This window comes from Paroedura picta, chromosome 13 (genome assembly GCF_049243985.1).
Source record: "Paroedura picta isolate Pp20150507F chromosome 13, Ppicta_v3.0, whole genome shotgun sequence".
Lineage (NCBI taxonomy): Eukaryota > Metazoa > Chordata > Lepidosauria > Squamata > Gekkonidae > Paroedura > Paroedura picta.
This window is the reverse complement of record NC_135381.1, coordinates 37,747,162-38,035,519: the sequence shown is the minus strand read 5'-3', so window position 1 is coordinate 38,035,519 and position 288,358 is coordinate 37,747,162. Positions and strand designations below refer to the sequence as shown.

Below are 288,358 nucleotides of genomic sequence, written 5' to 3'. Positions count from 1 at the left end.
AAACACACCCTGCTGCCAGGGAGAGGCTCCTGCATACTGTAAGGGCTTCTTAGTATCCAGTCTGCATCTCTGTGAGTGTGTATTTTCTTTCCTGCTACACCTGCGGAATAATAATCAGGTGGATGGCAAGCTATCAAGGGCAGCGTTTCCTAAGTGGGACCACGTTTACCAGGAACAATCTGCATCCTCTCAAGGAACATCAAGGTGTCCAGACTGGAAGTGAAGCGTGGAGCTTCCCAGACAGGCTTCCTGCACAATGTTCAGTTCTGGGCTGTCTCACTGTACGTATTGCAGGCTTAAACAAATGCCTGGGATGGGAGGGAAGAGGCCACGGGGAGGGAGATTAAAACACGGGCGGAAATGACTCTCTAGATGCCTCCTTTTCACTCCAATTTTTTGGGCACCAGTTTGAACGTGTGCAAATGTTTTAGAAGCATTCCCAAGCACGGCTGGCATTGAATTGTGACATTGTTTTCTTTCATATGTATTTCAGTGGTTTAAAACCTAAGCTGTTTGTTCAGCCAGTTTACGGCTTATTGGGACAAAAAATCTTTCAACACATTTTTTTTTAAAGCCACAGGAAAATAAAACACAGAGATGGATCTCTTCCAGTGCAAAGCTCATAAATAAAGGTTGGATACTTTGAAAAGGTCTGTTTTGCTTGGTCTTGGATTAATTTTGCAGAACTGGGATTCTTTAACAGGTTTTCAACTGCTAGCCCTGTCTGTTACAGGTGTTGGCTTGGGAACCATCTCTGTATATTTCTTGATAATGGGTTTAAACTACGAGTACAATGATATAGGCTAGATATCAGGGAAAAATTTTTCACAGTCAGAGTAGTTCAGCAGTGGAATAGGCTGCCTAAGGAGGTGGTGAGCTCCCCCTCACTGGCAGTCTTCAAGCAAAGGTTGGAGACACACTTTTCTTGGATGCTTTAGGATGCTTAGGGCTGATCCTGCGTAGAGCAGGGGGTTGGACTAGATGGCCTGTATGACCCCTTCCAACTCTATGATTCTATGATTCTAATGAATGAAAAGTCAGTATTTGTGGAACTCCATCAGCTCCATCACCTAAAACAGGAAATGACAATGTTTGGAGCGGACAGACTAGCTCAGTGGCAGAGCACAACAATGAACAAGAAGACAGCTTAGTGTGTTCCTTTCGGTTGATTGGCAGACGGGCATGTGGGCAGGGAAGACATGACTCACTTTGGCAGTAACAAGGCCATAGCTTTATTGTTACCCAGCCTCCAGCTGGAGGGTTGGCCTGGCATGAGAAGTAGATCCCGCATCAGCCATCCAGATGCTCATGCTTGGCCTTGGGGACAGCCTGGAACCTGTTTCCATCCCAGCCGGGGGGGGGGAGGTCCTTACCTCCAGGGTCCATCTCCCCAGGAAGTGGCTTGGCGGATGGCCAATGGGCACCCACCTCATTTGGTCACCCAGCTGCCTGGCTCAGAGCCCCTGGCCTACCTAGCCGGTTCACTTGATCCAATCTGTTATGTAGTACCTCCCCTCCCCCCCGGGCTCCAGTATACAAACTGAAGCCTTGAAACCATGGGCAGTATGCCATTTCTGCTCCCATGTCATGACCGTTGGACATCTCCCATTCAAATACTAGCCAGGGATGACTCCACTTAGCTTCTGAGATCTGACGGGATTAGACTTGCCAGGGCTATCTAGGGCCCACAATAGATAATGCACTTTCAATGCACTCTAGAAGTAGATTTTCGTGTTCTGCACAGGAAAATCCAGCTGCACATTGGACTCCTCAGGCCTCCATACAAGGTGGCAGGTCTGCGAGGGGGGCCAACCCAGCAGAGGAGACATGGTGCTCACAGTGCCAGGTATCCTGGGGTCGGATCAAGGGAGGTGTACACCTCTCCTTGGCACCCCCAGAGTTTGCTGTGCTGGGTGGCCTGGGGTGGGTCACAGGGAAGTCTGCACTTCCTCTTGGCACCCCAGGTAGGACACTTCCCTATGGTGGGAGTCCAGTGGCAAGGGGTTCTGCATTCCTGATCGGGGAACTGGGTGTGGGGGGGAGGGACCAGGGCACTGCTGGATGCTTCCTTTGGATGGGATCCCAGCGGCAAGGGGACCTGTGTTCCCAGCAGGTGAAACGGGTGGCCCCCAGGGCACCGTTGGGGTCTGGGTTCTTGTGGTCAGGCGATTACAAGCCAGGCTCCTTCTCCCATGCTGTGCCAGCCCTCCTGCAGAGTTAACAATAAAGGCTGTGGCCTTGTTTAAGCCAACAACATTTTGTATGCATCATCTTTGAGCCCAAGGTGCCCTCCTGCAAGTCAAGCGACTTTTCCAAATAGTGTCTGTATTTTTTCCAGATTAAAATATGGCTGCTGCTCAACAGCCAATAAGAAAAGTCAGCAACATAGCAAAGACCCAACACCAGGAAAGAAGTTGTGTTCCTACATGTGGAAGGCGCACTAGGGATGTGTCCTGGGAGTCGAGGGGCTGACTTCATTTAAAACTGCTATAATGAATGGCTCAAAGTACTAATCTGATTAAAAAAAACATATTGACAGAATGAAAAGCACCCATTCCACACACCTTTGCACACCTCTCATTCGACAAATATTGCCGTCTTTCTGAATTTACTATTTATCCTTGATAACTTCAGTGGGTCACCAAATACAACAGGCGATTTTGCATTTGTGACACAGTCCCATTGACTATTTTACCTTGATTGCCTTAGATCTTTCCTGCGTCTTAACCAGGAGGAAGGAGGTGTAATTAGAAGAAAATGGAAAATGCAAAAGCAGCATCAGACAGGATAAATGACAGCATTAGACAGTATTCTCTTTTTAAACACACACACACACAGATTATTACAATTAAAGGTTTAGAAGGGGGATATTTCTGCTGGCATAAATGATTCAAAATGCAAAATGAAATAATATAGGCACAGTTCTGATAATACATAATAGCTGATTGTTTGATGGCTTTCCCTTTGCCTTTTATGCTATAGGAAATATGAGGTCGCGCTAAGGACACTGGAGTAACCAGCAAGGTAGCATCTGGAAGCAAGCAGTTCAAAACCAATGTTATTTCAACGGCTCCTCCCCAACCTGGCTGCCTTTAATATAAACTCTAATGGAAAATAGCTACATCTTCATGGAAAAGTGTGTGTGTGTGTGTGTGTGTGTGTGTAGGTGAAATGAATCTGTAAAACATGGGGAATGACATCCGCTGAGTTACATTTTTAGCAACACAGAAAAGAAATGATTGACAGAACAAAGCATATGGAAAAAGAGAAGAATCTAACCCACATTTAGATCTAAGAAAAAATATTTGCCTGAAGGGAAAATATTAATTAGTTTGTCTACATGCAAGATAAAAGTCTGGAAGACATATCCATCAAAAGGCAACTGAATAAACAGCAAAATGGAAATTATTTGTAAATTGACAGTAAACTTGGCAAACATTGAAGGGGTAAACAACTTATTTGGCATGCAAAGCACTCAGAAATCTGTCAGGAGGCATCTGTGCATACATGCACTTATTTGACAGAAATTAACATTTTGTGGGAATCTTTGTTGCATGCAAAAGCTTTCTTTGCCCTCCTTAAATATTTTAATTGCTGCTTCTGAAAGTTCCATATAAATGGGGCAGGGTGTGTGTGGGGGGGGGAGAGAAGAAGCATTTGATAGAATGATCAAAATCTAGGTCCAGATTCCCAGCCACGTTCAACACAAATCATAATATATGTACATGATACTTACATACAAGAGCTATATTGGCTGACTTCAGTTAAGAAGAAGAGTTGGTTCTTATATGCCGCTTTTCTCTACACGAAGCAGTCTCGAAGCAGCTCACAATTGCCTTCCCTTTCCTCTCCCCACAACAGACACCCTGTGAGGGAGGTGAGAATGGGAGAGCCCTGATATTATTGCTCAGTAAGAACAGTTTTATCAGTGCCGTGGCGAGCCCAAGGTCACCCAGCTGGCTGCACCTGGGGGAGCGGGGAATCAAACCCAGCTTGCCAGATTAGAAGTCCACACTCCTAACCACTACACCAAGCAGGAGGAGGTGATTGGCACCACGAGAAAGGCTGATTGGAGGGTATAAATGTTCCTTGTGGCCAGCCCAAATACCCCAAGCTAGTCCGGAAGATAAGCATGGTCCTTGGATGGGAGACCACCAAGAAAGATGGCAGTTGTAAGCCACTTCTGCTTACAAGACAATTGTAAGCCACTTCTGCTCATCTCCTGCCAGTTTGGTGTAGTGGTTAGGAGTGCCGACTTCTAATCTGGCATGCCGAGTTCAATTCTGCACTCTCCCACATGCAGCCAGCTGGGTGACCTTGGGCTCACCATGACCCTGATGTCAGGGCTCTCTCAGCCTCACTCACCTCACAGGGTGTCTGTTGTGGGGAGAGGAAAGGGAAAGTAACTGTAAGCCGCTTTGAGCCTCCTTCGGGAATAGTAAAGTGGCATATAAGAACCAACTCTTCTTCTTCTTCTTCTTCTTCTTCTTCTTCTTCTTCTTCTTCTTCTTCTTCTTCTTCTTCTTCTTCTTCTTCTTCTTCTTCTTCTTCTTCTTCTTCTTCTTCTTCTTCTTCAACACCCCATAAATGAGTTGTATCTTGAGGGCACATTCTTTTTCATTTTCTGGTCCTGAATCTATGCAACAACTTTTACTGGGAGCAACCACAATGATACAAAACAGTCTTTAGCTCCTCTAGATCTCTTCCTCAGACATGATGGCTGAAGAAGTGTTAGACTGTCTTCTAGCAAGTGTCAGCCATGGACTGTCAGAAAAAGTGCTAACTGTTCGTTGACACTTGTTGCTAGGTGGGAACAGACATTTGATATGTTTATTGGTATGTAAAGTGTTTACAGGTATTGCCTACATGTTTAGTTCTCACGTACTCAACTTTAACTGTAAGAGAAGGATTCTTCTTCCTCCCTTTGTTCTCTGGACTGCTTTAGACAGAGAGGGAAATCCATCTTGAGGTTCAACCATGTAAGAACTAAGGTTAAAGAGCTCTGATGTGAGCTATATTGTTTTGTACCCAGTTTCCCCTATCCTGATAGTTCTAGTAGCAGAGATGCTGCAGAAAGAGCAGCCTTCTGGTTGCCACCAAAAATCTGGTTGCCACCTGATCTGCAAATGAGAGCAGCAGCCTGTGTGTGTGGCACAATCTTCGGAAAGCATTGGAATTCAGCCAGCAGAGATGGGAGAAAATGGAGATGAAGCATCCAGTTCACAGTAATCAGGGAAGTAAATGTTTCAGTTTCTAAATTAGCTCCTGCTGCAATGCAACCTCTTCCAATCTAGGTAATGATAATTACATAATGTGGAAATTTAAAGTCAAAAATGCATGGCGAATGCAAGGGGTACATCACACCTTAAAGGGTGATTTCCCAGATGAGAGATCTTCAGGATATAAACAGTTTAAAACTGATAATGCTGCAGACCTCTACATGATAGCAGGGACTATGCAAGGTTCTGGAACAAGGATGTATTTAACTGTAAAAAATGTATATAAGTGTAAAAAAAAAAAGAGAGAGAGAGCTAAAGAGTTGTGGGAATAGTTGGAAGCAAGGTATAAAAGCAGTTCATTAATATCCCAGAGATTTCTACTGACCACAAGGCAGGAGGGATAGGAGTTATGTAAAAATTTGAATCAGCTTTTGGAATATAGACTGACAAAGAAAATGGAGGAGGAGGAGAGGAAGAATTGGTTCTTACATGCTGCCTTTCCCGACACAAAGCAGTCTTGAAGCAGCTTACAACCACCTTCCCTTCCTCTCCCCACCACAGACACCCTGTGAGGTGGGTGAGGCTGAGAGAGCCCTGATCTTACTGCTCAATCAGAGCAGCTTTATCAGTTCTGTGGGGAGCCCAAGGTGTGGAGGAGGACTGGGGAAATCAAACCTGACTCACCAGATTAGAAGTTGGCACTCCTAACCACTACACTAAGTTGGACATTATCTTAAAGATATAATAAATATTATTTTTACTTCTCTGCCTAAGAACCATGGCCATGTGCAATTATACCATTGAATATCTGCCGTAAAGTGATTTAAAATGTGCTGCTGATGAAACTCATGTGTCTAAAAGCACATCTTGTGTTGCAACTGGGTCAAAGAGAGATCATTTATTTCTGTTGCCATAAAAGAGGTCATAAGAGGGAAGTTTGTAGGAGATTTTTTAAAAGGATAAATAGCAGCCACATTCTAATGTCCAAGGCAGATCCACTGAGTGTAAAGCATGGAAAGAGACAAGAGGAAATGCTGTATGGGGTGCTACAGGGAGTAATACTCTCCCCCATGCTTTTTAACAACTATATGCACCCTCTGGTGCATCTGGTTCGAGGCTTTGGAGTGAGCTGTCATCAGTATGCGGATGACACCTACCTCTATTTCCTGATGGACAGCCAGCCAGAATCCCCACTGGAAACATTCCTTAGATGGCTCAGTAAGAATTGCCTGAACCCCTCCAAGATGGAGGTCCTATGACTGGGTGGATGGGGCCAGGATCAGGAAGCGTGCCTCTCCTGCCTGGACGGGGTGCAGATTATGGGTGTGCTACCAGCCAGGAATGGGGGTGATCTTTGATGCCTCCTTATCTATGGAGGCTCAGTTCACAAAAGTAGCCCAAGTGGTGTTTTTCTATCTGCACCAGGCTAGGCTACTAGCACCCTATCTGTTCTCAGACCATCTAGCCATGGTGATCCATGCAATGGTCACTTCCAGATTGGACTTCTGTAACTCACTCTCTGCAGGCCTTCCCTTGTCTCTGACCTGGAAATTGCAGGTGGTGTAAAATGCAGCTGCTAGGGTCTTCATGAGATCATCTTGGAGGTCCCATGTGGAATACTGTATGTCTGGTGTATTTTATGTACTCTCTGCAAACTTAAATGTGATCTCTGTATCAAGACTTGCAAGGAAGGGATTTCAATATCAGATAAGAGGGAATGAATGGATGATTTATTATTCTAATCTGGCTTGGGGCTCGGCCCGGTACTTTTTAACATATTTATTAATGATGTAGATGAGGGGGTGGAGGGACTACTCATCAAGTTTGCAGATGACATCAAATTGGGAGGACTGGCAAATACTCCAGAAGATACAGACAGAGTTCAACGAGATCTGAACACAATGGAAAAATGGGCAAATGAGAACAAGATACAATTTAATAAAGATAAGTGTAAAGTTCTGCATCTGGGTCACAAAAATGAAAAGCATGCCTACTGGATGGGGGATACGCTTCTAGGTAGCACTGTGTGTGAACGAGACCTTGTGGTACTTGTGGATTGTAAACTAAACATGAGCAGGCAGTGTGATGCAGCGGTAAAAAAGGCGAATGCCATTTTGGGCTGTATCAATAGGGGCATCACATCAAAATCACAAGATGTCATAGTCCCATTGTATACGGCACTGGTCAGACCACACCTGGAGTACTGTGTGCAGTTCTGGAGGCTTCACTTCAAGAAGGACGTAGGTAAAATTGAAAGGGTACAGAGGAGAGTGACGAGGATGATCTGGGGCCAAGGGACCAAGCCCTATGAAGATAGGTTGAGGGACTTGGGACTGTTCAGCCTGGAGAAAAGGAGGTTGAGAGGGGACATGATAGCCCTCTTTAAGTATTTGAAAGGTTGTCATTTGGAGGAGGGCAGGATGCTGTTCCCATTGGCTGCAGAGGAAAGGATGCACAGTAATGGGTTTAAACTACAAGTACAACGATATAGGCTAGATATCAGGAAAAAATTTTCACGGTCAGAGTAGTTCAGCAGTGGAATAGGCTGCCTAAGGAGGTGTTGAGCTCCCCCTCACTGGCAGTATTCAAGCAAAGCTTGGATATACACTTTTCTTGGATGCTTTATCATGCTTTGGGCTGATCCTGCGTTGAGCAGGGGGTTGGACTAGATGGCTTGTATGGCCCCTTCCAACTCTATGATTCTATGATTCTTTGAGACATTTAAAGCAAAGAAAAAGAGAATACAAAGAAAAGTCTGCTACTTTTAAATACACAAAATGTACCCAACAAGAAGGCATAGATGAGCAGGCCCAGAGGCTGGGATCTGGAACCTAAGAAAGTAGACACAGGCAAAGTAACAATGAAACCTATCGTAGCTGCCATCTTTGGTGATGCGATCAAGACAGCCTCTCTTATCACTCACATTGTCTGCTGGCCATAGATTGGTCTGTAGAGGCAGCAGAACAAGGTGGTAGACTCCAGAGATGGCAGAATGGACTGGGACACTTTGAACAACAGGAGGAAAAATGTAGCTGTGAATGCATTGTTCCGTTTTTTTTAAAATCCCCTTTTAGGCAGAAAAATAGCTCAAGGATTCAAATATTTCTCCTATTGTATTAGTCTTTTGGTTTCCAAGAATCTTTTATGTAAGGGTACATTTGTTAATCTGTGAGTTCAAAGGAAGCCAGGAAACTGAGAGTTCAATCGCCTCTTTAATCAGACCTTAGCAATGGCCCATTATGCACGGAGTGGAAGGTCCACATTCGGGGTGGACTGGCGGCGGCTAAAATCACCAATTATGCACACTTCAGGCGGCAACCGGGTGCAGAGTCAACGTATGCTGCCAAAAAAGCCACGTTAGCGAGTTGCAGAAAAAAGTGGAGCTTCCCAGGACCAGGGCACAACCAGAAGTGGCTCCGGAGTAGCTGTGTGCATAATTGGATACTCTGGGTTTTGTCGCGGTTGCGTTCCATCCCGTGCGTAAGCGGTTTGCTTCGCTTCTTCCTCCTCCGCGTTCTCCATGCTGCCTTTTCAGCGGCCGTGCATAATAGGCCATGGTGGTACAATGGAACTAAATGGAACTAACCATCCGTCTGCAGAAATCCCAACATACGTACATAGTGGGACCTTCCCTTCAGTGGATCTTCCTGTCAGTATGTGTTATTGGTCAGTTTCACGTTTAAACGGATTGGATCTGGCAGACGGGATGTAGTGGCACATTGGTCAATTAAATGTTTGTTTGGATCCTGCCTCGGACCTGAAGCTTGGTCCTTGGCGGATCCACAAAGTCAACAATATTCATGCACAGATAGCTTTAAAAGGAGATTAGACAGAATAATGGTGGAGAAATCTCTACTGGCTATGATCACTAAAGGAAACTTCCACATTCTGAGATGGACTAAAGGAAACACTTTAATTCCATTGTGGGAATCACTGCCAAGGAAAACAGTGATGGCCACAAGCACAGTGATGGCTTTAAAAAGTGAGGTACAATTCATGGAGAAGAAGTCTGCCAATGGTTGATAGCTACAGTAACCAAAGGGATCTTACACAGAGACTGTTCAAAGGAAAAATTAGGGGAAAGACAGTCTCTCTGTCATGCCTGCTGGCCCTGTGGAACAACAGCTTGTTCTCTATGTAAAATAGGATCTGGGTTAGATGAACCACCAATCGAATCCTGCCTTCTGAGGTGAAAAGTGAGGTCCAGAGGTCCATCTGCTGGAACCGACCAGAGGTCCATCTAATGCAGAGGAGGCTCTCCAGATCTAATGGAATCGTAGAATCATGGAGTTGGAAGGTACCTTCAGGGTAATCTAGTCCAGGGGTAGTCAACCTGTGGTCCTCCAGATGTACATGGACTACAATTCCCATGAGCCCCTGCCAGCAAATGCTGGAAGGGGCTCATGGGAATTGTAGTCCAGGAACATCTGGAGGACCACAGGTTGACTACCCCTGATCTAGTCCAACCCTCTGCACAATGCAGGAAACTGACAGCTACTTGCCCACCCACAGTCACCCCTATTCCATGCCTAGTTGATGGCCCCCCAAGCCAGAAGTTCTGGCCAGGTAGTGATGTGCCTTGCATGTCCATGCATGCTGGCAGGGACTCATAGACATCTAGAGAGTCTCAGTTTGGCCACCCCTGATCTAGTCCAATACCCTGTATTGGATAGTGGCCAACCAGTTCCTCTGGAGGACCAGCAACAAGCCAAGACCTCTGATGTTGACTCCTAGCTCTGGGATTCAAAGGATTAGTACCTCTGAATGTGGAGTTGCCCTCAGTCATTATGTCTAGTAAAGGTAAAGGTAAAGGTATCCCCTGTGCAAGCACCGAGTCATGTCTGACCATTGGAGTGACACCCTCCAGAGTTTTCATGGCAGACTCAATACAGGGTGGCCTTGCCAGTGCCTTCCCCAGTTATTACAGTTTTACCCCCCAGCAAACTAGTCGCCACTGATAAATTTATTGTCCATGGACCTATACAATCCCTGTTTAAATCGGTTTATTCCAGAGGCCATCACTACATCCTCTGGCAGTGGATTCCACATTCAGTTAGAAATGCTCCATCTTATTTTGTTGCATGGGTATACCAGGTGTTACCTCGGTTTCCTTTTCTGTCCCTCTTCTTCCACCAAACCCTGATGGGGGCCATTGTACAAAGATTAATAACTTTAACAAGGGCTTCTAAATGCTTCCATTCCGTGCATAATGGGCCGAAGTGAGGCCTCCAGAACTGCACACAGTACTCCAGGTGTGGTCTGACCAGTGCAATATACAATGGGACTATGACATCTTGTGATTTCAATGTGATGCCCCTCTTGATACAGCCCAAAATGGCATTCGCCTTTTTTACTGCCGCATCACACTGCTTGCTCATGTTTAGCTTACAATCCACAAGTACCCCAAGGTCTCGTTCACACACAGTGTTACCTAGAAGCGTATCCCCCATCCAGTAGGCATGCTTTTCATTTGTCTGACCCAAATGCAGAGCTTTACACTTATCTTTATTAAATTGCATTTAAATTTGCCCATTTTTCCATTGTGTTCAGATCTTGTTGAACTCTGTCTCTATCTTCTGGAGTATTTGACAGCCCTCCCAATTTGGTGTCATCTGCAAACTTGATGAGTAGTCCCCCCACCCCCTCATCTAGATCATTAATAAATATGTTAAAATCCAGATGATTTATATCCAGAAAGGAAATGCATTCCATTTGGGTTTAGATCAGCTAACACTACTCGACCCAACCAAACCTCCCTCAGTATAAAGCTCAATCCTACATGCACAGAGACACTGTGGGTGGACCCCAATGTTATTTATGCGTTTATGTGTTTTCACCTAAACAACACATTTTCTAGGTAGGTAGAGTTTTCATTGGAAATAGGAGATTAGAAAACATCTGTGATTTTGACATAGTGATATAGTGACTATCTCCTCCAAAATGCATGTTTGGGTTTTTTGTGCCATGAATCATTTATTTTGATTTTAAGAGCTCACTTTTCTTCCCACTGGGACTAAGCCGATTATACCATTCCCCCCAGCCTCCATTTTATCCTGACAGCAACAGAGAGACAGACTGTAAAACACTGTTAGGTTAGGCTGAGAGACAGAATGTAAAACACGGTTGCTACAGAGAGGAGGAAAGGGAAATTGAATGAACATGATTGGTCCTCTTTGGTCATGTTTCTAAAATCTGGAGCATTCAGTCTGATTAAGGTATGAGAAGCCAACAAAATAGCAGAAAATGGGAGGGGGCATCCCAGAATATTCCCTGTTGAGGATGATTCAAACAGCATTGTTCGATATTGTCATAAAAAATGGAATTTCTTTCCCCCAAAAAAGTTCACATTTTACAGCCAGTCAGTGATTTCTCTTATTCTCTTCCATTTCTCTTTGTAGTTTTCTGCTACGCCACACGGTGATGCTATAGGTACCCTTTTGTAACTTTAGTCCATGCAGAGTTTTTAAGAAATGTATGTATAAAGACCACAAGGTGGTGCTTTAGCAGGAAGATATGAAAGTTTAGGAGGACCTTGCTTGCCTCTAAGCATCTGCAGAGTGAAATTCTGATATTTTCTTCCTGCCCTTCTTGTCTTTGAATTTCTCTTTTGACCAGAATGGAATCTATTTGACACATACTTCAGATTCCTAAAAAGAGGAACAGCAATCGACTGCTGGATGTCAGGAAGATTTTGGGTAACGAGGAGTTAGAAAACAAAACTAGTTGCCAAGAAACCTCACTATAAATCATTGATGTGCCTGGCAGGGTTTGTACCATTGGTAGCAGGGCAGAAGTAAACATCTCCTGTTCAAACCTTGCAATTCAGCATTCACCATACTGCCATTAAAAGTATCTTCAGCAGCTTTCTGACAGTACATTTCATTATGATCCCAAATCAGCTGAAATATTGTAAGGCTTACTGTTTCACTGAAATAATCTGGAGTTTGTAAATTAATCTTGAGACGCTGGGAGATAGACAGAGCTCTGTTCAGGGAAGTGTGCATGAGCATAATGTACACACACACGCACACACAAAATCACACACACACACACACTAAAATTAATAGCTGAGAAGAGATTTGTTCCTCAGGTTCTAAACCAGCGTACTTAGCACTGCTTTTTGTTTACCAGAAAAATTAGCATGAATTTATTATCTATATTATCATTTGTAGAAAGGAGAAATAATCCAGTAGCACCTTAAGGACTGATTTGTGGCAGGATAAGAGCTTTTGTGAGTCATTGCTCACTTCTTCACAAAAGCAGCTCCCCTGCCACAAATGTGTTAGTCTTATGCTCCTGGGCTGATTCTGCACTTACTCCCCCCCCCCCTGCTGTTGATCCTACTTTCTCCTCCCCCGCATGAATTGAAACAGAAAGATTTCTGCACTTGATTGGGGAAACTCAGAGCAGGGAGGGGAACGGTGGTCATGAAACTGAACTACCGTTCCAGAACTGGTGAGGAGGAAGGGGCTGGGTGAAGTTCAGCCAGCACTATTGCTTTATTCTTTCTCTTTTGACTCCTGAGCCAGCAGCAGCCTCTCAGAGAATGAGGCAAATCCCTGCTTAGAAGTGTGGGTTTCTGGAGTTCAGTCACTTTAAAACAGGGAGGGAAGCCTTGCAACTGGGATCCAGGAAGTCTTTGAACAGACACCTTGGCCAATCAGGGAAGACTGCTTTGGAGCAGGAAGTTAATTAAAAAAAAGGAGAAATCTACACACTTACTGATGTCAGTTTTTCAAATGCTGGGGCTTATATCTACTCCTGGATATTGTGGTGGGGGGGGGAAGGTAGGGTCACTGAGGATCAATAATGTATGTTGCGGAGGGAAAATTTAAAGCACCCCAAATCAAAATGGGAATCGAATTCAGTGTAGATGGGAGGCATTTATTTGGGTTAGGAGTAGATAAAAGGCCCTGTGCAGACTCGACCCTGGACATTTGCTCTTTTCCACTGCTACTAACAGTGTAATAGGGCTATCCATTTTGATTAGAACTATTTGTTTGTTTGATTGATTTCTAATCTGCCTTCCTCCTTAGACTCGAGGCGGATTACAGCATAAATCCCAATAAAACCCCATAAAACCACAATCTTAAAGCTAAAAGCCTCAGATGGTGGGAAAACTCTCCAATCCACCCCACATTCATCAAGACAGCTATCTGAAAACATAATGTCACCTGAGACATCATGTCATACCCGCCCTCTGTGATGAGGTGGGGGGGGGGAAGCTCTACTGCTCTTTTGTCAGGTGGGGAAACACTCCCCAGGAGTCCTGTGGTCCTGCCTCATCCTCTCAGCCTCTTTCAAGGCCAACTGCTGCCACCTGCTGTGTGGGCTGCCTTAATTTTTTTTTTTTTTTGCAGAGAGGTGGCACGACACGTCCAAGCTTGTCCCCATCACCCAGCAAAAAGACCAGGCCAGGCATGGGGTGCATTAATGCGCCTGCACCAGTCCTTCCCCCTGCTCTAATCCCAGGGTGCCACGGTGTCCCTGCAGCCTCACACGCCCTGGGTTTCCTTCCTCCTCCCCTACCTGCATCTTTCCCCTACCTGCCCCATCATTGGCAGCCCCGGTTTAATCCAGGCTGCAAATTATCATATACAAGTAGGGTTATTAGTTCCAGCTGAGGAAATACCTGGAGGATTTCATGGTCAAGCCTGAGGGGATTGGGGTTAATGCCATAGCGTCCATCTTCCTAAGTTAAGGTGACCAGATTTTAACATTGATAAAGCGGGGCACCATTGACCGGGGGGAGGGGTTCTTGATTAAAAAATTGGTCTATATGGAGCAACAAAAAGTTTCATAGAACACAAAAATAGTATTGTAATATATATATATATTTTAAATTTCAACATAACTACAATTTGCCAGGTACCCCCAGATGTCCCTCCAAAAGTGGGACAATCTGGTCACTTTATCCTAAGTGTTCACCTTCTCCAGGTGAATCAGTCTCAGTTGCCTGGAGGTTAGTTTTTAATCCCAGTTCTCCAGTCACCACCCAGAGATCGACAATCACAATCCTATATGTAGCCCTGCAAGCTAATGGATCCTAATTATGGGGCTGCCTTCTTGAGCCAAAGAAGAGATCTAAATTATGTTAAGGTATGATCTAAACTAGCTTAAACCCAATCTCACTGATTTGCAACAGCAAAGAATACAGATATGTCTATGTGGCAAAAGGACCTTGGTTTTTATACCAGGGAAAACGTGAGCGCTTTCCCCCAAAGCGGTGACAATTGTTGTTTGCTGATTCAATATCCCATCCTGCCCTTCACAGGTTTTAAAATGACAGAATTCTCTGGGATAAGGGAAAGTCAGGCAAACAGTTTGCTGTGACGATCCTGTAAAAACAAAGATTGCCCGTGGAGTATATTTCTTCCCGAAGCCTAATTCCTATAGTCTCTTGGGGTAAAAGATGTCCCACTTTTGCTTCTTTTGTGATGACAGGCCACTGTGTTTCCAAGCATTTAAACATCCAGATCTTGAAAACACACTTTCGCATGACGAGAATGTTTATTTTGCATCAATTCCTCCCTCCTCTTTTGCATAAAAGAATAACTCATACCAGTATTGCTGTCTACACGGGAATCCTAAATCCCCTTCCTTCTTTTTTGTCCAGGGTCTTAAAAGAGCCTAATTCTTTCTAATCCTTTTCTTCTTTTTGTATATTTAAAATGGTACAGTTTAACGCTCCCCACTTTAGGAAGTTTTATCTGAATTTGTTGTTGCATTTATTTTTTGTTTTGTTGAAGGAAGGGGGAATGTGATACCTACTGTATTTTCATTGAACAAACAAGGGAGAAAGGGCAGACCATTGTCATGCAAATCCCACCAGCTGTTTTGCTGATTTTGCCCCCTCCCCTTCCAACAAAAGGATCTGCATACAAGCCAAAGTGGAGAAATGATGAAATATCCAAGGCTGATAATAACATGCAAATCGGAATCACTGACAGGAAACCTGTGGACTCACTATCATCAAAAGAATTAGGTTGCAAAGCAAAACAAAAGAGACCTTCCTGATAAAAGTGAGGGGGGGGGAGGATTAAATGGTTTTATTCCTCCTCTGAAAATAAAAAAAAATATCTTGGCATGTTGAAAGGGGACTGAAATTAAGCTCCTCCCTAGAATGTTTGTCTTTAACCTTCCCCTTTTAAAATCATTTTTTGGTCATATTCTCTACCAACTCAAAGGTTAGGGGGGATATTTAGGGGATAAATCTTTTAAAAAATTAACTTAATTTTATTATGTATATTTTAGGGAGGGCAGAAGAATTAGACATGCTAAGATGTGTTTTGAAATATATACTTGATCGTGCGTTGAGCAGGGGGTTGGACTAGATGGCCTGCATGGCCCCTTCCAACCCTATGATTCTATGATTCTTCTATGATTCTACTTGTGATTAGCACTGGAGCCATGAGATGCCAGGCTGAGGCTGATCTCTCCACTGGTACTGTGGTTCACGTTATAGTCTATGCACTAAGATATCCCCCCACGCCCACAGTACAGTCCTGTGTCTGCAGTTATATGGAAGAAGTAACCTATGAACTGACGGGACCACACAACTTGCTGGTGGTGATTTATACTAGCATGATGCAACACATTTAATTTTTACTTCCTATATACACCTGAACTGAATATATATATATGTGAAGTGCCTCCATATACATGAGTTGGCAACAACTTTGGTATTAAATCCTCCTTACAGTGGCAGGACAGGGGAGTTTCATAGAAGGACATTAGGTAAAGGTAAAGGTATCCCCTGTGCAAGCACCGGGTCATGTCTGACCCTTGGGGTGACGCCCTCTAGCGTTTTCATGGCAGACTCAATACGGGGTGGTTTGCCAGTGCCTTCCCCAGTCATTACCGTTTACCCCTCAACAAGCCCCTCAACTTTTCCTCATAGGGCTTGGTCCCCAGGCCCCAGATCTTCCTCCTCACTCTCCTCTGCACCCTCTCAATTTTGTCCACATCCTTTCTGAAGTGAGGCCTCCAGAACTGCACTGTACTCCAGGTAGGGTATGACCAATGCAGAATACAGTGGGACTGAGATATCTTGAGTTTTTGATGTTATGCCTCTGTTGATACAGCCCAAGAGTTGTGAGTTCCTGCATTGTGCAGTGGGTTGGACTAGATGGCCCTGGAGGTTCCTTCCAACTCTATAATTCTATGATTCTAGATTTATTAAGAATAAAATCAAACTTTGTACAGAGAGAAGAAAGAGACAGAGTCATAGCAATACTCTGTTATCTTTATCTGTTGTGGAGGCAAGCAGGGAGAAATGGTGCTCAAAGGGGCAGGAATTCTTCAACTAAGTCAACCAGAACACAAGGGGAACATATCCGAAAGTAGAGCTGTTTTTTGTACACCGCTTTTTACTACCTGAAGGAGGCTCAAAGTGGTTTACTATCGCCCTCCCTCCCTCTTGCAGACACCCTGCGAGTTAGGTGAGGGTGAGAAAGCTGTTAGAAAACTTAAACTGGCCCAAGGTCAGTTCCACTCTTAAACACTACATCGACCAGACTCTCACCAGAGAAGCATGAGGAAACCGTTCCCCACATCCACTGTTGGTGGTCCGGGGGACCTGGGCACGTTACTGATAGTTGGAAAGCAAGGAAGGAAACATACTGTGTATTATGTCTGCGGGTTCAGTGATCACAGACTCCATTTCTTCAGAACAGCTCTTTTTATTTAGCAACTCCAGCAACAAACTTCACATACTGAACAGAGAAAAACAGGCAAACTCAAGCACTTTTATACCTTTCAGCCAGCCAGCTGCTGCCTCTGATTGGCTCTAAGCAGAGCAATCTGATTGGTCCTAGCGGAGCAATCCGATTGGCCCTAAACAAAGTCATCCTATTGGCCCTAAGCAGAGCAATCCGATTGGCTCTATGCAGAGCAATCTGGTTGGACCTTAACAGGTTCCTTTGATTGGTTAGTTCCTTGGCTGGCAGAAGCCCTCAATTGCATCAGTGACCAAATGCCCACAGACATGACACCGTGGGAGATGGATGGCCCAACTGTATCTTTGCTAGTTTCAGGAACCCTCACGCCCTTTGTCATCACTTAAGGGCTTTATAACCACCCAAAACATTTCATTCATTATTTCTGTGCTCATACTATAACACAATCCTGAACGTTTTGTGCATCTCATTGCCCTCCAGACAAGTGACGTATGGTTATAACCAGATTGGTATCATCACATATCAGGCATCTGAAGGATAACAAAAAAACAGTCTCTGGCCTTTCTTTCGTCTTCCTCCTCTCTCCTCTGTTTCCCAGCCCCCGTGAAATAACAAAAGCTTTCCCTTATTTATGTATGCGCCTAAACCTTTGTCTGCATATTGAAACTTTCAGACCCTGATTACATTAGAAGACACGGATTTAAAACTACAGATACCTATTAAGGCCTCTGTCTATGCGGATAAAAAGGTGGAAAAGGGAGGTATTTTCTCTTTTTGTTTCTCTCCTTTTTGCATAAAGCTGGCAAAATTCTGCCTGTTAATACTTCAGTGAACGGGGGAAAAAAAAAAACTTGTGCAAAGATTTGCCTTCCTCCAAGTACAGTATAATTTAAATTTAAATCCTTCCCAAACTCAAAGCTTTGTGTTTATAATATGTGAACAGCGGGCAACCGTGCCCTTGACTGGAGGGCATGTCATCCGGTTCTCTCGTTCTTTGCAAAACCATCCGGGTGGCAGTGGTGACAGATGATCAGCTTAACATTAATTTCTTTCCTTTCATGCCTTCAATCCAAATGGTGCATATTCTCCATGGGGAGGTATCAAGGTCTTTGCCTTTATTTCTCTGCCTTACTCTGCCATACTCGCACTGACTTATAAATCAAGTGCAGATAAGACGAAAGAGGGCAAATATCAATCTCTCTTTCTTTGCTCCCCCTTTCAGGGATAGCACCCACTGGCACGCCGGCGAGGTCTGACGGGAGGGTTCTCTTGACGCGATATGCAGGCAAAGGAGCCGTCTGCACAGACTGAAATGAGACGACGGCCTTGGAGAGCTGCCTCTGGACGCCTTCAGAAACAACAGCTCAATGTGCATGTAGACTTTTTTATTTATTTAAAGGAATTGAACGGGGTATTTCATCTTCTTTTTTTTTTAAGCCACACATATTAGAATAGAAAATGGGACAGTATATATGTTAGCACATGGCTAGCAAGGCCGCTGCTATGGAACTGAAATTAGTTGTATTCCTAATGTTGCTTTTATTATTCTGGTCATTGCTTAATTATATTTCCAGTGAAAAAAAATCAGTGTTGCACCCACTGCATATTTATCCACTGGAGGAAGAGGAGACATGCAGCCATTTTCTCCAGGGGAACTGATCTCTTTAGTCTAGTATGGGAATGAGGCTGGCATCCCTTTTGGAGCCAGTGGGGGCCTTTGGAATTCTGGTAGAGGGTGGTGGGTGCAACTACAAAGTGGCTGGCACAGGAAGTCGAGCCATCCACAAAAACAGGCAAGGCCAACCACAGACTGTCTGTCCCAGGAGGCAGAGCCAGCCACAAAATGTCAGGAAGGGAGATTATGCATAACGGCTTTGAAAATGACCTTATCATTTAAAGTTATCTTCTTACATACACACGGCATATATTCAGTCAGACAGTTAAGATCCTTGTGCTGTGGAAAATTAACTTTTTCAAACCTCTGAAGAGCCAATCAAATCTCCAGTGGCCTATCAGAAGCCATCCTGGCTAAAAGCCCAGCCTGGCCTAGCCCACTTGGAGGGCACCAGGAAAAGTGTTGGGGGGAACCATGGTCCCACAGGGAACACATCAGGGGCCACCGTGTTATCACAATTTGGTTCTTTTTGTAATTTCAGAAAGAAAATAGTCATCTTTTTCTTTCAGAACACATGAGATTATATCCCAGAAGAAGGCCTGTAGATCTGTGCCTGGGAATGCCTGGGAATGTCAGCACTGGGTTGCAGAATATTTGGCAAATGAGGGGTGGGGGGTGGAGCCTGAGGGAGATGGGGAAAAATGGCATCAAATCGATCTTCCAAAGCAGCCATTTTCTCCAGGGGATGTGATCTCTGTTGCCTCAAGATCAGTTGTAATAGAAGATCTGCTAGCTTGGCAATCCTATTTGTGCCTCATGTTTAAAGGGGGCCTCAATTTTAGAGAGGGGGGATTCAAATTTTAATTCCCTATTTTTGGAGGGGTGCCTTATTATCTTTTCATGTGCCATCAGGATTTTATGTGTTCTTTATGTTGGAAGCCACCCCAAGCCAAAGTGCCAGGAGGGCTGCGGTACAAATTGAATTATAAATAAAATACCCGCCAACCCACAGTGACCCCAGTTACATGCCCAGATGATGATCCCTCCAACCAGAAACCTTGGCCAGTCTGGCTGCTTCTGCTTCATTCCTCTACTGGTGAAAGAATATAAGAGAAGCCATGTTGGATCATCCAGTCCAACACCTTTTGTTGCACAGTGGCAAAACCCCAGGTGCCACCAGAATGCCCACTGTCGAGGCAAAGGGAAGCAACCATGAATAGCCATGACTTCCTTCTCAAGAGTTATGGTGGATGCCCTGGGCCCATTCTGCGCACATAGGGTAATGCACTTTCAATATGCTTTGGCTGCTGGATTCTCCTGTATGGAACAGGAAAATCTCCTTCTAAACTGCATTGAAAGTGCATTATCTATTGTGTGCAGAATAGGCCCTAGTATGAACAGGCACTGCATTAGGGCCTCTTGCCACAGAGCTCATTCGCCAAAGCAGCCACTTTCCCCAGGTGAACTGATTTCGGTCACCTGGAGATCAATTGTAATTCCAGGAGCTCTCCAGGCCCCGGTTGCTGCTTTTGCAATCTGGTGCTACACACCAGTGCTAGGCTGGCACCCCTTAATAGAGATGTTTCCTTTACAAAAATTTTAAAGCAATAAAACAATGGAAATTTGGCAGAAGCTGAAATTTTTTCTTACAACTGTAAGCTTAAATTTACTGCTCTGACAACATAAAATGGATTGTTTTCAGCCTAGTGTATAAGAGTGTACTATTTGACACATTTGAAATGTTTAAGCATAACTGCCTTAGCTTTTTGCAAGCAGAAGTGCATGTACACTCAAAAAGCAGCAAACGGAGGCACCCAATGCTAACTTAACACATTTTGCTTAGTTTTTCCATTGAGAAGACGGGGGTGGGGGGGAAGTTGAAACCATAAAACCATAAAGTTTGCAGTAAACAAACGTGTGTGTCTTATTTGGACAGCAGCAGCCCCTCATGTAGTCACAACAGTAAATCTGGGTATCACATAAAGCCACATAATTGAAAACATTGATGTATTCAGTACTCCATCATACATATTATAGCATATTCATTGTTGACACTATTGCATATAAACTAATGTATACTTAAAAATATATTGCACATGTATACAGAAATGTTCCTGTCAATGTCATTGAGTGTTCGACCTACATAAAAATATTCATAGCGAACATCTGGAGCAATACTGTGGATTAGAAAGCAGCCGCAGGTCCAGTTTATTGGGGGCAGGACTCCCCCTCCCTGGCTTAACTATCGGGGTGCATTGACCTTGCTCACCACAGGCCCTGTTTGGACTCTATACTGCAACATCGTTAAAAAGACCAGTTGGGATAGGCTGTTACTTGTAAGGATTCTAAGCAGAGCAGTCTCGGAATGCTGGAGCAGAACTCTCCAACTCAGTGGTCAATACCCTCAGATAGGTTGAAGCTCATTGGATCACAGTGAGGTTGAATGCCAGGGTTCTGCCATGCTGGTTTTGATTTTTGACTACAGTTGTGCAAACTGCACACTTTTAAATGCAAAGTGCTTTTTTTTCTCTAGAGTTCCCAAGAGTGACCCACTACATATAGTGTAAGTGCACTTGATATGAGGCCAGAGAGATGTAACCTCTTGCTCTGTCCTCCATCCGTTGGTCCTCCTGATTGAGATTTAGACACTTCTTGGGAGAGCTGTGATTGGCTGAGGCCGGGATTAGTGCAGGAAGAGCAATTGGGGTCCTCCTGATGTTAAACAACGAATGCCATCTTGACTTGTCTCTCCTCTCTCCTCCCTCTCGTAGAAAGGTGTGTGTGGGGGGTTTGAGGGTTCCGCCATGTGTTCCTGTTGTGTTTTGATGTTGTGATTGTCCATTTTAATGGGGTTTTAATGGGTTTTTAGTTGGGACTTTTGTAAACCGCCACGAGACTTTTGGGAGTGGTGGTTAATAAATAAGTAAGTAAGTAAGTAAGTAAGTAAGTAAGTAAGTAAGTAAGTAAGTAAGTAAGTAAGTAAGTAAGTAAATAAATAAATAAAAACAGCAACAGCAATAATTGACTGCAGACTCAATTGGTATTCTAAACAGTCATAGTTTGAAGCATGAAAGATAATGTGTGTCTCTCTCTATATATATTTCCTCTCCATTACTTCTGTGGGCAAAACGGTTTCCAGGGGCGGCACGTCAGCTGAAGAGGCTTCTTTCCCTGACTAGAGCTGCCAGCTCCAGGTTAGGAAATTCCCAGGAAGTGTATCCTAGGGAGAAGAGGGTTTCAGGAAAGGAGGGACCTAGAGGGAGGCAGTCACAGCCCACCTTCTAAACCTGCCATTTTATCTAAGGGAATTGACTTCTATAGTCCAGAAATCAATTTCAATTCCAGGAGTTGTCCCTGCCCTGCATAGAAGTTGGCAACAGGGCCCCAATGCAACCCTAGCCCTGTGCATATGTGTGAAGTCACTTACGACCTATGCTGAATCAATGATAACCTCTCAAAGGTCTCCTTGTTTAATAGCCTTGCTCATTGGACACTGGGCTCTCCCATTTAATTTAGAGAGATATAGAAGAACATCATGTTGGCTAGATTAGCGATCCCCAACCTGTGGCGTGTCTGTATCTTATTTTGAAGGGATGTTTAAACATTACCATAGGGACCAGAGAGCGTTAGGGCAGTGGTTGAGTGTAGAGGAGTAAACTATCCCGCCCACACACACCGGGCCTCAGTAAAATTGTCAAGTGTTGAGTGGTCCCCGGTGATAAAAAGGTTGGGGACCACTGGGCTAGATGCTTCTTAGGACTGGTATACCACCAGGAGTTTTAATAATGTAAGTATTTAATAATGTATTATACTTAGGAATGCTACTGTATCTCATAGTACCATTCTTTAGAATAACAGAATCATTCCCTGTTTTGTTTCTACTAACCCCCATTTGTATAGTGTACATGTGAGTATTCTTAAAATCCCATTTCCCTTTTCTTCATGCCTCATTTTCCCTGTCCGCACATGGCGTTTTTAGTTTCTCTGTGTGTACATGCTGATGGCTTATACATGGCACCCTCTAAGAAAAATCAAGATGACCAGTAACAAAAATACTGCTGTTTATTAGGGTTGCCGTGATTAATAAAATCATAGTCCAGTAGCACCTTTACAACCAACAAAGGTACTCCTGGACTCTGATTTTATTGTGCTACTTCAGACCAACACGGCAACCCATTTGAATCAGCTCTGGATTGTGAAATTCTTGGAGTGGACCCTGTGGAGGTCAGGGTTCGGGGAGCACAGAGACCTTAGGGGAGGGGTAGTCAAACTGCGGCCCTCCAGATGTCCATGGACTACAGCGAATGCTGGCAGGGGCTTCTGGGAATTGTAGTCCATGTACAATTAATGCAAATTATTGCTAATCTTGCATATTTGGCAATAATATAGGATAAATTCTTATTTTTATCCAAAAGGAGTTGCTTTAATTTGGCTTGTCTTGAAGAAGCCCTTAGATGTGTCCACATTGTTTTAACCCTCATTTTAACATAAAAAAGGTAAAGGTATCCCCTGTGCAAGCACCGGGTCATGTCTGACCCTTGGGGTGATGCCCTCCAGCGTTTTCATGGCAGACTCAATACGGGGTGGTTTGCCAGTGCCTTCCCCAGTCATTACTGTTTACCTCCCAGCAGCAAGCTGGGTACTCATTTTACCGACCTCGGAAGGATGGAAGGCTGAGTCAACCTTGAGCCGGCTGCTGGGATTGAACTCCCAGCCTCATGGGCAGTCAGCTTCAGACAGCATTTCTGCTGCCTTACCACCCTGCACCACAAGAGGCTCTTGCACACACAGCTAGAAAATGTTTTTAACCGTTCTTGCTAACTTGTAACAGGGAATTCAAAAATCACAGTTCTAGCAGTTGGCTGGACTTCTGCTTTCGCGCTGAGAGTTAGATTAATCTTCTACATTGTTAAATTGCTATCAAATGTAATCTACATTATTCCTTTAGGGAAAAATAGATGTTGAACACAGCATGGGGCAAGATAGCTTGAAGCAAAAATACACCCTCACCCCTCCTGCTTAACTTCTAAGGATGTGCTAACGAAGGACCATGCAAACCAAAAACCTACAGAAAAGCAGGCAGCAGGTATTACACAAACGATCATTAAAAGTTTCACTTAAGTCAAAGACTGATGATAAAAATGGGAACACAATAATATGGGAGAGTCCCAGTTACAAGTGCAAAAGGTCACTAGAAAATGCTTACGTGATGAGCTTATTCATATTAAAATCTCCTCTCCATGTCGGTAGTTTGATAGGCAGTTGGGAAGATTGTGTCTTAAAGTATCCTAACCAATAGGAGAAATGGGAAGGCATCTGACGGATGGTGTAGGGTCTAAATTAAATGTCTGATTTTTTGCTTATTGAGCTGTCTATACTAAAGCTTCGCTCCTCACATAAAATGCATTTCATACTAAAAGAACTTGGTGTCTGTTCTTCTGTCTTCAAGTTTATAAGTGGAGTTTAAGTACTCCAGCCCTATAGGCTTGCCAGGGTAGACCTACAGGTTTGGGCACACCAAGCGTAATTTTCATAACATTTGGGGAACCAACTGGACACTGGCAATCCTAGTTTCACCCAGAATGGTAAGCTCTTTGTATGGGCAGAAGAGCACCACGGAATATGGCGGGGCTCTGAGAGATGAAACGGGAACTGAGATGGCTTAGAATGAGTTTGAAGGGAAACTTCTGATAAAGTGTCAAGAGCATCCTACAGGACTTTCATGAAAACCTATGAGATGGCGGTGAAGTCGATGAAGTGTGACTTTTGTTCAACTTCCATCACATCTGCCAACACACCCAGCACAATTATTTAGGGCAGTTCAGTCACTCACCAAACAAAGAAGGGTACCAAAACAGAGCCAAACTGGGCATCATCTGTGAGGCATTTGTGAACTATTTTGCGGATAAAGGGTCGACACTCCACCATGACCTTCCAACAATTTTAGAAGCAGAAAGGGAATTAGAGGCCCCTTAGTTGTCTTTGGAAGATACACTAAATAGCTTTAGATGTCTCTCACTGACTGAAGTGGGCAGGATACTGACTTACTGAAGACCCACCAATTGCCCCCTAGACCCCTGCCCCTCATGGCTCATCAACAGGATGGACACAAGGATAGGGTCCACCCTCCAGGAGATAATCACCTCTCCCAGAGGGGCTGAAGGAGGCAGAGGTCCAGCCTCTGCTGAAGAAGACATCCCTGGATCTGCAGGAGCCCGCCAACTACCACCCTCTCTCACACTTAGTGTTTCTAGGGAAGATGATGGAAAGAGCTGTTGAGGATTAAATTTCAGCATCCTGGAAGAAGCTTTGGTCCTAGATCCAGCTCAGTCAGGTGTCCAGCCTGGCCATGGGGTTGAGATAGGACTGGTTGCCCTGGTAGATGACCTTTAATACTACTTGATCTCATGGCAGCGTTTGACACAGTAGATCATGAGCTGCTAACTCGCCACCTCACCAATGCCGAGAGGGCATTGTATGAACGAATGAACTAACGAATGAATGACCGACCGACCGAATGAACGAATTTGCTTTTGACTTTTGGCTTTGACTATTAAAATTACGGAGTAACTCATAACACACCTACCAATGACCTTTGAAACCTTTTTACCCTAAACTTGTTTGGGCCTCAACCATCATTTTCCTCAGGCCTGCTGTCCGTTGACTTATCCTGCCCGCACTATCGTTTCCCTGGTGACCACAACATTATGACATGTCAAGAAGGCAGGGGAAATCTGTCTTATGATAGCTGTCGACAAATGGATGTATTCTTCCCAACTCAGTGTGAGTTGGCTTGAAATATTAATCTGGGGTAGCCTGATGGCCATTTGTAGGTGAGGTATCTTGGGACATTGGGGCGGGAGGAGTTTCTGGCTTCTTTTCCAAGCCTTCCCCTCCCCCCAAGGCTTGGGGAGGGGAGCATCCATAAATTACAGCGGACAAAAGCAGAAGCTAACAGTGGAAAATTAGGCCCAAAGGCAAAATAATTACATATACAGCCTTTAACAGTGAGGGAGAAAGCCATCAATCAGCTCCCAATTATTCACTAGTTAATCAGTTCTGCCCTTCCTTTATTGAAGGGTTACAGTGTAATTAAGTTGGCAGCATCCTTTTAATTCATCAAACATACGACACATGGCAGCGGTTGCTACAGTCAAGGGATAGCACCTTTGTGCCGCTGACCTCTGGCACTGCTGCAGGAGACGAGGAAGACTTCAGAGGGAACGAGGGGAACATTTATGCAAAGGCATGCCACAGGCCGAGGGAGGCTCAAGAATGCTGGGGAATGGGGCAGCAAAGCTCAAGCACTGAACTTCTTTTTCAATCAATCAATTAATCAATCCATTCATTATACTTATATACCACCCTCCCCTGATGCTGAACACACCTCCAATCAGACGGTTCCTAACTACTACCCATTATATAAGAAGAGCCCTGCTGGATCAGACCAATCCAGCCTAGAATCATAGAATCATAGAGTTGGAAGGGGCCATACAGGCCATCTAGTCCAACCCCCTGCTCAACGCAGGATCAGCCCAAAGCATCCTAAAGCATCCAAGAAAAGTGTGTATCCAACCTTTGCTTGAAGACTGCCAGTGAGGGGGAGCTCACCACCTCCTTAGGCAGCCTATTCCACTGCTGAACTACTCTGACTGTGAAAATGTTTTTCCTGATATCTAGCCTATATTGTTGTACTTGAAGTTTAAACCCATTACTGCGTGTCCTCTCCTCTGCAGCCAACAGAAACAGCATCCTGCCCTCCTCCAAGAAACAACCTGTCAAATACTTAAAGAGTGGGGAACAGTGGCCAACCTGTTCCCCTGGTGAACCAACATAGAAGTTATTGCAGAGAGGTCTTCCCCTGATGTTTCCTCAAAGCTCTGGAATTCAAAGGTCTAGTGTATGGGTAATGAAACCGTGGCCCTCCAGATGTCCATGGACTACAATTCCCATGAGCCCCTGCTGGCAGGGGCTCATGGGAATTGTAGTCCATGGACATCTGGAGGGCCGCAGTTGGACTACTCCTGGTATGGTGCCTCTGAAAGTGGAGCTTCCCCTCAGTCAGCATGACTAGTATCCATTGATAGACGTATTTTCCATGAATTCTTCGAACCCCCCCCCTTTCAAAGCTGTTTATTCTTGTGGCCATCACTGCATCCTCTGGCAGCGAATTCCACATTTTAATCACTTTGTGTAAATTAGCCTTTCCTTTTGTCTGTCCTGCATCTGCTGGCCATCAGGTACATTGGATGCCCTAAGATTTGGGGAACAAAATTTGTCAATTTTCTCCACCTCATGCATAATTTTAAAAACCTCAATCACGTCCCCCCTTAGTTATCTCTTTCCCAAAGGGAAAAGTCCCAGTCTTTTAAGATGTTCCTCATAGGAAAGGTGCTCCACCTCCTCTTCATCTTGTTCTCCCTCGTCTACTTTTTCCAGCACTTCAAGGCCATTTTTGAAATACAGTGACCAGAAGAACTGTACACAGTATTCCAACTAAGGTCGCCTTGTAGAGCTATACAGGCACTTTACAATATTGGCCATTTCATTCTCAAGGAGGCTGTTGGCCCAGCAGCTTGCCTTCCTTCAAATGCAAATTACTTTGGCCAAGAGACTATAGGGTGGGTCAGTCCTCCCCCTCCTGTTCTCTTATCCCATGACCCTTAGGTTTACTCAGGAGTCTCCAGTGAGGTACCTTGTCAAAAGCCTTTTGAAAGTCCAAGTATATAATATTGACCAGGGTGTAAACTACACGGAGCTTTCATTCCAATCCCAGGTCGATTCAGTCCCTGCCGTCTACACAGAATGCAATTTCCGTTTTGATTTGGGGTGATTTAAATTTTCCTTCTGGAGCAAGAAAGATTGATACGGAGTGACCCTACCTTTATTGTGCGATATCTTAGAGTGCTTTTAAGCCTCAATATTTCAAGATTCGGATTGAGAAAGCAGGCTGTTTTGAATGTGGGCTCTCCTCCATGGTAGAGAACCTCTGATTGGTCAAAACTGCTTATGTGACAAGCTTGCCTTGAAGGAGAAGCCCCTAATTTCTCTCAACTTCTCTCGGTCTTGGATTTTTTCTCCCTTCTTTGCCTTCTTCAATCCTCCTCCCCTCCAATAAAAGAAAGAGGCTCCCTGCTTGGCTCCTCCCCCCCCTTCAAGAAAAGAAAGAAAGAGGTTTGGCTCCCCCCCCTTCTGAACTACCCTAACCACGTGCAGAAGACTTTCCTGTTTCAATGGGGGGGGGGGGGAGAGGAAGACCCGAGTTCAAAGTGATCTGAATTCAACAGGATTGACAATGGAATAAACAAAGTAAGTGCAGACTCTGCCCTGGTCACCACTGACTACATGCTTGTTCACTTTCTCAAAGAACTCCAAAAGGCTGGCGATGCAAGACTTTCCTTTGCAAAAATCATGCTGATTCTTTGTTCCTCTGTTAATTTGCCCAGGACAGATATTAGGCTGACTGATCGGTAATTTCCTGGTTCCCGCTTTAATAAATTAGTGTCACATTTGCTACTTTCCAATCTTCATGGGCAGTGGCTGAATTTAGTGATAGCTGACCTACTAATCTGTATATGTAACCTATAACATGTAACCTTTTCACATTTGAATTCCTTAAAATGATCAGGAAAACCAGCAGCCTCCACTCTTGGGTTTATGCTATCAGGACCTGGAGACTTATGGATATTTTATTTCCCCAGTAGGGAAATTAATGCATCCGCATTGCCTGGGCCCAGTGGGGAATTCCCCATCCCTTGCCCAATCTCTTGGGAACTGAAAGAATGGGAGAAAAAAATTGTCTTCATGGTAAATTTTCATAGGAATTTCCCCTAGTCTCTATGATCCTTACCTGGAAGTGACATCACATCCTCCCCCAAACTCTACCCTGATTTTATGAGATAGGATGAGATCAGACTAGCCTGGACTATCCAGGTCAGGGCTAATTCTGATTTAGAGAACAACCATTCCCAAAATTCCTGGCATTTGCCTAGGTATTGTTGGGAACTCTAAGATTAGCTCACATGCCATAGTTCCAATACACATTGGAACTGTATGTGCCTGGGGTGCACATCTGTCAACCTAACCCAGGAAAAGTGTAACATGCAGTTTGGCAAAATGTTTGATTGATACAGATCCTCTTTTTTGCATTCTTTTCCTGCTGTTTTCATATTGTGTTGCCAGTACAAGTAACTTGATGCTTCATTTTTGATTGCAAAACTTTATTACAGATTTTGGTTTAATAAGCATCCAGTTGCTGTCAAAATTTGTTTCCAAATTATCATCAGCTTGTCATAACTCAAGGCAACACAGTCGTGACATGATATAATTTTATGCCATCTGATTTCCCTGAACAGTTATCAGGGGCCATTGGATTCTGTCTGATGGTGTTCTGTTCTTGAATAGTCTCACTGTCAGGATTGTAGAATCTCTGTCATAAATTAGCCTGAGTTCCTCCATGTCAGTTATATTACTAGATGGGGCCCGGCGCCTGCTAGTCCCGGCCTTGTAGTTTGTAAGCAATAAAATAGAATAGTGATGTTATGTTAACCTTATCTTGTTATGGGCAGAAAGGGTTGTTTGTCACCTCTTTCAAGGATGGGAGTTTGGAATCCTGTTTTGCTTTCACATATGTCTTTTCTCACTCACCTCCCCCCCTTGGGAACTGTCAAGTTTTGGGCGGGAGAAATGTATTGATAAGCTGAGGCAAATCTGGCTTCTAGTCAGATTTGACTTTTCAGTCCATTGCGTGTAGTGCTAATCAATAAAACTATTTTTTCTTTTGAATAAGTTTTGTTGTGAGTTTCCTGTGCGCTTGACATCAAGTCAAATCTCACAACTCCTTTCACCTGCAAAATGCAGGGCGAGGGACATACTTTTTCTGAACCGGGAGAGGGCCTGGATTGGGACCTCTCCCAGGCCGAAGGTGCTGGTGCGGGGCCGCCCAGCTCGGCCATGATGCGGGCTGTCTCGGGGGCAACCCCGGGGCCCGAGGAATTTTTGGAACGTCACATCACCCAGCGCAGGCGATTGTCAAAATACGACCGCCCTACTGGGGATGAACGGTGGCCGGAGCACCTGGGACTGCCTAGCTACGCGCTGGAGCCTGTGGGTGAGACACAGGACTTGCAGTACAAGCTGGACAGGGTGACTAACTGGCTGCAGGACCTCTCGGGTCGGCTGGATCCGGAGGAGAGACGCCGAACACAACGCCTGCTTAAGGACGTGCTCGGTGGGGGCGCACACGAGACCGGTGCGCGGAGAGAGAGCGGTGGGTTTGCACTGCAGGAACACGGCATGGCGGCCGCGCAAGCAACGACGGAGGCGGCTGAGGCGCTGGCCAGAGCCCGGGCTCAGCTAGAAATCGAAGCAGAGGCGGAAGCACGCGCAAGAGCGCAGAGGGAGAGAGAAGACGAAGGTGAGGAACGAGAGGACGAAGGCGGTGCCGGCGGCGACGGTGCTGGTGGAGACGGCGCGGACGGAGGCGAGGACGCAGCAGCGGCGGCAGCGGCACGGGCAGCGGCGGACGTCGCGGGAGCCGAGGCGGCGGCAGCAGCGGCGGCGCGTGAGGCAGCGAGAGCGGCCGCGCGGGCGGCAGCAGCGGCGCAGGCAGCGGAACGAGCGAGAGCGGCGGCTGGGAGAGGGCGAGGCATTGGCCGGGGTGCAAGACCCCCGGCCCCGGCCCCAGCACCGGCGGACTGGGGCCCAGGGCGCCTACCTGCCCATCTCCGTGGAGTGGAAATGCGGAACACCTATAAGTTCAAGGCAAAGTTTTCTGGGGACCCCTCCGATTTCCCCACGTTCCTGGTGCACCTCCAAGCCTACATGATGGACATGGGGTTCACTTTCCAAGACGACGCCGAACGAGTGCGTTTCGTGGGGCAAGCCCTGGAGGGCAAAGCCGCCAAATGGTTCGTGGATTTGTACCGTTACCACCCCCAAGCTACCCGCGACTACAATCATTTCATGAGGGCCCTGCGCCAGATGTACGTGGAACCGTTTGAACGGGAGACTGCGGAGAAGAAACTCCGGGCTCACCGGCAAGGAAAATTGTCAGTGGTCGAGTACGCCAGGGAATTTAAGGAGTTGGCTTCCTCTGTGCCGGACTGGACGGAGCCCCAACGTGTGCTGGCGTTTGTGGGGGGCCTCAATCCCACTCTGGCTGACAAGTGCCTCCTCCTGGAAGACCCACTCACTGTCGAAGGGTGGGTCCAGCTGGCCGGAGAAATGGAAAACCGCTTGGAGCGGGCCTCAATGGTGCAAGCACTGGCCGGGAAAACCATGGCGAAGACTTCCACCCCGGTGAAGACCAAGCCCCGAACCAAATTGGAACCGGCGGAGCGTACTCGGCGCATGGAGAAAGGGCTGTGCTTGGGATGTGGCCAAGCCGGGCACTTCCTCGCACACTGCCCAACGAAAGCGGCATCAACCCCGAAATCTGCGAGCGGCGCCCCATCGAAAGCCCCGCCTGCCAAGAAAACCACCACGAAGAAAAGCGCCAAATCCCTCCTGGTACCAGTGGCTGCCGTACCGGCGGTGGACGACTCGGAGGAGGGAAGCGGGCTGGAGGACGAGGATCAAGCTGAGGAGCAGTCGGGAAACGAGGACGGTCTGCTGTAAAGGCGCCCCGCCAGCAGGCCGCCAACAGGGGCAAACGCGTGGTGAGTGATTCCCCCTTGCTACTCCTACCGGCCAACCTGTCTAACCCCAAGTCGGGAAAGACGGTGGGAATCCGCTGTATCGTGGACTCGGGGTGCACCCAATCCCTAGTGAGCCCGGCACTGGCCGAGACTTTGGGGGTGGGGAAGGTGGCACTGAAGGAACCCTTGCCAATCACCCAGCTAGATGGGAAATGCGCTCCCGGAGGGGAAGCTACGGCAAAAACTCGCCCCATGGACTTGGACATAGAAAAACATTGGGAGCAAATCCAACCTTTGGTGGCCCCTCACTCTGCCTTCCCTTGCGTGTTGGGGTTGGATTGGCTGAGGGAACACGATCCCCTTGTGAAGTGGAAGGAAGGGACTGTGGAATTTACCTCCGCCGCCTGCGAGCAGCACACGCGGCAGCAGGGTCCCACGAAATCCGGGGTGGTGGCCGCTTTGGGAGTAGGGGTGGACGCGCTCCCTCCTGAATATCGGGACTTTGGTGATGTGTTCGCGGAGGTGGAGTGCAACCAGCTCCCCCCCCACCGCAAAACTGACTGTGCTATCGAATTAAAGAAAGGAGAGCCTCTCCCCAAAGCCAAACTTTATTCCATGAGCCCGCGGGAGATGGCAGAGCTTAGAGAATTTCTGGATAAAAACCTAGCAAGGGGTTTTATTAGACCAGCCACGTCTTCCTTGGCAGCCCCGGTCCTTTTCGTAAAAAAGAAGGACGGTTCGCTGCGGTTGTGTACCGACTACCGCGGGTTGAACGCGGTCTCCACCTGCAACGCCTACCCGCTTCCCCTGATAAAAGACTTATTGGGCCACTTGGGGAAGGCGCGCGTGTTCACGAAACTGGACTTAAGGGAAGCATATTACCGAGTTCGAATCAAGAAGGGGCATGAATATTTAACGGCTTTTAATACGCCCCTGGGGCAGTTTGAATACACCGTAATGCCATTCGGCCTCGCCGGCGCTCCGGGCGTGTTCATGAATATGATAAATGAAATTATGCATGATTTATTGTACCAAGGGGTGTTGGTTTACATTGATGATATTCTTGTGTACTCTGAGAATGTTGAGAGTCATTCTAAGCTGGTCCGCGAAGTGCTCCGCCGCTTGCGGAAGCACCACTTGTTTGCTAAACTGTCAAAATGTGAGTTCCACCGCGATGCAGTGGAGTTTTTGGGGTTCCGGGTCTCCCAGGCGGGGATCGAGATGGACCCTGGCAAAGTGCGTGATTTGCTGGTGTGGGAACCTCCCCGCACTAGGAGGCAATTACAAAGTTTCCTAGGATTCGCCAATTTTTACAGGACCTTCATTCCCAACTTTGCCAAGGTTGCGCTGCCCCTCACTGACTTGTTAAAAACCAAAGGGGGGAAGACAGCTAGCCGACCTGGGGCGCCTCTCCCTTGGACTCCCTCCTGTCAGGAGGCATTTGACAAACTAAAACTGCTATTTACGTCTGAACCTGTGTTGGCCCATGCCGACCCCTCTAAGCAATTTACAGTACAAGTAGATTCTTCGGACGTAGCAATGGGGGCCGTGATCCTCCAAGAAGGGGGGGACGGGAAATTACACCCCCTGGCCTATTTGTCAAAGAAATTTTCAGCTGCGGAAAGAAATTGGGCAATTTGGGAAAAAGAGGCGGCTGCAGTGAAATTGGCCCTTTCCACTTGGCGGCATTGGCTGGAGGGGTCAGCGATCCCGTTTGTAGTCTGGACAGATCATAAAAACCTTCAGGCACTCAAGCAGCCCCGCTCGCTTTCGGCCAAGCAAATGAGATGGGCGGAGTTTTTTGCTCGTTTCAACTTCTCCCTAAAGCATCTTCCTGGCAAACTGAACTTTTTGGCGGATGCACTATCGCGCCTGCCTCAATACAATAGCAAACGAGACCCATTGGTAGATACCGTCTTTACCCCCGCCCAACTAGGGATGGCCGCTGTGACGCGCAGCCACACAAAGACCGATACGCCCATCCCAGGGGGCTGGGTCCAAAAGGAGTTGTCATCTGACCCAGAGTTTTGCTCCCTCCGCCCTGATCTGTCTGAGAAGGGGGGGCTCTTTTTCAAAGGCGAAAGACTCTTTGTGCCTGCCGTGGCCCGGGGAAAAGTTTTGAAGCTTTGCCACGATGCAAAAACCGCTGGACATTTTGGTTTTGTGAAAACTCTGCACCTGGTCAGGAGACAGTACTGGTGGCCATCCTTACGTAAAGATGTGGAGAAATATGTGCAGGGGTGCCCCATTTGTATTGCCTCGAAACCAATTGGGGGCAAGAAGAAGGGACTTTTGCAACCACAGCCCACCCCCTCACGTCCATGGACTGATGTGACTATGGACTTTATTACAGACCTTCCCCCCAGCCAAGGGAACACTGTTATATGGGTGGTAGTGGATGCTTTTTCCAAACAGGCTCATTTCATCCCCTGTACAGGCGTGCCCTCAGCACCAAAACTGGCCTCTCTTTTTATTAAACACGTGGTACGTCTGCACGGGATCCCGACACGTGTTTTGACGGATCGGGGCCCCCAGTTCGTTTCCAAGTTCTGGAGGGAGCTTCTTAAACTATTAGGTGTGGAGCAAGCCCTCACCTCAGGCTATCACCCGGAGTCAAATGGCCAGACCGAAAGAGTAAACCAGATCCTGGAACAGTATTTACGCTGTTTCATCAATCACCAGCAGGATGACTGGGTTTCCTTGCTGCCACTTGCTGAGTTTGCCTATAACAATGGAGTCCACTCCTCAACGGGGGTATCGCCTTTCAAGGTGGTGTACGGAACTGATTTAATGTCAGCCCCCACCTGGGGACTCAGCTCCACGGAGGTTCCTGACATAAACAAATGGGCAGCATCCATCAGTAGGGGCTGGCCAGAGATCGTTGCTAGCCTCAAAGAAGCCAAACATGCCTATAAGGCTCAAGCTGATAAAAAGAGGGTACCTGCCCCTGATTGGAAAGTGGGTGACCTAGCCTACCTGTCTACTAAGAACTTAAGGTGTCAGCAGAAGTCCAAGAAACTTGGCCCAAAGTATGTGGGGCCATTTAAAGTGGTGAAACTGATAAATAATGTGACTGTGGAGCTAGCTTTGCCAAAAACTTATAGGAATGTGCATCCGGTTTTTCATTCCAGCCTGCTGCGAAGAGCTCCAGCCCCGGACGAGTGGCACCCTCCTCCATCTATGCCTGTTCCAATTTACATCGATAAGGACACCCACTATGAAGTCAACCAAATCTTAGACTCTCGATTGCATAAGGGTCGCCTTCAATATTTGGTCGATTGGAAGGATTTCCCCTCTGGGGATAAAGAGTGGGTTGAGGCTGGGAATGTGAAGGCACCCCGCCTTCTCCGGGCTTTCCATCGAGCATTCCCTGATTGTCCTCGCCCGGTTGATGCCGGCTAGGTGGGGGAGTGAAGTTAGTTTTAATGCGGAGGGATGTCAGGATTGTAGAATCTCTGTCATAAATTAGCCTGAGTTCCTCCATGTCAGTTATATTACTAGATGGGGCCCGGCGCCTGCTAGTCCCGGCCTTGTAGTTTGTAAGCAATAAAATAGAATAGTGATGTTATGTTAACCTTATCTTGTTATGGGCAGAAAGGGTTGTTTGTCACCTCTTTCAAGGATGGGAGTTTGGAATCCTGTTTTGCTTTCACATATGTCTTTTCTCACTCACCTCCCCCCCTTGGGAACTGTCAAGTTTTGGGCGGGAGAAATGTATTGATAAGCTGAGGCAAATCTGGCTTCTAGTCAGATTTGACTTTTCAGTCCATTGCGTGTAGTGCTAATCAATAAAACTATTTTTTCTTTTGAATAAGTTTTGTTGTGAGTTTCCTGTGCGCTTGACACTCACCCTACATTTGTGACTGATTATCATACAGTGTGCATTTAAAAACTCCTGCATGCTCTGTGGATAGGTTGGTAAACAAGAGAAAACAGCCTACATGGAAACGGAATTTGGAATTGTGAACTGGATGAGGGCATGTGTACATGAAATCAAGGTCCTTTTGGTTCTCTGTGCATGAATTCCGAATGTTTTACACAAACAGTTGTGCAAGAGAAAGTGCATGATGGGACACTCAGTTATGTAAAAACACTGCACTTAAGGGATTCTTTTGCACATTTGATTTTTCACACACAGAGATGTAGCTTGTATTGCAGGGGTAGTCAAACTGCGGCCCTCCAGATGTCCATGGACTACAATTCCCAGGAGCCCCTGCCAGCATTCGCTGGCAGGGGCTCCTGGGAATTGTAGTCCATGGACATCTGGAGGGCCGCAGTTTGACTACCCCTGTTGTATTGGAATGCTGGACAGGAAATATGAGAGATGAATCATAAGGGGAATTGCAATGGAAGGGAGAATTGGTGAAAATCACTTCCCTTCCTATTGGCAGAAATTTCCTGCTAGATGCAATCCAGGAAGTATGCATGGGGAGGTGCCACATAAAGAGGGAAAGGCATTTCAAGGAGGAGAACAAAATAGGAAGGAAGGGCCAGGCAAAGAGGAGGAGGAGCTGAACAGAGAACAGGGGATAAAAGTTGATTTCCCACATGGCAGAGTTGAAGGGCACCAGGTACAGAGGGACAGAGAGGGGGACAAACAAACAAACTGCTGAAGAGGGTTGTGACAAAAGTCTTGCAACAAGCAGATTCTCGCCCATTATGTGGAAACACACTCCACACAATGGGTGTGACCCTACTTGTGCTACTGCTGCCCCTCTTATGTGCCCAGCCCTGGCCCCAGCCCATTCATCCTGACATGAATCCAGGAGGAGAGTGGGGCCCATGGCTTCAGCAGAGGCCAGGGTGGCTGGAAGACAAAGAGGCACAGCAGTGGCTGGGCAGGTCCAGTGCTGATTCCCCCCCATGCCACTACTGCCACCTGTCTTCTGAGCCTGGCCCCACCCCATTGGCAAACTCCTTCATCCTGACCTCATAGAATCATAGAGTTGGAAGGGGCCATACAGGCCATCTAGTCCAACCCCCTGCTCTATGCAGGATCAGCCCAAAGCATCCTAAAGCATCCAAGAAAAGTGTGTATCCAACCTTTGCTTGAAGACTGCCAGTGAGGGGGAGCTCACCACCTCCTTAGGCAGCCTATTCCACTGCTGAACTACTCTGACTGTGAAAATCTTTTTCCTGATATCTAGCCTATATCGTTGTACTTGAAGTTTAAACCCATTACTGCGCGTCCTTTCCTCTGCAGCCAATGGAAACAGCATCCTGCCCTCCTCCAAGTGACAAACTTTCAAATACTTAAAGAGGGCTATCATGTCCCCTCTCAGCCTCCTTTTCTCCAGGCTGAACATTCCCAAGTCCCTCAACCTATCTTAGAATCATAGAATCATAGAATTGGAAGGGGCCATACAGGCCATCTAGTCCAACCCCCTGCTCAACGCAGGATCAGCCCAAAGCACCCTAAAGCATCCAAGAAAAGTGTGTATCCAACCTTTGCTTGAAGACTGCCAGTGAGGGGGAGCTCACCACCTCCTTAGGCAGCCTCTTCCACTGCTGAACTACTCTGACTGTGAATTTTTTTTCCTGATATGAAGCCTATATTGTTGTACCTGAAGGCTGGAGAAGGCGAGTGGGGCACTTGGCCTCAGGCAGAGGCTGGGTGTCAGGAGAGGGTGAATGGGTGTGGCAGCAGCTGGGCAAACCAGGCACCAAGCCACCTCATGCAATTGTTGCCCATCTTCCACAGCTGCCGTCTCACCTGCAAGAGACTCCTTCATCCCAGCCTGAAGGCCGGAGAAGGAGAGCAGGACACTTGACCTTGGGTGGAAGATGGGCACGGACAGAGGATGAACGGACACAGCAGCTGGGGGCAGCAGTGGCAGCAGCAGTGTAACAAGCGCGGCTCAGCATCGGCCCTGGCTAGCTACCACCTCTGTCGCCCATAGAATCATAGAATCATAGAATCATAGAATCATAGAGTTGGAAGGGGCCATACAGGCCATCTAGTCCAACCCCCCGCTCAACGCAGGATCAGCCATTCTGACTAGGAAGATACATCTCCCAGTATGAAATACATTAAATTTGCAGGTTCAGTAGACACAGACTCCAAACTTCTTCCAAAACACAGCTCTTTTATTGAAGTAAACACTAACCCACACCAACAATACCAAACAAGGGATAAGAAAACTCAGGAAATTATATACGCTTTAGTTGGCTTGCTAAGAGCCCTGATTAGTCCTTAATGAAGACCTTGGATTGCTCCATAGAGTGAAAGAATTCTATTCTATGATTGGTGGGTTATCAAGCCTTGATCTGCATATTGGTTTGTATTAGCACTATTTTGTCCACTTAAATTACAAAATGGAAGATTGTCCTGGGAGGGGCGGAGAAATCTCCTGAGTGGGAATAGGTAGAGCAAACTTCTTGTTGGCATCCCTGCTGGGCCGTGAGCGTCTCTGGATGTCTCACCACGGGGACCCTTGACACGCTGGGCATTAAAACTTTTACCCTTTCCCCATTACGTGTTCCAAATAAGGAGCTGCATTCTGCACATTAAAGCAACCCCTGAGAGTTCTTAAAACACCAAAATGAGCAAACTCGAAATGCAATTGACATACAATATCAAAGGAAACAAGAGCAAGCAGAACAGAGAACCAGGAAACAAGGTGCTGATAATCAATCCGTTTATTGATACTGTGTTAATTAAAAGAACAGACTTCAAAACATTTCTCTCCATATAGCTGGCTTCCTTGACACTTTCAATTATCCTAGAATGTTTCAGCAATTAATATATGTGCCGTTCAGACAAATATTCTTAATGGAAATAAGAGAGGGAGGGAGAGAGGAAGAGAACAGTATCACAATAAGGATGCTTCTGAAATGCTTCTCTTCCCAATCCCCACCCCCTACCCCTCACAATTTTGGAGTTCAGAATGACCTGGTCATGCTTCCTAAGCGAAACTGATGCTTCAGTAATTTTCTGTTGCTCTCTTGCTTTTACATTCTGAGCTGGAGCCCTGCAACTTGCAAGCCAACTGATAACTAGCATCTCTCTTCCTCTCCTGCATACCAGTGTGCATAAGGGGGTTGATAAAACACTACACAAAAGCAATACTGATTATGGCTTGTTTCCTCACCTGAGACATACCTCGGCTTAGCCTCACTTTGGATCTCCTTTGGATGCTGGAAGGCTTTCTGCATTTGGGCTTTTCTCCCCTTGGTTCCCAGGCTGAAATTCACCACATGTTTTCCATATCCGAGTTGGAAGGAGGCAGCCTCCCATCATGCATTGCTTCCTTTCCTATTCCTAAAAGGGGTTTGTTTGTTTTTTGCAAAATGGTGCCTACTTGCACCTAATTCCAACATTCAGTGCCTTCGATCATGACCTGTGTCTCCCCCAAGTATACTTGATGTGATTTTTTAAAAGTATGTTATCATGTTATAACACTGCTGCAGTGTAATAAACAAGTCTGCCGCTTTAAAAATATTTAGAGACTGCTGTAAAGCAATAACCCCCTTTTTTAAAAGACAGATGTTTCAGGAGGGAGGGAGTGGGGAGAGAGAATGGCAATGGGGAAGGGAGTATGCACAAATAAAATGGCAGATGGGAGGAAAAACCTGAATGGAAGTGTTTCTCCACTGGGCAGCCCTGGATTAGATTCCACCTTGGAAAATGAAATAGTTGCAATCAGGAATTCCTTAACTGAGCAGTAAGTGAGAGGGCGATGTGGGTCTGTGCCTAGAAATCTGTATCACACAGCAAATTCTTTATTCTCACTTTAAGGAGGTATTATCTGCCTTTTTGCCTTTGAATACAGTTGCCAACCTCCAGATGGGCCCTGTATAGGAAAGAGGAGGGAGAGAAGCCTATCTGTCTGCTCTAGCTGGAGGAAGGAAGAGAACAAACTAACATCAAAAGAACAGGGAAGACCCTGAATGAGCCTATCAGAGGCTAGAGGGGGGGAAATGGCTTTCTCACTGAGGCTGGGAAAATGTTGGGCCATTTCGCACGGCTTCAAAATAGCACAATGGTTGCTAATTGGAAACGCTACTAATTTGCCATAACCCACGACGTCGTAGACAATCTGCAACAATCCTGAAACCGACCCGCCAAAAGCGCTTCGTTGTGGCGCTTTCAGGGGAATCCAGAAAAGTGGATTCACCCTCCGGATAGCGATACACTCCTGCAACCAATCTGCAACACTAGCGCTAAAGACCTGTGCGTTACCATTGTTGCTGGTTCTTCAAAGTCCCTCCCCCTGGCTCTCTCCTCCAAACTTCCGGCGAAGCGATCGCCATTTTTTTTTCTCGGAACGAGCGGGGATAAACGCACCGGCGAGCCTCTTTCTGTTTAGAGGCTTCCCTGGCTTCAGTCCTTCACCTTTAGTCACTAAGCACAAACCACTTAAAAGCCCGTTTGCTGAAATAAAGTCCCTTTATTTTTTACACATAAATTCAGCCGAAAATCGAGCCCGTGAGAAGGGGGGGGGGAATTTTTTTTTATCACTCGAGGCAGCGTGCAAACGATCATACAATCAAACGACAGCTCACATTAGGCAGCTGGATGGGTCTCTCCGTAGCAACGAATCTACACAGATTCGTTGCTATGGGTCTGTTTTTTTTTTTTTTAAACCTTTCTTAAAGGGAAAGCGGCTGTTTGGGAGCATGCTAACGGCTGCCCATTGGCTGCTTGACGGCCAGGGGCGGGACGAGCTTGGCAATAGCGCTTCCTTTCTAGCGATTTCTGCCGAGACCGGAAGCCTGTGGGAAACGCTAAAAAACGCAACTGATTCCACTACAAAGCCAGGTGTGCAAAACGACGAATTCCACTATTTTAAATGGCGATTTTTCATTCCGCAAACAATTTGCAACAAAGATCCCCGTGCGAAATGGCCCGTTGTGTTCCCTTTTATAATAATAATAATTTGCCCTCAGAGCCCTACGTTTTTTTTAAAAAAGAGAGAATTACTAATTACTTTCCAACTAAGATGAGGGAATTTGGAACTCCAGAATCAAAGGAAAAATTTAGAAGAGGAGGATTTTGGGAACATCCCTAATCGGGGACCCAAATAAATGTACAGTTAAGGCTTAGTTGATTACGTTTGTCGCTAGACTTCTTCAGGACCAAGTTTGAGTCTAGTGGCACAAACTTTGTCCTGCTGCTTCAGACAAACAGGGCTACCCTCCTGATGAATCATCTGGACTTTCGATGACATTTCCCCAACTGAATGTCCATTTCTCTTGTCAACAAAGAAGGAACAATGGAGGGACAGGTAAGCTGTTTATTTGTGTGTGTGAATGAGCTAGACAGAAGAGTACCTAGGTACCTTAGAGCAGGGGTAGTTGACATGTGGTCCTCCAGATGTCCATGGACTACAATTCCCATGAGCCCCTGCCAGAGTTTGCTGGCAGGGGCTCATGGGAATTGTAGTCCATGAACATCTGGAGGACCACAGGTTGACTACTCCTGCCTTAGAGTTTTTGGAGAGCTGGACAGAAGAGGATTGAAATCTGAAGATTGGCAACTGTGATATCACAGTAAAATGGCAAAATTTGGATCCAGAAAGGAGGTACCCTCCAAACTGAACCAAATTCTTAACATGGTGGTAAACCTCTGGATGGACTGTACTACTTCATGGAGGGGAGCTCAGAAAATTAAATACTGTTCTGTGTGAAAGAGTTTTCCCTGCACAGAAAACTCACACATAAACAGAAAGCAAAAGGAAAAATGTACGCCTTGACCTGCTGGGTGCAATAATTTTTGTATATGGAGGAGCATTTCATGAAGTGAGATGCTCACCTGCAGCCTGATGGTGTAGCCCAAATAAAGGTTCACTTGTGTCAATGAAAACACAGCCTTAGTTTCTGGGAGTTGCTGGGACATTTCCACTGAGGACTCAGGTATTTGGGGACAGCCTCCCTGCCTTGTCACATAGATTAAGACAAAGCAATATCATTGGCTGTTTTTGTTCCACAGGTCACTTTGTGCCTCTGGGCTGTATAAAGGGAAGATAATAAAAAGTAGTCCAACTTAAGTGGATGTGTTTCGTCTGCTCTTGTTTTGTGACTCCATTCCATGATAAAAAAAACCTTTCCCCTTCTTCTTTTCTGTTCTTCCCTCTCCCCATTTTTTTTTTAGTATGTGGGGAAGGCAGTTGAAGAAACATCTATCAATGCTAATTTTGACTACTGTTAGTAGCTCTAGCCTGGCTCGCTGTTCTGTTGCAGGATTGACAGAGAGAGAGAGATGAGTGATACAGGCAAATGGTTTCACATTGCAGGAGATACGTACAGGAATATAATCATACCCAAGGTCAAACATTAGAAAAAAGGTTGGGCATTTGGGGCAGAGAAAGCAAGGCTGTCAGATATTGAAATCTCAGCAGGAGACTCAGGTCTATTAAAACGGAATACGGAATTACTTTCTGCTGGCGACTTTCTGTGCATGTATAACTAGTTTGTTCATTTGGGTGCCTCCTGCTTAATGCCAGAAGGTAGGATGGAAGTGGTTTGAGATTGGGGGAGGGGAACCGCACAGGACCTTTTGTGAATCCGGGGCAAAAGGTCCTGAAATATGCATGGGAGTGAGTGAATGTCAATAATTAATTTGGACTCTTTTTTTTTCTTTTTTCTTTCTTTTTTCTTTTTTTCTTCTACAAAGAAGGATATAAGAAAGTGAAAGGCATGTCTGTCTCGAGTGCAGTTCTTCTATATTAACTGGGCACTAATTGTTCTCTCGTGTGAAAAGCACAGTGACGGAGGCCAAGTGAAAATGTGGCAATCTCTGGGGTGAGATTTTGGTCTCATGGGCCAAACAAGGTCAATAACCAGGAGAAATTCTTTCATATTCCCTAGTCCTGGGCTGAATGGTTAACCAGGGCTGAATGTGTTAACCAGATGGTTAACACAAAGGGCTTTCCTGCATGCTTAGTCCTGCACAGAGCTTTTATTCCAATCCCAGGTCAATTCAGTCCCTGCTGTCTACACTGAATGTGATTTCCATTTTGATTTTGGGTGATTTAAATTTTCCCTCTGCAACAAGCATGATTGATCCGGAATGACCCTGCCTTTTCCCTGCAATATCCTGGGCAGAGTCTGCACTTACTTTCTTTATTCCGTTGTCAATCCTGTTGAATTCAGATCACTTTGAACTCGAGGCTTCCTCCCTCCCCCTCCCCATTGAAACAGGAAAGTCTTCTGCACGTGGTTAGGGAGGCTCAGAAGGGGGGGGGGGAGGGAGGCAGGCAAGCCTCTTTCTTTCTTTTCTTGAAGGGGGGGGGAGAGGAGCCAGGCAGGGAGCCTCTTTCTTTTCTTGGAGGGGAGGGGGAGAGGATCGAAAAAGGCAGAGGAGGGAGGAAAAATACAGGACCGACAGAAGTTGAGAGAAGTTAGGGGCTTCTCCTTTAAGGCTAGCGTGTCACATGACCAGGTGTAGCCTATCAGAGGTTCTCTTCCACGGAGCTTTCTTTCCCAAATGAATATTGAGGATTTTCAGCACTCTGAGATATGGCACACTAAAGGTAGAATCACTCCGAATCAATCCTTCTTGCTGCAGAAGGAAAATTAAAATCACCCAAAATCCAAATGGAAATCGCATTCTGCGTAGAGGGCAGGGACTGAATCGATCTGGGGCTGGAATAAAAGCTCCGTGAAGTTTACACCCTGGCGTGGATATAACCCTCGATATCTGAAAAATTGGCATGAGTAAAGGTGCAGCTCTCTGCTTTTCCCAAAATAACTTGCTGCCCCCAGCCTCCAATGCTGCAGAAAAGCCCTGATTGGCCAGGGTGCCAGTTCAAAGGCTTCCTCGTTCCCAGGTTGCAAGGCTTCCCTTAAAGGGGAAGCCCTAACTTCTATCAGCAGATATTTTCCTCTTGGATTTATTCCCCTTCCTCTGCTGCCTCCATTCCTCTCAACTTCTCTCGGTCTTGGATTTTTTCAAATCTTCAGTTGGGTTCTTGTGAAGATAAGAGAAAGGGAGAGCCAGATATGCTGCTCTAACCCCTTGGGAGAGGTTCACATTGCAATGGAATAGACAAATAACATTTTGGATGCTTTCACACATGCTTAAAATGTCGTTTCAATCTACTTCAGAAACCGCTTTCAAGTAGATTTTGACATTTGATACAGTAAAACCCAGTTTCAAAGTGTTTTATTTCGTGTGTGTGAAATAACCCTTTGTTTATGAAATGCTTCTAAAAAAACCCCACCCATGTGCACACACGAACAAACACATCTACAAAATGAGCAGTAAAAAGTGGAGAACTGAAACGACACAATCAATGGAAGTGAAGCCAAGTAACTTCGCTCCTCCTTGTTGACCAAAAGTGTTTTCGTTTTTGTGTTAAACATTTTTTCACATGTTTATTTTTCTTATTCCTTTCTTCTGGATTCATTGAATCCATAGATTTCCAGCTAGATAGATTTAGATGAGTAGCCGTGTTGGTCTGAAGCAACAGAAGAAAGTCAGGGTTCAGGGTTCAGGCACCTTTAAAAGCAAAAAAGTTTAATTCATGTGCACTTCTTCCAGTAGTAACTCCCCCCCACACAAATACCACAAGGGATAAGAACTCCATATTAGTCTACAATTGTCTGTTGCCCTAGATCAGGGGTCCTCAGCATTGTACTCAGGGGTGCCATCAACACCTTCCAGGCATTTTTAGAAAGTGGGCAAAGCTTGTGCCTGGCACAGCTTCTCATTGTCCAGTGGAGATCTGATTTGCCATTCAGATTTTTAAAAATTTGCTTTGGCAGCAACTGCCACCACAGCACAGCTTCACTGCGTGACTGAATTTAAGCTGTGTGCAAGCAAGAAAATATTTTCAACCATATGTTCATTTAAAGAGGCATCCTGTAAAACAGAGTTTCTGCCTGAAAGATTGTAAAGCTACTATTAGAGCTATGTGGGTACATTTTGGTTGGCTCCAACTAGGGTTGTCAGCCTCCAGATGGTTAACTCAAAGGGCTTTTCCGCACGCTATAAATATAATGAAATGCTTACCTGGTGAAGATGCTACATTTTTGATGTTTCACATGATATTACCAACACTCAGCATCCAAGCAGCAAACTGCTAGCTACATCCTCCATTTTAAAGTGTTTGCTAGAGAATTGCATAAGGTAGATTCCCCAACCTAAAAAGCCCAACCTACAAGAGAGCAACCAGCAGGCCACACACTAAAGAAATGTATGGAGGCAAAGAAGCACTATCTCTGCCTCCAATGTCCTGCCCTCGCACTGGCATCCCTCTCCCTTCTTCCGGGGATGGGATTTTTTTTTAAAGCAAACTGCCTGGAGCAACAAGCATGCAGGCAAAGCAAAAAACAATTATTTCCTAATTTGTCACACAAAGCACACCTCTTTAAAGTTTTCTCCCCCCCAATCAGGAAAGATCCCCCCCCCAATCAAAGGACTCAAATCAATAAGGGCCCAATCCTGCCACCTGGGCTTTGGTGCCAATGAAAGTCTATGGCACCATAAACTATAATAGAAATTCCAACATTCCCACCTTTCCTGGGGCCTATGGGGGGGGGTGAGGTAAAGTCTCTAAACTTTCAGAGTAGCTCCAGGAGACTCTTCCATGACTCCTCTCCAAATTCCATAATGTTTGGTCCACGGGGTCCACTTCTAGGGGCTCCTGAAGAGGATGCCACCATCCCTCCATTATATCATATGGAGAGTCCATCCCGTTGTTCCCTGGACTGTTTCCAGTGTCCACATCAGGAGCCTTTGCCCCCCTCTCTTTCTCCTCCGTTTGTCCCTGAATTGAACTAGATTTTTTACTGCACTGGAGCTGAGGGTCAGGGATTGGAAACTTGACAATGGAAGTAACAATGTTGGAAACACTGGAAAAGCCTGAATGTCTAACTATGGAGTGAGAGAGGGCTAGGCGGGCGCACATGGTACCTATAAAGGCACTCACATCCCCATCTCCTACATATGATGTGCGTGGCATGCATGCACACGCCAAGTCTTGTCTTCCTGTTCTTGCCTCCCCCCCCCCTTGTCACCAATGGCAGCTGTGGTAAGTCTTGTCCCCTAATTCCTGTTAAAAACAACTTTGGAAATCCATCTATAGCTTTCACAGTATCTTAGCTGGTTCAACTCCTTCTTCTGCTGATATTCAGGAGGGCACCTAAATGAGCCAGCGTCAGGTTTTGAGCCAGTTAATGTTCAACTGCTTCCCAAAGATCAGCAGTGCAAATATAAAGGCGCCATTTTGCCCACATGGTTTGGATTTGCCATAATGTCCAAGGGGCTCACGCCAATTTATGGGGCCATAAATCCACACCATCCTTTCATTATTTCCAACTCCAGATGGGCACTGGTGTAATGAGATCTTGGAAGACATTTTATTCTTCAGTCAAAACGTTCAGCCCAGTCGCTCCTCTTGAGCCCTTTCTGGGTGCCTCCAAAATGTTAATACAGGATGCTGAGCAATTTCTCCCCCTGACTTTCAGTTGAAATTCTATTTTTATTGATAACACACGTGTTTGGCACCCAGATTCTCTTGTTGACATAAGGCCTCATTAGTGCTCTGTGTCTTTATTGCAAATAGTCCTTCCAATTTTTCATTTTTTTGTTTTTTCTAGCTTTGTTTTTGCAGCCAGATAGGGAGAGGGGTTGGGATCTTTTTTTTTTTTTTTAATGTTATTTCTGTAACAAGAAGACAAAGTGCAAGCTTTATCAGATGGCTTAATAAATGCATCTTGGATCACAGAGGTCTGGGAAGTTTGGTGCATAAATGGCTCCTTTGAACCTGGCTGTTTTAAGGAAGTCAAAGAGAACAAACTTTATTTTTATTTTTGAAGATGTGCTCGTCTGCGAGCCCTTGCCATATCTGGCTGAGAATGCAGGTGGCCGAGCACACCGAGTTCCTGCCAATTTCTCGAGTTACACTTTTATCCACTAAGCAAGCATCCAGATCCGGGTTTGCTCACAGGGCACTCAATGGGAGCCTCAGAGGGTGCATATTAAATATCACTTATTCCACAGTCTGGGGTTTTGCAGCCCGCGAACCCTTGATCTAATGCCTCTTCGCCCTTTTTCCTGTGCTCCCCAGCTTTTGGGGTAATGGTCTTTCCCAGGAGATTTTTTACTGAGAAAGAATCTTCTTGTCAAAGAGCTTGACTCATATGCTTCATTTCCCCCCACCGCCAAAAAGCACATGTTCAGCACATTTTGCTTTTGTGAAACGGAATACGGTTCAAGTTTGCCTAAATCAGGAAAAGAGGGGTTTTTGCTGTAAGAACTTTATGTCAAAGTGCAAAAGGTTTTATACACAATGACTAGATTTTCCCTCCTGCTTGGAGGGAAAGCTGTCTTCCCCGCGGTAGTGGTGGCCTGTGATTGTGGTGGCCGATGCTTTCTGCGCCAGTCTCTGAAATCTCCACTGTTTTATTTGTTTTGGACGAGAATGATTGATTGTAAGAGTCACATCAAGAGGGCCAGACTTCGCCTCTAATGAGAAACTTAATATGTATTTACAGTAAATATGCCAAAAGGACTGTATTGAAAGGCTGGTGTCCTGAAAGCACAGTTATGCTGACAGCAAACAGAAGGGAAAGGGGTCTCTCGCCATTTCCACAAAAAGTCATTGTGAATTGTCAATAAGAACTGGCTATGTTTTATCAGGCTGAGGACAGATGTGTCATTTTTAGAGCAGAGGGTTAGTTTTGGAAGTGCCCTCAATGCATTGAGTATGAATGATAGAATAGAATCATAGAATCATAGAATCATAGATTTGGAAGGGACCTCATGGGACATCTAGTCCAGCTGTCCCTAAGCCCCGGTCCACGGATCCCAGTCAGTACTGGGCCGTGGCTCCTCCTCGTCCTCCTCCCCAGCTGCTGCCTCAGGGGCTGCCCTGCCACTCTGCTGCCAGCTCACCTTTGGTGCTCTCTAGCAGCAGCCATGGCTGGGGCTCCCCCTCAGCATGGCACTGCAGTGTTGCTGCTGGTGGCGCTCCCCAGTGGGCGGCGGGAAGTCAGGGGTGCTGGTGGGAAAGCAAGCGGAGCAGAGGCTCAGGCGGCTGCGACGTCCCTCCGCAAAAGACTACCCCCCCCTGGGCTTCAGTAAAATTGTCAAGCGATGACCGGTCCCCGGTGATAAAAAGGTTGGGGACAACTAGTCCAACCTCCTGTACTACGCAGGACACTCACAACCCTATTGGTCATTCACTGTCACCTGCCACCCCCTTGAACCTTCACAGAATCAGCCTCTCTGTCAGATGGCTCTCCAGCCTCTGTTTAAGAATCTCCAAAGATGGAGAACCCACCACCTCCCGAGGAAGCCTGTTCCACTGAGGAACCGCTCTAACTGTCAGGAACTTCTTCCGGATGTTGAGACAGAATTTAATATGAACAGGGGATACTCTGAAAAACCAGATGGCAAAGATGAACAGGAGTTGGTTGTGCAGGATATTGACTGACTTGTGCCCTTTTGTGATGTTCTCCTTTTTAAAGCCCCACCTTCAGCACACTTTCTTGGTGCCTCAAACCGCAGGACACCCACGGGAGGCTTAGCTCAAGGCTGGTCCTGTTAGATGAGTGTGGAGTTGGAGTGGATAAGTACCGATTGGATCTGGAAGACCCGAGATGGGCATGAAATGGGAAAATGGCCCATCATTGGCCAGTTTGGGAAGGAGTGGTAGATCAACATGACCATATATGATCATAAAAAGGTAAAGGTATCCCCTGTGCAAGCACCGAGTCATGTCTGACTCTTGGGGTGACGCCCTCCAGCGTTTTCATGGCACTCAATACGGGGTGGTTTGCCAGTGCCTTCCCCAGTCATTACCGTTTACCCCCCAGCAAGCTGGGTACTCATTTTACTGACCTCGGAAGGATGGAAGGCTGAGTCAACCTTGAGCCGGCTGCTGGGATCAAACTCCCAGCCTCATGGGCAGAGCTTTCAGACTGCATGTCTGCTGCTTTACCACTCTGCACCACAAGAGGCTCTCTACTATATGATCATATCACCTGATAAATGTTTAACAAATTTTTTAAAAATATTAAAAATTAATTAACTCCCACCCATGTGGGAAACCCTTCCAGGGCCATCAAGAATCCTCAGTGTTACACGAAACCCTGGTTGAGAAAGCCTGGATTAGGCTGTTGGATTGGGATATGAAAGAACCAAGTTCAAATTCACATTCAGCCATGGAGGGCAGCTTTGGGACAGTCATGTACACTTAGCCTACCTCGCAGGCTTGTTGTGAGGACAAAACAGATAAGAGGAGGATGAAGTAAGCTGCTTTGGGCCCTCAATGGAAAGAAAAGCAGGACATAAACAGAGAAATAAATATTGCCTTGTCTCTTATCTTTCATATGGACCCAGCTTCATAGAATCATAGACTCATAGAGTTGGAAGGGACTTCCTGGGTCATCTAGTCCAACCCCTTGCATTATGCAGGACACTTATAGAATCATAGAATCATAGAGTTGGAAGGGGCCACACAGGCCATCTAGTCCAACCCCCTGCTTAACGCAGGATCAGCCCAAAGCATCCTAAAGCATCCAAGAAAAGTGTGTATCCAACCTTTGCTTGAAGACTGCCAGTGAGGGGGAGCTCACCACCTCCTTAGGCAGCCTATTCCACTGCTGAACTACTCTGACTGTGAAAACGTTTTCCTCATATCTAGCCTATATCGTTGTACTTGTAGTTTAAACCCATGACTGCATGTCCTTTCCTCTGCAGCCAACAGAAACAGCATCCTGCCCTCCTCCAAGTGACAACCTTTTAAATATTTAAAGAGGGCTATCATGTCCCCTCTCAACCTCCTTTTCTCCAGGCTGAACATTCAAGAAACCCTCTGACTTAACAAGTTCCAATAGTTTATTCATAGTATGTGAACAGTACAGCCTGGACCACAAACAACTTGCTGAAGTATCAGAAGGTTTCAGGATGCTTTTGATGCACCTCATGAAGGCAGCATCCCAGGAGCTGTTGCATGTGGCTAAGGGTAACATTATCACCTGGTTCATTAACATGTCATGGAAGGTGATGGCAGATTTTAAAAGTGCAAGGTGCGAAACAGATCCCATCTATCACTGCACTTTTCAGCTCCGCTGCTGAGCAAGCAGACATGTTTGCCATTTCCACAAAAGATTATTCCAAAAAGCATCTCTCGTTTCCACAAAGGTAGCCAAGAAGGAAACATTTGTATAAATTGGGATACCTGCTGTACATAGACCGCAGCGCAAGACAGTGGATAAATAACCAGAATTGGTTCATGGTCCTAAGCTGTTTATATTTTAAAAGATGCTCTATAAATAACTAAGAAACAAATTGAAAATAATACAGGGGTCAATGCCACTATTCTCTTTGGATGGAACATGAAAGCACTTCCTGCCATACCACTGGAGAGAGATTTAAGAAGAAGAAGAGTTGGTTCTTATATGCCACTTTTCTCTATCCAAAGGAATCTCATAGTGGCTTACAGTCCCCTTCCCTTTCCTCTCCCCACAACAGACACCCTGTGAGCGAGATGAGGCTGAGAGAGCCCTGATATTACCGCTTGGACAGAACAGTTTTATCAGTGCCGTGGCGAGCCCAAGGTCACCCAGCTGGCTGCATGTGGGGGAGTGCAGAATCGAACCCGGCATGCCAGATTCGAAGGCCGCACTCCTAACCACTACACCAAACTGGTGCTGCCATGATGGCTGTGGTTGTGTTAGTTCATCTTTTGTATTTCTCAGTTTCAGAATTTTCCTCACCTGAAATTCTACATGGGAAGGTGACTGTAAGCCGCTTTGAGACTCCTTCGGACAGTGAAAAGCAGAGTATAAAACCCAACTTTCTTCTTATAGCTAGTACTTGCGGATACTTGTCTGTGGGCTACGGGCTCATATTCATGGATTTTTTAAAAACTAAAGCAAACAAACCCTATTTTACTCTGTTTGCCTCTTGTTTATTTATTGATGAAAATATCATTTCCTTTTTAAAAATCACCATATCAGAATGAACAAAAAAACCCATTGCCCATTAAAAGGAAGATTCAGTTAGGAGGGAAGGAATGGTCATCTTAACTGGAAGTCCCATTTCCCAAGAAAGAAAAGTAAAATATCAAAGCTAAGATGACATTGACAAATTGCTACTATTTATTTAAATGCTGTAATGCAATCTACCAGGAATTCTGCGGTTTGTGTGTTTGAAGCAGTTGACCCATCTAGCTAATATAAACAAATTAGCCTCCTGGGAATTAAGCTACATCCTATCGGCAATTAAAAGCAATAACCAACTGTTATTTAATACAAGCAAAATGCCCATCATTCTGATGGGTGGTGTGTGTGTATGTAATACTTGTTCATTTCTTTATTGTTTCAGGTCTGTGATCTATGCAGTATCTCAATTCTCTTTCATTCACCTTTAACTATGGCCTTTTATGCTCTGGCATGTTTCTGTGCTTTTGCGCTGCAGGTTTATGGTGCCCCCCCCTTTCTGCATTTCCCCTCTTTCTTATTGTGTATGTCAGTCTGGTTTTATTTTGCTTTCTGCATTCTGGTCACTGTTTCTTCAGGGATTTTTTTAGAGTGGTTTTGTCCCGGTTTCCCTCCTTGTCTCCCAAGCTGAAGGTAATTGAAAAGCCTAAGGATTTCTTCAGATTCTCCCCTTCTGCCTTTTCTTGTCCCGTGGTCAACGCTCCAAGGCCAGTACTCCATACTCCTCATTTGGCTGTTTGCTCCCTCTCTCAGTGCTTTCTTTTTTAAGCATATGAAGTTTTTGTAAACAAATGGGCAGTTAAACAATATGTGAAATGATTGCTAAACTTGAACCACTGGTTTAAAAAAAAAACCTGAAAAGAAGAAGAAGAGTTGGTTCTTAAATACCGCTTTTCTCTACCTGAAGGAGTCTCAAAGTGGCTTACAGTCGCCTTCCCTTTCCTCTCCCCACAACAGACACTCTGTGGGGTGGGTGAGGCTGAGAGAGCCCTGATATCACTGCCTGGTCAGAACAGTTTTATCAGTGCTGTGGCGAGCCCAAGGTCACCCAGCTGGCTGCATGTGGGGGAGCGCAGATTCAAACCCGGCTCGCCAGATTAGAAGTCCGCACTCCTAACTGCTACACCAAGCTGGCTCTCCTGTGAGGAGACCTCTCTCCACAGGTTCTGATGGGCTCTGCTTATTATTTCCCCTATTTGCTGCCTGACACGAGAACAGCTGAGGAGAAAAGAAGGGGAAAACACATTTATTTTTTAATGTGCTCCTGTGAACAATAGCATCAATATCCCTTTGGTGCAATTTTATCCTAAGAAGCACATGTACTTCCTTGCATTAGAAAAATACCACACCAAAGGCATCTGGATACAGTCCTATCCTGATTCCTTTCTTGGCAATATTTTAAAAGCATGCACGCTGAATGTACAGAGGCCGTGGTCCCGGTTCTTCACAATGCCCTAGAAAGGCAAAAGCTTTTCTGTTTAGCTTCTATGTGGGAGTTTGGGAAGGTTTTTGTGTGGGAAGGGGATTTGTGAGGTAGCCAGGGACAGGCCTAGAATCCCTGGGAAACTTTGGAGGTGGGGAAAAAAGGATATAATTTACATGTTCATATTGTTGGACTAGGCATGTCTGGTGAATGAAGAAGAGGGGAAGAAGACCCTGCAGGGAGCAGCAAGAAGACTGCTAGAGTGAGGTCAGGACCTTCTCTCCTGTTAAGTGTCATTCTTTTGTCTGTCACCAGATTGCTACTCTTAGCGGTGGCTTCTTGAAAGAAGAAGAAGAAGAAGAGTTGGTTCTTATATGCCGCTTTTCCCTACCCGAAGGAGTCTCAAAGTGGCTTACAGTCGCCTTCCCATTCCTCTCCTCACAACAGACACCCTGTGGGGTGGGTGAGGCTGAGAGAGCGCTGATATCACTGCTGGGTCAAAACAGCTTTATCAGGGCTGTGAAGAGCCCAAGGTCACCCAGGGGGCTGCATGTGGGGGAGCGCAGAATCGAACCTGGCATGCCAGATTAGAAGTCCGCACTCCTAATCACTACACCAAACTGGCTCTCACAATTCAGCCCCTCTCTCTCAGCTAGAGATGTAGCTTTTCCTAACCAGGTATGCTTTCTGTGTCGATTCATCAAGTAAACTAGCTGAGAGTTGATTTGCATACGTTCAACTGTCAAAAAGCACCACATCGGCACCCTCCCACCACCAAACCCACATTAGCATGAGTGATAACATGGGAGGTGTTTTAAAATGAACTTTTAATTAAAACTTAGTGGGATAATAATGTTAATTAAATACCAATTGTTTGCACAGGACCACTTATTGAGTTTAATAAGTATGTAAGAGATATTAATCTAATTGTCATGCAATTACGTCTTTCAGGGTGGGGGAAAGGCAGCAGAGTGGAATGGAGGAGCCTTTTCAAAGAGACTTGCAGCATCAGACAGCCATGTCTGCACTTGCCTCCTTCACCTTGGCCGGCTAATAATCCCATTAGATGTGGCAAGGTGAATCAGTCAGGAAGGAGGTGTGCAAAGGGAAGCTGGAAGGGGAAGGACAGGGCGGAATTAAATGTTATGCTAAATACTTCTGGACATTATTTACTATTTTAATGTGCACTGCCCTCTACTCCAAGAGGATGATTTCATCTTTACCACCTGAGTTAAAGGTCTGGTTCAGGGATGTGTGCTTTGGGCCACCTCGGCTGAAAAACCTCCGAAGCACTGCTGCTTCCGAGATAGATCGCCCCAAGGTGGTCAGACGGGCCGAATCCCATTGGCAAACAGATCCGAAGCGGTCTTTCTGAGTGCTCTGGAGGAGAAATCCTCATGGATTAAAGGTATCCCCTGTGCAAGCACTGGGTCATGTCTGACCCTTGGGGTGACGCCCTCCAGCGTTTTCATGGCAGACTCAATATGGGGTGGTTTGCCAGTGCCTTCCCCAGTCATTACCGCTTACCCCCCAGCAAGCTGGGGACTCATTTTATTGACCTCGGAAGGATGGAAGGCTGAGTCAACCTTGAGCCGGCTGCTGGGATCGAACTCCCAGCCTCATGGGCAAAGCTTTCAGACGGCTGCCTTACCACTCTGCGCCACAAGAGCCTCATGGATTAGGATTGCCATATCCAGGAGAATGCAATCCAAAAGACAGTTTGAAAGATAACGTCTATAAGACAGTGGGGGAAAGCCAGAAGTGATGTCATGTACCTTTAGGAGTCCTTGAAAGCTGTGACATTACTTCCAACACTCTGCCCTTGATATCATGTTGTTGCCAATGACAATCCCCAAATTCTTGCTCCCCCCTGGTTGTTAGTGTGGGTCTAGCAGTCCTACTACAGCGCCTTGTTGGTTAAGGGTTAATCTGCACTTTAAAAAATAACCTGGAACTGTGACTGGATATTTCATCACTGAAAAGCAGCCGTGGGGATGCAGCCGTGTGGACTGGTGTCGCCGTGCTGAGACAGATGGATCGACTGTTTTCCTCATACTTTCTCTCCAAAGAGAGCCAGCTTGACGTAGTGGTTAGGAGTGCAGATTAATCTGGCATGCCGGGTTCGATTCTGCGCTCCCCCACATGCAGCCAGCTGGGTAACCCTCATGACAGCACTGATAAAACACTTCTGACCGAGCAGTGATATCAGGGCTCTCTCAGCCTCACCTACCGTACAGGGTGTCTGTTGTGGGGAGAGGAAAGGGAAGGCGACTGTAAGCCACTTTGAGCCTCCTTCGGGTAGGGAAAAGCGGCATATAAGAACCAACTCTTCTTCTTCAGTGATATCAGGGCTCTCTCAGCCTCACCTCCCTCAAAGGGTGTCTGTTGTGGGGAGAGGAAAGGGAAGGCGAATGTAAGCTGCTTTGAGACTCCTTTGGGTAGGGAAAAGCGGCATATAAGAACCAACTCTTCTTCTTCTTCAGTGATATCAGGGCTCTCTCAGCCTCACCTCCCTCAAAGGGTGTCTGTTGTGGGGAGAAGAAAAGGAAGGCGACTGTAAGCCGCTTTGAGACTCCTTCGGGCAGAGAAAAGCGGCATATAAGAACCAACTCTTCTTCTTCTTCTTCTTCTTCAGTAATATTAGTTTGCCTGTCTTTCCCCCGCTACGAGGATGTTGCAGCAGCCTGGAGAAGCAATTTCTGTCTTGAAAATGCATGATTGGAAGGGTTGAATCCTCCTTGTCCTAGAGCTTTGTCCCTCTGATCCAAATCCCAGGCTTCTTCCACCCATGGAACTGATTTTTAGCATTAAAAAGTCAGGAAATCCAATCATAGCTCTTCCTTCCGTTAACATGAACTTTGACCCTATAGGACTCAGTTACCCTTGGTGTCAAAAGACTGTTTACCTCAGCATGAAGTGTGAAATGGCTTTCCCCAGTAGAATAATCCCAGATGAACTGTATAAGGGTTCTTTTTTTTAAAATATGGACTTCTGTTCTAAGGCACTGGAAAATGTGCCCAAATGCTTTTCCCCCAAAGAATGCAACAATCCCCCCCCCTCTTTTTTGTGTTAGCCTGTAGACTTCCTGGGGAAGTCTTTTTCCTGTTCCTCAAACACATGTGTATTTTGCTTGGGCGTTCTACTGAGACTCCCTTTCATCGCCCACTCAAGTCAGTACCCTTTGGTTCTTATGTCACATATAGTGGCTCAGAACAGAAACAGTAACAGTAACAGTGCCGCAACTTCAATAAATCACAGCAAACGCGCCTCTATAATTAATATTTTGAAATTTTAAAGAACGTCTAGGCATTTATTAAGAGAGCTTTAGCTAGTTGGATATCAATTACCACACTTTAAAATGTCTCTTAGCACTTTAAAGAATTATTTGATATTTAACTTGCCATAGGCAATCATGTTCATTAAGTGCCTCGTATATAAGAAGAAAATCTTTGGGCAATTCTGTAGGATTTACACATTAATGAAGTCTCTCCCCCCCCCCAGTATAATTTTGTTTGGAATGCTTTAAACATATGCTATTCATACCCTCTTCCAATACCTTCTGTACCTGTAATAATAGAATCATAGAGTTGGAAGAGGCCTTCAGTGTCATCTAGTCCAACCCCCTGCACAATCCAGGACGCTCACAACTACCTGCTTACCCAAAGTGACCCCAATTTCATATCAATCTGATTATATTGCACCGGAATGTTACACTCTAGTGTGAAAGACAGATTTAAAGAAGCCCATGAACATGGAGAAAGCACTTCCAAATACATCAGAGCAGGGGATGTTTTTTTGTTGCTGATTGTGTGTTTCAGCAGCGGCCATTTTGTCCTGGCATTTCAAATTCTTCAGTCTTGGATGGAGAGTGCACAAGTTTATAGATATTTGGGTCTATGGTAGTGGGAAGTGCTGTCAAGTTGCATCTGACTTACGATGACCACTTAGGGTTATCAAGACAATAGACCTTCATAGGTCTGTCTGCTTCTGCATATTGAACCTGATTATCCTTGATGGCACCTGGAGATCTTCTGCTGTCACAAATGATCTCCAGAAGATCAAGATCAGTTCCCCTGGAGAAAATGGTTGCTTTGGCTGATGGACTCTGACATTATACTCTGATGAAGTCCTTCTCCTCCCCACCCACCCCCTCCTAACAACCCACCCCCAAAATCCCCAAGTATTTCCCCACCTAGATTGGGATAGCATAGACTATGGAATCTATAGCATAGATATTTCATCAAGCTTTGGGAAAGCAAAGGGGATCCCATCCCTTGTGCTTATTCCCCCCTCCCCGCCTCAAATCCCGTTTGGTGTAGTGGTTAGGAGTGCAGACTTCTAATCTGGCATGCCAGGTTCGATTCTGCACTCCGCCACATGCAGCCAGCTGGGTGACCTTGGGCTAACCATGGCACTGATAAAACTGTTCTGACCGAGCAGTGATATCAGGGCTCTCTCAGCCTCACCCACCCCACAGGGTGCCTGTTGTGGGGAGAGGAAAGGGAAGGCGGTTGTAAGCCGCTTTGAGCCTCCTTCGGGTAGAGAAAAGTGGCATATAAGAACCAACTCTTCTTCTTCTTCAAATGTGGTTATCCCTCAAGAACACTAATGTTTTGGTAAGCTCACTAGTTTTACATACTGAAGCCTAACCTGTGCACAGGAATGTTGAGGAATGCACGTGAAAAGTTATTTGGGATCCAGAGGAAGAGAACACAATGAGGATTTGAATCGTTTGCAATCTTAAAACAGAGTCAACCCCTTCTAAACCCACCGGGGTGCATTTCTATTCTGAAGTGTAGTGTAAACTTCCTAATGGAGTGCTACTTCTGTAATTATCTGCAGCCATGTAGCAAGGCAGAAGGGGAGAATTCAGAGGTCCCTTGAATCTCTGCTTTTTGTAAGAATCCCGGGGATGGGATTCTTTTACTTAAAGGAAATTGCCTGGAGCAATGAATAAGTGTACAGGCATGCAGGCAAAGCCAAAAATAATTTTTTCCCAAAGTTGTCACACAAAGCATGCCTCTCTACAGCCCCCCTTCCCGCAAAATCAGGAATTAGATTAATTTTTAAACAATTCAAGACTCGTGATTCCATAAGGGGTGGCATTATAAAAAGCACTATGCATCTATGATTAGATGCATAGGTGTTTCAACGGAGAACTATTGATTTAAAAAATATTGGCGGGCATTGCGGAACCTTTGGAAAAAAGGAGAAAGGGGATTGGCTGCCTGACTACATTGAAAGGTGGAAGAGGGTTGCGAAAATGCCTTTAGTTTTCTCAAAGTCCAAAGATGATCATGTGGAACAGGGCCTTCTCAGTGGTGATACCAATATCATTAGAATTTCTGCCCCTCCCATGAGGCACCATATCCCTTTTCATCTTCAGAAGACTGCTTAAGGTTATCCTATGTTAACAGGTTTTTAGTTTGTTGGGATACTGCTGATTGAAAGCTATTCCTTGCCTGAGGAGAATTATAGTCTTGAATATAAATGAAGGCAACTTGACACGTCCATGCTTTTCTCTCGGAAAAGCCAACAGATTACCGCTGGGAAAACAGAAAGAAAAAGATGCAGACAGTTCCCGTCCCAGCTCCAACTTGTATTCCGTTTGTAGTGTCAGTTTTTGTTTTTATCACCATTTTATTAGCACTAAGGGAGAGAATTCGGCAATGTGCAGAACCTAGCTCTACTCAATAACATTTGCAGCGTAGCTTTCTCCAAGTAGAGATAGGAATAAACAAGGGGACAGGGATAGGCAAATGATTAAGTGGACCGAAAATCCAGACTGACACATTAATGCTGATCACATCAAATGGAGATCAAAGGGGAAACTATTAAACACCTGACTAAATCCGCCATTTTTTATAACAAACAGCATTCTTTTTTTTTCTTTCCTTGCTTTTGTTTTGAGGGGAAAGAAGGAATGGATCCACTGCTTTTCTGATCATATTCTCTTGTTTGCTGGCCTTTTAATCTTAAAATTTTGAGAGCTATGAAAAGGTAAAGGTAAAGGTATCCCCTGTGCAAGCACCGGGTCATGTCTGACCCTTGGGGTGACGCCCTCTAGCGTTTTCATGGCAGACTCAATACGGGGTGGTTTGCCAGTGCCTTCCCCAGTCATTACCGTTTACCCTCCAGCAAGCTGGGTACTCATTTTACCGACCTCGGAAGGATGGAAGGCTGAGTCAACCTCGAGCCGGCTGCTGGGATTGAACTCCCAGCCTCATGGACAGAGCTTTCAGACTGCATGTATGCTGCCTTACCACTCTGCACCACAAGAGGCTCTTTTGAGAGCTATACAAATAAGCTTATATGAATATGCCCATTTCTGCTAATGAAATATTTGAATATTACTGGTATTCCTGAGCAAAACAAACAAACAAACAAACAAACAAACCAGGGAACACTTTTAATACTAGTATTTCTACCAAATTGGATTAGCTAGATTAGAGAGCCAATTTGGTGTAGCGGTTAGGAGTGTGCACTTCTAATCTGGCATGCCGGGTTTGATTCTGCACTCCCCCACATGCAGCCAGCTGGGTGACCTTGGGATTACTACAGTGCTGATAAAACTGTTCTGACTGAACAGTGATATCAGGGCTCTCTCAGCCTCCCTTAACTCACAGGGTGTCTGTTGTGGGGAGAGGAAAGGGAAGGTGACTGCAAGCTACTCCTTCGGGTAGAGAAAAGTGGCATATAAGAACCAACTCTTCTTCTTCTTCTTCTTCTTTTTCTTCTTCTTCTTCTTCTTCTTCTTCTTCTTCTTCTTCTTCTTCTTCTTCTTCTTCTTCTTCTTCTTCTTCTTCTTCTATGATTGCGGGGAAGTAGGCTGCTGTTTCACTCTGAACTGAATGATCCCATGTCAGAAACTGGAATTTTCTCATTAAAACAGTGTAGCCATAAGAACATTTTCCAACCAGGCTAAAGTACTTCATGGGTGGCTTCTTCTTTATGGGAAAATAGAACGGAGACAAACATGTTTGACAATGATCCTTACCCTTGCTCTTCCTACCTCTCCAGGAACCATTCCCAGGGCTAGCCTGGAGAACAAAGAAGAAAAAAGATATTTCAAAACAATCCCAAAAGGAAGCACTAGGTGTCATTTGAGACTCTGCTCTTGAGCCAGCTGGAGGGAAAGTGTGAAAACTCTCTCCCGCTCTCTGTTGGAAAGGTCCCATTTCACATCTTAATCAATCTTATAAGATTTCATGGATATCAACAACATCTCCAAAACTACACTGCAGAAGCACAATGCTATCCAATTTTATTTATTTGAATATTTATAACCCTCTTCTATTTGCAGTACTCTTTAAGGGCTTCCAGAAATTACTAAAATGACAATAAACATACAAGAAGAAGGAAGAGCAGTTATATGCATGCAATAAAAGCTCTATAAAACTAAAATCAGGACTAAATCTAAGGCTTTGGATTTAAGGATAAAGAAATTGTACACAAAGCGGGGAGAAATGCAACATGTACTGGAAAAAAACATAATAAAAAGCCGCATGAAAAAAGAATCCCGTCGAGGGCTAAATTTGCACAAAGCTTTTATTCTAATCCCAGGTCGATTCAATTCCTGCCATCTACACTGAATGCGATTTTGATTTTGATTTTGGGTGATTTACATTTTTCATCTGCAACAAGCATGATTGATCCGGAGTGATCCTACCTTTCCCCCGTGATATCCTGGAGTGGATATAACCCTTGATATTTGAAAAATTGGCAGGAGTAAGCGTGCAGTTCTCTGCTTTCCCCCAAATAATTTGTTGCCAAGCCTCCAATGCTGTAGAAAAGCTCTGATTGGCCAGGGCATCAGTTCAAAGGCTTCCTCATTCCCAGGTTACAAGGCTTCCCTTAAAGGTGGAGCCCTAACTTCTCTCGGCAGAAGCTCCAGAAGCCTCCAGTGAGGAAACAGTCTCTGTGAACTTCTCCCCAGGCTTACAAAGATTTCTGGGTCACCACAGCAGATATCTTTGAGAAGATCAGGACAACCAATACAATAACATTTGGTTTTGCATATCTCTTCCCATGAAGATATGGCTGCTTTACAGTAAACTAACGGCACTTGATTGCTACCTGGAATGGGGGTGATGGAAAACACTATACAAACTAGACTCACACTGTACTACTCTCTTAACAATTGACAGCATAACAATAGACTCATCAGTGGTGCAGGGCTAATCAAATAATAAAGCACTGTTCATTAGATGACTACCTCTGCCTGAGTAACACACTATTAAGTGGCTGGCTTTAATTAGCAAGGTAATTGATGAGACCTTACTTTAATGAACATAGGTATGCCTGTGTCAATATCATTCTTTGTTGTTTTGTTTTTAGATTTCAGTGTTCTCAGGGCCCTGCTAAGAGACAGTTAACTCTTTATTACCATCCTGCACACCCACCTGCAACTTTCTCAGGCCCATTTACAATGCTACGTTAACTTCATTGTTTCAACAAACATACGCACTGGTTTTTTAAAAAAATTTCTGAAGTGAGAGGTTGTCTTCCCCAAGGTCACACTAGAGGGACACAGATAATGTGTATTTCTATGGGGAGCGTAAACTCAGGTGTCCCAAACCCATGTCCAACGTATTCTTTGTTGATTAACACATGCTCTCAACAAAGAGCAGCCGCGGCTGAACCATGGCTGCAGTTGACGCCGCGAGGATGCGGTGCATCTACTCAAGCCTTCAGTGGGTTCCTCCCTACCATGTCCCTTGGTTGTCAATTTTCCTAAAGTGCAGCAGTGACAGCTCTCTCTGCAAAGACTCCATGAAGGAGTCCATGCCCAGCCCAGGGATTAGGGTCACAAGTGGGCAACCGCATGGAGGAGGATGGCAGCAATGTGGGTAAATGGTGTGGGGTCACCCCTGTGTGTGTGTGTGTGTTTGGTTGCCTGTTTGGTTGCATGCAAGCACATTTGTGAGTCTTTCGCCTCCCCCTACCCCCTCGTTGCTTTCCTTTCCATAGCTAGGCAAAACCTCTCTGAAGGACTCAGGTATAGTTTGGGGCATCCCTTCTGTTGGGTTTTTTTTCTTCCAGCAAATGGGAAAGCCAAATAGGTAATAGTCCCTCTCACTAGCTGTTTATTTGCATATTTAGAAAAGAGCCTTTCAGGTGGTTTATTTATTTATTTTATATACCGCCCTCAGGGCAGTTTACATGAAAAAAGAACGATACAGATGACTCAATAAAATCAGAGTCCAGGAGCACCTTTAAGGCCAACAAAGATTTATTCAAGGTGTGAGCTTTCGAGGGCAAGCACTCGAAAGCTCACACCTTGAATCAATCTTTGTTGGCCTTAAAGGTGCTTCTGGACGCTGATTTTATTGTGCTCCTTCAGACCAACACGACTACTCATTAGAATCTACAGATAACTACAGTTTGTAATGTGTTGATAACAGTAACAACGATGTAGCGATAACAGTAAACAGTATACAGTCTGTGGAACCACAGAATACTCGGGAACATTAATCAACTTCTACTGAGGGCCAGTGGGTTGGGTGGATTTGTATTGACTGTCAACGGAAGGAGGCTCGGCGGCCAATGGGAAATGGTTGTTCGGATCGACCTCAACCAAATACCTGGCAGAGGAGCTCCCTTTTGCAGGCCCTGCGGACCTGTTCAAGGTCCATCAGGGCCCTGATCTCCTCTGGGAGCTTGTTCCATCAAGTGGAGGCCAGGATGGAGAAAGCTCTGGCCCTGGTTGAGGTGAAGCGAGCTTCCCTGGGGCCAGGGACCACCAGGAGGTTGGAGGTGGTAGAGCGCAAGGCTCTTTGAGGGGTGTAGGCGGAGAGGTGGTCCCTCAGGTATTCCCTCAGGTTTCCTCAGTGACTGAGAAGAAAGGCAAAACCCTGAAACTTTAGCTCAAAATTGCCAAATTGGTGATCCTATCTGTAGTATATATTCAGCAGTATATATCCTATGGGGGCATCAAAGGAGGTATGCAGCTAGCATATTTAGAGTAGGAGCTTCCTGTTTTTCAAATAATCTCCTCTGATGTCCTAATTAGCACATTGGAGATTGCTTATTCCTTTGAGCGCACTTCCTCTCTGCTTGCCTCCAGAACAGAACAGAGTGACAGAATGAAGAACAAGTTAAACAGCCAGTCTTTCTCTGCTCATGCCACACAAAGTCTGTTTCTCTCTTCACAATAAAACTTACGTTGTTCTTTTAAGCAGTCTGGGGCTTTGCCCTTCTTTACATATTGATACTCTGCCAACAAGGCTCTTCCCGGGGTCATGCAAGAATCCACTTCACACTCACATTAGGAACGGATCCAAGTGGAGAAATTCCTTGGGGAGGAGCGTGGGGAGAACAGAGATCTCAAGGGGTAAAATGCCATAGAGTCCCCCCTCCCAAGCAGCCCTTTTCTCCAGGGGACTTGAGCTTTGCAGTCTGGAGGTGATCTGTAATCCCAGAGGATCTCCAGACTCCACCTGGAGACTGGCATTCCTAATGACCTCCCCAAATCCTTCTACCTAATGTCTTCAGGTACAGAAACACCTGCCCACCCTACCTATATACACACCCAGGGAGACAACATGTGGTCTTGCCTGGTCTATTAAGATCAGTATGCTGGACTTTGCCTTACTCAGTCCTGGATTGTGGCCAATCTCTTTAGCATTCAAATGACCTGAAGGCATTTGTCTGCAGCACTGGGACCTCTCCCATTCCCTCCTCTAGCAGATCGCTAAAATATTTATGCAACGATTATGACTAACCTGACAATAAATGAAAACCGTAATGCCTGCCTTTTCATTTTTATTAATCCGATTGCCTTTGTTTCAACCACTCCCCTTCCCCCCCAAAAAAAGGTTATTGCATGAGTCTGAGGGGGGGGGGAGAGAAAATAAAAAGAAAGGCCAGAAACATCTAACAAAGGTCCCTTTAAATTAGGGAGCCATAAACAAACAGAGCCAATTTATGCATCAGACTCATTAAATGTGAATTCTCACCCACTCTTCCCTTGCAGATAGCACTTAGGCCTGCTGCAATTGATCCGTGGGGAGCTGTTGCCTTAATTATGAAATGAAACACCTCCGTTAATGTAGCCTTGGAACCTTGTTAGTTTATACCCCAGGCATGTGGCTAAAAATGGGCCTGAAGTACAGAGCGAGCTGGCATTGTTGATCTCATGACACAGCAGTTTGGCAGTCCATGGATCCATTTCCACTCAAATCACCCCTTGAACATCTTCTTTCCCTCCTTTCCACCTTCTTTCTCCCTCTCCCTCTCCCTCTCCTTTCCCCGTTTCTCTGTTTCCTGCCCTTGGGGTAAAGATACAAAGCAATACCTTTCTCGATGCAACTGAGCATCCTGTTTTTTTAAAAAACTCATTCCTGGACATCTATTTGTACTGGAAAGTTTTTTTTGCAATTGATGACCTCCCCCCATGTTGGTGGGATTCACGCCTTGGCATGATGAGCCTTTCAAGACAAATTAAAGAAGACGTAAACAGTAAACGCAGACATTTTGCAACATAGCTAAAAATAAATGGCTCTACAGGCAATTATGCAAGTTTTACTGGATACATTAAAAAGACATTAAAGGCACAGCTGTTTTAAGTGTCTTTTAAGCTGATAAATTAACTGTCTAATAAATTGTAAGATTTGTCAGCTAATAATGCTATTTTATCTGCTTTAACATATGCCTTCCTAGTTCATGAAGCATTATTGTAAGTGCCAAAAGGAGATAATGTGCATTTTACAGTGTTATGTCTTAAGTGGAATGGATCATTGGCCATGAAGAAGTGCGTTAATAAATCTCCCAGGCTTTGTTAATTGCACTCAATGAAGTGTCACTGTTAAAACACAAAAGATGTGATAGAGAAAGCTGAACATAATGTCTTTCAGTTTTACAATTAACAGTTCACTAGGCAAATCGACCAAAAAGACCATAATTTGTTGAAGCCTTATTAACTTACATTTTCCTAGTCAAGGTCATAATTGTGAATGGCTTAGGGCTATCTCTTTAATGCTCATCAAGAAGGGTAACCTTGCTGGAGAGAATGAACTTTTCTGTCTCTCCCTGGTGCTTATCACCAGCTGAGCAGGTGCAAGAAAAATGCAACCGAACTCTAATGCTCAGCAGCTCTTCTGAGCCATACGCCATTGAAAAAGAAAAGAAAAACAAGGGGGGGGGGGAGAGTAGCAGTGATGATATGAAGGGCTTTTCTGGAATATGATGGATGCACAAAATCTCCCAGGCTTCTTCTTCTTCCCTTCCCCTCCCCAAGAAGTGAGCTCTACGAGGTGTCTGGAACAGTGGGTGTGGGTATGTCTCTTGGACTCTGGTGCTGGAGAAGACTCTTGCGAGTCCCTTGGACTGCAAGGCGAACAAACCGGTCAGTCCTAGAGGAGATCAGCCCAGACTGCTCCTTAGAAGACCAGATCCTGAAGATGAAACTCAAATACTTTGGCCACCTCATGAGAAGGAAGGACTCCCTGGAGAAGAGCCTAATGCTGGGAGCGATTGAGGGCAAAAGAAGAAGGGGACGACAGAGAACGAGGTGGCTGGATGGAGTCACTGAAGCAGTCGGTGCGAGCTTAAATGGACTCCGGGGAATGGTAGAGGACAGGAAGGCCTGGAGGATCATTGTCCATGGCATCTTGATGGGTCGGACACGACTTTGCAATTAACAACAACAACAATAGTCAAGAATTAACAGAATGTTCTATGTGTTTCTTTCTATGTATTGCTTTTGGATTATAAAAATAAAAGGCTTTTTTAAATCAAAAAGGAGGGGGAAAATTAGGTAGCCTGATCAGTTCATGGCAGAGGTGAGATGAACTTTGGACCTTCAGAGGAAACATTCCTTCTCTTAATGACTTTGTTCTGCCAGCTCCCGAAGCTTAAGGGTTGCCGATGAATTTTTAAGGTATTCATGTTAAATACCATTTAGCTAAGCTCATCAGTTTTATAACTTGGAGAGGACTGAGCTCTTTGTTGAATCTTTCCTTCCCAGGATGGTTTGCAGTGGTCATTCTGCACACAGAATTTCCCACACACCATCACCTCCATGATGAGAATATGAATGTGCAGGAGATGGATTAGACCAGTGGTCCCCGGTCCCCAGTCTGGGGACCAGGACCAGTTCATGGATGAGTCTGTACCAGGCCGCAGCTCCTTCTCGTCTTCCTCCCCGGCTGCTGCCTCGGGGGCTGCCCTGCCACTCTGTTGCCGGTTCACCTTTGGTGCTTTCCAGCAGTTGCCATGGCTGGGGCTCCCCCTCAGCGTGGCACTGAGCAACTGCTGCTGGCAGCATCCCCAGTGAGCAGCGGGAAGCCAGGGGTGCTGGAGGGAAAGCAAGTGGAGCAGGGGCTCAGGCGGCGGCAGCGATGTCCCTCGGCAAAAGATTGCCCCCTCCCAGGCCCCAATAAAATTGTCAAGTGTTGACCAGTCCCCGGTGATAAAAAGGTTGGGGACCACTGGATTAGACGCTCTAGTGATTCAGGCCAGTGTATCACAAATGGAGTTCAAATAAAGCCTACTTTGGACAACTGACTCATATGTACTGTCACTGTGTTCTTCAAGCCCAGACCACATCCTTTTACTTCCTTAATAGGGCATCTGACCTCCAGGTGGGGCCTGGAGATCTCCCAGATCAGCTTTCATCTGGTAGCAGGGCTAATTCCCATTTCCTGATGATGTTGACATATGTCTGGGGGGTTCCCTTTTTTGATGTGGGACTCAACAAGGTGCAATTCAGGGCTGGGCCATTTGGAAGGGGGAAAGCCAGGCAGTCCCCAGTCATGGCATAGCTCCCCCTCTCCCGCCACTAGTGTCACATCTGTCATCTACCCTTTCAACCTTTAAAAAAAAAAACTCCGATTGTATAACAACACAATTCCAAAGTAACAAAATAGCAAAGAAAACAACAACAACCCCCCCACCCCCCAAACACACACACGCATTTGGCTTTCTGAATTTTAGTGGGATTGGGGCTAATTATATTCTGGTATGACAGCAAGACCATGACACCATCCCATATCCACTGAAGTCCAAGCTAGAGAAGACATGGGGAGTTCTATGTTCAGCACTCCCAGACATTATTTCATTGTAAATAAAAGCTCTGCCAGGGGGAGGGATTGGACTGTGGCATTACTTCTCAGTCTTTTAGTATCACTGGGGAAAATATGCCAGTGCTAGACACACAAATCCTATTTTCCCACATGGGAAAAACAGCTGTTCTCTTGGGCCATTTCAGAATATGTTGGGACAACATTGGAATGGGAAAGGGTTATATCTTCTCCCCCGCTTCCCATGCGATGGCCCAGGTCTGAACTGAACTCCCTCATGGCTGCTGTTTACATGGGGAAATACTGGAGAGCTCCAAACATGGAACACTCAACATTTCATCAAGCTTGACCCCAGCTATGTGAACTAGAATATTTCCCAGAATTCTTTTCAGCCCTCCAGGATGTCCCAGGACACCTAGGCTGATATCTTGGTGTAGAATGGTTTCCCTCAAGGTAGCTCCCTTGAGAAACTCTTACTCAAATCATACAGAGTAGATGTTCTATGAAAAAGAATGGAAGTAGTTATTCATATGGGAGTGTGGGTCTTTTAAATCAGGAGTCATTTTTTTTTTAATGAGACTTTCACTTTGGTTTCACTTCCCCTTCAAGGTCTACTGGGGTTGGCTTATGCCTTTGCTTTGATATGTAAATTGGCAGATTGCTTTCCTGCAGGGGATGCTGGGCGCTTTCCAAACAACACAGTATAGATGTCCTGTTGGGAAGGAAGCCTAAAACAGTCTTTGGATCACAGTCAAAGCCACGTTTGTGTTTTGGTTTTCAAATAAAATACCTTTGTTAATGGATCTGATTTCCAGCATAAATGTTTATACAGTTACTTTGCTAGTCATCCTGGTTGGCCGGTCGCTGGAGAACAACAGTCTAGCTGTTCCTGAAGTGATCAATGCGTTGCTAAGTATACCTTTGCGCTTCTTTTTTTTTTTGACAGGTTCCATAAAATGGCCAGGTCTTTACATAACATTTACCTATGGAATCACCAAGGACATAAGATACTTTTACCCGGCCAAAATCAGCGAAAGGTAGCATTACCCCAAGGTTGAAGTCATGCTATGTTTATTCATCAAATGTAAACTAGGTTGGCATTCATGTATACCTGGTTGCACTATAAAAATCTGTAGCAACCAATCCCATCAGCCACTGGAACATGGGGATATTATTGCAAGGTTCCAAGCATCATGGTTTTTTGCAGGTAAATCTCACTGCTTTACAAGATATAATTGATAATGAATTAGGCCTGTGATTCTGAATGAAGTCCATATGCCTATCTCCAAGGGCATGATATACCAATCTAGTGGGGGTATTTAGTAATATGGGGGCAAATAGAAAATACTAAAGATTTTAGGCACAGTTTTCTCCATTTGCAATGGCTTCTGCCAGTTGTTGGAAGAGGATTGCATTACATTATTAAAACGTATTGGATAAAATCCAATATCTGCAATTTCTCCCCTAGGCTCTTCAAAAAGTGATGCCCATCAAACAGGAATCATAAGAAATTGGAAGATGGCCATCTAACAGAAGGGTCTTGTTGACAGTATACCAAGAATCTTTTGGCCAGGGAGGGAGCATTTGATGATTATGTTGTGTACTTGGTGAGCAATAATGGATTAAAGAATAAAAACTATTGAGTTTAGACCATTGTCCAGTCTAGCCTGTCTACTGTAAATGGCAACAGCATTCCAAGATTCAGACCAAGGTCATTCCCAGCTCTGCACCCCTGCTTACAGTTGGGTGAATTCATGGGGCACAAACTTAAGTTCATGAGAAACTTGGCAGGTTCATGGTTTGTGAAGTTCATGGTAGGTCAACTAACACAACCTTTCCCTGAACTTTCAAGCTGCTCGTGGCATTACTGGCTTCCATTACCTCTAGTGGATCTTCAAGCTTCTACCAGGTCAGGCTAGGCGCTGAGCTACACTTTTCCATTTCAATTTAGTCCCAAGAAATTCGATTGGAACGAACCAGCTTTTCCATTGGTAAAAAAGGGAGGAAATGTTCCTCTTTGACCTCTGGAAAAGATATCATATTACCAGGATGGGTGAAAGCCATGTGAGATGACAGCTGTAGTATGGAAAAGATTGAGTGCAAGATTGAGTGAAAAACTTGAATGGATCCAATCCAACATGCTTAGGACTGTAGACCATCTGAAGGAACTCTTTCATCATATCTGCAATAAAAACTTCTTGCAGAGGTTATTTGGTTTTACTTGATAGATATTTCCTCAGGTGGGAAAAAAATGGCAATAAATTCTGGATTTTAGCTGTCATGGTCTTCTCATAGGTTTCACTTTTTTGTGTCTGTTGTCCTGCCAATTCCTCTTCCTGGTATAATGTAATATCTATAAAAGAAGATTAAATAGTGCCATAAAGTTTTATTAATGCCTTACATCATTGATACCTTTGCTGTATTGATAGTTGTACTTCCATTATCACTACTTAGGCATTTAATTAGCTATTCATACACTATGTTGTAAACTCCTATATTAGTGTTAAGTGTCTGTATTAAAGCTCATATTATGTAAAAACCCTTCCCGATATTATAATTGAAGCAGAGTTATCCATTTTAAGTGACTTGAATTAGATTATTATAGATTAATGTTTTGAAAAAAATTACTTGTAAAGGACATTGAAGATCACAGAGTATTAAGTGTGGGACTTCATTACAATAAAGCAGGACTGAACAAGAACAAAATGGTGGCTGTGTTTTATGTCAATCAATTACATTCCCCCCATCCCTTTAATAAGAACAGTAACATTTTTATTGTGCAATACAATGATGCTTAAGGATGGAAAGACAAACAGTTAAAGAAATAAGTGGGTGAAATTAAGAAGCAAATGTTTGTTTAAATATTAAAAACACGAAGCTTGCAGGCTAGCTGATTAATTCAGATCAATGTGGGAAGCTCAGTCCCTCCCCGCCTTGCCATGTTCTCCTTTGTCCGTTTCTTGGATTTCATTGCACTAGAGCATTGCCAAGACTCAGAAGATCCCTCAGCAAGTAGAATTTCCAACAGGGTCTACTGACTAGACCAGGGGTAGTCAACCTGTGGTCCTCCAGATGTCCATGGACTACAATTCCCATGAGCCCCTGCCAGCGTTAGATCAGGGCCCTGTCTGAACTTCCACAGTTCCGCAGGTCCTGCAAAGGGGAGCTCTTCCACCAGGCATTTGCTTGAGGCCGACTTCCCCAAAACATCTACAGGTCCAACCCAGTTTAAGAGGTTGAACCTACCGAAGGAGTGTCAAAGTTATTGTTGTAATGTTCTAGTTATTCTGGTTGGTATGTTATTGTTATTATTATACTAGGGGCAAAGCCCGTTGTATCCAAGAATACAACGGGTGATAGAGGTTGACAGTGGGAAGAGGAAGGGGAGGAGTTGTCCAGTCTGTAAGGGCATGGGGTTGAATGTGTGTGTTTTGTGGGAGGTTGTGGTGGCATGGTGGCAAATGAGGGCATGGGTGTGGAGATATGGGTGTCAAGAACCTGTGGTGTGGAATGTCCATTGAGTATGGGAGAGGACTGACCTTTGGGAATTTTGGCATAGTGGTTACAGATGAGCTTTCCAGAGCTATGTCTTCAGATATGTGAAGGGAAAATCAGACTGGAGATTCTTCTTAGGGGAAGATTACATGGCAACCAATTCCCCCCAGTTCTGCATCATTTCCCTTCTTGTGTGAATTAGGCCACAGACACCAAAATGCCCCTCTGCCCTAATACACATGGGGTAGTCACAGTACATAGGTGTCCACCCTGTTCCTTCTTTTCCATTTTTTCACTGTTGATAAAATGTTATCTGCCCATATGCTTCTTTCAAAGGCTACTTTGCAGCAGGCCTGAAGGGAGGGGGGAGGGAGCACACTCTCCAGCCTCCTGCCAGCTCTGTCAGGTTTCTGAGGCAATTTGCAGTTTGACTTGACAGTTAGGACAGCTTGCACAGCCTGTCCGAGCCTCTGTTCTCATTCCCCTTGGCAGCCCTGCTGACCTCCTCTCCCTGCGGTGGTCAGGAGCAGACTGGCAGCCATTTATCCAGATTGTTCTGGAACTCTGGTCTGTCCTGGTGAGGGTCCAATTGGAAAGCACTTTGTGCCTTCCAATTGGCTCCTCCACTTGTCAGTCCGGGGCCAAGGGGCCAATCCGGGAGTTTTGATCACGGACACAGCCCACCCCAACACTCCTTACTGTTTTATTAAGAGGGAACAGATTGATATTGTTCTATGTAAATGTTCTAAAATGTTTTATGTAATCTGCCCAGAGCCGTAGGGAAGGTCAGTATAAAAATATAAATAAAACAAAACAAAAAAACCCCTAATAAATAATACATTAAAATGAACTATTAAAGCAAAAATGTCTGTAACCCAACATTTATTATATGTTCTTATATATTTCTTATATGGGATAAAATTTGGGGATTCAGATATACCCAAAGTAATTTGAGTCAAATCGGTCCAAATTTTAAAAGAACAATTTTTTTTACATCCCTATTACTCACCTCTTCCTGGGCCACTATGAGTTTCCTTTGCACCTGCTGATTTAGTATCTGTTCCAGATGCTTATGTCCAGATTTACTTCTAGCTCTAAGATAATCTTTTCTCCTGTAATGGGGGGAAATGCCATATCACAAACTGCTCTTGACTTTTCCTTGGGCTTCAGATGATTGTGAGAAGGATAAACAGAATGTTGCCCTTCAAGTTAATGGTGCATCAGGAGAAACACGGTAGTATGACCTTTGACTTGCCTTTCTGCCATGTGTGCAGATAGTCATATTAATGTCCTATTTCTGGCAGCAGGTGGGAAAAGTAGGCGAATGGAAGGAATAGGGAAGGAAGGGGCAAGAGGGAGCTATGTACCTAGCAGAATCTCCTCCTGCTGCATCACTCATATTAAAGGTGAGGTTATATTTCTTTTGGGTCGTAGCCTGGCAACAATTTTCCATCTAATTATGGGGATCCTTTAAAAATATTTCCAAGGATGACTAAGAATTAGTTTAGGGATGTGCAGACAACTTGTAATTTCTTTCACAAAGTGTTCAAGCATGCACACAAACACATATTCAATTCCTTCGACTGCCTTCTTTTTTTGAACCATTTCAAAGCCAAAATTAATCATCTTGCAAGCTACAAACAAGAAGCAAGATCTATAGCCCTTCTCTCTCTTTTTTGTGGAATCCCTGGCCAGCCATAAATTTTACAGAAAGCTAATGAAATGCAAAGCACATGAGTGGTAGGTTTCCAATCCCAGATGCCACAGGGCAAATGGAAATTGCAGGAGCACATTCATTGGCCAGTGGTCAGCAGGGCACCAGGAGTCCTCACTGATCTCATTAAAATCTGGCCTACATTCTGAGGCGATGAAACGCAGAGGTTCTCAAATACTGAAGGCCAAATACAGGTGGGGGAGGAATCATACTTCCCCTGGAAAGTTGTTGACAAACTTTCAGAGAAACAAGCTCTTTCATGGTGCACATGCAAACGTTTCCTGAAAATCTTTTAATTTTTCATTCTTCCTAGCTGTATTCATTTTAACCAGTCTGCAAAACAAACAGTTAACACAACAGCATTTGTATTTACAGCAATAAAAGCAAAAGCCTTTGAACACCAGGCCCAGCATTTTGGAATCTTTACGCGTGACAGTGTGCTCTCGAAGACAAAGTAAAAGGTCGCCATCTTGTCTCAAGAGCATCTGCATCTATTCTGACCTCTTGATTTAATACAATGTCCTATTCCTCATCTTTCCCCCATAACAACAAGATCCCAGATCTGTAACTAGCAATCCTTAACATCTGGCACCCCAGAGACTTTCCAGAGCCTGACTAAACAAAATTTTTGTAACCACCAATAAATATTGGATTAATTCCAGATCCTCATTGCTTACTGTTTCTTGGATTCAACATAAAAGCAATATTTCAGGCCTCCCAGGTATTGGATAGCTCAAGATCTCATTACTTTCTGCCTATGACCACTGGCACTTGACATGTGCATTGAGCTAATTTTGAAAGTCTTCCTTTTTACAAACTGGAATTGAGAGCCATTATTTTTTGCAAATCCTACAAGCTAGGCTCCATCAACACGTGGATTGAGAACATCCAGAAATACAGACAGGATTTCGAAGAGGCAGAGGAACTAGAGATCAAATTGCCAACATACGCTAGATCATGGAGAAAGCAAGGGAGTTCCAGAAGAATATCTACTTCTGCTTCATTGACTATGCTAAAGCCTTTGATTGTGTGGAGCACAACAAACACTGTGGCAAGTTCTTGAAGAGATGGGAATACCAGAGCATCTTATTTGTCTCTTGAGAAATCTATATGCAGGTCAAGAAGCAACAGTGAGAACCGAGCATGGAATCACTTACTGGTTCAAAATTGAGAAAGGAGTTCAGCAAGGCTGTATACTGTCGCCTTGCCTATGTAACTTGTATGCGGAGCACATCATGAGAAAGGTGGGGTTAGAGGAGTCACAAATTGGGATCAAGATTGCAGGAAGAAATACCAACAACCTCAGATATGCAAATGATACCACTCTAATGGCAGAAATTGAAGAGGAACTAAAGAGCCTCTTGATGCGGGTGAAGGAGGAAAGTGCAAAAGTTGGCTTCAAACTCAACATCAAGAAAACGAAGATCATGGCATCTGGCCCTCTCAATTCCTGGCAAATAGATGGGGAAGAAATGGAGGTAGTGACAAATTTTATTTTCCTGGGCTCCAAGATCACTGCAGATGGGGACTGCAGCAAAGAAATTAAAAGACGCTTGCTCCTGGGGAGGAAAGCTATGGCAAATCTAGACAGCATCCTAAAAAGCAGAGACATCACCCTGCCAACAAAGGTGTGTTGAGTCAAGGCTATGGTCTTCCCAGTTGCAATGTATGGCTGTGAAAGTTGGACCATAAGGAAGACCGAGCGCCAAAGAATTGAGGCTTTTGAACTCTGGTGCTGGAGAAGACTCTTGCGAGTCCCTTGGACTGCAAGGCGAACAAACCGGTCAGTCCTAGAGAAGATCAGTCCTGCCTGCTCTTTAGAAGGCCAGATCCTGAAGATGAAACTCAAATACTTTGGCCACCTCATGAGAAGGAAGGACCCCCTGGAGAAGAGCCTAATGCTGGGAGCGATTGAGGGCAAAAGAAGAAGGGGACGACAGAGAATGAGGTGGCTGGATGGAGTCACTGAAGCAGTCGGTGCAAACTTAAATGGACTCCCGGGAATGGTAGAGGACAGGAAGGCCTGGAGGATCATTGTCCATGGGGTCGTGATGGGTTGGACATGACTTTGCTCCTAACAACAACAAATTTTTTTGCACTGTTTTCCTTACAATAAGTCTCACACACAAAGTGTCCACGTTCTTCAACGTTACGTGGTGACGGGAATCTCCTGCTATTACAACTGATCTCCAGGCGACAGAGACGCATTCCCCAGGAGGAGATGGCTGCTTTGGAAGTTGGACTGGAGGGCATAAAATCCCACTGGAGTCCAAGCCTAATTGTCAAGTCAGCAGGATGCATCTGACATATGTTCCACATGCAAATAGTGTACCTTGCACAAGCACACGGCCACCCCCCATAAACAAAACTACAAAACCAACATTAAAAAAAGCAAGAAAATCAAAGAGATGTTTGCTTGCCTCTATCTCCTCTGACTGGTGGCAACTTTCCAGGCACTAAAGTGTGTGTGTTTGTGTTTCCCTATCTGATATCTGAGATCCTTCAAATGCAAATGCCAGGAACTTAACACTGTGGTTTTGTGTAATCAGTGTGAGCGCTCTCTCACTAAACCATGACCCTTCTCTTAAGGTGAAGTCTGTGGTCCAGGGTACAGCAGTTGAAGCACCTAGGGCTGCACTTCCAGCAGTAAACTACCCCATGTGAACTCCCCGAGCTGAACAAAGAAGTGATGGGATTTTACCAGACTCTGAAAAATAACCCCCATTTGCTATGTCCTACATCAACAATGAAGTTCTGCTCTATGGAACTCTATCAGGTTCTGAAAATAACCACATTTCCTGTGTACTACATGAGCCCACAGTGTTTCTAGTGAACTGTTTTACACAAGGATCAGCAGTTGGCGGGGCCGAGCCGGAGGCAAGGAGCCAGGTGGAACAGTGATGGGCAGCTGCGGAATGGACCACAAGAGTCCTTTCAAGAGTGCCAGGTGGCCACAAACGTTGTGTCCTCCAGTGGAACTAGCTGTTGGCAATATCAGGCTCTCCCAAATGATTCCCAGTCCCAGCACCACCCCCAACCCCCTTCCCCCAGGCCTCCCAGTTTGCAACACCCAGCGGGAAAGCATTTGCATTACGAATTTGGGTGGACATTCAAGATCCTGTATTTAGCAATTCAAAAGGAGGGAAACGCAATACAAACACAATATTGCTGTGCCCCTTGACTTTCCAGGCCTACATTTTTTGAAAGCCCCAAGAGAGGTGGCGTAACCATTTCACGATCGATTTCTGTTTCCTATGGCTTGCCATGAAATGAAAAGACTAATATTGTTTTGTGCGCCTCCAAAAGTATTCCTCTTCTGTCCCTTGGCATCATTTGTTCCCCTCCTCCTATGCCAAACAAATCTTTATTCCCCCCTGTGCATTTTCTAATGTCTCATTATTTTTAATGTACTTTGTATGTTTTTTTCTCCACCAGCGTATGTTGTTGTCTGTATCTTACCTCATGGCTTCATTTTCCATATGTTCTCTGCCATACATGTCTTTGAAAGCTCTTCTAGGCCAAACAACACATAACAGAAGGTAGTCCATGGCACAGAGCATCCCTCTTTCTACTTCTAAGAAAGCGCTGTCAAGACACAGCTGACTTATGGTGACCCTTCATGGGGTTTTCAAAGCAAGAGATGAGCAGAAATGGTTTGCCATGGCCTACCTCTGTGTAGCAACCTTGGACTTAATTTGGTGGTCAAGTACCAGCAAGGGCTTTCCCAGATCTGATGAGATTGGTCCAGCTGGGGCCATTGAGGTCAGGGCATGGAATTCTAGAGAAGAAGGAACTGAAAAAAAACTAAGAGCCACTGCCTCTCTATGAATACACAGCTTTCGTAATAAACAAGGAATTAGTAGCAAGTCTGATGCAGAGGGGCCAAGCAAGCATAGAAGAAGTATGTGTGTTAGTTAAGGTTGCCAGTCACCAGGTGTGCTTAGAGCTCTTCTGGCATTTAAAACTCTTCTCCAGGCTACTGAGCTCAGTTTCACAGGAAAAAAACGGCTCCTCATATATATTGACTCACTACTTTGCATATGGTGTTTTAATGATGAGTTTTAGTTATGTTTTAGGTTTTATATTGTTGGTTTAGATATGTTTCTGTAAACACATTTTTGGCATCTACTGTATTTTAAATGTATTTTTACAGTTTGGTCAGAAAGACTGTAAATAAATTTGTTGTTGTTGTTGTTGTTGGCTCCTTTGGAGAGTGGACTCTATGACATTGCCTCCTGCTGAGGCCCTTCCTCTCCCCAAAGCTCAACTTCTCCTAAATTCCCAGGAATTTTGCAACCTGGAGTTGGCAACCTTGGGAGCAGCTTTGGCCATGAGTTCAACCACAAGGAGAACCGTAACACCAATTTTGGCTAGGGCACACCCTAGACATTTGAGGGCACTGAGAGTAGAGTTTGGGAAGGGAGCAGGAATCTGATGTCATGGAGTCTGTCCTTGGAAACTGTTGTTTCCTTCAGGGGAGCTGATTTGTGTGCTCTGGAAATTGAAACATTGGATTTACCTGAAGGTTTCCTTTCCTCATTGGGGCAAAGTCCTCCAAAACTGGTTAAGTCATACCTCCACTTGCTCCAAGCAGGGCTATGCAAATTAGTATGCTTCTCCAGGATGAGAGTTGGCTATCCCTTTGAGGCATGAAGAAGAAATTCTTATGCGCCGCCTTTCTGTACCTGAAGGAGTCCCAATGCGGCTTACTATCTCAGTCAGAACTGGTCAACCAGGAGTCTCAAAGTGGCTTGCAATCGCCTTCCGTTCCTCTCCCCACAACAGACATCCTATGAGGGAGGTGAGGCTGAGAGAGCCCTGATCATAGAATCACAGAATCACATAATCATAGAGTTCGAAGGGACTTCTTGGGTCATCTAGTCCAACCCCCTGCACTACGCAGGAAACTCACATCCCAATCGCTCGTCTACTGTAACCTGCAACCCCTTTGCCTTCATAGAATCAGCCTCTCCGTCAGATGGCTATCTAGCCTCTGTTTAAAAATTTCCAAAGATGGAGAACCCACCACTTCCCAAGGATGCCTGTTCCACTGAGAAACCGCTCTGTCAGGAACTTCTTCTGGATTTTTAGAAGGGATTTATTTTGATTTAATTTCATCCCATTGGTTCTGGTCCGTCCCTCTGGGGCAAGAGAGAACAATTCTGCTCCATCCTCTATATGTCACCCATTTAAATACTTGAAGATGGTTATCGGATCCCCTCTCAGTTATCTCCTCTCCAGGCTAAGCAGACCAAGCTCCCCCAACCTTTCTTCATACCTGTTGGTCTCCAAACCCCTCACCATCTTTGTTGCCCTCTTCTGGACACGTTCTAGTTTGTCAACATCCCTCTTCAATTGGGGTGACCAAAACTGAACACAGGAGTCCAAGTGAGGCTGAACCAGAGCAGAGCACCATGAGCTCCCATGATCTGGACACGATACTCCGTTTGATACAGCCCCAAATCCCATTTGCCTTTTTAGCCACTGAGTCACACTGTTGACCAGGTGTGCAAGGGTTCTCCCAAAAATACTTTCTCCGTCCCTTGTGAGGTGCACACCGTCTTCTGATAATAGCCCCTCATATTACTTGCATAATTTTTCTCTCTCTTCCAATGCCTCGGCCACTTACAGGAAGGACTGATGAAAACACAACCTGTGCTCCCAGGTCCTTTACCTTTTCCCCCAGATCCACAAAGTCATTTTAAATATTTTCCATGTTCTGCTGGGCAGTATTATTTGTTCCTACATGGATGAGAAAGAAGGTGTAATGATCTAGCCGTTCTGTCACATCCTTGATGCGTGCACCAGGTAAGCACCAGACGTCTTGAGACAACAAATCTGGTCTACACACTTCAGCCTCTAAACCTCTTAGCAAGGAATCCCCAATTACCAGTACCCGTTTCTTCGTACCTTTGAACTAAAACTCTTTCTTGTGGAGGACTGTGAAGTGTTTCCTGAGCTTTGTGGGGTCGGCGGGGGAGAAGACCTAGAACTCTCACCTGTGGGGGCCTGGTCTACGTTGGGGCTTTTTCTTCATGGGGGATTGCACATGCTCCTGGGTTCCTGAATCAACCTCTTCAGACAGACCTTGGAACCGATTGCTGAGCATCAGTGGGTCAGACCTTCTCCTTATTCTTCTACTCCTATGTGTAACATTCTTCCAAGTATTACCCTCCTGTATTAGGTGCTCCTGATTTTGTTTTGATGTTTCCTCCTCCTGCAGTGTAATCGTTTCTCTAATCCCCGGACTTTCTCCTCCAGCAGAGCCACTAATTTGCACTCGCTGCATTTATAAAAATTGTCCCCCTGAGGTAAAAAGACACACATTCCACAGATGGTACATGTCACTACGCAACCTTCTTCATTCTTCATGCCACTTTGATCCATCTGAACTGCTCCACAAACAGTCGTAAACTTCACTGAAACCTTCGGCTCAGGCGGAAAGCCAACAGCCATGAGTCTTGCTCTTGGCTCCTTACAGAGTATTATGGTTTAATTCAGACTCCAAGAGTCTTTTGGGTTTTGTTTGTGTTGCCTCTGGCAAGCAAGAGCCTTTTATAGCACAAAGACCTACTCAGCAGAGGGCGGAGCTAGCAGTCAGCTCCTGAGTCAGCTCCTGAGAAAATGTTCTCCTCCCAGCTCCGCCAAAGCTGGGAGGATATTCCCAGCTCAGTCAGCTCTATCAGTGCTGTGGCGAGCCCAAGATCACCCAGCTGGCTGCATGTGGGGGAGCGCAGAATCGAACCCGGCTCACTAGATTAGAAGTCCGCACTCCAAACCACTACACCAAATTGGAGGTAGTTTTAATGGTGGGCATCTTTTTAGGCAAGGGTTGGATTAGGGTTTTCTCATTTTATCTTTGGTTTTAACCAGGGATGTTTTAACTATTATTGGAAGCTTCCTGGGATCAGAGCCTCTTGTGGCGCAGAGTGGTAAAGCAGAGACATGCTGTCTGAAGCTTTCTGCCCATGAGGTTGGGAGTTCGATCCTAGCAGCCGGCTCAAGGTTGACTCAGCCTTCCATCCTTCCGAGGTCGGTAAAATGAGTACCCAGCTTGCTGGGGGGTAAACGGTAATGACTGGGGAAAGGAATGGCAAACCACCCCGTATTGAGTCTGCCATGAAAACGCTCGAGGGCGTCACCCCAAGGGTCAGACATGACCCGGTGCTTGCACAGGGGATACCTTTACCTTTACCTTACTTGGGATCAAGTGGAAAGACTAGGTGGAAATGTTTTAGTAAATAAATAAGAAAACAATGCCCTCTGAGAGCTGCTTTGAGCTCTCAGAAGTGCTCCACAATGACCACTGTGACCAGAGTCTATCACATGAGCATTCTATTGTGCGGATGTGTGACCAACCAGTGTGATGACTAGCTGAGTAGGTGGTGGGGGAGAGAGGAGATGGAGAGAGAGAAATATAACTCTGCCAGGCTTCGGGAGTAGTTTCTTTTCTTGCTTACCATTTTCTAACGTAATTCTCCACAATTGTGAATTACCCTTTAAGATAGAAGTGTGTAGTTGTACGTTCCCTTCCCCCCTTCGAATGTTATTATGAGTCTTTATGTGCATTTAAGGCCTCAATGGAAAGCCGGAAGCAACAAGTACCTAAATTGGTCCTCCCTTTGTTTTCTTATCATGTGAATCGCTTGTTCACAGGCAGGCCTGTTCTCTCCTCCAGTCCACTTGCTAATAGACTTCGCATTCTTATCATGATGTTTCCTTGAACTCATGCGAGGTGTGGGTAAAGAGAAGATGGGAACACGGGAAAGGGATGACTAAATTACCAAGCATCACTGCAAGCATTACAGGGAAATCCTGATATTTTTCCCAGGAAAAAAAAATATTGCCAATTATAGGAGCTGTCAATTCAACAATGGGCTTATTCACTCTGGTGTTTGATTAATGTGAAATTATTCAGTTGGCTACCTTGTAGCTGGCCTATTTTTGTGTCCAATTAGTATGCTAATAATGGTAATTATGTTCTATACTGCATGTCTCATCACCTAGAGGGTTTTTAAAATGATAAAATAATGAGAATAAACAAGCGGATGCTGACATTCACTGGGCCATTCTAATTACTTACTGAGAGCACGCTGGGGAATCAACAGTCAACCAAAGGAAATGATTCTTGCTTACTTTGTTAAAACTACTCTTTTCAAAGGAGTATTAATAGTTTGCCACTGTTTTCTATATTACAAGAGACCACATGGTATTTTTCCCTCCTCCCCCCTCCCCGCCTCACACGGTTACCCTGTTTGTATATGCCATGAGTACTGAAATATATAATCTGGTCATATTTGGCTTTTATAATAACTGTTTGCAGGAGGTGTCAGCAAAACAAATCGGGGTAATCGCCGAATTATGCACCTTTGTAATGGCTACCATTTGTTTCTCCCTTTTCCTCTGATAAACATACCATCACCTGTGACGTTTACAGTACCTGGTGTATTTTCAGCTCAGACAAGCAGATAATTGGTGCTCATTTGGCTAGCCGTGCCTTTCGACGTTATGGGATGTCGTTGCAGTCTGTGAGGAATGATTAGTACCCAGGGAAAGGCGGAGAACTTTGCGCTCAGGAGACTTCTTGCTAAAGCAAAAAATATAAGAACTTGGGGCTAGTATTATCCAAATAAGGAAGGAGTTCAGTCACTCTCCCCTCCTCTCTGCCGTTTTTAATTTAGAAGAAGAAGAAGAGTTGGTTCTTAGATGCCGCTTTTCTCTACCCGAAGGAGTCTCAAAGTGGCTTACATTCGCCTTCCCTTTCCTCTCCCCACAACAGACACCCTGTGAGGTGGGTGAGGCTAAGAGAGCCTTGATATTACTGAAGAAGAAGAAGATTTGGTTCTTATATGCCACTTTTCTCTACCCAAAGGAGTCTCAAAGCGGCTTACAGTTACCTTCCCTTTCCTCTCCCCACAACAGACACCCTGTGAGCGAGATGAGGCTGAGAGAGCCCTGATATCACTGCCTGGTCAGAACAGTTTTATCAGTGCTGTGGCGAGCCCAAGGTCACCCAGCTGGCCGCATGTGGGGGAGTGCAGAATCGAACCCGGCATGCCAGATTAGAAGTCCACACTCCTAACCACTACACCAAACCAAATTATTGACAAATTTATAATCCCACTTTAAACATGTGCTCCTCAAGAACTTAGTATTGTATTTTGCCTAGAGACCCGTTTTGGGGTCAGAAGACAAACTTCCTGAAGCCCAGACTGGCCAAGGATTCTGGGGTTTCTTTGGGAGAAGGGCATCATCGGGACATGGGGTCACTGTGGGTAGACAGATAGCTGTGAATTTCCTGCACTCTGCAGAGAGTTAGACTAGATGACCCACTCTATGATTCAATGAAGAATGGTGATAAAAAACAGCAGGCTGTGGGAGAATCATGAGGAATTGGGTGGTTGTGGTGGGGTTGCAATATACCTTTTCAAAATGTCTTCCACTTCATGATGTTGTAACGATTAGAAGCCTGAACAAGCCAATTACCTTTCCTTGCTTATGATTTCATTTTTAAATCCCCCTGAATAAGGCCAGCTGCCCTCAACATTCTGTCCTCCAGAGGGCAATGAGCGTGCTCAGTTCTTAAGTGGTCCGAAGGAGGGTTCTTTTTAAATCTTACAAAGAACAAGTTTTGTCTGCATACCCAGGGAGTTCCCCAACTTTGTCAAAACAGCTCTTTTGTCTGTATATGGACTCTTCTCATTACACTCCTGATAGGCACTCGACCATCAAGTCTGCTATTAGACAGAGTGATACAGCACACAAATAATTATGTAATATGTAATACAGCCATAACAATAAAACCACAAATTAAAAAAACAGAGGAGTGATTATATTGCTGCCAATGGAATCCGCTAAAGGCATGGAACACATTGGAGGGGTGGCGGGTGGGGTTGTGTTGGGGAGGGCTCATTTCTGAAACCCAAGATCCCATATCTGATGAACCTCATGAAGTTCTGCATCTGGAGGGTGCCACAGAAGAATATTTCAGATTTCAATAGGCAAGCTTTTAGCACAAGTAGGCAAGAGTCTGAGCTGAGTCTAAGGTAGGGTTGCCACTTCCAGGTGAGGCTGGGGACCTCCTGGAATTATAACTGACTAGGGGTAAAGCTGGGTCCCCTCAGGAATGCACTGGGTGCTAGGATGCAGACTTGCCCGATGTTTTTCCTTGGCTGTCCTCCCCCAGTTCCCCCACTTGATCTTGAGATCCAGTTCAGTGAAGTGGCTAAGCAGACTGGAATCTCAAGAACCAGGTTTGGTCTCCCTACTCTCCCCCCCCCCCGCCAATGTGCAGCCAGCTGGGTTGCCCCTGGGATGATGGGGAGGCAGAAAGAAAAGAGAGAGAGAGAGAGAGAGAGAGAGAGAGAGAGAGAGAGAGAGAGAGAGAGAAAGAAAGAAAGAAAGAAAGAAAGAAAGAAAGAAAGAAAGAAAGAAAGAAAGACCACCACACTACCACAACCTCCCACACAACACACATATTCAACCTCATGCCCTTACAGACTGGACAACTCCTCCCCTTCTTCTTCCCACTGTCAAGTTCTAGCACCCGTTGTATTTCTGGATACAACGGGCTTTGTCCCTGGTATATTATAAACCATCAAGATTAACTATCCAAATGATTCACACAAACACCCTATCATTATTCACCAGTTCTGATGGACCTTCAGCAGCAGCATCATATCACATAACACCCTTACCATCCTTCTAACAATGTGCCAAATCTCTGATTTACCCCAATGTGCCAAATCTCTGATTTATCTCTGATAGTAGTCTCCGACTGAGGGCCAATCAGCAGCTCTCCCCAACCCCCTTCTCCTCCTCCTCTATGCCATTACTTGACACTTGGAATGAGGAGGAAGAGCAGCAAGGAGTTATGCCTGGGAGTTGATGATGGCTGTCTAAGCTGTGCTCCACTGCAGCCACCCTGTGATCCCCACCCTCCTGGCTGCCAGAAGGGTAGAGAAGATCATCCAGTCATGTTCCGTAGTGGCTGTTGGGGGAGCTCAGGGTCCAGCACACCACCTGGCCCTCTCTGCTCTGCAGCAGCAAGGGAACAAGGGCGGAGGGTGAACGGTGACAGGGCTCCTGCAGAGCATAGCAGCCCAGCCAGCAAGTCTGGCTGCCCTCTACTTATCTGGAGGGCACAACAATCATTTTTGGAGTATCTGTTAGGATCACATTATCATATTATAAATGTATCATATTGTTGCCTTCCAGAGCTCACTTTAGCATCCTAATTATTAGTTCACTAGAAAATAAGCCCGCTGTACTCTAAATACAGTGGGCGCTAGCGGCTAGTCCTGACCCCCCCCCCCGCGGCACAGCCTACCTTGAGGAAATGTAGGCGGTAGAGCAGGAGGTGAGGGGGGCCGGAGTCCAAGCGGGTCTGTGTGCGGGCGGGGTGGGCGCGGCGGGCTCAGCGGGCACTGGATGATAGGTCCCTTGCCGCCGGACTGACAATTGGAGGACCTAGTCGGCAGGTGCAAAGCGCCTGCCGATTGGCCCCTTTAATTTTCAGTCCTGGGGAAGGGGCCTATCGGCACCCTTCCTCATCCCGGACAGGGCCCGCCCTCAGGGCCCTTACTGTTTTATTTAATCCGCTCTGCTAGGAGCGGTTAAAGATGCTGCTGAAGGTTTATCAAAGCTGACTGTTTTACTGTAGGCTCATCTGTACAGCAGAACTACAGCTGAATTACAGTGTGACTCTTAACATTTTAATTATTCGGACAGAATTAGCCATTTACTGTAGATTTTTGGCCAGAAATCAGTGTCACTTCTGCCCCCCGTGCTTCTGGGTGAGACAGACATTGACTTAACTTCCTGGTTATTCCGTCCCCACACTTGGGAAATTCCCCTGGAGCTTTCTTGAGACTGAAAGTGGGAGGAGAGGTTCTAAATTGTGTGTGTGTGTGTGTGGGGGGGATCCCCTGGCCCCAGCTGGGGATTGGCAAGCCTACAAATCCTCAGTGGCAAGACTAGTTTAAAGACCCACACACAGCCACAGGGAATTATTAACAACACTTGTGGTTACGTTTTTTTAAAAAACATCCCAGCCCAGAAATGATGCAAAAGATCTGTGACAAGACTCTTCTGTTCCTTTTAAAAAGATAAATTAGCTGGAATCAGGGACTGGGTCACTGGATGAAAGGGCATTTAACTCCTGCCTCTTGTCTCCAGCTTCTTCCACAATTCAAAACACCCTTCCAGAGAAGCAATTACCTCTGTGTGAGGGAGAAGACAGATACAAACTGCTGGCTTTACTGCAGCTTGAGAAAGAAGCTTTTCATTTGTGTGTGTGTGTGTGTGTGTGTATGGGGGATCAGCTGAAAGCCCAAAGCATAAATCTGTTGCTCATATAGGACAACCCACATGGAGGTTTACTTCCTGTAGCCTGGGTCTAGGGTTGCCAGCTTTGGGTGGGAAAATATCTGGATGTTTTGGGGGGTGGGGCCTGGGGAAGGCAAGGTTTGGAAAGGTCAGCACGATAAAATGCCACATTGCCTACCCTCGAGTGCAGCCATTTTCCTTGGGGAAACTGAGCCAGGACATCTGGAGATCAATTGTAATAGTGGAGGAACTCCAGGTGACACCGGGCAGCTGGCAACCCTTCTTGGGGACCTAAGTTCTGTGACTTCACACAGCAGCTGTCACCCCTGCCTGACTGGCCATTGTTCTGCCTTGGACAGGTTGTAGTCTTTGTTTACACTGTTTTCTCGTTCTGCAATCCTGGTCAGATTTACTGGATGTTTCATGTAGCCTTCTTGAAGAGTCTTTTACGTTTTACAGTCTGCCTTGAATCCCATTGAGAACATCAAGGCTGCACAGGACGCAAATCAACAAGTGGATGACGTGGCTCTGTGTCGCATAGGATTGGATGCTGTCACATGCATCTGAAGATGGTCCTGGCCACAGGACATGAGGGGCAGTCCCTGGGCCACAGGTTGGGGGAGGCCTGAGGCTGCAGTAACCTCCAGGCAGTAGCTGGCCAGCTCCCAGAATTACAAATGGTCTCCAGACAACAAACATCAATTCACCATTTTGAAGGGGAGGAATTTTACATTATACTCTGCTGAGGTCCCATCCCTCCCCAAATCTCACCTTCCCCAGGCTCCACCTGCAAAATCTCTAGGTATTTTTCAACCCAGGGCTGGCAACATTCCTCCCATGACCCCCAGCAACCAATGGCTCAGTACTGAAAATAATTTGGGAAAAGAAAAAGAATTGGCGGCCACGTATGGGAATAAGATGAAGTCATCAGGGGCTGTTAAATAAATACTCTGCTTCGTTTGTTTTTGAACGATTAGAAGTTTGTCTAGTTTTGACTGGAATATCTTGTGATTATTAACATAATCTTTGAATGGAACTTGGTGGCATTTCTTAATACTTAAAAAAAACTTTGGCATTGAAATTAGTTTTGTGATAATTGATGCTGTTTGTCAAAGCAGTGTTTTCCTCGAAAACTCATTCTCCCAGCAGCAATTTTCTTTGGCGTCATTGTACTCCTCTTTGCCTGATCCACTGGCGTTATCCAAACTAAATGAGCTTAAACTGCTTTGGTAACCAATTTGAACCTACCCTCTTCAAATGTCAAAGAAATTGAAGCTTAAATGAAATATTTACATTCATGCAACACGTTAAAATATATCATTTTTTTGAAGAAAAAAATCCTGGCTGTTTAACCCCACAGCATGCGTCAACAGAGAAAAGAAACTGGTACAGCCAAGCCACCTGGAAATGTATAAAAAGTGCCAGTAACTTTCTGCTTCTAAAAGGGCTGATTGTACACTACCCCAAGACAACTTGTTTGAGAGGGGTGGTTTACAAATTGAATAAATAAATGAATGAGATAAATTCCACTAGGAAGAGTGCCATCTAAATCATCGGCCTACCATCTGGATAACCCAGGCAAGCCTTGATCCCATCAGATCTCAGAAGCAAAGTAGGACTGCCCCTGGGAGGAGGAGGAGGAGGAGGAGGAGGAAGAGGAAGAGTTGGTTCTTGTATTCTTGCTTTATGGATTTTATTGTATGGTTTTTACTGGGGTTTTATATGCTGTAACTCGCCTCGAGCCTCTAGGGAGAGGCGAGGAACAAATCTAACTACTACTACTACTACTACTACTACTACTACTACTACTACTACTACTACTACTACTACTAATAATAAACATTCATTTGCATCAATGGCCAAATGCCCACACACATAAGAAGTTCCCTGAGAGTTGTGTGTAAAGTTGCTCTTGAACTTGGCCAACCAAACTGATCTTGTCTGCTCTGACTGTGAATGGATTGGCATCTCAGGAAAGGAAAGGCCTTTCTCAGGACTTGCTACCTGAGTTCTTGTTCATAGGGGAAGTCAAAGGCTGATCACAGAAACTTCACTGCACAAAATTAGCATGGCTAATTCCTGCACCTTCCCAAAAAAGTACTGCTCGGAAGAAAGAAACAAGACAGCACTAAAGAATCATAGAATCATAGAGTTGGAAGAGGCCATACAGGCCATCTAGTCCAACCCTCTGCTCAATGCAGGATCAGCCCAAAGCATCCTAAAGCATCCAAGAAAAGTGTGTATCCAACCTTTGCTTGAAGACTGCCAGGGAGGGGGAGCTCACCAGCTCCTTAGGCAGCCTATTCCACTGCTGAACTACTCTGACTGTCAATTTTTTTCCTGACATCTAGCCTATAATAACTCCTTCCTCACCATGTGGCAACCATTTGTTACCACACCGACAGACTGAAAGAGGAACCCAGGCCTCTCTGTGCATCCTGCCCACTGGCTCAGCCCGTCTCCCATGATCAAATAGAGCCGCAGCAGCAGCAGCCACCAAGCCAAACCCCAGAAACAAAAAGATGTCAATTCATTTCAAGCTACAAGCCAACTTGGGATGTTTCCTAGTGCATGAGTAATGCAAACATTGGAGCATTCAGTTCTCTCTCTCTCTGGGTTAGTGCTTTTAAAATGTAATTAAATCATTTTAAAATATAAATTTACAAAAGAGCGGTCCAAACAGGCAAGGCTGCCCGCCTCATTTGCCAGCACCTCTCCTGTCGTGCTTTTCCAAAATGCAAGGCACATTAGCAGGAGGATGTTATATCAGGCACCTCTTATTTCAATGACCAATTATGCATGGCAGGGGCTGCACCATGCTGCCCCGCCACTTCCTGAGTATGCACGGGGGATGAAAACCCCTGGGGCACACAGATCCCATCATTGTGAGGGTGTAGACGTGCCCTGTTCAGCTCCACAGCACCTCGAAGCCAAATAGGGCATTATGTGTCCCTGCAAGGACACCACAGGCCTGCCTTGGCTGGGCCTCTGCTGGCCACCGCAGCAAGACCCTTTGCTGCGGGCCATCCAAGGCCCTATTTGGGCTAGGGCCAGGAGGGGGCCTGGTTGTCAGTGACGTTGTATGTAGGTGGAAATTAGCCCTGCTGCCCTGTTGCTGCCAGCCCAGCCTTTCTGCCCCATGCATAATCGGTCAAAGTGAAGTGTTAAGAGAGGGATTCCAGTCAGATAGTTCCAGAGCTCTCTCCATATCTTCCCTGCTGCTAACTTTGGCCTATAGTCTGCCCCCTAAAGTTAGCAGCTCTCAAATCAGAAATTCCTGGAGGTTTTGAGGGTGAAGCCTGGGGAGGGCGGGGCTTGGGAGGGGAGGACCTCAGCAGGGCTACAACGTCAAAGAGTCTGCCTTCCAAAGCAGCCATTTTCTGCAGGGGAACTGAACTCTGTCATGTGGAGATCATTTGCCATTCACAGAGATCTCCGAGTCTTGCTTAGAAATCGGCAATCCTATTGCCCACTGGTCCCCTTTTTATCACCGGGGACCACTCAACGCTTGACAATTTTACTGAGGCCCGGTGGGGGGGGGGTAGTTTACTCCTCTACTCTCAACCACTGCCCTAACGCTCTCTGATCGCTATGGGAATGTTTAAACATCCCTTCAAAATAAGATACAGACACGCCACAACAATGAACATAAGGAACATTTTATTTTCATGGAAATTTTAACTCATGACAATGACAAATCAATGGGAACCCTGAGCTTGTTTCTCTGCAACGAGATAGTCCCATCTGGGAGTGATGGGAGACAATGACACCCGAAGTGTGTTGTAAAGGGCTGGGGGGGGGGGAGAGAAGGCGTCCTTCGAGGCCCACCTCCAATCAGTCAACGGACCACATGTGGTCCACAGCCCACAGGCTGGTGATTGCTACTATTGCCCACTGGTCACATGAAGGGTCAATTGAGTGATTTGGCCTGTTCATGGGCCAGGCCTCTCCTTTCCCCCAGAGTGCTCTCAAGTACCTGCATGCCTCCATTTATTTAAGATATTTTTAACCCTCTATTCTCAACGTAATATAGATACCCACCACTGCAACCTTACCCTTCAGCAGCTGTCTGAGGATGACTGAGATCAATTTCCTTAGAGCAGTGGTTCTAAACATGGGGATCGGGACCCCTTTGGGGGGTCAAACGGCCCTTTCACAGAGGTTGCAGTAGGGTGAGCAGCTCAGCCGGTGGGAGGTGGGACACTGTTGCCACTGCTCTGGCAGGTGCCCACACTTGGCTGCTAGCCACTCCAGCAGGGCCTCCAGCAGCGTTCGTCTGCCTGGAGCAGCGGAAAAGAGCGAGATCGGCATGGTGGGACAAGAGGCAGAACTGAACTGAGAAACCCCAGGAAAAAAACCAATGTATATCCAATCATGAACTATGGATCTTCACGCCATTGGTCAGTTTCGGTTTAATTTCTGTAAAAGGAACCCTTGCATGATTTTATGGTTGGGGGGTCAACACAACTTTATTAAAGGGTCGCGGCATTAAGAAGGTTGAGAACCACTGGCCTAGAGAAAATGGATGTTTGGGAAGGTAGGTTCTCTGGCATTTTAATTTGCTGAGGTCCCTCCTCTCCAAGCTCCATCCTCCCAAGGTTCAACCCCCAGATCTCCAGGAATTTCCCAGCCCAGGGTTTGAACCCTAATCAGAACGGTTCTTCCCCCATAATGTCACCAAACAGCAAGTTGCATTCCCTTCTCTGAGAGTCCGCCCCAGTTGGCTTGATGGCTTTTCGGCCTATGCTACAGCAAGCTGCTACTGTGCATTTACTACCACATCTAGTGTATGGTGCATCAATTCCAGTGCTTTCCCCATGGAAAAAATATGCCTTTGACCAAGCTAGTGAGCCATATGGTGCCTTTGGAAGATGCTCCAGCTACAACTTTGGCACCCATCCGAGGGCCGTGAAATCCACAGCTGGGATGGGAATGACCAAAATAACCCCTTTGAATACTGTCGACCCATGTCTGTTGTTTCTGCTCCCTCACCCCTTGCACAGTGAAGTGTGTGCTCAGGAATCAAAGCATGGCTTCATTCCCCCTCCCACCCAGCCGGTGACAATTAATTAGCTAGTTAAAAAACAACTGTCATTTATCTGCTGGATACAATTGGGGCTTTCCACTACCCGTGGCTACAGCTATGAGCTGCCTCCATGCCAAAATGCCCCCACTGGCACATTTCTGGCAGAGAACTCATTTGTTGGGCAAAGCAATGGGAGGTCCCCTCACGGCGTGCCGGGAGCTCTTGCAAAAGTAATTGCGTACCCAGACAATCCAAAACCCAGATCTGTGCACGGTTCTGAATGCAGAGCATAAAAACCTTGCAGCCATTAGTGAGTTGTCATTAAGTCTTCATTTGACAAATGGATATTGTTTGGGGAGAACCCCCAACTTTGCTTGAAAATAATGATCTCTGCTGTCCCAAAGTGGCAGAGCAAATCATACCAATGCTGGCTTTCCTGTCCCTTCCCGATCTGTGTTCGTTGGGCATGCGCTATGTATGTCAGGGACCTATTCCAGAGTTAGAGACTGCCCTCGTCACAGGCTTTCCCCCTCCTGGGCATTCTTTAGCACATTCTTGGCATCCAGATCTTGCCAGCACAATATGAATGTTGCCCAGAGATAGGGGGAATGGTATCACTGCTGGAAGTGCTGGGAAAGAACTCAATGATCAGGGGTAGTCAAACTGCGGCCCTCCAGATGTCCATGGACTGCAATTCCCAGGAGCCCCCTGCCAGCGAATGCTGGCAGGGGCTCCTGGGAATTGTAGTTCATGGACATCTGGAGGGCCGCAGTTTGACTACCCCTGATGTAGATGTTAATACCATTCAGTTTCCTACAGTTCAGCCTGAAAGATCCAAGCAATGGTGACCAACCTCTGGGTAAAGCCTGGAGGTCACAGACTACAGGGATCATCCCCCTCCCCACTGCATCAAAAGATTGCTATGAAGGGTGGATTGTATGGAAGTGTTAGTTAGTTTTATTACGGTCATAGACCAGCATAAGATGATACAGAAACATCCATTAAAACCAGGAATTAAAACATCTTAATAGATAAAAATAGAGAATAGAATAAGGTAGATAAACACAGCTGTCCAGTTCACTTGAACCAGACCATTCTTTTACGAATTTTGATCGCTGCTGCACAGAACTTGGCAACTCTATAAGTTGTATTATTTTCTATATCTGCAAGCAGCAGAGAAATGTAAAATTCTGCTGAGCGCCCTGGGAATCTGCCTAGCAGCGGAAGAATTAGGCTAGTTCGAATCTCATTATAGAATCGACATTGAAAGACTTTGCTAAAATCCCCAACCCCAACGCTCCCTGTGCTCCACTCCCAAATTTCCCAACCTGAAGCTGGCAACCCTTAAAGTATTTTAATTCCCCCCCCCCCGATACACACACTTATGCTGTAGCACTGCAGCACTGGTTTCATTTCTGTAATGCTTCTTAGATCATAGTCCCCTTCCTTTATTATGACTTCTAGTTCTTCCTGCTTTTTCCCCATACTCTGTGCCTTAGTGTAGAGACATCGTAATCCTACGAGTACCCCAGGTTTTTAGTTTTTGAACTTAAGTTAATACTTCCCTGGATATGTGTCATTCCCTTTAAAAGCTGCAGTGTTCCCATCTACATTGAACTAGGCTTTGAATGTATGTCTCACTCCCCATTGTCCAACGCCCTTCCCACCATGTCCGCAGCACTTTTTGCAAAGACATTTTCCCCACCTTTGTGAGGTGCAAACCATCACCCGATAGAAGAGCCTCATCATGGTAACGTGATCCATCATCCAAAAACTCAAAGCTTTCCTGATGACGCCAATGACATAACCAGTCGTTTATCGGCATTATTGATCTTTCCCTTCCTAAGCCTTGGCTATTGACAGTGGTGAAAATACAACCTGTGCTCCCGTGTCCTTCACTTTCCCCCTGAAGATCATGTAGTCTCGCTTCATATGCTTCACACTGCAACAGGCAGCAACATGTGCTCCCACATGATTGAAGAAGAACCTTGGAACCTCTGGGGAGCAAGAGCCTTTTATAACACGAAGGCCCATGCAGCAGAAGGTGGAGCTAGCAGTCATCCCCTGGAAAAACTGCCAACTAATGCAAATCAGCTAATGGGATAAGCTGCAGCCCCCTACCACTCAGGCAAGGAACAGACAATAACAACAATACTCAAACAGCCCCTACTCTCTCGCAATCTATATACCCTCACAAACGATAAGAAAGAAAGCAGCACTCACCAGTAGCTCCCAAGCTGACACTTTCTCCTTCTCCCCGCCCAGCTGTTTGCTCTACTACTTCTGGTGATCAGAAGCCTTTGATAGCACAAGGGCCCACCCAGCAGAGTGTGGAGCTAGCAGTTCGCTTCAAGCAAAACTGCCAACTAATGTAAATCAGTTAATGAGATTAGCTGCAGTCCCCCACCGCCTAGGCAAGGAACAGACAAAAAAAAAACATACTCAAAAAGCCCCTATTCTGCTGCAATGTATTTACCCTCATTCTTTACTCTCACACACTGTAAGAAAAAAACACTCACCATTAGTTCATAAACTGGCACTTTCTCCTTCTCCCTGCCCAGCTGTTTTTCTTACGTACTTATCAGGGTAAGGCATCATCTAGTATGTCCTTTTGTTTTCTGTCCAGAGGAAGTGGTTGACTATTGCGCAAGACAGGATACTAGATGGTCTGGTCCAACAGGGCTCTTCTGATCAGGGGCAGGCCTTGGCCTCTATGCTCTGTTGTTCACCATCCAGATGAACCAAGTGGCTATTGTGTAAGACAGGATGCTGGACTAGATGGACTATTGGTCTGGTCCAACAGTGTTCTTCTTATTCATAATGTGTCAAAGAAATGGGTTAAAAAGACCTTTAAAAGAATCAGATGGATGTGAAGCTTACAATCATACAGTCTAAGTAAGAATCTGGCAATATGAGATTTATCTTGAGGATTCAAGGCTGGAGTACTTTAAATCATAACTAGCATTTTTGTAAGTTGGCCAATTGCACCAGTTTTCACGTCCCTGTGTATAAAAACAGTTACAGTTGCATTTGGATTCTACCGCTTCCTTAATTATTGCTGAAGAGATAACTGTTGTTCTTATTGTTCATTGTTGTTTCTTATGTTGGATACATAATTATGTGTTATTTTGTTTTGTTCTGCTGTTTTAAAACGACGCAAATAAATAAAGTATGTGTATATGCTTGGGGGAAGAAACTGCCCAATTTATACCGGAATTGAAGAGAAAATCACGGATAGGATAAAATTGGGAAATAAACCTAAAAGGATGGCATCAATCAATATTTATTTACGGTCATTCAGACACTGAAAGGATGGTAATCTGCTCATTTCTGCCTGCTACACATTCATGATTTAGTGGCTCCAAATCCACAGGGCAGAATAGCAGCGACACATCATGGGATATTGTAGTATTGTAGCAATTTGTACCCTAGATTTCTTGGGATAATCTTGGAGATGACTGAATGCAATAATGCAACATGCGCAAACATGTGGATCCAACCAAAGCCTACTCAAGGATGAATGTCTCTTGAAGATTTGCAGCTGATCCTTAGATCTACCTCCACTTAAAAGTAACGTTCTGGAGATTATGTAAGTCAGGGGTAGTCAACCTGCGGTCCTCCAGATGTTCATGGACTACAATTCCCAGGAGCCCCTGCCAGCAAATGCTGGCAGTGGCTCGTGGGAATTGTAGTCCATGAACATCTGGAGGACCGCAGGTTGACTACCCCTGATGTAAGTGATGTCTCTGATAAGAGGAGAATAAATGGCCATCATGGTCCCCCCTCACCCTGTGCTTGGTAGGATTGCCAAGTTGGGTTGGGAAATTCCTGGGAGGGTGGAGCATGAATAGGGTGGGATTTTGGAGAAAGGAAGAACCTCACATCATAGAATCCACCCTCCAAAGCAGGCATTTCCTCCAGGAAAACTGATGTCTGTTGTCTGGAAATCAATTACAATGAAGAAGAAGAGTTGGTTCCTATATGCCACTTTTCTCTACACGAAGGAGGCTCAAAGCGGCTTACAGTGGCCTTCCCTTTCCTCTCCCCACAACAGACACCCTGTGAGGCGGGTGAGGATGAGAGAGCCCTGATATTCCTGCTCGGTCAGAACAGTTTTATCAGTGCCGTGGCAAGCCCAAGGTCACCCAGCTGGCTGCATGTGGGGGGAGTGCAAAATCGAACCCGGCATGCCAAATTAGAAATCCGCACTCCTAACCACTACACTAAACTGGCTCTCAATTTCAAAGCTAGAAGATCTCTGGTCTCCACCTGATAGTTGGCATGTTTGATCGGTCCTTAGGGAATAGACTTGGCCTTACTGGTCAGTGATTCCTTATTAATTGGTGTCGATTTATCTAGAACCTAGGCAATGTCTTTTATGTTAAATACCCTCCGCCCCTAAATCTCCTGGCCCCACCTGGAGGTTAGCAGCCCTATTGATTGGCAATCCATTGGAAGTATGCTCATCAGAAAGCTGGACCACAGATTCTTGCCCAGGATGCCCATGATGGTAACCCAGGATTTGCTACCACCCAATAGTCCATGACAGATAAGCACATTGGGGGTTGTGAACATGCATGCAAGAGTGAGTGTGCCCAGCTCAAAAGCTGGATAGCAGACTGGGGCATATTTTATTTATTTATTTATAATCAAATTTATGTGCCATGTTCCCAGCAAGCTGGCTTGCAGCCGCTCACAATAAAATAATCTTTCATAAAAGCGCAATATAATCATAAAACATCACATAATACAACACACACACCCCCATATCAAAGAACATTGCACTCTGCCAATTCCAACAAGCTGATGATGCCCGGCCCAAGAGAGGTATGTCTGGCTTCAACCAGGGAGAAGGGTTTAGAGACTATTTACCAAACTCAGTCTCTGCTCTCTGCTGTTGGACAAACCCAGGCAAGGAGCAGACCGAAAGGTCAAGTCTCTTGAAAATCACTAGAAAAACATGTTTTTCTGCAATGGGCTGATCACAAGGAAATTCGACTTAAAGTCCATACTACACAGCATCTTACAATCTTGATAACAATGGAATATGCACATAGCTATATGCTTTGGCAAGCTTTACTGTCCTTCAACATGCGCAGTAAAGTTTTTTCTTTATCTGTTAGCCTAATAAAAAGACTAGCTGCTCGAGGTAGAGAGCGGAGCTAGCTATGAGATGAAAACTTTGTGTCCGTCCTTACTTCAGCAGGGTCTTTTCTGTCTTGGCTCTCATCTGGTGAAATGAGCTCATGGAAGAACTGAGGCCCTGGCAAAACTTGTGCAGTTCTGCAGGGCAGGCAAGATAGAGCTCTTTTGCCAGGTATTTTTGTTGAGCCAATAAACACGAATGCCATTGGGGCCCCCTTCCATGTACACTCCTTGAGACCAAACTGGCAACACTAAAAAGAACAGCTGATGGCTGGTTGACTGATTTATGCTTTTTATTGTTAGATAACTTGAATAGGTTTTTAGTTAATCTAATTATAATGTTTAATTTTAAATGACTTATTTCTGAATTACTGTGTTTGTATTTTTATGGACCATCATACTGTGAACTAATTATGTTAGAAACTGCTCCAAAAAAAAAAAAAGGTACAACATTTTGGTAACTGGCACACATTTCAAACACACAAGTGATTTGAGGAAAGGAGGACATAGTAGAGGTAGAAGTCAGAAACTTTTCCTATTGTGAATTATCTTAAAAATAAAATAAGTGTTATGCTCTGTTGTGTTTCCTGTTAAGGCCAATGTTCTTTGAGTTGGTTTACATCCTATGGAATTTCATTCTTCTGAAGCAGAGCAAATCACTGTTGACTTCACGTTCGGTCATTACTTTGGATGGACAAGCAGACCAGACTACTTTGGATGGACAAGTAGACCACACTGCACTCATGGTTGTTCAAGGGGTCTGTGGCTCCATTCAGAGCATGAAAGGTTTCATTCACACATTGCTGGCTGTTGTGCTATTGTAATCCTGAATAGGTTACACTATCATGGCAGTATAGCATTCATTCCCAACTGGATTTCCTTGGGTTAATAAGATATTCTAATTGTGAACAACTGTTATAACAAATCAGTACTACAACAACCTATGATATGTGGGTGGTACCAGACATATCTCCAGATAGGGATGTTTTGGAGGTTTCACCATGGCATTCTGATTGATTAGGTCTTGTTTCCAAATAGGAATGGAAGTACTGTTGTTCCAGTTTTAAGTTCAAAGTTTTGCTATGTTGTGGAAGATCATTGGACTGAATTTAATTTCTTTGTATCTTTTCACCCCTTCTGCATTACCAAAACACAAGTGCCTGGATAAAACTTTGCAGAAAAGCAAACATGATAGGATGGTGCAGATGATGGGACCAGGTTCCTTTTTTTGATGTGTTATACAGTGAAGTTTGGGGCAGGATGCAAATGAATGAAATTAATACTGTGGCAAAATAAACATGCTTATTTCTAGAATTAATTTTAGAAGTTCTCCTTGTTAAACTATGATTCAATTGGATTGTGGGGTGCATAGAATTTCCTGTATTCTAGAGCAGGGGTAGTCAACCTGTGGTCCTCCAGATGTTCATGGACTACAATTCCCATGAGTCCCTGTCAGCAAATGCTGGCAGGGGCTCATGGGAATTGTAGTCCACGAACATCTGGAGGACCACAGGTTGACTACCCCTGTTCTAGAGGATCCACTCATCGCTGTTCCTAGATTTAAGTTCCACCAGCAATCAAATCTCAGCATTGTGTTGATTCTGCTGAGGTTAGCAAGTTTATAGGTCTACAAAATTAAATACCCCTGGATTTACATCCACAGAGTTCTTCAGCCCACTTACTTTCTACGTTTTTGACTAACCCACTAACTACACAATTAACAGTTGTGTTGTACTGAGGCTATAAGGAAACATAAAAGGACCAACACATGTGGATGCTTAGGTCAATCTAGAGAAGGAAACTTGCCTGCAGAACACATCTTTGGCTTGGAGCTATGCATGGTTGAGTTACTTTTTCATCTACAGCTACATTGTGATGTTCATCCAAGTTCCATCAAGTTTGATGAATGCATCTGTTGATGCAAATCCACTTGCCCACAGTCATGTGTCATGGATTTGCAAACTGGAGCAGCCCATCTTGCCACTAAAACTGGATCTTTGATTATTTCCTTACGTGTTGCCGAAGACTGCATAGCACTGGCGTTGGGCTTCCTGATTCTGAAAGCATAAAGAAATCTCCAAACAACCAGGATTGCTTTGTGGTTGGATTTCTAATTGGGATTAATGTTCAGCTGTGAAGAGGAAAGGGAGGGGGAGAGAGAAACAACAAGTGGATGGAATTTCAGCAGTGCAAAATTGGGAGGAAAAAAGTGCAAGGTGAAACTGAAGAGGACAAAGCAATGAAGGGAAAGGACACAGAGGGGAAATCAAATGCGTTCCAAGACAAATTAATGCTTGCCCAAGGGTTAGGCATGCCATCTAGCAATAATTGCCCGAGCTTGGTTTTTCAGGGCCACTGCAAAGGAACAGGAAAGTGTAAGAATAATCAAGGGTGAGAAAAGAGGGCGTCAGATGCAGAGCAGCACTGAACAGATTGCATAATGAAGTTTACAGGAGCATGAAAAAGGAAGAATAGCAAAGCCGAAGACTGGAAAGGAACTGGCATGATAAAATGGAGTCACCAACTTTTCAAGTTCCCATACACCAGCAAGAAGCTTAGGGTAGGCTGGTGAATAAAGCAAGACATGTTCCATCAAAGATGTGTGATAGACTAGAGGATGGATCCCATTAATTTCTGGCCCATTTAGACATGCCAGTAAAAAAGTAAACTCAAGGTATTATTCTCATTCTTGTTGTTATAGATTCGAGAATATGATGAAACTTTGTTTTTTAGGATCATCCACTCAAAAAAAAGCTACCTTTGTTCTAGGCTGATGGACAGATGTTTTCTGGCTCTGCTGATGTTTTCTGGCTCCTTACAATTGGTCCAAGGCAGAGATCCGGAAAGATTGGTCACTAAATTGAGAGAAAAACAGGATCTTGTTCAAAATGTGCAGGTCTGGAAAAAAAAAAACATTGAAAAGGCCAGAAAAATTTATCATAATCTATCTGTCTCTCTGATCTCTGCCATGATTTGTGATTGACCGGTGAGACTCCATTTTGGTTTGATGTGGGCGGTTTGAAGAACCTTTTATAACCCTTTTATAACCCTGAACGATTTGTTACTGCCTTGTGTATCCGCTTCATGCTGTGTTTCAATCTTCCTTCCTTCCTTCCTTCCTTCCTTCCTTCCTTCCTTCCTTCCTTCCTTCCTCCCTCCCTCCCTCCCTCCCTCCCTTCTTCCTTCCTTCCTTCCTTCCTTCCTTCCTTCCTCCCTCCCTCCCTCCCTCCCTCCCTCCCTCCCTTCTTCCTTCCTTCCTTCCTTCCTTCCTTCCTTCCTTCCTTCCTTCCTCCCTCCCTCCCTCCCTTCCTTCCTTCCTTCCTTCCTGCAGCACAGAAACACTAATTTTCTCCGCAACCTCCTCTACTATTCTTAGCCATGCCTTCATATGGGAAAGCCACAGGGAAACATCCCGGAGTTAATACAGCAGGGGCCGTATTTCAAACTAACAGGGATTCATTTCTCTTCCCATCAGCTCGGGGAAGTTATATGGGAGACACAGTAAACATGTCATTCACAAACATCTCATTTAATTGCAAAGTTTCAAACAAGATGCACTTCGCATAAACCTGAGTTACAGGTTGGCCGCGGTTTTTATGTCTGAAACGTGAAGGGAGATTGTAAAAGCTCAATCATACCATATTCTGTTCCGGCCTGCAAACTCAGAAGCCAGTGATCTCACTGTCTCTCATCCCTTTTTTGCTGATGTAAGTCTTCTTCTGACTCAGGGCCAAACTAGGCCCGATGCTTTTTTAAAGAGTTGGGCTTAGGAAATTCACTCTTTGGTGGCCATTTTGACTTGGGAAAATGGCCCAGGGGGGAAGGCAGAAGCCACTCCTCTCCACAGACACACCAGAGTTGTGAGACAAATCTGCCTTCTGCTGACTTATGAAATGACATTGCACACAGGGGCTCTAGGGCTGCTGAGAAAGTGAATCAGGTCTGGGGAATCTGGACTTGACAAAGCATCACCTGTAATTTGACCCTCAGTTGGTGTCCAGGTTAAGAGCAGCAGCTTCTAATCTGGCAAGCTGGTGTTGACTCCCGACTCCTCCTCCACATGCAGCCAACTGTGTGATCTTGGGCTCCTCACAGCCCTGATAGTGCTGTTCTGACTGAGCAATAACATCAGGGTTCTCTCTACCTCACCTCCCTCACAAGGCATTTGTTGTGGGGAGAGGAAGGGGAGGTGATTGGAAGCCCCTTTGAGACTCCTGGGGGACGTTTGGTCTGCGCATTGGGATAGGGGCCTCCATATGGGGAGGCAGGTCTATGAGTGGGGTCAACCCAGCAGGGGAGGCAAGGGGCTCACAGTGCCAGGTAGCCCTGGGTGGAACCTAGGGCACCTATCCTTGGCATCCCAGGGTTTATCGTGCCATGTGGCCTGGGGCGGGACCAAGGGAAGAGTACACTTTCTCTTGGAACCCCATGTGGGACACTTCCTACAGGCAATCCACAACCTGTGGGCTGCGGACCACATGTGGTCGTTTGACTAATTGTAGGTGGGCCCCGAAGATGCCTTCTCTCCCCCCCTCCGGCCCTTTACTTCATCCCCCCCCCCGACCCTTTACAACACACTTTGGGTGTCATTGTCTCCCATCACTCCCAGATGGGACTATCTCGTTGCAGAGAAACAAGCTCAGGGTTCCCATTGATTTGTCATTGTCATGAGTTAAAATTTCCATGAAAATAAAATGTTCCTTATGTTCATTGTTGTGGCGTGTCTGTATCTTATTTTGAAGGGATGTTTAAACATTACCAGGGCGATCAGAGAGCGTTAGGGCAGTGGTTGAGAGTAGAGGAGTAAACTACCCCCCCCCCACCGGGCCTCAGTAAAATTGTCAAGCGTTGAGTGGTCCCCGGTGATAAGAAGGTTGGGGACCACTGATCAAGGGGATCCACATTCCTGTTGGGGGAACCGGGTGACTCCCAGGGCACCACTGGGATCTGGGTTCTTGTGGTCCTCTGACTGCAAGTCCGGCCCCCTCTCCCATGCTGTGCCAACACTCCTGCGGAGTTAACATTAAAGCTGTGGCCTTGTTTAAGCCAACGGAAATGTGGCTGGTTGCTCCTTCCGGTTGGAAAAGACTTGTAGATTGTGGAAGAGGTCAAGTGGAAGCAAGAAATGCAGACACAGAGTGCAAAGGCTTGTGTTTGTCTGCCTTTTGTATGATTTCTGCTGAACACACAAACATGCACTGTACAAAGAGCTCGGCAAAAATGTGCACCGTTTCACTTCTGACATGGGGATGTTCAGCCATCATTAACCCAGAGTAGCACCCGATGCAGATTAAGGCTCTTGCGAAACTGTCACACTGCAAGAGTTCCACAGGTTATTATCAACAGACTTGCAAGTTTAATTTTCAATTATGTCTTATTAATTCCCTCGCTGTCTTGCTATTATTAAATTTAAAGAGGAAGAGAACTCTCAATGTGTCTAGCTTCTTCCGCCTTATTACTGATCATCATTTCTGTTTTCCAATTTGTGTTACTCCTGTGACTTGCAAAAAAAAAATGTAATTAATGAGCCAATAATTATTCTTGCTCTTCCCACAGCATCTTTAGTTAAAGCTGCGTCAGCTTTTGCACCGGGGGCTCCCCGTTTTTATAACTCAAGCATAAAACGGCAGTGCCTTGTCATGTCAAGCTGTCTAGTGTGACTGATTTCCCTGGTTTATCAGTTTTCAAGCCGCATCATTCGGCATTTTCTAGGTTATTGAGCACAATAAATATATACACAATAATTTAAAGGGGAAAGAAGTTTACTACTTCCTCGTAGTTTCTTTTGTCCTGGAAGGGCTAGAAGACAATTCCTCATCTCTGTTGGTTTGCCTTTGAGGGAGCAAACAGGGACATCCCAGCATCTGAGAAAAGGAGAAGACTTTCACGATGGACACCACATCTAATAAAGTGCAGCATGCTGAATATATGGTGGGGGCATCGTGTCCTGATTGGAAAAGCCTTCCAACGCCTATTTAACCGTATAATCACAGCAACTGGGACAGAATCATAGAATCATAGAGCAGGAAGGGATGTGCAGGGTCATCTATCCCAACCCCCTCACGATACAGGAACTCACAACTACCTGCTTACACACAGCGACCCCAATTTCATGGCCAGATGATGTCCCTCCAACCAGACTCCCTGGCCAGTCTGCCCTGGAAGAAATTTTCCTCCTGACCCCAAAGTGGCCAATGTTATTGCCCTGGGCATGCAAGAAAGGGCCATAACAGCCAAGCACCATCCCTTCTGCCCATCCACTCACAATCTACCTAATTTCACAGAATCGGCTTACCTTTAAAGCCTTTAGCAGCCTGGAACCTCAATACCTACTGGAATGCTGCTTCAGTTTTGATCCCCTCTCCTCCTCCACTCCCTTCATTCACCTTCACAAGGCTTGCTCATGGTCCTGAGTCTCAGGGCAGCTTGGCTTTTTTCCACCAAGGGCAGGGCATTCACGATTGTGGCCCCCTCCCTCTGGAATTCATTGTCAGATGTCACACATCACACATGCTAAATAATGCAGTTTCAATCCACTACAGAGACCATTTGCTTGTGGATTTTGCCATTTCACCAGTAAATTCCAGTTGCAAAAAGGCAGGGGAAGTGGATTGAAAGTGCATCTTTTAGGCCTATTATGCACGGCCGCTGAAACGGTGGCATGGAGAATGAGGAGGAGGAAGAAGCGAAGCAAACCGATTATGCACGGGACAGAACACAACGGCGGCAAAACCCAGAGAATCCGATTATGCACAGGGCTACTCCGGAGCCGCTTCTGGTTGCACCCTGGTCCCAGGAAGCTCCACTTTCTTCCGCATCTCGCGAATGAGGCTTTTTCGGCGGCATAAGTTGACTCTGCACCCGGTTGCCGCCAGCAGCGTGCATAATTGGTGATTTTAGCCGCCGCCATTCCACCCCGAATGCAGACTTTCCACTCCATGCATAATGGGCCTTTGTGTGCATGAAAACACACGTTTAGGATAATGCACATTCAATGTGCTTTTGCAGCTGAATTTTCCTGTGGAGTACAAGAAAATCTACTTTTAAAGTGTATTGAAACTGCATTTGCAACAAGAACTGGTGCTATTTCAGGTGTTCCATAAGGTAGCATTATTTCATGCTTTGGTCCCATAATATCTCTCTATTGTAAGGATAGTTAACTCGTGGGTATTATCATATTTTATGTTACTTGCAGGGGTTCCTATGGTTTTAGTGATGGGATTAGGTTGGTGTAGAGAGCCAGCTTGGTGTAGTCGTTAGGAGTGTGAGCCAGGTTTGATTCCCCATTCCTCCCCCACATGCAGCCAACTGGGTGACCTTGGCCTCACCACAGCACCGAGAAAGCTGTTCTGACCGAGGTAATATCAGGGATCTCTCGGCGTCACCCACCTCACAAGGTGCATGTTGGGGGGAGAGGAAAGGGAAGGCGACTGTAAGCCACTTTGAGATTCCTTCGGGTAGAGAAAAGTGGCATCTAAGAACCAACTCTTCTTCTTCTTCAGTAAAATCAGGGCTCCCTCAGCCTCCCCTCCCTCACAAGGGGTCTGTTGTGCGGAGAGGAAAGGGAAGGCAAATGTAAGCTGCTTTGAGATTCCTTTGGGTAGAGAAAAGTGGCATATAAGAACCAACTCTTCTTCCTCATGTATTTGTATTATGTTAAATGATTATATAGTAGTGGATATTTATTATATTATCGTGTGTTTGTTTTGATTGATGTAGTTGTTCATTGATGGAATCCACACCAAGCTCTTGGCAGAAGAGAAGTGGTATAAAAATGAAATAAATTCTAAACTCTCAAGGGAGATTCAAGCACCACTACCTCAAAGTTCCTCCCATTCATTTTTATGCCCTTTGTTTTAGTGGTTTTAATATATTTCTATGTGATTTTAATCTTTATTTTTATTTTATTTTTTGCCATCTTGGGGACCCTAATGTGGGTCAAAAGCTGATTTAAACACATATTCTAAATACAGTGTTTCATTATGCATAGGTCATGGCATTGACATCGCTAGATGAGTTATATTTCATGATGCCAAGCCCTTGATAAGGGGTAGGAACAAAAATAGATGTCAATAAGTTGTAATATCTCAATGAATGCATATAAAAGAATGCATATAAAATGCAGTCACCAGATCAGGGTGATCATAACTTATTCTTCCCCAAGGAGCCCCTGAGAGGAGATTGTCTTCCTTTTCAACCTCACAATGACCCTGTGAGGTAGATTAGGGGAGATGACCCATTTAAGGTCACCCACAGGGCAGGCCTCAGCAGATTTACACCCTTCAGAGTCCATTGAAATCAAGGATTGCACTGCCGGTATGCTTCAAGCTGACCAGGGATTTGAACCCAGGACTCATCACTCTCTTTCCAACACTCTGCATCATATTGAGATTGCAGTCCAAGGCACCATTAACCACCCAGAAGCCTATTAATGTCAATTAATGATTGCCTACTAACCCCATCTGCTCAAATATAAAGGTAAAGGTAAAGGTATCCCCTGTGCAAGCACCGGGTCATGTCTGACCCTTGGGGTGACGCTCTCTAGCGTTTTCATGGCAGACTCAATACGGGGTGGTTTGCCAGCGCCTTCCCCAGTCATTACCGTTTACCCCCCAGCAAGCTGGGTACTCATTTTACCGACATTGGAAGGATGGAAGGCTGAGTCGACCTTGAGCCGACTGCTGGAATCAAACTCCCAGCCTCATGGGCAGAGCTTTCAGATGGCTGCCTTACCACTCTGCTCAAATATATTGGGATGCTAATAAGAAAGCGGCATTTTTACTGAAGATTTAGTGTTCTAAAAGTGTTTATGGCTTGGTGTGAGCATATTATCATATGTTTGTTTTTAAGTCACATTTGTATCAGGCATTTCTAGCACTTTAGGAAGGTGCAGCTTGTCAGGGATTTCATGGAAGCACACTATACAGAAACAGGCCACTGATCTGCTATTCTAAAAACTGCGAGTGAATTTCACCTATCAATGGAAAGGGTGAGCCGCTTTTTTTGCCAGTTTTATTTCTCCAGGGCCTATTATGGGTGCAGCGCTTTCCTTCGCAGTCAATTCTCTGACCCTTTTAAATCATCCCTTTAAAGAAACGTTTTTAAAACATTTCGGTTTATGCACGTGCTCTGATTCTGCATTGTTGTTGTTGTTTTGAGTGATTATGCATTCTAAACTGTTCTGACTGTAACTGTGGGAGAGGGAACTTCCTCTGTTGTGCTGCAGTGTCACCTGACTGCCACTCTGGCACATGCTGCTGGCAGGGCCTTATGGGAATTGTAGTTCATGGAGATAGAGACTTTTCCATAGGGATACACACAGGCTTCGGAATGCCAAAACTACCACCTTCCCCCTCTGAGGTACACTGTTCCTCATAGAGAGTGGGCAGGATGGGCCACAGCAGACCGTAAGCTCTCATGCAAACTTAAAGCCCCCACCATATCCCTCAACCGTGAAGGTTTTTTAAAATCACTGGCAAATCCAAAACGGGAGCTTCTGCCTGTGGCCTTAAACAGCTCCCCCCCCCCCTCATTCTCCTGTAACCCAGAACTGGCATTTCAGACCCCTTCATTTTGCCAGCCTGATAAACTTTCAAACAAGCCCCCCTCCCCACACCATGGTCACTGATCAGATGTACAGCATTATAGTTTCAGGAGCATTTGCAGAAGGCTGTGAAGGAAATGCCATGCATGCCACAGGGTAATTTCTACTAATTTACATAGCAATACAGTTGGCTTGCTTGCCAGGCAAATGACATGTTCATGTGTTCACTGACAAAGGCAGAATATCAGAGGCAGGCACGTGTGCTCCCACTGGTAGATGAGGGACTGCGAGCAGAAAAGGGGAGGAGACCCAAAACACACTAACATTTATACATCAAAAAAAGACTGCCCTCAGTGCCATCACACAAGAAAAGTCACCGTAAAACTAGTTTCAGAAGACTCACTGAAAAGACACTGGTGGAACTGTGGGCTGCATTTGCAATGTAAAAGCAAAAATAATATGATGGGTTTTGTGCTGTCATGGGTTCTGTGCCATGTTAAGAATTTAAAAATAGGAGGTCATTTTATTGTGCTGTATAATACACCAAGGAAGTTTGTTCCCCTTCTCCTTGTGTTTGCTTTAGCGAGGAGAATTTCTAAAATTAATTAAATTGTGAACGGTTTACAGATTCTCCTTCATCACATTAATAATACTCACATTCCATACATTACTAAAAAAAAAAAAGCAATCTGTTTGCAATTGTATCTGTGACAGTGTCAAGTCTCTTTTTTTGGTATGGTGTCTTTCTTTGGCAGATCAGTAAAACATCACACAAAACTCCATAGAATTCTATCAAGATTTGTTTTTGTTTTACTGTTGATCAGTGCATATGTAGACAATAATAATGGGGTTTCATGTGAATGGAAGGCACCGAAAGTCACAGTAAGCTGGGCAAACTCAGTACAAAATATGGAAATAAAAAAACAGCAGAAGGTTCTTGATTCATGGATTTGGAAACAAGAGGTAATTTGTGTTGCAGTCCCCTATCCACTGAAATGAATGGGATTCAAAGAGTATAACTCCAGGGTACCACTGCAGGGCCCCTCCAAAGCATCCATTTTCTCCAGGAGAACTGATCTCTGTAGTGTAGAGATGAGCCGTAACTCCAGGGGACCCCCAGGCACTACCTGAAGGTCGGCATCCCTAGGTCCAAATGAGACTTGATGTTAGTTCCAAGGTAAGGATGTCCTACCTATCCCGAACATTCAATGTTTATTGTGTGAGCCTTTTATGGCAAACATCATCAGCACCTCCACAGTCAACTCTGTCCCTACGGTCAACTCCATCAGCTCCGTCTGGAATTTTTCAATTGAATTCCAGTCCAGAGGCTCTCCACACTCCTTCTGGCTCCCCTTCTTTCCCTGAGACTGATACCAACGCTGCACAAGGTTCGTAAACCTAAAACAAGGCATCTCTGGAGTGCCACATCCAAGACCTCTTAATACGGCAGCCGCTGTTTATCTTATTATTGGTATTCTTACCCACTGCAGCTGTAAACCTCGGCCTGCCACAAGAATAATGATAGGTTTATTTCGACCAACCACGCCGACATGCTTGTGAGTACAGCAAGGCCTAATAAACCCTCTAGACTTCCTTTTCTAATAAAAGCTTGCTCTAAATCTCAGGACATCCTTCCATATTGGGAGGGGGTCCAGGGGTGCATTTGTGTGTGGGGGGGCGGGGAGGTTGGTGATGGGGGAGCCTAGTCTTTTGCATAAATATTTTTTTTCTTGCCCAGCATTGTATGTAGCTTTCTCCCATCATTCAGATTATTTTGCTAAATCTAGTCAAGCAAACCTATATCCCTTCCTGTTCCCTAGCTGCCTTATGCTTAGACGGAAGCCATGGCACTATTAGATTTATTACTATTGCAACAGCACACCGAGGGTCTCATTATTCTTTTCTGGCAACACTTTTTTTTTTTTTTTAGACCATATAAACAAATTTACGTTTTCCAAGCATCTGAATGAAAGGCAAGCCAGGCCTATGATGGAGGAAGAGGGATTTTTATGCAAATGGTAATTAAAATGCAAATCCCATTTCCTATATAAAAATAGACCAACGTCCTCTCCAAATAGCTCGTCTTGCGTTTCCCTGACCAAAAAGAATCAGAATTTTGTTTTCCCAGGGGAGCCGTTCCTGAAAATATAATGCATAGAATGATGCTACATAACCCCTGTGAGCACAGTAAATAATCACATATATAACTCTCAGCAGGTAATTTGAGAATGTTGATGAAATCGGAGGAAAAAGTTTTCTCATGCTATGTTCCCGCCCCCCCAACCCCCAGCCTTTCGGTTACCAAAGATTTATTGATATTAGCCATTTCCCCCCAAGCAGTTATGTCCCAGTTGCAATCTATACACACACACACATACACACACACACACACACAACATATATACCATTTCATTATCTCTTTTGTTTGCATTTGGGGATGATATGGACGCCTTCAAAATGGGGATGTTATTTATTGAGTTGTAATACAGGCAGCAAAAACTATGCCTAGTTTATGAGCAAAACTTAAGGGGAAACAACAGAATACTTATTTTATTCCGGTGTGCCTTTTTTCCAGACCTCGCTCCTCCTGTGTCCCTTAAATGAAAACATCAAACTGGCTACAACTGAAAGCAGTCTGTCACCCGCTTAATCATGCAGAGGGTTCCACATCTGGGGCTCCCAGCATGTATCTAAAGCCAATTACCTTTCATGGGAGGAGGGATTTGGTTCAGGGCTATGGCTTAAGGGATGGGCAAAGTTTGTTTCCCCCTGTGCTGTATTCCCAAACTTAATCAGCTCTGGGAAGCTGATCTTTTCCCCTTCTGAGAAATGTATCAGGCCAAATGGTGTCCAGAATGGGGAAATGGCTTGGCAGAAGGATCAACCCTACTTTCCTCATAATCTGAATTGGGTCTTCGTCCTAGGCTTCCTATCTAGGGTAAGGAATAACCAGCACCCATCTCCAGTTTCCTGCCGCCAAGGAACTGAGGGGAGGGAGGGGGAAAAAATGACCTACACCGGGGGTAGTCAAACTGCAGCCCTCCAGATGTCCATGGACTACAATTCTCATGAGCCCCTGCCAGCATTCGCTGGCAGGGGCTCCTGGGAATTGTAGTCCATGGACATCTGTAGGGCCGCAGTTTATCTACCCCTGGCCTACACAAACGGAACTCTGGAAATTTCCTCAGGAGGCAGTTTTGAAGCTCTGCCTTTAGAATGCAGCTTAGAAAGTCACAGGAAGTGACATCACATCCTCCCCAAACTCCACCTTACCCAGGAACTCCCCCAAATTTCCCACAGGTCAAGACAGCATTGTGACACCCTACCCTATTCTCCCCTCCTGTTGGTACCAAACAGGCTAGGAGATCTGGACCCAGAAGTCTCAGCATCCTCTCTCACAGCTTCCTGTATTCATACGAGGAAGATGCTTTGCTGTAAGCATCCCTCAAGCTGGATCCATTTGCTCCATTTTCATTGTGTTCTTCCTAGAAGGAGCGGAGGGCAGTAGGCTCCGTATTATCCCCAAAGCAGAAGGTCCAGAGCTGGACACAACAGGATGGATTTAGTATCGAATTTCCAACCTCCTGATGGAGACTGGAGATCTTCTGGAATTAGGGCTGCCAGCTGTGGATTGGGAAATACCTAGAAATTTTGGGGGGTGGAGCCTGGCAGGGTAGGGTTTGAAGAGGGGAGGGGAAGAACCTCAGTACAGTGTAATCCCATAGAATCCACCCTACAAAGCAGCCGTTTTGTCCACGGAAATGGATCTTTGTTGTATGGAGATCAATAATAATAGCAGGGGATCTCCAGGTGTCGCCGGGAAGTTGACAACCGTGTCTGGAATTACATTTCATCTCCCAGAAACAGAAATTAGTTCTTCTGGAAAAAAAATGACAGTTTTGGAGGGTGCCCGTGTTTTCTATTACACACTGAAGTGTCTCCCCTCCCCAAACCCTGTCTTTCCCGGGCTCCAAGGCCAAATCTCCAGGAGTCTCCCTGCCTGGAGCTGGCACCCCTAAAGATGTGTGCCTCCTACAAAGGCTGTCTTTCAGAAATGTTGTTAATCGACTGTAGCAAAAAAGGAGTGAAAAGGAATTTGCAATGCTGACCACTTTTGATATATTGTGTAAATGGCACAGAAGGTTTGTAGGAATGGAGCAGCTCATTTGGATCAAGATGGTGAGGAGGAGTTAGGTGTATGAAGCTGGATGCATGAAGGGAAGGGCTAAGAAATAATGCAGGAACAGTCTCAGGAAGGCAGCTTTTGGGGTATGCTCCGGCTCCTCCACCCTCCCATCTCTTTCTTCCCTCTTTCCTGGGCAGATATCTAAGCAGAAGCTTTAACGGATCCTGACAGGTTGACAGAGCCCGGTAAATGTACTTGGTGCACTGACATTTGATTCCAAGCAGGGATGGCAGGGTGTTTGGCAGCTCTGAACAACGCAAACAATTCCCCCCTCCGTGCAGAAAGGTCTGAACAATGGGCAAAAAGGCTGGATTTCAGCCAGATCTGAATGCCGTTGTCTTCTTAAATTAGGTGAAGGATGAATCTCTGCCAAGGAGATGTGCGAAGTTGGGAAAACCACTGAAGGAAACAAACTTATGGAGGAATCAAATTGGTTTTACTCCTGGCTAAGCTACTCAGCCCACAAGCCATGCCTTGGGGTCTGCTTCAACTCTGCAGTTTGTGCACACAACGAAGTCGGGAAAGTTGCATTATATTTTCATGCCCATCCCAGGGAAGGACAGGACGAGAGCACCAGCAACATGCTCCTCAGCAGTCCAGTCAAGGCAGAGGTGATGGTAGTTGCAAGTCTTGCTGTTCTGCAAGAGGTTTATTGACCTATAATTAATGGGGTGCAGGTAAAGAGTTTAGCGTCAGATCAGATGAAAGGCCATTCCGCACATTGGCAAATGTTGCTATAAGTTAATGGATTGCAAAATTGCAATAGTGAATAGCGAATCTTCGTTACTCCACACGACTGTTATTTTCACGGGATTTTTTTCCTTCAGTAGCGTCTTTTTAGTTCCCCACAAGTTTCTGGTTTCGCCGTAATCACAACATAGCCCGGCACTCTTTTTTGCGCTTCTGCCTGTCCCTTAACACCAATCAAATTGGGCGACCAATGAACCGAAGAGTGTCCCGAAAACCCCCTCACCCTTTAATCTTATTTTTTTAAGCCAAATAAACCAGGAGCAACGACCATTTGTTTAATCATTTCATCAGACAGACCTATTTCTCCTTGTTTTTTCTGAAAAACTTTTTTCTCTTCACAAAAGTGTGCACAAAGCAGTCATGCCTCCAAGACATGGCCACAGATTACCTGCATATATCCACCCACACCCACACGTGGCCACCTGTACTCTTTGGTCTCCTTTCTGTGTTGCTAGTCTCCAGTGCAATGTTGGAATGGAGAGAATTATTTTTGCTTTGGTTGCCCAGATGCTCGCCATTGTTCAACGAGTTTGTGCAACAATGTCGAGGATGATGGCTCAGGTTTTGGCATACAGGCAAAGACTGACCAGAACAAGGAGAAGGGCAAGCAATAGAAGGGCGCTATTGCACAGAAGAGCCCCATGCTTCTGTGTTGCGGCAAGGATCCAGTGGCAAGCTCTCGGAGAACTGCGATTTCCTAGGCAGTTCTGGGTGGATAAGAGATCCATTGACTGGTGGGAAAATATTGTCATTTCTCGCTGGGATGACGACCACTGGATTTCAAACTTCAGAATGTCAAGGGCAACATTTATGGAGCTTGTAGAAGCCCTACGAGGACACACGGAGCAGCGTGTAACTGGCATGAGGAGACCCATCCCCGTAGAAAAGAGAGTCGCTGCCGCATTGTGGTACTTGGCCAGCCCTCACTACTTCCGAAATGTGGCTCAGCAGTTCGGCTTGGGACTGTCCATGGTTGGAGAAATCGTCCTGGAGTTTTGTTTTGCCATGGAGGCAGAGCTCTACAGTAAGGTGGTGTGCCTGGGCGACTGGCTTGGAGAGGTGGGTAGCGCTCTAACCCCTTTTGAAGGAATTCCCTGGTTTTTTAAAAAAGAAAAATTTCCCGTAGCAACAAATACGCGTCTCCCCCTCTCTCTTATAACATGTTTCCTTTGTCTTGTCCACACAGAGCATGGATGGCTTTGGAAGACTGGGCTTCCCGCATTGCTTTGCTGCCGTGGATGGGACCCACGTTTCCATTAGAGCACCTGAGGGCAGCATCAAGGAGTAGGGCAACAAGAAAGACTTCTGCTCTGTTCTTCTTCAAGGCACCATGGACTATGCTGGGAGGTACATTGATTCTGAGGTTGGGTGGAGTGGGAGGCGCCATGATGCCCTTATCTTCCAGGAGTCTAACGTGAGGGCAGCCATGGACGAAGGGGTCTTTGTCCCAGGGAACCCAACTGTTACAATAGAGGGGTGTCTGTGCCAGCACTGATATTGGGTGATGGAGCTTATCCACTGCGCAAATGGCTCTTGACCCCGTACAAGCGGCCAAGGACTAATGTGCAGAGTTACTACAACCTGCGACACTCCCGAGCATGTAACGTTGTGGAGTGTATCTTTGGCCGTTTGAAGTCTGGTTTCCATTGTTTAATGGCGCGGCTTCATGTACGTATTGATAACGTAACCCCACTCATCATTGCCTGCGTGGTCCTATACAACAGTGGTCCCCAACCTTTTTGAGGCTGGGGACCGGCAGGGCAACTGCCCGCCCATGCATGCTGCGCATGCGCGCCCGTGCATTGTGCATGCACAGCCGGGCCATGCATCTGCCCATTGCACATGCACGGCCAAAATCGCTCATGCGTGGCACTTTCGCGCATGCGTGCATGCGTGAAAGTGCCACGCATGCGCGATTCCGCCCGCGCATGCGCAATGTGCGGGCGCGGCCCTGATTCCCTCTCCCCCCCTCCCGCAGTAAGAAGCTTCCCAGGCCGCAAGCTTGAGGTCTGGGAAGTTTTTTACTGCAGGGCGGGCGGGGAGAGGGAGCCGCGGCCCGGCGCCAAGGCCTTCGCGGCCCACGGGTTGGGGACCACTGCTATACAACATTTGTGAGGAGAAGGGTCACCACATTCCTGTGTGCATTGAGGAGCCTGACCCAATAGTGCTTGAGGACACAGCACCTATCCCTCAAAACAGGAAAAAAAGGATTTGTAATGAAGGGTGCAGAGTCAGGGTGCAATATACAGGAACAGGGGGAGGTTTTGACAGTTCTGTTTTGCCAAAGTTGCTTACATGTTCAATAAAGTTTTACATAGTTTGCACTTCACTGTTTTCGTCTACTTTCCTTCCTGTCTATCCCTAATAAGAACACTAAAAAATGTGTGAGTTTCTGGCCGCAATGCACACCGCTGCATCCCCTTGCACCCTGCCGGGATGATCCCTTTAAAAGAGACTGCCCCGGTTGAAAGAGTAAACAAGGGCTAATAGGAAAGAAGACGGGTTCGCAGGAAATGAAGGCGACCCCTATATTGCTGGAAGTTTGTTTCCAATGGGATTATGCCATTGGAGGAACACATTGATACTTTTAAAATTTTTGGGGCGGGTAGTATAAACGAATATTCGTCGTGCAAACGTCATTTGCCAAGATGTCTCAGCCTGGGAAAGGCACATTCTGGCAGAGGGCTGAGGCCGAGGCGCTCCTGGAACTAGTTCTCCAGTCTAAAAGTCTGGAGAAGCTGATAGAAAGCACCCACTCCCACACCAAGGAGTGGGAGTGCTTTCCAAAAAAATGAGGGACGGGTTATTTTAGAAGTTGGGAGCAGGTGCGCACACAATTCAAGTGCATAAAGCTTGATATTTTAAACAGCATTGAACAATGGGGGGGGGGAGCCACAGCCCAGTGGGAGGACTGTCTTCCACGAGCAAATGATGCACATCTGGGAGAAGTCTGGGAGGCCACCTCTGGAGATGTGGAGACATATGGGTAAGTGAGACCTTCAGTATTCATTTTGGGTGGAGAGAGGTTGGGACAGTACTGATTTTGCAAGTACAGAACAGTTTCCTGACAATGAAAAACTGCTGCTTAGAGGCAGGTGACTGTTACAAGCCTATTTCCACATCTGATATTAGCAAGCAATGTAATACCACCTCAGAAAGGAATAGGTTTGTGGCAAGCAAAAACAACATGTGGTCCTTATCGTTAATGGTGTAACACTGTGCAGTCTGTACCACTGTTCTCACAAATTTTCTCCATATTTTTTATCATCCCCAGCAACATAGTCTCCAGTTAAGATGGCCTCTGCCCCTGCCAGCACTGCTGTGTCCAAAGCTGAGGAGGAGGAGGGACCATCCACCTCCTCACAAGCTAGAGGTGAGAGGAAGAAGACTTTACACAATTGTCAGAATTCTTGTGGCGCAGAGTGGTAAGGCAGCCGTCTGAAAGCTTTGCCCATGAGGCTGGGAGTTCGATCCCAGCAGCCGGCTCAAGGTTGACTCAGCCTTCCATCCTTCCGAGGTCGGTAAAATGAGTACCCAGCTTGCTGGGGGGTAAACGGTCATGACTGGGGAAGGCACTGGCAAACCACCCCGTATTGAGTCTGCCAAGAAAACGCTAGAGGGCGTCACCCCAAGGGTCAGACATGACTCGGTGCTTGCACAGGGGATACCTTTACCTTTACCTTTATTTGCTAACCCGTGTGTATTTAACTGACCAGTATTGTGTTTCTTTTCCCCTTTTACAGTGGAAACTCTTCAGGCACGAGTGGCAGCACTTGGAATACAATGGTGGCTAGTTACCCAAACCTCCCTCTTAAGCATCCACTTTCTGACCAACCTGTTGTTGTTAGGTGCGAAGTCGTGTCCGACCCATCGCGACCCCATGGACAATGATCCTCCAGGCCTTCCTGTCCTCTGCCATTCCCCATTTAAGCTTGCACCGACTGCTTCAGTGACTCCATCCAGCCACCTCATTCTTTGTCGTCCCCTTCTTCTTTTGCCCTCAAGCACTCCCAGCATCAGGCTCTTCTCCAGGGAGTCCTTCCTTCTCATGAGGTGGCCAAAGTATTTGAGTTTCATCTCCAGGATCTGGCCTTCTAAGGAGCAGTCCGGGCTGATCTCCTCTAGGACTGACCGGTTTAGAATCATAGAATCATAGAGTTGGAAGGGGCCATACAGGCCATCTAGTCCAACCCCCTGCTCAACGCAGGATCAGCCCAAAGCATCCTAAAGCATCCAAGAAAAGTGTGCATCCAACCTTTGCTTGAAGACTGCCAGTGAGGGGGAGCTCACCACCTCTTTAGGCAGCCTATTCCACTGCTGAACTACTCTGACTGTGAAACATTTTTTCCTGATATCTAGCCTATATCGTTGTACTTGTAGTTTGAACCCATTACTGCATGTTTGTTTGCCTTGCAGTCCAAGGGACTTGCAAGAGTCTTCTCCAGCACCAGAGTTCAAAAGCCTCAATTCTCTGACGCTCGGCCTTCCTTATGGTCCAACTTTCGCAGCCATACATTGCAACTGGGAAGGCCATAGCCTTGACTAGACGCACTTTTGTTGTCTGGGTGATGTCTCTGCTTTTAAGACCAACCTGTAGTAACCTGTAGAATATCTCTTTATAACTTCCACAGCAAGAACAACGCAAGCAGAGTTTGCAGAGCTCAGGGGTGCACTGGAAACGCTGAAGCAAAGTAGCGAGCAGTCCAGTAAGTTCCCAAACAGCGCTGATATTTCCTCCTACCCTAAAGGTCACTATCCCAGCACTGTGCCGTTGTTTCATGTATCAATGTACTCTAACCATTGTGTACATTTCTTTTTCTCTACAGTGCAAAGCATGGATGAGAACAAGGAGGCGGATGCCTCCTGGAAACAGAAGGCCAGGGGGACAATGAGGTGCATGGACAGGCAGCTGCAAGAGCTGCATGGGGGGAAGGGGGTTGGGGGGAATGGGAAGGCAGCTAAAGCCCGGGAGAAGGGAAAGGGAGAAGTGAAGGGAAAGGGGGGGGGGGAAGAAAGGGAAAGCACTGAAAAAGGGGGAATGAAGAAAGGGGGGCAGTAGGGCTGGGGAAGGGAGTGGTAGTTTAAAAATGTAATGTTAAATTCGTTGGGGTTAGTTAAATCACAAGTTGTATTGTTAAATAATTTTCAAAATAAAGTTTACCAGTTTATATGAATTCTAAAGTCTTGTGTCTTCCTTCCACCCACCCCTCAAATGGCAACTGTGCGTGCCCCCCAGCTAACCACCCACTCACCCACTCACTCAGACTTCCACCCAGCCATGGTCAGAAACCTTGGCCAATCTAGTCAACCACAAAGATTGCTGGGGTAAATCCCGTTGCAATCCTAAGGAACATGAAGAAAAGGAGACTCGTGTATCAAAACAAGAAGCAACTTTTATTTAACAAACAGAACTTTAGCAACGGAGTAAGGTTTTAACTACAAAGGGGAGTATTTATTAGCGGGCTTCACCTTCCTTTTTCCCAGGGCTGGCCTCCTCCTGGTTTGTGTTGCCATGCTGTAGGCGGGAGTTGGGTGTGTGTGTTCTTGACTGGGGGTCAGGTTTACAGTAATCCGTGGAGGGTTTGCACTCTCCCTTGTCTCTCTCGCCTCCATAACCACAACCGCCCTCTCCACAAGGTCCCCCATCCTGTTCATTGTCTCCACACTCCCTCTGAGAGTCTCGTTTGTGGACATAAAGACCTCCCTCAAGAGTCCCCTTCCTCCAGCTCCATCTGTGTCCGCTCACGGTCCCAGCCCAGCATTGCCTCCTCTGCCTGCTCAAGGAGGCGCTGACCCACATTGGTCAAGACAGAGACACGCCTCTGTCTCCTTCTTTCTCTTTGGAGTCTCTCCTCCACAGACATGGCCCCTCTGTGCACCTGCACATCTGGGTCCTCGCGCACCGGACTGCCTGGCACTAACTCTGTGCGCTCCTCCTCCTCCTCCTCCTCCTCCTCCTCCTCCTCCTCCTCATTATTATTATTATTATTATTATTATTATTATTATTATTATTATTATTGTTGTTGTTGTTGTTGTTGTTGTTATTATCATTATCATTATCATTATCATTATCATTATCATTATCATTATCATTATTATTATTATTATTATTATTATTATTATTATTATCTTTCGGTTTATTGCCCGCCACTTCCTTACGGCTCGTGGCGGGGTACAACATTTTAAAACCCCCAATAAAATCCATTAAAATCCCTCAACAACAATTACAATATAACATTATCGGTTAGCAAGCTAACCTGGCAAGATAGGCTAATCAACCTCCCCCTCCTACTACAAGCAGGTGGAGAGGGGATACTGATGGTACTAATCCCCAATCTCAATCCCAGGTCCCGGGTCCCCGGGGGGGGGGGCATAGATGTTAGCCTTGGCCTCAACCGTAAACCTGGCGGAACATCCTCTGAATGTTCCTCTATTAATAAAGAGAGAGTGTAAAAACACTGCTAGTTATCATGCATTTGCAGTTTCCCACCCCTCAAAAAGTTTGAAAAAAACCCTTTCATGCTACTTAACTGCGTAACAATAAGAAGGGAAGTCCCACAGAAACAAGCATGGTTGCATCTCTGGGCTACACGCTTACCTGCTTCTATCTCCCTTGCCACTTGGGAAAGCTGCCTTCTGGGCCCCCTTCCTTGTTCCTCCTGGGTTCCTGGGATGTAATCTGTGTTGAGAAAAACATAAGTAATGATTTAAGTGCATGAATATATCCAGAGGGTGGTTTCACACTTACCAAATTTCAGAAGCAGAAACCTTTGTGTCCAGTTCTGGCCAGTTCCTCCTGCACAAGCGCTAAAGCACACTGATCCACCCACAGTCCCTTTTCTCACAACCAGCATTTGAGTACCCACCTAGATTAGTGGAGGCACCAGAATCACTATCCCTGTCTTCTCCAATGCCTGCAACAGTTGGGTGAGGGGTCCAGGGTGGCAACGAATACACATTTAAACGAATGCCAACCATCAAAAGAAGGCATGGACTTACCGGTGCCGCCCGTTGACGGGCGGAGGAGCTGGCGCCAGGGAAGAGGCGCAAAGAAGTGACGCACTGGCGGCACGCCAGGAACGGCGGGCCGCAGGGTGCGTGGCGCGTCGGCTAGTGAGGCGGGCTATAAATAGCGCCACGTGCGCTGGCCCGCCTCACTTTGCCTGGGAGAGCTGCGGGCGACGGAAGGTTTTTCTCTTCTGTTGCCGGCAGCGCGCGCAGCGAAGACAGGAGGCCGGGCAGGGCAAGGGCTCTTTCAGCGGCCCTCTCCCAGCAAACGGCGCGAGCGGCTGTGCTTCGGGGCGCGACTGCGGGGACGGCAGCGCACCGCCCCCCCCCCTCCCCACTTTTACTTCCAATCGTCGGTGGTTAGTGGCGCAGTTCCCCCCCCTTCCTCCCCCAGTACCAAACCACCCCCCCCATTTACGGCCGGGAGGTTTCGGGAGGGCCGGTTTAAAGCAAGGGGAGGCAATTAGGGAACCCGAACCTTTGGCGCAGGCGATGGCTCCAAAGAAGAGGAGCAGGGTGGGCGGCGACGGGGAGGCTCCCGCTGGGCCGCAGGACTCCGGATCGGGTCGCGGGGGCGAGGGGGAGGAGGCCAGGCCAGGGCCTTCGAGGAGGGCTAGTGCCCTCAGAGCAAGGGCCGCATGGGCTGCGGCTGTGCCGTCCCAACGGCGGGCAAGACCGCGAAGTCCGCTTGGGGGCCGCGGGGGGCAGGAGCCTCTCCGTGAGAGGGGCCGCTCTCCTAACAGGGGCAGCGGGCGTCATCGGTACAGGGGGGAAGGGGCCTCGCGCAGGGGGTCCAGCACCCCATCACCTCCTCGGGGGGGCGTGGATCTTCATCGGGGAGCTCCAGCAACCGTCCCAGGCGCTCCTCCAGCCACCTGGCAGCACGTGGGGGAGCCAGGGGCAAGGCTCCGGGAAGCCGTGGGCATCCTGTGGATGGGGAAGTCCCATCCACCAGTGGGTCTCGGCAAAAACGCAGGGCCAGCACTAGGGCCGGGCGCGCGAAGGGCCAACTGCGCGAGGGGGCAGCTCAGCATGTCCGGGAGGCTCCTTCACATACAAGCAGCCAGTCAGACAGCCCCAGCGGAAGGCAAAGGGGGGGTGGCAATGCCCCTGGGGACCCAGCAGCTTTCTGGCAGGGTTATGCTCAAGCCATGGCGCTGCAATCCGGATGCAAGCGCAGCAGGGCTCAGGGGCAGACCCCCAGCTCCACTGGGGAGAGCAGCAGAGGGGCCAGCTCCGATCAGACAGGGGTTGGTGCCTCAGCATCTCGGCAGCGAGACCGGCATTGGCGGAGGAAGGCTCGCCGTTGCCACAAGCGCGGGTGCTCGGGGTACAGCTCGACTTCCACTGGTGAGTCGTCTGAGGACTCGGGACAGGGTTCTCACAAGGACGGCTGGTATTGGTTAGAGGGGGCGTTCACACCTGGTCTGCCATCCTGGCTGCACAGGAGACGAGACGCGGCTGACCGGCTGCTGGAGGCAAAGGGGGTAGTGGGCAATGCCAGGGCGCCTCCTCGCCAGTACACGGACGCCGAAGCCCCTCCTGGCATGCACCTGCCACGCAAGTTGCGGGAACGGGCATTAGAGGGCTATTACGTTGATATTTTCGCCTTTATACGGCAGCCAAATAAGAAAGGAGACACTGGGAAGCGCAGGGAGGCAAGGAAAAAAGAGATGCCGCGCTGGGAGCGCACATTTCCCAACTGGCTTAGAGGCTTCGCAGAATATGCCTCACTCATCAGTGCGGCATACCCGGAGCACGGGTGGCACCTGGGCAGATACCTCGCCCACGTCCTGGAGGCCCGGGAGTTCGGGGGAGATGAGGCCGCTTTGGAGTACGACAGGTGCTTCAGGGAAATGGCCTCGCATAACCCACGGGCCCGGTGGGACCTTAAGCACCAGGACACCTGGTTGGTGCGGGTGGGGCCTAACATGCGGCCTCAGCGGGAGAGGGACTGGAGACCGGGTCCATCCCGCCGGGAGAAGGGGCCGGTTTGCTGGGACTATAATAGAACCATCTGCACCCGGAAGCCGTGCCGCTACGCGCACTTGTGTGAGAAGTGTGGTGGGGCCCACACAGGCCTGGGTTGCAACAAGGATGGCGGTGCCCAGCAGCCCTTTCGAGGGGCCCGACCCTTCACAAGGAAGGAGGGAGGGTCGGGAAACCCGGGACCTTCTGCCACCTCTAAGACGGCTTGAAGCCAGCGGGGCAGGCGCGCTGTCCAGAGCTCCCACACTGGTGCAGCTGGAGGCTTTGCGGCCATGGCTGCTGCGGTACCCGGACCGGGAGGCAGCGGAATACCTCCTTGCGGGATTTGAGGTAGGTTTTCGCATTCCTTTCACAGGCAAGAGGGTGGCGACTGCCAGTGGCAATCTGAAATCTGCCACACAAATGCCAGGGGTTGTGAGGGAGAAATTAGAAAAGGAGTGCATGGCAGGCAGGATAGCGGGCCCCTTCTCTTCACCCCCGCTTCAGAACCTGCGGGTCTCTCCCATTGGGGTAGTGCCCAAGAAGGCAGAGGGGCAATATCGCCTCATTCACCATTTGTCATACCCCCGGGGGGATTCAGTGAACGATCATATTGACCCGGGACTCTGTGCGGTCAAGTATGCATCCTTTGACCACGCAGTGGCCATCGTCAGGGCCTGCGGAAAAGGGGCCCTGATGGCCAAGTGTGACATCCAATCTGCTTTCCGCCTGTTACCGGTTCACCCAGAGGATTTCTGCCTGCTGGGCATGAAATTCCAAGGAGCATGGTACGTGGACAAGGCGATGCCTATGGGCTGCTCCATTGCTTGTGCGGCCTTCGAGGCCTTCAGTACCTTCTTGGAATGGGCCGTAAAGGAGGCGGGGGGCTTCGCACAGATCACTCATTACCTAGATGATTTTTTCCTGGCAGGGCCACGGGGCACCACGGCATGTGCGGATCGGCTACAGGCCTTTCAGAGGTTGGCAGGGGAACTCGGGGTTCCTCTGGCAGCGGAAAAAACGGAAGGCCCGGCCACTCAACTCACCTTCCTAGGCATTTTACTGGATTCGGTCCAGGGTTCCTCCAGTCTTCCTCAGGACAAACTAGCAAAATTGGCTGGCTTACTAGAGGACATGGCGGGTCGCCAAAAATGCAGGCTGAGGGACATGCAGGTGCTGTTAGGGCACCTGAACTTCGCGTGCAAGGTCGTGGCCCCGGGAAGGGCATTCTGTGCACGCATGGCCAGGTCCATGGCGGGTGCCCGAGCACGGCACCATCACATCAGGATCACGGCAGCGTTGAGGGCTGACATGGCAGTATGGCGGGAGTTTCTAGCCAACTTCAATGGGGTTGCCATCTGGCAAACCCCATTGCCGTTGAACAAAGAGCTGCAAGTGCACTCGGATGCAGCGGGAAGCATGGGTTTCAGGGTGTTCTATAGAAACCAATGGTGCGCAGGTAAGTGTCCGGAGGCCTGGGGAGAGGAGGTCCGGCGCGACCTCACGTTTTTGGAATTATTCCCTATTCTGGTGGCGGCAACGCTGTGGCAGGACAAGTTTCGTGACCACAGGGTAAGATTCTGGTGCGACAACCTTGCGGTCGTGCACGTCATAAATAAACAGACCTCCAGGTCAGAAAGGGTAATGAGGTTGGTACGCAGACTGGTTCTCACGTGCCTCAGGGCGAACATTACGTTTTCAGCCCGGCACGTGGCAGGGACGGTTAATGAAGCCGCAGACGCTTTATCTCGTTCGCAGATCACCCGTTTTCGGCAGTTAGTCCCCAGGGCGAACCCAGAGCCAGAGGAGATCCCGAAGGGGCTGTGGAGCCTTGGCGTCGAGTGATCTTGCAAGGGGTCCTGTGTTCTCTGGAGGCGGCCACCCAAAAGGCATACGTGGGGGCGGCAGAAGCATTTGTGCAGTTCGCCAGACAAGTCGGGGATCAGTCTCCATGGCCAATGGAGGAGTCACTGGTCCTGCAGTATTTAGCCTACCAGCAGAAGAGGGGATTGGCTCCCAGGACCTTGAGGGTTCAGCTGGCGGGCCTATCCTTCTTCAGCAAGACTTTGGGGGGATGGGATCCAGGGTCCTCCTTCCTGGCAAAAAGGGCCATTCAGGGGTGGTTGAGGGTAAACCCTCCCCAGCAGGACCTACGGCGTCCCATCACCATGAGGCTGCTGAGGCGATTGGTGAAGGAACTGGGGCGGGTCTGCCTCTCCTCGTATGAGGAACTCCTGCTAAGGGCGGCCTTCACACTAGCCTTTCACGGCGCCTTCAGGTGTAGTGAGCTGTTAGCTCCCTCCAGGGAGAAGCTAGGTGGGGCCACTTTGGTGGTCAGCGACGTTGCATTATTTGGGAATGCCATTAGGATAAAGCTGCGGCGATCCAAAACGGATCAGTACGGGAAAGGGGTTTGGGTCACAATACAGGAAGCAACTGTGGGGCATCCATGCCCTGTCCTCAGCCTCAGGGCTTATCTGAAAGCACGTCCAAAGGTTGGGGGTGCACTGCTTATTCATAGGGACGGCTCTTACTTGTCAAGGTTCCAGTTTTCAGCCATCCTTCGGATGTGCGTCAAGAGGCTGGGGCTGGTTCCCAGCAATTATGGGACGCATTCATTCCGGATAGGTGCGGCCACGCAGGCCTACCAGGATGGGGCATCACCACAGGAGATCATGGGGTTAGGGCGTTGGAGGTCAGAGGTTTACAAAGCATATCTGCGCCCCTTTTCACCCTGCTAACGCTTGCATTGTTCCAGGGCTTTTGGCTCCCCCGTTGGAGGTGCTCTTCGTGGGACACAGCTACGTGTTCTGGGCCAGCCTGTATGCAGCATGCTCTGGTTGGGGGCCTCACCTGGGACTCGCTGATCGTATTCACCTCCGTTGGTCCGGATGCCGGGGGATGAAATGGAAGGCGTTGCTGGAGATGGTAGCGGCGCAGGTGTTTCAAGCCGGAGCACCTGCGGCCTTGATAATACATCTGGGGGGGAATGACATTCCCAAAGTTAAAAGTTTACAGTTGATTAATGATATGACTGCTGACCTGACGGTGCTGCGGCAGCGTTTGCCCAGAACCAAGTTCTTCTGGTCAAACATAGTTGAGCGTCGCACTTGGCGTCGTGCGTTAGCTCCAAAGAGGGTGAATTTATCGGTAAGGAAAGTTAACAAAATGGTTTCAAAGTTCGTTGAAGGATGGGGGGGGACGGTCATCAGGCACCCGGATTTAGATCACAATTAGGAAGCGCTTTACCGTCCAGATGGAGTGCATCTCTCAGATTGGGGCACTGATTTGTGGCTGCATAATATACGAGCAGCGATCAGTGTATGGCTGGATATGGGGAGTGTTGGGCGGGAACTGGGCCTTGAAGGGCCCAGTTCTAGTGGCGGAACGGCATAGGGGAGACTGAGTTTTTGGGGGAGTCCGGAGTGTGCCCGACTCCCAGATTGGGGCCTCCTAAGAGGCGGCTGGGCGTGAACACCTGACCCTTGGGGAAAGGCTTGGGGTTCACGCAGCCGGGTGGCCCGAGGTTGGACCAATGGGGGTGTGCGCCTCCTGCGGTACCTCGGGTGGGGGACACTTCCCAGGCAGGGACCCTAGTGCTAGGGTCGAATTTCAGGTGGTGGGTGTGGTCGGCTGACCACAGGCAGGCTCTCCCTATGCCTCACCAACACTCCAAGGTGAATAAAAGCTGTGGCCGGTTTTGCCAAAATGCAAAAGGTGTCGAGCGTCTTTTCCTGGGGCCCAGGGATGCCCTCCTGCCCGTCAAAAGAAGGCATGGACTTACCGGTGCCGCCCGTTGACGGGCGGAGGAGCTGGCGCCAGGGAAGAGGCGCGAAGAAGTGACGCGCTGGCGGCACGCCAGGAACGGCGGGCCGCAGGGTGCGTGGCGCGTCGGCTAGTGAGGCGGGCTATAAATAGCTCCACGTGCGCTGGCCCGCCTCACTTTGCCTGGGAGAGCTGCGGGCGATGGAAGGTTTTTCCCCACCCTCCCTCCCTGGGGGGTTAGTATGTTGGGAGTTATGTTTAAACATGATTGCGTGGATGGTGGTGGTATGAAAATGTTAAAATATATATATATATATATATATGTATAGTTATTCCTGTTATTCAATTGTCACAGCTGGCGGAACGGCATAGGGGAGCCTGAGTTTTTGGGGGAGTCCGGAGTGTGCCCGACTCCCAGATTGGGGCCTCCTAAGAGGCGGCTGGGCGTGAACACCTGACCCTTGGGGAAAGGCTTGGGGTTCACGCAGCCGGGTGGCCCGAGGTTGGACCAATGGGGGTGTGCGCCTCCTGCGGTACCTCGGGTGGGGGACACTTCCCAGGCAGGGACCCTAGTGCTAGGGTCGAATTTCAGGTGGTGGGTGTGGTCGGCTGACCACAGGCAGGCTCTCCCTATGCCTCACCAACACTCCAAGGTGAATAAAAGCTGTGGCCGGTTTTGCCAAAATGCAAAAGGTGTCGAGCGTCTTTTCCTGGGGCCCAGGGATGCCCTCCTGCCCGTCAACACATAAAGCAAAACCGACACCCAGGCATCCCAAGAAAAAAGCTTACCGGAGGGAAAATTGTCTCCTCCTCTCCGGGGATTATCACCAGCAGATCCACAGTGTTGAGGTCTCCTCCCCGACGCTGTTTCTCCAGAGGGTCCCGCTGGATCCTTCCCGTGGATGATCCTTCTCGTGGTTCGTCCTTCTCGTGGTTCGTCCTGCAGAGATTGCTCTGCAACTGAAGCAGCAGGGCGCTTGAGTACCTTCAGGCTTCTGCCCACTCGCTTTGGCCTCCCATCTCCATCTCCCTCCCCGTAAAGTGCCCGCTGCACTTCAAAGTACGGGCAGGTCACTCTTGCCGCCCCAGATTGCCTGTTTTGATTCACGCACCGCATGTACTCAGCACGCATTGTTTTGAACTTGGACCAGCACTCCAGTCCAGTCTTTTGGTGGCCATAAGCTCGCATCCTCATGGCCACCTCCTCAAAAACCTCCCTGTTTCTGTGGGAGGCGTCCTGGATCCGCACCTCGGCGAAGATCGCCATTAGATCACAGATCTCCGCATCTCACCACGTTGGTCCTCTCCCGGTGCCCTGGGTTGAGGAGGATTGTAATGCAGAATCCATCTTGCCCTTCCAAGTGGATCAGGAAAATGGAGGAGCCGATGAGGGTTCCTGCTCATATAGATTCTTCCTGCACAAGGAGAGAAGGTGGAGATCTTGCCTCCTGATTGGATGGCGGCCAGTCTGAGAACCTTTGATTGAACTAGCAAAGTCATAGGACCATTTCAAACTCTTTGGGCAGGAAAACTTTCCTACCTGAGGAGGAAAGTAGGTGCTCAAAAAATGGCCATTTTCACGCATGCGCCAACTCGTTACCACGAGAAAAATGTACCAACGAACCACTCAGCCGTGATGGGAGCAAAACCTCATGAGATTGGTTGAAGTCCACATAAAAACATTGTGATGCCACTTACTGCCCTATTAAGCTTCTCACACTAAGCCTCCACCTGGATAAAATTAATTCGGTTATATAGACGCAAGGGCTTATTCGTTAAAACGGTCTTCATGAAATAAAGAATTTTAAAAATAGTTTTGGCGCTGGATACATATGTTCTCGCTAAACTTTAGGGAGGTGGCAAAATGGGCAATGTATTGTGGCAATGCAGTTTGGAGACAAATTAACAAGAGTGCTTTTTTGGCAATCAACTGTTTTAAGGGGTGGCCTCAGCAGAAGCATCATATTTGCGTGTCTGTTGCTTTAAGCAATGTAAAACAAAAAAAAATAGCAAACCGAAGCCTCGTGCTCGCCTATTTGTTGCTTTTTGCTGTTTATAGGGGGGGGGGAATGGTGATCCCGTCTCCTGGAAACCTGGGGGTGGGAGCAAGGGAGGGACATTCTTTGTTCTGCTACTTTGAGACGGCAGATGTTTTTTTGCTGATGTTCTGCAGATTGTGTTCAGAAGTTGTGCGCTTTTTTCGGAGGAAATCCATTTTTTGCGGTTCCCCAAGAAGCGCTACAAAAATCCGTATGTTGCAGGAGTTCGGCGGGAGTTTTGCGGTTTGTGGGCGATGTCATGAAGAACGTTTTAAAAAAAGTGTTTGCCAAAGGTAAGACTTCGGCTACATTTAAGTAGTGCGGAATGGCCTGAAGAGTTTAGTACCTGCACTTCGAAAAGCAGGTAAGAGCTGGTGCGAACAGGACATCTGCACTTTGCATGTAGAATTCCATCTGTAAAACTCTGGCTTCGCCTTGCTATGCTGATCTATGGCTGCTTTGGAGAGTGGACTTGTGTTTGAATAGTTATTTTGCAAGGTATTCCATAGTTAAGGCAGAAAGAGAGGTTTGGGGAAGAGACCCTCAGGGACTGGCCAGAACCCCCCCCCCTCCTGCACTGACAGTTCTTCTGCTGTGGTGAAGAGTGAGAGTCTTGAGCAGGGGTAGTCAAACTGCGGCCCTCCAGATGTCCATGGACTACAATTCCCAGGAGCCCCTGCCAGAGAAAGCTGGCAGGGGCTCCTGGTAATTGTAGTCCATGGACATCTGGAGGGCCGCAGTTTGACTACCCCTGGTCTTGAGGCTTGAAAATAAGACAGCCCATATTTTAATACTCCTGTATAGACCTCTGGTGTGGCCTCATGTGAAATACTGCGTACAGTTTTGGTCATCATATCTCCAAAAGGACATAGCAGAGCTGGAAAAGGTACAGAGGAGGACAACCAAGAGGATTATGGGGTTGAAGTACCTTCCCTAGGAGTACTCTGATGAAAAACGTCCACGGAAGGAAAATCACACCCGGGCTCCAATCCCCACTCTGACATGATGCTCATAAGTGACCTTAAGCTTGTTCAAATGCCTCATTGGATTGTTGTGAGAATGGGAGAGCCAACATGTAAGTCTGTGAATTGTGTGGGCCAGAGGAAAGCAGCAGGAGGGCAGGGGGAATGCCAGGGCTGCCCACCATGTCCCCTGTCTGTACAAATCTATCCCCATGCCTCCTCTGGATCAAGAGAAAAGCCCCATCATCCAGACTCTTAGCACAGGGCCCTCTGAAAGTTGCAAAATCAATTTTGTCACAGAGCCCTTCTCCCAGGAAACATGCCCTTCCTGAATTAAAATTCGCAAACAGTCCCTTTGCAGGTAAAACTGTCACCAGCATCATTAAGAATGATTTCTGACGAAGAGCAGTGTGGGTGTTTTGCTGTGCAGAATGGGAAAAAGTGCCCTGGATTTTATTGATGCTCGTAATCATACTTTTCTCCTCCAGAGCAAAGGGGGATGGACAGAGGGACAGGTGGATGGATGGACACACAGGCAGTTTAAAAATGTAAATTGTGACAAATGTGCCATTATCAACGTTAAAGCTTCCACTCATTATTCCACTTGATGATTACCAAAAATGAGGTGCAGGCTTGGCCCTGGTCATTATTTGGGGGGTAGAACTTCAAGGAAGTCCCAAGTTGATAAGCAGAGGTAGTTAAGGGCAAGCCACCTCTGAACATCTCCTGCCTTGTAAACCTTTTTTGGGTTGCCAAAAAAATGAATGGGGGGGGGGCAAAAGTATTCAACAAATCAGCAAAAGTATTCAACAAATAGTGTCATTTGCAAATACTGTTTTCTCTCTTGGGAAACAAACTTTTGGCAAAACATTGGGTTGGATCCTAGGAATTCTTCTGTTGGTACAAAGGAACAGATATGGGGCTGCAATCAGGAGAGAAGCAGGGACCAACAGGAAAGCTTATAATATCCAACCCTTCATATTTCTGTTTTATCATTCATTTTGAAGCAACTGGAAAAGGATGACTGGTACCATTTCAAATTCCCAAATGCTGGGGGATCATCAAAGATTGCACTGGATAAAACAAAATGAACAAACTGGATTAAATATATTCCAGAGAGGTGCAGCTTCTTATCAGAATCTCTCTCATAGTCATCCTATCCTATAATATATAAGACTGAAAAGCTTTGAGAAACTTTCATCATCAATAATTATTGTGCTCCTGTCCCTTGGGGTGCTACTAAAAATTTAGCACATGACTTTCAACACACAGATCTCCACTTCAGTTTTGCTTCTCACATTATGCAATCAAACACATGAGTCTTTCTTTTTGTGTATTTTATGGAGAGCCAAATTATCTCTAATTCATGTGATTTTTGATATTATTTTTGCCTTGATTGCATAGAAATGACTTATTAATAGCATATAAATATCACACTAATATCCTAAAAATGACAGAAAAGAAATATGCAAGTCAGGATCACTAGCATTTAAAATGTGCAAAACAAAAGGTTCCAATGAAAACATCCAAAACCAAAAAGTGTATACCTAGTATATCTCTACTTTGGCCAGGTTCTTTACCAAAGTCTCATTGGAATTTGATATGCACTAAATACAGTTTTGCATTGGATTATTCTTAGGAACCTGGAAGTTGCTTGAGAGTAAGTCTGGCAGATCCCCAAGGCACTCCGCTTGTCACTCCTCTCACAGAAGATGACAAACCATTTACAAACAACCTTTGGGTGCCCTCTGTCAACCTGTTCTTGATCCACCGAATAGTAATAGGATCCATACCGCATTTTACCAACTTGCCAATATGAATATCATGCACAACTTTATCAAAAGCCTTACTGAAATCAAGGTAAACACTTTACACAGCATTCCCATGATCTAACAAAGTAGTAACTTTCTCCGAAAAAGAGATAAATTTAGTCTGACTTGATTTTGAGAAAGCCATGCTGACTCTTAGTAATTACAGCCATCTGCTCTAGCTGCTCAAGGACTGACAGCTTGATGATTTGTTCTACAGTTTTGCCAGCTATTAATGTCAAGCTGATGGGTCAGTAGTTACCCAGCTGGCTGCATGTGGGGGATCATGGAATCAAACCCCACTCGCCAGATTAATAGCCTGCACTCCTCTAAAAAGATCATTGCATCAGTGAGAATTGGGAACTAAGAGTACCCACAGAGGAAAAAATACAGCAACGTTTTCTTAACTATTTCAAAGGACTATATGAGACTCCCAAAGCGGTAGATGTGGGAATAAAAGATTATCTTCAAGAAGCGCATCAGAAACGCTTAAATCAGAGAATTACAATTCAAGAAATAGAGAAGGCCGTATAATATCTGAAATTGGGCAAAGCGGCAGGACCAGATGTATTAATGGCAGAATTCTACAAGCAACTGAAACATGAGGTGATCCCCCCTTACAACATATAATGAATGAAATCATTAAAGGGGAAGCTGGAATGTACCCAGAACCCTGGCGACAAGCATACATTTAATTAATCTCCAAAGAAGGAGCGGATACACAACTGCCACAATCTTATAGGCCAATCACTTTATTGAATGTAGATTACAAAAAATTTAAAAGAATATTGGCTAAATGACTCATGAAGTATGCAGTTGAGGTCATTCATGAAGACCAAATGGGATTCATATAAGGAAGACGAATGAAAGACCACATTCGTATTGCTCTGAATGCCCTGGAACTTTCGAGATCAAATGAAAAAGAGGCAGCTCTTCTATTCTTAAATGCCGAAAAGGCCTTTGATAATGTCAGATGGAATTTCTTGTTATCTGCACTTGAACAAATGGATTGCAGAACCAATTTTATGAAATGGATGCAAAAAATATACTTCAAACGGGAAGCAAGAATCTTGATCAATGGAATGGTAGCAGTATCCCCAATTTTATTTAATATTGTATTGGAAACACTGACTAATAAAATAAGGGCAGATGAAAAAATATCAGAAATCAAAGTAGAAAAACAGGTAGGTATGTAAGATCAGAAGCTACACGGACGACATATTATTAACATTAGATAACCCTGGAGAATCCGTACCGAAAGTATGGAAGAATTTGGTCAAGTTTCAGGCTATAAAATTAACAGAGCCAAAACAAAGATCTTCCTACTTACAGATGATAAGCCAAAAAACAAAACAAAACTTAAATGCATAAAATCATGGGCTGAGATGTTAACCCAGAAAAAATCAGATACCTGGGCATTCATCTTGACAAAGATCTTAAGAAATTATTTCAGAATAACTATACCAAGACATGGGGACACATAAAGGAAGAGCTGAAGAGATGGTCAAAACAAAATCTGTCCTGGTCAGCAAGAATAGCAGCAATAAAAATGACAATGTTACCTAAAATTATTTTTTAATTCCAATCCTTACCCCTAGACATCAAGGAATAAAATAAATAAATAAATAAATTTACCTGGAATCATAAGAGGCCCAGAGTTGCCTCCAAGGTACTAAAGGAAAATAAATCAAGAGGAGGTTTAGGAGTACCCAATTTAAAACTGTATCAACTGCGGTGTTGACATGGACTGCAGAATGGATCATCAACCCACTAAAAAGTGACCTTGAATTTGTGAAGCTCAATCTTAATCAAAGTGTGCATAATCTGTTATGGCCAGTGACCATTCAGAACCTAAGAAGGAAACATATTTTATAAGAGCTACCCTAATGAAAATTTGGAAGAAGTACAAAGAAAGAATAAGCTCACAAATTTCTCTTTTGAAATTGCTGGTAGAAGCCTATGCCAGAGTCCACAACAAAGACTGGGACCATTAAGGTATCTGGACCTATTGTCATCTCAAGGATCAATAAAAAATTATTCTCAGATGCAACTAGAACATAAAGAACTTGACTGGCTTATACATAGACACCTGATCTCAGGATTGAAATCAGAAGTGCGAGGATCAAGAAGCCAACTTAGTAACTGCACCAAATTCGAAACGCCCCCCGCCCCCCAGTGGACTTTGTTGTTGTTAGGTGCGAAGTCGTGTCCGACCCATCGCGATCCCATGGACAATGATCCTCCAGGCCTTCCTGTCCTCTACCATTCCCCGGAGTCCATTTAAGTTTGCACCTACTGCTTCAGTGACTCCATCCATCCACCTCATTCTCTGTCGTCCCCTTCTTCTTTTGCCCTCGATCGCTCCCAGCATTAGGCTCTTCTCCAGGGAGTCCTTCCTTCTCATGAGGTGGCCAAAGTATTTGAGTTTCATCTTCAGGATCTGGCCTTCTAAGGAGCAGTCAGGGCTGATCTCCTCTAGGACTGACCGGTTTGTTCGCTTTACAGTCCAAGGGACTCGCAAGAGTCTTCTCCAGAACCAGGTGGACTTTGTAGGCACATACAAAGCCTATGTCCATATAAACGTACACATATGCACATCCAAGGGTCCATATAGATATTCAGCCTGTATATGCATTCCAGCATTATTTCCTTGTGAACCTTGCAGGAGAAGCTGTCCACTAAACGTGTCCACAGTTGGAAAGGCAGTGATTATGCTTCTGAAAATACATACAATTCTGAATTACAGTGATTTTTTTTCCTTTGAAGGGTATTTGTATTTCCGTTTAACATAGATGTGTAGGGAACAGTCTCATCCAATTTTGATCTGTTCACTTCAGACTTCCTCCAATGTCACCGTGAGTATGTCCTTGACCCCTATAGCTTAGGATATAGGTCTAAGCTTCTCCCCTCTAATTATCCAAGTCTGCCTTCTGGTAACTGATTGCACAGAGATCTGGACCTGGCATTTTCTGTTCATTTGTTTGCAATGCACTTGTTCCTTTGAACCATGAGATACTCAAAAGAAACTTCATATAAACATTCCCGACATAATTCTGACGTTCAGGGTCAAATCTAGGCCCACTCTCCTCCAATCTGTTTTCGAAGCCAAAATACACATTAAGTGTATTATGTCCAGGTCTCGTAAGGGCTCAAACAGATGTGAAAGAGATCTTTATTCTATCCGCAAAATGCAAACTGTAGAAGGTCATAGGTTGGATCCAACAGAAAAGTTCATGGAAGTAGTTTGTGGAATTAATCTTTTCCCCATTTCCCCTACTTCAAACCAGGTGTGCTCTGAAAAAGTATCTTAAACTCAGCTTGTACCCAAAAGTTCATGCTTCTGGGCACACCTAGGATTTAGAACAAAGGAGAACAAATTCAGTGAGGTTATTTAGCAGCAGCTAGCCAACTAGATAGAGCCTCTTGTGGCGCAGAGTGGTAAGGCAGCAGGCATGCAGTCTGAAAGCTCTGACCATGAGGTTGAGAGTTCGATCCCAGCAGCCGGTTCAAGGTTGACTCATCTTTCCATCCTTCCGAGGTCGGTAAAATGAGTACCCAGCTTGCTGGGGGGTAAACGGTAATGACTGGGGAAGGCTCCCTCCACCTCATGCTACCTTCAGCTTTGCCCTTCAGTGGCTATTCCAGATTTTTTTTTTGGGGGGGGGGAGGGCACTGGCATTCCCTTCAAGGGTTTTCTTGCAGGGGAGCCTGTTTCTTTGGGGGTGGGTTGCCTTGTCACTTGGCAGGCTGTGGTGGAGGCCATCAAGCTCAGAACATGCTGCCATCAGAGCATGCCCTCCCTTTTTGTCCAGTTGTTCTTTCTGCCTGAGTGTGAATGTAGTAAAATGGATAGCAAAGAGTTAACTGAAACCTGATTAGGAGTGGAGGGAAACTCCACCCCTTGAATTTGTTTTTTTTCCCCTTAGCTTTCAGTGTCTATGTTAGTTGCCTTTGAGTTGCAATAAAATGTTGCATTCTGTAGCTCCTGTGAGTATGTAGATTTATATACACCCCCCCCCCTCTGGGATTCTTCTGGGATCTTAGCTGGAACCAGGCTTTTCTGCAGGGCTGAGGCGAAAGGGGAGCACCTAAAGATTGGGGGTGGGAGGACGCCTTGAAAAAGGAAGGCTGCAAAGCTCAGCTTCTACAACACTGCAATGAACACATCCCTTCAAAGCACTTAATGGGATGGAATCCAAAAACTGCCCCAAATCTGGCCAGCTGACTCACTTCCCTCACTAACTTCTCTCCAACTCCCCCTCTGCAGCTTGATGATCCCGGCAATGAGGCTCCTTGCCTCAGTCGAAGCTGGTTGGGCAGTAGGGTGAATGAAAGATCTCACAAGCTCTCTGTCACTCCATTCAAGGGCAAGACAGGGGTGAAGCCCCTTGAAGCACAGGGCTCTTAGCCTGTTCTATATGGATAAGACAGTACTGGTTGTGCATGCACAAGATCCCAGGTTCAAACCGTGCATCTCCAGTAAAAAGGAACAGGTGGTATGTGTTGTGAAAGATCTGGAAACCTGGAGAGCCACCATCTCAAAGGAAACAACGCTAGCCTTGATAGACCAAGGATCCAGCTCTGTATGACGTAACTTCATTTAGAAAAAGAGGGAGGGAGAGATCATGGCTTAGTGGTAAAGCATCTGCTTTGCATACAAAAAGTCCAAGATTCAAATGGAGATGTCGTCACCCATAGGAGAGAAGACTGGGCTAGATTCCCATTGTTCCGATATGAAGCAGTTTTGTGAATAATATACCATTGGAAGAAGAAGAAGAAGAAGAAGAAGAAGAAGAAGAAGAAGAAGAAGAAGAAGAAGAAGAAGAAGAAGAAGAGTTGGTTCTTATATGCCGCTTTTCCCTACCCGAAGGAGCTCAAAGTGGCTTACAGTCGCCTTCCCATTCCTCTCCCCACAACAGACACCCTGTGGGGTGGGTGAGGCGGTGAGAGGCCCGATATCACTGCTCGGTAAGAACAGTTTTATCAGTGCCGTGGCGAGCCCAAGGTCACCCAGCTGGTTGCATGTGGGGGAGTGCAGAATCGAACCCGGCGTGCCGGATTAGAAGTCTGCACTCCTAACCACTGCACCAAAACAAGCCATCACAATCTACAGCAGGGTTAGTCAACCTGCAAACGCTGGCAGGGGCTCATGGGAATTGTAGTCCATGGACATCTGGAGGAACCACAGGCTGACTACCCTTGATCTACAGAACAACTCTTCCTGATGGCTTTCTTCTCCTCTGCAAAAGCCTACAGCACCAGCGGTGCTTCCAATAGAAAAGCCATGCTAAACATTTCCTTCCTTGCTCATTAGCTTATCTCCAAAGTCTCATCTGGCAATAAGCAAGACTGTCTTCTCGGCTATCGAAGGCTAATACGACTTCATTTTCATTTTATTATCATGACGATTCCAACGGAATATTATGCAATTGTCTCAGTTTCGCTTGCAGGGATTCATCAGACAATAACAGCTTAATGCCTTGAAACCACGGAAAGAAAGCCCAGGTTTCCCACCCTATTTGCACAGGCGACAAATTATGCCAGCTCCAGGCTCAGCAAGGGATAACCGCATTAAAGACTCCCGCGTGGGGAATTTGCCCACTCACATCTTTACAATCCTTCTCAAAGTCTTTATTGCTATTGAGGCAGCAAACACCAGCCTCTCCACCGCAGGAGCCTTGCTGCATTATCCAGGGGACCCAGGCTCCACCCCAGAAGAGAGGCAGAGAAATCATAAATCTCTTCTGGGGATTAAACCGAACTGAACTAGTCTTGAACTGTTGGCACAAAAGGAACGAAGCCTTTGACAGTTCACTTCTAGAGACAATATGGGTTGATGGACACAGGAATTGATTAATTAATCTCACTGATATTTTGCTTTCCTTCCCAATAGGGCTGCAAGGTGATTAACAATACAAAGAGAGAGAAAAATATAAAGAGAACAGACAAAATACGGAGGGGTAATGTTCAAATACAAGTCAAGTGCTGAGGTTGCCAACTCTGGACTACAAATGTCTTGGAGATTTGAGGGGCAGAACCAGGGCAAGAAGGGTTAGTGAGAGAACTCAGCAAGGGATCATGTAGGTTTGCCAATCTCCAGGTGGTCTATGGAGCTCCTCTGAGATTACAACTGACTTCCAGGCACGAGAGACCAGGAGAGAATCTGCACTAGGCTTTTTGTTCTCTCTCAGCACAAATCCCCCCTCCCTGTTCTGCCCTTCATTCGATTTCCATTTTGAGCCAGTTTGGTATAGTGGTTAGGAATGCGGACTTCTAATCTGGTGAGCCAGGTTCGATTCCGCGCTCCCCCACATGCAGCCAGCTGGGTGACCTTGGGCTCCCCATGGCACTGATAAAATTGTTCTGAGCAGTAATATCAGGGCTCTCTCAGCCTCACCTACCTCACAGAGTGTCTGTTGTGGGGAGAGGAAAGGGAAGGCAAATGTAAGCGGCTTTGAGACTCATTCAGGTAGAGAAAAGCAGCATATAAGAACCAACTCTTCTTCTTTTTCTTGATTTTGGGTGCTTTAAATTTTCCCTCTGCAACATCCCTGATCAAATCCATGGTGACACTACCTTTTCCCCATGAGATCCAGGAGTGGATATTAAAAGCGGCCAGTGAGCTTACTGGGGGCTGCAGTTGGCACGGCGGGTGGGCAGGTCCAGAAAGACGCAGTTGTGTCTGGCACGGCGGGGAATGTGGGCACGCTACAGAGGTGAGTTTGGGCACCAAGGCAAGGGGCAGGCTCTATGGGGAACCCATTTAAGGTGCCACGTGTGTGAGCTTGCCCCTTTTGCCACAAGAGAGCCAGGAGAGAGTGTGCTGTCTCCACAGCTCTGGGAGGAGGCCTCACCTTGTGGTAGGAGGGATCGGATGGGTTCTCCAGTTGTTACTACCATGACCTGGGCTTCTGGCCACCCCCTTTTTGCCACAAGGGAGCCGGGAGGCGGCTTGCTGTCTCCATGGCTCTGCGGAAGAGGCTTCACCTTGTCATTGCTGGGGTCGGACTGGTTTCGCCATTTGTGGCTGGTGCAGCCTGGTCTTCTGGCCAGCTGACTCCGGGGACACTTATACACAGAGAGATGTAGCGCCTCTTGGTGTCCAGGGACACTGAGTTGCTCCCCGAAGCATATGCTGAAATGTAGATCACATGCTCCTTGGTGCAGAGAGACCTTATTTATTCTGCTTTCAGGGCCAATTTTAGCCAATAGGCAACAGAGGCAGCTGTCTCAGGCTAGAATCATCCCCCAGATGGAGGGAGAAGATGAGCAGGCACCATCTGCTGCTCCTTGCCGCCGCCCAATGGTTTGAGACACGTACTTGTAGCATCAGCCACTAAGACCTCATGGTACAGCCAGCTTCCAGTGATGACTCCTACTTGCCTCCTGCATGGTGCAGGTCACCCGGTGCCTGCTGCAGGGATGGGGGTCAGAGGTGGCAGTGATGATTCCAGACCCCCATCCTGGACTTTTGCACAAGGGCCCAGAATCACTAAGATTGGCCCTTGTAAGTTCTCTAAAGACTTTGGTATCGCCACACCCTGAATGCTGGGCTTGGCCAACCATGTATTCTGGAAAGCCCCTTCTCAGGGTGCCCCTGAGAAATCATTCTAGAACATGGGGACCCTGTTCTGACGAGTCGTGTGACTTTGCCAATGGGCTGGATCCAGCAACGTGTGAGAAGAAAGGGAAATATACTTAACAGAGTTTCAGTTGCTCAAGAAGAAACACAATAGTAGCACAAGGCCAGATCCAGACTAAATTTTCTGCTAACGGAAGGAATGACAATGTGCGTGTGGAGCAGTGGAATCTATAATAGAAAATGGTGGCTTCAGGAGATGGAATCTGTGGCATCAGGCAGCCAGTGTGTTGTAGTGGTTAAGAGAGCTAGACTGGGATCCAAGAGACCTGGGTTCAAATTCCCACTCGTGCCATGGAAGCTTGGTCCTGTCACACGTTCTCAGCCTGGCCTACCTCACATGGTTGTTGTGAGGACAGAATGGAGGGGAGGAGAAACTGTAAAAGCTGCTTTGGGACTTCATAGGGGGGAAACAAATTAAATAAATGATATCACACTGAGCTCTCCATCTTCCCCAAATCCCACTGTCCCCAGGCTCTGCCCCCCATTTGTCAAATTATTGTGAGAAATGCACTCATGGATAAAATCAAAGGGCTTGCTGGGTGGCAAAAAACCCCCAGCTAAGGTGCTGCTCCAACTAGTCTTTCTGATGTAAGGGTATCTGATTTGGAGCACACCCTCTAAAACAGGGGTAGTCAAACTGCGGCCCTACAGATGTCCATGGACTACAATTCCCAGAAGCCCCTGCCAGCGAATGCTGGCAGGGGCTTCTGGGAATTGTAGTCCATGGACATCTGGAGGGCCGCAGTTTGACTACCCCTGCTCTAAAATATGCTGTGGAAGTGGCCTGGTGATGTCACATCCAGCGGTAGGGGCTGGGTGATGTCACTTCTAGTGACATGTCACTTTCAGGGCTGTGGCAGGTCAGTGTGGCCAGCTGACATCACTTCTGGAGTTTCTCAAAGCCTGAAGAATGTTTCAGGGGTTTCTCAATAGTAAAAGAAAGTTGAGAAAGGCTGAATTAAATGATAATGCATGTGAACAGCCTTGAGCAAGAACTAAATTATATCATTGCTATGTGTCCCTATTGCTAGGTTAAAATGAGAGTTTAGCTTCTAAATTTTTACTGTGTTTTAGGGAGAAGAAGGAGTAATATAGTTGTTGTTTTTTTCTTTTGCTGAAAGATATTACTGGTGATGTTTTCATTCTTGCAAACAGAAGGGCAGGAGAGAAATAGTTCAAATAAATATACGTGTCTTTCTTCCCTTTCCCAAAGTCATAATTGGGCCCGGATCATAGTAGATGGGCAACATGCGGGCATATTTGGCCCTAATCTGTTTCTGCCATTCTGTATTTTCAGCCTGTTTGGCAAAGCAGAACTTGTTAAAATCTAACTACAGAAGCAACTTCACAGAGCAAACTCAAGCGAGGGAGCACTGAACTGAGTCACTGTTATTAACCTCCTGTCCTTCCTAGGATCTAAAAGCAGGTCATGTTGAGAGTTTGCGTGTAGGAAGTTCAAGACCTTCCGGGGGAAAACGATAATTTACAGCATCAAGCACTAGACCCCAAATCTTTACCCGAGATTGTCAAAGTCAGAATATGCCAGTAGGGATCAATCAATAATTGTTAAAATGACTGGTAGGTAACCAGAAACTCTTCACAAGCGAGTTTCCTTTGGGGATGGGGGGGGGGGGGACAGTTGGAAAGGAACCATAACAAGGATCTCGCAGAGCTCAGAGGAAGATGAAGTATAAAGAGGTGATTATTTCCTGCAGATATTGATGAGGAATGAAGGGAGGCACTAGCACAAAGGCAAATAAGGGCTGCCTTTAAAAAAATATCTGAACTTGTCTTGTTTCAAAGTTTAAAAAGAAGAAGAAGAAGAAGGAAGAAGAAGAAGAAGAAGAAGAAGAAGAAGAAGAAGAAGAAGAAGAAGAAGAAGAAGAAGAAGAAGAAGAAGAAGAAGAAGAAGAAGAAGAAGAAGAAGAAGAAGCCATCGTTCCTGGAACATCTGAGGCCTCCATAGGAGAAACGCATTAAATATCTGGGTCATAAGTAATCACAAATTGGAATTTTCTCTCGCGCCCTTTTCTTTTAATTAATCCTTCCTGCAGGCTGCCAATGTGGTGAACACATTAGTTATTGCTGGGGACATTTTAAGGAGTAAATTAATGCCTGGAGGAGAAAGAAGTGCTAAGTAATAAAATAAATAAGCAAACAGTGTATCTCCCCCCCCCAACATCCTTGAAAGAAAAGATGGGCCAGCCTTAGGTTGCTGTGTTGAAAGGCGACCTTTAGGGAGGCCCACATCTGTAAATCAGTTACTGGGGCAGATACAATCAGAGTTTGTGTTCGAGCCAATGGCCCTTTCTTCTTGGTCTCACCTGAGCTAATAGCTTCCACTAACCATGAAATGTTTGACTGTAAAAAGGCTAAAGCAGTGAGGACCCCAGAGAGTCTTCTGTCTGCCGGTTATCCTACATGGAACTGACTTTGTACCTCATTTTGTTTGTGGATGCTTACACCACACATTAGACTCTTATTTATGCATCAGCTCAAGTGGCTATGGTTTGCACGCAGGGGTTTCTGTGTGTGTGTGTATGGGCGTCAGCAATTGTGTGGCTCTGCCAAAGTTTCTGTGAGCCTGTCAAAACTGCGCAGTGGGCTGTCAGTTCAGAGTAAGGTCTGAAATTATGAGAGGGGAAGGAAGGAAGGAAGGAAGGAGGGAGGGAGGGAGGGAGGGAGGAAGGAAGGAAGGAAGGAAGGAAGGAAGGAAGGAAGGAAGGAAGGAGGGAGGGAGGGAGGGAGGCAGGCAGGCAGGCAGGCAGGCAGGGAGGGAGGGAGGCAGGCAGGCAGGCAGGCAGGGAGGGAGGAGGGAGGGAGGGAGGGAGGGAGGGAGGAAGGAAGGAAGGGAGGGAGGGAGGGAGGGAGGGAGGGAGGGAGGGAAGGAGGGAGGGAGGAAGGAAGGAAGGAGGGAGGGAGGGAGGGAGGGAGGGAGGGAGGGAGAGAGGGAGGGAGGAAGGAAGGAAGGAAGGAGGGAGGGAGGGAAGGAAGGAAGGAAAAGAGGGAGGGAAGGAGGGAGGGAGGGAGGGAGGGAGGAGGGCTCTTCAAGTTTTGTACTCTCTTAATGTTTGTAGGGTTGTCAGGTTCCCCTTGGCTGCTGGTAGGGATGGGGTAGTGTGGGGTTGAAACCCCTGGAGATTTGAGGCTAGAACCTAGGAAACACAAGGAACTCAGATGATAGAGTCAGCCTTCCAAAGCATCAGTTTTCTCGAGGAGAACTGATTTTAGTAGCTTGAAGATGAGCTGTGATTCTGGTGGATCCCTAGGTCCCAGCTGGAAGCTGGAATTACTACATTTTGAGAAGATGCATCTACAACACATTATTCACCACTGGGTGGAATGGGGAAGCTTCTGGGTGTGTATTACAGATAAGTGATAGGTGAGCGGAGAAATAAGTGGCCAGAAAATTTTCTCCCTCACTCATTTTTCAGTGTTGATCTGGAGATGGTTCAGTAGATTTGGTTGCTCCCGGCATATGGCACTGTACTTGGTCCACGTGTCTTCGCAGTAGGTGGCCCTCTGGTGTCTCTACGTGGTAAGAGGCAGGTCCAGTAGCTTGCGAGATCATAGCTGGTACCCACACAGGACAGGCCCCATAGTTCCAGATGCAGACTGGGTTGTCTGGGATGAAGTGACGAGATGCAGCAGCTGTCTTGCACTGGCTGGCATCCCAGATCACGTGGTTGGAGTGCAAACAGTCCAGGAGGGCACGGAGCCTCCTGCCCATGAGTAGCTCAGCAGGGCTCTTACCAATGGCTGATGATGGCATGACATGCTGGCACACCAGGAACTGGGAGAGCTGCTGTTGACAGTCTCCTTGCAGGAAGTCAGAAAGAACATTCTTGGTTGTATGGACCATAAGCTCTGTTTGCCAGTTGTGGAAGGGTGGAAAGGTGCTGAGGTGACGTGGCGGATCAGCCTTTCCTCCAGGAATGCCTTGAACTCTGCTGAAGTAAACTGTGCCCCGTCGTCTGAGATCAGTGTGTCTGGCAGCCCATGGCTTGCAAAGAGGTATTGCAAAGACCTGATGACTACAGATGAGGTCATGGTGGAGACGGAAACCACCTCTAAACACTTAAAGAGTCCATGACCTCTAAGAACGTGTGTCCCTGGAACGGCCTGGAAACGTCTATGTGAAGCTGAGACCAGGGGTTCTTGGTGGACTCCCATGGCTGCACCAGGGCCTAGGGCATTTCTGGCCAGCACTCCTGGCAGGGATGGCACTGGTGGACCCAGCTTTCCACCTCCTGCAGAAAATGGATGGTAGATTCTATGGTATTTCCACTGAGGTCCGTGTCCTCCCGAGGTTCCACTTCCAACCTCGATCTGGCAATCCTACCCCCATTCTCTGCCAATTACAAGGGGGGACCTGGCTGGCAAACCTATGGGGATCTGATTGGGTTGAAAGAAGGCTTATTATATACTACACACACATCCATCCTCACTACCTTGGCTTTCTTTCCATCCTGTAAAGGTAAAGGTATCCCCTGTGCAAGCACCGAGTCATGTCTGACCCTTGGGGTGACGCCCTCTAGCGTTTTCATGGCAGACTCAATACGGGGTGGTTTGCCAGTGCCTTCCCCAGTCATTACTGTTTACCCCCCAGCAAGCTGGGTACTCATTTTACCGACCTCGGAAGGATGGAAGGCTGAGTCAACCTTGAGCCGGCTGCTGGGATTGAACTCCCAGCCTCATGGGCAGAGCTTTCAGACGGCTGCCTTACCACTCTGCGCCACAAGAGGCTGTACCTTGTAAAATAATCAAGAGCATGGCCTATCACAAGGGATCACCATTTATTTATTTTTTTAAATATCTAAAGTGTTACACACCAGTTTAAACTATCAGGACTGGGATGTGTTTCTTCAAGCCAAAGCCACAAAAGTCGTTTTTCCCGAGGCTGTTCTGGGGCTCAGCGTGCTGTGCAATTCTAAACTGAAAATTTGTTAGCAGAAGACAAAAGCAACTGCGTTTGCGGCAGAATCCGTCTCCTGAATTTACACTTTAGCTCTTCCTGCATTCAAGGGTCTGGAAGCACACAATTCTCCCTGCTACATCCTACATCCTCCCGGATAGAAGATAAGAGCTTAATAGCTCCGACTCGGGTGCCTTTTTCATATTCAGGCATAAGTTATGAATATGGCAACCCATCAGCGCTTTTGGGCGATTTTTCATTGGCTCCGGTTCACTTCTTTAAACAGTCTGAGTCAAGGCCATGTTTTAATGCCATAGACGGCCCATTCAAATACAAGTATGATCACATTTTAAAAGCTACCCCGTACCACTTCTTTGCCACAGATGTCCTTTACATCTGGCAAAGGGCCGTTTCTCTGCATGTCAACAGTAATTCATTTTAACAGCTGTCTCTTTTGACAAGCTTAGTGTCAGACTCTAAAATGACAGGGTGACAGTTCCCCCCCCCCCTTTAAACAGAACATAGTGCAAATTAACCGTTTGAATGCAGGATCTCTGAATGGCTTTGAAAGAGCAATTCTCCAAACACACTGAATAGGTTTTAGGAACAGTTTCCCTGAGAGGGCTGAAGCTGTAGGAGGAAAAAAAAGAAACCTCATGAGGGCTTAGGAAGCTGGTGATACTTTGCATGCAGTTCTGAAGTGTGCTTGAAATTTCAGAACCTGGGGAGATGCAGATGAATTGCACTTCTCAAGGAAACATGGGGAATTTCCAGACTGGCGTAATGGCTAGTTTTGCTGTAACATAGCAGTCTGCAAGAGAATTCTCTGCATATGTCTGTGTAAAGTTTATATGCTTGATCACAGATCAGCTTATGGTTTTATATAAAGCTATCAGTGTACAAAGGTACTCTTGTTAGTTTAGTTTTTTTAGTTGCCACCCAGCACCTTTCTATTTCAGCCCCTTTCTCTGCCACCTTCCCTGATATTTTTCTTCCAAATCAGGTTTTGCATCATCACACATCGATTTTATCCTGAATGTTACAGAAACAGGCAACTATTTTATGGGTAATAGATCTACTGAAAAGTCATTTGACAGACTTGGGGGGACAGCAACTACAATTTTGCCCTGACCAGAGAGAAGCTATGAAATAAACTGGAACTCTCAAATCATCCTGGGAAATTTGCAAAATAAAGTCTAAACTCTATCACAGTCCAACACCTTCAAACAGACAGTCCTTCCATATGCTGTTTCCTGTGACACTCATTCACACATATCCATGGAAATGTACTCCCAACTAACTGAATACAATTAGCATCAAGTACCAAAACTATACCTCAAATAACTTCATTTATACTTTATCTTTCTTCCCAGTGGGGACCAAAAGCTGTTTCCATTGTTCCCTCCCCCGCCCCCTTATCCTCACAACAACCCTGTGAGGAGGGCTAGGAAGTTTTTTTTATTTATTTATTTCAATTTTTCTTTATAGTCCATTTCATCAAAATACATTTAACCACCTCAGAAAGTGACATGTTAACAGATTATATTACATTTACAAATAATCTTCCAACTGTATCTATTGATATATAGAAACAGACTACTCTCCGCAAATTGTCTAAGTCCAATCTTATTTCCCCTTATAAATCATAACCAATAGTCATAAATCCACCATTATAATTTTTTCTGATATATTCTATCCAAAGATTACATTTTGTCTTTAATTCCAATATTTGTTTATCTTCAACATATATTGTAAATTTGCCCATCTGGGTGAGCTCTAACATTTTCAACTGCTTATCAAATATAGTGGATATCTCCTTTAACTTCCAATTTTTCACCCATACAATCCTTGCTACCGTCGTCAAGTATCTAAATATCTCTCTCTATTTTTTTTTATCATTTTCATTGACCAAAAGTCCCAAAAGATAGGCTTCTGAATTTAAGGCTACGGTGTCCTTAAGCATTTTTTAAATTTCTTTGTGGATATCCTGCCAGAATTGTCTTGCTCATTTGCAGGTCCACCACGTGTGAAACATTGTCCCCCTTGCTTCCCCACATTTCTAACATTTATCTAACAAGCTTTTTGTTGATAAATTGTTGATAATTTATAATGTTCCAACAATAATGCAGTTTATAATAGTTTTCCTTAATATAATCGCTTTTTGTAAATTTCAGATCTTTACTCCACATTTTTTGCCAGGTTTCCAATGAAACGTTCATAGAATCACAGAATCATAGAATCATAGAATCATAGAGTTGGAAGGGGCCATACAGACCATCTAGTCCAACCCCCTGCTCAACGCAGGATCAGCCCAAAGCATCCTAAAGCAGTTATATCCAATCATAAATCACGTTATATCCAGTCATAAAATCGTTGACCACCTCATCCTCAGTATACAATAATAAACATAATTCATACATCTTCTTGATTAAATGATTGTCATCTTTACATAAATATAATTTTAATTGTGATTTTTCCAGTTCGAATTCCCATACCTTCCTTTCCCTTGAAAATCTATCGTTAATCTGTCTATATAACCACCCTCCCTGGAGAAGAGCCTAATGCTGGGAGCGATCAAGGGCAAAAGAAGGGGACGACAGAGAATGAGGTGGCTGGATGGAGTCACTGAAGCAGTCGGCGCGAGCTTAAATGGACTTTGAGGAATGGTAGAGGACAGGAAGGCCTGGAGGATCATTGTCCATGGGGTCACAATGGGTCGGACACGATTTCGCACATAACAACAACAACATAACCACCAATCCAAACACTTATAATCTTGCACTAATTTCTTAAAAGGTTTAATTCTAAACTGTATTTACTCTCTTGGCCAACAATTGATTTACATTAAGCCACACATACAAATTTAAATGGCCCCTCACATTGTAAGGGTGTTTTGTCTTCCATTCAAGAGATGCTCATGCTCCAAACCTGTTGAGCTCGCTAGCACCCTTTCAAGGAGGGCCCTGCCAAAGCCCTGTGCTATTCTAACTGGCTTGAATCTCAGAGCATCCAGGCCTGCATGCACAAAGGCTGGTCTCTGATTTCTGCCACTTGGCCAGAGCTGCAGTCCAGGGTGCCACGCTGAACATTCAGAAGACTCTTCAACCCCTCAAGCCATCTATGATGACTCCATCCACATCCCCACCCCTTCAGAGGAAAGGTTTTCCCTCTGTTTATCTCCCCTTACTGACTGAGCTGCCCTTGTAATGCATTTTCTGCTTCGCTACAGAACTCTAGCTGTCCCACCCTGTCACAGTATATTTTCACTGTTGGCTTAGCCCAGGAACCTGAGTGAAGGATTGGAAGCCCACATCTTTAAAAAAAAAAAACTTAAATGGCATTCAAGGCATTATGAAATTCAAAAATAACCAAATAGTTTATTTAACATAGAGGGGAAAGGTTGGGTGAAATCATGGGTTGACATTTCTGAGGTAAAACTAGCAGGTCACAGACTTTAGTTCTTATGTTTCAGGCTAATGAGTTTGTTTGTTTATTTATTTCAAATTTGTTTATTTGTTTGATTTCTATACCGCCCTTCCATATGGCTCAGGGCAATTTACATGGGGGGGATGCATGGAACGAATCAACATGCAACATTGTCAAGTACAACAATAACAATCCAGCAGTGGTTCTAAACAACCCAACTTCAGTGATCCCAACAACAACAATATAACAAGGTCAGAAACTTAGCTAAAACCCCTAGAGAGGTCAGACTGGTTCAGGCCATGGGGGGGGGGTGTCTGAGGGGGACCTGTGGTCGGTCTCAGGCAAATGCCTGGTGGAGGAGCTCCCTTTTGAAGGCCCTGCAGAACTGTGGGAATTCGGGCAGGGCCCTGATCTCTTCAGGGATCTTTTCACAGTGACTTAAATCTTTTTTTAAAAAAATTATTTATTAAGAACAACATTCCGACTTTACTGCAAACATGTTTGGCAGGCATTTTTTTCATTTGTCATTCGTAATCATGCTCAACCTTGCAATGTTGCAGCCATAGGTGGGCATGGGTCAATGTCCACTATGTCCACTGTCAGCAGGCACTGAGAGCAACTTAGTCAACAGGTTCCAAGTTGTTTGTAAGTAACCCAAACTGCTCACTGAACCATCAGTCCTCTGCTCATGGTGGGTGAGCAGGATATGATCTAAGCCAGTGGGTACTCAGGCATCCCTAATTAAAACAGTCACCCTTATTATAGTAAGAAGCTACATCAGGCAAGCATGATTTTTATCCTGGTTCGTGGCTCTAGGAGCGAACACTGTAGTAAAAGCAGAAGTTAGAGAGGGAAGATCTATTCAATGTGGTTCACCCCGCCCCCCCTTCCTTTAAACTCATGAGATTCTTGTCTGATCTGCCAATGGAAACCATGCTGTGGACACATACTGTGCCCTATAAATAGTAATGTCTTCTCTCCATGAAAAACGCTTTCGGAAGGGAAAATAATTCTGTATGGATGCCAAGCGAGAAAGAGTCAGTCCCATTCCCTACTCTGCGGGGAAGCTGTAGTTCTGAAAGCTCATGAAAAATAGAGACAATTGGAAGGGTGGGGGAGCGAGAGACAGTGGTCCATGCTTCACATCGTCCAACCTTATTGCAATATGTACTATTATTTGCCGCTTTTTAATTCATGTATCTTGCAAGCCCTGAAATTGTACATTCTGCTAGAGCTTAAGTATCATTTGTGCCCAGTGTGGGTGGCAGACTGCTCTTTGCACAGGAATGCATTGTTTTGGAATGAATAAGGAAGCATGTGTTTGCCAGTATACATATTGGTCTTGAACTTTGCCCATGCCAGGTATATCCAGGTCTGTGCTCATCTTCCATCGCTGCCACGTGCTTTCAAAACACTGGAGTGATCAGCATGCCGAAGACGCAGTGTAGAAGGTCACATGGGTGGCCACCAATGACTCCTGAGCATGACGCTTCATGCGCATCAGCATGCACATGTCTGAAGTCAGCAGCCAGAGGTAATGCGTCAAGTGCAGCACAATGCAAGAAAGGACGCTTCATGCGCATCAGCATGCACATGTCTGAAGTCAGCAGCCAGAGGTAATGCGTCAAGTGCAGCACAATGCAAGAAAAGAGAAGTAGCTTCAGAGGCCAGTCAAAGCAGAGCTGAACTTTTGGAGTCATGCGGAATTAAAGAACATGTGAAAAATTGTACTTGTAAACACTGCAAAAATCTTTGCAAACAAAAGGAAATTCTGCCAGTAGGACAGGACTTCTCTCTCTCTCTCTCTCTCTCTCTCTCTCTCTCTCTCTCTCTCTCTCTCTCTCTCTCTCTCTCTCTCTCCCCCCCCTCCTGGGTTTGCATCCCTACACTTTGTATCCCAGGGAATATATGGGTTTCCTCAAATAATTCCCCCAAGAATGTTTTAGGCTAGGAAAATGGCGCAGAGGGGAAGAAGTGGAGGAGTTGGTTCTTATATGCTTCTTTTCTCTGCCAGATGGCATCTCAAAACGCCTTGCCTTCCCTTCCTCTCCCCTTAACAGATACCCTGTGAGGGAGGTGGGGCTGAGAGAGCCCTGATATTACTGAAGAAGAGGAAGAGTTGGTTCTTAGGTGCCGCTTTTCTCTACCCGAAGGAGTCTCAAAGCGGCCTTCGCTTTCCTCTCCACACCAGAGACATCCTGTGAGGTGGGTGAGGCTGAGAGATCCCTGATATCACTACTTGGTCAGAATAGCTTTATCAGTGCCATGGGGAGCCCAAGGTCACCCAGCTGGCTGCATGTTGGGGAGCAGGGAATTAAACCTGGCTTGCCACATTAGAAGTCGGTGACTACGCCAAGCTTGAAGTCCTTTCTTCATGAGCACCATGATCTTAAGTAGGATGCTGCATGTGCAGGAACTGAGACTGCACAACTCATGTGTGATTGCGGAGGCCCAAGCTGTGTTTGTTGTAATACAGGGAGATAAATGGGGTGGGAGAAACCATGGTAGAGGTTTGGATCTAGGTAAAGGTAAAGGTATCCCCTGTGCAAGCACCGAGTCATGTCTGACCCTTGGGGTGACGCCCTCTAGCGTTTTCATGGCAGACTCAATACGGGGTGGTTTGCCAGTGCCTTCCCCAGTCATTACCATTTACCCCCCAGTAGCAAGCTGGGTACTCATTTTACCGACCTCAGAAGGATGGAAGGCTGAGTCAACCTTGAGCCGGCTGCTGGGATTGAACTCCCAGCCTCATGGGCAAAGCTTTCAGATGGCTGCCTTACCACTCTGCGCCACAAGAGGCTCTATGGCTTGGATCTACTCAAGGTAAAAACAGGATTAAAACAGATAAGCAACGGTACAATGCAATATCTTTCAAGGTATCTTTCATAGTAAGCAGACTTTTGGCTAAAAAGAAAAACAATCAACTCCATTGAAATAACCCAGATTTAAACTTCCAAAGATTCACTTCAGACATCTTATTTCTATGTAGCAATTACTGGCACAAAACTTAGAAGATCCTGGTGGCTCCATTTTCTCCAAAATTATTCATCCAACTTTCACATCATTTTACTCATGGGTCAAATCAGCACCATCAACGTCAGATTGATAAATGAATTCATTTAATTTTTTTATCACTGGAAAACTCTTTGCCTTGTGTGTATTTTTCACTATCAGATTTCTCTGGCAAGATAACCAGTCCCCTATTATTATTTGTTATGTTATCTACTGTAATAAATAGAAACTCAGTTCCTGGAACAAAATGTTGCCATTCTTTTGCTACTGGTCATCTTGTGGACATCAGTTGAAGAGAAGCCTGGCACTGATTAATTGCAGTGAATCCATATTTTATTATTAACCCCCAAAAAAGGACATATATGACTCTATCCCAGTGGAAGCGAATGGGAAGAATTCTCAGGCCAGTCAGGGCCAAGATGAGGTCTTTCTTCACATCCCTGAGAGCATTATCAGCTAGGGATATGCATTCCGATATGTCCAATAGAAAACAGTGCTCAAAATTATGTATTGTTTTGAATTAGTAATTCCTGAAAGAAAACAAGGCCAGTTTACCCATCAGAAATAATAGCCCATTATTTCCAGTGGCTGTAGATCGAGCCTTCCTTATGTAGGACTATCAACTTATGTAGGACTATCAAAGAGCCTCTTGTGGCGCAGAGTGGTAAGACAGCAGAAATGCTGTCTGAAGCTGTCTGCCCATGAGGCTGGGAGTTCAGTCCCAGCAGACGGCTCAAGGTTGACTCAGCCTTCCATCCTTCCGAGGTCGGGAAAATGAGTACCCAGCTTGCTGGGGGGTAAACGGTAATGACTGGGGAAGGCACTGGCAAACCACCTCATATTGAGTCTGCCATGAAAATGCTGGAGGGCGTCACCCTAAGGGTCAGACATGACTCGGTGCTTGCTATAGGGGCTGCAACAACAGGTAGGCTGCCAGTACCTGATCAGATACACATGCACCAAGTACAAGTTAGTAGCGCTCCTGGAGGAGAAGGTACAGAAGCTAGAAGAACGCCTGTCCATACTTTATTCTAAAAAGTAGGGTAAAGAGTTCTTGGAAAGAAGAACTCTTCTAATCTAGCAAGTTGGGTTTGATTCCCCGCTCCTCCTCCACATGAAGCCAACTGGGTGACCTTGGGCTCGTCACAGCCCTAATAGTGCCGTTCTCAAACAGCAATCCTGTCAGAAGCTCTCTCAGCCTCCCCTACCTCATAGGGTGTCTGTGGGAGTGGGGGGAGAGGAAGAGAAGGCCACACTTGGAGTACTGTGTGCAGTTCTGGAGGCCTCACTTCAAGAAGGACGTAGATAAAATTGAAAGGGTACAGAGGAGAGTGACCAGGATGATCTGGGGCCAAGGGACCAAGCCCTATGAAGATAGGTTGAGGGACTTGGGAATGTTCAGCCTGTTTCTGTTGGCTGCAGAGGAGAGGACACGCAGTAATGGGTTTAAACTTCAAGTACAATGATATAGGCTAGATATCAGGAAAATAGTTTTCACAGTCAGAGTAGTTCAGCAGTGGAATAGGCTGCCTAAGGAGGTGGTGAGCTCCCCCTCACTGGCAGTCTTCAAGCAAAGGTTGGATACACACTTTTCTTGGATGCTTTAGGATGCTTTGGGCTGATCCTGCATTGAGCAGGGGGTTGGACTAGATGGCCTGTATGACCCCTTCCAACTCTATGATTCTATGATTCTAATTGTAAGTCGCTTTGTGATTCCTTTTGGCAGTGAAAAGCGGGTTATAAAAACCAACTTTTCTTCTCGTCTTTAATGTGACATGTTTTATTGCTAGCTTTAATGGTTGATGGTTTTATTAAATTGTCATTTTAATGTAAGCTGCTCTGGATATTGCTAGAGAGAGAGAAAATAAAATACTTCAAATAAATTAACAAGATTATTCTGAAATCTCTTTATCCCCTCACCAAAGCAATTCAATATACCTCTGAAAAAGACGCAGGATGTAGTCCATTGAATCTTGGCCACCAATGGATTTATGGCTGGCTCAACAGTAATTGTGAAATAATTGGAACAACTATCCAACTAACCATAGCAGACTGGCAAAGAATATCATAGAATGTAATAATATGATACCAAGAAAACTGTGGGACAAAGATCAAACTTGAAAAACAAACAAACAAACAAATGAACCAAGCTTGCCATATTTGCAATGTTTCTTCCATTAAAACCCAGGAACTAGAGAATACAGTAGCTGCCATAGACAATTTGATGTCCTCCTGATCTGTGCATTAAATATTTACTTCTAATTATAAACTTATTGTAGAGCTAAACAAAATCTAATTTGCATTATTAATGATGCACGAAATGTGGCATGGGGAGTTTCTTCAGATTTGTAATAAAGAGGAAAATATGTTCAAGATTTACTCTTTGGTTTTTTTTCCCTTTAAAAAATCTTTTAAAAAGAGGAGTTGAAACGATAAAACTTATTTAATTAACAAAAATTCTGCTTATGAATTAGTTGTTTCAAGTGTGGGGTGGCTGCCAGGGGGAGGGCAAGGAAGCCTCCACATCTGAACTGGAACTGAGACTACAAAGGGCCCATTTTCAGCTTCAGAGTCTCTGGGGGGAAATCAAAGACTTTATTTCTTTCAGCAGTTTGGGGGAGATGAGATTTTGAGATGTTGACAGCTGTCAAACTGCAAAAACACTGAAGAAGTACCAAAAATGAAATCTTTTTATCTTTCTGGATTTCTTTCAATATTTAAGCCCGACTTCCTTTGCCAAGCACAACTGATGATTTCTACCATGTTAAGAGGGGTTTTTTTTAAGCTGTCCATTACAGAGAGCAATGGCTTTTATCTAATTCTGGCAAGCAAACCCACAATCAAATGTCTCGTTGGCTATAAGGAAGGAGGGACAGTCCTCCTAACCTGTGATAACTCAGATAACCCCTCATAAACTAGAATCATGGAATCATAGAATAATAGAGTTGAGAGGGACCTCATGGGTCATCTAGTCCAACCCCCTGCATTACTACTGGAATGTTATTTATTCATATTTGTATGTATTATTAAATGTCTGTGTTGCCTTTCAGTCCTTAAAGAGTGGCTCCTGTAAAAATTAAAACAAAGCAGAATTAAAAATAACACACATCATTTAAAATAAACTTACCTAGAACAGCTAGCGTGGCTAGCAGAGAGAAAAGGTATAAAGATACAAAGTCTGCATCAGAAAATATATCAGTTTGCAATACTCTTATTCTTATACTAGCAAGAAAGCCCATTGCAACCAGGAATGCAATGGGCGCTAGGACCCAGGGGACACCAGGAGGTGCTTTTTTTTTCTGCTGCGTGGAGCTGGGAAAGGCTCCTACAGGGTTTTGTTTTCTGCTGCTTGGATCTGCGAAAGGCTCCTACAGGGTTTTTTTTCCTGCTGCTTGGAGCTGTGAAAGGCTCCTGCAGGGTTTTTTTTTTTCTGCTAGCTCTCGTGGGCGTGCCGGCTTGGAGCTCCTACAGGGGTTTTTTTTCCTGCTGCTTGGAGCTGGGAAAGGCTCCTTCAGGGTTTTGTTTTCTGCTGCTTGGATCTGCGAAAGGCTCCTACAGGGTTTTTTTTCCTGCTGCTTGGAGCTGTGAAAGGCTCCTGCAGGGTTTTTTTTTCTGCTAGCTCTCGTGGGCGTGCCGGCTTGGAGCTCCTACAGGGGTTTTTTTTCCTGCTGCTTGGAGCTGGGAAAGGCTCCTTCAGGGTTTTGTTTTCTGCTGCTTGGATCTGCGAAAGGCTCCTACAGGGTTTTTTTTTCTGCTGCTTGGAGCTGGGAAAGGCTCCTGCAGGGTTTTTTTTTTCTGCTGCCTCTCGTGGGCGCGGCGGCTTGGAGCTCCTACAGGGTTTTTTTTTTCTGCTGCTTGGATCTGCGAAAGGCTCCTACAGGGTTTTTTTCTTCTGCTGCCTCTCGTCGGCGCGGCGGCTTGGAGCTCCTACAGGGTTTTTTTTTTCTGCTGCTTGGAGCTGGGAAAGGCTCCTACAGGGTTTTTTTTTTTCTGCTGCCTCTCGTGGGCGCGGCGGCTTGGAGCTCCTACAGGGTTTTTTTTTTCTGCTGCTTGGATCTGCGAAAGGCTCCTACAGGGTTTTTTTCTTCTGCTGCCTCTCGTCGGCGCGGCGGCTTGGAGCTCCTACAGGGGTTTTTTTTTCTGCTGCTTGGATCTGCGAAAGGCTCCTACAGGGTTTTTTTTTTCTGCTGCCTCTCGTCGGCGCGGCGGCTTGGAGCTCCTACAGGGGTTTTTTTTCTGCTGCTTGGATCTGCGAAAGGCTCCTACAGGGTTTTTTTTTTCTGCTGCCTCTCGTCGGCGCGGCGGCTTGGAGCTCCTACAGGGGTTTTTTTTTCTGCTGCTTGGATCTGCGAAAGGCTCCTACAGGGTTTTTTTCTTCTGCTGCCTCTCGTCGGCGCGGCGGCTTGGAGCTCCTACAGGGGTTTTTTTTTCTGCTGCTTGGATCTGCGAAAGGCTCCTACAGGGTTTTTTTCTTCTGCTGCCTCTCGTCGGCGCGGCGGCTTGGAGCTCCTACAGGGGTTTTTTTTTCTGCTGCCTCTCGTCGCGCTAGCGGCGAAAGGCTCCTCCGGGGGTGTTTCTTTTTTTTCTGTAGCTTCTCGGCGGCTGGAGTCTTGTGTTGTGTTTGCGGCGGGGGCTTCCTTGGGGCCGGCCTGACGCGGTGAGAGACGCTTCGCGCCTCTCACCACGTCAGGCCGGGAGCAACTGCGAGCCGCACTGAGCGCGGCTCGCAGTTGCTGGGGCTGGGAATCGGAGGGACCAATCGGCAGGCGCTTCGCGCCTGCCAATTGGTCCCTCCGATTGTCTGTCGTGAGGAAGGGTCCAATTCGGACCCTTCCTCATCACGGACAGAGCCCTCCTCAAGGCCCCTTAACCATTTATTTAGTCCGTGGCGCTGTGTACAGATGGGTTTCCAAAGTAAGGTCAAGTGTGCTGTGTAAAGTGAAAAGCAACGCATGGTAACCCCATGAAAATATCTCATGGTACCTTGAAGGCAAGAGATGAGCAGAGGTGGTTTGCTGTTACTTGGTGAAGTCATTTGGTGAAGTCAGCCTTGAAGGGCTATTGTTAAGCTGTTAAAGCAGCTGAGCTGTACCTGTATGCTCCCTAGTACAGGGGTAGTCAAACTGCGGCCCTCCAGATGTCCATGAACTACAATTGTAGTCCATGGACATCTGGAGGGCCGCAGTTTGACTACTCCTGCCCTAGTACATTAAGTGGTAACAGGAGAGGTTGCAATGGAACAATCCTAAGCACATACTCTGGAATTCTCCTTGTTTTAGCTGGCCACTTCCACTTTCTTCAGGAACACGAAGATAAGTATGTGTCCTTTGCTGAAGCAAGATGGAACAGCCTTTTAGGTTCTCTGCTTTCTCCATGTGCAGATGAAGAAGAAGAAGAGTTGGTTCTTATATGCCGCTTTTCCCTACCCGAAGGAGGCTCAAAGCGGCTTACAGTCGCCTTCCCTTTCCTCTCCCCACAACAGACACCCTGTGGGGTAGGTGAGGCTGAGAGAGCCCTGATATCACTGCTTGGTCAGAACAGTTTTGTCAGTGCCGTGGCGAGCCCATGGTCACCCAGCTGGTTGCATGTGGGGGAGTGCAGAATCGAACCTGGCATGCCAGATTAGAAGTCCGCACTCCTAACCACTACACCAAACTGGCTCTCGTTGCAATGTAGTCTGCTTGACAATGTGAATGTCGGGTAACATTTACTGATGTCATGGATGCTTCCCTACAGCACTGAAATTTCACAGTGCCGTTCCAGGGGGCATACGCAGGGGGTTTCCTGATAAAAGTCCCAAGCCTTCCAAGGACAGCCCGTCCTCTAAAGATGTCACATAGCCATGACCTGTGAACCAAAACTGTCCACCTTTATATTAACCACCTCATGTGCTTGTTGAGCAGTTTTGCACGTGAGCATTCCAAAGGACATGCTCTTTCCCTTGGCTTCCCACCTTTTTTACCCACGCTGGCAAAGCCATTTCAAGAGAAGAAGCTGGAATCAAAGGGCTATGGGACATTTTTACTACAATAACTGGTGGTTTCCATAAGGCCTTTATAGTATCTCATGTGCTTCTCCAAGGTCAATATAATCTGCTGTTCCATTAAAAATAGCACAGCAAGAGGTCCAGTAAGGCCTGTCCAGTGTACTTTGGAGGAAGGCCAGGAAGAGAATGCCAAGGATTTTTTTTTCCATGGTGGTACTCATGGCTATTGTATACCAGGACCTTTGTGGGGTTAGGCTATTGCAAATTGAAATTGGTGTAGTCATACTCTGTCGATTGGGCCCTCCGATTGTCAGTCCGGAGGAAGGGGCCTATTGGCACCCTTCCTCATCCCGGACAGGGCCCGCCCTTGGGGCCCTTACGGCTTTATTTAATCCGCTCTGTTGGGAGCGTTATTTATATATCTATATATATCTATCTATATCTATCTATATCTATATCTATATATCTATATATCTATATATCTATATATCTATATCTATATCTATATCTATATCTATATCTATATCTATATCTATATCTATATCTATATCTATATCTATATCTATATCTATATCTATATCTATATCTATATCTATATAAGAACCCTTTGTTGTTGTTTTGTTTTGTTTTACAAAAAGGGCGCTGGACACTAGATCTAAAAACTGAGCTGCAGAAGGTGAGGGCTTTTATTTAGGATGTAAAATGAGGTATCTGACGTGCAAAATCTCATTTCAGATGCTGATTAGACAAAAGAGGTTTGATTTTATTCTCTGACATCGTTTTAGTGACCCTCTTCCCTCTTCATAAACACTTCATGATCTCTTGTAACAGCCGAAAGTGATCATCAACATAACTCTTTTTTTTTAAACCTCCAGCGTGTATGTTTATATTTCATTTTTGCACACTGAGTATATTTACAGCAAAAGATGAAAAGCGGAAGCATAAAAAGAAAAATGTGTCATGCAACGTCTTTCCACAGAGAGAGAGAGAGATTGGGGGGGGGGAGAGAACTCATCTCATCTTATTCTGAAGAATTACAGTTTTATGAGAGCTAAGATACAGGCGCTTAGGTGCAAGATTTATCCGTTGTCGTTCGTGACTAAGCAAGCCTTCTCTTAGATGGCAAGACATTACCTGCTTAGTTACCGTATATACTTGTGTATAAGCCGAGTTTTTCAATACAGTATTCACACTGGAAAAGTGCTCCTCGGCTTATACGCGGGTATATACGGTAGAGCCTTTTGTGGCGCAGAGTGGTAAGGCTGCAAACATGCAATCTGAAAGCTTTGCCCATGAGGCTGGGAGTTCAATCCCAGCAGCCGGCTCCAGGTTGACTCAGCCTTCCATCCTTCCGAGGTCGGTAAAATGAGTACCCAGCTTGCTGGGGGGTAAACGGTAATGACTGGGGGAGGCACTGGCAAACCACCCCGTATTGAGTCTGCCATGAAAATGCTAGAGGGCGTCACCCCAAGAGTCAGACATGACTCGATGCTTGCACAGGGGATACCTTTACCTTTACCTTTTATACGGTAATTGAAATAACAGCCTGCTCCCAATCAGCCAATCATTACATTGCTTCTGCAAGCCTCCTGCAAGCTGAAGCTTGCTTGTTCTGGCTGCTTGTAGGACTGCAACAGTTTGACTGAGGGACTCTGATTTTTTTCTTTCCTTTTGCCTTCACTTCTTCCAAACTATTCTTTTGGTTTCTGTGGGTGGAGTGCGGTGGGTTTTGGGGGTGCTTTGGGATTTACTGTTTCACCTAATGTTTATTTCTTCTTTTTTCTGAGGGGCTGCATTGTTTGTTTTTTCTTCTTGGGGTTGTGTGTCTTTTAAAAGTTGATTTTTACAGTTCTTTATTTCAGTGTTGAGTTTTATAGTTCTTTATTTCAGTGTTTTGTTCTGGGAGGCACTGCAATTGTAGTTAGAGTAGTCCATTCTCCCAGTTTGGTAGCTGTTGTACTTGTAATAGGTTGCCAACTTTGGGTACTGTTGTGGCTTATATGAGAGTCAATACATTTTCTCGGATTTTGTGGTAAAACTAGGTGCCTCGGCTTATATGCGAGTATATACGGTACTCATCAAAATGGGAGTCCCCTTAAAACAGCTGCTAATCTTAGGAACTCCATTTGTTCTCAGGATGGTTCTTGAAATTCTCAACATTGCTATTTTTGACGCACAAGGCCCTGTTTCCATTTCATTTCTCCTTTGTATGAATCAAACCTGCAGTTCTTAACTTTCACACTGAATCCCCCCCTTCTCCAGTAAAATGCAAACAGTCTTCAGGGATTCTTGTGCATCAATAAATTGGTATTACACAATTATCAAATTTCTATGCATGCTATCCATACATGTTTCCATGCAAGCAGATGGAGACACTGGATAGCAAATGTAAGTAAACCAAAGAGGTGTTGGATAATTATGACAAACTAGAAATTAAGCCCACTAGTGGGCAGTGGGTGGGTGCAGGAGGCGGGGGGGGGGGCAGGAGGCGCTCCCTGAGCCCCCGAGCCCCTGCTTTGCGGCTCCCAATTGGCCCCTTCCAGTTTTTATCCCAGACTTTCTCCTCCCACATAGGCCTTGCCCTTTTATTTTTACCACTCCCACAGGAGCTGTTTACAGATTTGCAGGAGTTTCCATTGGAATCTATGTACTTTAAATCTTTCATTTGGGGGGGGGGAAATATATTCGTGTTTTTCTGCTTCTGACCTCCCAATGGGTCATAATAAAGCCTGAATGACATACAAATCTAAGGAGGGCAACACAGATCTGAATAAAATAAAAGCAACAGAACCAGATGAAACCGTTTAAAAGTATGGATCAGTGGTCCATCTAATCCACATCCTGTTTCCCACCAAGTAGAAGCTGCTGGAAGGCCAGTAAATAGGCCTCAAAGGTTTCGTGTTGTTGCCCCAGCAACTTGTAGGTTCACTGCCTGTGAACATGGAGGTTCCACGTAGCCCTCTAGACCCAACTCTCCCGTAGTCGCTGTTGCCCTTCTTTGAAGCCATTTATTCACAAGCAGTGCCATGCAGAGTGGTTAGAGCAGGGGTAGTCAAACTGCGGCCCTCCAGATGTCCATGGACTACAATTCCCAGGAGCCCCCTGCCAGCGAATGCTGGCAGGGGGCTCCTGGGAATTGTGGTCCATGGACATCTGGAGGGCCGCAGTTTGACTACCCCTGGGTTAGAGTGGAGACTACCATATGAGAGACTCCAGTTAAAAATTCAGCTTTTCCATCAAGGTTCCTGGGTGGCTTTGGGCCAGTCACTCTCCATCCAGTCTATCCTGCTTCACTAGGTTATTGTGACAATTACCTGAAGAAAGGGGAGGTGCTGTTCACTTTCCTGAGCTACATGGAAAAAGGATGTATGCAAAATGGATGGGCCACAGGCTACCTGGAGCAGCAGGAAGCAACAGAGCAGGCTAGGGGCCCACAAACTTCTCTCCAGCCTGGATGCAAGAAAAAAAAAATCAGAAAAAGAATTATCAGAATTTTTTTTTCACAATCAGAGTCATTCAGCTGTGGAATGGGCTACCTAAGAAGGGCCTATTATGCACGGAGGCAAAGGTCCACATTCGAGGTGGAATGGCATCGGTGGAAATCACCAATAATGCACGAAGCCAGCAGCAGCCTGGCACAGATTCGACGCAGGCTGCTGACAAAGCGGAAGAAAGTGCTGTTTCCCATGCGACCAGACGGTGTGCATAATTGGGGAGGGACGTGGCCGCCAAGGCAGCACCACCCTGGAGGCGGCTACCGGAATGCAGCCGCAGTTAGGATGGGACCAAAGGGAACCGGGACGGAAAGGTGGCCAGGGAGGCCACAGGGGAGGAGGACCGGGGGGGGAGCAGATGTCAGGATCACTGCCTGTTCCTGCCATAAGTTGACATGAGTTTCTCCATGTTTGTTTGCTTTACTGTTTGACTCTCTGTTTCTTTCTGTTCTTGGGGCCCCTTGTAACCCAGGCTCATATATTATCCTTGCATGCCTGAAATTGAAACTATTTTGCTGCATCCTGCTATCTCAGGGAGTTGTGAATTATTTGTCTTTTGAACCTGCCGGCTGGGTCTGCCTTTTGTAACCATAACATCTTATCTTGTCCGGAGGCAACCAAGGACGTGTGAGAAGTAACACTATGTTTTATGGCACCTGGTGCCTCATCTCCCCCTCCCCTGGGAACTTTCAAGTTTTGGGTGGGAGAACACTATTGATAAGGGGAGGCAAATGTGAACTCAGGCAGATTTGACTTTCTTAGCTTAGGTGTATGAAGCAACTTCTCAATAAACGCTTTCTTTATTAAAGAAGCTTGTTGTGAGTTCTTGCAACGCTTGACAGCAGCCAGCCGAAGGCATGTGGGCCCCAGGGGATGCAAGAGCTGCAGCCCAGGGGCTCAGGGTGCGCAGGACAGGCGGGGAACGCAGGAGACCATGGCCTCATCCCCAGGGACAGCACAGATCCCACCCCAGGAATCCCCACACCACAAAAGAAAACAGAGGCGATCGGTGTATGAAAATATAAAACCTTTACTATAAAACGGGACAAAACAGCAGGGAACAATACAAAACAGCAGAAATATGCAAATGGGCAACATTAGGGAAACAGGATGAACATGCATAAACTTGGAAACAGAGGAACCAGGACAACAAACTAGGGGAGGGCTGAACTGGGAGTAAATCAAGGGGAAGGTGGAACAGGGACCCAACATACCCCCCCAAAGTCCAGCTCCAGGAAGGCGTCTGCAGCAGCAGCGGGACATCACGTTGGAGCCGTGGAAGGGCTGGCGCCCTCAGCATCCATCAAGGCATTCCCTGCAAAGGTGGGAAGACAGGGACCCTGTGAGGGCGACGGACCCAGCAGGGAGCCCACTAGCGGTATGTCAGCAAGGCAGCACAGCACAGCCGGGACTGTGCCCGTTGCCACCATACACACCCTCCTGCCGATGTCTCATCCACGTGGGCGCCCTGACCTCTGCCCACATCAGGTCCAGGAGGTCAGCATGTGGCGGGGGCGCTGCCGGGGTCTCCGACTCGATGGCGCAGAGAGAGGAGAAAAACAAGGATCGCAGCCGGCCAAACCTTCCCCTGCATTGGCAGGGTGTACAGGAGCACCCGGAGGCCTCCAGATACTCCAACGCCCCCCGGAAAATATCTAAGCAATTGACCAGTTCGCTGATCATGAGGCAGCATGCGTGGCCCATTGACAGTCAGTGGAGCAAGAAAAGCTCCACTGCCCGGCATAGCCACCGAGCCCCGTCACGGCGTTCCCGCCAGGAGCACAGCATGGTCGAAAGTGACCAGCCACGTCCAGTCCCCGCCCCTTCCACGCCGCCCCTGAGGCGGCTGGCCCAGAGTCTCGCGATGGGCAATGGGACCGCCTCCGACGCACACCGGACAGGCTGCGGCCCCTGGACACAAGGATGCCATGGCCCAGCATGAGGACGCAGATGCTCGCAGAGACCCCCCACCTTGGTGCAGGAGAGGGGGATGGGTCCGGAACACCTCTACTGGGGACCAGCGGGAGATGCGGGCAGGACGCGGGGTGTGATGGTTGTAACCTGACATACCTCATGTCATGGCCACGTCTCCAGAGGGTGCCTCTGCACCACTGCCTGAGCTCATTCTGCCAGCTCCCTCGGAGGAAGAAGGGGAGGAGCTGGAGCAAAGCAGCAGGGTGCTGCTTAGAGAGGCAAGTCCGATAGGGAGCCACAACCAGGTCCCAGCCAGACAAGCACCATGCCCTCTGCACCAGCATTACCTCAGCCTGCAGCAACACCATTGAGCAGCCCAGACTCATCTCCAGAGCGCAGGAGGGAATGCAGGAGGACAACGTTGGCAACACGCAGGCAAAGTGCTCGGCTTATACTTCAGCAACAGGCTAGGTTGGGCTCATTCATCGGAGGAAGGCTGAGTGCCAGGTGCAGCCACTTGGTGTGACAGCTCAGCTTGTTCTTAAGCACAGCAGAAGTGCTTCCCAGTGTGGCTGCAACTTTGTACACACGTCCACCCATTGCCTTGACTGATGCTTCAGCGAAGCTCTGTTTGACTGATTCCCGGCTTGACCTTGGTAAAGATAAAAACTCTTTCGGTTCTCCTTTGGACTTCGTCATCTAACAATTCCTGATAAGACCCGGACTGGACTTTCGACTACTCTCTGGTACGTGCTTTGAACTTGCTTGACTCGGTAACCAGCCTTGGCCCGCAGCACTAGTTTCAGGCCACATCCTCCTACAGGCCTCTCCATAGTTTTCTTTTTGTCCCGTCAAAGTGGGCGACCTCCATACATCATCACCTCCTCTGTCCCCACTGTCAGCACCACCTCCAGCTCCCTCCACCTGGCCAGTCTGCTCGCCCCTCACCTCCTCTGGCTAAAGGGGATTAAAATGTAAATAAATAAAAGAAACAAATGATCTTAACTCATACCCATCACTGCATCTTATGAATTCAATTCCATTTTGTGAAGTAGAAGCTCCTTATGTCTGTTGTCAAACATTTCCATTGGATACTCCTTGAATTCCTGATTGATGGGGACAGGAACACACCATGTTTTCAAGGGAAGAAACAGTATCCTGATTGGTTAGGCCACTGCTGTTCTTTTGGAGTTGAATTGAACAATACCACTCATTTGACCATTCACATTCCGTTTCCTAAATGACTCTTTTTTATTCCTCGAATCTTTTGACAACTGCTTATGGAGCCAGCTTGGCTTCCTTAGGCTCCTTCCATCTTGTTTGTGATTGAGCCTTCAGTATTTCACTTTTAAGAAACTCCCAGCCCTCTTGGACTCCCATCTCTTTAAGTCTTTCTGACCACGGGACTCTACGCAACATAATTTTAAGTCTGTGAAAATCAGCTTTCCTGAAGTCCAGTCTATACGTACGACTGTGTAAAGGTTTTCTCTTTCCCACGATTGAAAATTCCAAAAGCACATGGTCACTGCTACCAAGTGTGCCCACTACTTCCACCTCATCTACCAGTTCCTCCCTATTGATGAGAATCAAGTCTAAAATAGCAGAGCCCCTGGTTCCCCCCTCTACTTTCTGAGAAATGAAGCTGTCGACAAGACAAGTTAAGAATTTAACGGAGTTTGCATTTTTAGCAGAATTGGTCTTCCAACAGATATCTGGGTAATTGAAGTCACCCATGACCACTGCTTCCCCCTTTTTTTGAAAATTGTGTTATTTGGTGTAGCAGTATCTCATTCAAGTCCTCTGACTGGCATGGTGGTCTATAGCAGATCCCACAATAATACCACTCTCATTTCCTATTCCTTTTATATTTACCCAAATACACTCAACTGAGCTTTCATGCTTGGGTACCTGTATTTCTTTACAAGTATAACGATTCCTAACATATATTGCTACACCTCCCCCCTTCTTTTCTTGTCTGTCCCTTCTGAATAGATTGTACCCCTCAATTTTAGTATTCCAATTGTGAGTATTATCCCACCAAGTTTCTGTGATTCCTATTAGGTCATAGCCCCCTTCCTCTATTACAACTACTAGTTCCTCCTGCTTGTTTCCCATACTCTGTGCATTGGTGTAGAGACATCATAGTCCATCCTTTGTGTGCCTCATGGTTTGGGTTTTTGATCTTTCACATCACCTTTTAACTGATCCTTTTAATGGGAGACAGCAAGGATTGAACCTGGGACCTTCTACATGCCAAGCAGATGCTCTGTCATGGAGCCACAGTCCTTCACAGCAGGTGTAGTCAACCTGTGGTCCTCCAGATGTTCATGGACTACAGTTCCCATGAGCCCCTGCCAGCGTTTGCTCATGGGAATTGTAGTCCATGAACATCTGGAGGACCACAGGTTGACTACCCCTGCTCCACAGAATGGACTGCTGATTGTCTAGCTGTGAAACTACAAAACCCATGATGAGGTGCAACTGCAAGTAAAAATGTGTGAGCTGAACTGCTAACATCTGACATTCAGTATTCAGAAGCAGAGCATGACTGAATTTAATTGGGCATCTGGATTTCTGCTAATTAAGAATTGGAAAATGGAACTGAAAAATAGAATGTAATTCCTGAAATGGGTTTTATACATGCCTACTGTTATTTATTTATATTAATAATTACTCTTCCTGGCTGGGATTTTTTCCTCCTTGTTTTCATGATCCTGTCAGCTGTTTGGTATTTTATGTGGCTCTCCTCAGATTGCATTTTTCCTGTGTTGGGTTTCCATTCAAAGACCAAATGCTTCATTTCCCCCCTTCCATTGCTGTTAACACTTTGAGGATCAAAGAACCACTAATGTGTTTTCTCAAAAAATAATCATTAAGTGAATCCAGAATTTGGCTTCTAGTGACAGCTGAGTATTTTGTTTCATTAATAACTAATTTGCAATTAATTTACTAAGCCATTTCTCCCAAAAAGAACTTTGCAGTATTCCCATCCCTTTAAAGTAGTAAAACATTCATTGTTCTTTTGTCATAGCTTCATCAGAAACTGTATGTAGGCAGTCCTCGATGTAGCATTATTTTTAATGAAAGGTGTCATTGTAGAATGGGAATCTGCTTTGTGTTACTGTTCATTCTCTTTATTTATCTGAAATATTTATATACTGCTTTCCCAGGGCTCAAGTGATTTTGATGTTCAGCCAAACCAAAGGAATAAAATCAATAACATCATCAAATAGATCTTCAATTAACCATCTAAGACTTCAAATCTACCGATCACCGACCTGAAACCACTGGATAAAGCAATGAGGTGGGGGGGAAGAATTTTCTCAATTAAATGCCAACTGAAAAGGAAAGTAGTTACAAAAAGAAAAGAGTCCTTTTCTGCATCTCTACAGGGAAGCAGTTTCTGTCAATGAGAGCCACTATGGATATAATTCTAGATCTAGCTGGAACCTTATCAACTGGATAATGCCAGGATAAGCAAGTAACCTCCAAGAGAATGGTGTACCTTTTTATATTTCACTAAGAAGGTAGTTTCACAGACATTGAGAGCCATCACAAGGAATGTTCTAGATTAGCGATCCCCAACCTGTGGGCCGTGGACCACATGTGGTCCTTTGACTAATTGGAGGTGGGCGCCGAAGGACGCCTTCTCCCCCCCCCCCGGCCCTTTACTTCATCCCCCCCCCGGCCCTTTACAACACACTTTGGGTGTCATTGTCTCCCATCACTCCCAGATGGGACTATTTCGTTGCAGAGAAACAAGCTCAGGGTTCCCATTGATTTGTCATTGTCATGAGTTAAAATTTCCACGAAAATAAAATGTTCCTTATGTTTATTGTTGTGGTGTGTCTGTATCTTATTTTGAAGGGATGTTTAAACATTACCATAGCGATCAGAGAGCGTTAGGGCAGTGGTTGAGAGTAAACTACCCCCCCCCCCGGGCCTCAGTAAAAGGCGTTGAGTGGTCCCCGGTGAGTGGTCCCCGGCGTTGAGTGGTCCCTGGTGATAAAAAGGTTGGGGACCACTGTTCTAGATGTTGAAAGAGTTTCAATATGCAGAGAGGGCGAAGCACTAGGATGCTTAAAGAATAAAATAGTTTTATTAAGTAGAGAAACAACTATATATAGAAAAAGGAGAGAAGAGACCTAACCATCTAGCTAGCTGTTGTCTGCAGCCTTTCTTACGTTGTTCAATTGCTGTTCTGGAGGCAAGCAGGGAGGAAGTGAGCTCAAAACTCAGGAAGTCTCCTGTTAAGTAAATCAGGAGAGCATTTCATGTGTGTCAGAAAAAGCATGAAATGCACCCTTGATGCAGAATAAGACTATAGCTGAGAGTGGTGGTCTCAGACAACACATATCTTAGAAGGTGGGCTCCAAAAAGAAACCCCTTAGAAACATTGGTTGGGGCGACACCAAACAGATTTCTCTTGGCCACCCAGCAAAACTTTAGAATTTGTTTTTAGACAAGAGAGCCTTGTACAGTCTATCTTCACCACTGAGGAAGACCCCTGTGGGTCGAAACACATTTGGTCTGTGCTTCATGTGCAGTTAGATATCCATGTTTATCCAGTCACCTCTTGAAGCTGCATCTGCTTGTAGCCGCCACTATTTTCTGCAGAAGTGGATTCTATGTGTTAATTCTCTTTAAGTGACAGTTTAAATCAGGATCCAGAAGATGGGCCTTCTCTATGAAGTGTAGCTATGGAATTCCAAATCAAAAGGGAAACAGGTGAACTTGATTTATTAGCCTCTCAGACTATCCTTATGAATGATACTTTAAAACTGATATAAGAAAAAATTAAGTTTATAACTGATAATTTATTGAATTCTCCCACAAAGGAGGAGGATGATACAGGTCAATGATTGTAAGCCATGACTTCTTCGGGTAGATACAGGTCAATGTGGTAAAGTGCCCCTCTTCTGAGGTAGTTAAAGAAGAACATCCGCCAAAGATAAAATCCTTGTGGGTAACACCCGCTGTCAGCTCCTGATGGAAAGGAAAGATTACAATTAAACAGATAGAAGGGGTGACAATCTTTCCCTATCAGGGCCGATGGATAAATTGGTGATGGGGGGGGGAGAAATTGTGTCATCTCTCTAATTTGTCAAGCATGCCTGTCTCCTACATAGATCTGAAATATGTAGAAATGCTCTTCCTTTTTTCCCCTTTTCTCCTGGTTCCATTTTGAATGCAACATGTTCAAATCCTCATCACAATCCCACCTTTCCTATGTTGGGGAAGGCTATCATTGCTTTATGCTGGGATTTCCATCGGGGGGAAAAAGCATTTGCTCTAAATGTGTCAAGGGAGTCTAGGAAGGAAGTGAGCACAGAATATGAACAACACTCTCATGGCAATTAGAAGAAAATTAAATGCTAAAGACGGAGGCCTCTAGAAATATGATATGCGTAATAAAATGGCAGAAATTCCCTTTTCAAATCCAATTATCGCTGTAGAGTGGTGATTATTTAGCTGCATTAAGAGTTAAAATAAAATATGATCCTTGGTACATTATTGGATTTCCTTGCATTTGTTCTGTGTATTCTGAGCAGTCAAGTCTCTGAAGCCAGGGACAGACAGAAAATAAGAGAGAGAAAGAGAGGGAGAGGAATTGAGTTCACTTGCTAAATATAGCCAGTAACAACTGCGATATTTATATTAAGCAAGATAAATAGTGAGAAGCTACCGATACATCTACATGACTCGCACAGCAAATCAAAACACAGCCTTGTCTTTCTTGTCGCATCCTCCTGGCTCTCCTAGAATTAGTGACACGCTCAGAAATCCTACATCGTGGCAAGAATAATCCTAAAATGTATGCCAACAGAGAAGAGTCAAAACATTCCCAGCTTCAAGACAAAATGCCAATAAAGGAGACATTATTCTGAACCATTCATATTTCTCATTCGCATGCTCAACAAGGATTACTTCGCTGTGCCATTATGCATATCAGTTAGGAGAAATATGATCCTTCCCCTCAGCAAGCAGAATAAGAGAAAGTTGATTTTGTTCAGTCACATTCTGCACTCTGAACTAGCAAGGTTGATACACACACGAAAAGAAGCTCCTGTCCTGTCTGTGTGGCCTCTGCTCAGTCAGGTGTCAGGCTAGGGCTGTCAGGCCCCCAGGCAAGGCAGGGAATTCCCTCTCCCATTGTCCGCATGGAGAAAACCCACCCAGTTTCCAACGATCCCTAGAGCTACCTTCTGTCACTTCCAGATTTTCCCTGGAAGTGACATTATTCCAGCACAAGCCCCCACATCATGTTCCAATCTCCAACCCTCCCACCCTATCCTGCCCCATCCTCCAACTCTAAAGCAGAAGTGCCAGCTTGGTATCGTGGTTAAGAGTGGCATCTCCTAATCTGAAGAGCCAGGTTTCATTTCCTGTTCCCCCACATGCAGCCAGCTGGGTGACCTTGAGCTAATCACAGTCCAGTTAGAGTTGTTTTCCCAAAGCAGTCCTGTCAGAGCTCTCTCAGCCTCACCGATCTCACTGGGTGTCTGTTGTGGGGAGAGGAAAGGGAAGGCGATTGGAAGCCGCTTTGAGACTCCTTTGGGCAGTGAAAAGCTGGGTATAAAACCAACTCTTCTTCAAATGCATAGTTTTTGCCTCTGGATTTCTGTTAGCCAACATGTGGAAATACATGTGCATGATTCCTACTGTACAACTATTTCCACAGAGAGATTTCTCTCTCATTCCCCCTGGACCAAACTGCACTTTTAGGCTTTTAACTGTAGAAGCAAAGGGGAAGGAATAACTATGATGTTTCCACTCAGGGAAACAGATGTGTGGGGGGGGGGGGAGCAGGAGTCCTTCCTCCTGTTGCGGTGGCATCCAGAGCCCATTTTGGATCTCCCTTATTTTAAAAAATCCACTCACCATAGCTATGTGGTTGTAGGGAGCCTGTTATAAACTTGAATGTGTAGTTTGGCTCTGGACATGTAGTGTGGCTCAGTGGATGATGAAGAAGAAGAAGAAGAAGAAGAAGAAGAAGAAGAAGAAGAAGAAGAAGAAGAAGAAGAAGAAGAAGAAGAAGAAGAAGAAGAAGAAGAAGAAGAATTGATAGTTATATCCTGCTTTTCACTAACCAAAGGAGTCTCAAAGCAACTTGCAGCCACACTCCCTTCCTTTCTTGGAAAGAAGGGATAAAAATGTTCTCGATAAATAGATATCACCAAGCTGGATGCAGGGAGACAGGGCTGCCCCATATCAGATCCTTGGTACATAGCTCAAGATTGTTTTGATCCAAGATGGGTCTTTTTCCAATACCTGCTTGTAACTGGAATTGCCAGGATCTTAAGTGGGAGCGAATGGATAAGACCAATGGTCCATCTAGTCCAGCACCCATTCTCACACTGTGGCCAACCAGTTCCTCTGGAGGGCCAACAACAGGGCATAGAAGCCAAGGCCTTCCCCTCATAAGAACATCAGAAGAGCCCTACTGGATCAGACCAGTCTTTCATCTAGTCCAGCATCCTGTCTCACACAGTAGCCAACCAGTTTCTCTGGAGGGCACGGAGGCTGAGGCCTTCCTCTCATAAGATGAGCCCTGCAGGATCAAACCTTTAGGATGCTTAGGGCTGATCCTGCGTTGAGCAGGGGGTTGGACTAGATGGCCTGTATGGCCCCTTCTAACTCTATGATTCTATGATTCTAAACCAATGGTCCATCTAGTCCAACATCCTGTCTTGCCTGATGTTGCTTAGTTCCTCTGAATATGTAGGTTCCCCTCAGTCAGGATGGCTGCTGATCATTAATAGACTTATTGTCCATGAATCTACCTAATCCCCTTTTAAAGCTATTTATTCCTGTGGCCATCATTACATTATCTGGCAGTGAATTCCACATTTTCATCTCTCTCTGGGTAAAAAAGTATTTCCTTTTCTCCTACCTGAACTTAATGCCTACAGCTTTATTGGATGCTTTTTGTTCTAATATTTTGGGGGAAGGGAAATAAATGCTCTTGGTCAACGCTCTCCATCCCATGCATAATTTTATAAACCCTATTATGTTCCTCCATGATTGTCTTTTTTCTAAACTGAAAATTCCAGACTCTTCAGCCTTTCCTCAATCTGGCCCTTTGACTTGCTGTGGAAGCATCAACCCCCCTGCCTTCATACCACCCAGCGACCACTATAGAAAATATCTTGGCCAGATCTGCATCTTGTGCTGGCCCAAGAAAATGCACACCCCTTTTTATGATGAGTATATTCATCTTCAAAACCCCTGACATACAAGTGAGGTGCCTCAGAAGCAGACCAGGAACAATTCAAAGGCTTTTACATGGCACAGGAGGGGTTCCCCCTTCAAAGTCCCCTGCTTGCATCTTGGCAAGAAAAGAGCACCATTCAAAACCCAAAAGGTCATCCCACAATACTGAAGTGTGCAGTCTGATGTTCAGGTAACTCTTAACTAAAATAATGGGTAGATTGGTGGCCAAGACCTCAAGCTATGTTCTCTTTCTTCTTAGTCATACACAGAGAGAACTGCACTAGGCAGGATAAAACTTTGTTAAAAGCTACAGACACAATGGCCTCTAGGCAGATTTCCATGGTAGCTCTCCTATCCGAGAACAATTTTTCACCAGGAAGATCATGACATGGAAGCAAAGTTGTCAGTTCCAGAGTAAAACCATAGAATTTATGGCATGTCCAAGAGAGGTCAGACATCTTCCAGAGGGAGGGAGACAGATGTTACATCAGAAACTCTACAGTGAAACCATAGAGCTTTGTTGATTCCTAGAGAGTTTTGAGATCACTTCCAGTTTTTCTACAAGTTACATCACACTTTCACCAACAGCAACTTATCCAGGGCCATTCCGCACAATGACCAATGTTGCTAAATGTTTGCAGTATGCAGAAACGCTATATTTAATAGTGGAATATTGAAGTCCCAGTAGCGGTCTATTCATTCCCCACCGGTTTCTGGTCTTGCTGGAATCGCAACAAAGGAGGCGATATTTTTCCGTGCTTCTTCCCGCCCCCAGCCATCAATCAAACAGAACAGCCAATGAACCGTTGTGTTCGTGCTCCCTGAAAGCCCCTTTCCCTTTTAAAAACTGTTTTTTTTTAAACCCCAAAACACCAGCAGCAACGAATATTTGTTCATTCATTGTCTCAGAAAGACCTTTTTCACTGGATTAGGAGCTGGCGCTTAATTGTTTACACACTCTTCAAGTAACCCCCCCCCTCCGATGGGCACGATTTGTGGCCGAAATTACAGGCCGTGTTGAACAGGGGGCTGTATTGTGCTCGGAAACTTTAAAGACAATTGCAGAAGGAACTTTGTTTTACTGTTAAGCACTTCTGTGGAGGGACTTTAGCAAGAGAAGTCTCGCTTGTTCGTTGCTTTCGCTGGTTTAAAGGGGGAAAAATGGCAATCGTGTCTCCAGAAGCTCGAGGGCGAGAGCTATGTAGGAACATTTTTCTACCGCTATTTTGAGAATGCACATGTCTTTCGCTGATGTTTTGCGGCTTGTTCTCAGAAGTGTAGCGGTTTTTTCAGGGGGAATCCACTTTTCTAGATTTCCCCAAAGCGCTATAAAATTCGGATTGTTGCTAGAGTTTGGCGGGAGTTTTGCGGTTTGTTTGTGACGTCATGCAAAACATTAAATTAGTAGTGTTTACACAAGGTAACACTTCGGCGTGCAGAATGGTCCCCAGTTTCCCCCACCCCACCCTCTTGTTGGTTTCCAGGTCATGTCTGGCAAACCTATAGGCAACCCTGTATTGAAGATTTGTAGCCTAGATAGGCAGGACAGTTGCAAGGCCCCAGGATCCTCCAGATCAAGAAGAAGAAGAAGAAGAAGAAGAAGAAGAAGAAGAAGAAGAAGAAGAAGAAGAAGAAGAAGAGTTGGTTCTTATATGCCGCTTTTCCCTACCCGAAGGAGGCTCAAAGCGGCTTACAGTCGCCTTCCCATTCCTCTCCCCACAACAGACACCCTGTGGGGTAGGTGAGGCTGAGAGAGCCCTGATATCACTGCCCGGTCAGAACAGTTTTATCAGTGCCATGGCGAGCCCAAGGTCACCCAGCTGGTTGCATGTGGGGGAGCGCAGAATCGAACCCGGCATGCCAGATTAGAAGTCCGCACTCCTAACCACTACACCAAACTGGCTCTCAAGACTTTCTGGGTCTTCCTCACCCAGAGTAATCCCAAACATCTTGTGAAAAGAATCAGAGAAACCACCTAGTTCCAGGGGCCGCTCAAATGTTTGGCTCCTCGGTAATTTTAGCTTGATGGCTTTGTCTCTAAGCCAGGCTTTCTCAGCCAGGGGTTTATGAAAGCCTAGGGTTTCTTTACAGCTCTAGGTTTCCTCTCTCTCTCTCTCATTCTTATCCATTGTTGTTCCTCTCTATATTTCTGAAACAACCTAGCCTGCCCCACTTGATCTGGCTGCGAGCTGCAGCCCAAAGCCACCTTAAGCTGCCTGGCCAGGGGCCAGGGGAGGGGACCCTTTCAGGGCTTTGAAGCTAGTCTATATATAATTTGTTCAACATTCATTGGGTGATATGACCATATATAGTTATGTCAACCCATTTTTCCCTGCCCCAAAACTTTGAATGATGGGCCTGGAGGAGGTGGGGAGGGGCCCTAGGTAGGCAATTATACAGTTATACATTTATACTTCCCAACCATACTTCCCAGTTCTGCACGATTGCACATTGTCTGGGGTTTCTTGAAACCTGGAGAATATTTCAGAGGTTTCTTAATGGTAAAAGAGTTGAAAAAGGCTGCTCTAAGCTAAGACATGAAATGATGGCTTCTTTTCAAGTGTCACGGGATGAAATATATTATGTATAAAAACAGATTATGGGAAACTGACTTATTGATAAAATTGACACACTATACAAAGTCTAACGGCTTCGTAAGTAAAATTTTGGATTGATTTGTGGAGAAATTGACTAACAAAATGTACTGAAAATCTAGGAGAAAGTTGTGCCTAAAATTTGTGTTGAGCCAGATATAACACGTAGGCATTAATGCATGTTTTGATGTAAATATTTTGTATGGAATGGAATTACTGGTTGCTCTGGTGTACATATTAAAAGTAAATGGATGGAATTGTTGGTGTTTTACTCTTTTGATAATTGTAAGTTGGCATTGTTATGTTTTCCTTCATTATTTTGCAATCAGAGGCATATACAAGTAATGAGAAATGTGAAAAAGTAATAAAATGGCAGCAGGTAATTCTGCATTGATTAATGGTGTATCTATTATCCCAGTTCACTTTAATTAATGCCTTGTTGTGCATTCATGACTTCCCTTGGCTGTGAATGAAGCAATGAATGCTACCTGATGGAAAATCTAGCCCAGGAAAAGATGCCGCTGTTTCCCATTTGGGTCTCCTCAAGGCTATTCAAATGCCACCCAGAGGTCATGCTGCGTTCTCTACCATATCTCACAACATACACGACTGGTGCAGAAAACTAGGGTTGCCAACATCCAGGTGAGGCCTGGAGATCTCCTCGAATTACAACTGGTCTCTACACTACAGGAGTTCCCACAGAGAAAATGGCAGCGTTGGAGGGTGGATTCTGTAGCACTGAACCAGTTTGGTGTAGTGGTTAGGAGTGCGGACTTCTAATCTGGCATGCCGGGTTCGATTCTGCGCTCCCCCACATGCATCCAGCTGGGTGACCTTGGGCTCGCCACGGCACTGATAAAATTGTTCTGACCGAGCAGTGATGTCAGGGCTCTCTCAGCCTCACCCACCCCACAGGGTGTCTGTTGTGGAGAGAGGAATGGGAAGGCGACTGTAAGCCGCTTTGAGCCTCCTTTGGGTAGAGAAAAGCAGCATATAAGAACCAACTCTTCTTCTTCTTCTTCTTCTTCTTCTTCTTCTTCTTCTTCTTCTTCTTCTTCTTCTTCTTCTTCTTGAGCCCTGCCAAGGTCCCTTGTCCCTTCACAATCTCCAGATGTTTCCCGGCCCAGAGCTGGAAATCCCTGCACAAAACAGAGCCCAATTTTAACCCCAGCATTTCTACTGACTTTATTCAACATGGTCCAGAAAGAGGAAGGCTGCAGTTTCATCCTAAAGGTGCAGAGTGCATTGAACTTCTGGACGGAACGAAAGTTGTCAAGCAATTTGTTAACGCCCCTAGAAGAAAATTATCTGATGCCCTTTAACCCTCCACAGAGTGACCTACGCAAGGTTGGTGAAATGAAAGGGAGGGAGAAGGTCCTGGATATCCCACTACCCCAGTACACCCTGGGCTGCCTGAATATCGCTGGGATGCTTTTAAACCTTTTACCGCGACTGGAGATCTTACACCTGATGGAGAGAGTCCAATCCATATTTCATCCCTGTTTCAGCCGCTGCTTCCTGCCGCCTCACTAAGCCCCGTCCCTGTGAGCCGGTCCACAGCCCGCTCAAGAGAGTGATCCGTTTATACCCCATATGGTTCCTAGGTTGTGAAGCAACATAAAAAGCAGAAATGGAGAGCCTCCCTTGCTGTTTTCCTTCCCGCTGTGTGCAATGAAGCCAGAAAGCTGCTCCTGCACTGTAAAACTACGAGCTTGCAAATTACCTCAAGGTACCTGAATCAACAATCCAAATGCGACCATGGGAGCTATTTCGTCCTCCTTTACATTGTCTGTTTAGAGCAGTTATTTCTCCCCATGCTGTGTTCTTTTAACAAGTACATAGCATTCTTTTTCTTTTCTTTTCTTTTTTTTTCTTTTTGGCTTCCATATTGCCTGCTTGCCATCTTTCAAAAGTCCTTTGCAATAGTGCAGAAGGCAAAGGATCCTGGCTACAAATGTATGTCACGATTCTGAAGTACAGGTAGATTTAACTCTAGATTTTGGGGGGAGGTACAAGCTTTTGAGAGGCAAAACTGCCCTCTTCATAAAGGGAACTTTGCCTCTTGAAAGCTCAAACTCCCCAAAATCTTTGAGTCCAGTGGCACTTTTAAGACCAACAAAGTTTTATTCAAGGTATAAGCTTTTGTTTCCAGGCACATGAAGAAGCACCTCAGGGGAAAGTCCAGGGGTGCCTGCCATTCCACTTGAGAATTGTAGCTGTCCTTAGATGTGGAATGGCCCCTAGATCTTCTGCACCCTGGCCTCAACCAAGGACCTGGTGGAAGAGCTCCATCTTGCAGCCCCTGCAGAACCATGAAAGTTCCTGCAGGGCCCTCAGCTCTTTCAGGAGCTTGTTCCACCAGGTTGGTGCCAGGTGAACTTTCCATGGGCTGGGAACCACCAACAAATTAGTCCCCACAGAGCGCAAGGCCTTGCAGTTCTCTTACTCTGCAGTTCTGGCGAGAACTAGGAACAAGGCTAGTCCAAAAGTCCCAACAGTTAGCCACCTAAATCTACCCTCAAAATCTTGTCTCTCATGTGCTACTGGACCTGGCTGTTCTACTGCACACCAATATGGCAACCCTCTGGAATTCTGAGGTGCTGTTTTTCAGTTCTTGGCCATGGTGGAGAAAGTGCCAGAGCTTAGCCACGGCTATTTAAATTAGCCCAGCAAGCCAAACGGTTCTCTCTTTTCTCTTTGGTTTCCCTCTTGGAATTATCTTTTAGGGAAGAAAGAGAGAGCATTTCAAACCATGATCTGACACGATCCCCTGCAGCCTGTCCCCTCTGCATTTTCTCTTTCCCTGAGAGGCTCCTTGGTATTCAGATTGGCAGTCTCTAATCTGGAGAACTATATTTGATTCCCCACTCCTCTTCCACATGTTGCCAAATGGTGATTTTGGGCCAGTCAAGAGTTCTCTCAGAGCTGTCTCAGTCCCATCTCCCTCACAGGGTGTCTGTTGTGGGAACTGGAACGGAAGGTGATTGTAAGCCTTGCTTAGACTCCTTCAGGTAAGGAAAAGCAGGTTATATATATATATATATATATATATATATATATATATATATATATATATATATATATATATATATATATAAAACAACTCTTCTTTTTCTTCCTTAAATGGGTGGATGAGTCTTGTGGTCTTCATTCCAGCTTGAAAGCTACACTGTGCCCGTCTCCCCAAATAAACTCCCACCCTCCTTGCCACTGAAATGTCGCCTAAAGGAAAATGTGAAGATACTTTTCAAGTTCTTCCTTCAAGTGAAATCCCTGATGATTTTTTTAAAAAGAGAAGCCCATCTGTTTGTTTCTGTAATGCTAACAACGCACAGCGGCTGTGTGTAAGTGTGTGAAATCTCAACAGAGTTTGCAGGATTTCATTTAAAACAAAATTTTAAGTGAATTCGGACCTCTCCCAATTCTTAAGTAATAGTTCTCATTAGATATTAATCTTGCTCTAATAGCTAACGGTATTACTAAAACTGAGAATATTGACAGCTATTCATTACTGAGAATGGCTATCTCTGATAACCAGTAGCTATAGGTATTAAGTTCTAACAATATTAGAAGTGATCATTAATAACTATTAATAGCTAGAAATATGATAATTTTTAAATGATTCATGTTTCATAAGTTGCTGGGCTTAACAGCCAAGGATGAATTAGCACATACATATTAAGGTATGAACAGGAAGCATAAGGAAATATCAGCACAATTTGTGTTCTCTCTCTCTCCCTCCACCAGGGCTGACAGTTCTTGGATGAGAAATTTCTGGAGATGTAGGGTTGGAACCTGAGGCAGGTAAGATTTGGGGCAGGAAAGATACCTCAGTGGAGTATAATGCTGTATGTTCCACCCTTCAAAGCAGTCGTTTTATCTCGGGGAACTGATCTCTGTAGTCTGGAGCACTATAATCCTTAGCCGCAAGGGATGACAACATACAAATGTAATAAATAAAATAATAGAATAATTATGAGAGATCTGCAGGCCCTACCTGAAAGATTTGCTCGCGGCCTGGCGAGCTTCTCGCTGCGGGGAGTGGGCTGGGGAGAGGGAGCTGCGGCCCAGCACTGAGGCCTTCGCGGCCCGGCACCGGGCCGCAGCCCAGGGGTTGGGGACCACTGTCCTACAGGACTTTCATGAAAACCTATGCTATGAGATGGCGGTGAATTTAGTGAAGCATGACATTTACTCAACTTCCATTGCATCCGCAAACTCGTGCCCAGCTAAATTATTTAGGGTCATTCAGTGACTCACTACTCTTGAAGAAAGGGACCAAAACAGAGAAAAATTGGACATCAGCTGTGATGCATTTGTAAACTGGTGAGCCCTGGCCCCAGGGAAGTTCTTCTGGTCTCAAACAGGGCCAGGGTCTTCTCTGTTCTGGCCCCCACCTGGTGGAATGAGCTCTCAGAAAAGATCAGGGTCTTGTTGGATCTAAAACAGCTCCACAAGAGCTGCAAAATGAAGCTCTTCCATTTTTGCCTTCCATCAAGGCCAATGAAACAGTGCCATCAATCAGAACCTAGAGACCCCTCTTATCACCAACTACACCTTGCAGGCAAACTACAGAGCTGAATTATGAAATTGTGAATTATAAAATTACAATGTTATAATTAAATGTTAAACGTTCAACAATTTATTGTTATGAGTTTTCACTGTTAGAAATGTATATGTTTTCAATTACTATATGTTCCCTGTATTGCGCCATTGATTTCCCTGTAAACCACCCTGAGCCACAGGTATATAAATGTAATAAAATAAATAAAAAATAAGAACCTTGGTGCCCAGGATACAAGCTGATGGTCCCCAGGAAGAACACCATATTCCTGTTCCCTCCTCTATTCAGGGATGGTGTATTTCAGCCCATCACCGCACAAGATGTCGCCAACTGTTGCAAATTTCAGGTAGTCAAGATCGACCATGACACTCTGGCATACTCCCTGCATCCAGCTAGTCAGCTTAAATCTTTTTTCCCTGTCATGATAGCATGCTACCAATGGGGATTTTCTTACACTCCTTCACACATCATGTTCCAAGCAAGACCATACCAGTTCAGTTTCTTGTAATGTAGAATTCTGGAGGCTTAGGAAGTTCTAAGTCACGGGGAGGATGCAACTTCTACATTCTGCAAACAAGGACTACAATCCAACTCCATTAAACTGGAAAAGTGTTTTGCCTTTTTACTTCTGGCAGATGTGAATCGCACAACTTTGGACAACAGAGGGAGCTCTTTGAAGGCTCTTCCTCCCTGCCTTGAAGACCTGTGCCTGGTGAATATGGAGAACAGAAGAACTGGGATTCTCTGCTAGGGGTGCGTTCGTGCATCTCTCATCAGAGAGCTTGGGAAACTGGTGCAATGTCATTTGCGAAATGACAGAAGGGAAATGGGGCCGTGGCACACAAGGATTGATTTGCTATGCATCCTTTGTAGCAAATATAAGTGGGATGGTCGTCACCTTCTTGATGAGCCCTGATATGAACGATCCTAATCACAGGCACAACCTGACAGGAGCAATTGTCATCATAACCGTTCCCTTTGACTGGTGGACCTCGCCCGGCACATGCCCGCTGCAAACAGCCAGGCTCTTGCAAATCAAAGGTCTTCCCTTAAAGAGTTTGTCATTGATTCCACAAAAAATCAGAGAACTTCTAAAGAAATGCTTAGCAAGTTGAGTTTCTTTTGAAATTATATCTGTTCCTCTAAAGCGCTGTTCTAATCGCCTATTATAACATTTTTAAAGACAGATTTTTAAAAAAGAAACGCGCTTGGGTGTCAATTTTACAGAAAAAATGAAGAAAGTTAGTTAAAAAGAGACTGTAAGAAAGACAGTCTCTTTTTCTTTGCTTTTCTTGGCCCCTGTATGCAAGGGTGTAGTAACAACTTTTCCCATTCTTTCAATAATCCAAGGTGTAGACCCCCCAGAATGGCATAAGAAACTTTGGGACAGAGAATCCAAATGGCCGCCTTCAAAGTCGGAGAAATAAAAGACACTCTCTGATATGGGGTGGGGGTAAAATGTTAGGTGTAATCTAAAGAATTGTAGGGTCAAATCCAAACCCACCTAAGACATGCACTGGGTGACGTTGGGCCAATGGCCAACTCCAACAAAATATAGTGTTACATCATCCATATGTTGTTCAGATTCCCAGCATATCAAGATCATCATTAGAATCATAGATTCATAGAGTTGGAAGATACCTCCAGGGTCATCTAGTCCAACCCCATGCACAAAGCAGCCACTCACCTGCCCACCCACAGTGACCCCAATTTCATGCCCAAGTGATCCCTCCACCAAAAATCTCCAGAATCCAGCCTGGCCTGGAGAAAATGCTCTAACTCTCAAGAATGTCTTCCAGATGTTCAGCCAAAATTAAAAAAAAATTAATTTAAACCCATTGGTTCTGGTCTGAACCTCTGGGATGACAGAAAATAACTCTGTTCCATCTTCTTTATGACAGCCCCTCAAGTATTTGAGGATCGTTTTCATAGCACCTCTTAGGTGCTTTCTCTCCAGGCAAAACAGACCAAGCTTCCTCAACCTCTCCTCATACGACTTGGTCTCCAAACCGCTCACCATCTTTGTTGCCCTCCTCTGGACACTCTTCAGTTTCTCTACAGTTTCCCTGATACCCAGTTTTCCAGCATGTCAAGATCATCCTGTATCCTGATTCTGTCTTCTGGTGTGCTTGCTACCCCTCCCAGTTTAGTGTCATCAGGAAATTTAATAAGCACCCCTCTCTATTCCTTCATTTAAAGCCATTTCATTTGAGGAGTGATGGGTGTTGTGGCCTGGGATCACTGTAGGGTTAGTCCATAAACACCTAGTTTGAGACTAGGTTTGAGAGCCAGTTTGGTGTAGTGGTTAGGAGTGCGGACTTCTAATCTGGCATGCCTGGTTCGATTCTGTGCTCCCCCACATGCAACCAGCTGGGTGACCTTGGGCTCGTCACGGCACTGATAAAACTTTTCTGACCGGGCAGTGATATCAGGGCTCTCTCAGCCTCACCCACCCCACAGGGTGTCTGTTGTGGGGAGAGGAAAGAGAAGGCGACTGTAAGCCACTTTGAGCCTCCTTTGGGAAGGGAAAAGCGGCATATAAGAACCAACTCTTCTTCTTCTTCTTCTTCTTCTTCTTCTTCTTCTTCTTCTTCTTCTTCTTCTTCTTCTTCATTCTGGGCCAGATGAAATGCTTTCAAGGGAACAAAAAGAACTTGCAGATGTAATTTCTGAACCTCTGCCCATTATTTTTGACAATTCTTGGAGAACAAGTGAAGTGCCAGAAGATTGGAGGCAGGCAAATGTCCTCATCTTCAAGAACAGGAAAAAGGATGATCCTGGTAATTACCGACCCATCAGCTTGATGTCTATAGCTACAGGTGAAGACCAGTCAGCCATAATACAGTAGAAGAAAAAAGTCTCAAGCTGGCAATGGCGAAGTGATTTAATATTCAAATCAAATTCACAATATTCAATACAATTTCAAAACGGATTACCAGGTATATGTCCGTTTTCAATTTCTTCATCAGTGAATTCTAAATCTCAGTATTGTAATAACTCAATCCTCCAGTAATGTTTTTTGGTTGTTGAATATAACTTAGTCTCTATAATATCTTGGGTACGTAATTCATTCCCAAACTGGTCTCATAAATTCAAATTTGTAGGGGGTCTACTAATATTAGCTTCAGTACATGTAATTCCTCTATAACAGTGAAAATGGACATATACCTGTGAATCCATTTTGAATATTGTGAATTTGGTTTGAACATTAAATCACTTCGCCATCACCAGCTTGAGGCTTTTTCTTCTACTGATGTCTATAACTGGCAAAATTTTAGAACAAATCATCCAGCAGTCGGTCTTTGAGTAGCTAGAGCGGATGGCTGTAATTGATGAGAGTCAGCATGGCTTTCTCAAGTAGAAGTCATGTCAGACTAACCTTATCTCTCTCTCTTTTTTAGAAAGTTACTACCTTGCTAGATCATGGGAATGCTGTAGACATTGTTTATCTTGATTTCAGTAAGGCTTTGGATAAGGTTCCACATTATGTTCTTATTGGCAAATTGGTAAAATGCCATATGGATCCTGTTATGGTTAGATGGATTGAGAACTGGATGTCCTTTACTATTCTATGAATCTGTGATTCTATGTGGGTTCGTAAGAAGAACACCAGGTTACTGGGCCAAGGAACAGCACTTTATTGGTGATCTCAGCAGTGAGTACATGTTGTAGCAGAAAACAAGAAGACTGAGAAATCCTTCAGAAAACCCCAACTTTTATACACAAAGCAGACAGTAGGTCTCTTGCCCATGTGTGCCATTGGCCAGGTTAGCATTGATTGCTTTAAACTTATTGGCTAGATTAGCACTTAGTGTTTTAAACTGATTGGTTAATTATGTGTCTACTTGGATCTTGCCTTGGACCTCAAGCTCAGACCTTAGCAGACTGATATACAACACCCCACGTCTGACATTTCCCTGATCAAAATCTCTCCCCCACCCCACCCCCGCACACACACACTTGGAGCTATTGCTGCTCTGATGGGCACCATACACTCAGGGGCAGTCCTAACCAATGGGCAACAGGGGCAGGTTCCCTTGGCTCCCTGCTGGAGGAGCTCAAACACCCCCAACAGTACACCCCCCCAATGGAGAGTGGAGGAAAGAAGGAAAAGGCTAGACTCCATCCTATCTGGGTTCAGGCTGTCTCCTCATGGTGACAGTCACTTGTGCCCACTTGATCTGAGAGGTGGGTAGCCAACTTCCAGTGACAGTCTCATCTACCAGACCTGGGACTAGGGTTTCCTTTGCCTGGTCCTGGTCAGGGTGGTGGTAGGGTGTGTGTGGTGGATGGCAGTGATTTTGGGGCACAATTCTGGATTTTCACCCAGGTCCACAAAATCACTATTACTGACCTTATGCCAAAGTACATACATGTTTTTTTTTTGCTCTGGTGCAGAGAACCGCTTGAAAGGAAATGCAAGGGGAACTGTTACCCTTGCCTTGAGGAGTGCAGTGGCCCTGCACTGTATTGTATTGAAGGCTCGAGAGACACTCCAAGTATTAATTAAGCACTTTTCAATCTTATTAATTTCTGTGGGGGAACTAAGCACTGGCATTGTCCTCCCTACCCCAGGTGAATGCAACCCGAAATTGCTTTGCCTTGGTTTGAGTCAGTCCCCAATTTAATATTTTATCTTGTATCCTATCACACGCAATAGAATTCCGTTGGCTTCAATGATCTACAAGCAATGTTTTATATGCTGCTCCACCACATGCTGTGACCCCCATGTCTTTGAGATTATTCTGTATGGAGGTGCTGAAAAGCAGGAAGGGTACTTATCAGGCAGCGAGAGACAATCCCACATTAGTGTCATCAGTGGTGAAGAGAACTGAAGGACTGACTTCCTTTCCAAATAACTCAATTTTTTAAAAGAAAAAACAAACCTATTTGCTTAAACTGGGCTCGAGTTTCCAAAAACAAATGTACTCATCACTTGCTTGTTTAAACACCTTTGACATCAAGGGGTGAACAGCAGGACACTTTCCCCATCACCAAGCTTCTAGTTTCCTGTCTAGTTACACATATATCTGTTTTCCATTGCAGAACTCACAACAGTTCAATATGGCTAGGAAAAAAATCGCCTCATTCAAGGTCTGAATTGAGCCCACTGGAAAAGTTCCTGGTAGGTCTAGGGTTGGCGGTAGGGATGGCTCATAAACATAAGTTTATGATGAATTCTGGCCAGTTTATGGTTCGCAAACCAAAGTTTTGAAAACTGAAGAGACGCCCTAAGCTTCCTGTTGGGGTTTCTCCGACTTCACCGCTCCTACCTGGGGACTCACCAACGAGAGGCGTATCACCTGGACCTTTATCCAACCCTGCAGAGCCGGGTCTAGGGGAGTCTTCGGCAGGGGGAATCCCCAATGATGAGCAGTGTTTACACTTGGAGGACCGGAGAGGAGTGAGGAGTGGTCTTGGCCAGGCAAGGGGCCGCCCAAGATTGAAACGATGGATGCAAGACGCCGGAGCTTCTCCTTTAAGGGTTCGGTGGGCGGGGGATGCGAGGGAGGAAAGCTACTTAATGGGAGAGGTCGGCGTCAGTGAGGAGGTGGGGTTCGGGATAGTGCAAGAAACTATCACGAGCCCGGGAGTTTCAGCCCGGGTTTCCCGGTGGACTCCATTCTGAGACGTCGACTATCTGCCTCAAGTGCTATTCCGACCTGCCTTCCCGTCTGCCGACACCGTGGCAGAGCAAAGAAGAGGAGCAGACCCCTCGAACCCTGACACTTCCATTATTTATTCATTTGTTTATTATATTTCTATACCGTCCTCCCCTGAGGCTCAGGGTGCTTTATGCAAAATGTAGGGGTAATGCAATGTAATTCATAACATTAGAAATATGAGAAACAATGATAATGCAGGAATAAAGCTTTCTGGGCCATTAGTTCTTTCATGTCACTTCCTCCCTGATACTTTTAATTGGAGATGGCAGGGACTGAACCTGGGACTTTCTGTATGCCAAGTTGATGCTGCATCCACTAAGTCTGGGACCTTCCCTGGGCATCTTGGATTTGCTCGAGGCCGACCGACTCAGAACACCTGCTGGTCCCCCCAGACGCCTGCCCATGACTCTCCCAAAGTTACTGTTAGTTGTTATTATATTATAATTGTGGTTGTGTAATCTTTTGATGTTTTTTAAAGTTGTTTTGATGTTATAGTCTACATAATGTTTCATGTAAGTTATAATGTTCTGTGTAAACCGCCCAGAGCTGCAAAGAAATGGGCAGTATAGAAATCTAAATAAATAAATAAATATACAGATTTTATCAGGGCCACAGGATAAAATCATGAATGCGATTTGGAAGAATTCTCAAGCATCACTGCCAGGCAACAAATCTGCTCTGAAACAGAGAGAAAAAAGCCTATCTAATGGCAAAACTATATTATATATAAAAAAGAAAAAGTGTCCTTTTTGAAGTTTTCCTTATCTTTCTATTCTGTGGGACTTCTGTCAAAAGGGCATCCAGGTAATTCTTTCCTGAGTGACAAGTCCTTTGATTCTTCAATATTTATATCAATTTTACAGGGATCACGCAAGTGTGGGGATTCTGTGCAGACACAGACAACATCTCAAACTTTTATCCCTATGGCAATTCCCTCTAGGTCAGTTTCCTTTGCGATATTCTGTTCGGCGGACAGCCAAGGGTTAATGTGAATGAGCGAGGTAAATGTGGAAATGTATTCTCAGCCTCCGGGCTTCATTTGCCTTAAAACCTCAGCAAAGGGAAGGCATTCATGTGTGACTGCGAACTGCGTCCTCGATGTACACCCCCCCCACCGCTCTCAAACCCTCCAATTGCAAATCAAAGGCCTTAACGAGCCCCACCATTTGGGGAAGGGGGCAGAATAGCAGCTCTCCTCCTGCAGTTGTTTTCTCAGGCTGTCTGGACACACGACCCCAGAGGGAAGGGGCACTGTGCGGTGGCTGTAAAACCAGCCAGGGAGAAACACCTGGGATCCAACTTCTAGGATGGAAACTGTCAGGTTGGAATGACTGCTCTGCTGCTCCACTGGGCCTAGCTGCTGGTTGCCAAGCAACCCTGCCTCCTTTATAGAGCTGCAAAGTTCCTTGGGCCTTTCCAAGTTCACTACCTTGGAGCTAGTTACCTGGCAAAGAGAAAAAGCAGGAGAGAGAGAGAGAGAGAGAGAGAGAGAGAGAGAGAGAGAGAGAGAGAGATCCTTCCCTAGGCTTCCAATTTCCTGCCCTTATGCAAGACACAAGCAAGGAGTGACTCTTTAGCAAGTTACGGATGAACTGCTAGTCAAGGGCAGAATCGGAAGTGCTGAACCTTTGCGGGCAAGGAATCTGGCAGCTTCAGCATCGCACAAGAGGAAGGAATGTGCAGATCTCCTGCCCTAGTTCTATTATTTTATCATTTCTGCTAGATACAAGCACCCCAGATGTCAACAAGGTTTTAGGTATGAGATTTTAAAAGTCCAATCAGATATCCGACAACTTCGACTCCGGAAAGAGAGTAGTGCTTTATCAATGTGCACCTACGCTTCTATATAATGGAGAGGCAGGGAAGATATGAGCAAGCAAAAGAACTGAAAACGTTAATTCTGGAATTCATTTGCCTCGTTTAACCAGAATTCAGCCAGAGTGGAATGCAGCCTACAGAAAAATTCTAAAACAAAGATGGAAAGTCCACCATATCCCTAGTTCTTACCTCTTCCTGTTGCCCCAAAGCCCCAAATCAAAACTGCCAGGAAAGATTTCCTTTTCTATCCTCTGCAACCACCAAATCTCTTTCTGTACACCCTCGCACGCACATGCGCACACACAGGATTTGTGCAAAGCTGTAGGAATTACATTACTGACGGGGAAAACAGTGATCCCTGCTTTGATGTTCAGAAGAGGAGGGGAAAGGGAAAGAAACAGAGCAAGGATGATGTTACGAAGACTTCATCATTATCATCATCATTACACTTAATAAAATATACTGCAGCACATTCGCTGACACTCTATGAAGTCTTCATGAATCACACTGCCTGCTCGACATGTGTCAAAATGAAGGCACCGCAGCACAACACAGGATAAAATAGCCCTGCCCCCCTGCATTTGTTTGCTCACACACATCACTTGGTTATGCTAGATGACTCCTCCAATCATTACCAAGGAAGGCCCAATGGCAAACAAAGGCTTCCGTCCCATATCCACATGCAGAAGCTGAAGGAGGACCTGGTGAAGGGGGAGGGGCGCCAAGCTGCTGAGAATAATGGCTGGGGGCAGGGGGGGATTACTGGAATCAAAGGAGGTTGGGTGCAAAAGGTGGAAGGCCAAAGGAAAAGGGCTCCAAATTCCTCCTTTATAAAAATTCTCCCCAGGATATACCACTTAAGTTGTCCATGGTGCTAAATGGGACCATATTTTTGTATTTTCTGCCAGAGTATTTCAACTTTGTGGGTGATGATGGCTTGCATGAGATATCCATAGGGTTGACAACCACCCGGTGGAACCTGGAGACCCCCCATAATCACAACTGATCTCCAGACAGTAGATATCAGTTCCCCTGGAGGCAATGGCTGCTTTGGAGGGTGGACGCTGTGGCAACATGCCCTGTCAAGTTCTGTCCCCATCCTTAAATCTTTAGGAAATTTCCAATCCAGAGTGGGAAACTCTATGTGGAAATGTTGGCTGCCACAAATACAACTTCCTCATTGATTGAATCTAAAACAGGTTCATGACTGAATCATGAACATGTCTGCACAGAAAAGCACAGAGGTTTGCTACACATTATGGGAAACGTAGACAATGGACACCTGATATGGAAAACCGTCCAACAAATATGGACCCTTGTCTAGCTTTATGACAATGAAATGGGAGGAAAAACCTGACCTAGGGAGTAGGACGGGGTAGACAAAGGTCCTCACCTAGTACAAATTCCACACATGTTGGATAATGCACTTTTAATGCACTTTAGAAGCAGATTTTCCTGTTTAGCACAGGAAAATCCCGCTGGAAAAACAGACTGAAAGTGTGTTATCCAATACATGTGGAATGAACCTGGGTTTCTACTTCTTCCAAGAACTCAGGGTTGGGATTTAGCTCATCTTGTTTGCAGTATTATCAGCACTGGAATCAGGACATGCTAACATCAACATTTGCAACCCTCAAAAGAACGTGTCCCTTAATCCTTAATCGGTCTCATAGTTTGTTGCCCTGTCAGTCCTCCATCCCATTGGTCTGATGTTCCCTGGCCAATTGTGAAGCAGCTTGAGGGCCAGATTGAAAGCTGCCACAGGCCAGATATGGAGAAATCTGCCCTCCTCTGGTCTAAATTGTGAACATGCAATGCAAAAAGAAGAGGGGGGGGGGGGGGAGATGGAAAGCAAAGAGGTAGGAATGAAGGTATAAGGAATGGAGGGGTGCCTTCCAGGGATGAAGGTAAGTCAGTATGAGCTAGTCATGGTAAGAAAATAGCCAAAATGGTACCGCCCCCCCCCCAAGAGACAATAGTGGTAAGAAATGGAAGTTATTTTCACCTTTGGCAACATCATACAAGGAAGGAGGAGGGGTTGAGTAGTATGGAGGGGTCTGATTTCTGCACATTGCTTCCAAATGACCAACTCAATCTTGGGCTCCCATCAGTTCTTGCACACAAGCCATGCAGGTCCACAGTGTATAGAAGCACGATCCAGCATTCTTCAAATAAACTCTCTGTGTCCAATACCTTCTGAATAAAATCTCCGAAAAGGACATAAGGTTTCTCAGCGCACATTCCCAGCATTTCTGACTCTCCAGGGGTGGGGGTGGGGACGGGGACGCTATTTCCCCGAGCTTCTACTGTGGCATGCTTTATGGAGGTCCTGCAAGGAAAACTCCCTTCTCCTGCTTAGCCCAGCAGCATAAATTTCCTCTCGCAATTAGTATTCAGCTCAGCATACGGGATAGAAAGCCATGTTGCAGCCAAGAGGTGGTTTAAAACACATAAATCATAGATCAATGACAGAACTCTAAGCACTGGATAGATTACAAAAGTAAGCTTTAGTTAAAAATAGATTAACCATTTCCCTGCAGGAATTCCTTCTGCAAAAAAAGAGTCTTTTATATTATACAAGTAAAATTATATATCTTAGGAAGAATTTTTCTCTCTAGATATAATATATGCATTTAGTACGTGGATTGTCTCCTCCCCACACCTCAAGATTTAACATCCTGGTTAAAGAAATGTTGTATCGGGCTATTTGAGAGGAAAACATTGTAAACCATGGGTTTAAAGAGATCAGGCCAAAATTAGCAAACCCCAAATGCTTATTTCTACAATTCCCTGGCGGTGCATTTTATTCTGGGAATGCATTTTATTCAGACTTAATGCATGGGATGTCAATGTCAAATGAGACTGATTAGCAATTACAAAGTATGTTAAAAAACTGCATATGAGCAGAGGCCCAGGAGAGAGACATAGGGTGTTCAGTAGCAGCAATGGTCTCTTAGCTGTGTCAACTGGAGGACTGCATGACTGACTGTTTCTGTGCAGAAAATTCCTAGCATGTTAAGAAGAAGGACTGTAGGGCAGCCTTTTCCCTGACATGCTAGATTATATGCAGGGAAGGATTTTTAAATGGAGAACGATTCAATGATATGCCCACCCACCTGGGTCTGTAGCAGCAACTCTCTCTCTTCACATACTGGTCATGAACAGATTTGAGCCCCAGAGCACCTGAGAGACCCACAAGATTTGGGGTATGTGACAAAAGGAGCTTTGACTTTCAAAAGCTTATACCCCCGAAATTGTGTTGGGTCTCTAAGGTGCTACCGGACTCAAAACTATTTCTTCAACTGCAGATCAACATGGCTGCCCTTTGAAAATATGGTCATAAACAGGGGACAGAAATGTCAAAGGTCTGTTCCTAAGCAGCTGAAGCCCATTAAGCAGGTCATTTTTTGTTTTAGTACTTTCCAACAGAGCAGAGTACAGTGCAATTGCCAGCTTTTCTCAAGAGTTTGTTTTTGCAAAGCTCAAGAGACCTGTTGATGCTGCACGCCATTCCACAGCCAACTCCAAGACAATTGCAAACTAGTTGCAAACCAATTGTCCAAAAGTTTGTGGTTTTTAAAAAATTCGTATTGTTTCACTTGACAAAAGAGACATTGATTCGTGGGAGATGATATCCCTGAACCCTTGTTGGTCTTTAAGATGCGACTGGACTCAAATCTAGCTGATCTACCGCAGGCAAACATGGCTTCCCTCTGCAACTGCTTCATGTTTGGTTACATCCATGCATTGGCAGTGCTCCAAAGTTGTCCATGCAAACGTCAGTAAGAATTAGACCAATGTTGGAGGCAGAGCAGAGTTGCACCCTTTACATGATTAAGCACAATTATGCACTGCTAATAATTTTATTAATAACCAGCCTCTTGTGGCGTAGAGTGGTAAGGCAGCAGACATGCAGTCTGAAAGCTCTGTCCATGAGGCTGGGAGTTCGATCCCAGCAGCCAGCTCAAGGTTGACTCAGCCTTCCATCTTTCCAAGGTTGGTAAATTGAGTACCCAGCTTGCTGGGGGGTCAACTGGGGAAGGCACTGGCAAACCACCCCGTATTGAGTCTGCCATGAAAACACTAGAGGGTGTCACCCCAAGAGTCAGACATGACCTGGTGCTTGCACAGGGGATACCTTTACCTTTAATAATTTAAACGTATGGAAAGTCCTTGCATTTCTGTTGCTTTGAATCAAATAATATAGCATAAAATTAGCATCATGACTTTTAATTGAAAAATGCGGTTCACATATTTCGTATACAGAAAAATAATTGGAATTGCCAGCCATTTTGGCTGAAAGAAATTATTTAAACTCAGCACTGACACTAGATATACACAGAGAAAGGTTTCTCCTTAAAAATGATTCCAGACAGCTAAAACAACATCAAAGGGCAAAGAAAGAATTTTAGGTGTGGATGTCTTTCACCTAAGACTGTTTCTTGTTTTGCTCTCATTAAATGCCTCCTGCAATATTTGATTGGTAAGAGAAGAGACATCAAAAACATATAGAGAAAATCCAAACTCTGATTCGCCAAAATTTGATCAAACGAACAGGGCAGATTTTAACATTTATTACTGCACAAGGCTATGGCTGTCTAATGTTAGGTTAACTAAATTAAAGTATATGTAGAGTAATCTTCAAATGAAATAATCATCAGCAACCAACTATGTTTACTTCAAATATTTTAACATCCTGCAAGTAACAAAAAGGTAGTTGTAGGAACAGATGTCAGTTATCTTAAAGGCAACTGCCTCATTCTCCCCTATTTCTGAATTGTGCTTGATTCATGAGCATGTGTGCAGAAAGTCAATTGTTTTGAAGCACTATAGTAAACTGAACTCCAACCTGTTCATTTTGGGGATGTCACCAAATGCTTTGAGATCTCTGGTGCAATTTGAAAATTTGAAATGCCATTCTTTAAAAAATGGGACCCTTTCCTAACCATATTTGAAAGAAATGTTGGCATTAACATGGATAATTATTTTGTGTCTTGCATAAAAAATAACATTAAAACAGTGCCGATCGAATAAATGCAACATTAATGGCATTCTGATGGTGGAAACTTATCATCAAAGGAAACTGCTAAAAAAACAGCCAGGATACAAACGACCTCTTGTCCATGCATGAAAACTAAAAACTCATGTTTGTATATCCCTAGTTGGTTGGAAGGAAGGGAAGGCAGCTGGATATAGTCCTATCTTTCCAAGCTAAGTAGAGTTGGTACTTAGAAGAGACAGCACCAAGGAAGAATCTGCAGAGAACCAAAGTTTGTGACTCACAATTTGTGAGTGGGTAGGCAGGAAAGGATGCCCCAGTGCTTGTCTCTTGTGGCCCTTCGTTGCATGCCCAGGGAATTGCTAATCACCACTGTAGGATGGTGGTTGAATTTTCTCCAGGCCAGGCTGGATTCTGGAGAATTTTGGTGGAGGGATCACTTGGGCATGAAATTGGGGTCACTGTGGGTGGGCAGGTAGTTGTGAGTTCCTGCATTGTGCAGAGGCTTGGACTTGATGACTCTGGAGGTCCCTTCCAACTCTATGATTCTATGATTTAAGGACAGTGGCACCTTTTAAGACTGTTTTGTTCAAGGTAGAAGCTTCAGGGTACTTCTTCAGACACATGGAAATGGAAGTTTCCAGTCCCTGCACTCAGGTAGAGGGTGAGCAGCAGATTAGCATACAGCATATTAAAGTAGTTTGACAGATGCAAGGGGGAAGCTGAAATAACAAGCTTGAACTTTGGACTTGAGCTTTGTTCTGCTGCTTCAGACCAGCACGGCTACCCACCTGAATCTACCTGCAGAGAAAGGCAATGGCAAACCACCTCTCCTTAGTCACTTGTCTTGAAATTTTTTTGCTTCAAGCCACCATAAGTCAGCTGTGACTTGAAAGGTCTTCTGCATGTAGTTGGTTGGAAATACTTTTCTCCAGTATTGAAGGCAAATAAGGTAAGCAGGAAGACTGGGCTGGCTGCAGCTGCCGAAAACATTTCATATTAATTGTCCCCATGGATATGGAAGGACTAATATCTCACCTTATGCCGGCCACATAGAGAGGTGATGTTTCCCATTGATTCAACAATTATAAATGAGCAAAAGATTTATTATTGTGCTCTACAGGCTTGCCCCTGGGAAGTGCTGATGTTTAACTACCAGTTAAGTCTGTGCCGTGTTGTGGTGTGCTGCTGAGTGCAATTCCCCCAAGGTTCTCTACTGCTAGTGGAGAGCAGGACTCTCTGCCTTAGGAGAAAGGGCATGAGTAAACCATCAGATTCACATGCAGGTTCCATTTCTGGCATCTCAAGTACCAGGTAGTAGATGATATAAAAAAATATATCTCAAGACTACAAAGGGCTACTTCCAGTCAGAGTAACCAATAGTGACTTTGATAAACCAATGGCCTGAATCAATATGGAGAGCCAGTTTGGTGTAGTGGTTAGGAGTGCAGACTTCTAATCTGGCATGCTGGGTTCGATTCTGCACTCCCCCACATGCAGCCAGCTGGGTGACCTTGGGCTCACCATGGCACTGATAAAGCTGTCCTGACTGAGCAGTGATATCAGGGCTCTCTCAGCCTCACCCACCTCACAGGGTGTCTGTTGTGGGGAGAGGAAATGGAAGTTGACTATAAGCAGGGCCAGATTTTCCTATAGGCTAACTAGGCTTCAGCCTAGGGCATCAAGATTAAGAGGGGCCTATATTCCACATTTTTTATAAAGGTTAGTACCAATCACAACATGCTTCATTTAACATATTGATATATATCACAGTAATGATATATTTTATTATCTCTCATGTAATTTCCAAACTTACAAATGGGAGGTGAAAAGGCCACATAAGTGGAATAGCCTAGGGCCTCTTTTCATGTAAATCTGGCCCTGACTGTAAGCCACTTTGAGCCTCCTTCGGGTAGAGAAAAGCGGCATATAAGAACCAACTCTTTTTCTTCTTCTTCAACTATCTGAAGATGAGTAGAGATAGCTTCAGAAAGGTGGAGGGGACTGAAATTCTCCTCATACATCTTTCTCCCTGAATTCTGGAGTTTTAGATTAATTAGCCTTGTGAGGAAAGTAAGGATTCTCTAAGGAATCTCCATCACTCAATTTTTTATTTCTGAATTTTGTACAGAATAGTGGTGATCTACAACATGTCTAAATTTACAGTTTTTCCATTTATTTACATTTTCTCTTCCCCCTTGCATTGCTGATGCACATGTTGATAAAACACTACCAAAAAAAAGTCATCAATGCGATGGTATGTCAAGATTATTTTTATGTAGTGCTTTACCAATACATGTAGGAGCACACAAGCACATCAGTAAAATACTGCTCAAAAAGAACCTTGACTCATCATATGATCCAGTGTTCTCAGTGGACGTATGCATCAATGTCAGAGAGGGAAAAGACAAACTGAATAGAAAGAAGTAATGACCTGCACGTGCTTTTGTTCTAGAATTTGCCACGAGAAACCGTGAATGTATTATGTCTTATTCTAAAGCATGATCTTTGCCTTTGTTTTCTCTGTATAGCAGTGGATTCTATTGCACTTTCCCTCCTTATATTGTACTTTTATATGCTATTAAAGGCTTGTAGTCCCGGGGGCCCAGGACAGTCAGTAGATTCATACCTGCAGAGCGGAGAGCCCTGCAGGAGGCATAAGCAACCAAATGGTCCCGCAGGTAAGTAGGACCCAAGCCGCATATGGCCTTAAAGGTTAATACCAACACCTTAAACTTGACCCGGAAACAGACTGGTAACCAATGGAGATGATGGAGTACTGGCTGAATATGGGCCCTCCAAGGTGTCCTAGTGAGAACCGTAGCTGCTGCATTTTGTACCAGCTGTAACTTCCAGATCAGAGTCAAGGGTTGGCCTGTGTAGAGCGAGTTACAATAGTCTAGTCTGGAAGTAACCGTTGCATGGATCAAAGTATGCCTTTAGCATTCATGTAAGCACATGGCTCTAAGGCCAATGGAAGTGCTCTATAGGTACAGTTAATATCCATTTCCCAGTGGAATATTTCTTCAATTTATTGTTTCTCTCTTCCTGCCAACGTATCTCCTGACAACAAAAATGCCAGCAACAGTTATGAGAAGGATAAAAGTCTGGTACTGTCCTAAGCTTCAGTCTTACTACTCATAGCAATGCCATTTGAAATGTTAAAAGCAAGTTAGAGAGCCAGCAGCATGTAGTGGTTAGTGTGGGATTTTGGAATCCTAAGTTCGAATCCCCTCTCCACCAAAAAGCTCACTGGATCAGCTTGGTCATACACTGTCTTTCAGTCTAAACTACCTCACAAGATCATAGAATCATAGAATCATAGAGTTGGAAAGGACCATACAGGCCATCTAGTCCAACCCCCTGCTCAACGCAGGATCAGCCCAAAGCATCCTAAAGCATCCAAGAAAAGTGTGTATCCAGCCTTTGCTTGAAGACTGCCAGGGAGGGGGAGCTCACCACCTCCTTAGGCAGCCTATTCCACTGCTGAACTACTCTGACTGTGAACATATTTTTCCTGATATCTAGCCTATATCGTTGTACTTGTAGTTTAAACCCATTACTGCGCGTCCTTTCCTCTGCAGCCAACAGAAACAGCATCCTGCCCTCCTCCAAATGACAACCTTTCAAATACTTAAAGAGGGCTATCATGTCCCCTCTCACCCTCCTTTTCTCCAGGCTGAACATTCCCAAGTCCCTCAACCTATCTTCATAGGGCTTGGCCCCATGGATGATTGTGAGGATAAAATAGAGGAAAGAAGGGTTCCCTCATCACTTCCTTGCAAGTAGCGCATGGCAAAAGTATACTTCACATGAGACTTCTGTGGAAAATGGCAACTTGATTAGGAGCATTTTCAAAGGATCCAGTTCTTTCTCACTTTGGGACAAACAATACCAGGAAAAGGGGGAATTTATTTCTCTAGCCTTACTTCTCCCCTACGGGAGCGATCCAAATGACAGGTGAACACATGGTCGGGGGGGGGGGCTTGATAAATCAGGTTTCCATCAAATGAGACTAAGTCAATTTTTTTGAGAATACCCCCCCCCAAAAAAAAAAAAACTATGCTAGATTTTCAAGATGGGGTAATAAGGATTCTTGGACTTATGAACTGAGTACTTGACCCCAAAATAGAAAAATCAAAGAATATTAAAGGTGGGGAATTACCTTAAAATGTGCTTCGCTACATGGAAATGCTGGAATTAGAAGACTCCTGAAGAACTGAACATCCAAAAGGCATAGACCAGGGGTAGTCAAACCGCGGCCCTCCAGATGTCCCTGGACTACAATTCCCATGAGCCCCTGCCAGCATTCGCTGGCAGGGGCTCATGGGAATTGTAGTCCAGGGACATCTGGAGGGCCGCAGTTTGACTACCCCTGGCATAGACTTTACATTCTTTTCAGACTGAGATCAAACATATTCAAGAATACTTGTGTTGAATATTAAAATATCTGACGTTGAATTTAGAAAAAAATATTCTATTGAATATATTTGCAGACCATAATCTCATAGAAGTAGTCTTACAATGGAATAGAGAATCAAGAAGATGGAGATTAAATTATACTATTTTACTACAAGAAGATGTAGCAAGTAAGTGTCTAAAAGATTTTGAAGAGTTTTAAAAAATAAATACCACAGGAGGTATGTCTCCATAAAGAACATTTACTGCGATGGATATATAAGGTTTTACTCCAGCTAGAAATCAGAGATGAACAAGTAAAAACACGTATGTAGTGGGTGCAAAAATGTAAAGAGCAGATATCTATGCAGCGATAAGAATGTCTACAAGCAAAAGATTTCAAATTTACAGTCAGTCAAACATTAAGAGAAAATTGGTACAAATATTATTCAGATGGTATGTAACTCCAAAGGACTCTGAGAAAATACATAAAAGCCACATTGTTGGAACTTACTTTTATATGTAGTGGACTTGTTAAAAAGCAAAAAGAAATTAGAAAAAAAAACATAAAAATGCAGAATGTATTAAAGTTTAAATTCCCAGTGGAAGCCAAGGGGTTTAGCCTAACAAATAACCACATTTAAAAGAACAGGAAAATAAACTTCCTTGAATATGCAGTTATGGAAAATTAACAACCTGCTTGAGAAACTATTATGAATTCTAAGGGAAGATGGAGTGTGTATTATGCTAGCAGGAGACAAATTTAAAGTGAGAAAATATCATATACAAATGTATAGTAATGAAATGGAATTAAAATTTGTTCCAAATGGCCAGGCTGGATTCTGGAATTTTTTTGTGGAGAGATCACTTGGGCATGAAATTGGGGTGGGCAGATATTTGCATTGTACAGGGGTTGGACTAGATGACCCTGGAGGACCCTTCCAACTCTATGATTCTATTATTCTAAGAAGGAACCTTTGACTGGGGGACACAGTAACTTTCCTTTGTGACCAGAACCAGATCATTTCAGGAGGGCTCCCATGTTGGTCTTCAGTAGAACAGCAATATTTGAGTTGAGGAGCACCTGAGAGATTTTGGGGGTTTATGCATTTGAGAGTCAAAGCTCCATCAGAGCCAGACGCTTGAAAGCTTGCATGTGTAACGGCCATCAAGAAGAAGAAGAAGAAGAGTTGGTTCTTATATGCTGCTTTTCCCTACCCGAAGGAGGCTCAAAGCGGCTTACAGTCGCCTTCCCTTTCCTCTCCCCACAACAGACACCCTGTGAGGTGAGTGAGGCTGAGAGAGCCCTGATATCACTGCTCAGTCAGAACAGCTTTATCAGGAGTCTCAAAGTGGCTTACAGTCGCCTTCCCTTTCCTCTCCCCACAACAGACACCCTGTGAGGTGAGTGAGGCTGAGAGAGCCCTGATATCACTGCTCAGTCAGAACAGCTTTATCAGGAGTCTCAAAGTGGCTTACAGTCGCCTTCCCTTTCCTCTCCCCACAACAGACGCCCTGTGGGGTGGGTGAGGCTGAGAGAGCCCTGATATCACTGCCCGGTCAGAACAGTTTTATCAGTGCCGTGGGGAGCCCAGGGTCACCCAGCTGGTTGCATGTGGAGGAGTGCAGAATCGAACCTGGCATGCCAGATTAGAAGTCCACACTCCTAACCACTACACCAAACTGGATCTCACAACTCACAAGCTTCATGGTGATTCATGGTGACTTCATAGATAGAGTTTTCAAGGCAAGAGGCATCCAGAGGTGGTTTGCCGTCGCCTGACTCTGCATCATGATCCTGCTATTCCCTGAAGGTCTCCCATCCAAATCCTAGCCAGGGCTGACTCTGTTTAGTCTCCAAGATCTGACAAGACTGAGCTACTAGGGCTATCCAGCTCAGGGCCTTGAAAATCTTGTTGATCTGTAAACTGTTGCTGGACTCAGATCGGACAAGAATGGAACTTGCAGCTTGGGGATGGCCGTTGTTGGACAATCTGTATTCTTGAACTTGAAGTATACTTCCCCGATTTATCCAGAGTTGCATGCATATCCCTGGACTAAAGCAAACTGCTCAAGCAACACATTAGTGGAATGGATTTAGCATTCTTAACAATCCTTTTTCACTTATTATACTTGATGATATACAGCAATGGTGCTCAACCTTCCTAATGCCGCGACCCTTTAAGACAGTTCCTCCTGTTGTGGTGACCCCCAACCATAACATTATGCAAGGGTTCTTTCACAGAAATTAAACCGAAACTGACCAATGACGTGAAGATCCCTTGTTCATGATTGTATATAAATTGTTTTTTTCCCCAAGGTTTCTCAGTTCAGTTCTGCCTCTTGTCCCACCATGCTGATCTCGCTCTTTTCCGCTGCTCCAGACAGACAAACGCTCTATCTTGATCTACCCCACAAAGCTGTTGTGTGGATGGCGCCCCCCCTCGGCCAAGCTGCTTGCCCCGCCACGACCCCTGTGAAAGGGTCGTTCGACCCCCCCAAAGGGGTCCTGACCCCCAGGTTGAGAACCGCTGATTTACAGGGACAGGGAGGAGGAAAAAACCAAGTTCTACTTTAAAGAAATGAAAAATGTCAAGTGAGAAAAATCAGGGTTAATTTTTGAAGACACATTTCCCTGCAGCAACAATTTCCTTTAATTATTTCAGTGTGCAACACATTATAAAGCATGTTTATTTTCTGCTCTCAGCCCTCAGTGGCCGACATGAGATATTCACAACACGGAGAGTGTTTCTCAGCTGTGGGTTACTCAAGTTTACGGAATACAGAAAGCGCTCTCGGCCCTCTTGCAAGCAACTCAAGAGCTGAAGAGAGCCACCACTAGCGACAACGCAGAGCTCCACAAAACCATGACCTAACAACCCGAAGCAAAAGGGACTGTAATCGAAACCTTTTCCATCAGTCTCCCAAGGTAAGTCTACTCAAGATCCACAGGAAACCTTGCCCCAGGAAAAAAAATGAATTGTTTTATACTTTATGTGCAAAAACCTTTATTTATTCCTTTTGAGACTTCTATACTGCTCCCTCCGTTTTTTATAGAGAGAGATTTTTTATTTTTCATTAGAGATAGAAATGGAATAAACATACAAAATACGTGTTAGTAAACATTGTATAAAATATGTTTTAAAGGCATTTTAGTGGGAATCCTCTTCTGATCCAGTATAGTATATCTTAGATAGTTCAAATAAGGACCCCATTGTTCTTGAAAGACCTCTTCTGTTTTTTCTTTGACTATCAATGTCAATTTGGCCATCTTGGCCAGATCCACCAATTTAGTCAGCCAGTCCTCTACTGGGGGCAGTTCTTGTACTTTCCATTTTCTGGCCAACACTAATCTTGCTGCCGTCGTCACATGGAACAATAAACTTCTGGTTTGCGTTGGGAGGCACTGCGGTAGTATGCTTATATACTGCTCCCTCTTGACATAATGCCTCCGGGTGGTAAATTGTTATTAATTGTTTTGATGACATAATTAAGTCCTCCAGCCCTAAATGTAGAAAATCAACTGCAAACCCAAGAAGGTCAAAGGAACATGAATGGAAAGGGAGGCTGAGCACGTAAATACAAACTAAAACAGGGACACATTACATTTATTCTCATGTTAAGGACTGCTACAACCAAGGACAGACTGGCAAATCCATAACTGGATCTTCTCAGCACATTGAAAATGCTAATTCAAGTGGTTCAGGGGCATGATTCCAGTCAAGTTCACTTACGCCAGGCTTTTTCAATCAGGGTTTCATGAAATCTTGGGGTTTGAGAAACATTTATCAGGAGATATGACCAAATACATATCAACTCACCACCCCCTCCCAAAATGGCCAATGATGGGCCTAGGAGGATAGGAAGGGGAAGGGCTCTGGGTGGGCATGTACACTAAGGTGCCCATCTGTCCCGCATCTTGCGGGAGAATCACGCTTTCTGAATAAATGTCCCTTGTCCTGGGAAGCCTTGAGGAAGGCCGCTTGAGGAAGGCCGGGCGACAGCGCTATCCTGGAGCTGGGCTTTGCTCCCCGGGGGAGGGAGAGAATGCAGGGGGTGACTCAGAATGCAGCTCAACTGTACTGGACGGTTCCTCTGCAGCATCCGGGACTGGCAAGGTAAGCTGGGAGGGCTGGGGGCTTTGCTCGGATCCTGCGGCATCCGCCCAGTTCGGACAGTGACAGGATGAGCTCAGTGGTTGAGGAGCTCATGGAGCGCGTCTCCCCCTCTGCCTTTGGGGCTTACTGGGGCTTGCGCAAGCCGCCTGCAGCCCCGCCCGCATTCTCTTCAAGGTTCTGCCGGCAGGCGGCTGGGTCTCACACTCTCTCCTGTGGTGTCCAGGCCCTGCCAAGGTGAGCGGGAAGGATCTTGCTTGCGGCACCCGCCTTATTACAACCAGGCGAGCATCACGACAGCGACGGGATGGGCTCAGCGACTGCGGAGCTCATGGGGTGTGCTTCCCCCTCTGCCTATGGGGCTTATCGGGGCTCACGCGAGCTGCCTGATGCCCCGCCCACATTCTTGCTGCCACTGCCAAGCAGGAGCCCCCCCTGCCACTGAGCAGGAGCTATTAGTATGTAGAGAGTCCCAGACTCTCTTGTTGAAAAAGGAATCTGAAAGTAGATAATGGGAAAGGGCCTCTGCCTCTGGCAGCCCAGAGTCATGGCTGTTAAGAGCAGATAAGATTGACTTTGAAGGACCAGTGATGCAATTCAGGATAAAGCAACTTTGGCTGTGGCTCTACACAGTCAAATTCACCAACTGTCATCTAATCAAGCGTGTTGCTATTGTTTGCACTTGGATAAGAGGGGGGAGGCTGGATAAGGGTAGGGGGGATCACATGGGCATGAAATCGGGGTCACTGTGGGTAGGCAGGTAGTTGTGAGTTCCTGGCTTGTGCAGGGGGTTGGAGTAGATGATCCTGGAGGTCCCTTCCAACTCTATCATTCTATGATTCTATAAGAGCCAAATGGAGCTCACTTACATCTTATCAGTCAAATATCATCAATTTAACTTCCCGTGCTATGAAACAAGCTTGCTTCAAATATTCCCCTGGTGAGCTCTAACACAAATAATTCTGGCTCGTATCCTCCTTCCCCCTTCAGGACAGGCAAAGGTTAATAGATGGCACAAACCAGACAAAATTTCCAAGTGGGTATATCAGTTTATATAGGGCAGCGTTTGGGAATCCTACAGAATGGGGTATCCAATGCACTTTGTTTGGCATTCCTGAATGTTCACAGGGAGTATTTTCAAAAGATAGGAGATGACTAAATTGGACAGCTTACATGGCAAAGAGCTCCTATTTATAGCACCATTATATGGAAGGGAATCAGAAGGCAGGAATGACAGCTGAAACGAGATGACATTGTCTTTCGCATTCACCTGCCGAAGCATTGAGGTCATAACATGAATGAGTCAGAAGTCTCCCAAAAGCAGTTGATGCTGCCACGGATGTCCGTCATTTTTGTTCTTGCCAGGAAATCTCATCTGGCTTTATAACATGAATTTTTAACTCAAACGAAAAGGCCATTTGCCTCCTACCCCTTCCACCGAATATTCTCATGTCCTTAAAGACACTGAAACTTTTCAGGCAAAAGTTTTCCAACTTTTTTTTCTTTATCAGTGGAAACTGAAATTCTCTCGGGGGAACAGAAGTGTCTGGATTTTTGGATCAACTCTTCCTGATCAGCTGAAATCGAAATGGTCCTTTTTAAATACCATCTCCAGCAAAACTCCTTCTAGAAGCCAGCAGAAAGATTAAAAGCTTTTCAACTTGCTATCCTGGGAAATTTCTTTCAAGGAAATTACTACAAAGCTTTGTTTTAGTGTGTTCCCCTACTGTGCGTCCAACTGAGTTTTTTTAATAAGGAAAGCTATCCATCCATGGAAGTGTATCCTGTTCTCCATGCTTGAGTGTCTAACAGCAGGCACATACAGTAGACTCTCTGATGTTGAGATGCTTTAATTTTCACTCCATAATGCCGCTGCCTGGTTTTGCTGACTGATGCGCCCAACTTGGTAGCTGTTTAATTAGGGGTGTGCTCAGAATTTAAGGGGGGGGGGGGAACTATCTCTCTGCATCTTTTTTTGGAAAGAAATAAGCCATTGAACATGGTCACTAGGAAAGGATGTATATATACAAGGGGATGGAGGAAGGGGAGAAACCCTGAGCACAGTATTCAAAATATTGCAGATTTTAAATGTCTCTAGGGAGGGCTTCCTTTACACACAGAAAACTGGGTTTTTTTTTTCCAAACCCAGTTCTATGCTGTTGAAATTTCTCTCACCTAAATTTCCCCTCCTCTTCTGGGTGACCTGGGTTTAGACCCAGCCAGCATTTTAATTCAGGCTTACCTGCATTCCCATCTTTATTACAGTCTCACCCCATGTAGGTCCCATAATCCCAAACACAATCTTTCTGATGGACAAAGAAGACCCCTCCACCCGCTTTTCCCAGCAGAGAAGGTGGATAGATTCCATCTCTGATTTGTAGAACTGATGCATGAAGATAGATTCAAGTGAATAGCCATGTTGGTCTGAAGCATTAGAACAAATTTAGAGTCCAGTGGCACCTTCAAGACCAACAAAGTTTTATTCATGGTATGAACTTCCGTGTGCAAGGGCACTTCCCCAGATACAATGCCATACCTTGTATAATAAAATTACAGTCCAGTAGCACTTTTAAGACCAACAAAAATTTATTCAGGGCGTGAGCACTCGAAAGGTCACACCCTGAATAAATTTTTGTTGGTCTTAAAGGTGCTACTGAACTCTGATTTTATTGTGCTACCCATCTGAATATACCTCGAATAAAACTTTGTTGGTTAAAAGTGCCACTGGACTCTTTGTTCTGATGAATGAGGAGTTCCCCTCTCATTATATTTGTTCATTTTCAACTTTTGTTCAGAGCACTACCCAACTGCATCAAAGTGCAGGTGGCAAGGTGCTATCAATACCGAAAACACTGTATGTGTGAAGGATTATTAAAAGTGGGATTAAAAAGGTAAAGGTAAAGGTATCCCCTGTGCAAGCACCGGGTCATGTCTGACCCTTGGGGTGACGCCCTCCAGCGTTCTCATGGCAGACTCAATACGGGGTGGTTTGCCAGTGCCTTCCCCAGTCATTACCGTTTACCCCCCAGCAAACTGGGTACTCATTTTACTGACCTCGGAAGGATGGAAGGCTGAGTCAATCTTGAGCCGGCTGCTGGGATCGAACTCCCAGCCTCATGGGCAGAGCTTTCAGACTGCATGTCTGCTGCCTTACCACAAGAGGCTCTTAAAAGTGGACTAAATCTGAGGAACCCTGGATTCCAGTCCCCATGAGTCTCACTAGGGACTTGGGACCCACTACTGTCTGCCTAACCTTCCTCAAAGGGTTGTTGTTCAGACAAAAATGAAGAAAGGGGGTCCCTTGTGTAATGCCTTAAACTTGGAGGCAGGGTGAGATAAAAAACATAATCTATAAGAGGTGATTCAGAATTATTAAGCTGTAGCAACATCACCTGTTAAATGCAATGTGAGACTTTTTTCTCCGGGGATGGGAGGAAATGGGACTTTATATGTAAATTAGAAAGTTCTCGGTTTTTGTAAAAGAAACCAGAAAAAAATGCTAATAGGTAAGTTCTATGCATGTGTATTTGCTTAGTAATATAATTAAAAGGTACATTTTTAACCAACCACCCCCTCCCTCTTAGAATCATAGAGTTGGAAGTGACGTCCTGGGTCATCTAGTACAAACCCCTACACTATGCAGGACACTCACAGCCCTATTGCTCATCCACCCACCCCTTGGATACACACTTTTCTTGGATGCCTTAGGATGCTTTGGGCTGATCTCCAAACCACTCACCATCTTTGTTGCCCTCTGGACACGTTCCAGTTTGTCAACATCCCTCTTCAATTGGCGTACCCAAAACTGAACACAGTACTCCAAGTGAGGCCGAACCAGAGCAGAGTAAAGTGGTATCATCACCTCCCGTGATCTGGACATAATATTTGTACCATATTGTTTTAAATTATGTTTTTAATGGCCTTTGGCTACATACAATAAATGTTATCATATCGTATCGAATATACTCGAAGGGACCATTTCTTATCACTTCAACAATCAACGTACCTGGACATATGACATGGCTAGAAAAGCACAGTGCGGGGATCCCCAGCCTTTCTGAGCCTGTGGCCACTTATGGAATTCTGATATGGCATGATGGACACAGCCACAGAATGACTGCTGCAAGAGCTTACCTTCAGTCATACAGTGAAGGTCCTTGGGGTACGGTAAGCAACATTTTGAGAAATCTGCCCTGTCAATCAAATCTCCAATGGCCAATGGGAAACCTTACTGAGCAAAAGGTCCACTGGGCCCACCCCGCTTTTTAAAAACATTTGGTGAGCATCAAGAGAAGTGTCTGTGACTTTTTGTGCACTGGGAAGTTCGCTGCCCCAACTCCCATGAGGGAGCACAAATTCCAGGCAGACGAGGGACACTGCGCTAAATGCTCCTCCATGCAGGAGCAGGAAGAGGCGGGGCAACCTGGCCAAGGTCAAACTCTAGCCTGCAACTTGGCTCGGAGCATCCGGTGTGGAAGCAGTCTGTGGGCAGTACCTTCATTGTTGAGACATTTCCTAATTATGAGCTTCACACATATCTTTGCCTCATATAGAGAAAAATAAAGGTTGACTCCCCATCAGTTTTGCTACCATTTCCATGCTGGATGACTAAAAACGTAGGAAATTCATTGTTTTCGCTGGCAGAATAAAGAGTTTCCCCCAGAACCAGGGACTGGTGTTGACGGGATAAGCTTTCATTTTACAGACGTCCATAATTTTGCAGGCATACGTAAATCGGCTTTTGTAGCCAGGAAAAAAATGGAAGATTATAAAAGTAGAAATATCCCCTGCCAAAATAATCTTGAACAGAATTTAAATCTTGAAACAATTATCCTCCATCAATTACTTGAGAGAAGCCTTATTTAAGTCTCAGAAGAGGAAATACAAATGAGGCTCCTTTAAAATTCATTTCTTTAAATTAAAAAAAAACACCACTCATTCCATCATAGAAGCTGATGTATTGCATGGGTACTTGTTCAAGCAATCTCATAACTAATACTGGCAGTTGTTTAGAATACAAAAGGCGGGGGGGGGGACAACAGACAAAGAGCATTCACTGCACAGTGCTAACTGTTGGAATGCCTTTAAATTGGGCGGGGGGAGAAAAATGCCTTTAAATTGGGAGACGGAGAAAAATAAATCCACATTCAATATTCGGGAAAAGAATTTCCGCTGTAATTAAATTAAAATTGCTAGATAAAAACAAGATTGCATAATGTTCTCGTGGTGCATTGCTCCCAGTATTGGGGCTGTGTTGCATCCATGACAACAAGATGGAAGGTTGCTTTTAATACTATTATCTTACAGCCCCACAGCTGAATGCTAATGCAACTAGACCGAGGAAATCAAGTTTCAAATCTGAAGTCACCCAACTTGCAACAGCCTCTCAGCATTAGAAATGGTTGGGAGGGGGAACAGCTCGCAGGCACCAAATACCACAGCAAGTTTTCTTTCAGGAGACTGCAATTCGGCAGCATTTTGTTTTTTAACATGCTTCTGGAGGAAATGGGACAAAACAGGTCCTGGATGTGGAGGAGTCCTCCTTGGCAAATCGTAGAATCATAGACTCATAGAGTTGGAAGGGACCTCCTGAGTCAGCTAGTCCAACCCCCTGCACTATGCAGGACTCTCACAACCCTCTCGCTCATCCACTGTCACCTGCCACCCCCTTGAGCCTTCACAGAATCAGCCTCTCCGTCAGACGGCTATCCAGCCTCTGCTTAAAAACTTCCAAAGACTCAGAACCCACCACCTCCCGAGGAAGCCTGTTCCACTGAGAAGCCGCTCTCATTGTCAGGAACTTCTTCCGGAGGTTTAGACCAGGGGTAGTCAAACTGCGGCCCTCCAGATGTCCATGGACTACAATTCCCAGGAGCCCCTGCCAGCATTCGCCGTCAGATGGCTCTCCAGCCTCTGCTTAAAAATGTCCAGAGATGGAGAACCCACCACCTCCCGAGAAAGCCTGTTCCACTGAGGAACCGCTCTAACTGTCAGGAACGTCTTCCGGAGGTTTAGACCAATATCAGCTGCACCAACAAATGAAGAAGCTTAGCTCAATTCTTTTGCACTCAGGTGTATTGGTCATTCAATTGCCGAAATAAGTTTGTTCTCTTGCTTTGGCTTTCATTTCCCACTAGCCCACTCAAACATAGGCCTCCAAGAGCACTGCTTGGTAAAGGTTTTCTCAAGCAGGGATTCATGAAACCTGGGGGTTTCTTGATGGCCCTGGAAGGGTTTCCTGAATGAGTGGGAGTTAATGAATGTCAATATATGTGTTTAATGCAGGGGTAATCAAACTGAGGCCCTCCAGATGTCCATGGACTACAATTCCCAGGAACCCCTGCCAGCGAATGCTGGCAGGGGCTCCTGGGAATTGTAGTCCATGGACATCTGGAGGGCCGCAGTTTGACTACCCCTGGTTTAATGTATTAAACATTTATCAGGTGACATGACCATATAGGGTTACGTCAATCTGCCCTTCCCACCCAAAATGTCTGATGCTTGTCCAGGCGGAGGTGGGAAGGGGAGAGCAACCTGGGTGTAAACTGCACGGAGCTTTTATTCCAACCCCAGATTGATTCAGTCCCTGCCCTCTACACAGAATGTGATTTCCGTTTGGATTTGGGGCGATTTAAAATTTCCTTCTGCAGCAAGAAGGATTGATCTGGAGTGACCCTACCTTTATTGTGCGATATCTTAGAGTGCTTTTAATCCTGAATGTATTATAAAATTACATTGTTTTGAATTGGGGCTCTACTCCGCGGTAGAGGACCCGTGATTGGCCACAGGTGGTCATGTGATGAATTTGCCTTAAAGGAGAAGCCCCTAATTTCTCTCAACTTCTGTTGGTCCTGGATATTTTTCTCCCTTCTCTGCCTTTTTCGATCTTCTCCCCCTCCCCTCCAATAAAAGAAAGAGGCTCCCTCCTTGGCTCCTCTCCCCCCACCCTTCAAGAAAAGAAAGAAATAGGCTTGACTCCTTCCCCCCTTCTGAACTACCCTAACCACGTGCAGAAGACTTTCCTGTTTCAATGGGGAGGAGGGGGGGAAGAGGAAGATCCAAGTTCAAAGCAATCTGAATTCAACAGGATTGACAATGGAATAAACAAAGTAAGTGCAGACTCTGCCCTGGACTATGCTTCCTAACCATAAGCCTGAAGAATGTTTTAGGGGGTTCTCAACAGGGAAAAAAAAAGTTGAGAAAGGCTGGCATCGTACATCCTTGTGGCTTTTATAACAATATGTTCAGTCATGCCTATAACTGGGATCCAATGGCACCTTTAAAACAAACAAAGATTTATTCAAGGCATGAGCTTTTGTGTGCATGCACACTTCCTCAGATAGGTTCAAGTCATGATTGAACATGAATGATATAATCTCAAAGGACACCTATTAAGAGAGATTCTTCCTGGAATTTGGAGCTCCCTGTGAGTATTTCAAAAGAGCAACTGAGCAACTTCAATCATTTGAAGAAGAAGAGTTGGTTATTATACCTCATTTTTCACTGCTCGAAGGAGTCTCAGAGCAGCTTACAGTTGCCTTCCCTTCTTCTCCCCACCACAGACACCCAGTGAGCCAGGTGGGGCTTAGGAGTTCTAGCAGGACTATGAATGGCCCAAGGTCACACAGCTGGCTGTATGTGGAGGAGCGGGGAATCAAACCCAGCTCTCCAGATTAGAGGCCACCACCTTAATCACTATGCCAACTGGGTTTATATTCTGTGTGCATTTATTTAATGATGAACAGGGGGGAATGGGTTTATGTTTTATTGTCTGCCATCTTGTTATACTATGTTTTTGTTCTAATGTGTTTTAATGAGTTATCTTAGGGGATTTTATTGTGTTTTACTGATTTTGTAAACTGCCGCGAGACATTTGAGAGCGATGGTATATAAATATAAATAAATAGTATTTATTTAAAATATTTGTAACAGAAAAAACAAAGTAAGTGCAGAGTCAGCCCAGGGTCGGGTCTGATCAGTGCCTGGGTGATAGACCTCTTCTGAATCCCATGTAAGGTCTCTGCCCCCATGATGGTAGATTGTCTGAGGAATGCAGACAAGAAAACAAATTTGATGAGCAAGGCAATTCTAAACTTCAGTACCACCACCACAAATTGATGCATATATGCTTACCACTAGATTCCGCAATACCGTTTCCATCTGGAATGTTCGACCCACTCACGTGTGCAGACTTTCTCTTGATGTTGCAGCAGAGAAGCATTTCCCCCTTTCGGTCCTGAAACCTATTCCCCCATCTTCATCCCATCCAGCATTGTAACCTGGCTTCAAAACGAAGTTCCCAAGTTTAGTCCCCAGTGAGTGCTGTCTCAAATACGCACATATTGAGGCATAAGCTGGAAGTATCACCAGCATCTTTCCTTCCATTCTTTCACCCAGTGTAAGGCCTCATTAGGGACACATCTCCCTTTTAAAAAAAATTATGAGCCAGGCTGAGTCCAATTGAGAAAGATCACTTGAATTTGCTCATTGATGAACTTGCTGAGAGGAGGTAGAAACTATCAATATCATTGACCTTTGTGGGTGCAGCTGCTAGTTCAGCACCTGCCCCTACCACTTTGAAATTAAATAGAATTGCTGTGCGGGCACAAAACGCATCCTGCTGCAGGTAGGAGCTTGTCTCTCTTTGTAGACTTTTCCATCCTATTTTCCTCCTCTATAACCAGATTAAGCAGTCCTGACATTATCATGATCAGACGTATGCTGTCCATTTTGGGTACCCTTTCTTTCATTCTGCTCTCAGCCATGCACAGCAGTTTGTTCACAAGTGGCAAGCTGCAACTTCAAACCTTGGAGGGAGAAGGATTTTGCTTTGTACCTGAACATTCAAAATTTTGATAGCTTTCACACCTATTCTTCATCTTCCATCTTCCTTAGATTGCCTCAAGCAGGTATGTTGTGAAGCAGTATACAAATTTTCTAAATATAGAGTGACAAATTAGTTTGTAAAGTGCCATCAAGTTGCAGCTGTCTCCATAGAGTCTGCAAAGCAAGTGAGACAAGGAGAAGTGGTTTATTTTATTTATTTATATTTATATACCGCCGCTCTCAGAAGTCTCGAAAGTGGTTTACAAAATCCATAAAACAGTAAAAAACCCTAAAATCACTCATTAAGCAAATTAGAACCATAACATAACATCAAGATGGTGGACAATAAAATACATTCCTATTCCACTCTGCCTTTATCTGCAGATCTTTCTTTGGTGGTCCCCCTTCTAAACATTGAGATTAGCTTTCCCAATCCGATGAGTTCAGGCTTTAGGATACCATTTCGCATGTTCCTTCACTAAATATAGACTCTTACTAATGTCTTACAAAAAAATGGTGTTTCAATTCTGTCGAGGAGAGAGCTTTTTTCTGTACTCTAGCCTTATTTGTTTTGCCTGGCTGAGTTAATGGGCTCATTCAGAACCAACTGCAAATATTTTGTTTTTTCTTAAAGAGCTTCGCCCATAGCTGTCCCCTTCCCAATCCATTCATCCAGCGCCCATGACAGAAACAAAATTATACAAAAGATGTTCTTTTCTTGGTTTCATCAATTCTGCTGAGTTGGGAGGAGAACAAAATCTGCCTCGCATTTCTTGTGTTCCAGTCTTGCCCGTTTGGTCTCCCTGCCTAATCCAAAATACTGCTCACTTGGAACGATGAACATCTCATCTGAAGCTCTTCCCCTGACACAGTGGACAGGGGCTGGGAACAAGAGTTGCTCATTTTTCCCCCTAACACCTGTTTTGCAAGCACTGAACCATCCCAGTGGTTTCAACTCAACACAACATGGAACATCTTTCTCAAAACAATACCTATGGGCAATGAGTCATGCAAGATGTTGATGCACACAAGCCAAAGCATCATGTGAAACAGAGTCAGACCACTGGTCTATACAGTTTGCTATTGCCTACTTTGATTGGCAGATGCCCTCTTGGGTCTCAGGTGAAGAACTTTCTAGCTCAAGCTAGTTCAATCTCACCATGTCTCAGGAGCAAAGCAGAGTCAGCCCTCCTCTGAACATCGTTTGCCTTGAAAGCCTCATGGGGTCACCATAAGTCATCTATGACTTGACAGCAAAGCAAAAAGCATGCATGGAAGACCTTGGAGAACAGCTGCCTACCAGAGAAAGCATTACTGACCTTTGTAGACCAATGGTATGAATCAACAGAAGGCAACATCATATTTCACATTTCCCTGTGGGTCTCCCAAATTGATTTTTCTTGTGTGTAAACAACTTGTTGCTAATTAAGCACAAATGTACTTTCTCTTATTGTACTGTTTTCACAACACAATAATGCAGATCAGCGAGCAGAGGCTACCTGGTGCCTCTCTGCCATTGGAATCACATCTCATTGTGTTGATTGCTGCATTTTGGACCAATTGAACTTTTGGGACAGATTTCAAAGGTAGCCCCATTGCAGTCAACTAGTCAGGATATGATCAGAAAATGCATCACCACAGCTGGACCACAGTTATGAAGGAAGGGCCACAGCTGATGTACCAACTAAAGTAGACAAAAGACAATAAGCACCACAAAAGAGACAGTTGCAGAACAGAATCCAACAGTACCTCGAAGCAATGAACCTTCTTCCTTCGTGGGAAGCACAATGTCCTCCAAGCCAAGCTGACTTCTCAGTTCTTGAGAGGCTTAGTCATTGACAAACAGGATGTCACTCTAGTCTGGATTGAGCATCAGTTTATTGGCCCTCATCCATCCCATTACTTTCTCCAGACACCTGGTCGTTCCACAGACTAGCCCGATTCAGATGTTAAGGAGAAAGATAGGTGAGTGTCATCCACATAATGGTGGCACTTCACTCCAAATCCCTGGATGATCTCTCCCAGTGTTCCATGTAGATGTAAATTAGCAAGGTAGAGAAGACAGATCGCTGCTGGACACCAAAGCACAGATGACATGGGCTGAACAGCAGTCTCCCATAAATATATTTTGGAATATAAGTCTGATACCACCAAAGCATGATACCCACCCTCACCCACCCATAGATGAACCAGCTATCCAGACTCTCCAGGAGGATATCACAGATGATGGTATCAAAAGTCATGGACATATCCAGGAGAATCAACTCAGATACATTTCTGCTGTCTCTTACCCAGGGAAGATCATTGGTCAGGGTAACCAAGACCACTTCCATCCCAAAGCGCAGCCCAAATCCTGACTGAAATATGTCTAGATGACATGTCTTCTCCCAAACTGCCCGAAGCTGTGTAGATATCTCCTGCTCCACCTACCAGGTAGTAATTATTTAAGTCACTGGGGTCTAGAGCTACCTTCAGGAGAAGTTTCACAACAACCTTTTTCAAAGTAGCTGGAACTACACCCTGCAAATAAGATAAATTTGTTATATCCCAGATCCACCCAGATAAACTAGCTCACCCTTTCATGGTCCTAAAACTGGCCAAGACTAACTCCCGCTTTGCTTTAGGATAGATAAGATGGAGCAGTTCCGTGGCATCCAGAAATCTATACATAGATGATATAGACATTTCTTTAATGACAGCTGTGCATACCTGATAGAGAGAAGTATTTAAATGGCAGAACAAAGGGAACCGAAATTGCCTTAGGGAGCAGGATCAGGTGAAGGTTAATCAAAGGAAATGACAGTTAAATGGTACTCCAGGCTCTGTACGTGTGTATTTCCTCTGGAAAATATGTCGTGGTGTTCCCATAAAGAAATATATACAAACAGAAGGCAAAATAATGGATCAAAAAGACACATAATTTACATGGCTGCCCCTTTTGTAACCTCCATGTCTATGTATGGAAAGTCTAGGAGTGCAGCCTTAAATACCAAGCAGAACAAAGAAGAAAGCTACAGTATTATGTTTGCCCCCTTTTTTTAAGAAGAAGAAAGCATCTTCTGAATGACAACTAGAAAAGTGATGCTATCACACCCCTCTCCCATTTCATCACACACACAATCCCCATTCTGCTTTCTTCCTTGTGCAACTCCAACCTGTGAAACATTTTGATATATCATTTTCTTTTTGCCAAGTTCCCCCCCCCCATTAAATTGACTTGGACAGAGAAGGGTGTCAGTCTATTTGTGATTTCCAAGTAAAATTCTTCACCTTGCTCAAGAGTAGCACAGACGAAGTACTCAACACTGCACACATGAAACTTTTCTAGGGCTCAAGCAGCTGTGTGATGAGGAGGGGGGGAGGGTTAAACAAAAAAAAAAGATTTTATTCATTGAGTTAGATTTCCATGTCCTGTAAAGTTTTTTATGGTTTCAGAGTGGTTGGTGTTCTATTTAAACCTAATCAGATTAAAGTGGAACTGCCAGATATCAGATTTTCATTCATATTTGGGGCTCATTCTCAGGGATTTAGGGCAACCAGCTTCCTGTCTACCTGATGGCTCCTTTTAAGGCTTTTATGGATGCCTGGAAACTGCTGCATGTGTAAACTGATGATAGAAGGCCATAATCTGCAACTAATATTTTATGCTGCAATCACAGTTCATCTCCATTTGCACGTATATTACGCACAGGGAATACTTTCTCTCTTCAGAGCTACATGATTATGGACCATACTCGTCCATAGATATCAAATGATACAATGCCTCATGATGTGTAGAAAGGCTGATTTTCCATGTGACATCACCTTATTATGTCATACACAAACACCCAACAATGAATCTCAGAGTCCGGTCTTCTGAGAATCTGGAAATTCTAGATCAAATTGCCTGCCCCCTCAAAAAAAACCAAACAGCCAAATAATAAGAAACATGGCCCCAGTGAGAATCACCTGGTCATTTTTAAACCTGTTTCTGATGACCTTCCCTGCCATTGAAAGGAGGTCAACAAGGAGTACAAAACCAACATCCCATGGGAGAATATCCCATAATTCCAGGGCAACCACTCAAGACATGATGGCTTCCTTGTGGCCACCCTCAAAGATGCTGTTGCCATTTTCAAGTAATTTTTAAAAATGCCCCATTCTGATTGGGCCTGCAGTACAGCAGGCTGGGGCACTCGTGTCCCCCTACATGGGCCTTATAAAGCGCCAAAACAGCCATCCACCTAGCTGTTTTGGCACAGGAAAAGGTGCAAGAGGAACAAGAGCAGAAGAGAAAAATGGCACTGGCAGCTCATGACAATCACAAGGATGCTGCTGCATCTTATTTGGCGCTAAGAAGGCCCTCTCCCTGCAGACGCCATCTTGCATCCAGGTGAGAAGGTATCTTGCATAGAAGAAGAAGAAGAAGAAGAGTTCGTTCTTATATGCCGGTTATCCCTACCCGAAGGAGTCTCAAAGTGGCTTACAGTCGCCTTCCCTTTCCTCTCCCCCCAACAGGCACCCTGTGGGATAAGTGAGGCTGAGAGAGCCCTGAGATTCTTGCTCGATCAGAACAGTTTTATCAGTGCTGTGGCGAGCCCAATGTCACCCAGCTGATTGCATGTGGGGGAGTGCAGAATCGAACCGGCATGCCAGATTAGAAGTCCGCACTCCTAACTACTACACCACTAGTACCTCATTTTAAGGATTGGAAGGGATTGCGTGGAAGTAGACAGTACTCAATATACCTTTGAGACAAACCAGATAGAGAGCAAGTATGATGTAGGGGTTTAAGAACATCAGACTTTAATCTGAAGAACCAGGTTTGATTCCCCCCTTCCCCTCCACGTGCAGCCAGCTAGGTGCCTTGGATGAATCACCGTTCTGACAGAGCTCTCTCAGCCCTACAAGGTGCCTCTCATAGGAGAGGAAGGAAATGTGATTGTAAGCCACTTTGAGGCTCCTCACAGAGAAAAGTAGGGTATGAGAACCTATTCTTCTTCAGAATGAGCACCATGAATTGTGCACCCCAAAACAAGCAGTCAATCTAATTGTAAGTGCACACGTAATATGCTCTCTCAGAAAAGCAAACAGTGTGGTCACATTGGGTTTGTATGCTCACTCTGACAGGAAACATCTCAACATCTCACGGCTGCATCCAGTATATCAGGCCCCCGCTTGCACCGGTAATTTCAAGAGATCTGCATCAATAGGAAAAGTTTGCACACACAAAAATTAATGCCCCAAGTATTCAAACTGTGTCATTAGGCAGCCAAACACAAACTATTTGACCCCTGAACCAGCACAGAGAAGCAACCCACCTTGAAATTTTCACACCAAGCCACAGATGAAATGAAAATTCCCAAATGATTCTCAAATAATGTTTGAAACACTCCCCGAATAGGATATGAGGCAAAATTCATCAAATGCATTATTCATTAGCATTACGAGTTATTTACACAGCTCTGGTATGCCCTAATCTGTTTCCCTCTTTCCACACACGCACACACACACACACACACACACATGCAGAACTCACTCATAAAGGCCTTACAAATCAACACATCGATACAGCAGTAATAAAAGACAGCATCTGATCTGGAAGCATCCCATCGCTTGGCCCTGCAGGTATGTAAAAGGTTATAATACCGGAGTTATTAATTCTTCATTGTTTGACAATTGATTCGGAACACAGACCGATGCCGTCCTTTTAACATGCAATCATAAATGTTCCCAACTAATTGATTTCTCTGGTGTGCACCTGGTGACATCAAAGCCCAGAACAAAGGTGGGCGTTGGTGCTTAGATCTGTTTCTTGTGTCTAGAATTGTAAATGTTCTTAGAGGAAACCTGTGGCATTGCTGGATTAAGCAGTCTAACAACCACACAAGCATGAAAACTGAGTATCAGTTCTAACACATTCCTCCATCTGGACTCACATGGAAACTTGTTGAGAGATATTAATCTAACAAATGACTGCATTATCCTAAGCAGAGTTAGACCTTTCTAAGACCATTGATGCCAAGGATCGACCCACAGAAGACCTAACACAACACTACAATACACTGGTGTATTTATTTTGGTAACATCTTGGAATCTTTAGAGGTGGTATATTCAGCAGCCTGCCTGCTGGTAGAAGTGGACGGACTGGAAGAGACCCACCTCAAGGTTATACTGTTGCTCTCTAGAATCAGTTCAAGGTGCTGAAGAAGACCTTCAAAGCCTCCAGCAATCTGTATCTACCTGCTTAAGGCCTGACCTAAATAGGGGGCCATTCCACACGACTTAAATGTAGCCAAAATCTTACCTTTCGTAAACGCTATTAATTCAACATTCCGCATGACGTCGTAAACAAACCGCAAAACTCCCACCGAACTCCAGCAACAATCGGAATTTTATAGCACTTAGGGGGAAATCCAGAAAAGTGGATTCCCCCTGAAAAAACTGTTACACTTCTGAGCACAAGCCACAACACATCAGCAAAAGACATGTGCATTCTCAAAATAGCGGTAGTAAAAATGTCCCTCCCTCACTCTTGCCTCCGAGCTTCCGGAGACACGATCGCCATTTTTTCCCCCTTAAACCGGTGAAAGCAACGAATAAGCGAAGCTTCTCCAGCTGAAGTCCCTCCACAGAAATGCTTAACAGTAAAACAAAGCTCCCTCCTACAATTGTCTTTAAAGTTTCCGAGCACAATACAGCCCCCTGTTCGACACTGCCCGTAATTTCAGCCACAAATCATGCCCATCGGGGGGGGGGGGGTTACTTGAAGAGCATGGAAACGATTAAATGCCAGCTCCTACGCCAGCAAAAAAGGTCTTTTTGAGACAATGATTGAACAAATATTCATTACAACTTGTGTGTTTGGGTTTTTAAAATACAGTTTTTAAAGGGAAGGCGGATTTTCAGGAGCACGAACACAACAGTTCATTGGCTGTTCTGTTTGATTGATGGCCAGGGGTGGGAAGAAGCACAGAAAAATATCGCTTCCTTTGTTGCGATTCCAGCGAGACCAGAAACATGTGGGGAATGAATAGACCGCTACTGGGACTTCAATATTCCACTAGAATTGAAGGTATGCGGACGACGAAATTCCACTATTAAATATAGCATTTCTGCATACCGCAAACATTTAGCAACATTGGTCATTGTGTGGAATGGCCCAGGATATTAGAAGAGCTTTAGAAGCCAGTTGTGGAGATCATGTAGCAAAACTATTCGGATTTTCAGCAATGTTTGTGGCCAGAGAATTTTGACCGGCTAACAGAATAAGCATTGAACTTTGATCTGTCTAGGTCAGCATTGTTTATTTACATTAGTATTGGCTTTCCGGGGTCTTAGGTAGATGTCTTTGACATCAACAACTTATTCACTTTTTAAAACTAGAGATGCAAGGGATTGAACTTGGAACCATCTGCATACAAAACAGATGTTCAACCACTGAGCTACAGCTCCACCCCCTTCTTAACTGCTGTCCTTGAGAATGCTGGATTTCAGGGCCTTATATATCTGGATGTAATAGTTACTGCTCATTGCTAAACTGTTTGAGTTGGATCCAGTCTAATGTGGCTGCTTCCACTGATCCCTTCTACCTGCTGCAGACTCACCTGATGTCATTCTTCAGAGTTTTAACTATACTTTAAATGTATCTATGTATTTTATTCTATAATGGTGTACGCTGTCCTGAGATCATGGGCTCGGAGGCCTATACATTTAAATTATAAACAAATAGAACTTAAAAATTCAGTTTGTATCTCCAACAAGATCTATTGGTGTCACTTAAACTAAAGGGACATCTGTTTCCACGTTCTCCTCATTCAAATTTTCCCCGCAGGGTGGGGTACAGAGGAGACCTTATAAAACTGCAGAAGAAAAGGGAGGGGGGACATTTTTACAGAAGTATTTAGTAAGAAAAGTACTTATATTTCTTTTCCTGCGTTATTTCTTCTTGAGATCACAGTGCATAATTTTTGCACAAAACTCAATTACATAGCCCAGTGATTTGCCAGCAAAGCTGGTCAAAAGATAGTATCTAAAGCCAGTTAATATATGTGACTAGTCACAATATAAAATAAATCCTTGGGAAATTACCCCCCCCCCCCAAAATGCACAAAACAAAATCACAGTTGGAATGGCAGCTTAGCAGAAGGAAGACTTGGGTCCCCAATTATCACAGATAATGCTAGTTTTCTGGTCTCTGTCCTCAGAAAACCACTCACTGTATTTTGCCTTCAGAAAAAATTGAGAGTTCTTTTTGAGAACAATTAGTGGCTTGAATTATATCGTCTTTCAATTCCAGAAGTGAAAAGTCAAGCTAGACAAGAATCTGTGAACGCCATGGGCAGATCCTGCAGAAATCCACATGGGCGCCAACTTTAACTTTTCCATCTTTCATACAGCTTCACTAATCTCAGAGGAAAAAAGATGGGTCGCTTTTAGTTAGGGCAACCATGTGGAAGAAGAGAAGTTGGATGCAGATCATGCATGTAAGAGAACAGGAAGCAGGGTTGGCAACCATTAGGTAGGGTCTAGAGATCTGGAATTAGAGCTGATCTCTAGATTGCAGATATCTGTCCCCTTAAGGAAAATGCCTGCTTCGGAGGGTCAGCTCTATGGCATTACATCCATGGTGACTTCCTTACCCTCCTCAAATTCTGCCCTATTCAGGCTTCTCCTGGCAGGAATCTCTCCATTGTTGACCATCCTATGTGAATCAGGGGACAAAGTGAACTGACAGAATGAACTGAGTGTATTTTTTTTTAATTTAAAATTTATTTATTCATTATATTTATTACCCGCCACTCCTGGGACCGGCTTGTGGTCCAAATAAAACCCCATAAACCCCCATTAAAACCCTCTGGACATAAAAATATACAATAAGACAGAACTACAAAACCAGAAAACCAGAAACATGGTGGTGTTCAACCTCCTAAACTCCCCCGCCCCCAACATCTAACAGAGGAGTGGGAAGAGGGAGTATAGATGATAGATGCTATATCGCTATACCTCTTAACACTGGGGGGCCCAGCAGATCTTCTCGCCGTGCCGGCCTCAACCATAAACCTGGTAGAAGAGCTCTGTTTTGCAGGCCCTGTGGAATGCCAAAAGCTCCTGCATGGTTCACAACTCCTCCGGGAGCTCATTCCACCAGGTGAGGGCCAGGACCAAAAAGGCCCTGGCCCTGGTTGAGGCTAGGTGTGCTTCCCTGGGGCCAGGGTAACTGATCTCTGTAGTTTGGAGATGGACTGTAAACCCAGGGGATTCCCATGTCCCACCTAGAGGCTGGCATCCTTAACCCATTCCAACATCACATTGACTGTACAACATATATTGTGCCAGTTCAAACTGCACCTGAAAGATCAACATTTTGAATTTATCCTTGTATTAACTTTTTAAGAAAAACCTCCCCAGTAGTTTGGGAAAACCTAACACAGCAAAGATCAAGCTGGGATAGAACCTTTCTCTTCAGTGTGTTAAGTTTTCATTGTATGTGTTTTTAATTAAATACAAGGGGCTCTGGTTTGTATTTAACACAAGGGAATTTTCAAAAATGGCACCCTACTTTCTATTAAAAGTAGTATAGGCCTGTGTTGCTTCAGAATTCTATAACCTGGTCCATCTTCGTGGACACACTAGATGTGAATTACACTAATTTTGCTAATTCTGCTCTTAGTTTCTTGTGCGGGATGGAACGCTGGAGGGCTTTGTTTTGTCTGTTTTAGTTTTCATAATTTTATCTTTAAATATTTTAAAACTGGAACATGAGACAGCCTCCAAATGGTATGGTTAGAAGGCAGGCTAGAAACATTTTGGCAAAGTTAATTAACATTTTGGCAAATCTGTCATTTATAAGATATTGGGCTGAATCCAGACATTTCCCCCCAGAATATTTCCCAATTCCCTTCCCTATCCACGCAGATCCCATGAGTCCTTTTGTGATGTTTTGGGTGGTCAAAGGAGACCTCTTCTTTGTACAACAGCAGAAATGTTGGTTGGATCCAATCTGTTACCTCCATATTATATTTATATCCTACACTCTCAACAAAATGCTTCCAAAGTGACATAGATAAAGGTAAAGGTATCCCCTGTGCAAGCACTGGGTCATGTCTGACCCTTGGGGTGACGCCCTCTAGCGTTTTCATGGCAGACTCAATACGGGGTGGATTGCCAGTGCCTTCCCCAGTCATTACCGTTTACCCCCCAGCAAGCTGGGTACTCATTTCACCGACCTCGGAAGGATGGAAGGCTGAGTCAACCTTGAGTTGGCTGCTGGGATTGAATTCCCAGCCTCAACATCTATAAAAACTATTAGACTGAACCAGGAACACAATAACCAATAAAGGCAGCACGAAAATAATTGATAAAAGACACACCCACAAACAAAGGAAATAGCAGATTAAAAAACAACAACAACAAAAGAACAGAGTAACCCTTGGGGTGTATCAAGGCAATGCTTTGGATTTAAAAGAAGCAATAAATGTAACAATTATTATATTAGCCATCAGAAAAGGGGGGAAAAACAAGCCTGTTTAAATTTACTATATTCTCTTTTTCTGGTTTTCTGGTGGGATACAGTGGGTTTTCTTCTATTCCTTCAATTCCTAACCCTCTAGGGGAGGATTGCTCACCTATATTTAGCCTGCCAACCCCCTAAACCTTTCTGCTAAGACTGTCAAAAGCTCTGCACCAAGGATCATTTATACATCTGACAACCTTTAAACCCCCAAAGAAAGGGGGAAGGAAGCTGTAATGCTCTCTGAAGAGCTCTTTGGTGGGACAAGTAGAATTATGAGCAGCAGGAGAAATATCAGTAATTAAGACAACAATATATCTGTATCCCATATCTGACAGAACGAAGCTTCGAGTTAGCTTTGGGCAAAGTGTTGAAAGAGGAAAAGAATGAAGTATAACACCACCTTTAAAAGGAAAACCCTCTGGAAAAGAGTAAAGAGGACAAATTCTTCTTCCCCTGCTGCCACAAAAGAGGGAGAACTTTGGCTTGTGAGCACATTCTGCCCTATTAAAGCATCAGTTCAAATATTATCTATGAGACAAAGGATCTTTCACTGTCTTTAGAAAACAGTAACTCTGCCAGGAAGAAAGCTGGACTGAAAAATCAGAAGCAAGGTGTTGCATTTTAGCCCAAAGTAGAAAAGATGTAAGGGGGAAAATTTATATATTTATTTATTTTTATTCATTCAGAAAAAGGAAAACACAATATATTACAGTACTATTATTATTTTTTAAAGAGCATTAAGCTGACATTTTACAATTCATGTAAGATGTACATTTAATTTAAATTGGGGATAAGTGAGTATTCCCAGATTCAGGGAATACAGTGATTCATTTCTATTTTCGTCTAGGGTTCTTCTTCCCTTCATGGCACTCAGTTCTCAGGCTGGTCCTGTTTTATAGGTTATTGTTATGGTCTTTAAACCTATAATGTAAAATACTGATTTACTTTCACAGAAATAATGGTAGAAAATGGGGAGAATTTACAAGAAAATTCAATGAGATGAAACAGAATATCATGAACATTGGGAGTCATTATCAATTTACACCGCGGAGAAGCAGAAAACAAATGAAGATCTGGGGGTCAAAAATTAGGATTCAAAGTCATCCTGAATTTGAATACCTTGATGGTTTTGTTTGTTTTTTTGTTTGTTTAATAGTCATATTTATAGGCTGCTCCTATCAGAGCTGCCATCTCAGGGCAGTTTACAGCATATAGTAAATACAGTTTGTTCAAATTTTAAAAATTAAACAAAAATACCAGCAAATCAGTGATACATTCATTGGTGTTCCTCTTCCAGGGGTAACCAGAGACAGCTGTCTACTTACAACCATTCTCATAGCAACATATACTTCTCATTTAGCAGTCATTTCTACTAGTTTAAAATTCATTTTCAGCGTGGACAATTTGAACCTACAAGAATTTGCTCATATAGTATGGCAGGCACCCTTTTTCTCTTTTACATGGGCTTCTCTTATTTATCAGGAAGCCAAAAAGGTTAAAGAAATATAAGGTGCAGCTTATTATTATAAATGCAATGTGTAGATAATTAAAAATAATGGAATCATGGCATCATCTAGTCCACCCCCCTGCAGAATGAAAGAAATTCACAACTACCTACCCACCCATGGTGACCCCAATTTGAATCCCTGGCCAGTCCAGCCTGGGGGAAATTCAACTCCCAACCCCAAAGTAGTGATCAGATAACTATTGCCAACCTTAGGAACGGGCTTTGAAGCTAGTATTTTATAAATGTTCCTAAGATTCCGAAGCCCTGATGGAGCTATCAAGGTTCCTCAGGGCCTGTAAGATGGAGCTTTTCCACCAGGCGTTTGGTTGAGGCTGGGGGGAGGGGGGATGCCCGGAGTTATGAACTGGGGTCCTGCCCAACGCCGAGTGTTGTACATCTGCTGCAGAAGATTCAAGGCCTGAGTGAGATTGGTTTATGTAGATGCAGCAGAAGGTTATAACAGTTGACTGGAATGGGGGGCAATTGTTGATTTTTACTGCCATCTGTTGAATTAGGGTGATGACAAAGGTCAGTTGTATGTAAAATGTGGGTTTTAATGCGTTATGGAGTTTTTATGGGGTATATTGTTATCTTGAGACGGCCTAGTCATGAGAGGCGGGTTATAAATTAGATAGATAGATAGATAGATAGATAGATAGATAGATAGATAGATAGATAGATAGATAGATAGATAGATAGATAGATAGATAGATAGATAGATAGATAGATAGATAGATAGATAGATAGATAGATAGGCAGGCAGGCAGGCAGGCAGGCAGGCAGGCAGGCAGGCAGGCAGGCAGGCAGGCAGGCAGGCAGGCAGGCAGGCAGGCAGGCAGCAGGCAGGCAGGCAGGCAGGCAGGCAGGCAGAGCTAACAATCAAAAGAGATGATCTTGAAGAATGAACGTTCTAGTCTGTATAAGCCCGCTATTTATAGGTCCTTCACAGTGTCAGGCTCTTTAGGATGTAATGCAAGATAAATACAGATACGAAGCTCTAGTACTGTGGAGACAGACATTGGTAAATGCTCAGCAGGAGGACAGCAAGGGCCTGCACAGTCCTATGACCACCATGCATTGATCAGAATGTATATCTCCACCAACCTCACCCTTTTTGGTACATTTTTAGGTTTTGGCATCAAATCACAGCAGACTTATGGTGACCCCTGGTGGCAAGAGAGTTTCAGAGGCTTTTGCCATCACCTGCCTCTGTGAAGAAACTCTGGTCTTCCTTGGTGGTCTCCCATTCAAATATTGGACCCAAGCCCCCCTGCTTAGCTTCCAAGATCTGATGAGATCAGGCTAAGCCAGGCTGTCCAGGCCAAGGTTTTTGTTTGCTATTGAGAGTTTATTCTGCCCCTGAGTCCCTGTGTACATGTATGAATGTCGGAATGACATGAACCCATATTCTTAGCTTCCATACTTTCATTGCTGGCTGACCATTTGCACAACTTGTGGAAAAGGGAAGGCTAATCCATTAACAGCCATTGAGCATAGAAGCATAGGGAAACAGCCTAACTGGGGGTATTATAGTGCTGCTCAAAAAGGAAGGAAGGAAGGAAGGAAGGAAGGAAGGAAGGAAGGAAGGAAGAAAGAAAGAAAGAAAGAAAGAAAGAAAGAAAGAAAGAAAGAAAGAAAGAAAGAAAGAAAGAAAGAAAGAAAGAAAGAAAGAAAGAAAGAAAGAAAGAAAGAAAATGACATGGGATTTGCAATTCCTTAGAAGCAGATTCTGCTGTCCATACTTACTCAATTCATTTTAGGTTCAGGCAGGGCTTAGATACATGGTGTGGCAAGGAGCATGGTTTTATCCATGTCTGTCTGATTTGCCAGCTGTACAGAGATGGTCCTGCTCCCAGAGGCACAGGAGAGAGACACAATATGGCAGATATGGGTCAGTTGAGTATATACTGTTAATTGATAGTGCAGGACTGTGCGCTAGTAATACTATATAGAGAGCCTCTTGTGGTGCAGAGTGGTAAGGCAGCAGAAATGCTGTTTGAAGCTGTCTGCCCATGAGGCTGGGAGTTCAATCCCAGCAGCCGGCTCAAGGTTGACCCAGCCTTCCATCCTTCCGAGGTCGGTAAAATGAGTACCCAGCTTGCTGCTGGGGGGTAAACGGTAATGACTGGGGAAGGCACTGGCAAACCACCCCATATTGAGTCTGCCATGAAAACGCTGGAGGGCGTCACCCCAAGGGTCAGATATGACCCGGTGCTTGCACAGGGGATACCTTTACCTTTACCTTTAATACTATATATAGGGATGAACAAGAGCTGGGAGCCAAGGTCAAGAAGTAGGAAATTGGATGCTAAGTATCACAAGCTAAGGATCAGCCCATTAAGGTCTGTTGCTATCTAAAGTTAAATGCTCTATAGTTCTTCCTGGTTAATGACTGATTAATTTGGGTAGGCAGGGTCCCTCTAGAGCAGGGGTAGTCAAACTGCGGCCCTCCAGATGTCCGTGGACTACAATTCCCAGGAGCCCCTGCCAGCAAATGCTGGCAGGGGGTCCTGGGAATTGTAGTCCACGGACATCTGGAGGGCCACAGTTTGACAACCCCTGCTCTAGAGCCTACATACTTTGTACAACCTAGAGAACTCTCCACCTTGCTAGTCTGGCAGCTGATCATGTGGAACTGCACTAAAAAGATCTGTAGGCTTCTGTTGCTCCTGATATAATATTGCTCGGCAAACCTCCCCCATCCCCTGCCAGTGACCAGGAGGGACCTGGCAATTGTGCTGGCAATTGTGACCAGGAGGGACCTGGCAACACTTTGATGAAATGTTGTGAGCATTTCTGGAAAATACGAATATCAGGGCTTTCACAAATAATGCTTTATGAAGTTCTTGGGCTGGGATGATCATGACGAATCCATCTGCAAAGTGTTTTCTATTTGCAGTTTCAAAGTGTTTTCTATTGACAATGTAGAGAAGAAGAAGAAGAAGAAGAGTTGGTTCTTATATGCCGCTTTTCCCTACCCGAAGGAGGCTCAAAGCGGCTTACAGCTGCCTTCCCTTTCCTCTCCCCACAACAGACAACCTGTGAGGTGGGTGAGGCTGAGAGAGCCCTGATATTCCTGCTTGGTCTGAACAGTTTTATCAGTGCCGTGGTGAGCCCAAGGTCACCCAGCTGGCTGCATGTGGGGGAGCGCAGAATCGAACCCTGCATGCCAGATTAGAAGTCCGCACTCCTAACCACTACACCAAACTGGCTCTACATTGGGCTACATTGGTCCTTACTTGTAGTCCAAACTGACCCTTAATTTTAGTCCAAAGATTCTCTGGGACAAAAAAGGAAATTTCCAATCACACCCCTAAACAGTTAAGGAATATCCTCCTCCTGGTCTTTCCTACATGCTACTGAAACAATACCTGCCACGACATTGAGCCCTTAGCACAAACTTTAACCAAGAAAGAAGCCTTTCCTTGCCTGCTAAGCTTTAGAGAACAATCCAGCAGCCTTAAGACCAATGCTCTCTACTTTGCATTCCTTAAAAACAGGGCTCAAATGACATCCTGAAATCATATTTTAAGGAGAAGAGGGATCCGGGAAGAAGGAGGAGAAATCTCGTTAGTAAGCCGGTATAAAGCAGGATAGAAGAAAGCTCCTAATTTAAAATTAAATCCAAGGAAATGGAGGAGGAGGAGGAGGAGGAAAGAAAAACATAGCAAGAAACAAAAACGCCAAAAGATTCACGTTCATTTAAAAGTTAGTTTATCATAAATCTGGCCTATGACACATAATAAGTAGTAACGTTTTGAAGGTTATTTGATAGCAGGTTCAACAGCGTAGGTGACTGCTGGTGTGAGCAGCATTATAATGAGTCCCCAGGGAAATCAGCCTGCAAGAGGCAGGCAGGGTGAAGCTTCCATGAGCCTGTCTTCTAATGGAAAGGGGGAAATATTCAAAAGTTGACTGTTTATCTCATCAGAGCATCAAATAATACAAAGTCATTCCAATCAAATCTATGAAACATGCCCAGTAAATAAAGGAAGCTAGAGAAATGTTTGTTCAATTGGAGGTTGATGTGTGTGTGTGTGTGAGAAAGAAGATCTTAGTTGGTCCCTTGTTCCAAAATGTTTGGAGCACAATTTGGAAGGAATATATATCTCACACACACACCCCTTTTCAAATGAATGGGAGTTGTCAGCCAGCCCGGAGCCCATGTTTCTGTGCAACTCATGCCTTCTGCAAAGGAACTTGTGCAAGACACTTTGATGGGAGATTGTGCCCAGATTCATGTGTAGGGTTAGTCAATAAACACCCAGTTTCTTTAAATGAACACAAATCTTCTGGGCCACACAAATAGCATCAAAGGGTACTAAAAGAACTTGCAGATATAATTCCTGAGACGCTGTCTGTTATTTTTGACAGTTCTTGGAGAACAGGTAAAGGGCTAGAAGACTGGAGGTGGGCAAATGTCGTCCCTATTTTCAAGAAGGGGGGAAAGGAGGATCTGGGTAGCTATCGACCTGTTGGCTTGATGTCTATAGCTGTCAAAATAGTCGCTCCTCGAACAGCTAGAGCAGGTGGCTGTAATTGTGAGGTGATGTTACCACTTTACTCCACCCTGGTTAGACCTCACGGAGTACTGTGTTTAGCTTTGGGCACTACAACTGAAGAACGATATAGAGAAACTGGAGTTTGTCTAGAGGATGGTGAGGAGTTTGAAGACCAAGTCGTATGAGGAGAGGTTGAGGGAGCTTGGTCTATTTAGCCTGGAGAGAAGGTGACTAAGAGGTGATATGATAAACTTCTTCAAATACTTGAGGGGTTGTCATATAGCAGATAAGAGTAGTTATTTTCTGTTGCTCCGGAAGATCAGACCAGAACCAGTGGGTTGAATTAATTCAAAAGTATTTTCAGCTAAACATCTGGAAGAAATCCCTGACAGTTAGAGCAGTTCCTCAGTGGAACAGGCTTCCTTGGGAGGTGGTGAGTTCTCCTTGTTTGGAAGTTCTTAAGCAGAGGCGACATAGTTGACCCACAGAAATACTGATTTTATGAAATTAGGCAGATTGTGAGTGGGTGGGCAGGAAGGGATGTGCCAATGTTTGTCTCTTGTGGCCCTTCCTTGCATATCCAGGGAATTGCTAATTGCCACTATGGGATGGTAGGTGAATTTCCTCCAGGCCAGGCTTGATTCTGAATACTTTTGGTGGAGGGAACACTTGGGCATGAAATTGGGGTCACCGTGGATGGGCAGGTAGTTATGAGTTCCTGCATTGTGCAGAGGACTGGACTAGATGACCCTGTAGTTCCCTTCTAATTCTATTATTCTATCACCTGAAAAGCATGGAAAGATAGTCACAGCAGGAGTTTTTTGGGGTTGTATATAGGTTGATTTTCCTGCTTTTGTTCCTATATTTATATTTTAGTTAGATGTTTCAGTATTCAGCTTTTTAGTCTTGGGCTGAAAGGTTCATTTGGGTTGGAAGATTCACTTGCTTCATGTACACATGTTAGATATAATTGATATATACAGCATATTTCATTCTGAGAGCCAACACCGGTAAGAAAAGAAGCGCAGCTTTAATGTTTAAAAGGAATAAGGCACACTGAAATTGGGATTTAGGGTTGAAACAGCAGGAATAAGAAGTTCAAAACCACCCCTATTGAGGTGAGAAGGGCACCTATGCTCTGTCACCAGAGGGCTATGAATTCCAAAAGCTTTGCCAATCAATCTGGTCATGCACTGAAAACCAGAAACAGAAACTACAAAGAAAGTGTGCAAATCTGGTGTCCAGTTAAAATCTAAAGTTAAGTTTTCCTTTCCTCCTTCATCTCCCACCCACCCCAACCTTCTCTATTTTGGCACAATTAATCAAGTTCTTTAAATATGATTCCCTCCCCTAAAGTCTCATCCATTCCCAATTTAATTTTGAAAATATGCTAGCTGCAACTGATTATGTCTTAAAATAGTATTCACAAGGCCGGTATCTACTTCTTTTCCCAGGCTGGTAGCATAATAAACTAAGGTGACCATTAGTGCTGCTTTTGGCGGGACTCTTCTGCCTTTGGCAAAATAGTCCCGCATTTCGCCAGGTACTTAGAAAGTCCCGCGCCCAGCTGCAAAGTGAGCACTGGGCGCGGCTCTGCCCAGCCTGGCCGCCCGGCCTTCACCAAGCTCAAGCTCCGCCCCCATGCCACGTAACACACCTGCCTGGACTCCGCCTTCTTCACAGGCGGGACCTGCGAGGGAAGGGAAGGTGCACAGCAGCACGTGCAACTTCAACCCTGAGGCAAGCAAGCAAACAAGGTGAGCCAGGGAGGAGAGTGGGTGGGGCAAGCAAGCAAACAAGGTGAGCGGGGAAGAGAGCGGGGGGGCAAGCAAGCAAAGGAGGCGAGCGGGGAACTGAGTGGACGGGGCAAGCAAGCAAAGCAGGTGAGCCAGGGAAGAGAGCAGGCAGAGCAAGCAAGCAAAGGAGGTGAGCCGGGGAAGAGAGGGGCGGGGCAAGCAAGCAAATGAGGTGAGCTGGGGAAGAGAGCAAGCAGAGCAAGCAAGCAAAGGAGGTGAGCTGGGGAAGAGAGCAGGCGGGGCAAGCAAGCAAACGAGGTGAGCGGGGAAGTGAGTGGGCGGGGCAAGCAAGCAAAGGAGGTGAGCCGGGGAAGAGAGCAAGCAGAGCAAGCAAGCAAAGGAGGTGTGCCGGGGAGGAAGTGGGCAGGGCAAGCAAGCAAACGAGGTGAGCTGGGGAAGAGAGTGGGCAGAGCAAGCAAGCAAAGGAGGTGAGTCAGGGAAGAAGTAGGCGGGACAAGCAAGCAAAGGAGGTGAGCCAGGGAAGAGAGTGGATGGGGCAAGCAAGCAAAGGAGGTGAGCCGGGGAAGAGAGCGGGCGGGGCAAGCAAGGAAACAAAGTGAGCTGGGGAGGTGAGTGGGCGGGGCAAGCAAGCAAAGAGGTGAGCTGGGGAAGAGAGTGGGCGGGGTAAGCAAGCAAATGAGGTGAGCTGGGGAAGAGAGTGGGCGGGGCAAGCAAGCAAAGGAGGTGAGCCGGGGAAGAGAGGGGCGGGGCAAGCAAGCAAATGAGGTGAGCTGGGGAAGAGAGCAAGCAGAGCAAGCAAGCAAAGGAGGTGAGCTGGGGAAGAGAGCAGGCGGGGCAAGCAAGCAAACGAGGTGAGCGGGGAAGTGAGTGGGCGGGGCAAGCAAGCAAAGGAGGTGAGCCAGGGAAGAGAGCAAGCAGAGCAAGCAAGCAAAGGAGGTGTGCCGGGGAGGAAGTGGGCAGGGCAAGCAAGCAAACGAGGTGAGCTGGGGAAGAGAGTGGGCAGAGCAAGCAAGCAAAGGAGGTGAGTCAGGGAAGAAGTAGGCGGGACAAGCAAGCAAAGGAGGTGAGCCAGGGAAGAGAGTGGATGGGGCAAGCAAGCAAAGGAGGTGAGCCGGGGAAGAGAGCGGGCGGGGCAAGCAAGGAAACAAAGTGAGCTGGGGAGGTGAGTGGGCGGGGCAAGCAAGCAAAGAGGTGAGCTGGGGAAGAGAGTGGGCGGGGTAAGCAAGCAGAAGAGGTGAGCCAGGGAAGGGGGGCGGGCTTTGTCTTCTCAGCCGCCAAAATAAAGTTCGTCCCTGGCTGCCTTCTCTTTGGAACTCATGGCCTAACCTTCCCAATTTTCTCCCTGGTGTATTTTGTAAGTGTGCCTGCTTATTATTGTTTTGTGTATGTGTGTGTGTGTGTGCATATAATATTCTGGGGCTCTCCCCCTGAGATCTACCCTGCCTTATAACTATCTCAAACCCTTTTTACAGTTAATTTCCCCTTCTCTGGGTAATCTCTCCCTTTCAGCACATATTTTTCAAGATAGGTAAGTACACTTCATTTTAATTGTGGCATCCTTTAGTTGTTTTCAGTAAAAACAATTCTACTTCTATTATTAGTCCTAATGCTGACTACAGGCTTTTAACTACCCCTCTCACCTGGCATTCACCTGAAGGGGATCTTATACCCAAGAGGGATCTTACAATACTGCTGTCAAGCATCCCGGCCCAGGGGCAAGGAGTGTGCAAGGCTCCTCAGCTGAATAACTGTAGTATCTACAAGGCACAAACTCACTGGAACTAACTACAAGGCACAAACAACAAGATAGTTCCAGGTAGAGCTAAGCCCAATAAAAAGGGGCTTTTCGCACGCCTTCAAAATCGCACAATGGTTGCCAATTGAAAACGCTACTGATTTGCCATTATGCACAATGTCGTTGACAATCTGCCACACACCTGAAACCGATCCGCAAAAAGCGCTTCCTTGTAGCGCTTTCAGGGAAATCCCCAAAAGTGGATTCACCCTCCGGAAAGCGCTACACTCCTGCAACCAATCTGCAACACTAGCGGGAAAGTTCTGTGCGTTACCATTGTTGTGGTTTCTACAAAGTCCCTCCCCCTGGCTCTCTCCTCTGATCTTCCAGCGAAGCGATCGCCATTTTTTTTTCTCCGAGCGAGCGAAGTTCAACCCACCAGCAAGCCTGTTTAGAGGCTTCCCCGGCTTCAGTCCCTCCCCAGAGCTGTTTAGTCACTAAGCACAAACAACAGAGAAGCCCGTTTGCTGATGTATTTTCCCTTTATTTTTTACACTGTTTTCGGCCGAAAATCGGGCCCGTGAGGGGGGGGGGATTTTTTTTTTCCACTTGGGGGAAGGCGTAGCAACGATGAAACGACAGCTCAAACACACCTGCCAGCTGATGGGTCTCTCCGTTGCAACGAATCAACACATATTCGTTGCAATGGGTGTGTTTAAAAAAAAAAACCTTTCTTAAAGGGAAAGGGGCTGTTTGGGAGCATGCTAACGGCTGCCCATTGGCTGCTTGACGGCTAGGGGCGGGACGAGCTCGGCAATAGCGCTTCCTTTCTAGCGATTTTTGCTGAGACCGGAAGCTTGTGGGAAACGATAGAAACGCAACTGGATTCCACTACAAAGTCAGGTATGCATAATGATGAATTGCACTATTTTAAATGGCGATTTTTTGTTCAGCAAACAATTTGCTACAAGGATCCCGGTGCGGAAAGCCCCAAAGAAATGGAAGGAAGGTCACTTGTTAGTTAACTTACAGTCCTTCCACATCCGGTGCAGCTTCAGAGGGAGGCTTACAGTTGCATAGTGAGCCTCTCCCCAGGACTGTATTTACAAGCACCATCCTCCTTCATCATTCACACTGAACTTCCTTTGTCTGTCTGTCTGTCTCTCTGAACCCCAAACAAAGGAACAGCTCCCCTTTTCAGACCCCGCTCCCACATGGACTGAGAGGGCATTGGCCAATCTGGGCACTAGAAGCCAGAGTTCAAGCCCGCCAGAAGCAGGACAGTCCACTGAGGGATGTTAACACATCAAGGAGATGGCACGTTTTTTCCTCTGGGTTGTAAACTATGCCCTCTACCCAGCGAAGTGTATCTTTCCCATGCTGTGCCAGTCTTTGGGATGCCATCTACCCTGCCCATCACCATAACTGTCACATGATCGCTGCCATCTGCCACTCATCTCAAAAAACACCTTTTAAGCAATGACAGGGGGTTGGACTAGATGGCCTGTGTGGCCCCTTCCAACTCTATGATTCTATGATTCTATGACAGCAATCTACAAAAAAAAATCACTTGAGTGAGAAATATGCCAAAGAATAAAATAATACTATACATAAGGTTTTTTAAAAAATGTTTTATATTTGTTAATTGTTGAAATTTTTAAAAATTTCAATACTGTTTATGCATTCTATGAGAAATTTTGTTGCTGCATATAGAACCCTCCCCCCCCCCCCGGTCAATGGTGTCCCTCTTTAGCAATCTTAAAATCTGGTCACCTTATAATAAACAGAAGACTGTCTGCAGGCAGGTCAGTTTGATGCCTGTGGCAGTTCAAGCCCCCGAGTGTGGGTTCTGTCAGGAGGAAGAAGGTAACCACATTTATTTGAACAAAGAGGTTAGACAGAAGATGAAAGAGGCGCAAAAAAATCTACTGGAACAGACCTGGAAGAAGCTGCATCCAGGCACGAATACAGAATCCTATATCAGATCCTCAAATGACTAAGTGGTAAAACTAAGTCGACAAATGATAATATTAAGAAAGAAGATGGTACTTTTGTACGATCTACTGCCTGCAGCAATGGAAAGAATTCTTTAACCAGCTATATAACCACAATGCATCTCAGGGATCACCACCAGAACCACCACTTATTGACTTGCCAGAAAATATACTCATCAGCTAAAAAGCACAATAAAATCTTGGAAGAATGGAAAGGCACCTGGAGCAGACCAAGTTACTGCTGAAATGATTAAAGCTGGGGAGACATTCTGCTACAGCAGCTCCACACCCTCTTAACACTCATGTGGTACTCAGAATGCATTCTATCAACATGGAAGAAAGCCATCATATTGCCAGTCCTGAAGAAAGGTGACAACTGAGAATGTAAGAATTATTATGGCATCAGCCTCATGTCAGTTATTAGCAAAGTGTTCTTGAAGATGATACAATCAAGGCTTACAGGAACATCGCTAAAGGCTAGGAGAGAAGAGCAAGCAGGATTTAGACCACATCAGGGCTGTATGGATCAAATGTTCACCGTCTGTCCACTAGCAGAGGAAAGAATTAGGTATGGAAAGAGAATTGTCATGGCCTTTATTGATGGCAAATCTGCTTTTGACTGTGTCCACTGGCCTTCTCTATGGAAGATACTAGAAACTACAAATGCGCCCCCCAAAAAAATAATCACACCCCTATAAACAACATATGATGGTTCAACAAGCCAAGCGCAAACTTGAAATGAGCTATCAGAAGAGTTTATCATCCAGACTGGAGTGTGCCAAGGAGATTTTAACATTGTAGTTAATGCCATTATGAGAAAAGCATTCAAGAACAGATGTGGAGTTCAATATGGCCAAAACAACTTTCTGACAGATCTAACGTTTGCAGATGATAGTGCCATGTTTGCGGATACGAATGCAGAGGCTACCAACGCCCTCCATGACATTGCCTGCATCGCCCAACCCTACGGCTTAAAAATAAATGTGGACAAAACCAACGTTATAACCACAGATGGATTGCCGACAAATGCATACCTCAATTGAGCCCAAATTGAGCAAGTCAAAGAATTTTAATATGAAGGCACATTGAAAGAAATTCCATCTCAACATCCGGAAGAAGTACCTGACAGTTAGAGCGGTTTCTCAGTGGAACAGGCTTCCTCGGGAGGTGGTGGGTTCTCCATCTTTGGAAAGGCTGGAGAGCCATTTGACAGAGAAGCTAATTCTGTGAAGACTTAAGGGGGGGGCAGGTTACAGTGGATGAGTGAGAGGATTGTGAGTGTCCTGCATATTGCAAAGGGTTGGACTAGATGACCCATGAGGTCCCTTCCAACTCTATTATTCTATGATTCTATGATTGGTGCAACAAAAGAATCATCTACCACTGAAGCCCACAGTAGGATTGGCTAAGCAACATAAGCATGTATTCCGTGACTCAATACCAAGTTGTCATTGCATAACGTGTTTTGGTCATAAAAAGCCAAACTGGGCTTCATTTTGCTAAATGAATGAATGAATGAATGAATGAATGAATGAATGAATGAATGAATGAATGAATGAATGAATAAAGTGGGGGGATAATAAAAACTGTGGGAGATTCCTCCTGGCACCCTAATCCATTTTTCTTCTTCTTCTGCCTAAACTTGCCTCTTTGTGATGCTGTGTTTTTCTTGGAGAGCTATTTTCTGCCTTCGCAGGGGAAAGTTATGCAATGTACATTCTACTTCATCATGCAACTTGTTCATAATATTATGTCGTTTTCATAAATCTGCTGAAATGGATTTTATTGGCAGCCCCGTGAATCACAGCTCTTCAGGCACTGCGACGCCTTATTGACAAACAGCAACATGCAAAAACGTTCCTCCATATTATAGAACCACTTAACATATTTCATCTATATATTCATTCATTGCACATTAAAGATTTTTTAAAAGTTGCCAGGAGAAACTCAGAGCATTCACACACACACACACACACACACACACACACACAATACTAAACAAACAGATGTATGTAAGCATTCTGAAAGCAGCCAGTGCTTAAAAGGGGCCATTATTATACATTGTTCAGTCTCAGAGTTATTTCCCAGGCTTTTAAATGTATTTAACTTTGATCTGCTTGGGATTTTTCCTAGAGACTGATGCTATCGATTTCCCTTTGGGAAATTTATTCTGTCAACTGTTTTATTCTGTTTGCAAGCCTGTTCAGTCTGCTCTAAGACACTTTGAAGACCCGTGGGCAGAAAAATGGGGTCCTAAGCACCTTAAACATCATTCCTCACAACCCCCCTGTGAATTAGTTAGGCTGAGAGAGTGAGGCAGACTAAAAAAAAAGCTTCCATGGGTGTGGGGGGGGGGCTTCCAGCTCCTAGTCCAACATCATATTGACCACCCTATACATTAAAAAAAAAATCAGAAATGTAAATGTGCATCAATTCCCTTTCCATTCCCCACTAATAACCTCCTATCCAAAGAGTAAATGTTGCTAGATGTGAGGGGCAATCAGAATTATCAGATCAGAAGAAGATACAATTGCCTTCCCTTCCTCTCCCCACAACAGACACACAACAGGGGAGGCTGAGAGAGCTCTGAGAGAACTGCTCTGTGAAAACAGCTCTAACAGGACTGTGATTAGCCCATGGTCACCCAGGAGTGGGGAATTGAACCCATCTTTCTAGATTAGAGACCACCACTCTTAACCACTGCACCAAGAAGGCTCTCAGTGATGAAATCAAACATGCTAATGAATATCCTTGCACTTAAAAAAAAAGAGTGCAAAAAAAAAAGAGTGCAGACTCTTTCCACTCTGGCAGCACTGTGCCAGGTTTGTGCCAGGTGTTTGCAAGAAGACAGCTTGCCCTGCGTCTTCCCGGGTCCAGACAGGGGAAGATTTTCCCTGCCGGACCCAGCCCACCCCAGATTCAAATTCAAATTCATTTTAATACAGCACTACGGCTGGATAAAACAGATAGCAAGAAAAAAACATTTCAGAGCAGAACATTGCATAATCAGGGAGCCAGTACAAAATTTAAAATATGTAAAATTGTATAATTGATGGGTACATTATAAAAAATGCATATTAAAATTCCTCTAAAAATCTTCACTTAAGCTTAAATTGTCTTTCCTGTGTGCTAAGCACATGCACACAAAATTTGGCAACCTGCTTAATAATATGTCCCCTACTATTCCACAGGAGGAATTTAACTTTTTCTTTTTTTTGAGCTGATGGAGGAATCCCTGAGTAATGGGAGGATGAATTTAATTATTTCAGAGTTGAAGGTAGGGCACCTTAAGAGGACGTGTTCGATTTATCTCCCCGGAATTACAGGGGCAGAGTCTTTCAGCAACTGGGGTTTTCTTGAAGCGGCCCACCAGCATGGCAGAAGGTAACGCAGAGCATCTAGCTAGTGTGAATGCTCTCCTCTAGTATTTTGTTTCCAAATAGGAGAGAGAGTCTGCAGAGGCTTGAATATATCTGGAACACGGTGGTGCACCATACCTAGGGGAGCGAGAAAGGTCAGTTTGACGCTCTGTGTCCTCAATCCTTTGTTTCACTACAATTTTCGCCTGATCGTAACCTAACCAGAGTAGTGAAAGTGAGGAAAAGCCTAATTTTATAATTTCCCTCTCGGTGGCCAACAGCCACTGGGATTTAAAATTGTCACAGAGGATTGAAGGAAGTAAACCAGCTGTGGCCCAGTGCGCCTTTAACCATAGAGAGATGGATGAAGTTACTGCTTTAGCTTTGAATTTTGGAAACCCTGTCTCTAAACGTATCCATGAGTTCGAAACATAGTTTGGAACCTGAAGTAACGCTCTGAGAAATTTTGTTTGAACCTGCTCAAGTGGGGCAAAGCAAGAGGTTGGTGGCCCTAAAAAGGTCCCGTACACCATTTGAGCAATTGTCTTAGCTTGGAAGAGTTTGAGTGCCACTGGAACAAAATAGGCTCCATTGGAGCGATGGAATTTGAGTATATTGAGGGCACTTCTCTCCCCTATGTTTGCAAGCTGTCTACCGTGTTCGTGCCTTGATCCTGAAGCCTGCAAAGTAACTCCGAGGTCCTATTCTGGGTACACCCCAGATTAGTGTCTCCACACAAGGCAGCCTGGGCAGAAAGGTTCTGCTACTTGGGGAGGAGGCAGGGTCCATTTTTTTTCCTATTTAGGAATGCAGTAGCAATATCACATTCCTAAACAAAAAAATGCCCCAGGTGGCTTGGCGGCATTTTGCAGCGCTGCAGAGAAGCCTAGGGCATCTTGTGTTCCTTCTGGGACACCGTAGTCAGTCCAGAGTGGGGGGGGGAGCCAGGCCTGGATGGCCTGTGTCTTCCCTTCTGGACAGACCTAGCCTGACATAGGCCCCGATGGTGCCCGCAGCATGGGAGGGCAACCCATGCACAAGATGTCATAGTCCCATTGTATACGGCACTGGTCAGACCACACCTGGAGTACTGTGTGCACTTCTGGAGGCCTCACTTTAAGAAGGACGTAGATAAAATTGAAAGGGTACAGAGGAGAGCGACGAGGATGATCTGGGGCCAAGGGACCAAGCCCTATGAAGATAGGTTGAGGGACTTGGGAAGGTTCAGCCTGGAGAAAAGGAGGTTGAGAGGGGACATGATAGCCCTCTTTAAGTATTTGAAAGGTTGTCACTTGGAGGAGGGCAGGATGCTGTTTCTGTTGGCTGCAGAGGAGAGGACACGCAGTAATGGGTTTAAACTTCAAGTACAACGATATAGGCTAGATATCAGGAAAAGAAATTTCACAGTCAGAGTAGTCCAGCAGTGGAATAGGCTGCCTAAGGAGGTGGTGAGCTCCCCCTCACTGGCAGTCTTCAAGCAAAGGTTGGATACACACTTTTCTTGGATGCTTTAGGATGCTTAGGGCTGATCCTGCGTTGAGCAGGGGGTTGGACTAGATGGCCTGTGTGGCCCCTTCCAACTCTATGATTCTATGAGTCTAACCAAGGGCCTGAGTCGGGCCAGCCCCAACCTGGCCCTGGCCCAGCTCTGAAGTCATCCAACAGTGGGGATTAGCCCCACAACCAGACAACCATTAGCCAAAGCGTAATACCCTATGTCGAAGGGGTCTCAGTTAACCACCCTTCATGTTTCACACAAATCCAGTGCAGTCCAGGCCTTTGCTAAATGCATTAACAAAAGCTCGCAGGGAAGCACTTTCAGCACTAAGGGAAGGGAGGGGAATTTAGAAGACCATCAGGAAGGGACATCTTTTGATGTGACAAGAGTGTTGTTCTACATCTACAAGACTGTTGTTTTTTTTTCCTCACTGTTGAAAGGTTTCCAATTCAGTTTTCATGACCGTGTTGCTTTAATAATTTTATTGCTGCAGGGTGCCTTGCGGTAGAGAGGCGAAGTAAATAAATAAATAAAGCCCTGCTCTACACACACACACACACACACACACTCATGCTTGATAATAGTTTTTTTTTAGCCCATCTAATCTCATCTCGGTGAGATATATTACACACACAGGATCAAGAGGGAGATGTAATTACATAGCAAACAGATCAAGCATGTATATTTATTGTTTATACCCGATGACTTAAGAAATATCACAGGACATTGGGTTTTTGTAGCTCCCGTGTACTCTCACATACAAAAATAATCCAGATTGGAGATTCTGATTTATATAAATAGATAGATGAAAGCAACTGGGATTTTAAAAGAAATGACTGGCGACATTTTTCTCTGGAAAGATCCTTTATTAAAAAGGAGATAAACCTCCTTCTTTTCCAGATTTCCAATAGAAATTTGGCAATTATTCTATACCTGAAACAAGCTATCAATGCATACGCCCAGTTCAGGTTGGTCCAGCCTGCTGTACTTCTATCGAAACCAGGGGTAGTCAAACTGTGACCCTCCAGTTGTCCATGGACTACAATTCTCAGAAGCCCCTGCCAGCAAATGCTGGCAGGGGCTTCTGAGAATTGTAGTCCATGGACATCTGGAGGGCCACAGTTTGATTACCCCTGATCGAAACCTACATAAACCCCAGCTGCTTGTTTCTCTATCAAACACGGAGCTTCTAGCGTGCCAGTGATCGGACGGATCCGCTGATATATCCAATCCTATCCTCGGCTGCTCCTCTGTGTGGTCTTTAAGAACTGTCCTTATCAGCCTTCTGTTTATTATTGTGCCTGGTTGAAAGGGAATATGCCAAGCAATCCCTGGACTCCAATCTTTAGCCCTGTTGTCAGGACAAATTAATTTCTTTGGAAACCCACTGTGACTCAAGATACCATCTAGGAAATGTAGGATTAATGGAGTCCCTGCACAGCAAGCTGTGTGTGGCAGGTGGGTGTGGGGAGCCATGAGAAAAATGGACCGGGTGGAACCAAATAAATGAATTTGCCAATAGGATTTGGGGAGGGTCAGTTGGGGGGGATATGTGGGGAGTGTGTTTTGTTTTTAAAAGAAACTGTACACGATGATATTTGAGCCAGCTGGCTTTGCTTCATGGCTTCCCAGGAAATCCCTCTTCCCCCTCTTCTTCTGTCATGGAGTGAATACAATCATTTACCACTTGGCAAGTCACCACAGTACTAAGGTGAACCACTTGGGAAGACAGTTGTCTTGTTTAGCAGCAAACAATTTTTTTTATGTCACATTTTGCCACATGTCTGCATCTGATGCGGGGTAAAGTGCTTTTGGCAGCAAATGTCAGGATCCTACAAAACTGAGACCACACCAAGAATTCCATAGCAAAGTCAGTCTTTATTGAGGATTACAACAGAGCAAGCATCTTCTTCAGAAAATACACAGAACAGGGTTACTGGCAAAGACAAGATACCAAGGAATGAATGGGGTTTTAAGCATTCGAACCCATGCTGAGAGCGCTGCTCAAACTAGACTGAAATTTGGTTCTCACAGAAATGACTGTTTGATCAGCAAAGGTGCAAAATTAGACAGGCAGTCTACATCCATTCCCAGATTCTTTCCCTGGGAGCTGGGATGTTCTAGAATAGGGGTAGTCAAACTGCGGCCCTCCAGATGTCCATGGACTACAATTCCCAGGAGCCCTGGGAATTGTAGTCCATGGACATCTGGAGGGCCGCAGTTTGACTACCCCTGTTCTAGAAGAAGAGGCAAAATAAGAGTTGGTCCTTATATGCTACTTTTCACAATCCAAAGGAGTCTCAAAGCGGCTTACATTCGCCTTCCCTTTCCTCTCGACACAACAGACACCCAGTGAGGTGGGTGAGGCTGAGGGAGCCCTGAGATTACTGAAGAAGAAGAGTTAGTTCTTTTATGCCGCTTTTCTCTTCCCGAAGGAGGCTCGAAGCAGCTTCCATTTGCCTTCCCTTTCCTCTCCCCAAAACAGACACCCTGTGAGGTTGGTGAGGCTGAAAGAGCCCTGATATCACTGCTCGGTCAGAACAGCTTCCTCAGTGCTGTGATGAGCCTAAGGTCACCCAGCTGCCTGTACGTGGAGGAGGAGCAGGGAATCAAATCCGGCTCGCAAGATTAGAACTCCGTACTCCTAACCCCTACACCAAGCTGACTCCTCCAAGGCTAGAGACAACATTAACATAACACAGGCCAGAGCAGAGCTTCAAATGAGGCTGAGGTACACTGGAGGAACAAAGAATACATGAGAAAGGGGGTGGGGGAGGCTGAGAATCTAGCATGCCTAACCTCCATCCAGGAGGAACCTGGAAAAATTGACATGGCCCGTGACATTCTGCCACCTCTAAAAAGAACCCCTGAGGGTTCTAACCTGAGCTGGAAGTAGACGCAGCTTGTCTGGGTATGCCTCATGAAACCTGCTAACCAACCTGGGGGTGGAGACATCCTCCACATTGATCTACTCGTTCTCTGAGTCGGGGAAAGCCCTTCCAAGCTACAAAGTATTGCAAATTTCTGTTATGTAGCCTTGAATCCAGGACATCAACGAGTTCATAGTGGGTGCCCTTCCCTACCATGACAGGTAGAGGAAGTGGATCCTTAGGGTGCCACTTATCCGGAGCCAGGGCCAATTTCAAGAGACTGACATGGAACAGGGGGTAGACTTTGCAGAAAGAGGAAGGCAATTCCACCCAGGCAGCCAAGCCGGTATATATAATCCCTAGGGCCACATGAGAGCTCATCATCTTCTTTTGCTCTCAGTGGGAGTGGGTAAAGGAGAGAGGGAGATGCACGTAGCTATTTGGAGGGAGATAATTTTGCAGGACAGATAGAGTGGTTCAGGTGGAGGGTCTATAGAGGAGCAACACCATCAGCATTATCTGTGTGTCTTCGGCTGCTCATTTCTGGATGGCATTCAGAACCGGCCCCCTTAGAGGCTGATGGCCTGTCAATCGGAGACTTGCTGAGTGCAGGCAGATGTCTTTTTTTTCCCCCTCAAGAGGCACCTACTGTTCTTTCTGGGAATGGGGGGGGGGGACACATTTTATTTCAACCTGATGTTCTTTGTGGGCTTGTCCTGGAAGCCTTTTTGGGGGTTAACTCTTCCATTTTTCTTTCTGGAAGCAGGATAAAGGATCATAAATAAACCCCGATTTCTACTTTACTTTTCACAAAGTGCTTTTGGGACACATTTTATTTTGATTTTTTCCCTTCACTTATGGTATGGGGGGAGGGGGGAGGTTCCCCTGCATCTTTTCTCTGTGTTTTGGGGGCTGGCTTTCTCCACACAGCCAAATCAACATGTAAACTTTCAGCATTAAAGCAGAACACGTAATCCCAAATCCGTTTAAAGGTAAAGGTATCCCCTGTGCAAGCACCGGGTCATGTCTGACCCTTGGGGTGACACCCTCCAGCGTTTTCATGGCAGACTCAATATGGGGTGGTTTGCCAGTGCCTTCCCCAGTCATTACCATTTACCCCCCAGCAAGCTGGGTACTCATTTTACCGACCTCGGAAGGATGGAAGGATGAGTCGACCTTGAGCCGGCTGCTGGGATCGAAGTCCCAGCCTTATGGGCAAAGCTTTCAGACAGCTGCCTTACCACTCTGCGCCACAAGAGGCTCTAAATCCGTTTAGATTCCCATTAAAGAGACATGTTTTACTTTCAGGTGGTATTCTTTCTATGGGGTTCCCTAGTTCCCAAGTTCAGTTGACTGTTGTAACTTTCTGCCTGGGAGTGGGGTGAATGATCACCAATAAATACTATTTTCTATTTCCCAACATTCTGAATCTGAGGTGTGGTTTTATCTCAAGATTTACCTTCGTATGTGTGTGCGTGTGTGATGGGGGGCTGTGGTTCCAAATCCAGCATCTTTTCCTGGTTTCCCGGGTGGCTGTGGCTGGGTAGCCAAATCAGTATCTTGGCTTCCACCCTTTTTTCTCCCTTCTTTCCCCCAGATCACACATGGGACTACCATAAAGTGTCACCACTACCAGTCAAGTTTTCATTTTCTGAGCTTTTCTCTGGAAGCATGGTTACTATTTCTCTCCACCCTCTTTCTTCTGCTCATGTCCTATTGACACACTTTGAAGCCAGTCATATCTCACTGCTTTTGGCATGCCAGGCTATGTTCAGTTTGTGATCCACCACCACCACCAGGTTGGGTCTTCCTGAGTTGGGACAAGCCTCAGACAAGACCCAGAAACCATGTCCACAATGAGGTGATAAAGTTGGGGGAGCTCCATAGTGAATTTCAAATCTATAGCACCCCAAGAAAAAAACTAAAACAGTTAGGGAATTCAAGCGAACCCAAAGGTTCAAGAACACGGGGAGGTCCATGCAGGTTCAGGGTTCAAGGTTTGATCCACCACAAATCTCCATTTTCCAGGTTCATGCCCACCTCTAGTGATAAATATAAAGTTCTGCATTTAGGTAGGAAAAATCAAATGCATTGGATGGGGGGAAGTTCTCTTGGCAGTAGCATGTGCAAAAAGGATCTGGGGGTCTTAGTAGACCATACACTGAGCATGGGTCAGCAGTGTACCTGAATGGCTAAAAAGGCAAATAGGATTTGGGGCTATATCAAAAGAAGTATAGTGTCCAGATCACATGAGGAAATGTTACCGCTTTACTCTGCTCTGGTAAGACGTCACTTGGAGTATTGTATTAAGTTTTGGATACAAACTGAAGGGGAAAAAATGTACAGAAACTAGAGCATATCCAGAGGAGGGCTGTGAAGATGGTGAGGGGTTTGGAGACCAAGTTGTATGAGAAAAGGTTAAGGGAGTTTGAGTTGTTTAGCCTGGAGAAAAAACAACTAAGAGGTGATATGATAACCATATTCAAATTCTTGAAGGGCTGTCATAGAGAAGATGGAGCAGAGTTGTTTTCTGTTGCCCCAGAGAGTTAGAGCCAGTTTGGTGTAGTGGGTACGAGTGCGGACTTCTAATCTGGCATGCCGGGTTCGATTCTGCGCTCCCCCACATGCAGCCAGCTGGGTGACCTTGGGCTCGCCACAGCACTGATAAAACTGTTCTGACCGGGCAGGAATATCAGGGCTCTCTCAGCCTCACCTACCCCACAGGGTGTCTGTTGTGGGGAGAGGAAAGGGAAGGCGACTGTAAGCCGGTTTGAGCCTCCTTCGGGTAGGGAAAAGCGGCATATAAGAACCAACTCTTCTTCTTCTTCTTCTAGACCAGTAAATAATGGATTGAAATTAATTAGTGGTTAAGACTTGCTATATGGCCTTCTGAGGCACCTTTCCCTCCCTCCTCTCCCAACAAAATTACACCTTCTTTGCTCTCCCCAGTATTACAGTGGAACAAATCTTGAGAGACTTTTTATATACACCAGGGATTTTCTTTTAGCCCTCCTATAGAAATTTAATTCATTTCATAATTACAAACTCAGTTATCCCTAAGAATTACATGTGCTTTGCACAGGTGTAAACAGCAGTGCCTTTTTTTCACACAGAGATATTGTTTGAAGATTAAATGCATATATATAGATAATCATCACCATGCCTGTCATACTCACTGTTGAGAAATACTCTCGAAAGGCCACTTGGAGCTCCCTCTTAGCTATGCCTGGTGTGTGTTTTTGTGAGCAAAACAGTTTTTAAAGAGCAACATTCTACACAAAAGGAACAGCAAGGAAAACATGTACTGGGAATAATAACAGTAAACTTATTTACAGAACACCAAGTTATATAAACAGCAGTTAGACTAGAATTGATACCAAGATTAAGCAGCAACTAGTAAATGGGTAGAGCCTCTTGTGGCACAGAGTGGTAAGGCAGCAGACATGCAGTCTGAAAGCTTTGCCCATGAGGCTGGGAGTTCGATCCCAGCAGCCGGCTCAAGGTTGACTCAGCCTTCCATCCTTACAAGGTCGGTAAAATGAGTACCCACCTTGCTGGGGGGTAAATGGTAATGACTGGGGAAGGGACTGGCAAACCACCCCGTATTGAGTCTGCCATGAAAACGCTAGAGGGCGTCACCCCAAGGGTCAGACATGACCCAGTGCTTGCACAGGGGATACCTTTACCTAGTAAATAGGTAGATCCTGAAACAACTCACATTTCTGCAAACATCCCCTTCAAGTCACTGAGAATTCTCAACTGGAATTTTCAAGTGTTCAGTATAATGCTTGATAAATGCACAGTGAACCCTGCCCACCTAGTCCCCCAGCACCAGGCCTAGGTATTGTTGCAGCCTCTTGATCCAGAAGTCTGAGAAAACTTCCGTTCCTACCACATCCAGCATCTAGTAGTACCTGAAGAGGAGATCAGCAGCCAGCTAGTGAATGTCACCCTAAATGCTGCCCACGGCATAGATACAAAACCAGCATATGTTTTTGCTATTGGGAACACAACAGTAATGCTGTCAAGTTTATGGGTTCAGTAGATACAGACTTAGTATCTCTAGTAATTCAACTCTTTATTAACACCAACCAAACACTGATCAATTCACACACAACCCAACATTCCTTTATACACTGTTGGCTTCCTGCCAAACAACCTGAGTGACTCTTTACGGAGCCTTGCAATTGGAAGATGACCTGTGCATCCCATTGGATGCAAAAGATAAGCAGAAGTGGTTCTTGATCGGTTACGTTACATTCTTTGACTTGGGGTGACTGCAAGCATGGCTCACTGGCCACACCCAACAAATGCAGTGGTGGTCAGGTTGCTAGTTTCCTCTTGGCAACCAGTGGGGGATGTGCAATGCCAGTTATGTGGCCTGAGCCTTCCTCTTTCTACTCTTCAGTCCCCCTGCCAGACAGCTGATCAGTGGCTAGGGGACAAGGCCTGGCAGTAGGGGAATTCCACTTCCACCGGAAGGGTAGAGTTCTGGGTAGAGTTGCCAGGTGTTCCCCCTCCCCCCGGTCACTGGCAGAGGATGAGGGGATGGGAGAGTAGACATGCTTGATCCAGGCTGGGAAACTCCTGGGGATTTGGGGGTGGAGCCTAGGGAGGGCAGAGACCACAGTGGGGAACAATGTCAGAAGGTCCACCTTCCCAAACAGCCTTTGTCTTCAGAGGAACTTGTCTTTGTAGTCTGGAGATGAGCTGTAATTCCAGGGGATCCCCAGGTCCCACCTGGAGGCTGCCATCCCTAGCTGAGGGTACATTACCCACAAGGAAATTTGGCCCTGTTGGATAAAAATCAAAATTAATCCAGAGGGCTCTGATGGAAGAGAAAAAACTCCCATTTCAGCACGTGAATTCAATGCGTGTGTGAATTCAATGCAGGTACGGTCGCATGAAATAGACTTATAAGCATAGCTAAGAATCCCTGAAACAGATTTCTGAATACAAAAGAAGGTCCCTGATTGGATTTGAATTTCCTTGAGCAAATATTCAATCCAAGGAAAAGAGCCGTGCACATGAGTGGTTTAAGAATTTGTGGGGCCCGTAGCACCAAAGCCAGTGTAAGGATTCATGGGGCCTAGCAGAGTACAGACTGGGAGCTGGTGAGGTGGAGCCCTCCACACACATTGGAAAGGGGTGTGACCCCAAATATACTTAAGAGGGAAAAGCAGAGAGGAAAACAGCTACAGCCTGGAAGCATGGGGCCTATAGCATGTGCTACATGTACTACATGGATAAACCGGCCCTGGCCGTGCACAGAAACCAGTTCCCATTTGAGCAATAGCATCTCTGCATCCTGGCTATAACAACGTACCAAAGAACTGTGCACCAATGTCCCCTAGCCTCCAACATGAAACACTGGATCCATAACCGCAGATGTGTACCACTCGGTAGTGGAGTATTTACTCCCCTCGTAAAGCGCTGGGATAGAAAACGTGTTGCCAAGTTCAGCCCGGATCAGCCACACATCTTTGACCATCACAACTTCACACCACACAACTATCACAGCCTCTGCCAGCCTGGCCGCAGAATCTATGAAGCGAGAGAGACCACCCTGAGTATTTGCAGCCTTCCGGGATCACATGTTGTGAATTAATAGCTCAGCTCAGATTTCTCCTTTGTGGAAAGGGGGTGGGTCTCAATAGCAGAGCACATGACTTGCATGCAAAAGGTCCCAAGTTCATCCCCTGGCACATCCAATTAAAAAGACCCGAGGAAAGGCCTTTCTCTGCCAGAGGCCCCAGGACGCCTCTGCCAGTCAAGTAAACAATAGTCTCTATGATGGACCAATGGCCACATTCAGTGAAAGGAAGCTTAGTGTAAAAGAAGGTGCAGACTTATCAGCAGCCCTAATTTTGGAAAGCACATTGCATCTATGCAAGAAGTGCATAGACATACACTACCCCATCTATTGCCTGGCTTCTGCTAAATATATGCCCCTAGTGATCAGGAGGACACACCACAACCACAGGTTGAAAGTGATGAAATGACACGGTCCAGACTGGAAATTAATGAAGAACATCAAGAGAGCTTCTGTCTGCCAATCACAGATAGCACCTGTCCAGACAAAATGGAACTGGAACTGTCTGCCCATCCACCTGCCTGCCCATAAACACATCCACCCACCCATCCACGTCTGTCTGTCTGCCTGCCTGCCTGCCTGCCTGCCTGCCTGCCTGTCTGTCTGTCTGTCTGTCTGTCTGTCTGTCTGTCTGTCTGTCTGTCTGTCGTGGACAGAGGGCAGCAAAAAGAGAGAGATCATCAACCCGCTGACAACTCACTTGCGGAGTCCCACAAGGAGCGGTTCTCTCTCCAGTTCTGTTGAACATCTTCCTGCGCCCTCTTGCCCAACTGATGCAGAAGTTCGCCATCAAGATCCCAATGACACCCAGCTCTTCTTCCTGATGGATGGCCGCCCTGATTCTCCCCCAGAAGCATTAGCCAGCTGCCTGGAAGTGGTGACGGGATGGCTCAAGCAGAGTCATCTGAAGCTCAATGCTTCAAAGACGGAGGTCCTGGGACTGGATATGAAGGGCCCATGTGAGGAAGCGTGCCTGCCCACCCTGGATGGTGTACAGCTATCAATGGCTCATTCCACCAGGAACTTGGGCGTGATCCTGGATGCTTCCCTCACAATGGAAGCTCAGGTCACGAGGATAGTGCGGCAGGCATTCTCCCTCCTTCACCAAGCCAAACTACTAGCACACTGCTTGCCCCCAAAACACCTAGCCACAGTGATCCATGTGACAGTCACCTCTAGACTGGACTTCTGCAACTCATTCAATGCAGGCTTCCCCTTATATTTGATCCAAAAACTTCAGCTGGTCCAAAACGCAGTGGCCAGGGTCCTCACAGTAACACCATGAAGGTCCCACATCTGGCCCATCTTCCACCAACTACAATGGCTACCATCTGCATCAGGCTAAAGGTTTTGATAATCACCTTCAAGGCCATATGCAGTCAGAGCCCAGTGTACCTGAGGGACCACCTTTCTGCCAACGCCCCTCAAAGAGGCTTGTGCTCTGCCAGTGATCCCTGGCCCAAAAGAAGCCTGCCTGACCTCAACCAGGGCCAGAGCCTTCTCTGTCCTGGCCCTCATCTGGTGGAATGAGCTCCCAGAGGAGGTCAGGACTCTGACGGAACAAAAGCAGTTTTAAAGGGCCTGCAAAAGGGAGCTCCTCCACCAGGCATTTGGCTGAGGTCGGCCGCAATCAACAACAGCTACTGGGCCCCTGAACTTCCCTCCCCTGAACCTTGCTCCAGACTGGGTAGGCGCGCTTCCTCACATGGTCCCTTCCTACCCAGACGCAGGACCTCCATCTTTGAAGGATTGAGACAGCAGGACTATTCCATGGACATGTTTGGTACTATTCTGTTAAACTGTTATCTTCTGTTACTATTATTATTATCACCATTGTTCTCTCTTGCCCCAGAGGGATGGACCAGAACCAATGGGATGAAATGAGTTCAATGTATAATTCTTTACATTCTATATAAAGCGCCCTGAGCCTCAAGGGAGGGCGGTATATAAATGTAACAAAATGACTGACTGACTGACTGACTGACTGACTGACTGACTGACTGACTGACTGACTGACTGACTGACTGACGGACTGATGGACGGACGGACGGACGGACGGACGGACGGACGGAAGGAAGGAAGGAAGGAAGGAAGGAAGGAAGGAAGGAAGGAAGGAAGGAAGGAAGGAAGGAAAAGGGGTAAAGAAAGAGGAAGGAAGGAAGGAAGGAAGGAAGGAAGGAAGGAAGGAAGGAAGGAAGGAAGGAAGGAAGGAAGGAAGGAAGGAAGGAAGGAAGGGTTACATGTCAAAACAGAAAGTGCAACTTGCTTGTTCCTCCCATTTCCTCCCAGACTTGCAGCCAGCCTCCGGAGCCTGAGTTTCTTCACTGGGATGCAACCCACATGGATTCCCAGCAGAGGACGCAGAAGTTGAAAGGGTCTGGTGAACAGCCTTTCCAAAAACTCAGGGGGAGCAGATCCCTGCATTCTCCTGAGGCCTTATAGGCGCATATGAAAAGGAAGTTAAAAGGACAGGAGACTTTTACACAGTTGCTCAAATAATGAGCCCCATTTGGCTGCTGCCGTTGTTCAGGCCCTTGCCAGGAAAGCCTGTTGGCAGACATCGAGGGGTGGGGGGAAAGCAGCCGTTCCTGGTTGCCACAATCAGGTTCTATAGGCCGATCACAACAGGGGCTGTGAAAGGGCTTTCGAAGGCTGGGATTGGGGTCAAGAGGCACGGTCCATATGCTTGTGCAGATACATTCCTGGCAGTCAGAATTATGGCGGCACACGTGTAGAGTATTCCTTTTGCTCGCAGGGAGGCAGCGGGTTGGAGCACTGCCAGGAGGATGCCCGATCACGCTAATGCTGCTTTGGCAGCAATAAAGCTTGCTGAGGCTTTATAGCCGGAGGAGTTGGGGGGGGGGGTGAGGAATGCAAATTTGGCCTGATGATCATAAGAGAAGCCTTGGAAACAGCCGACTTTTTCAAAATCAAATCTCTAAAGGAGCTTAATTTTAGAAAGGGGGGAAGCCTCCTAAGAAAACTCAAATGCCCTTGTCAGCCACGAAACTTTAACAGCATTACAAGCAACATATCCCTCCGCATTTGTTCAGAAGTATACTTTACCCACAAAAGAGAAACCCTAAAAGCTAATTCAAACATTCCAAAAGCGTGCAAGCTTCCGCTGCCGCGGGGGACCATAAAACCTTCAGGACTTCGGAGCACACGTAAGAAATTGAATCTCTGAAAAAGTCCACAATGAGATCTGTCTGCATATCAAAGCTAGGTTTGTGGATTGTCTTTGTTTTCAAACGTGCAATGCACTGCCTGCATGCACACTGAGGTGGTCCCAAAAGGAGGCTGAGCCATCTTTCCTTTTCAGAAGGTTTGAACAGGCTCTCAAAGGGGAAAACGGCATACAACAGCAGCAAGGTAAGGTTTCATGTCTAAATGCACACGGCGCCAGGGTTCCTGCTAAGTCTTTCTGAAAAACATGTCCATCCTTTTAAAATCCTAGGATCCAGAGTCATTCCAACATTACTGAAGAATGAGGGACCAACTATTAATCAAAACACATAGAATCACAGAATCACAGAATCACAGAATCATAGAGTTGGGACCTCTTGGGTCATCTAGTCCAACCCCCTGCACTATGCAGGACACTCACCACCCTATCGCTCATTCACTGTAACCTGCCACCCCCTTGAGCCTTCACAGAATCAGCCTCTCCGTCAGATGGCTCTCCAGCTTCTGTTTAAAAATTTCCAAAGATGGAGAACCCACCACCTCCCGAGGAAGCCTGTTCCACTGAGGAACCGCTCTAACTGTCAGGAACTTCTTCCGGATGTTTAGATGAAATTTCTTTTGAACTAATTTCATCCCATTGGTTTTGGTCTGTCCCTCTGGGGCAAGAGAGAACAATTCTACTCCATCCTCCATATGGCAGCCTTTTCAATACCTGAAGAGGGTTATCAGATCCCTCTCAGTCGTCTCCTCTCTAGGCTAAACAGACCAAGCTCCCCCAACCTTTCCTCATATGTCTTGGTCTCCAAACCACTCACCATCTTTGTTGCCCTCCTCTGGACACCTTTGTGGTGCCCAAAACTGAACACAGTACTCCAAGTGAGGCTGAACCAAAGCAGATGTTTCCAGATGTACCCAGGGCCAGATTTACATGAAAAGAGGCCCTAGGCTATTCCACTTATGTGGCCTTTTCACCTCCCATTTGTAAGTTTGTAAATTACATGAGCAATAATAAAATACATCATTACTGTGATATATATCGATATGTTAAATGAAACATGTTGTGATTGGTACTAACCTTTATAAAAAATGTGGAATCTAGGCCCCTCTTGATCTTGAGGCCCTAGGCCAAAGCCCTGGATGTACCGAAAACAGCAGGACCAGTTCTGGATGGAGCTTAGCCTCACCCTTTCTGGTGGATGTTTCCCTGCAAGGGCAGAAATCACTTTCAGTTTGGGATGATCTGCTGGCCCTCTATGTAAAAATACGAAAGAAGGCAAAAGCACTTGTGTCTCCAGCTTGCTTTTAACTCTGAAGAGCTGCATTTCCCCACTAGTCATGTAGCCTCCTGATTTTAAACCCAGGATTTTTTTTACAAACATTCGGTAGAGATGCTGCAAATTTCACCGTGAACGCGTTCGAAAGTCAACCGTCACATGCTTGAAGGTGTCTGTCAGACACGAACCCATCATCCAGCCTGTTTGGCTTGTGGTAAACAGCCATAGGTGCCCGATGAACTAGTTTGCATTTGGGCTACGGCAACACTGTACAGATGCAAAGATGCTGCTAATTGAAACCCATCGTTAGCACCAGGGATTACTCAGACAACATCAAAGGATGGCGTGATATTGAAACACAGCATTTATTTATGATTGATGGATATGATTTACAACTCATTTAAAAGGGCTGCCCTAACCAGGCACACCCAATGGCAGTCCCAATAGACACACCCTTGGCCAGTAAAATAGGTCCCAAATAGCAGAATGATATCAAAGTCACAGTCCAGTCTGGGGCTTAGCACTAACCAATCAAAACAGAGTCCAGTGGGGAGCCTAGAGGGTGGTCAAAGGACAAGCCAAAGTTGGAAACCAGGAAAAGCAGAGTCTGTAACCAACAGAAAGTCCAAATACCAGAGCTGTAGTCCAAGAAGCCGTAGCAGGAGTCAGGAAACTGGAGATCAATCAAGCAGAGCTTTGCTGAAGTGAGGATGAGACAGAAACAGAGGTCAAGGTGACGGGTAGGTTCAGTGCACAGCTTGCACCCACAAGGAAATGCCGTTTCAGGCTCGATTAAGTGCAACTTCCCTTAACAGGATGAACGACCCCACCTGGGGCCTCAGGCATTGTCCGTCCAAGTGCCCTCACCTGGGACCCATCAGCTATGACAGTGCACCAAGAAGAAGAAGAAGGAGAAGAAGGAGAAGAAGGAGAAGGAGGAGAAGGAGGAGAAGAAGAAGAAGAAGAGTTGGTTCTTATATGCTGCTTTTCACTGACCGTAGGAGTTCGTCTTCTCTTTCCGCTCCCCACAACAGACACCCTATGAGGTGGGTGAGGGTGAGAGAGCCCTGATATTACTGCTAGCTTTCTCAGTGCTGTGCGGAGCCCAAGGTCACCCAGCTGGCTGCATGTGGGGGAGCGCAGAATCGAACCCAGCATGTCAGATTAGAAGTCCACACCCCTACACCAAACTGGCTTTTGTGTGGTGCTCCTGTGGTGCTCTGTGAAATCTGCTCACTATCACTGCCCACGGCACTCTGGCGAGCTGTCTGGGCTGGAGTGGGGTACTGGTGCGGTTGAGGCCACGGGAGGGCAGAATGTCAACCTGGCTGGGAATCACTTGCTCCTTTTGTTTGGAGCTTGGAATTTGCTGATCATGCTCTTGCACCTCCCTGCTCCGCCCTTTTCCTCTTGCTCTGATGGCAGTGGCGGCAGCACCTGCATGAAAACTGGAGGTAGGAGGACAGGCTCTGATAGCAGTGGAAGTAGCTCCTAAGAGCAGCAACGGCGGCTCCTGCTCCGAGACCACTAGCAGCGGTGGTGAGACTGGATGCAGGGGCATGATACCATCTCCTCCTCAGCCCCCCCCCAAGAGGGTTGGGTCCAGGCTTGACAGGGAGTCAAGCGTGTAATTCCTGTATGAGGGAGCATGTACATCCCCAGCAAGTTCCCAGGATTGCTCATCAGGTCCATAAGGTATTGCAGCATGCCCCAGCAGATCCAGGAGTCTAAAATCCAATGCACAAAGAACTCTTCTTCCCCATTGACCAGGACAGGAGCCAGCGGAGTGGGTACTGGTGGCCGGGTATCCTCTGTTGCTACCGGCTGCAGTAGGGAAGGATGGAAAACAGGGGGGATCCAGTAGGACTGACAGAGGTGAAGCTTGAAGGCAACTGGGTTAATCTGGTCAACCACCTCAAAGGGTCCCAGAAAGCGAGCATCCAGTTTCTTGGACAGCCGAGTTGTAGGCAGATGCTTTGTGGATAACCACACTTTGCTTGCATCCTATGGTGATGGGTTCCTCACCAGTGTGGTGGTCATCTGCTTGAGACTTAGAGTGTTCTTGCGCTTCCTGCAGAGTGTCTGTCAGGATCTGGTGCTCTTGTCCTGTGAATCTTTATCCGGCAATCGCCCTAAAAACTTTATTCTAAAGATAAAGATTCTAGAGTGAAGGAATCTATTTGGAAGACAATAATGGATAATCAAGAGCCATATCCAGTCACCTGCAAGGTGTGTGCCATATTTGCTTTTCTCCCTGTAGAGAAAATGGACATAAGTGTAAATTGAAAGGGCTTGTAGAAGAGAAGATTAAGAGCCTGAAAGAGAAGATTAAAAACCTGCATGAAATCAAAAAAAGAGAAGATTTTATTGACAGGAGCTGTGCAAACCTTCATAGGAACGAAAAGACCTGTCCAAAGGAGAAGTGGGGTGACTTCCCTACACAGCCTTACTTTACTACTGCAAAATGAGCCCAGAGTTGTCAATCAAGATGGCACTCAGAGCCATTGGTGCTCAAGAATAGATTTCAGGCCTTTGCAGAGGAGGAAGCAAAACAAAAGCAAAGATGAAGTGAAGAGGACCTGGGAACAGGAGGAAATGGCATTTGAAGGAAAAGGAAAGTGTTGGTCATCAGTGACTCTCTGCTAAAGGGCATGGATTGTCACATGGCTAGACCTCATCCCCAAGCCTGTGTTGCTTCCTAGGGGCAAAGATTAAAGGTATTGTGGACCGTATGCCAAAACTAATCAAATGGTCCACATGAGAATGAACTACATAGCCATGGACACAATTGTACATAAGGCTGTTTAGGAAGATCCTGGGAAGAAGCTGAAATGCATGAGAACACAAGTGGTTTTCTCTTCAATCCTGCCTGTAAAGGGATGAGGAATGAGTCAGGAGCTGAGGGTAATCATAGAATCATAGAGTTGGAAGGGACCTCCAGGGTCACCTAGTCCAACCCGCTGCACAATGCAGGAACTCACAACTACCTGCCTATCCACGGTGATCCCAATTTCATGTAATCCCCCCACCAAAAATCTCCAGAATTCAGCCTGGCCTGGAGGAGGTGAACCACTGTGTTGTTGGTGTCAGCAGGTGGGATTTGGATTCTGGGACCATGAGAAGGCCTACTAGCGCAAGATGAACAAACTTCACTTATCCAAGTTGAGTTGGAATGTGTTTGGCAAGAACCAGGGAAGATCAAACATACAGATTCTAATGTAGGAGAGCAAATAGCAGTGGCCCACCTGGGAAGGATGGGTCATAGAATCATAGAATCATAGAGTTGGAAGGGGCCATACAGGCCATCTAGTCCAACCCCCTGCTCAACGCAGGATCAGCCCAAAGCATCCTAAAGCATCCAAGAAATGGGTCAAATGGAACCAAGAGTAAGAGGCTTCAGGTGCCTATATACCAATACTCAAAGCATGGGAAATGAAAAGGAAGATCTTGAACTTCTCATGCAGACAGTAGACATTACAGAAACTTGGTCGAATGACCCCCATTACTGGAACGCAGTCCAGAATGTTTTTCTGAATAAATGAATAAATGCATATTCCATCTTGTAGGGGGCGCTGTATTCCCTGTATAATGCAAGAAAGCAAAATGGCTGTCTGAGGAAGCTTTACAAATAGCTGAGGAGAGAAGGGAAGTGAAAGGCAAGGGAGAAAGAGAAAGATACACCCAATTGAATGCAGAATTCCAGAGAAAAGCTAGAAGAGATAAGAATGCCTTCTTAAATGAACAATGCAAACAAATAGAAGAAAACAATAGAATGGGGAGGACCAGAGATCTTTTCAAGAAAATTGGAGATATGAAGAGAACATTTCATGCAAAGATGGGTATGATAAAGGACAAAAATGGTAGGGAGCTAACAGAAGCAGAAGAGATGTTTTTAAAAAGTGGCAAAATTATACAGAAGAACTATACAAGAGCGAGCTTAACATCCGTGATAACCACGAGGGGGTAGTCACTGACCTGGAGCCAGACATCCAGTCCCTTGGACTGCAAGGTGAACAAACCGGTCAGTCCTAGAGGAGATCAGCCCTGACTGCTCCATAGAAGGCCAGATCCTGAAGATGAAACTCAAATACTTTGGCCACCTCATGAGAAGGAAGGACTCCCTGGAGAAGAGCCTAATGCTGGGAGCGACTGAGGGCAAAAGAAGAAGGGGACGACAGAGAATGAGGTGGCTGGATGGAGTCACTGAAGCAGTAGGTGCAAACTTAAATGGACTTCGAGGAACGGTAGAGGACAGGAAGGCCTGGAGGATCATTGTCCATGGGTCGCAATGGGTCGGACATGACTTCACACCTAACAACAAGAAATTCCCTGTATACCTTCTCTTGTAGTATTTTGTAAGTGGGTAGTAGCTGATTGATCTTGGATTAGGGGCAGGTATGCTAGCATCAGCATGCAATGGTTGGTTGTTTCCATCTTGGGCTGTCAAGGGGGTGTCACCAGCACAATGGTGGGGTTGCAGTAGGGCTGCTGTCAACTCCAGTGCAATTGCGATGCTCTCCTTCACATCTTGGATGGTGATTTTAATTCCCCCAGTTATTTTCTCCCCTGCTGAGAGCACAGAGAATATGAGCTATCTTTGCCAGCACAGCTCTGGTATTGGGCATACACAATAATAGAGATGAGGTAAGTCTGCTTGTTCAGTATCCTCAACTCAGATCCTGTTCCTGATGCTCTGTCCTTTGATAGAGTTTAATTTGACAGAATGCCCTATATGTTTGTATGTATGTGTTTGCATTATTCTTCTTCATTTATAGTCCTCTCTTTCTCATTAGGACAAGGGGGTTTACAAGCATGATAAAAATTATTCTGTTAGTCCGCAGAAGGATTCCAAAGTATAGTGACACTTCAATCAAATGACAAAATGGAAACAACAAAACCAAAATGGTAAAATAAAACGAAGTCTGAATGTGTACACACACCCGATTTAAATATTCGAAAAGGACAAGCATAGATTTAAATTCTCTCATAAAAATCAATGTTGGAATGTCAGACTCGTTAACCAGTCTGCCCTTCCAATCGCACTGTGATCATTCCTTCCGGAATTAGTTAAACTGTACAAACATTTCATGTTTCAGTAGTCACTTTAAATGGAGGCGGAGGTGATACAATTACTTTCATATCTACCGTCATTCGGGAGATTAAATCTAAGACACAAAAACACTAAAGTGCAACCAAAACGGCAAATGTCCCAGTCATTGAAAGAGTAAGTAATTTCACTAAAAAGAATACTTTAATAACAGTACATATTAAATTTTTAAGTAGGTAAGACAAGTATCTGCATTGTAGGATAGTGAATGATGAATCACAGAGTTGGAAGGGATTTCCAGGGTCATCTAGTCCAGTGGTCCCCAACCTTTTTTCGGCTGGGGACCAGCAGGGCAACTGCCTCGCCCTCTTGGCGCGCATGCGCACTGCGCGGCCAAATCGCGCATGCGCGACGCGGCCCTGATTCCCTCTCCCCACCCTCCCACAGTAAGAAGCTTCCCGGGCTGCAAGCTTGCGGCCTGGGAAGTTTTTTACTGTGGGGGGGAGGCGAGGAGAGGGAACCGCGGCCCGGCGCCCTGGCCTTCACGGCCCGGCCCCGGTCCGCGGACTGCAGGTTGGGGACCACTGATCTAGTCCAACTCACACACAATGCAGGAAACTCACAACTACCTGCCCAACCACAGTGACCCCATGGCCAGATGAAAGCCAGAATCCCAGGCCAGTCTGGTCTAGAGGAAATTTGCCTCCCAACCCCAAAGTGGAGATGGGCATTTTGCTGGTCATGCAAGAAAGGGTCACAAGAGCCAAGCTCAGACACAACCTTTCCTGCCCTCCCACTCAATCTGCCTAAGTTCACAGAATCAGCATTTCTGTCAGGTGGCTGTCTAGCCCAGTGGTTCTCAACCTGGAGGTCAGGACTCCTTTGGGGGTTGAATGACCTTTTCACAGGGGTTATGGCAGGGCAAGCAGTTTGGCCGGGGGGCGCCATCCAAACAACAGCCTTGTGGGGTAGATCGAGATGGAGCGTTCATCTGTCTGGAGCAGCGGAAAAGAGCAAGATCGGCATGGTGGGACAAGAGGCAGAACTGAACTGAGAAACCCCAGGAAAAAAAACAATGTATATACAATCTTGAACAATGGATCTTCATGCCATTGGTCAGTTTTGGTTTAATTTCTGGGAAAGAACACTTGTGTAGTTTTATGGTTGGGGGTCACCCCAACATGAAGAACTGTATTAAAGAGTCACGGCGTTAGAAGGGTTGAGAACCATTGGCCTAGCCTCTGCATAAAACCTATAGGACTACATAGAATGCTAACAGCCTCAAATTTCCCCTCTTGTCATTACCTTGTAAAAGAAATGCCCATTTGAGGACCACAGTGCAGACTGAATGGCTTGTTCTTCCTTAGGAAGAACAGCAATATTGCTGCATGCACACTCTATCACACAAAAGCCTCAACTGGGACTCACTGTATAAAAGGGGGCTTATTTCAGAATACACCTTCTTATGATCACTCCCTAATAGGGCAATCCCAAACAGACTCAACCCTTCTCCACCTCGGCCTCTCAAAGAGGACTGTGCTCAGCCAACGCCAACTGGCTACTAATCCCTGGCCAAATGGAAGCATGTTTGGCCTCAACCAGGGCCAGGTTGTTCTCCATCCTGGTCCCCACCTGGTGAAATGAACTCACAGAGGAAATCCAACCTGCCGGAGCTAGCACAGTTGGTCAGGGCCGGCAAAATTGAGCTCTTCTGCCAGGCATTAGGTTGAGGTCAGTGATAACATCTATTGGGCCCCCAAAGCCCCCTCCCATTCTGATATGCCTATTAAGCACATCATGGGGCAATCCTGCATTGACTAATCTGCAGAGTTACAGTCGATATGTTAGCAGTTCAATTTATTAGTGACATTATTGTTATTGCTGTTAGTGTTAGTTATTGTTAACTGATGTGACATTATTGTTATTGTTAACTGATGCAGTTATTGAACCTGTATTGTATCTGTCTTATGGTTCTCATGTTCTTTGTAAACTGTCCTGAGCCGCAAGGGGAGGACAGTATAAAATTGTAATAAATAAACACTTAAACCTCAAGGAACTTAGAAGGGTACAACTCTGCTTTAGCTTGGCTTGTAAGTTTCTGATGCCATAATGCTGCCCGGTGGGTACAGTTGCCAGGCCGCCTGGAGAACAAATGCCCTGTCCCTTTAATAGGGACTTGGTGCATGGAAATGAGCAGCATATTTTTAATGACTTGGAGGCAATCAACATGATTTGGTAAATAAAATCCCATCAATCCTCTATTAAAGGGCAAGGGTTTTTTTTCCCTTCAGGCTGGTTGGCAACCCTCCTCCTGAGTGTATATTTAAGTAGTATACTGGGACATTTTTTAAATAAAACAGTTTTAGTCACAGCATTTGAGGGGAAACAAATAGCTTTTCAACCATCCTTGCTTCTGAAAAATACACTGTTTCCCCTTTCTCTGAAAATGGAACAGAGGATCCAAGAGAAAAGGAAATATTGGACATTCTACATGAGTTCTCTCTCCCCCCCCCCCAACAAAAACTCAGATAGAGGTCAATGAATAAGTATGTGCAGGCTGGAACTTAAATCCTCGGGGGTGACTGTAGGCTAATTAATAATTAATGCCAGAGCCCCAGTGTTTGAAATGCAGATGCGATAACTGGAGGCCCGGCAAAGCTGTTCGAAGGAAGCAGATCTGGATGCTACAGGGAATAGGCACTCCCAAGCCGGCTGGCTCACAAAACAGACCTGGGTGCAAAGCGGGGGCCGATGGTTTAGATTATATTCCCCTCAGCTGTTAATTACCTGAACCTACTTTGAAGTCCTTCTCTTTTTATCCTCTGCATGAAAAGAGATTGGTTCAGTCGACGGACTAGGGGGAAAAAATGATCAAATGCATAGGGTGGTGGGGAGGGGGGCAGCCAGAGGAGAGCTGCAGATAAAGAACCAGATAAAGAGGGAAGGAAGGAACGGTGGTGGTGGGGTGGGGGGGTGCAAAGAGCACTGGGTGTACCCACACAGCAAAAACATACAAGAACACTTGTGAAGCCCATAGAAAAGAATGGGGTGTTTGGAATGAGATACTCTCCATGAAATTAATTGAACCTAAACTATAATGTAAACACGTGCCATTAAAAGAGAGGGTCCGCGGTCCATTTGCAAACATTTCATCCTTGCATGCATCTCTTAATATTTATCTGATGAGACCCCAACATTTACATAAATGAAGATATTTCATTTCCACCTCTCCACCTGGGAAAGCCCTTTTGCAATCCGAAATAACACAGTGGACAATAAAAACTGCTCTTTAAATTGGCGGACGCACACAAACAAAGCAACAAACAAAATTAAAATGTCAGTGAATGTATCGCTGCTTTCATAAAGCCAGGGAGGGGAATGCCAGCTTAGCACCTAAAAGATAAAAGAGCAAATGGCTGAGAGATATTTCTAGAGAGAGTATTCTAAAACAGGGCCACACCACCAAAAAGGTCCAAGCCTCAGGGTCATCTTAACTGCATTAGAGGCCTCTGGGCATAACATAACGTGACCAGGTGTCCCGGATTTCCCAGGACCGTCCCGAATTTCCAGGTCTGGTTCTGCGTCCCGGGATGTTCCCCCAAAATCCTGCCTGAAGGAGCAGGGAAAAGGCCGCTCCGGCATCCACCTGGCTGCAGGGCTGGTCTTCCCTTGGCTTCCCATGGCTGGCTGAGTGCTGGGCGGAGCCCGGCTGGCGCACAGGAGGGCTGGGTGTGGCAGAGAGGCTCCAGAGATTTTTTGGAGAATGCTGAGCATCTTACCACCCGCCCACCCCAGACCTTATTTAGCTGCAAGTCATGACTTGCTCTGCCCGTGGCCGTCTCCGGGCGAGCGTGGATGTTTCTGGGGAAGAGAGCAGCCTCGTGGGTATGTGCTCACTGTGCCTACCCTTCTGGGGCCCCACCCGACGCACATCCAGGTCTCAATGGGAGGGAGCTGCTGCCTCCCTGCAGGCTCCTGTGGCCCCGGCCCTGTCGGGCAGGGCAGAGTGAAAGCGAGGCGGCCAGCCCTACCTGCGGGTGGTGGCCGGGCCCAAGGGAGCTGGAGGTGTTGACGGCGGAGCCACGCAGCGGATCAGCCCAGTGGGTGGAGCAAAGCAGCAAGCCAGGCGGGCAGCAGCGGGAGAGGCAATGGCGGTCGTGGCCAGAGGGCCCCGCCACAAGGACGGCTGAGCTCTGAAGGGCCCTGGGCTGGGTCCCACTGCTGCCACGCCATGGCCGACCTGTGAGGACCATCACAGACCTGCATCGCCAAAGTACCCGCCCAGAGGGGGAAGGCAGGGGGGGGGGTCTTGTTTGAAGATGCTTACATTTAGGCATGTTATAATTGGCATAGTGTGCGTGGGGGGGAGTGGTGCATTGGAGTGTCATCACATGATATGCAACAGCTTGCTTTGTCTATGTTTGAACACTGTTTGGAGTCCCAATTCAAGCAAACATGCCTCTTGGCAGGGAGATTTGTACACTGAAAGCCAGCACTGGGATATTCATGAGAAGTTAATTTTTAATTTCTAAACAAAATCATCAGCTCTGGCAAACTGGTTGTGAATCTGGTGTGGTCTTTCTTCTGACAAGCTCAGGCATATTGTTCTGCACAGCAGCCATCCACCTTCTGTGCTGCTAGTTTAATTGTGCGACACTGAGAAACAAGTCGTCACTTTTCCGGATGTGGCTTTGATGAATGAGAATGATCATGAGATAACCAGGGTAATATATTGGCTGAAATAGAGATTGGTGAACTTGGGAGTCCCATTCAAATCCTCCCTGCCATGAATTCAGTAGGTGGCCAGCCTCTCTCAAAACTGGACTGCAGTTCTTAGTACTTCTTGACCAGAAGAAAGTGGTTAGACTTGGAAGACCTTAGTTCAAAGCAAATGCATGTTAATGTTGGAGCACACTCTTTCTCTCTCTCTAACAGGGCTGTAGTGAAGGCAAATTTGGGAAACAATAATAGAATCAGATACCGGATTCTGAGGGCTAGATGGATGCATAGGTTGGTAGCTTTGTGTTCCTGCACCCCATCTGTCTATCTGTAATAAAGGGGTGATGATAGATTTGTTATAAATGCTCAAAAGAGTCATATACAATCTAATGTAACTATTGAAAACATTCTCTTCTTCAAAAGCATAGTTGTGTTTTGCTTCAGGAGTAGATTTTCATTAAACAAATTGTGAGTTAAGTCAATCTTCATCCTCTTCCAAAGTCTCATTTTCCTTTGAAAAACTCGTGTGTTTATGGGAGCTTTCTGGGTCTTGTGACTCCCCCTCCACTCTCGTTTCTTAGCTTGCGGGTGAGCAAGGTGAAATGCACTCAGCTGTTGGTCTTTGGGGTGCTGCCAAGTTGATTTTATAGTGATGTATACAAGGCTGGTTTAAGGTTTTGCAGGGCGCATAGAACCAGAGCCAATTTAAGGATTTGCGGGGCCGTAGCTGAGTACAATTGCAGCAGGAACAACCAGACTGAGGGCAGAGAGGGTCCCCACAGTGGAAAGTGGTGTCACTCCAAGTGTCCTTAAAGAGGGCAAAGGGGGGAGGAGAGAGGGCTATGGCCCTGATCCATGGGCAAGAAGGCACCCTACAGGGCCTCTGGCAGTATTCATTCATAAAACAATGTTCATATATATTTTTTCCCAAGCATCATTATTTAGGAATGCTAGCCACCCAATCATATTTAAATGAACATTTGATATTTCAGAGCTCTCTCCATAACATTGGAAAAAAATGTACCATGGAAATAATTCCCCACCACCACACAGATTTTGTGAAAACAGAATTCTTGTCTGTGTTCATTTCAACTGATCATACCTTGATCAGTTGAATCAGGACCTGGATCCAAAGTAATAGTGCAACTAGCTCTGCTTGTCCAAGGTGTATCAAAGTGACTTCAAATCCTCTTCCTCTTTCCACAACAGGCATGGTTATATTCTAGAATTGCTTTTGTTTTGATGCATGCTGACTTTATTTTGACTAGGAATTAAAAGGTAAATGGAATGGGGGGGGGGGAATATCGCTATTATTGTAGAAATGCAATTCTTTCTCTTATATAAAACAATAATTAAAACAAGGTTTGAGTCCAATGGTGCTTTTAAGACTAACGAAGTCTAATTCAGGGTACAAGCTTTCATGTGCATGCACACTTCTTCATATACAGCATGTGCATGCACACAAAAGGTTATGCCTGGATTTAAACGTTGGTGGCCTTCAAAGGTGCCATTGGATTCCAATTTTCTGCTGCTGCTTGAGAGCAACATGGCAACCCACTTGAATCTGTCTTAATAAAAAATGAGTTTGGGATATGCTTAAAAAAAAAAAACCACAGGAGTCCCACCCCATCCTGTATGTATAACTCTCCCATATGATAAATAAATAAAACAAATGTCATCATGAACTTTTATCCAGAATTTTTAAACTAATGTATAGCTCCACCACATATGAAAGAAAGATCCAACAGTCTGATGGCACCTCCAACATTAACCGTCAGTTTGACTGGACGTTTTGCTTATAGCCTTAGGTGTTAGATACAATCTGAAAAACATTTTATACCAATTTTCTCACACAACCTGGCATTTAGTTAGTTTTACTGTTTTAAACCATAGATGTTCCCAATTTTCCATTGTAATTGGTTCACCAAAGTTCTGCATCCACTTTACCATACACCTGTTTTGACCTGTTTGGTCTGTTTCATGCGCAAGATGAAGCTTATAAATTCTACCCAACAAGTGTGGCTTATCTTGCATAATCAGTTTTTCAAACTAAGTTTGTTCTCTTAATTTACCCTGAAAGCCTTTCACTTCTCCTTTGACCCTTGATGACCATTGCAAATAAGTAAACCAGTCCAATGTTTTTCCTTCTTGTTGAAGTTTTTGCCAGTTTTTCATTTTCCTTTCTTCATTGACCGTCTTACAGCCATATACACCCAACAGTTATGTCTTTAAGCTTTATTTGATAACTTTCAGTGGCTAGGACTTTTTTTCCTTTATATTTTGTCCATATTTGTTTTTTAATTGCTTCTCCATATTTGTTGTTGTCTTGGTCTTAAATCATAATATTTTTTATTGTGGCCACATTATGCTATGCAACTGTTGTGTCAAGGCTTTATGTTTGAGTTTTATGGTCCTCTTGTCTAGGCTTTGAATCCAGTCTGTAACCCAGGTAAGAACTGCTGCATGGTAATATAATTTAATATTGGGAACACCCATTCCTCCTATAGTCTTATAATATCTTAAAGGCAATTTGTGGCCTTTTGTTGTTCAACATAAATTTATTAATGTGGCTTTGACAGTTTTCTAAAGTTTTGTCTTTCAGCTCTATTAGAATTGTTTGAAATTTAAAAAATCAGTTACAGGAGAAAATTCATCTTAACTGTAGCCATCCTTGCTGACAAGGGAAGATTCAGTTTTAACCAATGACTCCAGGCCTTATTTATCGTTTGCCAAATGTCCTCAAAGTTGTTTGATACTATATTGCTTATCCAGGTATACTCCAAGATATTTGGCAAAGTGTGAATTCACTTCACAGCCTGTATAAGTTTCAATCTCTTTAATATTTTGATCTTGGCCATATAATATAATTTTGGTCTTTTAAAATTTAATTTATACCCAGAAACTGCACCAAATTCACCCAGGCAGTTCATAAGCCTCAGTAGGGATAATTTGGGTTGTTCCATCCGGAGAACTACATTATCACCATAACTTCTGGTTTTATATTCTTCTCCTTTAAACTGCAGTCCAAAAATGCAGGTATCCGCCATTATTTTATTGGCTAAAGTCTCTAACACCAGATTAAATAACAATGGTGATAATGGACATCCTTGCCTTGTTCTCTTGGCTATTTCAGTTTTTCCTTATGAGACCATTCCATTTATCAAAACATTTGCCTCTAGCCTTGAATAATTTTTTTGTATCCATCATAAAAAGTGATTTCCACAGTCCATCAAATGAAGCACCATCTCAAGAAAGTCCCAAAAAATATTGTCAAAATCTTTCTCTGCATCCAAAAAGCACAGGGCCGTGACTACTTTAGATATTTTAGCAATGTCCATCACACTGAACACTAATCTAGCATTCTCTTTCATATATCTTTTTGGCATAAATCCAGTCTGGTCTTCATGAATCACATATGATATACACTTCTTCAGTCTTTCTGACAATATTTTTGCAAAAATCTTATAATCCACATTCAAAAGAGAAATTGGTCTATATAATAGGTTTAAACTACAAGTACAACAATATAGGCTAGATATCAGGAAAAAATTTTTCACAGTCAGAGTAGTTCAGCAGTGGAATAGGCTGCCTAAGGAGGTGGTGAGCTCCCCGTCACTGGCAGTCTTCAAGCAAAGGTTGGACACACACTATTCTTGGATGCTTTAGGATGCTTAGGGCTGATCCTGCATTGAGCAGGGGGTTGGACTCGATGGCCTGTATGGCCCCTTCCAACTCTATGATTCTATGATTTTATGATTCTATGATTCTATGATTCTATGATTGCGGAACAGCCGGATCTGTATCTTCCTTTCCTTATCTGTAACCGCGTCACGGGAGTGGGATAAATAAAACAATGATGGGGAAGGGTGCCCACTGGCCCCTTGCCCCGGAGTGATAAGCAGAGTACCCAATCGGCAGGAGACTGGGCCCTCTGGGTGACAGTCCAGTAACAAGTAACCACTTGGTTGCTGGCCCCAGAACTGATGAGTCGGGAGGCACAAAGCTCCTCGCGACCCGCCCACTCACCAGCATGTGCCATTCGGGCAGCGTGGCCGCCGGCTTGAACAGCCGACGACTGCGCTGCCTGGGACCAGGGTGTGGGGAGGGAGCCCGGTATTCGGGGGGGGGGCTCCTGGAGCCACCCAATGCCCACTAGCGCCCACTGTATTTCGTATACAGTGAGCTTAATTTCTAGTGTATTAATAATATGTAAGCTTGACACCATGAATTAGGGCAGCTTATCGCTGTCTGTTCCACCAACTCATTCATTATTTTCTGTAATGTTGTCAATATATGAATCAATTTTTCATAATATTCTGATGAAAGACCATCTGGCCCTGGTGCCTTATTACTCTTCAATTATAAGATGATCTCATCAACCTCTTGAATAGTAATTCTTTGATTCTCCTCCTTGGTGTGTCTCTGAAAACTTTAAAATTGGGATACTTGCTACAAACTCTTTGATCATTTGTTGTTTTTGTTTTTTGTTGGCAGACATTTATATAAGCATCTGTAGAATTCCATAAAACAATTTTGGATTTCTTTTTCAGTGCAGCATGTGACTGGGAGAAAGATAGTGGTAGGCTTAGATTTCTTTTTCAGTGCAGCATGAGGGATGTGAGTTGTGGCCTAGGATAACTGTAGGGGGTAGTCCAAAAACACCTAGTTAAATTAAATGAAATCAAATCCTCTGGGCTTTATCAATTGCATCCAATGATACTAAAAGAACTTGCAGATGTAATTTCTGAGCCTCTGTCCATTATTTTGGACAATTCTTGGAGAACAGGTGAAATGTCAGAAGATTGGAGGCAGGCAAGTCCTCATCATCAAGAAGGGGACAAAGGAGGATCCGGGTACCTCCCAACCTGTCAGCTTGGTGTCTATAGCAAGCAAAATTTTAGAACACATCATCAGACAGTCAGTCCTTGAGCAGCTAGAGCAGATGGCTGTAATTACTAAGAGTCAGCATGGCTTTCTCAGATTAACCTTATGTCTTATTTTGAATAAGACTTATAACCTTGCTAGATTATGGGAATTCTGTGGACATTGTTTACCTTCATTTCAGTAGGGCTTTTGATAAGGTTCTCCATTATATTCTTATTGGCAAGTTGGTAAAATGCAGTATGGATCCTATAACTGTTAGGCTTATAACTGGTTAACAGATTGCTACCAAAGGGTGCTTGTAAATGTTTTGTTAACTTCTTGGAGAGGAGTGACAAGGGGAGAGCCTCAGGGATCTGTCCTGGGCCCTGTGTTGTACAACATATACATAAATGATTTGGATGAAGGAATAGAGAGAATGCCTATTAAATTTGCAGATGATATTAAACTGGGAGAGGTTGAAAACACACCAGAAGACAGAATTAGGATACAGGATGATCATGACAGGTTGGAAAACAGGGCTAAAATGAATTTCAATAGTGAGAAATGTAAAGATCTGCATTTAAGGAGGAAAAAAAATCAAATGCAACACTATAGGATGGGTAAGATGTGTCTTGGCAATAGGACGTGTGAAAAGGATCTGGTGCTGTTAGTAGACCAGACACTGAACATAGGTCAGCAGAGTGACTCAGTTGCTAAAAGGGCAAACAGGATTTTGGACTGTATTTTAGAAATTATAGTTTCATGGCCACCTCATGAGAAGGAAGGACTCCCTGGAGAAGAGCCTAATGCTTGGAGCGATTGAGGGCAAAAGAAGGGGATGACAGAGAATGAGGTGACTGGATGGAGTCACTGCAGCAGTTGGTGCAAGCTTAAATGGACTCCGGGGAATGGTAGAGGACAGGAAGGCCTGGAGGATCATTGTCCATGGGATCGCGATAAGTCGGACACAACTTGGTGCCTAACAACAACAACAAAGTTTCCTGATCATGTGAGGTGATGTTACCATTTTACTCCACTCTGGTAAGATCACACTTGGAGTATTATGTTCAGTTTGGGGCATCAAAACCAAAGAAAGATGCAGAGAAACTGGAGCATGTCCAGAGGAGAGTTCAGAAGATGGTGAGGGGTTTGGAGACCAAGTCATCTGAGGAAAGGTTGAGGGATCTTGGTCTGTTTAGCCTGGAGAGAGGGCGACTAAGAGGTGAAAAGATAACCATCTTCAAATACTTGAAGAGCTGTCACAGAGAAAAATGGAGCTGAGTTGTTTTCTGTTGCTCCAGAGGGTCGGACCAGAAGAAGAAGGAGGAGGAGGAGGAGGAGGAGGAGGAGGAGGCGGAGGAGGAGGAGGAGGAGGAGGAGGAGTTGGGTGGGTGAGAACCACAGCACTGATAAAACTGTCCTGACCGAGCAGGAATATCAGGGCTCTCTCATCCTCACCTGTTGTGAAGAGAAGAAAGGGAAGGTGACTGTAAGCTGCTTTGAAACTCCTTGTTGAGAGAAAAGTGGCATGTAAGAACCAACTCTTCTTCTTCTTCAAAGTTTGAATCCAGGGGCACTTTTAAAACCAAAACAAAAGCTGAGTTGTTGACAGTGCCACCGGACTCAAATTCTGTCCCTACCAATGTGTAAACGAAATAATCAGCCCTAAAGCACTGTTGCCTCCTAAAAGACCCAGTGCAAGGATGCATACAAGGATGAGATATGCGTGCATGCATACTCTTCTCCCAGCTGCCTGACTGCTCCAGCCAATGGTGCCATTAGCCAGTGGCCCGGGTAGAGTCCTCAGGGAAGGGTCCTAGGCCGAGCACATGCTCTGCATATAGATGACACTCCTTAATCCAAAGATGCTTATGTGGCAAGACTGGGAAAGGCTCTCTGGCCGTCTGAGACCTTGGGGAGCAGCTGCTGAGCAGGAGAGACAATAACGCTAAGCTGGGTGGCTGGAATACATTGAGGGCAGCTTCCTTTTGAATGTTTTCCTGAAGCAGCTCCCAGAAGGATCTCCCTGGTCTCCTACACATGTGCGTGTGCATGCATACCCACCCACCCACCCACCCTCTCCCTAGCAGATTTTTGCAAGCGGCTTATTACCTTCTGGAGTTCAAAATGACAAAGAGATTAAGCTGCATTCGGGAGCCCCCCACCCCCTACTCCACTCCATCTCTTTTGCAAATGAAGTCAAAGCCGGACACAGAAGTACCAAATCAATCACAGCTCTGAACTCTTTCACACACACCCCTTTCTGGTTTCTCCGTCAAGGTTTTACAAAAACTGGACAAAAGCAATCGAGGCAGATTTCCACTGGGGCTACCCTGGGGGCAGGAGCTGAGCTGTAGCAAAAGCATTTTTGCCTGGAGCTAATTCCGCATGGCTGAGTTTATAACCCTCTAAAATAGGGTTAATGACGGACACACAGCCACAGGTTTCACTATAGATTGACAAAACGCCTGCTGACACCGGAGGAAAAGGCCCCTGCCAGCTTTAAACTGGGTCTTCCTTCCGGCATGGGGTGGAGGTGTATAACACAGGAGCAAGAGCCTTGGGAGTTGATTGCTACAGTTTGCGGGCCGCAGTCTTTGGAGAAATGACTTTATTCATCCATAAGTGACCTTGAAAGTCATTGCTTGCAGGGCTAAGGAGTTTGTGGGTCGCAACCGAAATTTGATGTGGAAACCCGTTAAGACTTGGGGCAAGAAAAGGACTGTTCATCCACATCAGCAAACCTAGCTTTTCTCTGGATTGAGCTGGGCTATAATGAATTTCAATAGTGAGGAATATAAAGATTTGCATTGAAGTAGGAAAAATCATAGGCATCACCCCCCCCCCCCACCTTCAAGAAAAGAAAGAAGCTTGGCTCCTCCCACGTTCTGATCTACCCTAACCACGTGGAGAACACTTTTCTGTTTCAATGGGGAGGGGGGGAAGAGGAAGACCCGAGTTCAAATCAATCTGAATTCAACAGGATCGACAAGGGAATAAACAAAGTAAGTGCAGACTCTGTCTAAGTCGTATGAAGAAAGGTTGGGGGAGCTTGGTCTGTTTAGCCTGGAGAGGAGACGACTGAGAAGGGATTTGATAACCATCTTCAAGTACATAAAAGACTGCCATATAGAGAATGGAGCAGAGTTGTTCTCTCCAGAACCAATGGGATGAAATTAATGCAAAAGAAATTCCTTCTAAACATCAGGAAGAAGTTTCTGGCAATTAGAGCGGTTTCTCAGTGGAACAGGCTTCCTCGGGAGGTGGTGGGTTTCTCCATCTTTGTAGATTTTTAAGCAGAGGCTTGAGAGCCATCTGATGGAGAATCTGATTCTGTGAAGGCTCAAAGGGGTGGCAGGTTACAGTGGATGAGCGATAGGGTTGTGAGTGTTCTGCATAGTGCAGGGTGTTGGACTAGATGACCCAAGAGGTCCCTTCCAACTCTATTATTCTATGATTGTATGGGTAGTCCACAAACACCTAGTTCCATTCATTCATTCCCTTCATTGGCATTCTATAGCATTACAGTGTATAAGTGAGGAAAAAGTCAAACAATTTGATATATATATATAAACAACGACCTCTGTGTGTGTGTGTGGGGGGGGCAAACAGAAAACACTACTCAGAAGAGGCAGGTAAGGCTTCCTGGGCCCCCATGGTCAGCAGCCAAGCTCTTGGCATGGAAACACCATGCCTGGTCCAGAGAGGAGCTTCTGAGAAGGTAGATTCCTACAATTTTGTGCAGCTATAAAATGGTACAGGTATCCAACTACCCACAAAGAAATTATCTTTCTCATTGCAGAATGAGAAAACCAGCTTGCCCCTTTTTTCACAGCCTGTATTCCTCTGCCTTTATGCAGAAAGGAAGCCATTTAAGCCTCCTGCCCCCATCCACTGGAAACCCTCCCCATTTGCCAGGCATTTTAAAGGCACAGGATCAGGGCCAGTTAGCAACACTATGGAGGGACAGCACAAGGGATTCAACCAGCTCCCTTTGCTTTTCCTTTTTACTTTTGCAGGTTGAAAAACAGACTGTTTACCACTCGCTTAATACAGCGGAAAGAAAACTGGTGTAGATTTTTACCTCCTCTAAGAATAAAGAGGGATGTTATCCATACAAAATTACATATTTTCCAGAGAAATGCTGGTGGAGCGAACAGGAGGCATCTTTCTGAAAGAGGTGGTGGTGGGGGGAATGAATTGAATTTGCATTCCTTCTGCTACAGGCACATGTTTACATGACCTTTAAAACAGAATTAAAGCTGTATCATCAGCAGCTGGAGGCAACCCGCATTAGAAAGGCAATCAAATCAGAAGGCTAAACCAACTATAAAACATAAATTAAACCGAGAGAGGAGCATCCTAATTCACTAGGTTGGCTTGCAAATTACTTAGCCTCTACTAGTCGGTTATAAACACTTTGCAGAAGCAGCGGGTGACGGGGGGGGGGGCGTAGGGGGAAGGGCTGGGGCTGGGGTTTTGTTCAGGAAACGAAAGGGTTTCACGTCCCTGGAAGTAAGTCCTTCAGACCCAGTGGTCCTTTGACATACAGATCCTTGGTTGTAATTACTCAGTGAATACTCAGTGCTTAGTTACTCAAGACTTGTTGGAAGGGTCAGGCCTGTCAGACCATCATCTGAGTCAGGGCTTGGCTCTCAAATCTCGTTGCGCCTTTAGTTCCAGAATAATGACATGATTTTAAACCGTCTTTCCCAGGAAGAAAACTTTCTCACTCAGAAACGGCATGAGCCCTCCCTCCACAGGTCCAGGACTGCATAGTGCAAGAGGGTCAAAGCCCTCGCTGTTCTTCTGTTCCCCAAACGGAGTCGCAGAGACAATGAGGCTTTCACACATCCCCAACCCTACTTCACACACCTGTTTGTTGCGGGGATATTTGAAGGGGTAAAAGGGAACAGAACTAAGATTCATCTTATCCCTTCCAATGTGCTGTGCTATTTTGTTCCCTGTGGATTCACATGTTCAAAATCTGGGTCACAGAACTTCATAAAACTTTACAAATCCCTCCCAACACCATGAGAACCAAGCATGATTTACACAAGAGTAAGCCCTTTGGGAATTATTTTTCTGGGCTCTTACATTTCATTGAGTGAGAGAGAGAGAGAGAGAGAGAGAGAGAGAGAGAGAGAGAGAGACTCTCATCGGGAAAACTGGGTTCGATTCCCCACTCCTCCACCTGCAGCCAGCTGGGTGGCCTTGGGCCAGTCACAGTTCTGTCAGAGCTCTCTCAGCCTCTGCTTGTCTATTGTGGGGAAAAGAAAGATTGTAAGCCACTTGGAGACTTTCAGGCATGAACAGCGGAGTATAAGAAAACTAGCTCTTCTCTCCCTCTGTTCTCCCTTAGGATGGCCGAGTTTATAGTGTGACAAACAGAAGTCTCCAACAAAAGACCGAGGAGGTTCTTGGCTGTCATTGCAGAATGAAATGCCCCCGCCAGGCTTTCTGCAGCCATTCAAAACTGTGTAGACAAGCCAGTCCCCTCGCAAATGCAGACCCGAATGACAGTCTGTAGCAGGGGTAGTCAAACTGCAGCCCTCCAGATGTCCATGGACTACAATTCCCAGGAGCCCCCTGCCAGCGAATGCTGGCAGGGGGCTCCTGGGAATTGTAGTCCATGGACATCTGGAGGGCCACAGTTTGACTACCCCTGGGATTTCATTGCATCTGCCTTCCTAAATATCCTAAATCTGCCACCTCTGTGCCTGCCTCCTTGGTCTCCATCTATTTTTCAAGCAAGTCTTCTTCAGGGTTCATTGAAAGCCCCTGATCCTGACCACGTTTCCCTGGAACCTTGTATCTGAGGAAGTGTGCTAAACGTGAAAGCTCGTCCCTTGAATAAAACTTTGTTGCCCTTAAAAGTGCCCCTGGACTCTAAGTTTGTTCTGCTGCTTCTGACCAACATGGCTCCCCACTTGAACCACATCTCCCTGGAAGTCCAACCACTCCCTGGAAGCCACAAATTTCAGCCTGAGAGTGGGAGTGTGCTTTTTCTAAAATCAAAACCGGACACTCACTCCAGTTTTGATTTTTGGAAAGAGCACACTTCCACTCTCAAGTTGAAATGTGGGACATGGACTTCCAGGAGAATGGGATTCTAGTGGGAAGCTGTGTTGGTCTGAAGCAGCATCTTTTTTTTAAAGCAGGTAGGTTCCTGCCCTGAAAAGCCTACAATGGAAAGGGAAAAGAACCCCTGAGGGCCAAGCAGATTTGGCAAGAATTCTACAACTCTCACTCAAGGTGAAATGCTAGCCTTCTAGTGTGTGTGTATTTTTAATTAAATGAGCCAAAAATCAGGGTTTTTTTCTGATGTGAAGATACAGAAAGCCCCATCACATTGTAAGCTTCAAGGAACCTACCTGCTTTTTTGAAAAAAATGCTGTAATTCTGCAGGATTCCCTTGCATTAAGAGAAAGCCATATTGTGCAATGGTTGGAACACCAGGCCAGAAAACCTGGATGCCAAAACTGTATCCTGCCCAATGTGCCCAATGTATCCCAGCCTCTCTAGACTTCAGCTACCTAAAAGGAGGATTGTGGTTGTGAGGGGGAGGAGCGAGAGCTAGACAGGCAGCTGGAGGGTCCTAGGAGGACGAGACCCTTATTACATAGTGAAGAAGAAAATTCTTCCCTTCTCCCCCCCCCCCCTTTCACAGATTCAGTCTTCATTTTAAATGTGTCCCCCACCTTCACAATTAAAGGCAGGGAAGGTGGCCTTTCTTCCAAATGCTGAACCACAGCATAATCTAGTCTCCCCCCCCCCCCCCGCTAGGGAAATCTCCACCCCTAAAAAACCCCAATACTTTGTTGTTCTTAAATTCCTACCAGATTGAATTAGGAGACCAATTTCAATGCTCTGCTTGGGGTGGTGTCTTATCAGCACTAAGCATTGCTTTAGGATGCTTAGGGCTGATCCTGCATTGAGCTGGGGGTTGGACTAGATGGCCTGTATGGCCCCTTCCAGCTCTATGATTCTATGATTCTATTATTCTAAAACATGAAAGAATGAGGGGAGGGATTTCCCTTCTACCGATAGGTGAGCTCCTCCCCTATATGTCAGTCAAACTCGGTCCAGTTCTGCCCCCAGCTCTCTGGGTTGTATTCCCAGGTCAATGTGTCTAAGGCTTGCATGGTTTTAGGTCCCACCAAATCCCATTGGATGGACAGTTCAGTGCATTTACTCAAAAGTAATTGCATTTTATTTCACTGGGATTTCTCAAGGGGACGAAAACAGACTATGAATGCAAAATGTTATTCTAGGCTAGAGGATGTCAATTAATTGTTGTTTTTAAAACAAAAGTTGCACCCGGTGTACATGTGTGAGCGTCACAGGGAGGTGGCATATTTACTCGGAAGTAAACCCCTCTGCGTTTAGCTCACAGCCTTGAGGACCAGGAGATCCCCGCCCTGAAACTCCAACCCAACACCTCCCAAGACTGGGAACCGCATTGCCAGTCTTGGGCTTACTCACAAGTAAGTCTCCTGGAGGCAAGAGACCTTGATGCCCGGGAAAGGACCCCCCATAGAATTGTCATTTTATTTGGAAACGAATCACCCCGAATACAATGGCATTTACTCCCTGGTAGGCATGGATTTACGCTTTAGATTCCCTTGAAAGCAAGTTGTTTGCAACTCGTCGAGCCGGAGGATTCCCGCCCCTCCCCCCCAAAATCTATTTTGTATTTTCCCCTCCCCCCCCCAAAAAAATGCGGTCCTTTAGCCGAAGCACTGTTTCTAATCTCTCCTCTCACAGATCTCGCTTTAAACGTTTCCCAGACTTTTATCCCCATAAAAACCTTCAAGCTACTGACCGTTTCGATGCCCATTTTTTTTTCCCCATCCGCCTGCTTGTCTAAATTAGGGACTCCCTCCAGGCTTTCGGGAGGGAAGATGATTAGATTTAGAGCCTGAGGCCATGAGGATAAATATCCCCGCAAACACAGAACAGAGAAACAAGAGAGAAGGGAGCGCGGTCCCCCCCCCCTCCTCCAGCAAAACCGTCTTGCTCTCTAGCAACACCCACACGCATGCAAACAGCCGATTTCACACCAGAAGACACGCATCTCGGAGGCTGTTTCCCGACGTCAGTCTAAGTAGCAGCAGACAGAGCGCGAGAAAGACTCAGTCCCGGACTCCCAGTCTGTCTCCCTTTCTGCAGGCTGGGCTACAATGCAGAAGCAGGGATCGAGGAGGCCGGGAAAACGCCAAAGGAGCCCAGGTAAGCGCCGCTCTCATCAGGGGCTCCGCGACCCACCCAGGTAGATTTCTAGCTCCCTTTTCTTTTGAGGGGGTTTTGCTTCTAATTCTCACCAGATGTCGAGGCTGGAGGGAGCAATGAGATGGGGGCAAAACAAACAAACAAACAAAAAACCAACAAGCCGCCCTTCACAATACAGGAATGGGAGGGGGGGGGCTTCGCCTTGTCTTCCAACACACACGGGGGGGGAGTCTATGGGGGCATCTTGCCTTCCCCCGCAAGGAGGGCAAGGCAGGACCCCGATCCCAGAAGAGCCAGGAGGTGGTGGGGAGATCGTGTGCAGCAGGGGGAAGCCACTCGGCCTCCCAGGGGCTAGTGCCAGCAGTCCCCTGGCCTTGACTTATTATGGGGGCCTAGATGACAGTCCCCCCTCCCCCGGGGCCGGAACACTTTGGGAAGGGGCTTCGCTCCCCTGCCTGGCTGCTCTGCGCGCTGTTTTTAAACTAAAGCCACACGGAGGAGGCGGGGAAAGTCGCTGGGGAGCCCACCTGCCGCCGCAGGAGGCGCGGCCTGTCAGCTGCAGGTGACGCTCAAAGGCGTTGCTAGTCCTCATGAGGGCGGCGGGGCCAGAGGATATTCCCGAGCAGCTTCCAGCCGGCTCCTTCCGCCGGGCTCAGTCGCCGGCCTCCCCTCGCGGGCCTCTCGCCTTCCAGGCGGAGGGTCAGCTCGGAGAGCCGGGGGGGGGGGGAGGCGTCCTCAAGCGACCCCCACCAGCGCCCCCCGCCCCGGCTCTGCTATGCCTCCCTTTTGTTCTCCCTCAACGCCTTGCGCAGCGCCGGAGAGCCATTGTCTCCCTCGGTGCGCCCTCCGGGAAAGACAATGTCTCCCCCATCTCAAGGATAGGGTGAGGGTGGGGGTGGGGGTGGGGGTGGGGGTGGGGGTGGGGGTGGGGGGGAGTAAGGCATGTGGGAGGAGGATCTAGGCCCATTACACCTTCAAGTAAACTTGCCACGGCTCTCCCACCATTTAATCCTTGGGTCACCGGCTCGGAAGACAGCCCCCTGGAACAGCGTGAGGCTGGCGGCCAGGTGGACGTTCCTAGGATCGGGCCCCAAGCCAATCGATTTTAAAAGTTTTTTTTTTTTTTTAAGCCCTCCAAAATCGGCTTGGGAAACCTGCTTCTTGCGAGAGATCAACGCGCAAACCAGAAATATATCCTGGTTTGGTTGATTGCTTGGTAAATCTATGAAAGGGGATTTGGGAGAATGGCTTCTGAAGCGGGGAGATTGAGGATTTGTCTTTTTGGCAGGTCGATACGAATGGCCGACCCGAAAGAGAGCTGGGCAAAAAAAAAAAACAAAAATCCATCCGCTGCTTCCAGCTGCCGTCGGAAAGTCCACGGGCGTCCCTGCGGCCCTGCCGGGAATTCCCTTGATGGGAAAGTCTCCACAGAACCATTCTGCAGGGGAAGAAAAGAGAAGGATGGAGATGGGCCAGGGGGGAACCAAGCATGGTTACCGAACGGAGCAATCCTGATCGGGTTTACTCGAAAGTAAATCCCATCCTAGCTACTGGAACTCACGCCCGTGGAGGAAGTTTTTGGCTGGAGACGCAGCGAATGCCACACAAGTCGAGTGACAGCCTTCTCAAGGCCATGGGCTTCCCTGGACGCAGAAGGCGGTGGCCCTGTTTAGGAGTCGAAGCCAGAATTCTGAAAAGATGCTAAATCGCGAGATGTGCGCTGGACGGCCCCTCGGTGCAGATTTGGCCATTTAGCTTCTTTTCACCATTCTGAAGGTTTACAGTGCGAAGAAATTCACGCAGACTTCGGCCAGATCTAAATCTGGTGGTTTACAACAGGGCCATACAAGACTTGGGGGAGGGTGGGGGGCGGAGAGAGAGAGACACCCAGCGAAGGAGTTCTTCGACGGCCCGCTTTCATTGCACCCATGCAGAGTGGGTGCACAGTTTTCCCGCTGCATTTCTTTCTCGAGCGTGTTTCCAGCTGCCCCCGTCGCCCAAGCGAGCACGCACGCCCGGGAGACTTCCTCGCACCCCGGTCAGCAACAGGAAGCCCGCTTGCCCTCCCAGCCGGTCGGTCGGGGGGCCGAAAGGGACGGTCCCCCGGGCGTCGTTGCCGTCCTGCTAGGACCGCGTTTCTCTTGCAGCGAGGGCTGTTTCAAGTTATTAGGAGGTGGAGCGAAAGACACGAAGGACAGGAGGTGACCCCAGAAGCCAGCAGCCACCTGCACTCGAAAGCTCACGCCTTGAATAAGTCTTTGCTGGTCTTAAAGGTGCTACTGGACTCTGACCTCCAAGGACACCGCCTACTAACTGGCCGGAAAACGGGATCTCGGGATCGCGACAGCGTCGGAATAAACCTGGTTCCCCTAAACGGTGCCGTCGGACTCTTGCCTCGTTTCCCCCGCGACAGATTCCTCAGGCTGGCTTGGCCTCTAGATTCTCTGTGCTGTTTATTCTCCCGGCCGCGGAGGGATCGCCCCAGAGCCAGGCAAAAACCCTGGATCCAGGGAAGGGAAAGCCAGCCGCTCTCCTCCCCCCTCTCCCTACCCCCCCACACCCCCGAAACAGGACTATGGCCACGAGACAATGCCCATTTGCAGCACCACCACGCGCTTGGCCGTCGGGGACGGGGTGGGGGGAGAGGTTCAGAAGAGGAGAAAGGCTCTTTACCTTTCCCCAGGTGGGGAGGAGTCGCTTAGGGGCTTCCCTCCCCGCGCCTCTTGTCCCGCACCGAGGGTCGCCTGGCAAACACGAGAAGACGCCATTAAAAGGGGAGGGGGGGGAGGGGAGGGGGGGAGGGGAGGGGGAGATGAGAGTATATTGGTAAACGTACAGAGGGGGGCATAGCTGCTTCTGGCCCAGACTCCTCGCTTGACTGCCTCTCCACCGTCCAAAGAACCAACAGAGACTCACTTTATTGGGGGGGGGGGTAATTCCTGCTAAGGGTACCCCGACCTGCCTGCCTCGCCTCCCACTCCACCCAAATTCTAAAGAATCCTTCCAGCGTGCAGGAGGGGGAGAGAAGGCGAGTGGCCAGCTCGCTGGTGCAGGAGACTCGGCCTGACGTCGGCCTGCCCTGCCAGGGCGAGGGCAGCCAACTTGCCCTGCAGCCGAAGAACCCGTCCCGGCCTTTGGAGGCTGTCCGCGGCCGCTTTCTCGCCCCAGTGGCCGCTTCCAGCCGGCCCGGCCTCTCCCCGGTGAACTTGGGCGCCGGGGTGAACTTTCCCTGGCAGCGAGGTCGCGACCCCGCATGGCAGCTTCCCGCCGCATTACCCCCTTAGAGGAGCCAGGCGTCTCGGCCTGCCCACGACCACCGCTGCAGCCCGGCCTGCCCACTGGAGCCCGAGCCAGCCGGCCGCCGCTGCCCCTGACACCGTATCGCCTCCAGCACTTTCTCCCCCACCCCCACCCCCTGCCCACCCACCGGGCCAGAGAAACCCCCCAGTCAGCCCCTGGACAGACCCAGATGCCAGGCGGGGAGGGGAGGGGAGCCTCCATCCCAATAGAGATCTACTGCGGGCGCCCGTGTACACGATTGTGAGCACCCTCAAACCGCTTTTTCTTTATCGGATAATTATACCGCTTCGGAAGATCATAGCTGTCTCAGTTCAAGTGCACAGGCGCCCTAAGCCCCGCGTGCGTGTTTATGGCCCATTCCGCACACGTCGGATAATGCACTTTCAATGTGCTTTTGCGGCTTATAAAACGTCTTGAAAGTGTGCTACGTCATGTGCGAGAATGGACAGCGTGGTGGACCCGGTTGCACACACAAATCCAGGGCTCTGTTGTGTCTGTTGTGTCACACACGCCTCTATTTCTGAGCTGGGCTGCAGCAGGGGGGAAAGGACAGCGCATCTGGTAGAACTGGGCTGTTCTCAGTGCATCTGAAAGCCCAAACTTCACCAGGAGAAAAACAAAACAAAACAAACTTTTGCTCTGGGCAGAGAGTGGCTCGGGGAGAAGCCGCCCGGCGTTTCTTTCACAAAAGCAACTCGCACTTTTCAAAGCGCCTCCGAGTGTCCTTGAAGGGCTCATCGTCGCCGTCCAGGCTCACTTTCAAAACAACCCCCCCCCCAAAAAAAGCCCTTGCCAAGTATGTGTTGGAAGGAGACAAGGAGCGCCTTCTTTGTATACCTCCCGAGCTGCAAAAACAAACAAGCCAGCGCCCTCGCCTCTCTCCGCAGCGACTTCGGAGGGCCTCGGCCCAAAATGTTCGCGGTCGCGGCTTTATTCACGCCGCAGACGGAGCCAGGAGGGGGAGGCGGGTACTGGTGGGGGGGGGGGAGGAGGAGGAGGAGAGGGGGCGAAATAGAGACGAAAATAAAAAAGTTATCCCTTCTAGAGGAACAAAAATGCTGAGAGCCAGGAGTCCTTACAAGGAAAGAGACGCCGCTCCCCGCTCTCTTTAACCCTAAACCTCCACCAGCCAGAAGACAAACTGGGCGCATTGGGTTTCCTCTCTTTAAAAGACGCGCGCACCGCCCCAAAAGCGCTTCTAGGAGCCTCTGTTTAAAAAAAAAGGAGTTACAACTTCTCGCAACAGTTGCTCCCGCCCGGCCCTGCGAACGTGAAACTCTCCCATGTTCCGGAGGGGTCGCCTCTATTGAATGGGCTCCTTTTATTCCGCGTGGGGCGACGCGTTCGCGCCTCCGAGTCCCTCTTTTATGCCCCTCGCTATGGAAACCCGGATCGCGGGGAGAACTATGCGGCCCTGAATAAAGGCCGGCAGCGGCGACGGGCGTTTGGAGAGCAGCATCTGTTACACTCGGGAAGTTAGACTGACAGGAAAGCGCTAAAGAAACCCACTCCAGCAGATTAGGGGAGGGGGGAGGGGAGGGGAGGGGGCAGCGCCTGGCAGATAAAAGACCGCTCCGAAGCGGGGGAGGGGGACCCGGGGGGAGGGGGGAGGAAAGAAAGAAAGAAAGAAAAAAGCCAGAGGAGATTCTCCCCGAAATGTCAGGCGATGCCTTCGACACCCTCGTGGCTTGAGAGATACGGTTCCCCCGGATTTCTCCAACAAAGATTGAGCCAGGGCGTGAGCTTTCGAGTGCAAGCTTGCACTCGAAAGCTCCCGCCCTGCATCAGTCTTGGTTGGTCTTAAAGGTGCCACTGGACGCCGACTTTATCGTGCTACTCCAGACCAACCCATTGGAGCCCAGATTTCCCCGTTTAAGCCCCCTGTGGACACCCATTACTCGTTCCATTTGAGGGGCACCGGGGGGGAGGGAGGCTGCTGATTGCCCGGCTGGGTGGTGGGTTGCCAAGGGGCTTCTGCTTCTTGAAAACCGATCGATCCCGAGGCCTGAGCCGGCCCACCCCGTCCTGACTCCATCAGACGCCCCGCCTCCCTCCATGAGCGCCAAGGGGTCTCCCGAGGAGGAAAGGCGAAATGAGAGTCGATCCACAAAGCCCTTTGGCGGATGGTCAGAGCCAGGCGATAGAGGGACGCCCTTTGGGCCACCGCATGCTTCTCGGCCCGAGGGAAAGTTTGCCTCGAGGAGGTTTGGCTGCTTCGGAGTCGGCAAAGGCGTTTTCCGAGGGAGCTGCGAGCCGGTCCAGGGGGACTCGGGGCCGGGGGCAAGGGACTCGCGCCTGATTCTTGCCGGGACCGGCCCAGCCCAGCCCAAGGATCCACCCCTGCTCCCAAGCAGGGCTCCAGCCTCCCCGCACTCCCTTTGGAGCAGCCAATCCGCCCTGGGCCAGCCTCAGCCCGAACCTGCCGGCCGCAGAAAGGCCGCCGGCATAACTTCTTTAAGGAGGCATTGCAAATCGTGATCACATTTTATTGAAAGCTTCGTGTGCGCGCGTGGGTGTCGGGGGGGGGGGGGTTCTTTCTGGTCTGCCCACTGAATCAGGAGAGGCAACTTTGCAAGAGATCCAGCAGCAGTTTGGACCGTTTTTTTGCTTTTTTAAAAAAATAAAATAAAATAAAAGGATGCAACTCAAATTATAAAGAGGGAGGAAGAGACGGGAGGGAGGGAGGGGCAGAAAATAGGGGGAGCTCACCTTGTTGACGGCGATATTTTCATTTTCTCGTTTGTTTTTTTTCCCCCTCTTCCCCCTCCAGATCTGTCTTCCTAGAGAACTTAGCGCCTTAATGACTTTCGGGGAGCTGCAAGCCTTCTTTTATTTCTGCTAAATATATGAAAATGTATGCAAATTTAAATCAAGCTTAACCTAGGAGCTCCTGCAATATATTTAATGGAATTTCAAACCAATAAGGGGACTGTGCTGCGGTCCTCGGCAAGTACAAATCTAATTACGCAGCTAGGTTACCTCCGAAATTATGCAGGGAAAGGTCAATCCCCCCCCCCCTGCAAACTTCGGAGGTTCTTTGTTTCCCCCCCTCTCTTGGCCACCTCCCTTCCCAAGATATTAGGGTTTAATTTCCTCCGCTGGAGCACCACACCAGGCCCGAAATGCTCCCTTTCCTGCTCCTTCTTTGTCGATTCCGACTTGGTCGATTCAGAGAAACGGGGCGGAATTGAACTTGGAGGCCGAGGACCCCTTCCCCCGCGCCGCTCGCCCTAGGTCGCTGCCTCCCTTTGTCCCAAGGCTTCGCCTCCTTTCGGGATTTGTCAGGTCGCCTTCTTACCCAAAGCAAGTGTCCCCCCCCCAAGACTCACACAGCTAATAAGGTGCGAGATGTGGGTGGTGTATCTATGCACAGCTCAATAAAATCGGAGTCCAGGGGCACCTTTAAGACCAACAAATGATTTATTCAGGGTGTGAGCTTTTGAGTGCAAGCCCTCTTCCTCGGACTATGAACTCCTTACATGACAGGGGGGATATATAGCAAAAATCAATGCTGTTACATCAGTAGATTGTGTTACACCAGGGGTAGTCAACCTGTGGTCCTCCAGATGTTCATGGACTCCAGTTCCCATGAGCCCCTGCCAGCAAATGCTGGTAGGGGCTCATGGGAATTGTAGTCCATGAACATCTGGAGGACCACAGGTAGACTACCCCTGTGTTACACAACCAAATACAGCCAATGCTATATATCCCCACTGTCATTTGTAAGGAGTTCATAGTCTGAGGAAGAGTGCTTGAACTCGAAAGCTCACGCCCTGAATCAATCTTAGTTGGTCTTAAAGGTGCTCCTGGACTCCGATTTTATTGTGCTACTTCAGAGCAACACGGCTACCCATTTGGATCTATGTATAGCTGTCTATTATACACATCTATGGGATTTGCAAGAGTCCTTTTGTTGGGGGGGGGGCTGGATTTAGGACGCGAGCCCTCGGCTTTCTGCGGCCAGTTTGCCCGGCCTTGAACGTTTTGGGGAGGGGGGAGAACACGCATGTATGTGCCCACCCCGGCTAGCAGGCCAGGGCCGCCGGCCGCTCTCTCCAGGCGGGTCCCGCAGGTCTGCCAAGTTGCGGCGCCCCGGAGAGGCGAGCTGGCGCAGCAGGCAAGGCTCGCCTCCCTCTCCATGAGGAAGGGGGGCTCTACCTGGCATTAATCAGGGCCAACTTAGACCATGGCCCTGCCTCCCTCCCCTGCCTCTCCCCTGCCTCCTCTCCCGGCTTTAGCTGCAAAGAGAGAGCTGCTGGGGGAAGGAGGGAGAGAGAGGGCAGCCAGGTCCCCTGCAGCGCGCGAAGGGTTAAGCGCCCGTCCAGCCCCCCTCCCCCGCGCTCGCGCCGGCCGCCGCGGGCCAATGGCGGCCCGCGACGGCCCCACTTCCTGGTTCCAGACGCCCCTCGCCTTTAACCCATTCGGCGCGGCGCCCTCCCCGCACCCGCGCGCGTCTGGCGGCCGGCCAGGCGGCGCGCGGCGTCGCCGCTGATTGGCTGGCGCGGCCGCTTCCCGGCGGGCGGAGGCGGCGCGATTGGCCGTCGGGGCTGTCGGTCCGGGCGCGGCGGCTCGGGCTCGGGCTCGGGCTCGCTTTCGGCTGGGTCGATGTCAAAGGCTGGCCGCGGCTGCCTCCGCCGCATTCGCGCGAGCCGCCGGGGGGGAGCAGCGGCAGCATGGCCACGGCCGCCTCCAACCCCTACAGCCTGCTCGGCTCGGGCGCCCTGGTGCACGGCGGCGGCGGCGGCGGGAGCGGCGGGGAGGCGGCGGGCGGCATGCAGCAGGGCAGCCCCTTCCGCGGCGCGCCCAAACTTCTGCAAAGTGACTACTTGCAGGGCGTGCCCAGCAACGGCCATCCGCTGGGCCACCACTGGGTCACCAGCCTGAGCGACGCCGGGCCCTGGGCCGCCTCGCTGGCCGGCGGCGGAGGAGCGGGAGGCGGCGGCGGCGGGGAGCAGCCCGACGTGAAGCCCGGCCGCGAAGACCTGCAGCTGGGCGCCCTCCTGCACCACCGCGCGCCCCACGCCGGCGGCCACCCGTCGCCCCACCAGCCCAGCGCCTGGGGCGCCAGCCCCGCGCACAGCAACGGCCAGCCGCCCTCGCTCGGCCTCTACCCGCAGGCCGGCTTCACCGTGGGGGGCCTGCTGGAGCACGGCGGCCTCACCCCGCCGCCGCCGCCGGCCTCGGTGCCCCCTCCGCCCGGCGCTCTGCACCCGGGCCTGCGCGGCGAGCCCCCGGCCGAGCACCTGGGCGAGCTGGGCGGCCCGCACTGCGCCGACCCGTCGGACGAGGAGACGCCCACGTCGGACGAGCTGGAGCAGTTCGCCAAGCAGTTCAAGCAGCGGCGCATCAAGCTGGGCTTCACGCAGGCCGACGTGGGCCTGGCGCTGGGCACCCTCTACGGCAACGTCTTCTCGCAGACCACCATCTGCCGCTTCGAGGCCCTGCAGCTGAGCTTCAAGAACATGTGCAAGCTCAAGCCGCTGCTCAACAAGTGGCTCGAGGAGGCCGACTCGTCCACGGGCAGCCCCACCAGCATCGACAAGATCGCCGCGCAGGGCCGCAAGCGCAAGAAGCGCACGTCCATCGAGGTGAGCGTCAAGGGCGTGCTGGAGACCCACTTCCTCAAGTGCCCCAAGCCCGCCGCCCAGGAGATCTCCTCCCTGGCGGACAGCCTGCAGCTGGAGAAGGAGGTCGTGCGCGTCTGGTTCTGCAACCGGCGGCAGAAGGAGAAGCGCATGACGCCCCCCGGCGAGCCCCCGCCGCCGCCGCCCCACGAGGTTTACGCGCAGCAGCACCCGGTCAAAACGGACGCCTCTTGCCACGACCTTTGACTAGGGACGGACCCGCGCGCGGACTGGCTCGGCCAGGGCGCGCACCTTTGGCTGTGACCCTCTCGACGACTATTATTATTATTATTATTATTATTATTATTATTATTATTATTATTATTATTACTTTCCCCCCCCCCCCCATTGCCCAGGGTTTTTTTCCCTCGCCAGGATTTGGGCACTTGTGTTTCCTCGACGGTCCAGAACGAAACGACCCAGCCAAAACACAAAAAAAAGTTCTTTTTTCCGGGGAGAGGGGGGAGGAGACGGGACGGCGCTCGGGTGCCTCGAGGGGGCCTCTCTAGCCACGGACGCCTCTCGGTGAGACGGCCCTCTCGTAGTCGGGCTTTGTTCGCCTCTCGGCCTCCCTGTCTCCGGTGGATCTCAAGGCTTTGCCAAACTCCGTTCCATCTCCAGGGGGAAGCGGAGGGGGCGGGAAACGATCGCCGTCTTTCTCCTCCTCTCTTCATCAAGCTCTCTACAGACAGTTTTTTTTACGCAAACAAACAAAAAGACGAGACGTGCCTATTTGCTTAACCTTTCAGCGCCTTGGTCGGATCCGGGATGGCTTCGGTGGTTTGGACGGTGGTCGTGCTGGACCGGGCTTGCGGGGGGTGTAGCCTTTCAAAGGTTGGGGGGGTGGGCTGTGGGGGGGGAGGGGGAAGTTTCCTTTCCACCGCGACGCAGCATTTCCCCCACCTGGAACCGGGACCCGGTGGGTCGCGGCCCATCTAACTCCGTTCTTCCTTCGACGTGTCGTTGATGGTTTGGTTTTGTTTTTTTAGGAAGAGACGTTTTCCCCGGGAGGAGTCTCTGCCTTCCCTTTCCCCCTTGGGAAGGACGGGAGGACTTTCGGTCGAGCTCGAACGTCTCCGTCCCTCCCGCCCCGTCCCCACGACAGTCCCCGACCCCCGGGCCCAGGAACCTGGCCGGCAAGGGGTCTCCTCTCGACCCGACGTTGGGCTCGGGTTTTTCCCGGGCGCCGAAGCTGGAGCTTCAGCCGCGGAGTCAGCCGGCCTCCCCGGCGTCGAGGCCGCGGGCTGAACTGCAGCCGGGGAGAGGCGAGCGCGGCTGGCGATCGTGGCGGCTCAGGCTGCGCGGCGCCAGAGCCCTGCAAGGCTCGCTGCTTTCGAAGGGCCAAGAGGAGGCGAAACCCGAACGAATTTCGCTTCGCCCCTCTTCTCTCCCCCCCCCCAAATCTGGCCTCTGGAAGCGCTGTACGGCAGTTGTGCGGGTGTGTTTACAAAGGCGCACGCTATTGTGGGGGTGGGGGGGCGAGCAGCCTTCTGTTGGTGCATTGTCTTATCTGGAGACCCTCTGGAGAGACCTGTGGTCGGGATAGTGACATGTAGACACATTTGACCCCACACACACACACACAACAACAACAACAACAAAGATTTATCCAAGGGGCGAGCTTTCCAGTGCAAGCACTCTGCTTTTATTGTGCAAGCACTCCAAAGCTCACGCCCTGAATGAATCTTTGTGTGTGTTAAAGGTGCCGCTGGATTCTGATTTTTATTGTGCTGCTTCAGACCAACACGGCGACCCAGATTCTGATTTTTATTGTGCTGCTTCAGACCAACACGGCGACCCAGTTGAATCCAGCCGCAAACAGGCTTGGATCCCACAGATTTGGTGTCTGTCTTTTATTGGACCTATATTGATGATGCATAAAACCCCTGCCCCTCCCCCCTTCCTGTATATGAAAAGCTCCCCTCCTCTGCATTTGCAACCCTGAAAAGGCAGCGGGATGGGGGGGGGGGAGAGATTTGCCCATTTTAATTGCAGTACCTCCCACTTTTTTAATTTCACTATTTTGACATTTTCTCTCTGCCCCCAGAAATCTTGAACAGGCCCAAATATCTCCTGCCATTAAATATTCCACTTTTTCCCCCCTGCCGACTTTATATTAAAATCAAATCAAAATGACAAAAAAAAGAAGAAGACCTTGTACAGTTTTGTATATTCTAAGCGTTTTTTGGGAAGTTATTAATTTAAAAGAAAAAAAAAGATCATTTAGATGATTCATTTAGTAACTGATGTATGATAAACGCTATTTTCATTAAAGGTTGCTTTTTTCAACTATTTTATTCCAAAATGGCCTATTGCCGTTGCCGACAATTATTTATTTTCAATAAATTCCCCATTATGTTTTTAAAAAGTTTTAAAAAATAAAATAAAAAAATAAATACCCGAAGCAGTTGTCGGAAGGAACAAAGGCTTAAAAGAAAATTATTAAACCAGCGGCTTGGTGGTATTTGACAGTATACCACATTTAGTCGAGGGACATTTATATTGACACAATATTTTATTGTTGTAAAGACACACACAAAATTCTAAATAAAACGTTTTTACAAATAAAAAAAGTTGCGTTATTTGTTTCAGTGTCCAGAGAACGAGGGAATCTTACAGCCACCACCAAAGCAGCAAGATTTCTGACCTTCCAACCAGGCCTTGCTCTTAAAATATGCCGTGGAGCTTCTTTTTAAATCTTTTCAGAATATTTTGTTTAAAAGGAGCGCTCTCTGGTTAAGCACAGGCTTCTCTCCGGAGCTCGGATGGAATTTGCAAGGATGTGCCCTTTTCCTCTTCCAAGCAACCTCCAGAGGCCTCTGGGATCCGTCAGCAGCCCCCCTCTGGGTGTTGGGAGCAGAAGGAGAGGAGAAGCTTCCTTCCAGACCCCCGGGAATATCTTCAAGGTAAATTGATCCAGTTCACAGAAATCCTAGTGGACCTTTCTTGCTCTTGTATTTTTATTATTTTTTAAAATCTGGGTTGCAAATATCTCTTTGCCAGGCTAGCCAATAGCACTTGGGGGACTGGCCATAGGGAGATTTTCTTTTCTTTGGTTCGACTTATTTTGGGGGAAAGGGGCAGTGGTGGTGGGGTGGCAAATGTTACCTTGTTTGCGGCCCTAGTGCGCTTCATTGTGTGCGTCTCATTCTCTTGCTGCTTTAAAGAGGCAGCGGAAGAGAGAAGGACTGGTGGGGGTGCTCAGTGGGAGGAGGTGAGACTGGGCACAAGAGCAACCCCCACCCACCCAGTCATTGGAGGATGGCCTCCCCTGCCGTACACAAGGTCGCTCTGGCCTGCGCTGGCCTTGGCAGGGGTCTGCAACCTGCACAACATTATAATCTAAGACAGAGGCACACGCTGCAGAAGGGGGAGGGGGAAATACAGGCTTTGTGAAGACAAGAGGCATGCTTATTGTTTCGTGGTCTCCCCCCCCCCCTTAAAATGGTGAAGGTAGTAAGCGGGGGGGGGGGGGATCTAGATTTGTAAACCTTCCCGCCTTCAGTTGCTGCAGTTGTTCTGTGTATTACTACAAACACTGAATTTTAAGACATGTCTGTGGATGTTAGTCACCTTATGATGGAGTCTGCGTGGCGTTTTCCGAGGGCCTTTTTTTTTTTTTTTTTAACCTCAAAACAATCCTCCGGGGTTAGATCTTTTATGGCACAAAAGCGGTGCTGGTGTCTACAGGGAGGTATGTACAGGGGCAAAAGGGGTCTGCATGCTTTGGGATGGCTCAGCAGCCGGATGCAAAAGAAATCAGCCCCCTGAGATGGGAGCCCTGAGTGTTTAAACACCCATTGACCCTTGGATTTGCTTATGAGGAGCCAAATTTCAGATCTGAGCATTTATGCTGTGGAAATACATGCAGTTCCATAGTGGCATAGTCATGTTTGTGGGCAAGGAGAAGCTATGCAGTCATCACCCCCCCATCCCCCCCCCCTTGATAACTAATTCCTAAGCTCTCTGTGTCCGGCCATGCCGTTCTAGCCCAGATCCAACAATGGTTCTGGAACTGAAGTGGCAACTTTCAGGCTGCATCTCCCAGCCGCCCTCCATTCTGCTTCCTGCAAACCACAGCAATCTGTGATGGAGAACTGATGAATAGGTTCCTATTACTGCCAGGGCAGGAATGGTTAATATGCATGGATTCCCTTCCTTTTGTTGCCAACCCGCCTCCACCCCATCCAGAGCACGCACACACACACACACACACACACACACACACAACCTCCGAGAACCAAGAGATGCTCTTGGGCTGGGCTCTGTTTTTAACCAAGCACATGAAATATGGGGGGTGGTCAGGAAGGGGCTGCATATGGTTTATTTAGACCTGCCCTTTAAGGGAGCAAGCCTGTCTACTAAGAACCCTACTCAAAGGGGTTTCTTTCCAGGGAACTGTGTATTTTACAATTGGGCTGTCAGAGACAGGGCACCAAGGGAAAGAGAAGGAGATGAAACTGTAATGGGAAGAAAATTGGGGGAGGGGGCAGGAATCACAGCTGTAACCCCTGACTTGTGCCAGAGATTGGGAGGGGGCAGAATAAGATTAGAGAACAAGGAATAGAACGCTAGTGCCATCCATGCTGTTTAAAAATAGAAAAGAGGGAATGAGTAAAGCCTACAGAATATTTTTGTTTAAGCCAGAAATAGTTTTGGAACAAGTTGCCCAAATCCTTTGTAGCTTTAGAAAGGGCATGTTCCCTGTTTGTTTGTTTGTTTTTAATTCCATGCGATGCTTTTAGTAGAGACTCCCTTTTGTTCTGCATCAAGAACAAGAGACAAAAATTCAGCCATTCTTAGGCATGGCTGGTATTTAGATAATGCTTGGAAGTTATTTTTTAAATGCATATCAATGTAAGGGAAAAAAATCTTTTATGAATATTTTAGCTTGAGGGGGGAGCTGGAGAACTGTCTCCAGCACACTGACAAACAACACAACTGCCTTGCCTGTGTGCTTTAGAATTAAGTCCCATTTGGAAAAATATTTCTGAAGAATAATAATGTGATCAGGAAGGGCATGTAAGGTTAGATTTGTGGTCTAACATCAACCCAGCCTTCTGGGACCCCAGTCGTTCAACTCAACCACCCCTCCCTCCCTACTAACATTTAGATATTCCAAATCCCTGACTGCTTGGTTTTGTACTTGCTACGTTTTGTCACAGGGGGTTTGTCCCCCACTTTCTTCAAAGGAACTCTGTGTACATATGCTTTATCCTTATGACAATCTTGTAAGGTAGTTTAGGCCAAAAGGGTGACAGACTGGCTTAAGGTCATCCGGTGAGTTTATGGTAGGAATTGAACTCAGGTCTCCCTTGCCTACTAAGGCATGAGGCATGTCGTGCCTGCAGGCCAAGACTCGGTAGGGAACTGAAGTCTGAAGCTTACGTGGGTCACTTCACCTATGCTTGATGCCAACTTATTTTTCCAGTCCTGAGTAGACAGTAAACAGGGCATGTTGTAGGGGGACATCCACATAGGCTACTACATATGGGTAGTAGTTTGAATTTGGCTCAGTGAGTAGGAACAGGCCTACTCAAATGTATGCAGGTTACCCTTAAAAAAGTCACAAATACATTAGGAGTTACGGTAAAGGAGGCATTATATTTCTTCTACTGGCTAGTGGTTATAAATGGAATTATTCTGTGTTGGGGGGAGGGGGGGCAACAGATTATTGCATATTTGGTACCAAACCAACTATCATATCATTACTTACTGGATTTCTTTTCATGCCCCTGATAGGAGCAAGCTGGGCTCAGTTTCTCTGCTGAGAAAATCTCAGATAATTACACCACGGCAGAGAGGATGCAATTTGCTAGGTTCCCTTCTCTGCAAAATACACAGCATAAGTGTTAAGCGAGCCCCACATATGGAATTCTAGTGGCTGGAAATACACTAGATTAAATACAGGAAGACCGGTGTTACATCTATATCAGAGAACAAAAAGGAAATCACTTCCCAAATTCTCACTCGTTCTTTAGCCTTAAAAAAAAATACAAAAATCATGGTGGTTAAAATAATATCACTGAACACTTTTTTTTGGGGGGGAATTAAAGCAATCTAAGCAATATAATTTAAGGGCATTATTTTATATCGAATATCTTATGTCAAATAGCTCCATGAGTGTTAGCATGCTCATCATGTTTTGGAAACTGGAGCCAAATCAGATATTTTTTAAAAGGGGGGTGGGGTACAAAGCTTACAGTCCTGCAATTTCAGTACTTTAGGGTAGATACAAATGTGTCTACGTTGGTGTAACTGGAATATTTATTTTGTTTTTTATCTTGTATTTGGCTTAGCTGTGGAAAGTAAAAGACGAAGTAAACAGAGCAGGTTTGAAGAATGCTTTGGAGGAAAAAAGGTTACAAGGAAACCCATTTAAAGCAAGTTCTCTTATCCAGCACGTTTTTTAAAGTCTAGTATCTTGCTGCGCAAAAAGAAACTCTTTCCTGCCACCTAATGTTAAGTTTAGATCACTGTCAGTCTTCCTGGTCCCACTGAACATATATATGTTCTATTGCTCATTGTTTTAGATCAAGCAATGGTTTACGTGTATGAAGGAATCCTTGTAAGTCAGGTGGAACCAAAAAAAAGGGGGAGAAAAACACAGCCTTGAACAAGAAGGGTAACCAAAGAGGTTGTAACAATGGCAAAGAGATAAAATATAACTATGAATACATTACAAATGGACAGGGCACCGAAATTTAATTTAATAATGCATATAGAAATGCTAAGATATGATTGAAAACAACCATTTTGTGGCTCAGCATACAAACACCTAATCCCAGTGTCAAGTCAAATATCTATTTGCAAAAATACAAGTTGAAAAGTAGATATTGTCTATCTGCGAGTGAACCAACACCATGTGCATTTTGGCACAAGGCTTTTCTCAGGGGTAGAAATCAAACTGCATAATCCCTTAGCAATTGAATACAGAAAACATTCTCACACCAAGATGTTCTCTCGTAAGGTAAGAGTTATCCAGGTTCCCAGGAATCCAGCACAAGCAACTCGTCCAAAGACAGAAAGCTTATTTTGCCCACACATCTTCTTAGGTTGTATCAGAAATGCTCAAAACTCCAATGCTCACAAACGTCAGGAAAACAATTGCTGGGTTTTTAAAAAAGTTTTGAATATGACTGATTTAAGATCATCTATGAGCAAAGGAAAATATTCTGCATTTTGATGTTGCCAATGCTAGATTCCATGGAACGTTGATACCTCTTACCTCATGAGTGAACATCTTGGTGTGAGAAAGATCTGTTCTTTGTGTGCTCAATTTTCTGTATTTACTGTAATCGCTAAGGGTGTTCTCAGTTTGATTTCTGCCACTAAAGAAAGCCTTGAGCCTGAATATGTATGGCATTGTTTCTCACATGTGTAGACAGTATGTAGTCTTAAACTTGTATTCTTAAATGCTGAACCATAGGATTGTTTGTTTTAATCATATTTATTTTAGTATTTCTGTATTCATTATTAATACCAGTATTTTGTACATTTGTGCTATGTTCATGCTTATATTTACTCTTGCTTTCATTGTTACAAGCTCTTTGGTTACCCTTCCTTGGAAAACAACCAATGCATGTTGTTTGCAAATATACAACCATTGTCAATGGAGACACCACAGAGGGTGAATAACCAAGCAACAATTGATCAGCTGTGGTATACTTACAAGATTGGTGTAGTGCTTAGGAGTGCGGACTTCTAATTTGGCATGCCGGGTTCGATTCTGCACTCCCCCACATGCTGCCAGCTGGGTGACCTTGGGCTCCCCACGGCACTGATAAAGCTGCTCTGACCAAGCAGGAATATCAGGGCTCTCTCAGCCTCACCCACCTCACAGGGTGTCTGTTGTGGGGAGAGGAAGGGGAAGGCGACTGTAAGCCGCTTTGAGCCTCCTTCGGGCAGAGAAAAGCGGCATATAAGAGCCAACTCTTCTTCTTCTTCTTCTTCTTCTTCTTCTTCTTCTTCTTCTTCTTCTTCTTCTTCTTCTTCTTCTTCTTCTTTTCAGTGCTAGCCTCTTTCTTAATATTTATGCAGTATGTGTGTTGTATCATAATACATGTATATGATCCATATGATATATATAGTTTGCAAACCCACTCCATGTATAAAAAGTACATTTTAGACTTATAGATGTCTAAAATATACATATAGATGTATATTTAGGAGAGCACATGATGCTTTGTGCACTGTAAGTATAGATGTGGCTATCTAAGCCCAGACCTAAATAAACCCAAATTATTGGGGTATAAACCTAAATTATTGGGGTATGGAATCCCTCCATACCCCAATAATCCATTCTTCAAGTGGCCTGTTGTGCCCTGTTCTGGAAACTTATATATTGTCTCTGTACATAAGAATGTCTCATTTTCATTTTCGTAATGATCAGTATATCAGTTGGCCACTTCCCGGGTCAGCTGGAAATACCCTAACAATTTTTGGTGCTCTTACAAGCATTCCTGGCCCCAGAGAAGTGCGTCTGGCCTTGACCAGGGCCAGGAATAAGCTCTTGGAGGAGCTGCGGGCCTTGCGGGAGCTAACAGCGTTCCGCAGGGCCTGTAAGACGGAGCTCTTCCACCAGGTCGCTGGATGAGGCTGGGCCGCAAGGAAGATCTGGGCCCCCTTATAGCAGCAGTAGCAAAATGCAATTGGCACCCCCTGTCTCCCATTGCCCCTCTAGAATGGGTTATCTTGGGGGAGTATAGATTAGACTGGAGTTTTTTGCCGCATCTGTTTCACTGTTTTATTTTGTTTAGTACATTGTATTCTTGTTTTATGGATTTTATTGTGTGGTTTTATTGGAGTTTTATATGCTGTAACTCGCCTCGAGCCTCCAGGGAGGGGCAAGTAACAAATCAAACAAACAAACAAACAAACAAATAATAATAATAATAATAATAAAAAGATATCCTACATTAAACACAACATGCATGAAAATTTGAGACAACCCTTCCCCATTTTTTGACAGCACGGGGTGGGGAACCGTAGTCTTCCTTTCAGGTAAAGAGGGTAATTGATGTTTGATCTACACATGTGCCACATTTCACCTCTTTAGGAATTAACCATTTTAGTTCCCTGTAGGTCAAATGCAAGAGCCTCTTGTGGCGCAGAGTGGTAAGGCAGCAGACTGCAGTCTGAAGCTCTGCCCATGAGGCTGGGAGTTCGATCCCAGCAGCCGCCTCAAGGTTGACTCAGCCTTCCATCCTTCCGAGGTCGGTAAAATGAGTACCCAGCTTGCTGCTGGGGGCTAAACGGTAATGACTGGGGAAGGCACTGGCAAACCACCCTGTATTGAGTCTGCCATGAAAACGCTAGAGGGCGTCACCCCAAGAGTCAGACATGACTCGGTGCTTGCACAGGGGATACCTTTACCTTTACCTTTGTTGAACTATCATATGCTGTTTTTTTTAATTATCTATATTTATTTATATTATCTTTTTATTATTGTCTTTCCCTAGCTTTTTAATTAAAAAGAACCAAATATTACTTCCAATATTTTAAAATATAAAGATGCTAAGGAAGGAGATTCCCAGGGTGATTTCATGCATGTTAAACGATACGGTTTCCATCCACTTCAGGGACCATTTGCAAGTCAATTTGGCCATTTCACACAGGGAAATCCAGTTGCAAAAAGTGTATTAAAAGTGTGTTATTTAGTGTGTGTGAAAGCAGGGAAAGGTAGGGGTCTGGACATTGCCTTCCTCTAGCACAGGAGTAGTCAAACGGCGGCCCTCCAGATGTCCATGGACTCCAATTCCCAGGAGCCCCTGCCAGCATTCGCTGGCAGGGGCTCCTGGGAATTGTAGTCCATGGACACCTGGAGGGCCGCCGTTTGACTACCCCTGCTCTAGCATCTGTGAAAGTCAGAGGCTTTTAAGTTGCCTCTTTTCCTGACATGAACAAGGAAGGGAATCCTTAGCATTTCTGGATGATTGTTCACAAAGATGCCATCCGCATGGCAGCCGGAGCAATCGTTCTATCAATCAACCAGCCATGGCTGCTGTCCAACCTCCATTTATGTCAATGGCCTGTCTGGAAATCTTATCTAAGCTCTGCTGAGATGAGTCTTGGTTAGGCAGCAGAACCATCTGGTGGATTCTCCCCCAAACGAAAGATTCTTCACAGTAAGACTGTGCTTTTAAACACACGCACTGGTGTTGCGTCGTATGGAGCCAATAGGGTTTAATTCTGTATAATGTGCTGGAGAAGACTCTTGTGAGTCCCTTGGACTGCAAGGCGAACAAACCGGTCAGTCCTAGAGGAGATCAGCCCAGACTTCTCCTTAGAAGGCCAGATCCTGAAGATGAAACTCAGATACTTTGGCCACCTCATGAGAAGGAAGGACTCCCTGGAGAAGAGCCTGATGCTGGGAGCAACTGAGGGCAAAAGAAGAAGGGGACGACAGAGAATGAGGTGGCTGGATGGAGTCACTGAAGCAGTCAGTGCAAACTTAAATGGACTCCGGGGAATGGGAGAGGACAGGAAGGCCTGGAGGATCATTGTCCATGGGGTCGCGATGGGTCGGCCATGACTTTTCACCTAACAACAACAACAACAACAATGTGCTAAGTGTATTGTTTATTTACTTATCATGTTGTTGTTAGTTGCAAAGGCCTCCAGGCCTTCCTGTCCTCTACCATTCCTCAAATTTAAGGTTGCACCAACTGCTTCAGTGACTCCATCCAGCCACCTCATTCTCTGTCGTCCCCTTCTTCTTTTGCCCTCAATCGCTCCCAGCATTAGGCTCTTCTCCAGGGAGTCCTTCCTTCTCATGAGGTGGCCAAAGTATTTGAGTTTCATCTTCAGGATCTGGCCTTCTAAGGAGCAGGCAGGGCTGATCTCTTCTAGGACTGACCGGTTTGTTCGCCTTGCAGTCCAAGGGACTCGCAAGAGTCTTCTCCAGCACCAGAGTTCAAAAGCCTCAATTCTTTGACACTCGGCCTTCCTTATCATACGAGGTGTGTATTGTAGCCAGAATTGCCGAGGCAGGGAAGGGACATTTGGATATGGTGTGCCATTGCCTGACTCTATGCTCCTTAGAAGAACTCCATCCAAAACCTTTGATGTCTCCCATCCAAATACTAGCCAGGGTTGGCCCTGCTTAGCTTCCGAGGTTGTGATAAATATAAATGCAGGGAGGGGGTGTGTCTCTGGCCTCTGTAGCTGACCAGAGGGTGAAAGGGCTTCAGAACAGCATCACCACTTTGCATCCCAGCAAGACCACCACTCAGGGAAGATCTGACTGATCCAAACTGGATATAAGTTCTGTCCTTGTCTCCCTCTCCCCTTGATTTCCTTGCCTTGTCAGTCTGTGGGTAGGACTTGTCTCTCTTGATCTGTGTAAGCTGCTTCAAGAAGCAATGATCCGGAAGGGGCTCATGGAATTGTAGTTCATGGACATCTGGAGAACCACAATTTGGCTACCCTTGGTCTCTGGGTACCTTGCCATAGTCACAGTCTCATAGCCAGGACTACATTACAGGCTTGTTGCATGGATAACATCAGATAAGCCTTTGCCTGTTGCTTGGGAGGAAGGATGGAATCATAAATGTGAAAAATTAGAAATATACTGAAGTGGGCAGGGCTGATCAGAATATCACCCAACATCAGGAGGGATGTTTGAACGCCCACCAGTTCAGTTCTGTTCGCCAGTCAGGAACAGTGAGCAGGTTTATCCTTGGGCAGTTCAGCTGTTTGTAAGCATCTCAAGCTTGTCCCACAGATTCCAGTAGGATAATATAGTATCTCATATTTGTGTGTTCTCACAGTATTTCATGTTTGTGTGTTCTCACACAACCTGATGGAAATTCTAATTCACACACACACACACACAGTCCTGCTGCTGCACACAGCTCCATAGCCAGTTGTTCTGATACACAGAAACTTCTGTGTTTTTAAAGAAAAATCTTGCTGTTTGGTGTTCCTCTAAACCCCTGCTATCAAGATGATCTTTGCACAAGCAGGTGGCTGCACTTTCTTGTGGGATTCACGGCTTGTTTCATGAGCCTGGAAGTGAATTGATTCTGCCTCTCGTGCAGGTGCAAAAGCAGTTGCAAGGCGGAAGAAAATAAAGCCCCACCAGCACAGGTACTAACACAGCGGCAGAGCTGTTCGACATGCTGTTCAGGCTAGATGACAGCAAAGGGATTAGCGGCTGTGCTCAGGAGCGATTACCCCTCTTGAAAACGGTACATTTGCCTGCTGGACAGGTTCTCTGTGAAATTTTCAGCATCCTACATACAGGTCCTTGCACTGATCTAAGATTTAGGCCTTTAATCTATACAAGATACACTTCTGAACTAGGCTCCATATAAGCAGGGATGGGTGTGTGGGGTATGTGTGTGTAGAATTTCAAGATGGTTTCTTATTTTTCTTTTCAAAATACTTCTAAATTCATGGGGGGGGGGGCAGGGACCGATAATTTTCCTGGGAGTCAAGAGAATGATATTGTTGTTGGCTTTAAAAGGGGAGTGGACAATTTCATGGAGGATAGGTTCTTCAGTAGCTGATGTCCATGGGTGGAACCTCCATGTACAGAAATAGTATGCCTCAGAATACCAGTTGGTCAAATGTAAAAACAGAGGGAGGCTTTGGCCTCTGTGCCCTGTGTATGGGCATTAGGGGGCCCTGTGGGATACAGGGTGCTGGCAAGGGGTTTCTGATCTGACCAAAAAGTGTTTTTCTTCTGTTGTTACCAAGAACTTTGTTCAACAGTTCTAGAATTTTTACATTTTAAAATCAATCGGACCTATATTCTGATGATACTTAGAGACCAAATCTATTTACATATAGATACTTTAAAGGTGCTCATTCTTCCTTCTTGTGAACCTCTGGCTTTCTTATGCTTACTATTTAAATTTTTAAAATTATAACTGCTGGTTTACACCAGCATTTATTATGTTTACAGAAAGAAAAAGGACAAGAAAGATTGAGATAATTTTTCAGATTACAAAAGCATTAAAGTTCCTTTGCTATACCACTAATACAGATTTGACTCTCTAGCTAGATACCGTGTAAGATAGCCCCAATGTTCTTCGAATTCTTCTGCAGGTCTGTTGTTGATTGAGCTGTTAAGTTTGGCCATTTTCGCCAGATGCCCCAGTTTTTCAACCCAGTCTGTGATTTCTGGAATATCTTCTTTCCATCGTCTTGCTGCTCCCATCCTTGCAGCCGTAGTCACATGGAAAAACAATCTCCTGCTTTTTGTGGCAGATTGTCTAGATTACACTCAATAACATACATTCAGGACATAGTGGAAATTTAATATTTAACATTTTTCTAAAATGGCATAAAACTTCACCCAAAATTTCTGCTTTTTTTTTTTACATAGCCACCACCTATGGTAAAATGAACCCACCTTATCTGTACATTTCCAACATTTGAGATCATAACCTCCAGATATATGGCCCAACAGCTTAGGTGTTACATACCATCTATAAAACATTTTATACCAGTTTTCCTTTACTTGTTGACGTTTTGTGCGTTTTCCCGTTTTATTCCACATTAATTCCCATTCCTCACTTTCTTATGCTTACTACCGTGTCTAGGATTCCAAAACTTAAGGTGGAACAAAGCATTATGTAGTTCACCAACGCTTAAAAAAATGCAGCTATGTAGGGATGTCATTAAAGGCAAAGACTGGGGGAGCTATTTCGTTTGTAACCCTTGTACCTTTTCACTGAAAAGAAATCCACCATCTTCAAGCTCTGTTTCTACCTCTGGAGAGAAGTTTACTAGTAACTTGGGACTAGAAATTTTTGTTGGAGAAAAGGTGCTACATAAGCCTTCCACTGAATTATCATCATCATCATCATCATTTTATTTATTTCCCGCCTCCCCCCGAAGGCTCGAGACGGGTTACATCATTCCATAAAAACCTCAAAATACCAATCAAACCACTGGACCATCGAAGTCAGTTTTGTCTGCTGTGGTTGGAAGTGGCTCTCCAGGGTCCCAGACACCCCCTATTGCTTGGTCCTTTTAACTGGAGATACCAGCAATGACCTGGGAGTTTCTGCATACCAAGCAGAGGCTCTGTCACTAAGCTCCTTGCTCCTCCCAACAAAGGGTTTCCTTTTTAAATTGCAATCTGCAACTTATTGAAAATAAAATATTTATATTCTTACTTAAAATCTTATTGAAATAAAATATTTTTCCCAGTCAAGAAACCGCGTGCAAAATGCACTTCCACCCTCATGACACACATGCCATACGTGCACAGAGTATGGGAAACAAGCAGGAAGAACTAGAAGTCCTAATAATAAAGGAAGGGGACTATGATCTCATTGGCATTACAGAAACCTGGGGGGGAATAACACTCAAAACTGGAATAATAGGATTGGGAGGTACAACTTATTTAAAAGGGACAGACACATAAAGAAGGAGGGAGGAATAGCACTATATGTTAATAATATAAATAATATATGTGTCTGAGCATGGGGGTTGAGTGTCCTTGAGTAAAAATAAAAAAAGAGTAGGAAATAATAGTGGTAATATGGTGGGGGTCTTCTGTAGACCGCCAGGCCAGACAGAGGGCTTGGATGAGATGTTCCTAGACCAGATCACAAAGTTCTCAGAGAGACAGGACCGAGAGTGGTCATGGGAAATTTCAATAACCAATGCATGTAGGGAGAATGTTAGAAAAGCTAAACCTCAGAATGAGCATACACTAGCAAGAAATGCTAAAAACAATTTAAAAGGCGCTATTATATTGAGATTAAGAAAAAGAATGGGGACATGGTAGGAGAATTGTGGGGACCAGAAAGTGACAGTGTAACAGGTGTAAGAGGTCTGAATTGCTCAATTCCTAATTCTCAATCTTGTCTTGTGAGGGGAATTGTGCTCAATATGGCAAAATCATTTCATGTGATGAGGGATGGGAGTTGTGGCCTAGGATCACTGTTGGGGTAGTCGATAAACACCGAGTTTCTTAAAAAGAAAATAAATCTGCTGGGCCAGATAAACTGCATCTAAGGGTACTAAAAGAACATGCAATGTAATTTCTGAGCCTCTGTCCATTATTTAGACAATTCTTGGAGAACAGCTGAAGTGCCAGAGGATTGGAGGTGGGCAAATGTCCCCATCTTCAAGAACGGGGAAAAGGAGAATCTGGGTTATTACCAACCCATCAGCTTGACATCTATAGTTGGCAAATTTTTAGAACAAATCATCAAACAGTTGGTCCTTGAGCAGCTAGAGCGGATGGCTGTAATTACTAGGAATCAGCATAGTTTTCTCAAGAACAAGTAATATTAGACTAACCTTATCTCTTTTTTTTTGCGAAAGTTACTACCTTGCTATATCATGGGAATGCTGTGGACATTGTTTACCTTGATTTCAATAAGGCTTTTGATAAGGTTCTCCATGATACTCTTATTGACAAATTGGTAAAATGCAATTTTACTGCCTGTAACTGTTTTGTGGATTGAGAACTGGTTGACAGATCCCACCCAAAGGATGCTTGTAAATGTTTCGGCATCTTCTTGGATAGGAGTGATGAGTGGAGTGCCTCAGGGATCTGTCCTGGCCTCTGTGTTGTTCAACATATTAATAAATGATTTGGATGAAGGAATAGAGGGGTACTTATTAAATTTGCAGATTATACTAAACTGGGAGGGGTTGCAGACACACCAGAAGACAGAATCAAGCTACAGAAGTATCTTGACAGGCTGGAAAACTGGGCTAAAATGAATGTTAATAGTGAAAAAATGTAAAGTTCTGCATTTAGGTAGGATAAATCTAATGCATCATTATAGGATGCATAAGACTTGTGACGTGTGAAAAGGATCTGGGGGTTGTAGTAGACCATACACTGAAAATGAGTCAGCAGCGTGACTCGGTACCAAAAAAGACAAAACAGGCTTTTGGGCTGTATCAAAAGAAGTATAGTGTCCAGATCACGCGAGGTGATGTTACCACTTTACTCTGCTCTGGTTAGACCTCACTTGGATTACTCTGTTCAGTTTTGGGCACTGCAACTTAAGAAAGCTGT

General features: G+C 46.0%; 1 protein-coding gene and 2 long non-coding RNA genes across 5 annotated transcripts; 2 read left to right on the top strand and 1 right to left on the bottom strand.

Moving 5' to 3' along the window:
- Positions 1 to 153,391: 153,391 nt before the first annotated feature.
- LOC143822906 (uncharacterized) lies at positions 153,392 to 269,545 on the bottom strand. 3 transcript variants are annotated; one of them, XR_013226297.1, is made up of 5 exons: positions 269,450 to 269,545; positions 240,381 to 240,509; positions 200,117 to 200,983; positions 154,916 to 155,016; positions 153,392 to 153,657 (listed from the first exon to the last, which is right to left on the bottom strand). It is a non-coding gene; the product is annotated as an uncharacterized LOC143822906 (long non-coding RNA). The 3 variants fall into 3 exon arrangements; XR_013226299.1 differs by lacking the exon at positions 200,117 to 200,983; XR_013226298.1 differs by lacking the exons at positions 153,392 to 153,657; positions 200,117 to 200,983 and having other exon boundaries at positions 154,470 to 155,016.
- LOC143822587 (uncharacterized) lies at positions 262,935 to 265,814 on the top strand. The gene is made up of 2 exons (XR_013226206.1): positions 262,935 to 263,440; positions 264,729 to 265,814. It is a non-coding gene; the product is annotated as an uncharacterized LOC143822587 (long non-coding RNA).
- A 1,775-nt stretch (positions 269,546 to 271,320) lies between the features above and the next one.
- POU3F4 (POU class 3 homeobox 4) lies at positions 271,321 to 273,084 on the top strand. The gene has a single exon (XM_077308439.1). It carries the CDS (start codon positions 271,414 to 271,416, stop codon positions 272,569 to 272,571), a length of 1,158 nt encoding a protein of 385 aa, XP_077164554.1. The 5' UTR covers positions 271,321 to 271,413; the 3' UTR covers positions 272,572 to 273,084.
- The last annotated feature ends 15,274 nt before the right edge of the window (positions 273,085 to 288,358 follow it).

Excerpts from the sequence above, each read along its gene's own strand:
- POU3F4 (XM_077308439.1), top strand. The coding sequence starts at position 271,414 with ATGGCCACGGCCGCCTCCAACCCCTACAGCCTGCTCGGCTCGGGCGCC.